Source organism: Tachypleus tridentatus, chromosome 13, assembly GCF_004210375.1.
Source record: "Tachypleus tridentatus isolate NWPU-2018 chromosome 13, ASM421037v1, whole genome shotgun sequence".
Classification (NCBI taxonomy): Eukaryota; Metazoa; Arthropoda; class Merostomata; order Xiphosura; family Limulidae; genus Tachypleus; species Tachypleus tridentatus.
In genome coordinates, this window is record NC_134837.1 from 185,808,121 (window position 1) to 186,092,900 (window position 284,780).

The following is a 284,780-nucleotide window of genomic DNA, read 5'->3' on the forward strand; positions in this document are numbered from 1 at the left end:
GACTGTGTCATATAGTGATATAAAACTACTATTATTGACTGTGTCATATAGTGATATAAAACTACTATTATTGACTGTGTCATATAGTGATATAAAACTATTATTATTGACTGTGTCATATAGTGATATAAAACTATTATTATTGACTGTGTCATATAGTGATATAAAACTATTATTATTGACTGTGTCAAATAGTGATATAAAACTACTATTATTGACTGTGTCATATAGTGATATAAAACTATTATTATTGACTGTGTCATATAGTGATATAAAACTATTATTATTGACTGTGTCATATAGTGATATAAAACTATTATTATTGACTGTGTCATATAGTGATATAAAACTATTATTATTGACTGTGTCATATAGTGATATAAAACTACTATTATTGACTGTGTCATATAGTGATATAAAACTATTATTATTGACTGTGTCATATAGTGATATAAAACTATTATTATTGACTGTGTCATATAGTGATATAAAACTACTATTATTGACTGTGTCATATAGTGATATAAAACTATTATTATTGACTGTGTCATATAGTGATATAAAACTATTATTATTGACTGTGTCATATAGTGATATAAAACTACTATTATTGACTGTGTCATATAGTGATATAAAACTATTATTATTGACTGTGTCATATATAGTGATATAAAACTATTATTATTGACTGTGTCATATAGTGATATAAAACTATATTATTGACTGTGTCATATAGTGATATAAAACTATTATTATTGACTGTGTCATATAGTGATATAAAACTACTATTATTGACTGTGTCATATAGTGATATAAAACTACTATTATTGACTGTGTCATATAGTGATATAAAACTATTATTGACTGGGTAATATAGTGATATAAAACTACTATTATTGACTGTGTCATATAGTGATATAAAACTATTATTATTGACTGTGTCATATAGTGATATAAAACTATTATTATTGACTGTGTCATATAGTGATATAAAACTATTATTATTGACTGTGTCATATAGTGATATAAAACTACTATTATTGACTGTGTCATATAGTGATATAAAACTATTATTATTGACTGTGTCATATAGTGATATAAAACTATTATTATTGACTGTGTCATATAGTGATATAAAACTACTATTATTGACTGTGTCATATAGTGATATAAAACTACTATTATTGACTGTGTCATATAGTGATATAAAACTATTATTATTGACTGTGTCATATAGTGATATAAAACTACTATTATTGACTGTGTCATATAGTGATATAAAACTACTATTATTGACTGTGTCATATAGTGATATAAAACTATTATTATTGACTGTGTCATATAGTGATATAAAACTACTATTATTGACTGTGTCATATAGTGATATAAAACTATTATTATTGACTGTGTCATATAGTGATATAAAACTATTATTATTGACTGTGTCATGTAGTGATATAAAACTACTATTATTGACTGTGTCATATAGTGATATAAAACTATTATTATTGACTGTGTCATATAGTGATATAAAACTACTATTATTGACTGTGTCATATAGTGATATAAAACTATTATTATTGACTGTGTCATATAGTGATATAAAACTATTATTATTGACTGTGTCATATAGTGATATAAAACTACTATTATTGACTGTGTCATATAGTGATATAAAACTACTATTATTGACTGTGTCAAATAGTGATATAAAACTATTATTATTGACTGTGTCATATAGTGATATAAAACTATTATTATTGACTGTGTCATATAGTGATATAAAACTACTATTATTGACTGTGTCATATAGTGATATAAAACTATTATTATTGACTGTGTCATATAGTGATATAAAACTATTATTATTGACTGTGTCATATAGTGATATAAAACTATTATTATTGACTGTGTCATATAGTGATATAAAACTATTATTATTGACTGTGTCATATAGTGATATAAAACTATTATTATTGACTGTGTCATATAGTGATATAAAACTACTATTATTGACTGTGTCATATAGTGATATAAAACTATTATTATTGACTGTGTCATATAGTGATATAAAACTATTATTATTGACTGTGTCATATAGTGATATAAAACTATTATTATTGACTGTGTCATATAGTGTCATATAGTGATATAAAACTATTATTATTGACTGTGTCATATAGTGATATAAAACTATTATTATTGACTGTGTCATATAGTGATATAAAACTACTATTATTGACTGTGTCATATAGTGATATAAAACTATTATTATTGACTGTGTCATATAGTGATATAAAATTATTATTATTGACTGTGTCATATAGTGATATAAAACTGCTATTATTGACTGTGTGATGTAGTGATATAAAACTATTACTATTGACTGTGTCATATAGGGATATAAAATTATTATTGACTGTGTCATAGTGATATAAAACTACTATTATTGACTGTGTCATATAGTGATATATAACTATTATTATTGACTGTGTCATATAGTGATATAAAACTACTATTATTGACTGTGTCATATAGTGATATAAAACTATTATTGACTGTGTCATATAGTGATATAAAACTACTATTATTGACTGTGTCATATAGTGATATAAAACTATTATTATTGACTGTGTAATATAGTGATATAAAACTACTATTATTGACTGTGTCATATAGTGATATAAAACTATTATTATTGACTGTGTCATATAGTGATATAAAACTATTATTATTGACTGTGTCATATAGTGATATAAAACTACTATTATTGACTGTGTCATATATCGATATAAAACTACTATTATTGACTGTGTCATATAGTGATATAAAACTATTATTATTGACTGTGTCATATAGTGATATAAAACTATTATTATTGACTGTGTCAAATAGTGATATAAAACTACTATTATTGACTGTGTCATATAGTGATATAAAACTACTATTATTGACTGTGTCATATAGTGATATAAAACTATTATTATTGACTGTGTCATATAGTGATATAAAACTATATTATTGACTGTGTCATATAGTGATATAAAACTACTATTATTGACTGTGTCATATAGTGATATAAAACTATTATTATTGACTGTGTCATATAGTGATATAAAACTACTATTATTGACTGTGTCATATAGTGATATAAAACTACTATTATTGACTGTGTCATATAGTGATATAAAACTATTATTATTGACTGTGTCATATAGTGATATAAAACTACTATTATTGACTGTGTCATATAGTGATATAAAACTATTATTATTGACTGTGTCATATAGTGATATAAAACTATTATTATTGTCATGTGATATAAAACTATATATTGACTGTGTCATATAATATAAAACTACTATTATTGACTGTGTCATATAGTGATATAAAACTATTATTATTGACTGTGTCAAATAGTGATATAAAACTATTATTATTGACTGTGTCATATAGTGATATAAAACTATTATTATTGACTGTGTCATATAGTGATATAAAACTACTATTATTGACTGTGTCATATAGTGATATAAAACTATTATTATTGACTGTGTCATATAGTGATATAAAACTATTATTATTGACTGTGTCATATAGTGATATAAAACTATTATTATTGACTGTGTCATATAGTGATATAAAACTACTATTATTGACTGTGTCAAATAGTGATATAAAACTACTATTATTGACTGTGTCATATAGTGATATAAAACTATTATTATTGACTGTGTCATATAGTGATATAAAACTATTATTATTGACTGTGTCATATAGTGATATAAAACTATTATTATTGACTGTGTCATATAGTGATATAAAACTACTATTATTGACTGTGTCATATAGTGATATAAAACTATTATTATTGACTGTGTCATATAGTGATATAAAACTATTATTATTGACTGTGTCATATAGTGATATAAAACTATTATTATTGACTGTGTCATATAGTGATATAAAACTACTATTATTGACTGTGTCATATAGTGATATAAAACTACTATTATTGACTGTGTCATATAGTGATATAAAACTACTATTATTGACTGTGTCATATAGTGATATAAAACTACTATTATTGACTGTGTCATATAGTGATATAAAACTACTATTATTGACTGTGTCATATAGTGATATAAAACTACTATTATTGACTGTGTCATATAGTGATATAAAACTATTATTATTGACTGTGTCATATAGTGATATAAAACTATTATTATTGACTGTGTCATATAGTGATATAAAACTATATTATTGACTGTGTCATATAGTGATATAAAACTATTATTGACTGTGTCATATAGTGATATAAAACTACTATTATTGACTGTGTCATATAGTGATATAAAACTACTATTATTGACTGTGTCATATAGTGATATAAAACTACTATTATTGACTGTGTCATATAGTGATATAAAACTACTATTATTGACTGTGTCATATAGTGATATAAAACTATTATTATTGACTGTGTCATATAGTGATATAAAACTATTATTATTGACTGTGTCAAATAGTGATATAAAACTACTATTATTGACTGTGTCATATAGTGATATAAAACTATTATTATTGACTGTGTCATATAGTGATATAAAACTATTATTATTGACTGTGTCATATAGTGATATAAAACTACTATTATTGACTGTGTCATATAGTGATATAAAACTACTATTATTGACTGTGTCATATAGTGATATAAAACTATTATTATTGACTGTGTCATATAGTGATATAAAACTACTATTATTGACTGTGTCATATAGTGATATAAAACTACTATTATTGACTGTGTCATATAGTGATATAAAACTATTATTATTGACTGTGTCATGTAGTGATATAAAACTATTATTATTGACTGTGTCATATAGTGATATAAAACTATTATTGACTGGGTAATATAGTGATATAAAACTACTATTATTGACTGTGTCATATAGTGATATAAAACTATTATTATTGACTGTGTCATATAGTGATATAAAACTATTATTATTGACTGTGTCAAATAGTGATATAAAACTATTATTATTGACTGTGTCATATAGTGATATAAAACTATTATTATTGACTGTGTCATGTAGTGATATAAAACTACTATTATTGACTGTGTCATATAGTGATATAAAACTATTATTATTGACTGTGTCATATAGTGATATAAAACTATTATTATTGACTGTGTCATATAGTGATATAAAACCTATTATTGACTGTCATGTAGTGATATAAAACTATTATTATTGACTGTGTCATATAGTGATATAAAACTATTATTATTGACTGTGTCATATAGTGATATAAAACTATTATTATTGACTGTGTCATATAGTGATATAAAACTATTATTATTGACTGTGTCAAATAGTGATATAAAACTACTATTATTGACTGTGTCATATAGTGATATAAAACTACTATTATTGACTGTGTCATATAGTGATATAAAACTATTATTATTGACTGTGTCATATAGTGATATAAAACTATTATTATTGACTGTGTCATATAGTGATATAAAACTATTATTATTGACTGTGTCATATAGTGATATAAAACTATTATTATTGACTGTGTCATATAGTGATATAAAACTATTATTATTGACTGTGTCATATAGTGATATAAAACTACTATTATTGACTGTGTCATATAGTGATATAAAACTATTATTATTGACTGTGTCATATAGTGATATAAAACTATTATTATTGACTGTGTCATATAGTGATATAAAACTATTATTACTGACTGTGTCATATAGTGATATAAAACTATTATTATTGACTGTGTCATATAGTGATATAAAACTATTATTATTGACTGTGTCATATAGTGATATAAAACTATTATTATTGACTGTGTCATATAGTGATATAAAACTATTATTATTGACTGTGTCATATAGTGATATAAAACTATTATTATTGACTGTGTCATATAGTGATATAAAACTATTATTACTGTGTCACTGTAAAACTATCTGTGTCATATAGTGATATAAAACTACTATTATTGACTGTGTCATATAGTGATATAAAACTACTTATTGACTGTGTCATATAGTGATATAAAACTACTATTATTGACTGTGTCAAATAGTGATATAAAACTACTATTATTGACTGTGTCATATAGTGATATAAAACTACTATTATTGACTGTGTCATATAGTGATATAAAACTATTATTATTGACTGTGTCATATAGTGATATAAAACTATTATTATTGACTGTGTCATATAGTGATATAAAACTACTATTATTGACTGTGTCATATAGTGATATAAAACTATTATTATTGACTGTGTCATATAGTGATATAAAACTACTATTATTGACTGTGTCATATAGTGATATAAAACTACTATTATTGACTGTGTCATATAGTGATATAAAACTACTATTATTGACTGTGTCATATAGTGATATAAAACTATTATTATTGACTGTGTCATATAGTGATATAAAACTATTATTATTGACTGTGTCATATAGTGATATAAAACTATTATTATTGACTGTGTCATATAGTGATATAAAACTACTATTATTGACTGTGTCATATAGTGATATAAAACTACTATTATTGACTGTGTCATATAGTGATATAAAACTATTATTATTGACTGTGTCATATATAGTGATATAAAACTATTATTATTGACTGTGTCATATAGTGATATAAAACTACTATTATTGACTGTGTCATATAGTGATATAAAACTATTATTATTGACTGTGTCAAATAGTGATATAAAACTACTATTATTGACTGTGTCATATAGTGATATAAAACTACTATTATTGACTGTGTCATATAGTGATATAAAACTATTATTATTGACTGTGTCATATAGTGATATAAAACTATTATTATTGACTGTGTCAAATAGTGATATAAAACTACTATTATTGACTGTGTCATGTAGTGATATAAAACTACTATTATTGACTGTGTCATATAGTGATATAAAACTATTATTATTGACTGTGTCATATAGTGATATAAAACTATTATTATTGACTGTGTCATATAGTGATATAAAACTATTATTATTGACTGTGTCATATAGTGATATAAAACTATTATTATTGACTGTGTCATATAGTGATATAAAACTATTATTATTGACTGTGTCATATAGTGATATAAAACTATTATTATTGACTGTGTCATATAGTGATATAAAACTACTATTATTGACTGTGTCATATAGTGATATAAAACTACTATTATTGACTGTGTCATATAGTGATATAAAACTATTATTATTGACTGTGTCATATAGTGATATAAAACTACTATTATTGACTGTGTCATATAGTGATATAAAACTACTATTATTGACTGTGTCATATAGTGATATAAAACTATTATTATTGACTGTGTCAAATAGTGATATAAAACTACTATTATTGACTGTGTCATATAGTGATATAAAACTACTATTATTGACTGTGTCATATAGTGATATAAAACTATTATTATTGACTGTGTCATATAGTGATATAAAACTACTATTATTGACTGTGTCATATAGTGATATAAAACTATTATTATTGACTGTGTCAAATAGTGATATAAAACTACTATTATTGACTGTGTCATATAGTGATATAAAACTATTATTATTGACTGTGTCATATAGTGATATAAAACTACTATTATTGACTGTGTCATATAGTGATATAAAACTATTATTATTGACTGTGTCATATAGTGATATAAAACTACTATTATTGACTGTGTCATATAGTGATATAAAACTATTATTATTGACTGTGTCATATAGTGATATAAAACTACTATTATTGACTGTGTCATGTAGTGATATAAAACTACTATTATTGACTGTGTCATATAGTGATATAAAACTATTATTATTGACTGTGTCATATAGTGATATAAAACTATTATTATTGACTGTGTCATGTAGTGATATAAAACTATTATTATTGACTGTGTCATATAGTGATATAAAACTACTATTATTGACTGTGTCATATAGTGATATAAAACTATTATTATTGACTGTGTCATATAGTGATATAAAACTGCTATTATTGACTGTGTCATATAGTGATATAAAACTATTTATTGACTGTGTCATATAGTGATATAAAACTATTATTATTGACTGTGTCATATAGTGATATAAAACTACTATTATTGACTGTGTCATATAGTGATATAAAACTATTATTATTGACTGTGTCATATAGTGATATAAAACTATTATTATTGACTGTGTCATATAGTGATATAAAACTATTATTATTGACTGTGTCAAATAGTGATATAAAACTACTATTATTGACTGTGTCATATAGTGATATAAAACTACTATTATTGACTGTGTCATATAGTGATATAAAACTATTATTATTGACTGTGTCATATAGTGATATAAAACTACTATTATTGACTGTGTCATATAGTGATATAAAACTATTATTATTGACTGTGTCATATAGTGATATAAAACTATTATTATTGACTGTGTCATATAGTGATATAAAACTACTATTATTGACTGTGTCATATAGTGATATAAAACTATTATTATTGACTGTGTCATATAGTGATATAAAACTATTATTATTGACTGTGTCATATAGTGATATAAAACTATTATTATTGACTGTGTCATATAGTGATATAAAACTATATATTATTGACTGTGTCATATAGTGATATAAAACTATTATTATTGACTGTGTCATATAGTGATATAAAACTATTATTATTGACTGTGTCATATAGTGATATAAAACTATTATTATTGACTGTGTCATATAGTGATATAAAACTACTATTATTGACTGTGTCAAATAGTGATATAAAACTACTTTTATTGACTGTGTCATATAGTGATATAAAACTATTATTACTGACTGTGTCATATAGTGATATAAAACTACTATTATTGACTGTGTCAAATAGTGATATAAAACTACTATTATTGACTGTGTCATATAGTGATATAAAACTATTATTATTGACTGTGTCATATAGTGATATAAAACTATTATTATTGACTGTGTCATATAGTGATATAAAACTACTATTATTGACTGTGTCATATAGTGATATAAAACTATTATTATTGACTGTGTCATATAGTGATATAAAACTACTATTATTGACTGTGTCATGTAGTGATATAAAACTACTATTATTGACTGTGTAGTGATATATAGTGATATAAAACTATTATTATTGACTGTGTCATATAGTGATATAAAACTATTATTATTGACTGTGTCATATAGTGATATAAAACTACTATTATTGACTGTGTCATATAGTGATATAAAACTACTATTATTGACTGTGTCATATAGTGATATAAAACTATTATTATTGACTGTGTCAAATAGTGATATAAAACTACTATTATTGACTGTGTCATATAGTGATATAAAACTATTATTATTGACTGTGTCATATAGTGATATAAAACTATTATTATTGACTGTGTCATATAGTGATATAAAACTATTATTATTGACTGTGTCATATAGTGATATAAAACTACTATTATTGACTGTGTCATATAGTGATATAAAACTACTATTATTGACTGTGTCATATAGTGATATAAAACTATTATTATTGACTGTGTCATATAGTGATATAAAACTATTATTATTGACTGTGTCATATAGTGATATAAAACTACTATTATTGACTGTGTCATATAGTGATATAAAACTACTATTATTGACTGTGTCATATAGTGATATAAAACTATTATTATTGACTGTGTCATATAGTGATATAAAACTACTATTATTGACTGTGTCATATAGTGATATAAAACTACTATTATTGACTGTGTCATATAGTGATATAAAACTACTATTATTGACTGTGTCATATAGTGATATAAAACTATTATTATTGACTGTGTCATATAGTGATATAAAACTATTATTATTGACTGTGTCATGTAGTGATATAAAACTACTATTATTGACTGTGTCATATAGTGATATAAAACTATTATTATTGACTGTGTCATATAGTGATATAAAACTATTATTATTGACTGTGTCAAATAGTGATATAAAACTATTATTATTGACTGTGTCAAATAGTGATATAAAACTACTATTATTGACTGTGTCATATAGTGATATAAAACTACTATTATTGACTGTGTCATATAGTGATATAAAACTATTATTATTGACTGTGTCATATAGTGATATAAAACTGCTATTATTGACTGTGTCATATAGTGATATAAAACTATTATTATTGACTGTGTCATATAGTGATATAAAACTATTATTATTGACTGTGTCATATAGTGATATAAAACTATTATTATTGACTGTGTCATATAGTGATATAAAACTATTATTATTGACTGTGTCATATAGTGATATAAAACTACTATTATTGACTGTGTCATATAGTGATATAAAACTACTATTATTGACTGTGTCATATAGTGATATAAAACTATTATTATTGACTGTGTCAAATAGTGATATAAAACTACTATTATTGACTGTGTCATATAGTGATATAAAACTATTATTATTGACTGTGTCATATAGTGATATAAAACTACTATTATTGACTGTGTCATATAGTGATATAAAACTATTATTATTGACTGTGTCATATAGTGATATAAAACTATTATTATTGACTGTGTCATATAGTGATATAAAACTATTATTATTGACTGTGTCAAATAGTGATATAAAACTACTATTATTGACTGTGTCATGTAGTGATATAAAACTACTATTATTGACTGTGTCATATAGTGATATAAAACTATTATTATTGACTGTGTCATATAGTGATATAAAACTATTATTATTGACTGTGTCAAATAGTGATATAAAACTACTATTATTGACTGTGTCATATAGTGATATAAAACTATTATTATTGACTGTGTCATATAGTGATATGAAACTATTACTGACTGTGTCATATAGTGATATAAAACTACTATAATTGACTGCGTCATATAGTGATATAACACTATTATTATTGACAGTGTCATATAGTGATATGAAACTATTTATTGACTGTGTCATATAGTGATATAAAACTATTATTATTGACTGTGTCATATAGTGATATAAAACTATTATTATTGACTGTGTCATATAGTGATATAAAACTATTATTATTGACTGTGTCATATAGTGATATAAAACTATTATTATTGACTGTGTCATATAGTGATATAAAACTACTATTATTGACTGTGTCATATAGTGATATAAAACTATTATTATTGACTGTGTCATATAGTGATATAAAACTATTATTATTGACTGTGTCATATAGTGATATAAAACTACTATTATTGACTGTGTCATATAGTGATATAAAACTATTATTATTGACTGTCATATAGTGATATAAAACTATTATTATTGACTGTGTCATATAGTGATATAAAACTACTATTATTGACTGTGTCATATAGTGATATAAAACTATTATTATTGACTGTGTCAAATAGTGATATAAAACTACTATTATTGACTGTGTCATATAGTGATATAAAACTACTATTATTGACTGTGTCATATAGTGATATAAAACTATTATTATTGACTGTGTCATATAGTGATATAAAACTATTATTATTGACTGTGTCAAATAGTGATATAAAACTACTATTATTGACTGTGTCATATAGTGATATAAAACTATTATTATTGACTGTGTCATATAGTGATATAAAACTATTATTATTGACTGTGTCATATAGTGATATAAAACTACTATTATTGACTGTGTGATGTAGTGATATAAAACTATTATTATTGACTGTGTCATATAGTGATATACTACTATTATTGACTGTGTCATATAGTGATATAAAACTGTGTCATATTATTGATAGTGATATAAAACTATTATTATTGACTGTGTCATATAGTGATATAAAACTATTATTATTGACTGTGTCATATAGTGATATAAAACTACTATTATTGACTGTGTCATATAGTGATATAAAACTATTATTATTGACTGTGTCATATAGTGATATAAAACTATTATTATTGACTGTGTCATATAGTGATATAAAACTACTATTATTGACTGTGTCATATAGTGATATAAAACTATTATTATTGACTGTGTCATATAGTGATATAAAACTATTATTATTGACTGTGTCAAATAGTGATATAAAACTACTATTATTGACTGTGTCATATAGTGATATAAAACTACTATTATTGACTGTGTCATATAGTGATATAAAACTATTATTATTGACTGTGTCATATAGTGATATAAAACTATTATTATTGACTGTGTCATGTAGTGATATAAAACTACTATTATTGACTGTGTCATATAGTGATATAAAACTATTATTATTGACTGTGTCATATAGTGATATAAAACTATTATTATTGACTGTGTCAAATAGTGATATAAAACTATTATTATTGACTGTGTCATATAGTGATATAAAACTACTATTATTGACTGTGTCATATAGTGATATAAAACTACTATTATTGACTGTGTCATATAGTGATATAAAACTATTATTATTGACTGTGTCATATAGTGATATAAAACTACTATTATTGACTGTGTCATATAGTGATATAAAACTATTATTATTGACTGTGTCATATAGTGATATAAAACTATTATTATTGACTGTGTCATATAGTGATATAAAACTATTATTATTGACTGTGTCATGTAGTGATATAAAACTATTATTATTGACTGTGTCATATAGTGATATAAAACTATTATTATTGACTGTGTCAAATAGTGATATAAAACTACTATTATTGACTGTGTCATATAGTGATATAAAACTACTATTATTGACTGTGTCATATAGTGATATAAAACTATTATTATTGACTGTGTCATATAGTGATATAAAACTATTATTATTGACTGTGTCATATAGTGATATAAAACTACTATTATTGACTGTGTCATATAGTGATATAAAACTATTATTATTGACTGTGTCATATAGTGATATAAAACTATTATTATTGACTGTGTCATATAGTGATATAAAACTACTATTATTGACTGTGTCATATAGTGATATAAAACTATTATTATTGACTGTGTCATATAGTGATATAAAACTATTATTATTGACTGTGTCATATAGTGATATAAAACTATTATTATTGACTGTGTCATATAGTGATATAAAACTACTATTATTGACTGTGTCATCCAATGATATAAAACTATTATTATTGACTGTGTCATATAGTGATATAAAACTATTATTATTGACTGTGTCATATAGTGATATAAAACTATTATTATTGACTGTGTCATATAGTGATATAAAACTATTATTATTGACTGTGTCATGTAGTGATATAAAACTACTATTATTGACTGTGTCATATAGTGATATAAAACTATTATTATTGACTGTGTCATATAGTGATATAAAACTATTATTATTGACTGTGTCATATAGTGATATAAAACTACTATTATTGACTGTGTCAAATAGTGATATAAAACTACTATTATTGACTGTGTCATATAGTGATATAAAACTATTATTATTGACTGTGTCATATAGTGATATAAAACTACTATTATTGACTGTGTCATGTAGTGATATAAAACTACTATTATTGACTGTGTCATATAGTGATATAAAACTATTATTATTGACTGTGTCATATAGTGATATAAAACTATTATTATTGACTGTGTCATATAGTGATATAAAACTATTATTATTGACTGTGTCATATAGTGATATAAAACTATTATTATTGACTGTGTCATATAGTGATATAAAACTACTATTATTGACTGTGTCATATAGTGATATAAAACTATTATTATTGACTGTGTCATATAGTGATATAAAACTATTATTATTGACTGACTGTATAAAACTACTATTATTGACTGTGTCAGTGATATAAAACTATTATTATTGACTGTGTCAAATAGTGATATAAAACTACTATTATTGACTGTGTCATATAGTGATATAAAACTATTATTATTGACTGTGTCATGTAGTGATATAAAACTATTATTATTGACTGTGTCATATAGTGATATAAAACTATTATTATTGACTGTGTCAAATAGTGATATAAAACTACTATTATTGACTGTGTAATGTAGTGATATAAAACTACTATTATTGACTGTGTTATATAGTGATATAAAACTATTATTATTGACTGTGTCATATAGTGATATAAAACTATTATTATTGACTGTGTCAAATAGTGATATAAAACTACTATTATTGACTGTGTCAAATAGTGATATAAAACTATTATTATTGACTGTGTCATATAGTGATATAAAACTATTATTATTGACTGTGTCATATAGTGATATAAAACTACTATTATTGACTGTGTCATATAGTGATATAAAACTACTATTATTGACTGTGTCATATAGTGATATAAAACTATTATTATTGACTGTGTCATATAGTGATATAAAACTATTATTATTGACTGTGTCAAATAGTGATATAAAACTATTATTATTGACTGTGTCAAATAGTGATATAAAACTACTATTATTGACTGTGTCATATGATATAAAACTATTATTATTGACTGTGTCATATAGTGATATAAAACTATTATTATTGTGTCTGTGTGATATAAAACTATTATTATAGTGATATAAAACTACTATTATTGACTGTGTCATATAGTGATATAAAACTATTATTATTGACTGTGTCATATAGTGATATAAAACTACTATTATTGACTGTGTCATATAGTGATATAAAACTATTATTATTGACTGTGTCATGTAGTGATATAAAACTATTATTATTGACTGTGTCATATAGTGATATAAAACTATTATTATTGACTGTGTCATATAGTGATATAAAACTGCTATTATTGACTGTGTCATATAGTGATATAAAACTACTATTATTGACTGTGTCATATAGTGATATAAAACTATTATTATTGACTGTGTCATATAGTGATATAAAACTATTATTATTGACTGTGTCATATAGTGATATAAAACTACTATTATTGACTGTGTCAAATAGTGATATAAAACTATTATTATTGACTGTGTCATATAGTGATATAAAACTATTATTATTGACTGTGTCATATAGTGATATAAAACTACTATTATTGACTGTGTCATATAGTGATATAAAACTATTATTATTGACTGTGTCATATAGTGATATAAAACTATTATTATTGACTGTGTCATATAGTGATATAAAACTACTATTATTGACTGTGTCATATAGTGATATAAAACTATTATTATTGACTGTGTCATGTAGTGATATAAAACTATTATTATTGACTGTGTCATATAGTGATATAAAACTATTATTATTGACTGTGTCATATAGTGATATAAAACTATTATTATTGACTGTGTCATATAGTGATATAAAACTACTATTATTGACTGTGTCAAATAGTGATATAAAACTACTATTATTGACTGTGTCATATAGTGATATAAAACTACTATTATTGACTGTGTCATATAGTGATATAAAACTATTATTATTGACTGTGTCATATAGTGATATAAAACTATTATTATTGACTGTGTCAAATAGTACTGTGATATAAAACTACTATTATTGACTGGGTCAAATAGTGATATAAAACTACTATTATTGACTGTGTCATATAGTGATATAAAACTATTATTATTGACTGTGTCATATACTGATATAAAACTACTATTATTGACTGTGTCATATAGTGATATAAAACTATTATTATTGACTGTGTCATATAGTGATATAAAACTATTATTATTGACTGTGTCAAATAGTGATATAAAACTATTATTATTGACTGTGTCAAATAGTGATATAAAACTATTATTATTGACTGTGTCAAATAGTGATATAAAACTACTATTATTGACTGTGTCATGTAGTGATATAAAACTACTATTATTGACTGTGTCATATAGTGATATAAAACTATTATTATTGACTGTGTCAAATAGTGATATAAAACTACTATTATTGACTGTGTCATATAGTGATATAAAACTATTATTATTGACTGTGTCAAATAGTGATATAAAACTACTATTATTGACTATGTTATATAGTGATATAAAACTATTATTATTGACTGTGTCATGTAGTGATATAAAACTATTGTTATTGACTATGTCATATAGTGATATAAAACTATTATTATTGACTGTGTCAAATAGTGATATAAAACTACTATTATTGACTGTGTAATGTAGTGATATAAAACTACTATTATTGACTGTCATATAGTGATATAAAACTATTATTATTGACTGTGTCATATAGTGATATAAAACTATTATTATTGACTGTGTCAAAGAGTGATATAAAACTACTATTATTGACTGTGTCAAATAGTGATATAAAACTACTATTTATTGACTGTGTCATATAGGGATATAAAACTATTATTGACTGGGTAATATAGTGATATAAAACTACTATTATTGACTGTGTCATATAGTGATATAAAACTATTATTATTGACTGTGTCATATAGTGATATAAAACTACTATTATTGACTGTGTCATATAGTGATATAAAACTATTATTATTGACTGTGTCATATAGTGATATAAAACTATTATTATTGACTGTGTCATATAGTGATATAAAACTATTATTATTGACTGTGTCATATAGTGATATAAAACTATTATTATTGACTGTGTCAAATAGTGATATAAAACTACTATTATTGACTGTGTCATATAGTGATATAAAACTACTATTATTGACTGTGTCATATAGTGATATAAAACTACTATTATTGACTGTGTCATATAGTGATATAAAACTACTATTATTGACTGTGTCATATAGTGATATAAAACTATTATTATTGACTGTGTCATATAGTGATATAAAACTATTATTATTGACTGTGTCATATAGTGATATAAAACTATTATTATTGACTGTGTCATATAGTGATATAAAACTACTATTATTGACTGTGTCATATAGTGATATAAAACTACTATTATTGACTGTGTCATATAGTGATATAAAACTATTATTATTGACTGTGTCAAATAGTGATATAAAACTATTATTATTGACTGTGTCATATAGTGATATAAAACTATTATTATTGACTGTGTCATATAGTGATATAAAACTACTATTATTGACTGTGTTATATAGTGATATAAAACTATTATTATTGACTGTGTCATATAGTGATATAAAACTATTATTATTGACTGTGTCATATAGTGATATAAAACTATTATTATTGACTGTGTCATATAGTGATATAAAACTATTATTATTGACTGTGTCAAATAGTGATATAAAACTACTATTATTGACTGTGTCATATAGTGATATAAAACTATTATTATTGACTGTGTCATATAGTGATATAAAACTATTATTATTGACTGTGTCATATAGTGATATAAAACTACTATTATTGACTGTGTCATATAGTGATATAAAACTATTATTATTGACTGTGTCATATAGTGATATAAAACTATTATTATTGACTGTGTCATATAGTGATATAAAACTACTATTATTGACTGTGTCATATAGTGATATAAAACTATTATTATTGACTGTGTCATATAGTGATATAAAACTACTATTATTGACTGTGTCATATAGTGATATAAAACTATTATTATTGACTGTGTCATATAGTGATATAAAACTATTATTATTGACTGTGTCATGTAGTGATATAAAACTATTATTATTGACTGTGTCATATAGTGATATAAAACTATTATTATTGACTGTGTCATATAGTGATATAAAACTATTATTATTGACTGTGTCATATAGTGATATAAAACTATTATTATTGACTGTGTCATATAGTGATATAAATTATTACTGACTGTGTCAAATAGTGATATAAAACTATTATTATTGACTGTGTCATGTAGTGATATAAAACTATTATTATTGACTCTGTCATGTAGTGATATAAAACTACTATTATTGACTGTGTCATATAGTGATATAAAACTACTATTATTGACTGTGTCATATAGTGATATAAAACTATTATTATTGACTGTGTCATATAGTGATATAAAACTATATTATTGACTGTGTCATATAGTGATATAAAACTATTATTATTGACTGTGTCATATAGTGATATAAAACTATTATTATTGACTGTGTCATATAGTGATATAAAACTACTATTATTGACTGTGTCATATAGTGATATAAAACTACTATTATTGACTGTGTCATATAGTGATATAAAACTACTATTATTGACTGTGTCATATAGTGATATAAAACTACTATTATTGACTGTGTCATATAGTGATATAAAACTATTATTATTGACTGTGTCAAATAGTGATATAAAACTACTATTATTGACTGTGTCATATAGTGATATAAAACTATTATTATTGACTGTGTCATATAGTGATATAAAACTACTATTATTGACTGTGTCATATAGTGATATAAAACTATTATTATTGACTGTGTCATATAGTGATATAAAACTATTATTATTGACTGTGTCATATAGTGATATAAAACTATTATTATTGACTGTGTCATATAGTGATATAAAACTATTATTATTGACTGTGTCATGTAGTGATATAAAACTACTATTATTGACTGTGTCATATAAATATAAAACTATTATTATTGACTGTGTCATATAGTGATATAAAACTATTATTATTGACTGTGTCATATAGTGATATAAAACTACTATTATTGACTGTGTCATATAGTGATATAAAACTATTATTATTGACTGTGTCATATAGTGATATAAAACTATTATTATTGACTGTGTCATATAGTGATATAAAACTATTATTATTGACTGTGTCATGTAGTGATATAAAACTACTATTATTGACTGTGTCATATAGTGATATAAAACTATTATTATTGACTGTGTCATATAGTGATATAAAACTATTATTATTGACTGTGTCATATAGTGATATAAAACTATTATTATTGACTGTGTCATATAGTGATATAAAACTACTATTATTGACTGTGTCATGTAGTGATATAAAACTATTATTGACTGTTATTGACTGTGTCATATAGTGATATAAAACCAGTATTATTGACTGTGTCATATAGTGATATAAAATTATTATTATTGACTGTAATATAGTAATATAAAACTGCTATTATTGACTGTGTGATATAGTGATATAAAACTATTATTATTGACTGTGTCATAGTGATATAAAACTATTATTATTGACTGTGTCATATAGTGATATAAAACTATTATTATTGACTGTGTCAAATAGTGATATAAAACTATTATTATTGACTGTGTCATATAGTGATATAAAACTACTATTATTGACTGTGTCATATAGTGATATAAAACTATTATTATTGACTGTGTCATATAGTGATATAAAACTATTATTATTGACTGTGTCATATAGTGATATAAAACTACTATTATTGACTGTGTCATGTAGTGATATAAAACTATTATTATTGACTGTGTCATATAGTGATATAAAACTATTATTATTGACTGTGTCATATAGTGATATAAAACTATTATTATTGACTGTGTCATATAGTGATATAAAACTACTATTATTGACTGTGTCATATAGTGATATAAAACTATTATTATTGACTGTGTCATATAGTGATATAAAACTATTATTATTGACTGTGTCATGTAGTGATATAAAACTATTATTATTGACTGTGTCAAATAGTGATATAAAACTACTATTATTGACTGTGTCATATAGTGATATAAAACTATTATTGACTGTGTCAAATAGTGATATAAAACTATTATTATTGACTGTGTCATATAGTGATATAAAACTATTATTATTGACTGTGTCATATAGTGATATAAAACTATTATTATTGACTGTGTCAAATAGTGATATAAAACTACTATTATTGACTATGTTATATAGTGATATAAAACTATTATTATTGACTGTGTCATGTAGTGATATAAAACTATTGTTATTGACTATGTCATATAGTGATATAAAACTATTATTATTGACTGTGTCAAATAGTGATATAAAACAACTATTATTGACTGTGTAATGTAGTGATATAAAACTACTAATATTGACTGTGTTATATTGTGATATAAAACTATTATTATTGACTCTGTCATATAGTGATATAAAACTATTATTATTGACTGTGTCAAAGATTGATATAAAACTACTATTATTGACTGTGTCAAATAGTGATATAAAACTATTATTATTGACTATGTCATATAGGGATATAAAACTATTATTGACTGGGTAATATAGTGATATAAAACTACTATTATTGACTGTGTCATATTGTGATATAACACTATTATTATTGACTGTGTCATATAGTGATATGAAATTATTACTGACTGTGTCATATAGTGATATAAAACTATTATTACTGACTATGTCATATAGAGATATAAAACTGCTATTATTGACTGTGTCATGTAATGATATAAAATTATTATTATTGACTGTATCATATAGTGATATAAAACTATTATTATTGACTGTGTCAAATAGTGATATAAAACTATTATTATTGACTGTGTCAAATAGTGATATAAAACTACTATTATTGACTGTGTCATGTAGTGATATAAAACTACTATTATTGACTGTGTGATATAGTGATATAAAACTATTATTATTGACTGTGTCATGTAGTGATATAAAACTATTATTATTGACTGTGTCATGTAGTGATATAAAACTATTATTATTGACTGTGTCATATAGTGATATAAAACTATTATTGACTGGGTAATATAGTGATATAAAACTACTATTATTGACTGTGTCATATAGTGATATAAAACTATTATTATTGACTGTGTCATATAGTGATATGAAATTATTACTGACTGTGTCAAATAGTGATATAAAACTATTATTATTGACTGTGTCATGTAGTGATATAAAACTATTGTTATTGACTCTGTCATGTAGTGATATAAAACTACTATTATTGACTGTGTTATATAGTGATATAAAATTATTATTATTGACTGTGTCATACAGTGATATAAAACTATTATTATTGACTGTGTGATATAGTGATATAAAACCTATTATTGACTGTCATGTAGTGATATAAAACTATTATTATTGACTGTGTCATATAGTGATATAACACTATTATTATTGACTGTATCATATAGTGATATGAAACTATTACTGACTGTGTCTTATAGTGATATAAAACTACTAATTTTGACTGTGTCATATAGTGATATAAAACTACTATTATTGACTGTATCATATAGTGATATAAAACTATTATTATTGACTGTCAAATAGTGATATCAATCTATTATGATTGACTGTGTCATATAGTGATATAAAACTGCTATTATTAACTGTGTCATATAGTGATATAAAACTACTATTACTGACTGTGTCATATAATGATATAAATCTAATATTATTGACTGTGTCATATAGTGATATAAAACTATTATTATTGACTGTGTCATGTAGTGATATAAAACTATTGTTATTGACTGTGTCATGTAGTGATATAAAACTATTATTATTGACTATGTCATATAGGGATATAAAACTATTATTGACTGGGTAATATAGTGATATAAAACTACTATTATTGAGTGTGTCATATAGTGATATAACACTATTATTATTGACTGTGTCATATAGTGATATGAAATTATTACTGACTGTGTCAAATAGTGATATAAAACTATTATTATTGACTGTGTCATGTAGTGATATAAAACTATTGTTATTGACTCTGTCATGTAGTGATATAAAACTACTATTATTGACTGTGTTATATAGTGATATAAAATTATTATTATTGACTGTGTCATACAGTGATATAAAACTATTATTATTGACTGTGTGATATAGTGATATAAAACCTATTATTGACTGTCATGTAGTGATATAAAACTATTATTATTGACTGTGTCATATAGTGATATAACACTATTATTATTGACTGTGTCATATAGTGATATGAAACTATTACTGACTGTGTCTTATAGTGATATAAAACTACTAATTTTGACTGTGTCATATAGTGATATAAAACTACTATTATTGACTGTATCATATAGTGATATAAAACTATTATTATTGACTGTCAAATAGTGATATCAATCTATTATGATTGACTGTGTCATATAGTGATATAAAACTGCTATTATTAACTGTGTCATATAGTGATATAAAACTACTATTACTGACTGTGTCATATAATGATATAAATCTAATATTATTGACTGTGTCATATAGTGATATAAAACCTATTATTGACTGTCATGTAGTGATATAAAACTATTATTATTGACTGTGTCATATAGTGATATAAGAATATTAGTATTTACTGCTTCATATAGTGATATAAAACTATTATTATTGACTGTGTCATATAGTGATATAAAACTATTATTATTGACTGTGTCATATAGTGGTATAAAACAGTTATTATTGACTGTGTTATATAGTGCTATAAAACTATTATTATTGATTGTGTCATGTAATGATATAAAACTTTTATTATTGACTGTGTCAAATAGTGATATAAAACTACTATTATTGACTGTGTCATATATTGATATGAAATTATTACTGACTGTGTCAAATAGTGATATAAAACTACTATTATTGACTGTGTCATATAGTGATATAAAACTATTATTATTGACTGTGTCATATAGTGATATAAAACTTTATTATTGACTGTGTCAAATAGTGATATAAAACTACTATTATTGACTGTGTCATATATTGATATGAAATTATTACTGACTGTGTCAAATAGTGATATAAAACTACTATTATTGACTGTGTCATATAGTGATATAAAACTATTATTATTGACTGTGTCATATAGTGATATAAAACTATTATTATTGACTGTGTCAAATAGTGATATAAAACTATTATTGACTGTGTCATATAGTGATATAAAACTATTATTATTGACTGTGTCAAATAGTGATATAAAACTACTATTATTGACTGTGTCATATAGTGATATAAAACTATTATTATTGACTGTGTCAAATAGTGATATAAAACTACTATTAATGACTGTGTCATGTAGTGATATAAAACTACTATTATTGACTGTGTCATATAGTGATATAAAACTATTATTATTGACTGTGTCATATAGTGAAATAAAACTATTATTATTGACTGTGTCAAATAGTGATATAAAACTACTATTATTGACTGTGTCATGTAGTGATGTAAAACTATTATTTTTGACTGTGTCATTAAAAAAGGAAGAATTAGGCTGTTGTTTAGAACGTGTTCAAATTATCTCTAGGCTAGATGAGATAGATTTTCTTCTCAGTGGTAAGTATTAAGCCTTGTAGCCCTCCCCAGTGGTATGTCTGCGAAGCTACACCTTTAAAAACCGGGTTTCGATATCCGTGGTGGGCAGAGCACAGATAGCCAATTGTGGAGCTTTGTTCTTAATTCTAAACAAAGAATCAAATATTAAGTCTCGTATCTGTGAAAATCATGATGAGTGCAGCACAGGTAGCCATTTTTGTAGTTCTGTGTTTAAGAAACCTGCGAATTAGGTTTCGTATTTTAAATTATTGATTAGGAAACACAAGCCAACGTTATCGTTTTATCACCAGTTATTATAATTCGTACCTACTTTACGGGCCTTAAGCACCATCAAGAACTACAATGTCCTTTGTCACTGGGAAGCCATGATTTAGAGTTATATTTTAAATGTATTGAAGGCGTAATTAAGGAACTGCTCATTTCAATAGAGAGCAAATGATCTTTAGATACACAATATTTGTCATTAAAGCGATATGTTCTACCAGCTTCTAGAATTCAGTGGTCAGATGCAAGGTTTTCATCTGTTACGTTTATTGTTTCTGACAGAGAATATATGATCACATACGTGGTTTAAACCAAAGATAATTACACTTGCGTTGATCAATTATTCATTTTACACGATTCAGAAAGGTCAGGATGACCTTTAGAGGACTATGAGTTGCCCACCTCTTTTTCATGCAATAAAATATTTACGCTTCTTGAATTAAACAAAATAACAGTTGTTCGATATTGTTTCAATAAAGCTATTTGAGCAAGACGACCCGATGGAAAAAGCACAACAGAAGAGTAGTTTCATTTTAACCTTTAAGAAATAAATTTTGCCTTTTTTATTACTTGCACTCATAAACCAGTTTTATAGGCTTTTTCATGGTTTACAAAATGTCACGTTAACCATTTCGTTTCCAGGGTCAGCTTATTAATACATGTAAATTTTATTTGGTCATTTCTGGTGAACTAACGTTATGTAATCAAAACAATAGGAATTTCACTAAAAATCACGAGAAACAATAGAATTTCTTAAAAAATAAAGGACACTTTTCATCCCTTAAAAATTTGACCGCTAACATGGGAATATTCTATCCCTACAATTTAAATAACTTTAAGCCTACGTAGATCAATTTCTACACATACTTTTGTTTAACATGTTGTTAACAGAAGGGCTATAGTTTTACTGCGACCACCAGATGGCATCAACTGAATGATATTTTAATTAACAGATATTCATAGCTTCCAAAGTTGATGATTGTACATGTTTTTGTAATTATATATATATAATTTATTTACAATTATTGCCACAATAAAAACAACAATTATTCTTTAAATGTTATTTATTTTTTGTGGAGCTTACATGTTTGAAAATACTCTTACAAATCCAATGTAATCAATAAATAATTCATGCTTAAAGTATAAACGTAAGAATAGTTAGTGCCATCTAACGGACATAAATATTATTTAGTGTAACATTTCAATTCCCAGTAAGGAACAATCAGTTGTGTTTTGTTTGGTTGTTGTTAAGCACAAAGCTACACAAGGAGCTATCTGTGCTCTTACCTACAGGCATCAAAACCTGCTTTTAGTGTTGTACGTGAATGTTTACCGCATAGTTATTGAAGGGCAAGACAACAACGGTTTTCCAACTTTAGAACATTAATTACGTTATGTTTTACCTAATTTATAAAATAAATGTAATTCATTATCCCACTTTGGAAGATTTTCAGTTTTTAAGAATCGAAAATAGCACCACAATTACTTTAATAGCGCCATCTATTACCCAATACAAAAACAATTTCTATTTGTGAGTAATACGTTTTTAAAAAAGATTTATTGTGAAAGCTAATAAAAAATGAAAATATGTTCTCATGTCAAAGATTCATAATTCGTCTAGTTATAACACATCAGAAACTAAAAACTGTATTTTTACGGTTTTTAAAAGTGTTCACCCTTATTTCCAGGGTAATAAACACATATATCCCAGATGAGATCATTTCTATTTATCTATCACACTTAAAAGTGTTTCCAACGAATGTTCCTTTCATAACAAGCGATAAATTTATAGGCAAGATACTTTATTCAATCTGGCTATAATGTAAAACGACTAATGTTAACGTAAGACACGTAACTCTCAAAGCATCAGATTTCATTTTTACTATTTGAGCAGTCTCTTCTAACAACTGTGTATAACCGAGAGATTTTGGTATAACACAAAGTCACGTATTGAACCTTAACAACAATTAACAGAACAAGATGTTCACACACTATCGAGTTCGATTTTAGGCTACAAATATTATTGTACTATTAACATTGCTTATCGTCTTGAATGACGTTTTGATGAGATGAAATTTTTCCTGTAAAAATTTACGATTCTTCTTCTTGTGTCGTGTATATGAAAGTAGGATTTTTTATAAAGTATTCTAATTTTTATCTATCTCTTATCCTGTTTTTCAAAGAAGTGATTAAATTAAATATTTGCAACTGTTATATTTCACAATCCTTTCATCCCTAAGTGGTAAACTTAATAAAGGCTTATAATGGCAAAAATTAAGGTTCGATACCCAATATGAGCAAAACACGGATAGCTTTTCACTTAAACGAAAACAATTTACTGTTTAATTACTTAAATCATACATTTAAAGTGTGGTGAGTTTTATAGTTTGTTAAACAATAAGTTTGATCCCAACCTGCTTGAAAATATGAAATGACAAACACACATTTCCAGTAGGGAACCTTTATTCATTCAAAACCATGATCTTACTATCCAAATTCCTTGGGTAAAAAAAAAAAGAGATTCACGAAATTCGTATTGAACAAACTTTAGTACGCGTACCTTGATACAGCGTTCAATAAATAAAACAGTAAGATATGTTTCTACATTTGTCTAACCTTTAATTAATTACGACAAAGATATATATATATATGTACATTTCATACGACTCCAACATAAATTTAACCACAACAACATACAAACAAGAATAAGACAGTAGCTACATCAAACTAATAACCATAGCATTATCAATTCTAGATTAAAATATGGCATAGTAAGTTTACCAATAAATTTTCTAAGATACAAAACACCAACTAATTTCACTTCTATTTGGATGTTTTAATAGCATTACCGGCTGTCTCATTAACTATTCATTCCTGTCCACTGAGAAATACAGATTTCCATATGCTTACTTTAAAAACTAGGATATGTGTAACCAGGGATGCTGTTTTTATTTACCAGAAAGAGTTACAGCTCATCAGTAACAGCTCTGTTACACAAATGTTACCTTGTTGTATAACGTACAACTCTTAATACATTTTCACTGAAAATTAATAATCACTTCTCATAAATAGGAAAGAAAATTAGTACAAAATTTTGATTTTTACGAGAGTTTTCTCTCAGATTTTCAGAAGCCAAAACTTGTCAGAAGTGTCGATTCCAAAGGCTCCAAAAATTCCTAAATGTTATCCCCTGCCATATGCTATGAGATTATATTCAAATATTTGTGTTTTAAAATCACAAACTTTATAAAGAAAAGTCATCCTTAAAAATATCTATTTTTAAGTTTATTGAGCTTTATCAATAGAAAACTTAAATTATTTATTAGATTTTTTTGGTCTCAATTTCTTTCAAGCTATATTACAAATTGTACAATTGATTCCCTTGAATAAAAGTTCAAAAATTGATAAAGTCTGGAACAAAGTTATCTGCTGAAAACTCAAAGAATATTAAACAAAGTGTATATAGTGTTATAGGTTAATAAATATCTTTAAAACTTATACAGAGTATTAAAATTATTTTTATATGAATTTATTTCTGTTCATACAACTTAGGAAGCTTTAAACTAACCTGAAATGACAGTAGAAAACCTTAAGTGCATTAATTTAGAAACACCAAACAAATACTATCGGTTTTGTAATTCAATATCCTAGCCAACCCATAAAATCTAAACGTAGGAAGATAGATAGGTAGAAGATAAACTCTGAAATGTTTATAAACTATTAAACACTGAACTTCTTTCATTTGTTTTAACATACACATTTATATATTTTAGGTTAGATCTAAAAGAAGAATTAGAGGGTATATTTTACTGAGGTAAAATAATATTTAAGTTATCTTTAAGACATTGAGACACTTCCATAGATAAAGTGCTTTATTCTTGTACATGAAGTATAAATTTCGTCTACAATTTTACAAAAGGCCCAAAACAATGTTTAACACTACATTTGCTTTTTTTCTCTCTTTTACAGTAGAGTTAAAATAGCTGGATAATCTAGGTAGTACACTGAACGTGTTTCTAACCAAGTAAAACTTTCCATTCATGGTTATGTTACAAATAAAAGGTTCTAAGTAAAACTTTCCATTCATGGTTAAGTTACAGATACTAAATCATACATTCAAATGAGCACTACGAATATTTCACACAACATAATACAAACACACAGAGAAAATGAGATTCTAAATGTGAAACAACTATGATTAATACTACACCATTTAGTTTCTTTAACTCCTCATTTTTAACAAAACAAACGACAAATGTTTTCCAGAAAACTATGCACCAATGTAAAAGTTACATAACTGGAATTCTCTAATCATGTCAAAGTGTTTCACCTAGCTTTTCTTTCACCTGCTCGTTGTTTTTAAGAAACATCCCTAGATTTAAGTCATCATGCTATAACCATTGACTGTGTTTTTAATGAAATAACAGCACAACATAATAATGAGTAGAAATGAAAATCACACGAAAATAATTTCCAATTATTATCTAAACAGTATTAAAGAAATTAAACAAAATAAAGCCCCCACCCCATTATGACTAGAACTTGGTTTAAAGCCTTGTTCCACTGATGCAGAAACAAAAAATAGTACATTTAATACCTATATCCAAACTTTGGTAAATATACGAGTGAACACATCTGAAATTGAATGTGTTACAAGCCAAAAAACACAACAAAACGAGGTGTGGATAAAAAGTGTGGGGCAGTTCTACACTATCTCCCGTAAAACCAGATCATTAATAAACACAGAAGAGTAAAAAGATTTCAAGATGTGCGAGTATTATGGGCAAACATGGGCAGTTCATAAAAATCTTATCATACTGCCTTGTGCAGTTAACATACACATCAAAAAATAATGAATCAGTCTATAGATCAATTTAATCCAGTTATCATGTCTGAGTTCCATACAAATCTTATTAAATACAAATTGGGTTCTTGGACTTAGTATGGTGTAAATCTATTATATCCACTCCGGTATACAGCAGCCTGAAAAAGCAGATGAAATTTGTGTTTAACCCATTGAGTTTTAAAACAGTTTTGTGCTATAATACCAATGAAAGGAAAGAACCACTGAAAGACTTACTAAATAAATAGATTATTCTGAATAAATAGTATTGATTACACTATGTTACACAAATTTTGTTCCTTGATAGTATGTGTTATTTCTTAATTGCTTATGTTATAAAAGTACAGAAAATGGCCATTATTCCCTTCAAACTTTGCTTTTGTCACCTGGATAATGAAATTTAGAAATTAACCTATTTTCTATGTAAAATCGAGCAAATTTGCACATTTTCATTTACATAAGGTCTGAATAAAACAACATATGAATCACAATTTACATGTATTTATACTAAATATATGCAAAAATGAACAAAACTGTTTATAAGTGATTAGTTTCTTGACATTTGCGACTGTAATGTAAATCATTTTCACGTATCAGCCTCCACACAGTCTCCCATCATGTTTACGTTATACGTTCCTTGGTAACGGCATTTAAAGTCCAATATATATTGGTTGAAGTGCTCACCTTGCTCCTCTGAGTATGCTCCCATGTTCTCCTTGAATTTATCAAGATGAGCATCAAGGAGATGGACTTTCAGGGGCATCCTGCAGCCCATTTTGCCATAGTTCTTCACCAGGGCCTCAATCAGTTACACATAATTTTTGGCCTTGTGATTGCCCAAGAAGCCCTGAACCACTACAACAAAGCTACCCCAAGCTTTTTTCCCTCCCTACTGAGCTTCTTGGAGAATTCTGTGCACTCCAGGATCTTCTTTATTTGTGGTCCAACGAATACACCAGCTTTGACCTTTGCCTCAGACAGCTAAGGGAAGAAGTCTCGAAGGTACTTGAAGGCTGGAGACTCCTTATGAAAAGCTGTGACAAATTGTTTCATAAGACCCTATTTTATGTGCAATGGTGGGAACAATACCATCTGGTGGTCCACTAGTCACTCACACTTGACATTGTGCCTCTCTACAGAGAACTCGGTCCATTGTGGCCAGTGCTTTTCGTTGTAGTGTGCTGCAGTGTCTATGCTGTCCCAAAGGCAAAGATAACAGGGAAACTTGGTAAAATCTCCTTGAAGACCCATCAGGAATGCCACCATTTTGAAGTCTCCGATAACTTCCCAGCTATACTCATCACACTTCAAAGGTCTTGACATTTTAGCAAAGTCTTAACATTGTTGTATTACTCTTTGAGGTGCACCAAATGAACCAGGGGAAGAGACAGATGCTTATTCCCATTATGGAGCAGCAGAGCTTTGAGGCTTCTGGATGAGCTATCAAAGAAGAGGCACCACTCGTTCAGGTTACAAGCAATTCCAACTGCCTAGCACAGACCAGATAGATTGTGGCAGAAGCAGAGCCCATCTTGACGAGTGAGAAAGCTTGAAAAATGTCGGTGATGCTTCCTCTGACTTATGACTTGCACACGTTTGTCTAATAAATCCCCCTCCTTGAGTCTAGATGTCAAAAGCTCGGTATTTGGGTTTGTTAGATCAAAATTGTCCATCTTACCTTCTAGAGTTTTTTTTCAGTGACTGCAAATAAAATGAATTGCCCGGGTTTGTCTTGATCCCTGACAAGCAAATATGCCTTGTAGGCTTCACACATTTTAGCAGATGCTGTCACAAAGTACTTTTTCACTCTTGTTTTGATATATTGGTTACATACATAGCAGAATGTATCTTTAGAATGCTTGCAGCTTCTTGATGCCATCTGATAAAATCAGATAGCCAGCTAAAACTAAACTCAAGTGGTGAGTGGTGAGCCCCTGTATATATATTACTGTGGAAAGTTCTTCAAAATTCTAAAAGGTTCTTGAAAATTCTCGTAAGTTCAAGAAAATTCTGTATCAGCTACTCAGAACTGACTCTACCTGGAATGTTCTGGAAAATGGGTAAATTTGAAAATTTCATTATCCAGGTCACAAAAGCAAAGTTTGAAGAGAAAAACAGGTTTTTTCCATTTACTTTAGGCATAAGCAGTTGGGAAATAACACTTTCTGCCCAGGAACAAGAAAAAGTAAAAATTTTGTTACAGAGTGTTATTTGATTCCAATGTAAAGTCGGAGACTAAATATGACGATAACACTAGATAGATTAAGCTATTATTAACAGGTATAACCTGTTTTATTGTTTTTTAAAATATATATATAATTTTATAATCACGTGCCTTTAATGTTAGGTTTACTCACTTTGAAAATACCTCTGGAACCAAGAATGAAGGCTGTTAGTGATTTGTAGACAACACTATCCACTCAGGAAACATTTATATTCATCAGAAAATATATCAAATAAAATGAAGCTTTGGAAAACCTAATCCATGACAAATTTCAGACATATACATGTAAATATAACATTACTTGAAAATGTTGTAGTAGAACTTGTGCAATACTTGTGAGTGATTCAACTATTTATTACTTAAGCCATATATTTCTACCTTATTCAAAGCTGTGCTCACCCCGTAGCCAGCAACTGGACCAATACTGTGCCCTAAATATGGGTCTGTATATTCTCTGCCATATGTGTAGTAAAGTGACGGAGACCTAGAATGAGAGTAAATTGTTTATAAATAATTTTACAGTTGTTTGAAACAAGTCTGAGGAAGCTTTAAACTAACCTGAAATGATAGTAGAAAAAACCTTAAGTGCATTAATTTAAAAACACTAAACACATACTATCAGTTTTGTAATTCAATATCCTAGCCAATCCATAAAATCTAAATGTATGAAGACAGTTGCTAAAACTATTTTAACTTCATGATTTTACACTTTTAAGGATTTTTTAACATTTACAATATAATTCAACACTACACAAAAGCCTAAGTAAAAGGATACCAATTTATTTCTAAAAGTTGTTAAATAATTCTTTACAAAATCATTTAAAAGTTTAAACTTTTGTTGAAAAGTCAACATGATTACAACAAGGGAAAGTCTTCATATGTTAGTCGTATTGATGTTCTTCTGGGAGGGACCACTCCGTACGTAGATGATGGTACAGGTAAGGATGTAGTGTATCGACTTTCAGAAACCCTTTGACAAGATCTCACTGAAAAGGTTAGGAAGTTGATCTCTGTAAGGTGTGTGGGACAGGGTGTCTCACTCAGTAAAAAAAACTGGTTAGATAGAAGAAAACAGAGGGTTGTTACAAAAGTAGTTCATTCAGGCTGGATTAATGTCACAAGTGTGGTACCTCAGGGTTCAGTCTTAGGGCCTTTGTTCTTTTTTATCTATATTAATGACATAGATGAAGGAATGGTCAATAAATTACCAAAACTTGTAGATAATATTAAGGTCTTGGGTATTTCTGGCTGTGATGAGGATGCTGCTGATTTACAAAATAATTTAGGTCATTTAGTGAGTTGGGGAAATAAATGGTAGATGGATTTAATTATACCAAATGCAAGATAATGGATGTTAGTTAATATAACTTGAATCATAAGTATAGCTTGGAAAAGAGTAACCCTTACAGTGTCATGGTACTTAGAGTTCTGGTTCATGAGTTTCTTAAGCCACCCAAGCAGTGTGCTGTTGTTAGTGGTGGAGGAAATTGTAATTTATATTGTAACTACAAAAATACTGATTAGAAGTCTCAAGAGATTATAATTCATTGTATAATGCTAAGTGACATTTTATTTAGTGTGTTCAGTCTTAGGTTCCTTACCTGAGAATGGATGACGAATTGTTAGAAAAGGTTCAGAAGAGGGTTACTAGGATGAAACCTGGACAGAAAGGTTGTCATACAAAACAGGTTACGAATAGAAGAGTTAGAGATGACCTGATTGAGGGGTTTAAGATTGTAAAGAAAGTGATAGTGTTAATGCATCACCTTTTCTCATACTTAATGGTGAGAACAGCATGCAGAGAGGGAAAAATATACAAAATTTAGCAAGATAGGAGTCATCTGTGGCTAAGACAGTCCTACTTTACTAACAGGGTAGTTGATCATTCATTTGTTTGTTGTTGGACTCTCTGTGCTGTTTCTTCCTTCTTAATAAATTAGTATTTAATATTTAACCTATTCACCAGACAGTTTTTTATTTATTAATAAATAAATGTTAACTGATACACCACAATACTCACTTCTAGTGAAACATGAATGTTTGTTTTAATATAAGAAACAAATGTTTTTTTTTGTAGAGTTGCTTTAATACTTGCTGCTGTTTTGTTTCATTATAGCTTTTTAACAAAACTGTAAAGATTAATATTGATTGAGGAGTGGCTTTAAAGAGTCAATAACATTTGATCTTTATTGTGAAATTTGTCAACCATGATCAACTATCTGTTGAATTGTGAGTTTAATTATATCAATCTTAAATTTTTATAACAAACGTTATAAAAATTAAATTTTCAAGAAAATTAACAAACGTAAAAAAAAACAGCACTGGTAACTTACGTTTAACACAATATTTTATGAAATCATAAACAGATATAAACAAACTGATTCAGAACTTACCCTGCTACTGTTCCATACGTAGCAACTGGTTGAGCTGCCACAGCTGCTGCTGCATAGCTTCGGGCTGCAGCGGCTGTGTAAGCTGCACTAGCAGCATAGGTAGCCTAAACAAATGGGAAAACAATGTTTTTCATAAGACCATAATGATGAGTTAGTTAAACACAAAGAAATATCTGACAAGTATACAAGTAACTTTTGTTTTATTTGGCTTTCATTTTATAAGTGAATGCACTGACATCATATGTACCCTATGTAAGTCTAATTACTAATTAGTTTACATCTATGTTTTGATTAGAAAAATATAACAGATTAATAATTAGGCTTAACTAAGTTGTTGTATAAACTAGTCAAAATATATGTATGTAAGGTTGAGTCAATGTATTTACTGGTAACTGATACCTCTCTAAGGTTGAATTAATGTACTTACTGTTAGTTGATACCTCTCTAAGGTTCAGTTAATGTACTTACTGTTACCTGATACCTCTCTAAGGTTCAGTTAATGTGCTTAATGGTAACTGATACATCTCTAATGTTGAGTTAATGTACTTACTGGTAATTGATACCTCTCTAAAATTGAGTTAATGTACTTACTGATAACTGATGCAACTCTAAGGTTAAGTTAATGTATCTGCTGGTAATTGATACCTCTCTGAGGTTCAGTTAATATACTTACTGATAACTGATACATCTCTAATGTAGAGTTAATGTACTTACTGTTAGTTGATACCTCTTTAAGGTTGAATTAATATACTTACTGGTAACTGATACATCTCTCAGGTTGAGTTAATGTACTTACTGGTAACTGATACCTCTCTAAGGTTAAGGTAATGTACTTACTGGTTACTAATACATCTCTGAGGTTCAGTAAATGTATTTACTGGTAACTGGTACACCTCTAATATTGAGTTAATGTACTTACTGGTAACTGATACCTCTCTGCTCCTGCATAAGCTAGAAAAGGGTCTTGATATATACCTGCTGGAGTAATAAGCCTGAAATAACAGAAGTGAAGACATATGTTAATAACAGAAAACTCTGAAAGTGTATACAGTGTTAGTATTAAAAATAAAGTACTGACAATAATCTATACAATCATTTATTATACAGTGAAACATAAATAAGTAACATTTAATTCTTATTCACCCTTTGATAACATTTAAAATGAATTTCATGAAATTTTAATATGACTCAAAATAATACACATAGTTAGTTTGCAGACCCAGGTTTTCTGGGTAGATCAGGTGGAAAACTACCTAAGTTGAGCACAAACAAAGAAACATTTTTTCCGAGCAATCATTTCAAGGTCACCTTTTGTGTATTTCTAAAGATCTTGAAGCAAATAACAAGATAATAAAATATCACTAATGGCTTTAACAAAGTGGACCAGGAAGAATTACCTCATGTCTTTGTAGCCAGAAAAGGAAGAGAATAATTACATTCTTGTGTGTCAAAATAAGTCTGAGGTGATATTACAGGTAGGAAATATTTACTGCATTTCTGGAAGCTTATGTATATATTATTTATGTTAACTAGTGTTAAACCTAGTTGTGGTGAAAAGGAATTTACTACATGTTGTGCGAACAGTGCAATCAGCAAACAAAGAAAATTATCTGTTGAAAATACTCCTTCCAATTCATTGTCTATGGGTGAGTATTTTTAAAGATGTAATGAAAACTTGTCAATTGATACTTTGAAACATTTAAAGAGTAATTCAAGTGTTATATTTACTGGTGCAGAAACATGTCAGGATGGATGTCAGAGAAAAGTACTCACGGAGCATATCCATGCAGAGCAGTAGCAACAGCTGCAGCTGCCGTCAATGGTGATGGATGTCTGGTAAAAATGCCTCTTGCTCGTCCCCTCTGAATCGCTACTCCACGCAGAGCAGCAACTAACATTGAAAGAGAAAAAGAACAGTGTTAGGAAAAACTTAACTCCTATCTCTGCTAAATAAGAATATTTCCTTAATTTGTTGAGAATTATTCATGTAACATCAATTACTCATCTATCAATACATTAGAAAAGAAACAAAAAAGGCAAAACTAGTGGATTGTATCAGAATAGGAAGAAACAGTTAACATGTTACTAGTAAAGCTTACACTTCATTGTAGTAGGACAGTTATTTAAATGAACATGTTACTAGTAAAGTTAACACTTCATTATAGTAGGATAGTTATTTAAAAGAACATGTCACTACTACTGTTATCACTTCATTATAGTAGGTCAGTTATTTGAAAGAACATATTATTATTGAAGTTATTAGAATTATTTAATAACTTTTTAAATAATGTTTGAGAGATGTTTTGTTATTTTATAAAAAGCAACATTTTCTGATTTCTTGAATCTTAAATTTATGATAATAGTTATTATTTTATAATTTCTACCATGAGTTTTTCTGAAGAAAATAAAAGTAGAATAAAAATTGGGGGGGGGGAGATTTTTAAGTAAAGAGCTATCTGTACTTAATTTTGAAGTGATAGGCTAAAGAGAAGGCAGCTAGCTAACACAAGTTACTGCAAACTCTTTGGTTACTCTTAGCAAGAAATAGTGGGATTGACCTGCACATTGTAACACCTCAAGATTTCAAACACCATGAGACTCAAAGTGAGCCACTGAATAATCAAGTCCGATTCTTGAGAAAAAACACTCAGTGTTTGTTCCGTGCTCTGTTTTAATTATGCAAACGTGTATACAGAAACAAGACATTTTTAATACAGTAAAAGCATAACAAATAGAGAAAGTTTTCTTATAGCAAAGCCACATTGGGCTATCTGCGGAGCCCACTAAAGGAATCAAACCCCTGATTTTAGCGTTATAAATCTGGAGACATACCAATGTACTAGCTGGGGGGCGATAGAGAAAGAAGGAGAGTGCTCATCAGTAAGGAAACCATTTACACATAGTCATAAATATGGAAGGAAATCTATTTAACAACTTACTTAGTATACAAAGAAAACATTGGTGTTAGATTGAATAGTTACCATTTGGTATAGTTGGTGTTTTCTTTGTTTGACTTCTTGCTGTAGCATTGTTCACCTGATACAATATACACATCAGATTTAGAAAAACAATGAATTAATTACTTTAACAGGGCTTTACATTAATGTTAATATACTATAGAGTATATTAAAAGAAACTGTAAAAAAATTAATTGACCATTAAAGGACTTTCACTGCTTCCAAACAGTTTACTACATTAATCAAGAAAAGTTGTTAAAAATTCCTTATATTAATTAATATATTAATTTCAAGAATTTACTTTATTCTTCCAACAGAAGAAAGTAATTTAAATATTCATGTTAATGTTAAAACTATATTCAGAGTAACAGAGCAAACTAGATTTTAATATTCTTGTTTAAATATATATGTAAAGTTATCAGGCATTACAGTTCATTGACTAACTAGAAGCTTTATATTGTAATACTTTATATCACTGGATTGTATTTAAAACAACATAACTTATGAGATAAAAATGTCACAAACTGGATAAAGAAATATATAACTTATTCTTATTTGTTTCCCATAGAATACATCTACAGTAATTATGAAAAAAGGCTTAAATGTTTATTAAGATACACATTTCCCAAAGCATGATTAATACTATATTAGTCTATTCTCTTACAGTTTATAACCAGCCTCCTTTCACCATCTGATGAGAAGTGCCCACTTCTAGTCATTACTTAATATTGTGAAAAAGATGGATAAATAAAAAGTTAAAGCAAAAAGAGTTAGGTTCATCAAAACAACAACAATAAAAACTGCTGTGTATCAGATGATCATGACCAGACTTGTGGTGATGAAAACAGGATGTCAATCACATGAAAGGTTCTTCATTTAGTATGTAGTTGGAAATAGTACCAACAGAAAACAAATTTTTATAAACTTTCTATGATATTTAGCAAGTATGGTTTTGGTGTAGTCAGCTACAAATATAGGAAGAGAAATTAACAAAAGGATCCACCAGAGGTTAAAATTAACATTAATAGCTATTTGAAATGAAATAAATCAACAGATGGTTACATAACAGTAAAAATACTAAATAATATATTAAATTCCCTCATGCAAACTTGAAACTTGTCCACATAGACATCAGTAAAATGAACTTATTATTAATATTATAAATTTAATCTTTTTAAATATGGTAATACTACAAGATGGTCTAGATAAAATGGTATGATGTTATTTTGGGTCTTGACTCTGCTGTATGCTGGTAGTTGTCTCACTTCCATCAGACTGGTCTGGAAGTATGACATCATTTGTAATTTCTTTGATGTTCACCTGAGTATGAGTCACTTGATAAGCTACAGGATACAACTGATTAGCAACCTTCAAAATTATCTAGATTTTTAGCCCATACCTTATTCAAAACTGTCATAATCACAAGACTGTGAAGGTCTACATCTCATCCTGCATGCATCAACATGTTTACAAAATTCCTTCTTATCATCACCAATGAAACAATAATGCATATTCCAAGCTGAAAATGAATAATTCCTCTAGTCTATTAAGATGTCACACCTGAAGACTTCTTCACCTATCTCTGTTCCCCATTGAACAAAAACTCTCCCACTTTCAGTAAACCTTCAACATCTAACAGATAACTGTTTTATATTTTTATTAAGAGCTTCAACTGGATGAAATATATACCAATCTATGAAACAAACCTAACTACTTGATTCATGTTGTGCACAACATGAAATTATCAATTCAGTATGTTAAGACTGTTACCATATCCAAAAATTATTAGTAAGATTAACTGCACTCAAAAGAACTCAAAGTTGCTTCATGTCTTTGGACACTGACACTTTTGTAATGACTTTACATTTTTCTTTCGTTGTTTCTTATTGTTTTGGAAATTAAGCACCAAGCTACACAATAGGCTATCTGTGCTCTGCCCACCATGGGTATGAAAACCTGTTTCTAGTGATGCAAGTCTCCAGACATACCACTGCCACTGGGGGGTCTGGTGAAGATAAAAATCCATATATCAAACAAGTGACAGTAAATAATTCAACATGTGTAGACTTCCTGTTGTTCTCCATCCAACATTAGTTAACTGTTCCTGTGGTTCTCCATCCAACATCAGTTAAGTTAACTGTTCCTGTGGTTCTCCATCCAACATTAGTTAACTGTAAATCTTTCATCCAACATGCCATACTTCTTACAACCATTCAACTTGTCAAACAGCTCGTATAATACAGGAATAAGACATTATTCCACCTGAAGATTGGGATCAAAAGTAACACTATAATCTGCACAGAAACGAATTTTACTATTCTCTTTAATAACTGTAACAACTGTAGTGGACCAACTGTAATGTGATACAAATCCACAGAAAACAAAACATTTTAATTCTTCTTCAACCTTACCCCGATGAAATAACTCCTACTTTTAGGATCAAATGATAATTCTTAACATCTCATTCCAAAATAAATTATGTTCCTTCAAAACATGTAATGTAGGTTACTACTGACTTAATTCAACATACACACACTCATCCAATATACTCCAAAGTCACACAGCCTGGTCTCTTCAAAAAACAGAGGTCTACCAGGCAGGTTTCACAACAAATGCTTCATGTTTTGTGCTACCTTCATGTTAATTATATCATGTGGTATAACAGTACAGTATTCACTGACTTCATACATAAAAATTCCTTCCTATAAAAGTCTGAAAAAATTACAGAAATGTCTGTCCATTTCCAGAGAGACATCATCCAGCTTCACAGAAATCATAACTGGATTAACCATTCATCCTCCTGAAATAAAGAAAGGTTGTTCTTGTTTAGTGTCAGCTACTTCAACATAATGAGTCTGGTACTCGTATTTCTTGAATCACGTTAGCCACGTCCTTTCTTCCGTTGTGGTGTAGTCACTTTCAAAATAATGTGTGTGTTACACCATGTACAGCAAATAATAGAAATATTTTACAAAGAAACTTATAAACAAAAACACCCATTAATGAATCAAAGTGACATTAAAAATAATTTAAAATAAGATATATTGCACAATATTATATAATACAAATTAATATATTACATAAATTGTCTACTCTGTCAGTTTCTAAAGCATGGTGTATTTATTATACATATAACAATCACTTTAAAATATGTTAGTACAAGAATATGATGTTTTTATTTAAATAAAATGCTACAAAAACACTTTAATAATAGTACTTACACAACCACAAATGTGTTATTTAAATAGAACTCTGAAGAAACATGTGTTAATCAAGTACACCTTAGCTACATATAGCATTTTTATCTTACTTTTCATTGTGCAGATAATCAAAACCTATTTCAATTAAAACAATCAATAAAGGTAAATGTTATATCATGTGTTAGTGCTGTCTACATTAAAAAAATGAAGAACCCAAAAGAACCAATTTAACATATCTCATCAATGACAGAACTTATGCAATAACTACATAGGCTATAAAATTGTGTTATTTCTTTACCATAGAAATATTAAATACATAAACAACCATTAAAATAAACTTTTGATGGTTTGATGTAATTAAAAAAGGTATAGAAATATGCGGTGTTAAAGAAAATGATACCACGATGGATCAGAACAAAGGGAAATGAAAACTTATAAAGCAGATGTGACAACCAGATTGGTTTGATTTGAATTTTGAGCAAAGCCATATGAGGGCTATCTGCACTAGCTATTGCTAATTTAGCAGTGTAAGACTAAAAGGAAGACAGCTAGTCATCACAGCCTGCTGCCAACTCTTGGGCTACTCTTTTACCAACGAATAGTGGGATTGACTGTAACATTATAATGCCCCTATGGCTGAAAGTAGAAGCATGCTTAGTGTGATGGGGATTCAAACTCATGGCCCTTAACCACCTGGCCATACCAGGGACAATCAGATTGGATAAACATTAAGGTGATGATGATTTGATATATGTACTTTTAGAAACAATATATTTAAATTACTTAAATGGAGCATTCCATTTTTATAAAATGATCTGCATTTTATCAATAGGAAAAGAATTATTATTTTTATCAACAGAAAATATTTATTATTTTGAAATAATAAAATAAAGATTAAATAGAACTCATCAGTTTAAGAGAGCTTTTCAGTTTTCCTATCAGATAAAAGAGTCACTGACAATAAAAAGGATTATATATTTTCAAGACATTTCCATTATAACCACAAATAAACTATAAACTAAGCCTTGTGGCCAAATCTTTAAAATACCTGTTTAAAGCAATTATTTGTTTGTTTGTTTTGGAATTTTGTGCAAAGCTACATGAGGGCTAACTGTATTAGCTGCCCCTAATGTAGCAATGTAAGATTAGAGGTAAAGCAGCTAGTCATCACCACCCACTATCAACTGTTGGTATACTCTTTTACCAATGAATAGTGGGATTGACTGTCACATTATAACACTCCCCCCAGCTGAAAGAGTGAGCATTATTGCGATTCAAACCCCTTAACCAACCTGGTCATGCTGGGCCTCATTTAAAGCAATTAACCTTTAAAACGTTTACATAAGTAAGTTGTATCTACATGAAATTTTATTTCTTCAACATTCTTCAAGACAGGCTTTCATTTTGACAGATGAAATATTTCTAGGTGTCACTGCAAACTTGAGTCCTTTGTTGAACAGATGTATCTGAAAGACCTAGCTAGAAGACTGGTGATTCTACACAAACTTAAAACACCAACAAAACAATGGAAAACAACCATCAGGAAGAAGACAACTTCAACAACAATTCCACCAACAACCAACAACCTATCTTTCCAGGTATAACTGAAAACATATATTTCTCAGAAACACCTCAAAACAATATCTTAAACAATTTTTCCAAAGAATTTTCATACAAAACTATCAACACAATATCACAGAAAAGAAATCTAAAAATACATCCTCACACAAAAAGATATTAATTCTATAACAAACTTTAGACAACAACATCAAAATTTTAAAAGCAGATAAAGGCAATGCTAGAGTTATAATGAACACTAATTAATACATTAAAAAATGAACAACATATTGTCAGATACAAACAAATTTAAACTACTAAACACAAATCCAACAAAAATGCATAAAAACCAGTTAAAATACTACTACAAATGAAAAAATCCAACACAATCTCAGAAAACATTTATTCTTACCTATGCAGGACCATCTCACACATGCTACGACTATACAGCACCCCCAAACCTCACAAACCCAGTTGTCCACTATGACCCATAATGTTGACCTATGAATCATTTAAATACACCCTCGGTAAGTAGATAGTGTGGACATTTTCTAAAAATGTAAGATAGCCAACTCCTTTTTCAAACTCTTTCAACTTTAAATATATTCTTAATCAACTAAATCATAAAGCCTTAATGGCCAGTTTTGATGTAATCTCCATCTTCACAGAAGTCCCAAGAACTGAAGCCTGCAAGACAGTTTTAGAAATATATATCCAAGACCCCAATGAATTGATATGCATCCCCAGAAACCAATTAGCAACCCTTATATAATTCACAACCACCAAAACTACCTACAAATAAATGGCCTAAGTATGGGGAACTCCGTGTCACCAGTTTTAGCCAACATTTTTATGACACAGATTGAATCTCAAGTGATCAATTCAGACTTACCCTCACCACTATACTGGTATAGTAATGTTGACAATACAACTGTTGGATCAACATTTACAGAACACACAGGTAGTTTTTCAACCACACTAACTCAATACATCCCAACATTAAGTTCACCTGTGAACAGGAAAAAAAACTAACCAAATGGCATTTCTCAACCTCAAGATCACTAGAACTGACACACAATTCAAAACAGAAATCTACAGAAAATTCACCCATACTGAATTATACATTCCCTGAAACTCAGCACATGAAACAAAATAAAAACTCAATATTATAAAAAAACCAGATAAATGCAGCCACAAAACTATTCTCACCCAATAAAATTAATGATGAAATTAACAAAAAAAACAACACTTCATCAACATCAACAAATTTCCTCCAAACATCATTACAAAACATTATATGCACACACCTACATCAGCAAGACAATCAACAACAAACAAACAATAAATCCCAAGATACAACAAACTATAAAACCATATACTGTTGCACAACCATATGTTCCTGATATCAGTGGCACAATAACCAACATTTGGAAAAAAAACTTATAACAAAACACAACATTCCAGTAAACACCAAAATTATTCAAAAACCAGGTACAAAACTAAAGTCCATGTTATGTAAAAACTACATTAATAAACACAACATCAACATTATTTATAAAATACAATGCAACAGCTGCCACAACTTCTATGTTGGAGAAACAAGCAGAAAAATAGAAACAAGATTAAAAAAACACATTCACATGTTTTTGAACACTGCAAATCAAATAATTACAACCATAGAAAACACCCAGACATTAAGTAGGGAAACAAATATAAACAAATGCAAGATCAAAGAAACACTACTTATACAAAAACTAGAACCAAAATTAAACCTATATAAAGGAACACCTTTATGCCTATACTAATTAATGACCTAACATCTAACTGCAACGCCCCTAAAATCCCGTACCCATTTACATTCTTGTCACTAAAATGTGTGCTCAGCAACAGCCAATTGCAAACTCTCTTTGTTAACCTGAAGATGACCTAAGAAGATCAAAACGTTGTTCTGTACTTTATTTATACCAGTCATTCTGAGATACATTCTTACTTCAAGTAGGTTTCTCATCATCACAAATTCCTTTAACTTACTAATTTCTCTAACCTAAGAAAGGATATGAACAGTCAGTAAAAAAATATTTTTACACCTGGCACTTTTTAGAGACTCATCGTCCAATTATTTCAGTAACATTTCTAGTCTAAGGTACTATTCATATGTAAAAAATATTACATAAGAAAGTATGTTTGTACATATATATACCCACAAAGGAAAAAATTTAACTTTTATTAGTTGCTTAAATAATATCAGAATTCAAAGAGTATCTACTTATTGTAATAAAAAGCCCACATATTTTAACAGAAACACTTTATTAAGGCTAACACAATTTCTATAATCTTTAGAGTAACAGTTAAATGTCTCATTTGAACTTTTCATATTAATTGGACTTACTAATCTATTAGTTAGTACGAATATTATAGTAAACCTAACATGATAGAATTCTTTTAAAACTTGTTTTATCACAACACTGATTTTGATTCTGAGTCATGTCTGAATTATATAATTTAGTATTTGATATTCATTACTTTAATTTTTTCAATGCTATTCCTTATTGTTATACATTCTATCATACTTCTTTGCTTTCTTACACCAATTTCTAGTTGTTTACCGTTTCACCAGGTGACTGCTGTATTTTCCTGATGAACTTGTAAGGTAGTATGTTAAATATACAAATAATAAAGTAACACCTATTACAACAGAACACTTGGTTTAATGCCAATTATATGTAACCCCAACGTGATTAAAAATAAATAAAATAAAATAGTCTACTTAATGCATTGTAATCTCAGACCAAAAACTAACACCTGGGTTTATTACAAAAAATAGACTGTTTACATTAAATTCATCACTTACCAAAAATAAAAGCTCATGTCACCTCAGATATGTCTTGAAATTTTGGTTCTTGCTAAACTCATATTACATTCATGTGGCATGACAAGAAAGGTAGAATCTATTTGTAGAGCAGCATGCATTTTTGGTTACATATTCTGGTTAGTGTACTTCATTGTACAGGTAAAAAAGGATGGAATATTGCCTTCCCATACCAACTATATCTGTTTCTGACAGTTTAGTTTATTCAGTCTTGAGCATTTCTGAGGATAAGAGGTTATCAATAACTGAAATGGTAAATTATCCTGCATTATTCATCCACCCACTGCCACCTTTTATCATGATGGAAACCAGCCTGAGTCCTTGTGTGGCCTTATGATGACTTGGCAAATAATTATGTAACTCTATGAGAAAATGGTAAAAGAACTGCACTAAGAAATTTCATGATAAATCTGGTGTACCACTTGTGGTATATACAGAATTATTCTGCCTACCAACCAGACAAGACAAACTGGATGCAGAAATACTTACAATGATGGCCTTCTTTCCGGCTTTGGTAAATCACTTACTATTTACAGCATCAATGTCTTTCCTACAGTCATTCAATGCATCAGTCATGTGGATGACTTCTCGCCTCTTTCACAGAAGCACAAATGTCAGTTGTCTGTCCCTGCCAGCTACAACAAAGCTCATACTAAATTCAAACTGTGTCATTACAAGTTGAAATGATCTCGCTTTTTCACTCACATTAACATTCAATGTCTGATCTGATGATTGGTTTACATCTCAAGTAGCAACTCAGTAACTGCAGGATAAAGTTGATTAAACACATCAACTCTATTTTGGTAAGAAACCCAACACATCTTGCATAAGTTCACAAGTTTGGGTGAGAAGCTTCAGAATATTCCTCTCTGCTCTTATCACTTCATAATTCCTGACATTTGAAGAATGTCAATATTCCTCTGATAGTTCTCATCATATTCCTTAAAGCTTGTAGAACACAAGCCTTTACACTTGCAAGGTTCAATGCATGGCTGTTATAATGCACATATGTCTGAGAACTCTTCTCTTACAGTGGTGGTCATGACATAAATAGTGCCATACAAACTTTATGCACCATGATACCCATGTTAACATAGCAGAGAAAGGTCAAGACTGCATGATCTCAATGTTATCAAAATTCTTTTACCAGAGCTACCTCAATCAGTCCAATGACCCCATCTGTCCACATAACAGAACTGTTGATTTGCTCTTGAAGAGTTCCATTCACCACCTAATGCAAGTACAATGAAATGTTCTTGCTATTAGAAATGTCTGTAGTCCCATGACAAAAAAATTTGCTTTTTCACCTCATTTTAAATAGCAGCATATGTACTGTGACCTCCTGTTATGGATACTGAGTCATTTTGTACTGATTTTGGTGCACTTCTTATGTGGATTGCAAGCATAGAATCCACACTCTCTGCTTGAAAATCAAGTAATTCACAAAAGTTGTCTGAATTGCTTTGTTCTATGCAAGTGGAATCATCAAGATGCCTATGAAATGTATGTTTTGATGACCACAGAATCAAGTCCAACTTTTGTCTGTGTTCTTGTATTCATTTTTCAAAGGCTGTATTACTCTGGGGGCTCTTTGACTCCACTGTTTCCAAACATTTAGCTATATCCAACACTGGATTATGATGAAACTCCCATTTGGCATAAGTCAGGTCTCGAGTGATGTGTTTGAGCTTGGTCAGAGGCTTATAGACCAAAATTCCTATTGGGAATAACCTGGCCTGGCAAATAGCACATGTGGCAAAGATCATCAAGATTCTTTGGATAGACTAGGCAGTTATGCTGCTCCAACCAATTATTTTGAAAACTTGTGTTTACTTTCTTCATGATATGATATGCTAAGTGTTTCTCCAGTTATAAAATTCCTTTAATATTTTGATATATTGATTCAGTGCTCATAGATTCTTGCAGTTCTCCAGTTTAAGTCCAATATCATATGTGGCAGTCATGCCTGATAAAATATTATCTTTCAACATTCTTGTTATTGTTATCATCATTATCAACTACCCTGGAGCTTCATCATATTCATCTTAACAGTACCGCATTGGCAATTCATCTACAGAAGCAGTAGTTTCAGGCTAATAAAAACTAAGAAGAGTTACCTGTTTTCTTGCCATGAGAATAAACCATCTCACATCAGTTTAAAATGTTCAAGGAGTAATTACATCTGGGCCCACTGTACAAAATATAGATGTAGTCAATTGCAACTTACAGACTGATTACACGAGACATTGTTCAGTGTGCCAACTTCCAAAAAAATGTCATTATTATTACACAGAAGGCATTGTATAGCCCTGTTTCAGAGGATGGCATTCAGGAATAAATTACATGGCATAAGAAAACTATATGGAATTTTTCTTCTGGTACTCTATGGGGGGCTCAGGCCCCAAAAGTCCTCCCCTGAATCTGTGCTTGTGTATATGTAATATTAATACTCAGTATTTTTAAGGGAGTGCACTTCAACAATTGAAACACATGTAACTACAGCCCCATTCAAAGAAAAAGAACTTATTACATACTTGTTGGAGTATTCATCCTCTGAATGGAAGTTATGTAAATTCATGATTAATGTAAGGTTATCTTAGGAAATGAAAAATTGCTTCCCTTATATGTAATTGTAAAAAAAATGCAAAAATGCCTATAAAAGCTGTAAAACACAAAACTTGAAACCACACGTTTGCTTCTTTCCCTCATGAGCCCAACAAAACTTCATGCCAATTTGATGAAAATCAATCAATAGGAGGTGAAGTAGTAGTAAAAAGTGCTCATAAAAACAACAAACTTGAAAATTTGTATGTATTCCCAAATGGACCCAATGGTTCTCCTTACCAATTTTAGTGAAGACCCATCCACACCATGCAAAGTAACTACTTAAACATACAACAGCAGTACTATTATATTCATATAGATCCCAAGAGAAATTTCAAAAACGACTAGAATACAATATTTTAATCACTTGTGAAAGCCAAATTAGTAAATCCATGTCTGGCCAGGACAAGGTACAAATGTTAATAAACGATAAAATGTAAATTTCAACATGATTACTTTAAATGAATACCAAAGGAATTAGAAGAAAAGTAATTAGTAAAATAAATAACTTGATTTAGCAGAGAATAGCAAAATGTTTCAAAACTAAACTGCTTCTCAATATCAAGAACAATATCAAATGCTAATTAAAATATTGTTACTATAAATCTAAACTAATTTGTATGTATCGAGAAACTCTGTTGCTTTGAAATTTGGTAAGTTTCAGAAATTATTTATGCAAATTAATTTTACATGTTCAAAAGAATGGTTGTTGTAAATGCTGTAAACATACCACCCCAAAAACTTCCATCAATTAAGCCACGATGTGTTGGTGTTATGAAGCACAAAGGGCTGTATGTGCTCTGCCCACCAAAAGTATCGACACCCAATTTCTAGTAGTACAAGTCCAAAGACATATAATTTAAGCCATGAGAACAAAAATGGTTAAAATGAGCAAAACATTATGAAATTTATTTTATGGTGTTCACCAATTCTAAAACTTAAAACTGATACCATAGGGGATAAGGATTTGAAATTAGGCTAAAGCAAAGTAACGAATCTATCTAGTTGACAATTGAATTTGAATACATTACAGTTGCAAATAAACAATGAAATGCACATTCAGGAGTTCTGAGATCATCAAATAAAGTTGTACAGAAACATAACTCCCTCTGATGGTTGTCTATAATAAAAAGTATATATATATATATATACATATCATTTGATTTCCTTTAATAATTTACTCTTTGCCAAATATTTATGATAAGTTTATATCCAGTTTGATTCTCCTGAACAAAAAAGTTTTACCTTTGATCTAAAAGAACTAAATGGATAAATTAGATAACTAGTTACATAAAATGAAAGAAGTAAACCACAAAGTAATAAATGTTTCAAGTGTAACCTTAAAGGGTTATACTGTCAGGAACTGCAGACAAAAGGATGTAGGGAATAAAAGGTTGTCATAAAAAGTGTCATGAGTGTGAGAAACATGGCCATTACAACCAAGACAGTGGTGAATCAATAGCTGATAATACATCAAGGAAATAATAACCTGAGGATGGGCCATAAAACATAACCAGGTGAAAAAATAAGAAAGAGCTAGGCATCAGAAAACTCGAATCAGGTAATTTTGGAACAAAGTTCAGCTGCAAATATTCCTTATGCATCAAATGATGGGTTCATTATCAGTAGCTCTGCAAGATGTTGATTAAAACTAATATTGTGGTTTAAATATGGTCAACCAGATCTGGTAACGAGTGGTGAGAAATTGTCTTTGGGGATGAAGACAGAAGATGTGATAATGCAAACAGCAAGTGGTCAGAAAGATCTAATGAAAGGAAAGATGTAAGTTACTACCCTCACTATCTTGAAGGTTTTTACACTACATAAAGTGTGTAGTGGATATAAAAATGGATACTGAAAACATAGTTCATTTAGAAACATGGAAGTAAGACCACACTTGATTCAATCAGTCTTACAACATGTGACCATGAAGTACTTGTACTACCTGACAATTACATATCCAAAGGCTGAACTTCCAGTGACAGCAAGGAGGAATTCACGGTAATATGAAATAGTGAAAAATCGTAGCAGAACTTATTATGAATAAATTTACATCTGGTGATAGGAGTATAGTAAAAAAAGAATGCTTCAGCACGTCCAGAGGAATTGATAGTTGAAGAAATACTTGTGGTTCTAAGGAATGAGGAATAATTGTTAGGATCATGAACACTACAAACTATGAAATTATCATCAGTTCTGGACAAAACAAATTGTAATCCCTTAAACTGTACAGATATAACTTCCACATCAAATAACACCAGTTTATTAATTATAAAATGTACTTCTTATAACTAATATTGTATTAATGAGTATAGATATGGAACACTGAACTAAACACTTTTAATTTGTAGCCTTTCTTCAAAATTAAGTTTTAATACTTTGAACCTGTACTGTACATATTGCCAGTTTATTTCTTATTTTTAAGGTAATATGCTATAACAACAACTGATATATTAATAAAATAATAATTAGTTTGTAACAGAGGTGTCTCTAGATGATTAAAATATTTGGGGATTAGACCTATAGGCATGTGAATTTTTTACACTTCACCATGATATAGACCATGGTGTTTGTTTTATTTTTTGAAGGCATCAACTAGGTATTCAGGGTGCTGTCAAGTAGAATCTGGACACAGACCCTGTATGCCTAGCAATGCCTCTAGTTTGTAATACACATTTTATAAAAATATTGACCATGGAATAAAAGCACAAGATAATTAGATATTGTAGACTTGTGCTGCAAAATAATAGTATCTGCTACGTCTTTTCAGTTGTACTTTTTGTTGTTGTACTGTGGTCTTTCATTTGTTGGTTTGTTTTAAACTATCTGGTAAAAGTATCACAAAGTCCAGTCCATATAACAATGAAATATGTATTTATTAATTTTATATTTTTTGCAGTTACATTCATATCTAGGCCTAATTTAATAAATTCACCTTTTAACATGAACTCTGCAATTGAAAAATTACTAGTGTTTATAAATAATGCACCCTTGCCTCTCATTGTTAGACAAGTATCTTGATTATTACAAAATCATGATTAGCAAATCCCAGTAGAGTGTGAATTAAATTATAACATTAAAAATATAGATTACAATAATACATTTGTAACGGTATAAAAATTCTACTGCAATCAGAGTGAAACATAACCACTTTATTAAGTATAACGGCAGAAATCTAAACAAAAACTTTGAAACAAATAGATACAAATTTTATCACTTATTAAAATTTAGTAAACCGATATCAAGCCAGAACAAGGTACAAACGTTAATAAACAGTACAATATAAATCTCAATGTGTTTCAATGAACATCAAAGGAATTAGGAAAAAAGTAACTAGAAGAATAAATAACCTACTTCAGTAGAGAATAGCACATTGTTTCAAAACTAAACCACTTCTCAATACCAAGAACAATATAGAGTGATAATTAACATTAATCATTTTTAAATATGCCCCATGAACTAACTTGTTTTCTCAATAAAAGAAGGCTTTTTATTTAGTTGTTAAACCATGAGGTCACGTCTGATGTGAGTAGCACATCTACATTATTTTTAAACAACAATATCTGTACATCACTACCAGGGAAAGTTGATGTCAGTTTCATAATACATGCACACATACTCAATACTTTTAACAGTAACCAAACATTTTTGAGTGTTCATGCTGACAACAGCAAAAATGTGCATGACAGGTAACTGAAGTTCAAATCTGGTATTTATTTGAGAAGATCAGTGAGATCTCTTAGGGCTTCAGGTAACTGGTTGTCTTTTCCTTTTCTGCAAAGTATTTCAAATGTTAAATAAATCCCTCAACTTCAGTGTCCAGTGCATCAGTCTGTTAAGTTCTAAGCTCTCTGTACCCATATATGAGTGATCACAGTAAATTATTAACCATATTTTTAACTTTTCTACAGCTCAAGCTATTAATAAACATAACAAAAGAAACTCAAATATGATATAAAATTAAATTCTTTAAACAGTGACAGTAAAATAAATAACGGTGCTTATTTCTCTCCAAACGATGTGAAAGAAGGCTGTAACTGTTACTATATCATTACTACTAAGACTATCAGCTAATGAGAAGACTAGAATGTCACCAGCACAAGAAATGTCTATCCAGTGTTGTCTCAAGGCAAACAAGTGATTAGGTTTCAAGCAGTACATGAGAATAAATTCAAAACTATGTATAAGAGTTCCTGCTATGCCATTCAAACCATACAATCTGACTACTGGCTTGACTTTATACAACACCCAAGTTTGTGAATAAAACAATTCATAGCCAACTGAGAATGAATAAAAAACAGCTGAATGCAAAACAAAAAAAAACAAACTAATATGAAACAAACACTTCAAGCACTGAAGGTGGTCCACTTTACAATGTGATCTAATAACTTAAACCTCACTCACTTTAACAAGATCAGTTATTTACATACTATTCAAGATACTATATCAATTCTTCATTCATCCCAATCCATATCACTAAATAAACAACATATCCCCACTCTGTGACAATGGTCAGGCTTACTTCTAGTGTACAAAAGGTACATGTCAGGATGGACATTTCTTTGCTGACTGACTCTATCTAAGCCTAAACGTTAGAATAACAAGTGCTATCACAAAGGATAAGGATCATGCACCTCTATTTTGCGTCCCTCAACCACCGTGCCGTTCAACTGCTCTTGTGCACGATCAGCATCCGCACTAGTTGCGAAAGTTACAAAACCGAATCCCTACATGCATAGGACGAACAAGGAAAAAAAAAACATGCATTAATATCCGTGCACCTTAACAGAAGTTCCCCTGTAAAGACAAATTACAGAGACATTAAAATTCACAGTGTTCATTTAGGCATCAGTCAGGGATTATAAACCCTCTCAGGCATGCAGCACTTCTCAGTTTGATGTCTTCTCTGTCAGAGCTTCTACGACTGCTGGAAATCAAAAATAAAGTGAAGAGTTTCTGCACAGAACTGTTAGAAGTTTTTAGAAGATTAGAATGATTAAACTGTACAAAATATTCTGGTCTATGGGCACAAATCAAATGTGTTTTCTTACTTTTATAATAATTTTGTGCAACAAAAAAGTGTATAAACTAAGTTGTATGGTATCAAAGATTTTCTAAGCCTAAATACTTCCTCACAGAAATTTTAACTTTAATAATATAGTAATTTCATCTTCAAAATTATGTTTATCTGATTAACATTTATTAATGAAAAAAAACATTATAATTCCATTTTAAGAGAGTTTAGTCGACTGTTGTTATACAGTTAGAACAGGTATTATATAAAGTACTTCAAAGCATCATTATTTAATTTGGCTTCATGCACTCATGCTAGTTTTTTTTTCCTTTGGATGAGCTGAAAGTATGCCAAGAGAGTGAGAGAGTTAGTTCAAGAAATTAACTAATTAATTTAATGAAGTTTCTTTCTATCTTACTGTGTGTTTAGATATATGAATCATAAAAAAGAAGTAATCATAATTTTCTCAATACATTACATGCCTCTGCATGTTTATGGGGAATCCTGTACTTGCCTTGAAGTTTAAACACTAGGATTATAGAAATTTGTTGTTCATAAAGGCTATGTCACAGTGAACTGGAAAGGAAATAAAAATATTACATCATCCATATATAATTTTGCCAGGGGACCTGTAATTGCTAAAACAGAAATTATGGTAATTGTAATAACAATACACATATTTAAGTTGCTTTTTTTTTCTCTCGTTTTAGAAACTACATACTCTTTGACATCAGTAAAAGTAGTAAATTGAACCAGAACTTTATGTACAGTCTTGAATATTTAAATATTATCTAAGCAAACCAAATAAAAACACCAAAATACAGAATTGACAAAAACAAAAGTATTAAAATATAAATAAATGTACAATAAATTAAATCTTCATTTATTTAAAGTAAAACATTAAAAAAATAAAATATACTAATATATTCGATTAGAAAAAAGTTTTAAAAGACTCAGTTTTGTTATACTGTACATTAGTGTTAACTACAAAATAATTTACAGACCCACTTTTGTTACACTGTACATTAGTGTTAACTATAAAGTAATTTAGAGAACTTTATAATCAGCAAAAAATGAAAATGTAAACAAAACATTAATGCCTAAAAATATTTATGAAACTTAAAGTTACTATAAAAAGGTAGATAAAATTTGGCTTAAATGTTTAAGTTTGAAATTTTTCTTAAAATTTGAACAGCACGAATCTTAAAAATTATAATCTATAATTTACAAACTTTGGACTTTTCTATACAGATAACAAATAGGGTTTCTTCTAGGCCTAATTTGAGACAAAAATAAGGCCTAAGAATTAACTATAAATTTCTTGGAAATGTATGTTTTTATATAAATATTTTAATGACTCTTAAAGGAAAATTTCTGCTCCCATTGTTTAACTTCTAAAATACTTTATTTTTCATACACAAGTTCAAAATCATAACAGTCTGCAAAAATATTAAAATGTATACAAAACACTGTACTTCATTATTATAAACCCCTGATTTTAAATGTAGCTCTAGTCTTCTAACTGTAAAATGTGTAGCCATTCATATAATGCCACATGTATCTTTGCAAATTTATGTTTCCACTGCTGAATAATATTACATCCAAACGCCAAGCTAAAACAGAAACCTCAGTACTGTTGATTAATATGTTCAAAATTATTATAAATATTTTTAGACATGGTTATATCATTTCATTTTAACATATCATTCAAACAATTAAGTAACTTGGGAAACTAATTTCAAAGTTTAATTTACAGTGTAACTAATTAGCTTGATTTAGTATTTTGTAATGATATACGAGGGCTGTTCAAAAAATACGCGGACTGTTTGAATTGCGCGGCTCCAGTTGGTTCCAGGGGAATCCGCTTGGTGTCGCTAGGTTCGCACAGATCAGCTGATTACGACGCCATTTCCCGATTGCAGATATCTGCATTTGTGTATTAGCTACGCGGTTTTAAGTGAAGTGCGATTTTTTCGTTTGGCGGATTTCAGAATGAATGACCTGAAGGAGCAACGACTTGCTGTGAAATTTTGTGTTAAACTTGGAAAATCTGCGACTGAAACTTTTGCTATGCTTAACACGGCTTACGGTGATGTTGGTATGAAGCGTACGGCATGTTTCAAGTAACATGAACGTTTTAAGGATGGTCGACAGTCCATTGAAGATGATGAGCGTCCTGGACGTCCTTCCACGTCAACTGACGACCCACACGTCGACAAAATCAACACCCTATTGCGGGCAAATCGACGTCTGACTGTCAGGGAGCTTGCTGAAGAGTGTGGGATATCAGTTGGATCTTGTTACAAGATTTTGACCGAAAAATTGAAGATGCACCGCGTTGCTGCGAAATTCAGCCCTCAGAACTGGTGAGTTTTTGGCCAAACACTCGATCACTGTTCTTCCCCACCCCCCCTACTCACCTGACCTTGCTCCTTGCGATTTTTTCTTGTTCCCCAAACTCAAAATACCCTTGAAAGGAAGAAGATTTGAGACGATTCCCGAGATTAAGGCAAATGCGACGAAGGAGCTGGAGGACATTACAAAAGAAGCGTACCAGGACTGTTTCAACAAGTGGAAACACCGTTGGGATAAGTGTGTGCGTTGGGGAGGAGAGTACTTTGAAGGAGTCCCAGACCTGTAACTTCTAATTATAGTACATTTTGTTTTATGACGTCAGTCCGCGTATTTTTTGAACAGCCCTCGTATAATTCCACCCCTACATTCTAAGTTCAGCTTCACCACAGAAGACCTTCTTGAAAACATTTAAGTGATGCAATGAATCCTGAATAATGATAAATATTGGAACATTGTAAGTGTTCAATGTATTTAATATTACTATGTCAGGAATAGAATAATTTGTTTTTACTCTTTAATTTGTGTCTCTGAGAAAACTATAAAAGAAACTTCTTAAAAGCATATACATAAGATTAAATTGTACTGAAGTTTGTTTCATTTTTTCTCAAGCACAGACGTACACAATGCGTTATCAATATTATGTGTACTTTGAATATTGGAAACAAATGTTTAGAATTATAACCCCTTGGATCTACTGCTTTTCAAGTGGGGAAAGTATAAAACACACTGAAGTTTCTTGTTCTTCACAAAAAGGTATAAGAAATGAAATAAAATGTGCTTTGAAAGTATTTTTTACTAAGCCTAAATTGTGTGAAATTGTTCTGATCCTTATGTTTAAAGTAAGACAATATGTACTACTTATAAAATGCATTCTACAACTCAAAACTTTCATTATACAGTTGGAAAAATCTATCCTAACTATAAACAGTTCAATATATTTTCTCTAAAAACTGTTTGTATTAATGTTAATGTTTCAAATACAGTAATATAAAATCAATACTTGCATTGAAATATGCAGTCTTTACATCTATTGACTCTAAAAAATTTCAAGATCTAGTGTTAACCAAAACTTATATTAAAGAAAGATTTTTTTACTTACTTTGTGAAATGGAATAAAAACTTAAGTACTATAACAGAAAGTTTTTAACAAACCCTATAAATTTCATTTTAATACTACTCTTAGTTTTTAACAAATTCAGTGAACTTGAACTCCATACCTTTGAACCTCGTTCATTAAAAATAATTTCAACATCCAGTATTGGCCCAAATTGCTGAAAAAGAAAAAAAAGGTATGATTCAATAGGTTTCATAAAGTTCTTAAATTACACCCTTATGCAAATTAATTGAAACAAAACGGAACATGGGCCCGGCATGACCAAGCGTGTTAAGGCGTGCAACTTATAATCTGAGGGTCGCGGGTTCGCATCCCTGTCGCGCCAAACATGCACGTCCTTTCAGCCGTGGGGGTGTTATAAAGTGATGGTCAATCCCATTCGTTGGTAAAAGAGTAGCCCGAGAATTGGCAGTGGGTGGTGATGACTAGCTGCCTTCCCTCTAGTCTTACACTGCTAAATAATGGACGGCTAGCACAGACAGCCGTCGAGTAGCTTTGTGCGAAATTCAAAAACAAATAAACAAGATGGAAAATTACGATTTTTTCAATTTTTTTTTCGTTTTATTTTTTGAGAATCCAAAAATTACTCGCAAATTAATACATGATATGACCTCCTTTATTTTTCAGAAGATCATTAATCCACTTTGGCATCGAGTCCACGAGTTGACTGCAATCTTTACTAATTTTTGGATCGCTGTACCACACCTCAATTATGGCCTCAATTAGCTTATCTTTCGTAGTACAGTCTTTATCCCAAAGTCTTTCTTTACAAATCACCCAAATATTTTCACTAGGATTTAAGTCTGGAGAGTTTCCAGGCCAGTCCAGCACCTTTATTCTCATTGTAGTCATAAAATTCTTCACAAGTTTCGATGTATGGCATGGAGCTAGATCTTGCTGAAAAATGCCAGATCCACCTGAAAATCTCTTTTTCAATTCTGGAACGACTCTTCTCTGCAAAATTTCGATGTACTCTGGTCCTCGCATCATACCTTCTACGATATGAAGCCTCAGATGCCATAGTAGCTAAAAAATCCCCAAAAAATCTTCTTCAAGGGATGTTTTACGAACTGATTGATCTGAGATTATCAAAGTTTCTCACCTGGAGATCTGCAAACATGCAGACTTCTTTGACCCCGTACGAAGAAATTAGTCTCGTCACTGAATAACACCTTTCTCCATTGTTCTTGCATCCAGTTCTTGTATTTCAGACCCCATTGATACCGTTTTTTCTTCATTAAGTTGGTAAGAAGTTGTTTTTTGACTGGTCTCCTTGCCCTTCTAACGCAATTTTGAATGATGTAATATTTCTCAAAATTTTGTAATATATGCCAAAAATAGATCGACCATACTGAAAAACACAGCTAATGGCGCCATCTGTGTGAAGAAATGACTATTAAAGGAAATCAGCAGGTCCAGCGAGCCTACACTGGCTGCCATGCTGAAAATATTGTAAAACGACCATTTGCTTCAATTAACTTGCACAAAGGTGTACATCATGGACTATTCTGTGTACGATACTAGAATCAGAATACCATTTTTTGGCTTCGTAACTTGCATTACACTTTAGACTTGAGACAAAAAATATTCTTGGAAAAGAAAAATGAAGTATACATTGTAAACAATACAGTTAAGTTCATCTTAAGCCCAGTTAGGCTCTTATCAAAAATCCACATACATCAGTACATAAATAAACAGGGAAATAAGGAGAACCATAACAGAACTGCAATTAAATTTGTTACAGTTAGCTATTGTGAGAAAATTAGATAATGGTCAGACTGGGATACAACTTTCTGGTACCTTCACTTGATAGTTCTTATTCTGAGGGAATAGATTTAAGGTAAGGGTGCTCAGTTTGTTGTAGAGGGGTATGGGGGTAAGTGAGTGGTTACGTAACATCATGGTCAGATTACAATTCACCTACTTGGGACTTCAGTCTTAGTAACTCATCTGATAGATCTTACTCTGATAGAACTAACAGAAGGAAAGAATCCTAAATTAAAAACACACCTTCTTGAAATGGAGTTGAGTGGGTGGGAGAAGAAGTCTGTAATAATCGGACTGGGATTCAGGCACTTGGAACTTTGTCCTGATATTTCACCTGATAGATCCTATTATGAGGGAACTAGTACTGGCAAATTCTCAGGTTAAAGGGCATGCATCATATGAAGGGGAGGGGGTAATGGTCAGGATGGAAGTTAGCTGCATTGGACTTCATTTCTGCTTATTCCTGTATTTCATTAGTGCTGGAAACATTTTATCGTAAGGATTATATTTTATGCTTCTTGAATTTTCTTCTTTCTAAAATCATTTAATTTGATACATTACAGCTTCTACTGTCAGTCAGTTTTTAAATCAAGTGTATTTTGTTTGTTCTCACTACCATACTTGTTTCGGTTCTATCACTTATTTTACGAACTTTGTTTGTCACTCAGTTACAAACATCTCTGATTGTTTGTGTGATAAGTTTCTGACTTTCTAAGACTTATTTTTTCTCTTCACTTAAATATTACTCTACCCGACAGAAACTGATAAACTAATTAAATGTATGATAGGTAGTGCAATGGTTGAAAGGAAACAAGAGATAGTGACATATGGTGGTATACTACCCATCAAGGGATGATAAACTAAATACCAGTCATGTAAATAAATGATGGGTAACATAACAGTTGAATGGAAAAAAGAGACAGTGACATATTGTGAAATCAAAAGAATTGGCAGTGTTGGCACATCATATTTTGTCATAATTAACACTGACGACAATAGGATTAAGGGACACAATTATAAATTTTGGGAGGGTAGGAATCATATTCAGCTAAGACAGTTTTATTTTTCTAACAGGAAAGTTGGCCTTTGGAGTAGGTTGGCTTCAGATGTTGTAGAAACAGTAAATGTAAGTGAATTTAAGAAAAACTTCATAAGTATGTGAATAATAACTTTAAGATTTTTATTTTATTTATTAATAATCAGATTATTTTAAGATGGAACAGCCGAGATGGACCAACAGGTCTGTTGTTGTTCCAAAACATTATGTTCAAAAGCTGATAAAATAAATACCAACTGTCTAATTAAGTATATAATGGATTACTAGAAAAATATGTGGGAAATTTATACCTTAGGTAGTGACATCTAAGTTGGAAGACATTTTTAAGTAAAATATTAAAAAGAGACTATGATGATGATGTCAAACTTTTTTTCCCCAATAATAATAAATCAACTATATCTTGAACAAAACATAAAAAGAAAATATCATTTATTTTATGAGTGCTACTTTTGATAAGAATAGAATTCAAGGAATATCAATAACAATGAAGTATTCATCATATATCACATATATTCATTGATATGATTTGTGAACAGATAAGAACAGATTAAGGCACTCAGTAAAATAATAAATACACATATAATAGCATAAATTATTACATGAGTTAGAAGCTTTCAGGTATGATTGTGTACAAAGCTCCTAGCTTTCTCATTCTCTAAAATAAATAAAGTTGGTTAAGTAGCTAGTTACAGTATATACCTTCTCTATTTCAATTAATTTTTAATGATTTTATCTGATGGTGAAACTGTAGATAATTCTTCTCCTGATGTTGTAAGCTGTAGATCTAAATAAAGGTACTGAATCTTCAACATAAAGTAAGAAGAAAATATTTCTCAGTTTGGTATATGAAGGTTTATTCTTAATGACATATAAAGGTTTACTTTTCAATAGAATACAATCCAGAGTAGATCAACAAAAACATTACTTGTAATATAGGACATGTATTCATTTATATCATTTGTGGTTATTATTCTGAAAACAAATCATTACTAGTCCATCTCTCTATTGTTATTCTAATAATTAGTTTCACATAATTATGTAAGTAATTGCTAATTTATAGTTAAAAACTCATTAACAGTTCAGAGTAAGCAAATTGATTAATTTAACAAAAATATTATTACAGTATTTTAAGATTACAAAATGTTCTTTTGGAGTGCACTGTAATTACCAAAATATATGGAGAGAAAAAAACATGAATAAAGATAAAAATTCTATTTGTTACATAATAGTAATAACTGTGAGCTAAACACACAAATATTGCACATCTCTAGTGAACTTACTCCAAACAACTGTCTAAGATCAGAATCCCTGAAACGGAATGGGATGTTACTAACGTGGAGACGTTTTGGTTGGCTTGACTTGGAAGTATCAACTCCAGTTGTTACCGTCTGTGTTCCCACCTGTCCTGATAATTCTAGACCTAAATCTGTTTGCTATTGCAAGAAAAAAACCAATAATAACTTTATCATACAAGAGTCCATGTATGCTATTTCTAGAATACACATTTTGTTTCTAAAAAAAAACAAGCTGTAAGTGACCGATTCTTGGGTTCACTTTAAACCCATAATGTTAACAATACTTGGGTTCACATTTAATCCATAATGTTTTTTCACAAACAATCATGTGTATAATGAAACACAGGGATAAAGAAATAGACAGAAAGTCTTAATACACCATCTAAACATATGAATATAATTCATAAAAACAATTACACTTATATCTTATTAACAACAAGCCCTCTGTAGCCCTCACCATGAGAAGGACATCAAATTCTTGGAAAGAGTTCATAGGAGAGCCAGCAAGATGACAGCTGAGATGGAAAGTTTGTCATACAAGAGTATATTAAGATTTTAGAAACATTTTCACTTGAATAATGAATACAAAGAAAGGATATGATTGAGGTGTTTAAGATTACTAATGGAATTCATAGTGTTCATTAATCATCTGTTTTGGTACTTAATGGTGGCAATGCTGGAACTAGAGGATATAAATATAACTTTTGACAGGATAGGAGTCATCTTTAATATGGTTTTATGTTAGATGCCATTTTTGAAGAACTGGTTTCAGGTTTAAGTGAAGGTTCTGAATGTGATGTATTTAAAGTTGAAGTAATTTCAAGTAGGCATGAGGAACAAATAAAGTTTTACCTTTGGATAAAATAACAGTTTTTTATTTTGTAGGAACACATTGGAATTTGTAGTTTTACCTTTTATTTTTACTTTAAGACAAATTAAATTATAAAGTTACCACATAAAGCAAAACACTATTGAACTTCTGTTTTTGATATTTTTTGTTATGTTTTTAATTCATTGTGATGGATTTTAAAATTGTCTTTCAGATGACTGAGCATGCACATGATGGAAGATGTTTAATCCAAAAGTTGACTTCACTATACAGATGCAAATGTACTTAAGAATGGTTATTAATTCTAACAGTTTGAGAAAGCTCTACATAATCTTAGAAAGGAAAGGGAGAAAATTAGAAAACATTTTGGTTTACAAAAATAACAGAATTTGTTTAAGTTTGATCTTCTATTCTGTGTTCCTCTGAACTAAGTCTATAAACATACAAAATAGTAACTGTATTTTATATAGCCCTTTGTATGGTTCCACCTTGTCTGTAACTGTATGATTTATGTACATACTGTATGGCTCCACCTTATTGGTAAGTATATGTTTTTACATACACATTTTATGGCTCCACCTTGTCTGTAACTGTATGATTTATGTACACATTGTATGGCTCCACTTTGTCCATAACTGTATGCTTTTATGTACACACTCTATAGCTCCACCTTGTCTGTAACTGTATGTTTTTATATACACATTGTATGGCTCCACTTTGTCTGTAACTGTATGCTTTTATGTACACACTCCATAGCTCCACCTTGTATGTAACTGTATGTTTTTATGTACACATTGTATCGTTCCACCTTGTATGTAACTGTATGTTTTTATGTACACATTGTATGGCTCCACATTGTCTGTAACTGTATGCTTTCATGTACACATTGTATGGCTCCACATTGTCTAAAACTGTACGTTTTTATGTACACGTTGTGTGGTTCACATTGTCTGAAATTGTTTGTTTTTATGTATACATTGTGTAGCTCCACATTGTCTAAAATTGTATGTTTTTATGTACACATTGTATGGCTCCACATTGTCTATATCCTGGATACAAGAGGAAGGGATACTGACACCCAGCAATAAATTATAAGAGACAGAATATTAAGAAATGGAAACTAAATGTAAGAATCAGAGAATAATAGGTTGCTCTACTAAAATTATTGAGGTCATAATGAAAAGACTCAGTGAGGAGATGAAACTTGGAGATAGAATAAAGGAGTAGGATAAAGACTTAAAAACATAAACAGATAGTTGGTAAGAAAGACAAAGAAGGAAAAGTAGGACTGCTTCAAGCAGAAGAAAAAACATGAAAGACTGAGAATAAATAAATATAAAAGGGCCATGGCCTGAGGCTTGTTAAGAACCATAGATATGTGATATAAATACATTGATGATGTGGTGATCTATAGAACTAAAACTAGTGATCAACATCTCATTTTAAGTGTCATTTGCAGTTTTGTTCCTCTTACCACAAAAATAATGAAAAGATAAGCAAGTAGAATTATGTTTTACTTTTAAAAGGAATTAACTTAGATTTGTTCTTTGTAGTTTGATGCATGTTGTTATTGCTATTATTAGAAGCCCAAATGTCTGCATGTTGGAAACTACAGGGGTGGGGAGTATAATTAACAAAACTTATGCCCCTTGTACTGAGGTCATTTCTGATGGTAATAAAACAAAATGTTAGGTAAATAAAAACCAAGTTTTGGAAAATATATATCTATCAACCCACAATATTATCGTCAGCAGGACCATTGCCAGAAGGAGAGGTCAAACCATCACCCAATTAGTCTAAAAGGTCCACTACCTTATTTTTATTAATAAACATTTGATTTTTATGTAAGTTACTTATCTTATGTAAATGCAAAGGATCACATATTATTGGAAAAAAGATCCCTAAGGACAGCCTGCTCACTCTGTAGTGGTAAAAGGTCATTATTGTTGAAAAAAACCCTTAAGGACAGACACTCTGCTCACTCTGTAGTGGTGACTATGATCAAGGTTGGTTAGATTTTTGAAAATTCAACCTATTTACTCAGGCCTTTCTATATTTCTAAATTCCACATCATCCTACCACACTCTGAAATAAACTTGACAATGATAAAAAACAAAAATAGCATCCCTGTTCAAAGTAAAATTTGGCAAAATTACAGGAAATTAGAGTAAAGATACCTCGATTTTCAGAATACCTCTTCTGGTAAATATTTATTTGTTATGTTTTTAAATGATTTTGGTAATTATTTATTTCTTATGTTTTAAATAGTTCTGGTAAATATTTATTTGTTATGTTTTTAAATGATTTTGGTAATTATTTATTTCTTATGATTTAAATAGTTTTGGTAAATATTTATTTGTTATGTTTTTAAATGATTTTGGTAATTATTTATTTCTTATGCTTTTAAATAGTTCTGGTAAATATTTATTTGTTATGTTTTTAAATGATTTTGGTAATTATTTATTTCTTATGTTTTAAATAGTTCTGGTAAATATTTATTTGTTATGTTTTTAAATGATTTTGGTAATTATTTATTTCTTATGATTTAAATAGTTTTGGTAAATATTTATTTGTTATGTTTTTAAATGATTTTGGTAATTATTTATTTCTTATGCTTTTAAATAGTTCTGGTAAATATTTATTTGTTATGTTTTTAAATGATTTTGGTAATTATTTATTTCTTATGCTTTTAAATAGTTCTGGTAAATATTTAATTGTTATGTTTTTAAATGATTTTGGTAATTATTTATTTCTTATGTTTTAAATAGTTTTGGTAAATATTTATTTGTTATGTTTTTAAATGATTTTGGTAATTATTTATTTCTTATGCTTTTAAATAGTTCTGGTAAATATTTATTTGTTATGTTTTTAAATGATTTTGGTAATTATTTATTTCTTATGATTTAAATAGTTCTGGTAAATATTTATTTGTTATGTTTTTAAATGATTTTGGTAATTATTTATTTCTTATGTTTTAAATAGTTCTGGTAAATATTTATTTGTTATGTTTTTAAATGATTTTGGTAATTATTTATTTCTTATGATTTAAATAGTTTTGGTAAATATTTATTTGTTATGTTTTTAAATGATTTTGGTAATTATTTATTTCTTATGTTTTTAAATATACACTGCTTTTTATATTTTTTTGCCATCATAAATGTAAATTCTATATTATTTGTGTTTAGTTTCTTTCACTCTCTTTTCCTGAAGAATATTATTTTCAACTTTTACACCATGTGAACATAACACAGTTACCTTCATTTTACAAATCAGGTATCAGTTTTCACTTCATAACCTGAACCTTGGAATGTTTCAGTTTTCTCCTCTATCTGACTGTTTTATTTTTACATTAATTATTCTTGATACTTGTGATAATTTACCGTTTGTTGTTCAATACCATTGGTGGTTACTATGGGAGTGTTAAAAGTGTCTTTTTGGTCACTTCGTTGTTGACTGACTGCCTGGTCACCATTCTGTGGGTATGAACCAAAAGAGGTGGTCAGCTGAGAGTGGACCATCTGCCAAAAAAAATAGGTAAAATGACGTTTTTATGGAATACAGACAGTGAAATTAAATTTAATGTGCATAAACTATGCACGAGCAAGCACACTAAACAGCATCCATATGTGTTTATTACTACACTAAAAATAATTATATGTAACATAGTGCAGCCATAAGCTTAATTTCCTAGGTAAACAGTTCTACTATACTGGAAAAGTGTGACAGGCCTGATATTTTCTATTGATTACATTTAAGTCAAGTATATCTAAATAGGTTTATAAGCTGACAGTACACAGAGTATCATTTATTGTCTTACGAAAGTTTATCACACAGAAAAGTGTCAAAAATAGCCCACAAAATTTACAATAGAGATTGTAAAAAGTGGGAAACACAGTTGAAAATACTGTAGGCATTAGTTACTCAAAGTTCAAACCACTATTTTGGCTCTATACTGTTAGATTTGTACTGTAAGAAAATAACGTGTATAGTACAGCCTTTCTTTTTTTTTACAATCTCCATTTGCAGGGTTTTTTTAAATTCCCAATATTTTATTTATCTTATTTGCTGGCTTCTTTTACGCTCAACTATGGACAAAGGATGACTTGCTATGGTAGTTAATTTTATACACTATAATGATAATAAACAAAGAGAGTCACTGACTAATATGGTTCATGATGATTTACTGTAGCTCTAAGCTATTTGATTACATTATTTCAACATGTAAAAAGTTAAGTCACAGCTATACAATGTCATGGAGATTTGTATGAAAACATATTAAACATTTATAGTTTCTGTGTAGCTAAATTCTTTATATATATAAAGCACAGTAGCAGACAAATATATGTCTAGACTAAGATACAAAGCCCTGAGCACGTATAAAATTGTACCAGTAGAAAAGGAGCTTTTTAAAATAAAACATATACGTCTGAAACATTCCTATAAATAAACCTTCGTATGGTTTAACTAATTATTTTAAGTGTAATAAAATTTAATATCATTTATGCTCATTTTTTTTAATCCTTCATACATAATATAAGGATTGGTACCACAAAAACACCAATTGTATAGTGCACAAAGCACTGAGTATCTACGTGTTACAACTATCTAATATTCATGTATTATTAGCAGGTAATTCCCGCTTCACCTTATACTTGAGTTTTTTAAAGGAACACAGGAATCATTTACACTAGAATTAAAGTGTTTTACCTTATGTAAATTATAGAAGAAACAGATCAACTTTTAAGTACACCTACGACCTTTCCAGAACCTTATTTAGTATTCTACAACAGGTTTGGGTACAACATAACAAGCTGTGTTTGTTGTAGACTGTAAAAATTACAAACTGGCAGTTTTGAACTGATTTTATTTTCTGGTAAGTCTAACATGATGTGTTTTTGTACATTTTTATAGCAATCAATAGCAAAGGTTTTAAAATATTTTTTGAACTCAATCTTTACTGTTTAAGGTTCTTTTTTCCCAAACATTCTATTACAGTTTTGTCATACTTGTGATCAGTATTACGAACTACTATAGTAGTGATTCATAATACTTTACCCTCTTAGAAAAGAAACTACATTATTCATCTAGCTTCAACTTCAATTATTTTATGTGTACCACGACGGTATAGTGAATATTTAACTAATGCATGGGTTTACTTTTTGTGTGTAATGTACTTTTGGCTTCACTGATTTATTTGGTGATGATCGCATGGATTAATTTTTTTTTCTTGTTCGTCATGAACACATAGATTCGCGTTTATTTTGTAATTAATTAATGCGTTCATGTTTTCTTTCGTTGTTATTTTTTTCACGAGGAGCACGTGGATGGGTTACTGGCTTCGGAATATATTGAAATAGGGATCAGTTAATCCACTTTATGTTAGTGTAACGGATGCACGTCAGGTGTTATCTAAGTTATTGAGGCTAATGGTTTCAACAGTGGTGATAATACTAGTACCAGTTGTATAACTAACCTATAAACAAAAGTAATAAATGGCAACAACAAAGAAATGAGTAATCTCAACCTCTTGTGTATTTATGTATAAATAAATATACAGAGAAAAGCATCGTATATAAACCCATGTCTAGAAAATCTTTTCTAGACGTGTGCACATAATTTTAAATAAAAACACAGAGAATATCGTGGTATTGGCACGTTGAATCGGTTTGGAAGAAAATAATGAATACTTACAGAAGGTTTTATTTCCGAGATTTATCTGGACAAATTAACGAACTATGACACAATTATTTTGCTGACTTCATCACGCCCCGCAAGAGGCACAGCAATATGTATGCGGAATTACAATGCTAGAGACCGAGTTTCGATACCTGTGGTGGGCTAAACACAGATAGCCAATTATGTAGCTTTGTGCTTAACTTCAAATAAACAAACAAACAGAGTGATCACGTTGAAAACATGAAATACAGATAGAAAGTTTGGTAGTTTATGCAGTTTTCACCTCTAACGGGATTATTTGATACTTGGAATAAAACCACCCGTTGTTTCTGTACTTTGAAAATTATACTGTTTTAGTAACAATTTACAGGTTAAAAATGCAATTTGCAGGAGAAAGCAATCCGCACCATTCAAAACAACTTAAGTTTAAGAACAGATGCATCTTATACATGCAGGATAAACTAAATAGATAAACCATAAAAACTGACAGCTTAAAGATTAGCCTTGCGTCTTTAAAGGCGAATTTGAAATTAATTAGTTTATCAGGTTCCCTCTTATTCTGCGATCTCTTGAAGTTTGACACAATTTTGAAAAATATCTTTATTAAATATAAAAAGGCATGCAAATTCTTGGAAACTGAAAGTAAGCCATTCCAGTTCCCTCGTAAACTTACATAGCTGATAGGCCTATATATATATATATATATAAAGGGCTGCTTTGATAGGTGGTTCTATTTGATGACCGGAGATCCAAATAATATGCTCAGAGCACAAAGTAGTGTAACTCTTCATGAGCACAAGTCAAGTGATACTTCCAGATTGCCACTAGAGGGATGATAGTTCATATTGCATTCACAAGAGGATACGAGCTCTGTAAGCACAAAGTTAGACAATGAGCTATTCGTGCTATGCTCACCGCAGGTATCGAAACCTGACTTTTAACATTCTTAACCCGTGTATTCATCGCGGTAAGAGAGGTTATAATAATTTGATGACTTGGTTACGTCACTTTGATTCTAATTTGTAATCACGGATTTTTACTACAATACTGACTTTCCGATTATCACTTAACTACACCAGCTGATAGAAACAATGGTGTAATATTTTTAATTAAAAACAAAACAGAAGTAATATATAATATATGTCGTTTGTCTGTCCGATAACTCTTAACACACTATTTGACCATTTCCGTCAGAAGATAGAATAATCAAAATTCCAATCAAGTTTCCCACAAAAAAGGTGCGCATTTTATTTTGCCAAACAACTTGCAACACGTAACCTAGTTCTGTATTTTTCTATAATATTGTAACACCATCCTTTCCTTTTTATCTACACAGTGGGAAATTCTACGGTAAAAGATACCATCAAAGCTCATGAAACTTTATTGTGATAGAACTATTTTTTTAGATTAATTTTTCTAATGATCAAATGTATCTGTGATGTTTTCAGTTTTACGTTTAAAATATCTTCGTGATCAAGGAGCAAATCCAAAGAGCTTCCACCCCTAAACGGGAGATGTTTAAACGTTAAGTACAAAAAACTCTTCGTATAACACTACAATTAACTGGAAAATATACTTTAGAAAACAAACAAAACTCAATACTTTATTGTGCAGTGTTTATTAGCAAGTATGACCTCGAGTAGCCCTTAAATTTTTAAGGTTTAAGTTAAATCTGACATTACAATAAGAAACTATTTTGTGTTTAAACACAAGAAGGTGTAAGACGAACCAATCTACATGTATCAATGCTCTAGAATTAAAAACAACAACAACTGGTAGATGGAGTTTCGCTCGAACTTCCAAAATACACGTCAATGTTGATAAGCGTTTGTAATGTATTAAGTTTTGAGTAATATTCCAATAACAATTACAAAGTTTAAAATTATTGAACTATCAAAAATGACTTTCTTTTAGAAATAGGCCAAGCATGGTCAGGTACGAGCGCTAGACTCGTAATCTGAGGGTCGCGGGTTCCAATCCCCATAACTCCAAACATCCTCTCCCTTTCAGCCGTAGGGGCGTTATAAAGTTACAATCAATCCCACTATTCGTTGGAAAAAGAGTAGCTAAAGAGTTGGCGCTGGGTGATAGTAACTAGTTGCCTTCCCTTTTGTCTTATACTGCTAAATTAGGGACGGCTAGTGCAGATAACCCCCGGCCAGCTTTGCGCGAAATTTAAAAAAAAAAAAATCACGTTTTTTAGAAATCCAAGAGACTGGTCATTAGAAATTTTCATTAGAAATGCAGTGAACTACTGTTGTGATATCACTAAACGTACAACTGTAATAAGCACTGTAACATCTAACATGTACTCGTTATTTGTTCTAAACAAGTTGATGCTCTGTACTTGATTACACTGACCACTTCTCGGACAAAGAACTGATCTTCTTATTATAACATTCAATGTAAGTAACTTTCAATATGTGCTTACTTAATCTTTAAAATCCAAGAAAAGAGACATTAAAATATCTTTCAAAGATAATCCAAAGGCTGCAAGAAAGCAGATAAGAGAAGAAATAAATCGCAAGAAGAAAGATAAGTAAGGCTTGAGGCTGAGAAAGTTAGAAGAGGTGAAACGTGTACAAAAAACTGATAAAGTAAGAAATGAAAGAAGTGAAGGAATGCGAGAGACAACTGAAGAAAGAAGTTTCAGATAAAGTGAAGAAGATACGATTACACTTTTCAGATCATCACTATGATTCTCAACGTGGTATATCACGAAACTTTATTAATTTTTGTTTTGAAAATTACAGGTTCAGATAATATGTTAGGAAAATTGATTTTTTAAAATAAATGTTCTTAAAGGAAGTGTATTTGTTTCAAATACCCGTTTTAAGTAATTTGATCGCTTGGGCAAGGTGCAGATATTTCAGCAAGTATATAATACGTCCCAAGTACTGAGTATATATATATATGTTATACATTTCAACCAATGGAAAAACAACAACAAACAAATATATGTGGTTCTGTTTCTTGTTGATCGTTTTCTTTATTTAAAAGTCGTGGTTTAAAAACGAAACTATATAGAATATCGTGTCATTGCGATATAAAGAAATATACACTACATGACAAAAGTATGTGGACACATGACCATCACACCCATATATGCTTGTTGAATAACTCATTCCAAAACCATGGACACTAATATGGAGTTGGTCACCTCCTTTGCTGCTGTAACAGCCTCCACTCTTCTTGGTAGGCTTTTCATTATATTTTGAAACATGGCTGCGGGGATTCGCTCCTGTGCAGGCAAAAGACCATTAGTGAGGTCGGGCACTGATGTCGAGAGAGAAGGCCTGGCTCGCGGTCGGCGTTTCAATTCATCCCAAAAGGTGTTCGATGAGGTTGAGGTAAAAGATCTGTGCAGGTCAGTCAAGTTCTTCCACGCCAACCTCGGAAAACCATGTCTTTATGGACCTCGCTTTGTGCAAGGAAGCATTGTCATGCTGAAACAAAAAAGGGCCTTCCTCAAACTGTTGCCACAAAGTTGGAAGCACACATTTCTCTAAAGTGACAATGAATGCTGTATCATTAAATTTCCCTTCACTGAAAATAAAGAGCCTAGCCCAAAACCATAAAAAACAGCCCCAGACCATTATTCCTCCTCCATAAAACTTTACAGTTGGCACTATGCGTTCAGGCAAGTACTGTTCTCCTGGCATCCGCCAAACCCAGATTTGTTCGTCAGACACTCAGACAGTGAAGCGTGATTCATCACACCAGACAACGCGTTTCCACTGCTCCAGAATTCAACGGCTGTGTGCTTTACACAACTCCAGCCGGCCATGGAAACCGATTTCATGAAGCTCCCGACGAACAGTTCTTGTGCTGACATTGTTTCCAGAGGCAGTTTGAAACTCGGTAGTGAGTATTACAACTGTGGACAGACGATTTTTAAGAGCTGCGTGCTTCAGCACTCGGCGGTCTCGTTCTGTGAGCTTGTGTAACCTACCACTTCGTGGCTGAGTTGTTATTGCTCCGAGACGTTTCCACTTTACAATAACAGCACTTACAGTTGACCGGAGAAGCTCTAGCAGAGCAGAAATTTGACGAAATGACTTGTTGGAGGGGTGGCATCCTATGACAGTGCCACATTGAAAGTCAATGAGCTCTTCAGTTCGCCCTATCTACTGCCAATGTTTGTCTATGGGAATTGCATGGCTGTATGCTTGGTTTTATGCACCTGTTAGCAATGGGTGTGGCTGAAATAGATAAACCCACTAATTAGAAGAGGTGTTCACATACTTTGGGCCATGTAGTGTATATGTTAGTAGTAAAAAGCGTAGGTAATACAGTGTTTTTTTTATAGCAAAGCTACATTGGATTATTTGTTGTGTGCATTGAGGGGACTCGAACTGCTGATTTTTGCGTTTTAAATCTGTACACTTACAGAAAGAGAAGGTAATAAAATAAATTAGACTTTTAGAGAAAAAAATTACCTTTAAAAACTATGTTAACAGAGATGCCAACTATTTCAAATGACTGAGTATAATGATTGTAGGCAGAGCCCTTTATCATTTGCGGCTACTAGACCTGACTAATGTCTCTAAGCTGTTTATTATTATATTATTATTATAACTATTATTAATTATTAGCGAGATGCCAATTTTGTAGGTCTGGAACAATCGTTTATTCTGGCTTACAAAACCCGCGCCCCTCCAATTACATTTTTTAAATGTATAATAATCGTTTATCCCGCCATGCGCCACAGATACAAATTGATGTGACAAACTGTACAAAACACATGACTATCACTGACTTTTGATGCAATGACCGGATATTTTGCACTATGCTCTTTCCTAAATTTTTGATTCACAGTTTTAGTCCTTCTAGATTTGCCAGAAACAAGACAATGTCGTTTGTTTTTGAATTTAGCACAAAGCTACTCGATGGCTATCTTTGCTAGCCGTCCCTAATTTAGCAGTGTAAGACTAGAAGGAAGGCAACTAGTCATCACCACCCACAGCCAACTCTTGAACTACTCTTTTACCAACGAATAGTGGGATTGACCGTCACAGTATAACGCCCCCACGGCTGAAAGGGCGAGCACGTTTGACGCGACGGGGATGCGAACCCGCGACCCTCAGATTACGAGTCGCACGCCTTAACACGCTTGGCCATGCCGGGCCCAAGACAATCTGGTGAACGAGGCCTCTTTTTTTCCAACTTGTGAATGATCGCATTGTTGTTTCTATGCCGCTTAAAAAACGAGAAATACCCATCTACGCGAGCGCTGATTTGCTGACAAGCACCGATGATGTAACTATAGATTCCCCACTTACCCAGCATGGAGAAGCACCGCACTCAAACTATTGGTAGACGTCAGAGATACCAATATTTTTTATTATTTCAAGTACAAAAATGATTATCGCAAGTAGCCATTTGGACTATGTCTTTTATTTATTATCAAAATTTATTTGTATCTCACTAGAAATTTTCTTTTCACCCCTTTCAATCCCTGGGCGAACAATTTATCACTTTATTTTATAGGCTATATAATATATTAATAATTTGAGAGTTGCAACAAGTCGTAATATTTGTCTGTATGAGCGTATAGTCGTAATATATACACCAAAATCGTAATTATTACGCTCAATTCGTAATGGTTGGCATCTCTGTGTTGATAATACATTATTTAATAAAATATTAACCACAGTTTCTAAAGGTGACTTTTCTCTAAATTTGTTATTACTTAATAAATTATTACCATAGCTTCTAAAGGTGATTTTTTTTCTCTAATTTGTTATTACTTAATAAATTATTACCATAGTTTTCAAAGGTGACTTGTTTTCTCTAAAAATACAATTTATATATATAAATATATATACACATACATACAAATGTTATAACAATTTGTTACAATAGAGAAAAGGTAGTTTTACACAAAGAACTGTAGTGAGAAACAAAAAAAAATACTGCAGAAGAATGTTTAATTCAATGTTGTGGTCTTGTACCTACTGATAGATAAGCAAGCGAATAGTATGGGGGTAGGGGAATCAACAACCCCAGTCCTTCCGCAGATGTATTACTGTATATATCTTGTCAGTTCAAAACGTACACATCTGACTTGAAGTGTATAAGTTTTATTTTCAGAGATACACGAGATGGTATGGTGCTATTCACTTTCCTAACACCCACTCCCTTTATTCGCCCTCCCTCGTTTAACACCCATCTCTTTTCGCTTTCTCTCAAAAAGGATGGATTGCTAAAGTTCTATTCATGATACATCGTACACTGGTCTAAAGTGGAAAGTGGGGAGTCAACAGTCTAACGACTACGTGGGAAACCCCTCCCCCCTGACACTATCAATTCGAGTAAGGCATTTGTGGCCGCTGATGATTGACGACTTATTGCGATACTTCACGTACACGGATGTCGAGAAGAGTCATATATGTGAAACATTTACACCACTTACAACAAACCTATCACTTCTTGAAGATGATATGTGGAAATCGCTTCGGTTGAATTTCCATCCAGAGAGACGTAAAGAAAAACAACGAAGAAACGTTTCTCTCAACTTCTACCGAGCACCAGTCTCGCTTTTCTGTATAACCATCTGTCTGATATGGAGACTGTACAAGAAAATCTATAGAATCGTTATTTCTGCAATCTGACTCAGATGCACGTGTTAATGGGTTCGACAGATCCGGAAAAAAAAAACCATTAAACAGTCGGCCAATCAAGATTTCCGAGAACACGCCCACTTCATCCATCTCAAGGTCGTTCCTGAGAAGAGGAGATTAAGACGGATAAAGAAACAGTTCCACGTCTTCTACAAAACAGTTTGTCTTCATTTTTCCTCTCCCTTATTTTTCTTTAAATATTATTTCCCTTTGGAATGGATATCAGGCTAGCGAAAACAGAAATATCCTCAATTCCATATTATTAAAGTCTATCTATTTATCACACAAGGCTCCGAAACTCCTACGCTAATGGTTGATGGATATTTAAAGAAAAGGAACGAATTATAATTATAATTATGAGTGAAAGACAAGAAGAATACAAGGTGACCAATAATTTCTGGTTGTGGTGTTATCAGGAGAAAGTTAAGTGTACTATTAATTCTTAATCCAAACTTGTTTCAAATTACGAGGACAGCATGTGGAACACATTCTGTAATACTCGTTAAAATGCCTATGGTCCTTCGCTTCTTTTCGACATATAATAATAAGTCACAGTCTATAAAAATTTGTAACATCACATTATCCAACTTAACATGTTTCTCTATACATTTCTACAATCCATCTATATAAATGACGGCTTACTCACATACCTTATATTATTAACGGCGTAACGAATGATAAACAAGCAGACAAATACAGCTGTGTAGATAAATATACAGACGGAGATATATCACAATCAGTACCTCACAAAACAATACTTAGCCTACCTTAAAACAGCACGAAATAGAAAGCAAAGAATGTCTTGTAAACAAGGCTGAATTACTAATGATTAAATCTATATATTAATGATTAAATCTATAAAGTCTTTTAAACAAGGCTGAATTACTTATGATTAAATCTATAAAGTCTTTTAAACAAGGCTGAATTACTAATAATTAAATCTATAAAGTCTTTTAAACAAGGCTGAATTACTAATGATTAAATCTATATACTAATGATTAAATCTATATACTAATGATTAAATCTATATATTAATGATTAAATCTATAAAGTCTTTTAAACAAGGCTGAATTACTAATGATTAAATCTATAAAGTCTTTTAAACAAGGCTGAATTACTAACAATTAAATCTATAAAGTCTTTTAAACAAAGCTGAATTACTAATGATTAAATCTATATATTAATGATTAAATCTATAAAGTTTTTTAAACAAGGCTGAATTACTAATGATTAAATCTATAAAGTCTTTTAAATGAGGCTAAATTACTAATGATTAAATCTATAAAGTCTTTTAAACAAGGCTGAATTACTAATAATTAAATCTATAAAGTCTTTTAAACGAGGCTGAATTACTAATGATTAAATCTATAAAGTCTTTTAAACAAGGTGAATTACTAATGATTAAACCTATATAGTCTTGTAAACAAGGCTGAATTACTAATGATTAAACCTATATAGTCTTGTAAACAAGGCTGAATTACTAACGACTAAACTTACAAATCACACAACACAAAGAGACATTTTAATTACACTGGACCATATTAAACGACTGCTATTGATTATAAGAGTATAAAGACAACAAAATTAACACTGACCTATGAAAAATAAATACTGATCCTTAACTATAATACTAATGGAAAATATAAATTTGTATGAATAAAAAAGTGTTATGACACCTTACGAAACACGAATAGAAGTCGTAAATTCACTAAATAATATTAAAAAATTGATGAATTTAAAATTTACAATATGTGGCCTTTATCACAGAAACAGTGGGTATTTGAACAAACACAATCAACGAAAGCATTGACAAGAACGACTGGTCGTTTTTTTATAAATACCGAATTCACATTGTACTATTCGCTGCGTCTACCGCAAGTAATGGAACTTCGGATCATACAGTAGCAAGTCCATAGACTTATCGCTGTCCCACCTAGTGACGAAAATAACGCAAAATACGACATTAAACATTTTACTATATACAGTAGGTAACACTTTTACTTTTCCAAATGTTTGTATATTGTTTGTTGTTAAATAGCTACAGAACAGGGTATTCGTTCTGAGCACACCACGGGTATCGAACCTGAATTTATCGTTATAAGTTTACTGCTGAGCCACCAGTTGTAAATATATATTGTGACTTTATTAATAAAAGTTTCAGACTAATCCGATCTTTTCTGAAATCTCATGTTGAAGGTTCACTTTGAGTCTTTAATAATATCACGTAACATATTTTCAATCCATTTTAGCTGCAGATAACCCTAACCACAATTTCATAGAAACCGATAGAATAGCATAAACACATTCATTTGTGCTTACCGTTTAAAATATCTACTTGAAGTTACGTCTTCTGTAGCGTTAGGATTTAACCGAAAACAATCAACCCACGATGTCAATATTGTATTTCAATTCGACGTCATGTGGTTTCAATTATTGTGTTTAACCCGTGCAGTTTCACCACACAAACGAGTAACACGAGACTGTAACAAGATCATTAAAATTTGTTAGACTCAAACAATCAAATTTCCCAAGAACTTGTTCCTATATGAGCAATCTGTAGTTGTTCCTTTGTTTTTTTCGTTAAAATTTGGAGCGTCAAATTTTATAGGCACGTGACGTCGTGTTAAGTAAACGTTACATGCGCAGTATCAAAGCCTCATCAGCCACAAGATTATGACGCTAGCGAAACAAGAGACCACGAGATTGATTTTGTTGCTATCGACAGAAACGTCTTTAGCTTGCTGTGATTTGGCAGCTTAAAATTAATTGCTTGTGTTTAATAATAATAAAAAAAAAGACAAACATGTTCCAGTAACTATGAATATTATATGTTTAATATTAGGTTGAGGAATAATTCGTGAGCGTTTTTAAATAATTTCATTCAAGCATTACATGCAAGACTATACAATACTTCAATGCATGAACACATTACACCCAAAACATTTATTATGATACTTTATTTCATGTAATACCTAGGTATATAGTATGTATTGTTTTAAACGAAATTGCAAGAAATTAAATGCAAAAAGCAGATGGTGTCGAAAATGCTCGATTTTGTCCACTTGACATTCCATTTAATGAGCTGAAAATGAAAGCAAAAATTAAAGACATATGAAAATCAAACACACCATCTATTAGAGTAAAAAATTATCTACCAAATGACATGAAATATTTTGCGAAAGCGTTTCATTTATGAATATATTTTTTAACTTGAAAAAAACGCTCACGAATTATTCCTCAACCCAATAACTTTGTTCAAGTAACGTGTCGGGTAATCGAAGGTGACGAAAAACACGTTTTATAATACAAATAATAATGCCTAATACAAGATCAGTCAGATAGCCCAATCTTAAGCAGGTTCTACACCTGTAATTATCAGTTAACGGCCCATTTATCTTACCACCTGGCTGGTTTTTAAACAAATGAATAATCGCAGTTAAGCCCAGAACCAAACCAACCATTATCCCAGCCCACACTCAAAGTAACCATTATCGCAAGTATTTGTAAATATATTAAGTACTGTTGTAACGCGTTCTCTCATTGGGCTGCTCTTTTGGATTATTGGTAACAAGTGACGCGAAGTCCAATGGTGTGCCTCTATTGATAATGAATTAATTTATTTCTTCGATAACTTTTTTATACAGGCTATGTTTACTAGTACACCTAACTACTCAAAGTGTAATAACCAAAGATGACACATTATTTCTTACAATGTGTAATATCTATAGCTGCTATTTTAATTGTCGTAGAAACAATTCGTAGTTAGTGGCGCCTCTCAATTTTTTTTATAAAACTTACTGCTGGTAACGAGATAAAGATCAGTTAGTTACCTGGTGAAGAGAGTTCTATAAATGAAACTAATTTATATTTTCTACACGGTTCTCCATCGTTACAATTACAGACCGGGTGAAGAGAGTTCTAATAATTAAACTAATTTATACTTTCTACACGGTTCTCCATCGTTACAATTACAAACCGGGTGAAGAGAGTTCTAATAATTAAACTAATTTATACTTTCTACACGGTTCTCCATCGTTACAATTACAAACCGGGTGAAGAGAGTTCTAATAATTAAACTAATTTATACTTTCTACACGGTTCTCCATTGTCACTACTACAGAGCGGGTGAAGAGAGTTCTAATAATTAAACTAATTTATACTTTCTACACGGTTCTCCATCGTTACAATTACAAACCGGGTGAAGAGAGTTCTAATAATTAAACTAATTTATACTTTCTACACGGTTCTCCATCGTTACAATTACAAACCGGGTGAAGAGAGTTCTAATAATTAAACTAATTTATACTTTCTACACGGTTCTCCATCGTTACAATTACAAACCGGGTGAAGAGAGTTCTAATAATTAAACTAATTTATACTTTCTACACGGTTCTCCATCGTTACAATTACAAACCGGGTGAAGAGAGTTCTAATAATTAAACTAATTTATACTTTCTACACGGTTCTCCATTGTCACTACTACAGAGCGGGTGAAGAGAGTTCTAATAATTAAACTAATTTATACTTTCTTTACGGTTCTCCATCATCACTACTACAGAGCGGGTGAAGAGAGTTCTAATAATTAAACTAATTTATACTTTCTACACGGTTCTCCATCGTCACTACTACAGAGCGGGTGAAGAGTTCTAATAATTAAACTAATTTATACTTTCTCTACGGTTCTCCATTGTCACTACTACAGAGCGGGTGAAGAGAGTTCTAATAATTAAACTAATTTATACTTTCTACACGGTTCTCCATTGTCACTAGTACAGAGCGGGTGAAGAGAGTTCTAATAATTAAACTAATTTATACTTTCTACACGGTTCTCCATCGTCACTACTACAGAGTAGCGACAGGGTTTCAAGGTACAAGTTATTTAAAACTAGGGGTTATCTCCGAAGAGTTGAGATGGACTAACGGTACAACAGTTCGTACAGTTATATCAATAATACCCAGAGTATCAACATTCTGACTGGAATTCTGTAAGTCTACACATACAGTTTCACTCATTAAATAACACACTGTTACTTCACAGATTTTTTTTGCGCAGTATATGAAACGTTTTAAATTATAACATCGGTAAGAAATTCGACTTCCTTTTATTTATGCACAACATTTTCACACCAAGATAAGGGCCTTTTGGGAACATTTTTGAAGATAATAATCATTTAAAGATCGATATTTTCTTAATCTTTATTATAAATAGCACCAAGTTATAAGTGGATTGAAACCACATTATCGTAAAAACGTTCATACGTGAAACGAAGTCCATTACCTCCGCCACTTTAGCTGTAAACAGCTACTTTCATTCAATGATAGCAAAATTCTTTGTCCAAAAATACATCGATATTTCTCAAACAAGTTACCCATCACTAGATCAGCGATAGGTCTGTGGACTTGTAACGCTAAAAATCGGGTTTCCACACCTGAGGTGGACATAACACAGCTGGTGTAGCTTTGTATGTTACAAAAAACAAATTTAAAATCTTATTTTGTTCAGCCTGTTTCCAGGTTATATTTAATTTATCTATTCTTTCTGTTTCCAGGGTAAAACTGAACTTCACAAGTCTTTTAATATCTTCCAAGCATTTTTTTTATTTGTTTCTTAATACCTTTCATATAACCTTAAGATATTTTTCCTCCATTCTAACGGATAGTAGAACAGTTCATATTTCACAAAATTTATTTTTCAAAATATAAGGTTTTAAAAAGTCAAATTTAATACGATTTAACCCTTAAATCACAATTATATATTACTACGATAAATGCTACCTCCAGTAATTAAAATATAGCATCCTACGTTCGAATTGGATTAAAATGACTCTAGTTTTTTTCTGTCTCGACAGATTAGGATTTCGGTGCCTTAGAAACACACGAGATGAGCACGCGAAACGCACGTGGTTCATATGTCTTTCCTTAAATTTAACTTTCTTTTGCTGGCCGTCAGTTTTATGTTCGCGACTATTATCTGTCGTAAACATTTTGTTTTCTAATCCAAACATCCTACATTTCCTGTTCGTTCTCATAATCGTCTTTTCCAAATCTTATAAAAGTAGTTACTTCTTGTGGTCGTCACGTGGTTATAACATTCTAAATCATTTCTTAATTCCCGTTTTTACTTCTAAATACGGAAAGGTATATACATACACTGCTATACCTTTAACTCTCCTACTTCAATTTTTGTACATTTTTGAAACGTAAGAAAACTTTTTGTTTCCATGTGATGTGGAATCCACAATCCAGACGACAGCTTTACAGATAAGTACAGTGTTTGTTAGAATCAGCTATGGTTAAACTACTATGTTTGTAACATCACCAAGTGAAAAACATGTAATTTAAACGTCCTTTTCACACAACTGTTTCCATACAAGGTGAGAACATTTTTCGAACAAAAAAAACAATCAAAATTCGTAAAAAGTGATATCTTCCACATAATTACACTGTGCTTGGTTGTTAAACACAAAACTATAAAATAAATTATCTGTGGTGTGTCCACCGATGGTATCGAACTCCGATTTTAGCGTTATAAACTCACGAACTTACTGCTGATCCGCTGGGATGGAAGCTTTTGTCTAAATCGAATAAAAAACAGAAGCATGGAAATATTAAACAAGATGAGAAAGATTAGAAGAAAAACTTTGGTCAGCATAAACAGAGTAGAGGACTTTACGGTGTTTGTATCTCAGAACAGCTGGTATGGGTATTAACACTTACTAATTGATTGAAAATCAATAAAGGTGTACAGTGTTATGAATTATTTATATAAAAATGTTACATTTTTCACGCACCTTTCAATGATTCTAAAGACCCGAGTGCAACTTCAACACTTAAACAAAATTATGTGTGCACGAGCTATATATGTAAAATTCTCTATGATATCTATGGATGATCGTAACTTTAAATGTTTGTTTGTTTGTTTTGAATTTCGCACAAAGCTACACCAGCACTATCTGCACTAGCCGTTCCTAATTTAGCAGTGTAAAACTAGAGGAAAGGCGGCTAGTCATCACCACCCACCGCCAACTCTTGGGTTACTCTTTTACCAACAAATAGTGGGATTTACCGTCACATTATAACGCCCTCACGGTTGAAAGGCCGAGCATATTTGGTGTGACAGGAATTCGTATCCGCGACCCTCGAATTAGAAATCGAGTGCCTTAACCATCTGGCCATGCCGGGCCAACTTTAATTGGATGGGTTTGAATACACTGGTTTACACTCATCCTGCATTAAGGCGCAGTACTGTATATGTTGATTATTTACTATATAATGATGTCAATCAGGTGCTTAAAAATTTGTGGAAAAATAATCACATCTCCCAAAATATAGTACCAATTTACAGAAAGTTTTTTTTACTTTTGTGCTGATAAAAGTTTTATTCTGAAATGAAATATATCGACGAGTGTTCGCGCAACAAACACGGTGAAACGACACCTTAAGAGGAACATTCACAACCATGAACATTCTTAAGGCTATGTAGGATTGAGTAAGTTTAAAAGGTCAAAGGGAGACAGAAGGACTTAGCTGACTTGTGAGGAGTGACATCGCACACTTGAAACAATATTCTATAATTATACTTTAATACATTGAAGTAAAGCTCGAAACGAAGTGTAATACACTGTGTGAAACAGAAATTTAAAAATAATACTAGGGCATTATATTTGCTTTTGTTTTATTTGTTTTCAGCGATAATGTATTGGAACATTAACACACTTACCAATACACTTTGTTTGTGTTAGTTAAGTATAAAGCTACACAATGAACTATCCATACACCGAGTTGTGTTATAATGGGTTATCTGTGTTGTGCTCACCACGCGTAATCGAAGCCCGGTTTTTAGTATCATAAGCTTTCAGAGTTGGAGCTGAGCCACTAGGTGGCGTCGTTGATTCTAAACCAACATATTTATTGCTTGTGTGCTTTCATAATTATTTCTATTGTTGTACATATACTTGTGGTCCAAATGGAACCAGTTCGTTATTAAAATGTACTTATTTTATGTGCTTTCTTATTTTTATTCGTAAAAGTGTGTCTTGAAGGTCATGTAAGAAATAACCACGTGTTCGTGAATTTCTTTTCAGCAAGACACTTGTTTAATAGAAGGTTATGCGCCTGTAAAGCGTGCTACACTGCATGCTTCTAGAGGCGAGTGGGAAAGGAAAACTGTAATACAAAACATATATATAGCATAATTCAATGGGAACTGGATATTAGTTTCCCAATTCTTTATGTATCAACTAGAAAGATCAATTGGTAGTTTAATCATCTTAAGACAGATGGGAACTGTCGTTTACTTTATAAAGGCCCTCTGGTGGAAATGCTAAGCAACCGTAAACTACAGCGACAAACTTTCATATCCGACAGGACGAAAAGATTATTAACGTCATATGACTTGTGTCATTTAGCGTCGAGCAAGTCGTTACCAGGCCTATCTTGTATTTACTGTACAGACTCAGATTATACGTGTATGAATAATAACTGGTCGTAATAAAAACAGGCGGGTTAAAGGGGATTACAAAGTAATGCGTTAGACTTAATAGACTGTCTACTCCCAGGTTTAGGCAACATAAACCAACAAACTATGGTATAAACTACACATTCAAATAATCTAATTACTCATTACGTATGCGGTAAAATACTACACTTAAAAATCACACGGTTCATTCCACTATTAGTCATTTATTTTTAGCAATTCGTTGTGGGGAACAACGGTTTATTTATGATAATCATAACAAACCTAATAAATTTCCAGTCGTGAGAGACGTTCCTTTCATGTTTCTAACTTAATGGCTTTACTGGTAATATGCTCGAGAGAATCCCGTGTTTAAAACCAGTTTTTGTATAATGTGCAAACTGAAACAAAATATGCCTAAAAAATCCTAAACATGGAATTTCAAACGAACTTTCACACATTTCTTTTACATATCTTAATATGAAAAAAAATGCATTTATTAAATATGTGGCAAAATATTAACACAAAACTTTCATTCGATCATCGGTTATTTCCGTTTCACAGTGCCTGAGTTCTGGGAACTGCAGAAAGCATACTGGTTACATTAACGCTTTAATACAAGTATATGTATCCATACAGTGACACATTGTTCACTTTTAATATTGCTCTGTATTCGTAGGACGCTGTAAACAATACACTAGTTACAGCATAATTTATCAACACAATGACACTGTTACTTTTAACAATATTCTGTGTTCGAATATGCAGAACAGTAAGATAATAAATTAGTGTTAGCTCTGTGAAACAGAAACAGTTCTAAAGTGAAATTTAAAGATGATAATAAGGGAAGGTGTATGTATATATATTATGTCTCCAGGCAGCTTTATTAAAGATTTTGATAATGATGGATATCTATCTATTCTGATTTCTTCCACTACTGTACTGAATCCATTTTTATTACACGATACCTGATATATAAACTACATATATTTACTTTCACTCTGATGACAACAACCACCAACAGTGGTACAATATGTATGTTCTTTAAGAAGTAGGCTCCCTTTTCAGCCGCGGCATATCGGCTCACAGAACGGCTCTACATTTATTTTTTCACCAAGTACAAACGTTTTAACTCACAGCTTTATCATCCCTTAACCGATTTGAAATTTAATTACAGTTTTGGGCTCAGGAGCTCAAACTCTTTCGATAGGATTCATATCTGATCATCCCATAAGTAATGTCCCAAAATTTAATACAGATAGTGCATAATCATTTTTGTCTTTGCAGAAGGCTTTAATGACTGAAATATGTAGTAGGACGTGTTTAAAAATGTTTAGACAAATAAGAGAAACTATCCCAACTCCATGTTTTTCAGATAATTAATCAAATAAACTCTTATGAAAATGTTGTGTCTGAGGAGCACATTAGGCATATAATGCTTTATGAGTTTAAACAAGGCAATAGTGCAGCAGAAACTACACGAAAAATCCAAGGTGTTTATGGTGCGGAGTCTCTGAATGAAAGAAAATGTCGAAGGTGGTTAAAAAGTTCAGATCAGGTGACTACAGCTTAAGTGATGCACCATGTTCAGGTCGTCCTGTTGAGTTTAATGATGACTTGCTGCTGGCTGCACTTGATGAAGATTGTGTTGTAACAGTTGAAGGACTAGCACAGAAGCTTAATACAACCCATTCAATGGTTCACCGTCATCTGTAACAGCTTGGAAAAGTGTCAAAACTTGGAAAATCGGTCCTCCGTGATTTGACAGAAGCCAACCTTGGAGCAAGAGTGGACATTTGCACTTCTCTGCGCTCTTGTGAACGTTACTCACTTTTTTGGACAGTTTAGTGACTGGAGATGAAAAATGGATACATTATAAAAATGTTAAGTGTCGCAGACAATGACTCAGTTCAGGTAAACTGGGTAAAGCACAGCCCAAAATGGACCACCATACTAAGAAAGTATTGTTAAGCGTTTGGTGGGATATTGTTGGCGTGATCCACTTTGAGTTGCTGCTACTTAATGTCATGATTACATCAGACTTCTATTGTCAGTATTTAGAGCACTTAAATGTTGCACTGAAAGAAAAGAGGCCTGCTTTGATCAATCATATAGGTATTGTGTTACACCATAATAATGCATGGCTCCATACAGCAAGGATAGTATTTGTTAAGATTAAAGAGCTAGACTGGGAGAAACTTCCACATCCTCCTTATTCTCCAGACCTTGCCTTATACGATTATCATCTATTCCAAAGTTTACAGAACTATCTTGATGTAAAAGAACTCGGAACACATAAAGATGTCAAAACTACCCTCTCTACATTTTATAGAAGTGGCATTCAGAAGATTGTGAATCGTTGACAGGAAGTAATTAATAATAATGGAACATACATTATTGATTAAATAACGTTAAAAGCATTTGAAATCCTTTCTCTTTTTCTGAACCTAAAATCGGACAGTATTTAAGGGATGACCTGAGAGATTAATTTATTCTAATCCCACCTAAAACAGTTTCAATTTGAGACTAGGTAGGTAGAGATCCTGATAAGTAATAAAACTTAATAAGGTATATGCACACCCCATGCTTGGTATTGCTGGTGCATGAAAATATAACTAATAAAAGGGACAAAGATGTCTCATAGATTAATATATACAAATTCTACTCGAAAGAATTTCAAGTGCCGCGGCTGTTGAGGGTTCCTTCCTGTTTTCTTGTTAAACTTCAATCGCTATAGCCAAATCGTGATATGAACTCATCCCAATCCTCTATGATCAAAGTCTGTTCACATTCAATAGAAATAAATGTCAAAAGAATCATAAATGTTATATATGAGATTTGGAATCGGTTGTTTATTGGATCCAGTGCTTTTTGTGGCAGACTGTACATCTAAGGTCAATGGTTCATGGTCCGTTCTAACGGATCCAGTGCTTTCTGTGTCAGACTGTACCACCTAGAATTAATGGTTCAGAGTCCGTTCTAACGGATCCAGTGTTTTCTGTGTCAGGCTGTACCATCTAGGGTCAATGGTTCAGGGTCTGTTATAACGGATCCAGTGGTTTCTATGTCAGACTGTACCTCCTGGGCTCAGTGGTTTGCGTTTCGTTGCAACGGGTCCAGTGGGCAAAGCAAAGATAGCCTATTGTGTAGCCATGTGCTTAATTCTAAAAAACAAACAAACAACAAATAACGCCTGAAGCACACACTTAGCGATTAAAAGTACGCTTTATATCAAATGAAAATTAAATTTTCTTATAACTATAAAACTTAAAGAAATAACAATATTATTGAAACAATCAAATAAATGTATAAGCAAGCTTAATCACAATGATATGAATTACGTCTTCAAAGATATTTAAGGATCAAACCAAACAGGACCATTAGTGCCAACTTTCATAATGCATAGCGCGAACATGAAGGCTTTTTTTTTAAATCTCTAGAGAAAGAAAACAATATCTAGCTTATCACAATGGAAAACAAAACAAGGAAAAGGCGGCTATTTTCATTCTCATCAGCGAAACGAAATTCCTTAATCAAAAGAAAGAGCAAACAGGTCTTGGTCCACCAATATGGCATAGTTACTTCGTTAACTAAAACCACGTCCACAACCCTGCTAAGATAAATATTTATCTACACAACAACTCGCTTCATCCCAAACCAGGTTCAAAACCTCGTTGAGGGAAAGAAAGAAAAACTTATTTCTATACACAACGACTCGCTTCATCAGGGTCATTTCAAGCGGTAAATATCACAGAACTGAAAACAATAATATTTAGAAAATGTTACATTCAAATCGAAGTTACGAAAACTCCAAAAATGGTTATTGTGACCTGACTTTTTACACAATGAAAACAACAGAGGAGCAGAATAGCACCTAAAAAATTAAGTTTATTAGAACCCAGCGTTTCGACTTACGAAATTTTCTTTATTTTTCTAAGCTCAGACCCAAAATCAGTCCTTCACTTATCTACTATGTGATTTAGTCTAAAGGTGAGAGAAATTTTCCATTGAACTGAAACTACGGTAATGTAAGGAATTTTGAATGTTGTCCTTATTTAACTTCTACCTGATGTCAGCCTGAGGCTGAAACTTAGTACATGTGGGTTTTGGTTGGTGGTGGTGGGTTAATGGCAAAGAAATACAGATTTTATTTAATCCAATGTGTATAAAACGTCTGCGAGTACTTCTGGACAAAACCACTGGGTAACTTCATTAAAGATGAAACGTATATTCTTGAAATGATTTTATTGTGTTACTTGGTAAAACTAAAACGCAACAACAAAGAATGCAATAACCACTCCACTTAATTAAACAAAAGCGTTTCATTTGTTTAACTCCAATTTCTACAAGTTAGCTTTACATCTGTTAAAATCTTCTCTTGAACCAACTGTTCGCTTGCTGATGACTTCCGTTGACGATCATAATCGATGACCGATGACTACCTGTCCTTCTTAATTCTATAAATAGCATCATTCATTCTTTTAACTACAGTATATGGTACTTCTGAGGATAAACTTAATTTAGAGATTGTCCTCTCTTGCGGCGTGGATGTACAACCATATGATTTCACCATGATGAATTCTAGTCTTATCAGTCATAGGAACTTTTCATGTTACCACTAACTGATTTAAGTCTTTACTGGGTGAAGTAATGTATGACATCAAAATTATTTTTTGTATAATCTGTGTAAGACTCTTCTAAGTGATGGTTCTCAGAGTATTAGCGCAGAAGGTCCAATGAAGTCTTCAGTTCTCTTACAAACATCAGCTGATAACTTAAGTGTAAATGCGGAAATTCTTGATTCCAGATTCTCTAATGTCCCTTAGTAACGAGCTAATTGATTTCAAGTGTACATTTTCATCTCCCTATATTTTTATCAGAATACTGATGAAGGGCTGTGGTCCTGATTCCAAAGATTTTATACAAACAACACTGATTCAATGTTCAATTCCTGGTCGAAGTGAAGTCCTACAGGTGCCACAAATCTAGACAAGCACTTACTGTACCTAGCAGCATATAGTTCTAGCAATCTGGTGACACACTATGTTTATTCCTGTGCTGATCGGTAATAGAGTATCAAACACATCAACAGCAACTCTGTTACATAGTGCTACAACAAAATAGGTGTAGCTACCTATGTTGTTTCTTTCTTAGATATTTTTCCTCGCATGGTTCCTCTAAATTTTTACAGCATTCAATACAGTATATGCATTATCTTACCTTGTTCAACGTCTTCTTAACTTCTAAGCTATTGGAAGGTTATTGAAGAGACAGTGATGTGATTTCAGTGACAACAGAAGAACCAGTTAAATTTATAATGAATAGTTTGTATCCTATGAAACATCGTCTCTAGGCCACTGTCTGTCATCACTGAACCCCTTAACACATGTATGTTTTGCGTGAGCATCTTGGAATCGAAAGTTGGAATTCTATAGCTCATCATCTGTGGATGTCTCATCTTGGGCTCTACTGCAACATATACTGTTTCCTTATATTATGAAATCTTTAGTTTACGGAACACGAATTTCACATTAATACATGGTGTTCGCGGTGATGCACTATAATTTATTTTGGTTCTGTCCAAAGCAGTGTTCGGCCCGACAAGACCAGGTGGATAAGGCGAAATTCAAACCAAACCAAACCAAGACAATGCATGATGAGAAAATTGTATTTCTGAAGTTTCTAGAGCCATTTTACTGTCTGACTTTCTCTATTGTAGAAATTTGTGAAATATTTCAGAGCTGAAAGATCTGTCTGGAGTTACAGTAAGTTTTTGTGAAGGAAATGGGTCAAGGGTCAAATAACAGTCGGTAAGTCTTTACAATATCTGTTTTCATAGCCTTGTTGTATAACATGATTACATATTGTAGTTACGATAACATTAAAATATCGCTGACTTTTATCCCCAGGTGGTAAAATCACTCGACTCGTAATCCGAGGGTCGCAGGTTCGAACCCCCGTCACACCATGTTCACACTTTCAACCATGGGGGCGTTATAATGTGACGGTTAGTCCCACTATTCGTTGGTAAAAGAATAGTCCAACAGGTGGCGGTCGGTGATGATGACTAGCTGCCTTCCCTCTAATCTTATACTGTTAAATTAGGGACGGATAGCGCAGATAGCCCTTGTATAGCTTTGCGCGAATTTTGAAAACAAACAGACTTATTCATAATGAGTGAGACTTCGTAACTTTATAACAAGACGATAGATAGAGCACAGTGCAAGAAACCCTCGTGCCTTATGCTGATTTTGAGATGTTCACTAATTGGAAACAGATTCAATCTAGGGTGTGGCTATGAAACTTCATACTTCTTCAAAATTCAATTTGAAGTTTCATCAACGATCAAATACATTTAGCTTCACCACAAATATTGCTTTCACTAATACGTCCTTGTTTGTTGTTTCTCTGTTTTTATTTGCCTTTCTTTGTTTACATTTCTCTGTTTCTTGACCACCATTGTTGTTTAACAGTTTCATGTTTCTTATGTGATATCGTTCACTAACAATTTCATGTTTCTTATGTGATATACAACTACGTGCTGCATACTGAATATACGACTACGTGCTACGTGCTGTGCTAGTTCCAGGAGTATGTATGGCCATCTTGGAAGATACAAACGCAGACTTAATTATAAAAACGAGAAAAATGTTCGACGTCTATATATGTTAGAATTGGTCGAAGTATTTGGTAATTCCAAAATCCATTCTAAGTATGAAATATGAATACTAAGATGTCATCTAGGTCTGACATGGCCAGGGGGTTGAGGCAGTCGACTCGTAATCTGAGGGTCGCAGGTTCGAATCCCCGTCATACCAAACATGCTCACCCTTTCAGCCCTGGGGCGTTACAATGTTACGGTCAATCCCACTATTCGTTGGTAAAAGAGTAGCCCAAGAGTTGGCAGTGGGTGGTGATGACTAGCTGCCATTCCTCTAATCCTACACTGCTATATTAAAGATGGCTAGCGCAGATAGTCCTCGTGTAGCTTTGCGTGAAATTAAAACCTAACTAAGATGTCGTCTGCTTAGTGCATGTGTTTTCTATGTTGTAAAATACAAAGATAAAAAGAGTCTTAACTTTGTTGGAAAGTGAAGGAAAGGCAAGAACTTAACATAGTTATTATTAACAGTGCGCTACATACACTGGAATAGACTGGGGTGAGGAGTTCGTGTACCTTCTGTCCTAGGGGTGAACAGGTGTTGGAAGTAGGTGTGATGTAGAAAGCAAGTGTTCACACTATTGTAGCAGCTCAACAAGACTTTTCCGTTGATTATAGAAATAACATGGGACAGTGACGGACTGATATCACAGCTTACATGTCTACGATACTGTACAGTGACAGTCAGGCCCGGCATGACCAAGTGAGTTAAGGCGTTCAACTCGAAATCCAAAGGTTGCGGGTTCGAATCTCCGTCGCACCAAATATGCCCACTCTTTCAGCCGTGGGGGCGTTCTAATGTGACGGACAATCCTACTATTCGTTGGTAAAAGAGTAGCCCAAGAGTTGGCGGTGGGTGGTGATGTCTAACTGCTTTCCCTCTAGTCTTACACTGCTAAATTAGGAACAGCTAGCGCAGATAGCCCTTGTATAGCTTTGCGCGAAATTAAAAATAACAAAAAAACAGGCGGTCTCTATAGTGTCTTAAGTTTATATCGGATATTTGCACAAGGCTATGCAAAGGTTATTAACGCTAGCCATAAATACGAACCAACAAACTAGAAAGAAGTTGATTAATCAATAGAACCTTCTGCCAACTCAGGACTACTCTGAAGCAAGTGTAGGATCTGACCGTCATTCTTATAACCCTCATGGCGATTTGTTTTCACAATTCTGGCACAAGTTGTAACAACCTGATGTTCAATGTCATTACTCTGTTGTCATTATTAGTAAATTTGGTTTGGTTTCTTTTGAATTTCGATCAAGGTTACACGAAGGCTATCTGTGCTAGCCGTCCCTAATTTAGTAGTATAAGACTAGAGAAAAGGCAGTTAGTCATCACCACCCACCGCCAACTCTTGGGCTACTCTTTTACTAATATTGAGAATGACCGTCACTTATAACGCCCCCACGGCTGAAAAGGCGAGCATGTTTGGTGTGATGAGGATTTGAACCCGCGACCCTTGGATTACGAGTCGAGTGCCTTATCCACCTAGCCATGCCGGGCCAGCTAGGTTAGTATGGTAGTCTGATTCACTGAGGTTTACCGAAACATAAAAACAGAGACATTAAGAGCTGATATATTGTGTATAAAGTACAACTTCAACAGTTACAATACAACGTTTCAAACAGATAAGAATCATCGAAATGTGGTGACCAAAGTGTTACAGTAGAAGAGCATGGAACCCAACTGGAATCATACATTAACTTCTACTTCACAAGGTGGATAATTACGTCAGAAGGGTGAGGCGGAGGAGGTCATATGTATAATTTTAATCCATTATCTTAACTGAAGGTAGAGCTTCCAATCAGAGTAGTAAATTAAGATCTTAAATCTGATTAAGAAGCCATCTCTATTTCTGTTCTTTATATTGGGACTGTTCCAATATCTGCTTTTTGCCATGACTAGTTTGAACGATGCCTTCTGCAACACATGGTTTAAGGTACTATATCAGAGACCACAGGATTCTGATATAGCCATCTAACTGACTTAGAACTGCTGGCCAAACGGTGGGTAACCAGTTAGCAGCACTCACTGTTCATGCAGCTGATCTTATACTAACATATAGATTTGCTTTAACAGTGGTAATAGCTAGCAATTGAAAATGTAGATCATGTTCAGCGACATACCATAGCTTGAGTGCTGGACTCTGTAATCCGCAGCCGGGAACGTTAACCATCAGGCCACGCCTTCATGTTGAAATTACAACCCAACGTTGAGAGCAACATCTACTGAAGACAACGAGTACTTCTCCATAACAAGATTCATTCATAAATAATTCAATTAATAAGACATCTCGTTTATGGAATTTCAAAAATTACAGTCAAAGACAAAGTATCATATTCTCAGGAAAATTTTTTACTCAACTGGAGGGAAATACATATAGGTCCACAGTCAAGTTCTACTTATAACTAGCAATGCCCTCAACAGCTGTAGGTAATTGAAAGCATGCTAAATGTTACACCAATTTTGTGACTATAAATGTGTTAAATATGTACATAAATCTTGTAACTTTCTTTTTTGGTTAGTTCTGAATTCGTGTAAAGCTACACGAGGGCTATCTGTGCTAGTCATCCCTAATTTAGCTAGAGGGAAGGAAGCTAGTTATCACCACCCACTGCCAATGCTTAAGCTACTTTTTTACCAACAAATAGTGGGATTGACCATCACATTATAATGACCCCACGACTGAAAGGGTAAATCTGTTTAATGTGACGGGGATTTGAAGCCGCGACCCTCAGATTACGAGTCGATTGCCTTAACCACCTGGTCATGCCAGTCCATGTACCTTTCAATAAAATAAAACATAAGCAAGTGAATGAAACTGCTAGATTATATTAGCCTGGAAAAAAGCCATCTATGGCTTCACCTGTTGTGCAATCGATATACAAGATCTTTGCAAAATAATGTGTAGTGGAACAAATACAATGTATGAAAAACATGTTACTTACAATCATGTACCTATAAAGTTTTACCAGCGTTGCACTTAACAGAAGAATATATGAAGCGTCCAAAAAGAAACAAAATGTGCAACATAAATTTGGTATTTTTCTGTTAGTGTGAATTTAAAGTTTACTTTAAGTGATGGGCAACACAAAACCGGAACGAAACAGAATATTTTATAATTCTGCCCAAAAGAAACCCTTGAAACAACTGAATCCTATATGTTAAATAAAATAAACAGCTTTGAGTATATTCAGTCCACATCTCCTGAAAGTCAGGTCTTAAAAATAAATATATTTTTATAGATATACTTCAGCTGGCTCCTACTTTTATGTTAAAACAGATTACTACTTTACTACACCAGAAATGTTAGATAAGAAATTTCCAAGTAACACAAAAAATATGTATCTGTAAGTTAGATCCAATACTTCAAAGTAACGCACAAAATATATATCCATAAGTTAGATCCAATACTTCCAAGTAACGCACAAAATATATATCCATAAGTTAGATCCAATACTTCCAAGTAACGCACAAAATATATATCCATAAGTTACATCAGAAACTTCCAAGTAACACACAAAATATATATCCATAAGTTAGATCCAATACTTCCAAGCAACGCACAAAATATATATCCATAAGTTAGATCCAATACTTCCAAGTAACGCACAAAATATATATCCATAAGTTAGATCCAATACTTCCAAGTAACGCACAAAATATATATCCATAAGTTACATCACAAACTTCCAAATAACACACAAAATATGTATCCGTAAGTTAGGTCGGAAACTTCCAAGTAACACACAAAATATTTTCGTATTATTGACGAAAATTATATTTATTTTTATTGTATGTGTACTTATAGTTCTTACTGAAACTAAACATCGTTGGCTCCATTTATGTCTCTTTATTACATAGAAATCAAGTATACGAACACACGTCACTTATCGGGTTTAATCCACTACATCATCTAGACACGAATTTCTTTCTTACAAACTTCTGAAATATTTGGTGAATAATATCAAATAGCAGCAAAAGAAGTCAAACTTTGAACAGCTGTGTACTGAAAGTTTCCATTCAGAAATAAACATAGACGAGCTTTTTTCTATCCTATACTGTACGTACTTATTAAATATTAGGTAGCAATAGCAGATTTTGAAATTGTAGTAATTAAAGCTGCTGTATAAACTTTATCATGCTTATAAGCACTTTCTTGTTCAACTTTAAATAACCTATAAAAACATTACAAAATAATGTTCGTTCAGTATCAAAGTACATGCACTCTCTTAACGTCATATCTCATTAAATCACACCATTCAATATCATAATACAATAAATAAACCTTGTTAGTTAACATATCTTGTTAAATCACACCCACTCAATATCATAATACAATCAATAAACCTTGTTAGTTAACATATCTTGTTAAATCACACCCACTCAATATCATAATACAATAAATAAACCTTGTTAGTTAACATATCTTGTTAAATCACACCCACTCAATATCATAATACAATAAATAAACCTTGTTAGTTAACATATCTTGTTAAATCACACCCACTCAATATCATAATACAATCAATAAACCTTGTTACTTATCATATCTTGTTAAATCACACCCAATCAATATCATAACACAATCAATAAACCTTGTTCCTTATCATATTTTGTTAAATCATATCCACTCAATATCATAATACAATCAATAAACCTTGTTCCATATCATATCTTGTTAAATCACATCCACTCAATATCATAATACAATCAATAAGCCTTGGTAGTTGTCATATCTCGTTAAATCACACCCACTCAATATCATAATACAATCAATAAACCTTGTTCCATATCATATCTTGTTAAATCACATCCACTCAATATCATAATACAATCAATAAACCTTGTTCCATATCATATCTTGTTAAATCACATCCACTCAATATCATAATACAATCAATAAACCTTGTTCCATATCATATCTTGTTAAATCACATCCACTCAATATCATAATACAATCAATAAGCCTTGTTAGTTATCATATCCTTTTAAATCACACACACTAAATATCATAATACAATCAATAAACCTTGTTCCTTATCATATCTTGTTAAATCACATCTACTCACTATCATAATACAATCAATAAACCTTGTTCCTTATCATATCTTGTTAAATCACACCCACTCAATATCATAATACAATCAATAAATCTTGTTAGTTAACATATCTTGTTAAATCACACCCACTCAATATCATAATACAATCAATAAACCTTGTTAGTTATCATATCTTGTTAAATCACACCCACTCAATATCATAATACAATCAATAAACCTTGCTCCTTATCATATCTCATTAAATCACACCCATCCAATATCATAATACAATCAATAAACCTTGTTACTTATCATATCTTGTTAAATCATATCCACTCAATATCATAATACAATCAATTAACCTTGTTATCGTATCTTGTTAAATCACACCCCCTCAATATCATAATACAATCAATAAGCCTTGTTAGTTGTCATATCTTGTTAAATCACACCCCTTCAATATCATAATACAATCAGTAAACCTTGTTAGTTATTATATCTTGTTAAATCACACCCACCCAATATCATAATACAATCAATAAGCCTTGTTAGTTATCATATCTTGTTAAATCACACCCACCCAATATCATAATACAATCAATAAACCTTGTTAGTTATCATATCTTGCAAATTCACACAAAATCAATATCATAATACAATCAATAAACCTTGTTCTTTATCATATTTTGTTAAATCATATCCATTCAATATCATAATACAATCAATAAACCTTGTTCCTTATCATATCTTGTTAAATCACACCCACTCAATATCATAATACAATCAATAAACCTTGTTAGTTATCATGTCTTGTTAAATCATACCCACTCAATATCATAATACAATCAACAAATCGTGTTACTTATCATATCTTGTTAAATCACACCCACTCAATATCATAATACAATCAATAAACCTTGTTCCTTATCATATCTTGTTAAATCACACCCACTCAATATCATAATACAATCAATAAACCTTGTTCTTTATCATATCTTGTTAAATCACAGTCACTGATTATCACAACGTTTTAAATATTATACCGAGTTGGCCAAGGTGACTACTGATTTCTCTTCTCTAACTTTCTTTGAGTTATTATTTTCCTTTATCGATACAGAGATATATGAACAGATGCACACAGACGGCAGAGTTTTTAAAAACTGGATTATTAGATAAAGTGATACACAGCACCCTTAACACAATTAAATCACACATTAACGTAAAACGCGCACACACTATATCGCATGGCCGCGTGGTTAAGGTGCTCGACTCATAATACGAGGGTCGTGGGTTCGAATCCCTGTCGCAATTAACGTGCTCGCTCTTTCAGCCGTGGGAGCGTTATAATGTGACGGTCAATCCCACTATTCTTTGGTAAAAGAGTAGCCCAAGAGTTGGCGGTGGGTGGTGATGACTATCTGCCTTCCCACTGGTCTTACATTGCTAAATTAGGTACGGCTAGCGCAGATATCCCTCAAGTAGTTTTGCGCGAAATTTAAAACAAATACATCTGTAGTAAAAGTCCCTAATCGTTTCAGCTCCTTCTAGAAACCTAACTATCAGTAAATCGTCTCAGCACTCTATGACAGTGAATATAGTTCTACTATCGACATTCCTGACGTTTCTCTACCACTAAATATTTATCAAACTGGTAATCTTCAGGTCATACTTGGAAAACTCATTACCAAATTTTATATATAATTAACTCGTAAAGTTGGATAAAACATATATATTTACACGTCAATGAACTTAAAAGCTGTTTCAGTTTCCAAACCTCGAAGATAAATAACAAAATACATCGGTGTTTAAAATTTAACGTTTCGAATAATAAGCGACTTACAAGAATTATGTCTAAATAAACTAAAATAAGAATAAAAAAATCGCCTTCCATCGTAACGGACTGAATTCAACGTATGAACATCTGTCTATTCTACATTTCACGGGAGAGGTGTACGCTTCGAATTTGTTGAAGTTTGAGCTTTTGGATATTTGCCGGATAAAGCTAAGATCTATCGGAGCAGTACAGCCTTCATTTACATCACTAATTATTCACACACCGTTTTTACGCAAAACGAACTATTTTAATACGCAGCATACGCGCGTGGGCGACAAAGGACCTGTAAACCACTCCGATGTTTGTATTGCACGTGGTCTGCCGGACAAATGACTTATTTATTACGCGGTGGTTCAGGTTAAATTAAGCATTGAAGTCTTTTTTACGTTGTTTCTGAGCAAAGCTATGCAGTGGGTAGCTGTGAGCTTTAACTAGTCGGGAATCGAATCCTGGATCTTAATTTTTGAAGTTTGTACATATGTTGCTGATCCACCAGAAGTCAAAGCCATCATATCTGTTGTTTGTCAGTTTCCAACTTAAAATGCAAACAAGAGGTCAGTTCTCGGATCAGGGGCATAGCTACGAAATCACTTTAGAACACAGGGACGAAACCACGATGCCACTTTAAAATATAGGGGAGCATCTACAAAATTATTTAACAGGGCGTAACTACATCTTTCTTTACATCAATAGATCATAGTTACGAAATCACTTCACAGCACAGGAGCGTAACTACAAAATCGCTTTAGAGCACGAGGGCGTAGTTACAACATCACTTTAGAAAACAATGAGCTAGGATAAACGTCTAACTCTTTAAACTTGACGTGGGAAGTACTTGTTTGTTTTTTTACAGCAAAGCCACATCAGGTTATCTGCCGACCCCACCGAGGGAAATCGAAATTATGATTGTGGCGTTGTAATTCCGTAGACTTACCGCTGTACTAGGGGGGTAGTTGAATTGAGCGTTTATAAAATTATTAATTACTATTTTTTAATTTATATTTTTTAAATAATTTATTTAAAAATTTGGTGGATTCCTTCTGCCTACATGAATTATATACAGCACATCCATTAAAACTATTTCTTCTAAAAACGAACAAACCGACTTACTTTTTCAGTTCAATAAATGAACCAATTAAAATAACGCTAATAATAATAAGTCATAAAGAACAACAAACAAGTGAAAGTAATGTGTATGTACGTTTTCTAACGAATAAGATACTTTCTGGCTAATAGTACAGCTTTAAAAGATGGAAAATATAGAGACAACGAAAACCACGAGTTAAAAAACTCGGAATGTTGTAATATTTCAATAAATACATTCTGCTACTAATTTTAGTTCCTTTCCGACCAGGGACAACTACACCAAATCAAAAATAAATTCGATGCCATCTGAACTTGTGATTCGAAAATTACTATATATGTAGTTTGATTTCCTTGCGTTCTCCTTATGGGCATTTTAAAAGTGTATTTCGATTCAAAATATATTATGGTTTCAAGACATTCAACTACTGAAATAAAAACAGTAGACGAACGTAAGAAAAAGAAACAAAATAGTCTTTTTGTGTTACTAGCCTCTTGACACTAAAAGTGAGCCAAGAAACACCGTTCCTGTCTGCTCACTATTGTTACCAACACTGTTTCAGGGCGTCATCTGTAAATTACTCAAACCTCATTCTGAATGTTTGATTTAGCGACTGGCAGCAGAGTTTTCTTAGCTAATAAATAATCCTTTAAAGACAAAACCGGTTCGTTCAGTGTGCTATCACGTTTCAAAAATGAACACTGGAAACGAGAGTGACCGGATGAAGAAGGAGGAGAGTACTTTCATTAATCGATGTTATTTCTCGGTCACTACTGATGTCTAAGGTTTTCAATAATAAACGTTTATATGCAACTAGAGAGAAACATGATACTGACAGCCTTAAACAATAAGTACGTGCAGAATGAATTCATTGTTGTTACTAGCGCTGTAGTGATTAGTGTATATCTACTGTAGAGTTTGTGAAAAATAAATTACGCTTCCGTTGGCCGTGATCGCTAGGTGCTCACGCAGCATGTACTTAATCCAGCGTTTGCTATTGCAGTTGGCGTGCTTGCTGTTCTGAAGTTGTTTACCTTAGTGGAGAATAATGGAGAAATACACGTTGTTCTAAAAGCTATTTCGAGATATATTTTACATTTTTGATCGTGTGTGCACACAGACCTTTCCTCTTTACATTCATACCACCAAGTAAAAGAATCCTTCCATAATTTCAGTTTATTTCTAGACAAAACTCTGGAGTATGTATGTGGTTCTAGAATCAAAAATAGGCAAAGTTGGCGAACACAATTCGGCAGAACTGTACTAGAAGTTGATGATGTTCTGGTGAAACTAAACATTTGACATTTTAAAATACTGAATACAAGAATCAGGTATGAAAATGTGACACATAATACGAATGTTATATACACAAAAGCAACTATAAGGACTATAGACTAACTGATCCTAATGCAGGCTTACATCTATCACAGTTTCACAACTGTCATGATAATCCAAAAGGCGACGTATCTGCAGTTTTCCATTCCAGTTGTAAGGATTATCTTCTTTAAAGCTATGAAGTTTAAGTATGATTTGGATTCACGTGTTCTTATATGTTAAGAATGTACATACCCCATATCTATATAGATAATTCTTGGAAAAAAAGAGTTTCATAGGGTAATTAACCATCACGATCTGAAGCTACAGCGAATCGAATTTAGTAGTACTATTATTTTGTTAGAGTTTGTTTTTGGATGTCAAAAAACTCGAGATTATTCTTGGATATTCGCGAAAAAATACTCAAGGGCTATCTGTCCCTAACTGGAAACTGGTATACTAGAGGGAAGGCAGCTATAACAGTACCTACCGCCAACTGTTGGGCAACTCTTGTCTGACCGTGACACAAAAGTAAACATCAGACCACGCTAACCACAGAGGCACGCCCAGCCATTATCCGACAGACCACCAGCAGTTAGAAAATCGCGAAAACACCTAAAGGACAGTGTTGACAACCTGCTTTAGTAAGAGAAGATTAGTACATTTTGTGCAGTTCTTAATGGCATTACTTAAAAGAAATAACAGTGTATATAGTTTAAAGACAGCAGTGCATTGTAGAATTGACGCAGTCTTTACAATAACACAAACAACCAAGTAGTTCCTAAAAACTGTGAGGTTCGTAAATTATGGAAGGTTGTCATAGGTTGTTATCTTATCTTTTAAGCTATCAAGAATTGACCATCCAAGACGATATACTAATCTATAGTGAACAATTCGAACAATGTTATTTTGACTAGGAAAAAACAAGCATCGAGGCTTTATATCCTCCAAAATTACATATGTATGTTACGTGGCTCTTACATAAAACGGATATTGTCCTAAAAATGTATGAGGTTTCATGTACAGAGGACCAGACATGCCATTATATAATCAAACCGTAAAAAAACACAGGCATTTCATGTACAGAGGACCAGACATGCCATTATATAATCAAACCGTAAAAAAAACACAGGCAGACTGAATAGATCACTGATAAAACAGATAAACAAAGGGGCAGATAGACACACAACTGAACAGACAAGCAGAAAGACAGATAGGTAACTGAATAAACAGGCAGACAGATAAGTAAACAGGTAACAGATAAAAATATAACATAACACGCACACAAACAGATACATATAAATAACTGAAGAGATAGACAGACACACAGATTACAAAACCAGAAGATAAAAAGATAGATAAACGAATATTTACTAGATAAACAGTCGACAAAGAACGTTATACAAAAATATAATAGATTCACTACCTACTAACCCAGTAACTGAAAACTATATTATACAGAAGACTTTAAGATTAAAAATAGCTTGTAAGTAGTGTTTATATAAAACACTTTAAACCTAGGGACAGTACATAGCAAGTTTTTATATAAAATACTTTAAACCTGAGGACAGTATGTAGGAAGTGTTTATATAAATACTTTAAACTTCGGGAGAGTACGTAGGAAGTGTATATATAAAACACTTTAAAGTCTAGACAGTACGTTGGAAGTGTTTACTTAAAATACATTAAACTTGGGGAAAGTACGTTTGAAGTGTTTTTATATAATGCTTTAAAGTCGAGATTGTATGTATGTAGTGTTTATATAGAATACTTTAAATCTAGGGATAGAACTTAGGAAGTGTTTATAGAAAATACATTAAACCTAGGGTCAGTACATTGAAAGTGTTTAAATAAAACACTTTAAACCTGGTGACAGTACATAGGAAGTATTTATATAAAAGACTTGAAACATAGGGACAGTACATACGATGTATTTATATAAAATACTTTAAACCTAGAGGTAGTGGGTAGGAAGTGTTTATACAAAATACTTTAAAGTCGAGAGTATATGCAGGTACGTTTACATAGAATACTTTAAAGTCTAGACTGTATGTGGGAAGTGTTTATACAAAATACTTTAAAGTCTAGACTGTATGTAGTAAGTGTTTATACATATATATGTTTTAAACAGGTATAATTAAAATGTTTTTTTCTGTTATGTTCCTTTTTCTTTTCTTTTTTTACTTTTAGCCTGGCGGTCGCTCATGCAAGTTACTAAACTTCCGCTTCCCCTACAGCAAGCGCTTTTCTGAGGAGCAATTACTATCACAGAAATCCATAGATAATTATCGAGTTTTCTTATAGGAATAACCTAGAAGTATATTTCCACGTTCAGCTGTTCTTGTCGGCGAATCAGATAAACTGTTTCAGGCTTCCACGCCTGTGTCCGCCCGCCAGCGAGCTGAAGTAACGAGTTGACAGAGGTTTGTTGTTAAATACCTACCCTCTAGAATTAAGTTTCGTATACCTTCCAGTCTGTGTTTAATTTCGTCAATAACTCTTCATACTTTCACAGATAGCCGCGAACATTTAGACGTGTTTTTGAACTTGATTTTACGCGAGAGCTTTCAGATTTCTGTATAAAGACACAGGTCTTCTATCGTGTAAGTTCTCGCATAATATAGCCTTCAGTGTTACTTCCTTTACATAAGAATTGCCGGATTAATTCTTCACAAGTTTAGTGTTTAAATGTCATGAAACTGGTTTTGTTTCTCAGTGTAAACTATTAAATGTCATGGAACTGGTTTTGTTTCTCAGTGTGAACTATTAAATGTCATGGCACTGGTTTTGTTTCTCAGTGTGAACTATTAAATGTCATGGAACTGGTTTTGTTTCTCAGTGTGAACTATTAAATGTCATGGAACTGGTTTTGTTTCTCAGTGTGAACTATTAAATGTCATGGAACTGGTTTTGTTTCTCAGTGTGAACTATTAAATGTCATGGAACTGGTTTTGTTTCTCAGTGTGAACTATTAAATGTCATGGCACTGGTTCTGTCTCTCAGTGAGAACTATTATATGTCATAGAACTGGTTTTGATTCTCAGTGTGAACTATTAAATGTCATGGCACTGGTTCTATCTCTCAGTACGAACCATTAAATGTCATGGCACTGGTTTTGTTTCTCAGTGTGAACTATTCAATGTCATGGAACTGGTTTTGTTTCTCAATGTGAACTATTAAATGTCATGAAACTGTTTTTGTTTCTCAGTGTGAACTATTAAGATTTCATCTCTGCAGATCTTTTCATTACTTTGATTATGATGAAATCCTAACTTAATGGTTTTGACCTATTACTTCACCCATATATACTCTTCAAAAAAAGAAATACAAAAGGCAAAATTTGAGACAAATTGTTAACAAGTTCATTCAGGGTAGTTCTGTATGACATGCGTGAAACTTTGCACATTCACTGCTGAACATCCAAAGTCTGCAAAGGCGAAGTCCACGCTCACTAGATGAAGTTTAACGTCACTCAACGTCAATAACGAGTATGCCCCCCGTGAGCATCAATAACTGCTTCCTGCCCATGGAAGCGATGAGATGACGAATCACATCCTGTGGAATGGCTGTCCACTCAGCCTGCAAAGCTGCTGCAAGCTGAGGTAGAGTCTGCGGTTGAGGTTGTCGCCGTCGCAGACGTCGGTCCAACTCGTCCCAAAGATGTTCGATGGGGTTTAAATCTGGTGATCTGGAGGGCCAGGGAAGAACGTTGATGTTGTGGTGTCTCAATAAGACAGTGGTGAGTCGGGCTGTGTGAGGACGGGTGTTGTTATGTTGAAAAACGTCGTTGACGTTCACCATGATGGGTTGCACATGGGGCCTAAGAATCTCGTCGACGTATCGTTGAGCCGTAAGATTCCCTCGAATGTGCAGAAGGTCTGTTCTGGCATTGTAGTCGATGGCAGCCCAAATCATGATGCTGCCACCACCAAATCTGTCATCTTCCTGCACACAGTTTGCTGCAAAACGTTCACCTTGGCGACGGTAAACACGGGTCCTTCCATCCTGCCTACGAAGCATAAAACGTGATTCATCGCTGAACCAAACATGCCTCCATCGTCGATGAGGCCATACTCGATGTGCCCGAGTCCACTGCAGCCGTGCTTGACGATGTTGCTGGGTGAGGATGACGCCTCTGACTGGACGTCGAGGTCGGATTCCCGCATCTCGTAGACGGTTGCGTACGGTCTGCTCGTAAATCCTACGTATGTTTGAGGCTGTAAACGTCGCAGTGGTGGTCTTATCCCGAAGGTGACGTAACCGGATGTAGCGATTTTGTGCGAGCGTGGTCACACGAGGTCTGCCAGATCGTGGACGGTCACGAGTTGATCCATGTTGTTGGTGACGATTCCATAGCCTTGTGATGGTGCTTGGGTGGACATTCACAGCTCTGACAACAATGGCGTTGTTGCGTTGTGCTTCAGTCAGTCTTGGCGTAACTGTATTGCGTGTCGGTGGCTTAACACTGAGCTATGGAAACCGAGAACCCGTCACTTTTATAAGGATTTTGCACATGTTGCACTTGCAGAACATGCAGATCTCTCAAACAAATTTATTGGACACGCATGCGTTTTAGAGAAAATTCGATGTTTTCCTCAGTTTTCAAAGTGCACAACTTTTATTGTCATTTTGGTCTGACAATCTGTGCCTTAACACGTGTAACATCACATACTCTGAGCTTGTAACGTTATTACATATATTTCTCTTTAAAATAAAAAAAATATCCCTTTTGCGTTTCTTGTTTTGAAGAGTATATTTATTTTCTGAAACAGAGCCATAAGCGACTGCATAGCAACACAACTCCAGTGAAAAGGAGTTGTAATTAATTAAGTTGCTTCGTTTCCGACAGTGCATGGCATCCAAACTATTCCTTATGTCTGTAGACATGTAAAGTGGCAAGCTGCTAAACTTTTAAAATACGTGCAGAAGAAGTCTAGAACTATTTTCCAAATTTAATTAAATGTTTCACAACTACAAATTACACTTCTCAGAAATGGTTACATGGTTACAAACACACATTTACTTGATGCAGGTAGGTGTCATCCTTCACTAGACCTTACTCTAAACACAAAACACAATTTTGAATCATTTTAAAGTGTTATTTTCATGTTATTGTCACCTAAGTATTTCCTTCTTCAAGGGTTACATTTTATTTCATTAAATACAGTAAGAAATAGTACATGAATAAGTAAACAGCATGTAAGTGATTTATAAGATGAAACTATAGCAACAAATGGTAAATGAACTACAGCTGATGGTTTCAAAGATTGAAAATACCATTAAGGTGGAGACCATTTTGAAGAGGATCAGCAAAAGACACAAATATTGAACTCATGCTAATTAAACGACCTAGTATACTTGTGTCAGATAAGAACAAAGCTAAACAAAGACATATATAAGTTTGAAAACTTATTGCTAAGTCATTAGAGCAATAAATAATTTAGATAAAATCAGCCACATACTGGTTTATGATTTGAAGTGACTTTCAGATAAGAAGTAAATGGTTTAGTACACATCTTGTAAAATAAGTGTTGGGTTGTAGTTTGCAACCCCTGGAGTTGGAAATGTGCAACAACCTCTCTAACTCTTTGAACAATAGATGTTTAGAGATTCACAGCTCTTACAACATCAGGTTGTTTTTTTCTTTTATATACAATAAAAACAGGGATATGTTTTTGTATTTCATTACACAAACTGCATATATAGGGGATATCCTTACTCGTGGGAATACAAATCTCCCTATTCACATAGCGCTATTCTAGAGAGTGATACAAAAGTGTCTATGGTAGTGTTCTACATGGGGATATATAGTACTCCTGGCACTGTTCTACAGGGATATATATAAGTACACCTGGAAGTGTTCTGTAGGGGGCTGTGAGTGTCCATGGTAGTGTTCTACAGGGGGATAAATAAGTGCTCATAGAAGTATTCTAGAGGAAGGATACTTAATGTCTATGACAATGTTCCAGAAGAGAATACATAACATTTTGGGACAACATGGGACCTAACAGTCCATCTCAGCTATTCCATCCTCTAAACTAAGTTATTGAGAAATAGTGTTTTTAAAAATCTTAAAGTTAACCCTTATTAGTCATGTACTTATCAAGCTGTTTCTTTAACTTGCTTAAGCTTACTGTTTCCACAACATCCAAAAGCAACCAATTCCAATGGTCAGAAACCCTGTTAGAAAAACAAAACTGTCTTAACAGAATGTGACTCCTACCTTGACAAAAGTTACATTTGTGTTCCCTACTCCTACTGTTATCAATATGAAAAAAGACAATTCATCAACACTATAAACTCCTTTTACAATTTTAAACACTTCAGCAAGTCCCCTCTGAACCCTTTCCAACAATCCAATGTCCTTCCTCAGATAAGAAGCCCAAGATTGAACACAAATGATGCCTAATCAGTGACCTACACAACAAAATTATAACTTCTTTAGATTTATATTCAATGTTTCTATAGATACAATATAAAATCCTATTTGTCCTAAATAACTAATAACAGCTCACTGATTGAATGACTTCAGAGATTGATCAACTATTACACTATAATACCTTTGTTTCATACCACTGTTAAAGTTATTCACATCCACATTATAATTATAATTCAAATTATGATAACCCACATACATTATCTTGCATTTATTACAATTAAACCCATCTACCATCATACCACTGTTAAAGTTATTCACATCCACATTATAATTATAATTCAAATTATGATAACCCACATACATTATGTTGCATTTATTACAATTAAACCCATCTACCATCATACCACTGTTAAAGTTATTCACATCCACATTATAATTATAATTCAAATTATGATAACCCACATACATTATCTTGCATTTATTACAATTAAACCCATCTACCATTTATTTTCAAACTCACTAAATGATTTAAATCCTTTAATAAATCAGCAGCATCCTCTTCACAGCCAACAACACCCAAGACCTTAACATCATCTATAAATGTAAGTAATTTATTAACCACTCCTTCAGCTATGTCAATGATGTAAGTCAAAAAGTACAAAGGTCCTGAAACTGAGCCCTGAGGTATCACACCTGTGACATTATTCCAGTTTGACTGAACTCCATTTGTAACAACCATCTGCTTTCTTCTATCCAGCCACTCTTCTATCCAATTTACTAACTTACCTCCCACACCTATAGAGTTTATGTTTTTACAAGCATTTCATATTAGAGAGAAATATATAAGTAAAAGAGTTGACACTGTTTTACTTTATTTTCCTAAACACTAACATGTCTAAATAAGTTTAACATATTTCTTTTCTCTCTCACGCCTATCGATGAGCTCAGTCTGATGTTGTTACACATGGTGATGAACAGCAGTGGTGCCAGCAGCAAAAATATGGGGGACATGTGGGGGCAGAACAAGACATCATATACTCACGTTTAATTTTAATAAGACTCATCCCCCAAAAAAAAACCTGAAGATGACTTAGGAAGGTTGAAACATTGTTCTCTCCTTATCAATAAAAGTGTTAATACCAATACCAGTCATTCTAAGATACATTTTAATTCAAGTGGGTTTCTTGTCATCAAGAAGCAATACCATTAGTATAAAATATAGTGTTACAATGAATATCTATTATTGGAAAACATATCTGGTTGACTTCTGGGTACAAGACAAAGTAAAATAAATCTGGTAAACACTGTACTGCACGGGAATGTTTGTTTTTGTTATACATATTACATTTGATCTATGTACATACAAATATATTGGGGAAAAAAGAAAACCTTTGGGTGGGCAAATGCAAATGCCCTGGTGGTCCCCTTACAGCACTACCACTGGTGATGAATAGAGATAAAAACCCATTGTAATGTACGATATTAATGTAACTTAAAACCCATTATAATGTAAAATAAAAATATATGTAAAAACCCCAATGAATTATATATGATGTTAGTAATATACAGAAAGTAATGTAGGTAAAAACCTATCATAATATAAAATATATAACATCAGTGATACATAGAGAGCATATTAATGGCAGAAGAACTCGGGTTAATGTAATATGTTGAGACAGAAGCTACAAACAAACAAATCTAGACTAATGTCCAAGAATTTTGTTTGTTTCTTTATACATTGAAGCCAGACTGGAGCATCTAGTTTTAATGTTGTAACTCTCTAATCTGCTGCTGTACATTAAACTCCCAAGATAACAGTTATGTAATACAAACATTTATCTTATTGTATAACAGAATTGGAACTCGAGGCACTGGAAGTATTTGGCAACAAACATATAAAAAGAAGAGTTGAATTTGTAATATTTCGACACAATCTGTTACACTATTTGCTGTGTTTGATCATCAAAAAATTAAAACTTCATCATGGAAGAGCATGTGCTCCATGCGTGCTGTTATCACTGAGGGAAATGTTGGTGTTTCTTTAGAGGTTGTGTGAAAGAACCAATAAAAGTTCCATTTAGAAAGTGAAAGGATAAATTTTTTATAAGGAAACTGACACCCAGAGCTCTGCCTTAGTGAACTATGCATAATTTAAGTCTTTTTGCAGATCAGAGCAGCTCTCATACAACAACTGTCTTTTAGGTACGTGGCAATGGATGTCTTCCTAAAAGAAACAGCTAAAAGCCAAGGTATGGGATGGAATCATAAAGACATATTCTAGAATATCACAGAAATATTGGTAACACTTTCAGTGCAAGTGGAAATAATAATAATAATGAGAATAATAATAATAATAAGTCATCACCAAATATCAATCATTCTTCTACCCCAACCACAAACCTTCACTAGATAATTTAAAACATGTCTTTTGATACATCATAAAAAACACCATCACCAGATAACTTAGACAGTACCTCCAGTACATAATAAAAATACACCTTCATCAGATAACTTAGGTAGAACCACTGGTAGAAAATAAAAAGGCACCTTCACCAGATAACTTAGGTAGAAACTCTGGTACATAATAAAAAGACACCTTCATCAGATAATTTAGGTAGAACCTCTGTACATAATAAAAAGACACCTTCATCAGATAATTTAGGTAGAACCTCTGTACATAATAAAAAGACAACTTCACCACATAACTTAAGGAGAACTTCTGGTACATCATGAAAACAAAACAACTTTACCAAATAACTTAGGTGACACTTTTCACATGAGGTAAATAATTCAGTCATCCGATAGCTTAAGTGACATCTATCTTGAACTAGGAGACAATAAACCTTTAACATGCGACAGGAATAGCACGAAGAGAATTACAAAACTAGAAATGAAAAACGTTAAAAATGGCATGACATTAAAACTTACAGTATTTTAACCTTAACTCAAACTGTCATAGATTTTCAAGAGCCAAAAGCAGAGATACAGACTTTCTTTCCTGTTCTAAGTACACAAGAATACGAAATGACGTAAAGCATGAAATACCATCTAGTGCCATCTACTGTCTATAATAAAAGACAGACTAACATTATCTACTCTCTATACTTGAATAAACCACAGACTAGTACCATCTACTCTACGTACTTGAATAAACCACAGGGTAGCTCTATCTACTATCTGTACTTAAATAAACCACAAAATAGCGCCATCTATTCTATATACTTAAATAAACCACAGAAGAGCGTCATTTACTCTCTATGTTTGAATAAACCACAGACTAGAACCATCTATTCTCTATATTTGAAAAACAGGGGCTAGCCTTGTCTACTCTCTATATTTAAATAAACATGGACAATATGCGTTTATCGCAGCAATACTTAAACTGACCCTGGAAACAGAAGTCTTGTTGCCAAAGAAGACATCGAGTTATTTAGTGTCTACTGAAGAAGACATCGAAAAGATATGCGAAAAGAAACGTATGTAAAATTATTTCGTATACTATTTTATACGTAACCACTTTATACACAACCGCCTTATTATATACAACCATCTTAAATACAACCATCTTCTCTAGGTTTTAGTCATAGAGAAAAAAGATGATATTTTGAGGATAAACAAAGATATTAAACTGGTAAAACCACCTCCGGAAAATGTTCATTTCCTGTTCACTTCGTAGCCATGCAGAGAAACTCACTCTTCTTCAAAGAAGCTTCAGGATGTTTTGGACCGGGAAAGTCTAGCGGGAAGAAAAATAACCGCATCCGAGCACGTGAAGCAGTTTGTAAGATCATTCTATTTCTTAATTGGCTCTCGGTATTTCTGTAGTTTACGCTACAAAGAATAGTTTCGAATTATATCGTTAATAGCCATAGCTTTTGAGGTAATAACTGCTTTTCTCGACACTTAGATAAGGCCAAAGGTCGAGATGACGAGAAACCCACTTGAAGTAAAAATGTGTTCTCCAGACGGGTGGTACGGGTATTAAAATTTTAATTAAAATAAAGTACAGAACAACGTTTCGACCTTCTTGGGTCATCTTCAGGTTAACAAACTCTGTTTGTTTGTTCTGTACTTTAATTAAAGTTGTAATATCCATACCAGCCGTCTTGAGAATACATTCGTAATGCCGAAGTATATGATATCTTTTTTGTTTCTTTTCTGTAATGGATTTTTATTTTTAATTAACATTATTTTCTTTCTATTTAAATATGTTGAAACAGACACAAAAGGTATCGTTGTAACCAGTCTTAAAATTCAACAAAAATGTACATATTAAAGTAAACACAGCTACCATGTCCACAGAAATGCGCCAACCGTGGAAATACATATATGCAGCTTCGAAATAACCTTTCAGCCGTAGGAGCGTTATAATATAACTGTCAATCCCACTATTCGTTGGTAAATTAGTAGTCCATGAGTTGGCGATGAATGATGATGACTAGCTACCTTCCTTCTAGTCTTACACTGCTAAATTAAGAATGGTTAGCGAGATAGCCCTTGTGTAGCTTTGAGCGAAATTCAAAACAAACAAGAAATTACCTGAAATTGTTTAGTTTAACTGGCAAGCGAAGTGTTAATTCCGTCAGATGGAGCCATACATCTATGATAAACTTGAGCAATTTAACTTATTTCACGCCCAGTCACACGACACTAGTCGGTGGAACACACTTCAATTTTGTATAGCGAAGAAGTGAACGTCTGGAAACTTCGAGAGTTTTTACGTTCTCTTGATGTTCATATTGAATGGAAAATTTCTGACTGTGTTGATTAACTAAACGAAGGACATGTTTTGAACTCGTCATAATATTATTCAGTTTGTTTTATTATTGCCCTAAATAATATTATAATTTATATATACAGCGACACCGAAAGATTAGAAACTGACACTGGGTGACAAGCAAGTAAAATGAAACTGGTAGATGCGTGTACAACTTACAAGAACATGTGAGCACACCGGTGTTTTACGAAAGGTGCACCTCCCATTGTTAATCTGAAGATGGCCTAGGAAGGTCGAAACTTGTTCTCTGCTTATCAATGAGTGTTAATATCCATACCAGCAGTTCTGAGATACATTTTTACTTCAAGTGGGATTCTAGTCATCAAGAAAAGACCCGTTTAACCACTATAATTTGAATGAAGGACAGTCGCATATCTTCTACCTTTTAAATTATCGAACACTGCCGTTTATACCAGTGCTGTAACCTATACACGATGTTACCAGAAGATAAACACAAACCGTGCAATATTCTCAAGCAAAACTTCACTTTGAAAACTGACAACCATAAAAGGTCCCGTTAAGATTGTTCACTTGCACAACTTTCTACCTACGTTTTAATAAAACTATATAAACGACAAGTGCTTAAGGTACCTCAGCGACGTGGTGGCGGGGTTAACGCTGTTGACAAATACAAATTTCTTTCTTTATTTCTTTAATATCGCGCTAAAGCTATACGAGGGCTATCTGCGCTAGCCGTCCCTAATTTGCAATGTCAGACTAGAGGAAAGATAGCTAGTTATCACTACCCACCGTCAACTTTTGGGCTACTCTTTTAATAACGAAGAGTTGGTTTGAGAATATCATAATAGCGTCCCCACGGCTGAAAGGGCGAGCACGTTAAGTATGACAGGGATCCAAAGCTGCAGCCCTCAGATTATGAGTCGAGCGCCCTAACCACATGGCCATGCCAAGCCTTATTTCAACTTTATCCTACTTCTCATATCTTGTAATTTCTCCTTCGTGTCGCTCGTTACGTGTTTAGAAGAAATAAGAAAAGCTGAGGAGTGGAAACAAACAGAAACAGATATAAAGGCTTCTGACAAAAGATAGCGCCCTCTTGAAATGTCCTTGTATCAATAACATATGTCTAATTCTATGACATAATTCTATGATTATTATATAATAAATATCTTAGTCCTCCATGTATCACGAGAAAGAAGTATTGACAAAATATGCTATTTTAGAACTCCATCTAAACCGTTTCCATATTTACATAACAATATACCAATTTACACATAAAAATATTCCGTATCATTGTGTGCAACAATCCAAATGTACATAATAAAATACAGTGTCTGGGTCTAATAGTGCAAATATGCGTAATAAAATCCAGTGTATGTGTGTCTAACAATGCGAATCTACTTAATAAAATACAGTGTATGTGTGTGTAACAATGCAACTCAGCATAATAAAATTAGTGCCTGTGTTTCTAACAATGCAACTCAGCATAATAAAATTATTGCCTGTGTTTCTAACAATGCAACTCAGCATAATAAAATTAGTGTCTGTGTGTCTAACAATGTAAGTCTACATAATAAAATCCAGTCTCTGTGTGTCTAACAATGTAGGTCTACATAATAAAATCCAGTCTCTGTGTGTCTAACAATGCAATTCTACATTATAAAATTCGATGTCTCTTTGTTTAAGAATGCAAATCTACAATATAAAATGAGTGTATTATTAAATGTGGGGTCGCTAGAGTACATATATGTTTGTGTCATAATTTTCATCAATAGCTACATTAGGGCTAACTGCGCATAACCGTCGCTTATGTTCAACTGGTAGGTAAGAAGTCCAGTCCACAGTTCTCACAACTATCTCTCGTATTTATCTCGGCTAACTTAATAATGGGATGTGACCAACACTCGTAAAGCACAGCGAGCTATTGCTGTAATGGGACTTTAATCAGAAACCCTCGGATTTACATTCCGAGCACGCTAACCATTGGTCCACCAAAACGTAAAAGCTACCACTTTTATTTTGTGTTGCACAAGAGACCTGCAAGAATCTAACATTCACCGTAAAAGTACGTTTATTCTTACACAACTTTAAAGCTGGTGTTCACTGTTTGTTTTAAACTGTTCTGTGAGATATCTGTAGGATCGAACCACAAGTGTTTTAAAGAATAAACAGAATTTTTGCTGAGGTTATGACAGGAAGGCGGTGAGTTGTAGATAGAACTTCTCGGTTTCTTCCTTATCTTTAAAGACAGATAAGTCAGTCTAAAGGAAAAGTTCATTATGTTTTGACTCACGTTCACGATATCTGGCGGTCTGCTTTAAACACTTAACATCTACTAACCCGTCTGTTTGTTCTGTGATTATTTCTCTATTAATATATATTTTCACAGTTTTTATCAGTTAACAAAGTAACGTCCGCATCAGCCCCTCTACATACTGTCTATATATCGTACACCTTATTAAGAAATTTCATCACATGTAATAAAGTATGACTTAATAAATAACGTCAGAAAGTTTTCATAATGTCAATTTAATATTCGTACCAGAGAAGCGAGTGGATAACATTCGCCGCCTGGTAAGTTTTATACTAATTATAAAATTGTCTTTCTGTATATACGTCAATACGAGTTAACTCTGACAAGTTTGCTTGTTTTAACACAACGAGCTTTAAATCATGCATATTCTCAAACCTTTAACATCATAACTTCGTTAATCCAAAACAAGTTATCATTGTATTATTATAAAATAATTTCTTAATAAAATATTAAGTTAAGAAAAGGCAGCAAAAACCAACGCGAAAATAGAAGTTGCGTATTGTAATAGTCAGCTCCGTCTCGTGAGAACAAAACACGTGAGAGATCCCGCCTTGGCAGAGAGACAACGAAAACTGATCCTATTAAGGGTATTTTGAAGTCACTATACAGAAGGCACATTACTCATTCTTAATAATGAATATTTCGAGTCACACTGATAAGACCACTAGCGCACTCTGTTATGCACACTGGGAAATACTTGTTAAACTTTAACTGTTAAAGATTACGGCTGTCTCACAACATCTTAAAACTAGCTTACGTCTTTGTGGTTTTGGCTGTTAGGAACTTTTTTTTATATTCCCTACAACAGATGGAGCTGAAGATGACAGATGTACAGAACTTATAAAAAGAATTAAAGATGTAATTCATGAAGGATTACAAACATCACATTTGTAATAACGAACGAAATGTCAAGAAACGTTGCTGGGAAAACACCTGTGTTTGTGCATGTTTGCAACTGGCTGAGAACCGACCGTCACCAAACATGGCACGTACCATTATGATCCTAGGACAGTAACACGGGAAGGTCGAAAGGTGCGTCACTTGTATATATATCAAGTTTGTTTGTGTGTTTGTTTCTGCGCTCTACGTTCCTCATTTAATGGTTATAGACTAAAAGGAAGGCAGCTAGTCAATGCAAGTCACTGCTAACTCTTTAGTTTCGTTTGGTTTGAATTAAGCACAAAGCTACACAAAGAGATATTCATGCTCTGCCCATCACGGGTATCAAAACCCAAATTATAGAGGTGTGAGCCTGCACTGTGCAACTGGTGGGTCAAACTCTTTGGCTAATCGGTTACCTGCGAATAGTATGGTTCAATATACCATTATAATGACCACACGGGTGAAAGGTTGAACACGTTCGATGTGGAAATTCGAGCTCGCGATGAAAGTGAACTACAATTATCTATTTTGATGAATACACGAGAACTTCAGGTCCTTCAAAAGGGATCCGAGTCCAGAAATGTCTAAGAACCCAAAATTAGGGTTACATTTAGCTTCATTTCAGTTGTATCAGTTTAATATGAATACAAAAAACTGTACATTATGTGAGTGATGAAAAACTACGTCAGCTGAAAACTGGTGGGTTATAAAAATCGTACATTCAAATCCTAACCATAAAAACACATTTCGTAACAATATTCAAACTGTGTTTTTGTAATGTGACTAGATACAGGAAAACTTTAGAATTATTGTTATGAAAGCGAATCAAAATCGTTAGTTATATACAGACTTTGCTTATTAAACTTTATACGGTTATACATTATCTTAAGAATGAAACCAACCAGTTTCTTTATGTATATAAACAACAGTTATAGTTTGTAACTAATAACGTTAAACCTATATCAACCATTAATATTATCATATCTGTAATTAAAATAATATTGTTATCGTTTGTAGTTAGTAAGGTTAAACCCATATCAAACATTATAATTATCATATCCGTACTTGGCCCGGCACGGCCAGGTGGTTAAGGCACTCGATTCGTAATCTGAGTGTCGCGGGTTCGAATTCCGTTCACACCAAATATGCTCGTCCTTTCAGCCGTGGGGGCGTTATAATGTGACGGCCAACCCCACTATTCATTGGTAAAAAGAGTAGCCCAAGAGTTGGCGGTGGGTGGTGGTAACTAGCTGTCTTCCCTCCAGTCTTACACTGCTAAATTACGGACAGCTAACGCAGATAGCCCTCGAGTAGCTTTGCGCGAAATTCAAAAAACAAACATACCCGTACTTAAGCAATATTATTATAGTTTGCAGTTAATAACGTGAAACTTATATCAGCCATTAACATTATCATATCTATACTTAAACAATACTGTTATAGTGTCCAAGTACAAGTGATGTGGTTTAACTTTTTCAACTTTCGTAACCATCATGTACCGGAGCGGTTCACATCGTGAATGCATCATTATTATTTTGTGACTTGAACGCGGTGTTTAACAAAAGTTTACACAGTAAACTGGTTTCATGATAACGTATATTTCACCAAATGTATGTTGGCCTCACCTAGGGGGCAGACTGCATGCATCCACACTTTCAGCATTGATGGACGAAACACGTCTAGATTACAGAGGAAGAAAACCCACCAGGTGTTGCACATAACTGAAAATGAACCCAATTTTGTAACATAAGTTTCCACTAAAACCCAATAAATTTAGAACTACAGTATTAAGGAGGGTAACATGAACACAGAACTACCTTTTCAAAACAGCCAATCAGATCACACAAAAGGTAAGTAATCTGTCAAGAGATTATGACGATAGTACGATGCGTCTCTTAACGATAAGAGACAGACTACAGATATAAGGAAAGCAGCCCCAAAACAACTATAAAACAATGACAACATACCTCATTGGGTATATAAGAAGTGACGCATTTAAGTTTAATGTTTTTCCAAGCATCTTGACGTTCATCATATTCAAAGTTAACCTTTTCACAGAAGACAATGGAAACCAAAATGAACGGTTACATCCAATAGTTCTTTGTTATATTTGTACCGCTATCAAACGTTTCTCTATACTACACGTCAGCAAAGTCAGCAACGGCATTCCAACTAATCATAGACGATAACACTATGTAACACTATGTGTTATTTCTTAATTGCTTATATTGTTAAGGTACAGAAAATGGTCATTATTCCCTTCAAACTTTGCTTTTGTGACCCGGATAATGAAATTTAGAAATTAATCTATTTTCTATGTAAAAACGGGCAAATTTGCACATTTTCATTTGCATAAGGTCTGAATAAAACAACATATGAATCAAGATTTACATGTATTTGTACTAAAGTTTTATAAAAATGTTTAGAAGTGAGTAGTTTTTCGAGATTTGCAACTGTAATATAGATCACTATATCAGACCCCAAATACAGTCTCCCATCATGTTTTCGTTATACGCTCCCACGTCGCAAAAGCAAAGTTTAAAGAGAAAAATAGGTCTTTTTCATTTACTTTAGGCACAAACAATTGGGAAATAATACTTTCTGCCCAGGAACAAGAAAAAGTAAAATTTTGTTACATCGTGTTATCAGATCCGAAATTCCATACTCTAAAATTCGTTCGATCTAAAACTTCCACACTTGAAAAATGATGAAAATTGAAGTGCAGATGTATGATTGGACAGACCCACATAAGACAGACATTGTAAAACAAAATAGTGAAATATCATTGAACAGGCCCACACAATACGGACACTATAAAACGAAATAATGAACTATCATTGAACAGGCCCACACAATACGGACACTGTAAAATGAAATAATGAACTATCATTGAACAGGCCCACACAATACGGACAATGTAAAATGAAATAGTGAAATATAAAGTATATCTGAAAGACAGATGCAACAGAGACAATAAATAACATTAAAAATGCACTGCAGTGAAATATATATAATGGTAAGACCCGCTGAGGCTGGACTTCATTAATGTGATACTTCGTCAGCCAAGGTTAACGATACTAAATGGATCAAATGTAACGGCACAATGTTCTCTGAGTGAAACAGTCCATGGAACAAGCTCTTTCAACGAGGAGATAAAATCAAATACTGTTAAGAGAAGCTCCAGCTACTGTAAATTGTATTCAGCCCAACGTAAATATTAGATTAAACTTCTCCAAGACAAATAACAGGAACAAATGTACAGTACCACAAAGTAACTTTTAAAATAAAATAATTTAAGTAGGGTTAGAATCATGCATGACCTCAAAGATGAAGAGGGCAACTACACCTCATAATTTATCCGATGTGACCACAGACCAGATTTGGTAATGATCCAACAGATAAAGACATTCTCTGGGTGGAACCCATGGTGCCTTTCGAAAGCAGAATGGGTAATGGATAAACTCAAAACTCATGAGACCATTCCAAACTGACGATTTCAAAGTCTGGTTATTTGCAGTACAGCATGAAGTTAAGGACTTCGCAACTGCACGCCAGTGGTCAACAATGAAGAACCCTAAAAACACTAACAGGAAAGGCTGAAGACGGCTGAAGATAAACCAGAAATCTGAGACTGTATCAAAACAATGGATTATAAAAAGCTTGTTCGACCAACTCAAAAGACAAAGGTTTAACTCCTGGCGAGGTCACTCAAAAATATGTCACCAACAAGAGAACCACATTTATGATAAACTCTGCTCATACACAGTGTCGTAGATTAAACATTAAAATACTTGTTTCACAGGGGTTCACTTGTGAAGATCTCTGATAGGTTCGTTCCTTGTGTATTTATATTTAAACCTTAACAATATTCTCAGTCGAATATTTAAACTTTAACAGTACCCCAGTAGTATATTTAAACTTTAACAGTACCCCAGTAGTATATTTAAACCTTAACAGTATCCTCAGTATTATATATAAACATTAACAGTATCCTCAGTATCACACAACACATTATAATATCTCTAATTCTGCCCAGACGTGAAAGAATAAAATATATTTTATTTCTTATAACTTAAAAAAACAACCCTTAACAAAAGCTACAGTTTCGATGAAACTATATTTTTCTAATATACATCAGGTACTAAACTAATTTACATACATAAAGTATTTAGTAAAGGGTTTGATAGTAATATTATATTTATATAGAGCTATTATTTTTATAAAGAACAAATCTACACAATTCAGTAACCGTGCTCAGCCCACCGCACGTATCGAAACTCAATTGTTTACTTTCTTAATTCCCTTGACTTACCCTGATCTCAAGAGAGGAGATCTGATTGGATAAATATAGAATGTTAAAGTATTTGTACTTCGAATGATGTATGTGTTTATATCTCACTGCTAAAATCGAATCGTTGTACTGAAATTAAATATCAAATTTCCTACAACGATCTGTATGCGTCTTACCATAAAGAACATTAAAACCACGAAGGAAAATAAACGTACAACAACGTGAGATGAATATAACATTCTATAAACGTTCAGTGAATTATAATGAATTTTTGTTTCATAAACGCTGTCTATTCCGAGATAGACTTGCTAGCATTAATTTCTGAGTTAATTTTTATATTTTTGATCTAGGTGGGTTTCTTGTTTCGATTAGAAGTTGTTAGTATTAATATACATCAAAAATGCAACAGATGTGTCAGGTGAGTGTATCGATAATTAAGAACTCTAGACTTAAAAGGACGAAATTTATGAAATGATGCGTTACCTGTGGTGCCGGAAAAGATGTTCCCAAAACTCCGAAATTTGGACGATCCACAAGGCCGCCTATACGTAAGGAAAACATTTCTCTCTAAGAAGAAACAACGTGAGAGCCTAGCACAAAGTGAAGTGATGTATACACGTGCGTGGGCTAAACAGGTGTCGCCACTGTCTGTCGTAAAAATATAAATTAGATCGACGAGAACGCAGTTTACAATCGAAATGAGTTAAAATTATAGACGCGTAGCAACAAAAATCTTACGTGTTACGTGACGAATAAAACCATTAAATCGAACTTTCTTTTTTAAAGTCTCAGATAATACATAAAACCAAGAAATAACACAGAATCTACGCTTGTTGTCCTCGGCGGTTCAACGTCAAATTTTAAGGTTTTAATGAAATGATTCAAGGTTTCGATTCCACAGCTAGAGAGATTAGGGCTAGCTTATTTAGAAGCCTTGTCCTAAAAGAAAAAAATATATATGTTTTTATCTTTCAAAACTCTACGTAACACAATTTGCTTTATAAGATTTGTGTTACATATACTGCCTGAATATAGGTATCTCCAGCGGTGAATGTGTGAAAGATAAGTATATTGTAGACTAGTACCTGCCACCTACTACCAAATAGGTATGAAATCTACTTTTACGATGTACTCGACCCGGGATGGCCAGGTGGTTATGGCGCTCTACTCGTAATCTGAGGGTTGCTGGTTCTAATCTCCAACACACTCGCCCTTTCAGCCATGGGAGCGTTATAATGTCACAGTCCATCCCAATATTCGTTGGTAAAAGAGTAGCCCAACAGTTGGCGCTGGGTGATGATTGCCAGCTGCCTTTCCCTCTAGTTTTACACTGCTAAATTAGGGACGGATAGAGCAGAAAACCTTTTGTAGCTTTGTGTGATATTCAAAAACAAACAAGCGATGTAGTCTCGACAACAAACATGGCGAACTTTAAAATTCCGGAACACACGGGAATTCCACGAGATTTAGAAAGAAATTGTTAAAATGCATCTATATGCAATCACTTCGTTCTGATAAAGGTATCTAGTAATTATTCTGTAAGTCGTACCTGTTGTTGTATTTTTAACACAACTGAACCCCAGATTTTAGCGTTTTATGTTCGAAGACTTATTGCTGACCTACAGGGTGGTTATTCTGTAAAAAAAATACCTCAGAAAATAGCTATCTAAGGAACAACAAAAAACATATCTTGAATGTTATATTGGCCTCTTCTATGGCATAAAGGAAGTAATTACCAGTTAATCCTGCTCAAAATATACGCAAAATTGGAACTTGTTGATAATTTATAGTCTATATATTAAATTATTTAAATCAGTGAAATATTTAAGCGAAGTTAGTTATCGTTTCGTAATTAATATTATACAAAATAAAATATACAATAAACAAGTCAAATACAATAAGAAAAAATAAGATATAGTTAATTTTCTCATAATATTTCGAAAATTGTTTTTTCACGACTTGCACCTCATGCTCGTGGCTGTTTGTTATCTCTTATATCACGTGATGTGCAGGTGCTTCGGGCATTGTATAAAATGATATTGTTACTTTTGTATGCATAATTTTTTGTTGTGTCCCACTTCGTATCTGAATATAAATTCAAAAGATAACAAGTAAAGTTTAACTCTATTACTGAAAGTTTATTAGTAAACAAGTTTGATACAAAGAGTTTTCGTGATAAAGAAAGCATCATCAGAAATGGTAGACCTTCGCCAGCTCTAAGCCTGACTGGAAGAACAAAGCAGTACGTTCGAAAATTCATTGTAAACCAATATGACAGGACATCTTGGTTAACTGCTTGTCCTAACTTGCAGAATATTTTCTGCTGGCTGTGTTTATTATTTAACAGTGAATTTGGGACATGGAATTCGAGCAGATTTAATGATTTAAATAATATGCATAACACAAGTAAAAGACATAAAAATTCCTCCAGTCATATATTTTAAACTCTAGGCCTAACCGGATTTGGTAAATCACGGATGGAATTCTAACTAAATAGCCAACACAAAATAAATGTGTAAATACACAATAAAAAGGAGAAGAGGAATAGAGAAATGTTAAAAACATTAATCAACGCACGGTATTTAGATAAACAGCAGTTAGTACTTAAGAGGTCATGCTGAATCATTAGAGTCTGCTAACCGAGGCACTTATGTGGAATTGGTAAATTTGTGAAAGATTGTTTAGTTTGTTTTTGAATTTCGTGCAAAGCTACTCGAGGGCTATCTGCGCTAGCCGTCCCTAATTTAGCAGTGTAAGACTAGAGGGAAGGCGGCTAGTCATCACTAGCCACCGTCAACTCTTGGGCTTCTCTTTTATCAACGAATAGTGTGATTGACCGTCACATTATAACGCCCCCACGGCTACAAAGACGAGCATGTTTGGTGTGACAGAGATTCGTACCCGCGACCCTCAGATTACGAGTCGAGCTCCTTAATCCACCAGGCCATGCCGAGCAATTTGTGCATGAAATAAGATCTATTATTGAAATCCCATTTAGAGAGATCGAGTGTTCTTTCTGGCCTGTCATAGAGAGTCCGCAATAACTTGGAAATAAAGACTGATAGTTTCTATGACGATTTAATAAATTTACACAATCAAAAAGAAAGGAGAATATAATTAGCATATATATAATGTTAGCAACTGAATGTCTTGTTTTTATCTTTAATCACAAGTACTTATTATTAAACATGATTAATGAATACAAGTAATTCTATATTTTTATTATTTTATAATCCACCCGTTATGCTTTTGTTCCCCTGATCAGAACATATCACAGCGTGCCCCTGACGTCGTTACCTAAACACGTTAATAGAAACTACGGGCACTTTTGATATTTTAAACGAAAAAAAACAAAAAACCCAAAACTATATAAATAAAGTTGCACGAATAAGCAACTAAGGCTAGGATAATATTCAAAACAAATATTATGACATTTTCTGGAACCTCGTACGAAACGGCACTGGACAAACAAACATCTACACCAAGTTGTTCATCGCTTTATTACGAATGCAAGTGATAAACCTAAAAACTAACTCATTTGAGTCTAGCTCTTTGTTATACACTGGCTACGTAGATTTTAAACTCTCAGTGCTATATATCAATGAACTCAAGTGAATCGCACAAAATACGTAAACCTTGTTGTCATAACGGAAAAGTTTTACTTAGGTAATACACACACATATACACAGATATATGATTGCATGTGCTGCCATCTGTTGTAAGATAGTAATAGTGAACATAGCGGTGTTGAAGAATCTACAAATGCCAAAAGGCCTATTTTTCCATATTTATTAACTTTTAATAATAACACACAGACATATATGCATGTTTATTAGAGGTGATGTCATCTATTAATGTAGTATTGAAGGTACACATAGGCTATTGAATGTTCTTTCAATTATAAAAAAACCATTCATCAGCTATTAAGGAACCATTATTAACACATATACACACACACAGACACATACAGACATTTATTAGAGATGTTGCCATCTACTACGTAGTATTGAAGGTACGCATCACCCACAAAAACGTCCTGTCAATGTTTTGAAAAGTCATATGCTGTTAAGAAATCACTGTTAACGTAACGCACACACACACCTATTACAGGTGTTGCCATTTATTACGTAGTATTGAAGGTATGCATGACCTATAAAACCGTTATGTTGTTTTAAAAACTCATTGATCAGCTGTTAAGGAATCACTGTTACTGTACACTCACGCACATATTTATTACAAGTGCTGCCATCTATTAAGTAGTATTGAAGGTACACATGAGATATAAGAAGCTTTTGTCAATGTTCTAAAATTCCATTCATTCCTATTTATCAACTGTGACTTGATGCAAGAATAACAATTATAAATATCAATATTAACATCTTATTAAACATTAAATACTAAATAATAATTGAGAAGAGTTTATTTGTTTTTGAATAAAGCTACTCGAAGGCTATCTGCGCTAGTCGTCCCTAATTTCTAAGTGATGGACTAAAAGTAAGGAATCTACTCAACGCCATCTACACCCAACTCTTAGTATATACTTTAATGGCGAAAATAGGAAATAACCGCCACATTATAATGACTGAAAGAACGTGTTCGGTGATGCGTTTCTATCTCACGACTCGCAGATTACGAGTGCCCTAACCACGTGACCATGCTGGGCTTCCTTTCTGAAAAACAGAATAGTTTCATCAGAAACAGATAATATGTAGTTTGAAACAACAAAAAACCTTCCAAAACCTGTCTTTGTTAGTAATAAACTGACGAATAACTACAAATTTCTACTGTGAAATAATCAAATGTCACAAGGAATAACTTTAATTAAAATAAAGTACATAAGAACGTTTCGACCTTCTGAGGTCAGCTTCACGTTATAAATCTGTTCTAGCCAACATTTTTATGACACAGATTGAATCTCAAGCGATCAATTCAGCTTTACACCCACCGCTATACTGGTACAGATATATTGATGATACAATTGCTGGATTCACATCCACAGAACACACACTTACTTTTTTCAATCACGTTAACTTGATACACCCCAACATTAAGATCACCTGTGAACAGGAAAAAAATCTACCTAAATAGCATTTCTTAACCTCAAAATCACAAGAACTGATACACAATTCAAAACTGAAATCCACAGTAAAATCACCCATACTGAATTATACATTACCTGGGACTCAGCACATGAAACAAAACGAAAACTCAACATGTTAAGAAACCAAATAAACACAGCCACAAAACTATGTTCAACCGATAACATTAACGATGAAATCAACAAAATAAAACAACACTTCATCAACAAATATCCTCCAAAAACCGTATAAAAGATTATACGCACACACACCTGAATCAACAAGAAACTACAAAACCTTATACTGCTACATACTATACGTTCCCGACATCAGCGAAAAAAATAACCAACATATGGAAAAAAACTTATAACAAAACAACAAATTCCAGTAAACACCAAATATATTCAAAAACTAGGTATAAAACTAAAGATCATTCTATGTAAAGCCTACACTGACAATGACAAACACAATACCAAAATAATTTATAAAATACAATGCAACAACTGCCACGACTTCTGCATTGGATAAACAAGTAGAAAAATTGAAACCAGATTTAAAAAAAACACCTTCACACGTTTTTAAACACTACAAATCAAATAAACGCTAAAAAAACATAGAAAACACTCAGATACTAAGTAGGGAAATAAATATATAGAATATAGTGTATGTGAGTGCCTTTACGTTTTCTATCGGATATAACGTATGTGCATGTCTTTACATATTGTGTGAGACATAGATCATTTATGGTTGGTTTATATTTTCTCAAACAGTTGTGTATAACACGTCTCAACAGACGCACCAGAACTATTATTATTACTTTTTCTTTCTTTCTTACTATTTGTTAAATTAATATTCACTTACATTTTGTTATACAACCTAGATTACATTTAAAAACTTTGGACCCCGGCATGACCAGGTGGTTAGGGCGTTTGATTTGCAATCTGAGGTCACGGGTTAAAATACTCTTCACACTAAACATGCTCACCCTTTCAGCCGTAGAGGCGTTATAATGTGTTGGTCAATCCCATTATTTGTTGATAAAAGAGTAGCCCAAGAATTGGCAGTGAGTGGTGATAACTAGCTGCTTTCCCTCTATTGTTACACTGCTAAACTATGGACGGCTGGTAAAGTTAATCCTCATGTAACTTTATGCAAAACTCAAAACAATAAGAATTTTTTTATATGCTCGTTAAATGAACTGTCGGTGAAACTTTTTTTTAGTTCACACAAATGAACACCAGCGTTAATGTTTTTGTCAAACTACTTTGATTAATTAATTTATAAATAAACTTTAATAATGCATTCATGTCTGAGAACTTTATTGACTTGTTCGCCGATATCTAGATATTAATGTATCTCTTTGACTCTTTTAATTTCTGAAAATATTCAAAAAGGTTAGAAGGTAGCACTTTAAAACTACAAGTCCATTACATTTCTCAGTTTCGTGTGACAAAATGGTAGCCGTTAGAAATACTACAAACATGTTTTGTGTAATATCAACTTCTAAACAAAATTCAGATTTTTTTTCTTAAGTCAATTACTTGATGTACGTTACAACACGAAATTTCAAATACTTTCACAAAAAAATTTATTGATCAATATTAGATAATTTCCTTAATCCAAAATGACAGCACTGCCATCTGTCGTCGATCAACAGTACTTTGAATCCTCGTCAGATATGCCAGCCCTGCTATTATTTCTATACGTTTTTTCTCACATTTTTCCCCGAAACTCTATTTTTCGTTTTATGTAACACTTTTATTCTACAGTGAAAGAATGTTATTGATAATATTTTAAAACTTCGTTACATGAATTAAATATTAAAAAAATATAAAGTTCAAAACTAGACAACACTAAAATGTTCTATTAAAAGTTTCATGGACTTGAAGCTTAATATAATCAGTGCAGAACCAGCCGACCGGGTCCATATACTCAGTGTGTTCTAGAATTCTTCTCTCGGAGTCACGCCTAATATTTATCTCTTAAAATAAATTAGTTGAAGTTTCATTACACCTACTAAGAACCTATACAAGCTTGACACTTTGGTGCAAAAAGTAACAAAATATTAATCTTACAATCGAGTGTTGGCTGCTTGCCAACCATTGTTCAATCTGTATTTTCAACCAATCACATTCGCCTGACCTCCAAGGAGCTCACGCTATTTCTACTAAAGTGAACACAAACAGGGTTGTGCAAAAAATATCTGGGGATGAGGGACTGAAATAAATATATATATATACATACATACTTTATTATTCTGGAGAATGTAATAGTTTACACCCCAAACAGCTATCTAATTGAAATTCCTATACACGCCACCTGAGCCAATGATATATACATATAAACAAAACATAGTTATATTTTTAAGTTATGCGCAAGGGACAAATTAAGAGAAGCATGGGAAACACATCTGCAGTTAACATAATTTTTATCAGAAGTTTTAAGCCTATTAGTTACTGTCTTGTTTGTTTTTTTATAATCTGTAAAACTCAATGTTATACTTTGTGATATATTAACTATTGTAATAACAAGTATTTCGTACATATTTAATTTAATAAGAACAACACAATATCACTGGCTATTAATTAAGAAACAAATTTATTTTTTGCCCAAGTTTCTAGAAAAGTCGAGACGTAATGCCCAAACTCCTTGTGACAACCAACAGAAAACATCTTAATTAAAATATTAAAAACACAGTATTACATCACTACCGCGTCACTCAATAAACCACATGACATGCATCAATCATATTATAATGTCACTCAATACACCACCAGACATGCACCAATTATATTATAATGTCACTTAATACACTACGTGGCATGCACCAATCATATTATAACGTCACTCAACACACCACCTGACATGCACCAATCATATTATAATGTCACTCAATACACCACCAGACATGCACCAATCATATTATAATGTCACTTAATACAAAACGTGGCATGCACCAATCATATTATAATGTTGCACAATACAATGTGTAACTGTAAATGAAATAGTGTAGTTTTCATTTCTAATAGTTCAGTTATTTTCAGATATTCACTACACGTTATACTAAAGATAGCTGTCTCTACTTCTGAATTGGTAGACTAAAGGAAACCAGCTAAACAACTGAACTCTGGACCACTAAAACAATAGTGGGATCTGACAACTAAATTCTTGGATTACTCCAACAATAGTGGGATGTGACAACTGAACTCTGGACTACTCTAAGAATAGTGGGATGTGACAACAGAACATTGGACTACTCTAACAACAGTGGGATCTACCAACTGAACTCTGGGACTACTCTAACATCAGTGGGATTTGACAACTGAACTCTAGGACTATTCTAACAATAGCGGGATATTACAACTCAACTCTAGGAGTACTCTAACAACAGTAGAATCTGATTAACAGTTATATAACGTAACTACAGACCCTTAGTACCAAGTGTGATATAAAGACAAGGGTTCATAATTTGTTACATTAATCACTATGTCACGCCTGTTTCTTGACTGTTCAGAAACCAAACAATAGAAAATAATGTCCCGTAAGTAATTGGTGTTATACTGGAATTTTAAATATATATACGTATATATAATGAATACTCTTTAATGAGGCGCTGATAAATGTCACTTTGTGATGTAGTTTTTGAAGAATAAAGCTTTAGGCCTAAGACGCTCTGCAGAGAAAATATCAGCAAAATTAGAAATACAGTTAACCAGAACTCAAATCCACCACGTAACTAGTCAATCAATAGAAAATATCTTAAGCATTTTAAAACATGATAGATCACTCAGATATTTACTTTTAGTTTTAATTTCTTAACACCAGGCGCAAGTGACGTGTCAATAGAGAGAGTGTACAATGAACACTTGGATATCCATACGAACATACTTAACAAAAAACAAGCTATCAAAGTAGGAGCGTCGAGAGCCAGCACGATCCCCCTTCTCAGTTTTTAAATTTTTATGAACTTAATTAAAGAAAAATCCTAAATTAGGACAACAATAAACTAAAAAAGAACGCGTAATTATGACAGCAGCCATTTTTAACTCACAATATAAACGTAAAAACGTTAATACAGTTACAACAAATATCATTACATTATTTTGGTTTTATTGTTTACTCCTCTTTTATGTTATTTCAAAAAATTAGAATTACATAAGCGAACAATTTTTTTCCAGCTACAAATTACAAAAATAGCAAACAAATACTGACCATAGCCTAGTGGATACAGCATTCCACCGGTAATGTCAGGGTCGCAGGTTCGAATCTCTATCATGCCAAACATGCTCGCCCTTTCAGACGTGGGGGCGTTATAATATAACGATAAATCCCACTATTCGTTGGTAAAAGAGCAGCCCAAGAGTAAGCGATGGGTGGTGATGACTAGTTGCCTTCCATATATCCCTATACTGCAAAATTAGGAATAACTAGCGCAGATAGCTCACGAGTAGTTTGGCGCGAAATTCAAAAACAGAAAAAACATATATTGACTGGATGTCAAGAATGAAAATGTAACAGAACGTGCACGGATGCTTTTTACAGTTAAAAAATGTTGAATCATGTAGAAACATATTTAACATGATTTATACAACTCTACAGTGTACACTCCATACTGTACACCACAATCTTACCATTATCACGATTTACACAAGTCTACAGGGTACACCACAATCTTACCATTATCGTGATTTATACAAGTCTACAGTGTACACCACAATCTTATCATTATCGTGACTTACACAAGTCTACAGTGTACACCACAATCTTACCATTATCATGACTTACACAAGTCTACAGTGTACGCCACAATCTTACCATTATCATGATTTATACGTCTTCAGTGTACACCACAATCTTACCATTATCCTGATTTATACATCTTCAGTGTACACCACAATATTACCATTATTGTGATTTACACAAGTCTACAGTGTGCACCACAATCTTACCATTACCATGATTTACAAAGTCTACATTGTACACCACAATCTTACCATTATCGTGATTTATACAAGTCTAAAGTGTACACCACAATCTTACCATTACCATGATTTACAAAGTCTACATTGTACACCACAATCTTACCATTATCGTGATTTATACAAGTCTACAGTGTACACCACAATCTTATCACTATCGTGATTTACACAAGTCTACAGTGTACACCACAATCTTACCATTATCATGACTTACACAAGTCTACAGTGTACACCACAATCTTACCATTATCATGATTTATACGTCTTCAGTGTACACCACAATCTTACCATTATCCTGATTTATACATCTTCAGTGTACACCACAATATTACCATTATTGTGATTTACACAAGTCTACAGTGTACACCACAATCTTACAATTATCATGACTTACACAAGTCTACAGTGTACACCACAATCTTACCATTATCGTGATTTATACGTCTTCAATGTACACCACAATCTTAGCATTATCCTGATTTATAAAAGTCTATAGTGTACCACAATCTTACCATTATCGTGATTTATACGTCTTCAGATTACACCACAACCTTACCATTATCGTAATTTATACAAGTCTACAGTGTACACCACAGTCTTACCATTATAGTGATTTATACGTATACATTGAAAACCACAATCTTATTATTATCACGATTTACACAAGTCTACGGTGTACACCACAATCTTACCATTATCATGATTTATACAAGTCTACAGTGTACACCACAATCTTACCATTATCGTGATTTACACAAGTCTACAGTGTACACCACAATCTTACAATTTTTATGATTCACATAAGTCTATACTGTACCTACAATCTTACCATTATCATCATTTACTCATGTCTACAGTGTAAACCACAATCTTACCATTATCATGATTTACAGAAGTCTACAGTGTACACCACAATCTTACCATTATAATGACTTACACAATTCTACAGTGTACACCACAATCTTACCATTATCGTGATTTATACGTCTTCAGTGTACACCACAATCTTAGCATTATCGTGATTTATACAAGTCTACAGTGTACACCACAATCTTACCATTATCCTGATTTATAAAGTCCATAGTGTACCACAATCTTATCATTATCGTGATTTATTCGTCTACAGTGTACACCACAATACGGTATCTGATTATCTTCTGTGTATAATTATTTCAAAGTTATGTCTAGTATATAATATTTATATGATACTTTTTGGTGTACCAGTTCTTCATCGTTCTCAATTAAAAATTATTTCTTGATTTACCCAAGTCTACAATGTACACCACAATCTTCCCATTATCATGATTTACACAAGTGTACAGTGTACACCACAATTTTACGTTTAACATTATTTATACAAGACTACGGTGTACACCACAATCTTATCATTATCGTGATTTACACAAGTCTACAGGATACACCACAATCTTACCATTTTAGTGATTTATACATATACAATGTACACCACAATCTTACCATTACCATGATTTATACATCTTCAGTGTAGACCACAATCTTACCATTATCATGATTTACACAAGTCTACAATGTACACCACAATCTTACCATTATCATGATTTATACAAGTCTACAGTGTACACCACAATCTTACCATTACCATGATTTACACAAGTCTACAGTGTGCACCACAATCTTACCATTACCATGATTTATACAATTCTAAAGTGTACACCACAATCTTACCATTACCATGATTTACAAAGTCTACAGTGTACACCACAATCTTATCATTATCGTGATTTACACAAGTCTACAGTGTACACCACAATCTTACAATTATCATGACTTACACAAGTCTACAGTGTACACCACAATCTTACCATTTCGTGATTTATACGTCTACAGTGTACACCACAATCTTACCATTATCATGATTTATACGTCTTCAGTGTACACCACAATCTTACCATTATCCTGATTTATACATCTTCAGTGTACACCACAATATTACCATTATTGTGATTTACACAAGTCTACAGTGTGCACCACAAATTTACCATTACCATGATTTATACAGGTCTACAGTGTACACTACAATCTTATAATTATCGTGATTTACACAAGTCTACAGTGTACACCACAATCTTACAATTATCATGACTTACACAAGTCTACAGTGTACACCACAATCTTACCATTATCGTGATTTATACGTCTTCAATGTACACCACAATCTTAGCATTATCGTGATTTATACAAGTCTACAGTGTACACCACAATCGTACCATTATCCTGATTTATAAAAGTCTATAGTGTACCACAGTCTTACCATTATAGTGATTTATACGTATACATTGAAAACCACAATCTTATTATTATCACGATTTACACAAGTCTACGGTGTACACAACAATCTTACCATTATCATGATTTATACAAGTGTACAGTGTACACCACAATCTTACCATTATCGTGATTTACACAAGTCTACAGTGTACACCACAATCTTACAATTATTATGATTCACATAAGTCTATACTGTACCCTACAATCTTACCATTATCATGATTTACACAAGTTTATAGTGTACCCCACAATCTTACCATTATCATCATTTACACATGTCTACAGTGTACCCCACAATCTTACCATTATCATGATTTACAGAAGTCTACAGTGTACACCAAAATCTTACCATAAGCATGACTTACACAAGTCTACAGTGTACACCACAATCTTACCATTATAATGACTTACACAATTCTACAGTGTACACCACAATCTTACCATTATCGTGATTTATACGTCTACAGTGTACACCACAATCTTACCATTATCCTGATTTATAAAAGTCCATAGTGTACCACAATCTTATCATTATCGTGATTTATTCGTCTACAGTGTACACCACAATACGGTATCTGATTATCTTCTGTGTATAATTATTTCAAAGTTATGTCTAGTATATAATATTTATATGATACTTTTGGTGTACCAGTTCTTCATCGTTCTCAATTAAAATTATTTCTTGATTTACCCAAGTCTACAATGTACACCACAATCTTCCCATTATCATGATTTACACAAGTGTACAGTGTACACCACAATTTTACGTTTAACATTATTTATACAAGACCACGGTGTACACCACAATTTTATCATTATCGTGATTTACACAAGTCTACAGGGTACACCACAATCTTACCATTACCATGATTTACAAAGTCTACAGTGTACGCCACAATCTTACGTTTAACACTATTTATACAAAACTACGGTGTACACCACAATCTTATCATTATCGTGATTTACACAAGTCTACAGGGTACACCACAATCTTACCATTTTAGTGATTTATACATATACAATGTACACCACAATCTGACCATTATCATGATTTATACATCTTCAGTGTAGACCACAATCTTACCATTATCATGATTTACACAAGTCTACAATGTACACCACAATCTTACCATTATCATGATTTATACAAGTCTACAGTGCACACCACAATCTTACCATTACCATGATTTACACAAGTCTACAGTGTGCACCACAATCTTACCATTACCATGATTTATACAATTCTAAAGTGTACACCACAATCTTACCATTACCATGATTTACAAAGTCTACAGTGTACACCACAATCTTACAATTATCATGACTTACACAAGTCTACAGTGTACACCACAATCTTACCATTTCATGATTTATACGTCTACAGTGTACACCACAATCTTACCATTATCATGATTTATATATCTACAGTGTGCACCACAATCTTACCATTAACATGATTTATACAGCTCTACAGTGTACACAACAATCTTATCATTATCGTGATTTATACAAGTCTACAGTGTACACCACAATCTTACCATTACCATGATTTACAAAGTCTACAGTGTACACCACAATCTTACAATTATCATGACTTACACAAGTCTACAGTGTACACCACAATCTTACCATTTCATGATTTATACGTCTACAGTGTACACCACAATCTTACCATTATCATGATTTATATATCTACAGTGTGCACCACAATCTTACCATTAACATGATTTATACAGCTCTACAGTGTACACAACAATCTTATCATTATCGTGATTTATACAAGTCTACAGTGTACACCACAATCTTACCATTATCATGATTTACAAAGTCTACAGTGTACACCACAATCTTAACATTATCATGACTTACACAAGTCAACAGTGTACAACACAATTTTACCAATATCATGATTTACACAAGTGTACAGTGTACACCACAATTTTACCATTACCATGATTTATGCAAGTCTAAAGTGTACACCACAATCTTACAATTACCATGATTTAAAAAGTATACAGTGTACACCACAATCTTACCATTACCATGATTTATACAGGTCTACAGTGTACACTACAATATTATCATTATCGTGATTTACACAAATCTACAGTGTACACCACAATCTTACGATTATCATGACTTACACAAGTCTACTGTGTTCACCACAATCTTACCATTATACTGATTTATAAAGTCTATAGTGTACCACAATCTTACCATTATCGTGATTTATTCGTCTACAGTGTACACGACAATACGGTATCTGATTATATTCTGTATGTAATTATTTCAAAGTTATGTCTAGTATATCATATTAATATGATACTTTTGGTGTACCAGATCTTCATCGTTCTCAATTACAAATTATTTCTTGATTTACCAAAGTATACAGTGTACACCACAATCTTATCATTATCATGATTTACACAAATCTACAGTGTACGCCACATTCTATCCATTATCGTAATTTATACAAGTCTAAAGTGTACACCACAATCTTACCATTACCATGATTTACAAAGTCTAAAGTGTACACCACATTCTTACCATTAATATGATTTATACAAGTCTACGGTGTACACCACAATCTTATCATTATCGTGATTTACACAAGTCTACAGTGTACACCACAATCTTACCATAATTGTGATTTACACAAGTCTACAGTGTGCACCACAATCTTACCATTACCATGATTTATACAATTTTAAAATGTACACCACAATCTTACCATTACCATGATTTACAAAGTCTACAGTGTACACCACAATCTTACCATTAACATGATTTACACAAGTCTACAGTGTACACCACAATCTTACAATTATCATAACTTACACAAGTCTACAGTGTACACCACAATCTCACCATTTCGTGATTTATACGTCTTCAGTGTACACCACAATCTTACCATTATCATGATTTATACATCTACAGTGTGCACCACAATCTTACCATTACCATGATTTACAAAGTCTACAGTGTACACCACAATCTTAACATTCTCATGATTTACACAAGTGTACAGTGTACACCACAATTTTACCATTACCATGATTTATACAAGTCTAATGTGTACACCACAATCTTCCAATTACCATGATTTACAAGGTATACAGTGTACACCACAATCTTACCATTACCATGATCTATACAGGTCTACAGTGTACACTACAATATTATCATTATCGTGATTTACACAAGTCTACAGTGTACACCACAATCTTACCATTATACTGATTTATAAAAGTCTATAGTGTACCAAAATCTTACCATTATCGTGATTTATTCGTCTACAGTGTACACCACAATACGGTATCTGATTATCTTCTGTGTATAATTATTTCAAAGTTATGTCTAGTATATCATATTTATATGATACTTTTTTGGTGTACCAGATCTTCATCGTTCTCAATTACAAATTATTTCTTGATTTACCCAAGTCTACAGTGTACACCACAATCTTACCCTTATCATGATTTACACAAATCTCCAGTGTACGCCACATTCTTTCCATTATCGTAATTTATACAAGTCTACAGTGTACACCACAATCTTACCATTATCATGACTTACACAAGTCAACAGTGTACACCACAATTTTACCAATATCATGATTTACACAAGTGTACAGTGTAAACCACAATTTTACCATTACCATGATTTATACATGTCTACAGTGTACCCCACAATCTTACCATTATCATGATTTACAGAAGTCTACAGTGTACACCAAAATCTTACCATAAGCATGACTTACACAAGTCTACAGTGTACACCACAATCTTACCATTATAATGACTTACACAATTCTACAGTGTACACCACAATCTTACCATTATCGTGATTTATACGTCTACAGTGTACACCACAATCTTACCATTATCCTGATTTATAAAAGTCCATAGTGTACCACAATCTTATCATTATCGTGATTTATTCGTCTACAGTGTACACCACAATACGGTATCTGATTATCTTCTGTGTATAATTATTTCAAAGTTATGTCTAGTATATAATATTTATATGATACTTTTTGGTGTACCAGTTCTTCATCGTTCTCAATTAAAATTATTTCTTGATTTACCCAAGTCTACAATGTACACCACAATCTTCCCATTATCATGATTTACACAAGTGTACAGTGTACACCACAATTTTACGTTTAACATTATTTATACAAGACCACGGTGTACACCACAATTTTATCATTATCGTGATTTACACAAGTCTACAGGGTACACCACAATCTTACCATTACCATGATTTACAAAGTCTACAGTGTACGCCACAATCTTACGTTTAACACTATTTATACAAAACTACGGTGTACACCACAATCTTATCATTATCGTGATTTACACAAGTCTACAGGGTACACCACAATCTTACCATTTTAGTGATTTATACATATACAATGTACACCACAATCTGACCATTATCATGATTTATACATCTTCAGTGTAGACCACAATCTTACCATTATCATGATTTACACAAGTCTACAATGTACACCACAATCTTACCATTATCATGATTTATACAAGTCTACAGTGCACACCACAATCTTACCATTACCATGATTTACACAAGTCTACAGTGTGCACCACAATCTTACCATTACCATGATTTATACAATTCTAAAGTGTACACCACAATCTTACCATTACCATGATTTACAAAGTCTACAGTGTACACCACAATCTTACAATTATCATGACTTACACAAGTCTACAGTGTACACCACAATCTTACCATTTCATGATTTATACGTCTACAGTGTACACCACAATCTTACCATTATCATGATTTATATATCTACAGTGTGCACCACAATCTTACCATTAACATGATTTATACAGCTCTACAGTGTACACAACAATCTTATCATTATCGTGATTTATACAAGTCTACAGTGTACACCACAATCTTACCATTATCATGATTTACAAAGTCTACAGTGTACACCACAATCTTAACATTATCATGACTTACACAAGTCAACAGTGTACAACACAATTTTACCAATATCATGATTTACACAAGTGTACAGTGTACACCACAATTTTACCATTACCATGATTTATGCAAGTCTAAAGTGTACACCACAATCTTACAATTACCATGATTTAAAAGTATACAGTGTACACCACAATCTTACCATTACCATGATTTATACAGGTCTACAGTGTACACTACAATATTATCATTATCGTGATTTACACAAATCTACAGTGTACACCACAATCTTACGATTATCATGACTTACACAAGTCTACTGTGTTCACCACAATCTTACCATTATACTGATTTATAAAAGTCTATAGTGTACCACAATCTTACCATTATCGTGATTTATTCGTCTACAGTGTACACGACAATACGGTATCTGATTATATTCTGTATGTAATTATTTCAAAGTTATGTCTAGTATATCATATTAATATGATACTTTTGGTGTACCAGATCTTCATCGTTCTCAATTACAAATTATTTCTTGATTTACCAAAGTATACAGTGTACACCACAATCTTATCATTATCATGATTTACACAAATCTACAGTGTACGCCACATTCTATCCATTATCGTAATTTATACAAGTCTAAAGTGTACACCACAATCTTACCATTACCATGATTTACAAAGTCTAAAGTGTACACCACATTCTTACCATTAATATGATTTATACAAGTCTACGGTGTACACCACAATCTTATCATTATCGTGATTTACACAAGTCTACAGTGTACACCACAATCTTACCATAATTGTGATTTACACAAGTCTACAGTGTGCACCACAATCTTACCATTACCATGATTTATACAATTTTAAAATGTACACCACAATCTTACCATTACCATGATTTACAAAGTCTACAGTGTACACCACAATCTTACCATTAACATGATTTACACAAGTCTACAGTGTACACCACAATCTTACAATTATCATAACTTACACAAGTCTACAGTGTACACCACAATCTCACCATTTCGTGATTTATACGTCTTCAGTGTACACCACAATCTTACCATTATCATGATTTATACATCTACAGTGTGCACCACAATCTTACCATTACCATGATTTACAAAGTCTACAGTGTACACCACAATCTTAACATTCTCATGATTTACACAAGTGTACAGTGTACACCACAATTTTACCATTACCATGATTTATACAAGTCTAATGTGTACACCACAATCTTCCAATTACCATGATTTACAAGGTATACAGTGTACACCACAATCTTACCATTACCATGATCTATACAGGTCTACAGTGTACACTACAATATTATCATTATCGTGATTTACACAAGTCTACAGTGTACACCACAATCTTACCATTATACTGATTTATAAAAGTCTATAGTGTACCAAAATCTTACCATTATCGTGATTTATTCGTCTACAGTGTACACCACAATACGGTATCTGATTATCTTCTGTGTATAATTATTTCAAAGTTATGTCTAGTATATCATATTTATATGATACTTTTTGGTGTACCAGATCTTCATCGTTCTCAATTACAAATTATTTCTTGATTTACCCAAGTCTACAGTGTACACCACAATCTTACCCTTATCATGATTTACACAAATCTCCAGTGTACGCCACATTCTTTCCATTATCGTAATTTATACAAGTCTACAGTGTACACCACAATCTTACCATTATCATGACTTACACAAGTCAACAGTGTACACCACAATTTTACCAATATCATGATTTACACAAGTGTACAGTGTAAACCACAATTTTACCATTACCATGATTTATACAAGTCTAAAGTGTACACCACAATCTTACCATTACCATGATTTACAAAGTCTACAGTGTACACCACAATCTTATCATTATCGTGACTTACACAAGTCTACAGTGTACACCACAATCTTACCATTATCATGACTTACACAAGTCTACAGTGTACGCCACAATCTTACCATTATCATGATTTATACGTCTTCAGTGTACACCACAATCTTACCATTATCCTGATTTATACATCTTCAGTGTACACCACAATATTACCATTATTGTGATTTACACAAGTCTACAGTGTGCACCACAATCTTACCATTACCATGATTTACAAAGTCTACATTGTACACCACAATCTTACCATTATCGTGATTTATACAAGTCTAAAGTGTACACCACAATCTTACCATTACCATGATTTACAAAGTCTACATTGTACACCACAATCTTACCATTATCGTGATTTATACAAGTCTACAGTGTACACCACAATCTTATCACTATCGTGATTTACACAAGTCTACAGTGTACACCACAATCTTACCATTATCATGACTTACACAAGTCTACAGTGTACACCACAATCTTACCATTATCATGATTTATACGTCTTCAGTGTACACCACAATCTTACCATTATCCTGATTTATACATCTTCAGTGTACACCACAATATTACCATTATTGTGATTTACACAAGTCTACAGTGTACACCACAATCTTACAATTATCATGACTTACACAAGTCTACAGTGTACACCACAATCTTACCATTATCGTGATTTATACGTCTTCAATGTACACCACAATCTTAGCATTATCGTGATTTATACAAGTCTACAGTGTACACCACAATCGTACCATTATCCTGATTTATAAAAGTCTATAGTGTACCACAATCTTACCATTATCGTGATTTATACGTCTTCAGATTACACCACAACCTTACCATTATCGTAATTTATACAAGTCTACAGTGTACACCACAGTCTTACCATTATAGTGATTTATACGTATACATTGAAAACCACAATCTTATTATTATCACGATTTACACAAGTCTACGGTGTACACCACAATCTTACCATTATCATGATTTATACAAGTCTACAGTGTACACCACAATCTTACCATTATCGTGATTTACACAAGTCTACAGTGTACACCACAATCTTACAATTTTTATGATTCACATAAGTCTATACTGTACCCTACAATCTTACCATTATCATCATTTACTCATGTCTACAGTGTACCCCACAATCTTACCATTATCATGATTTACAGAAGTCTACAGTGTACACCACAATCTTACCATTATAATGACTTACACAATTCTACAGTGTACACCACAATCTTACCATTATCGTGATTTATACGTCTTCAGTGTACACCACAATCTTAGCATTATCGTGATTTATACAAGTCTACAGTGTACACCACAATCTTACCATTATCCTGATTTATAAAAGTCCATAGTGTACCACAATCTTATCATTATCGTGATTTATTCGTCTACAGTGTACACCACAATACGGTATCTGATTATCTTCTGTGTATAATTATTTCAAAGTTATGTCTAGTATATAATATTTATATGATACTTTTTGGTGTACCAGTTCTTCATCGTTCTCAATTAAAAATTATTTCTTGATTTACCCAAGTCTACAATGTACACCACAATCTTCCCATTATCATGATTTACACAAGTGTACAGTGTACACCACAATTTTACGTTTAACATTATTTATACAAGACTACGGTGTACACCACAATCTTATCATTATCGTGATTTACACAAGTCTACAGGATACACCACAATCTTACCATTTTAGTGATTTATACATATACAATGTACACCACAATCTTACCATTACCATGATTTATACATCTTCAGTGTAGACCACAATCTTACCATTATCATGATTTACACAAGTCTACAATGTACACCACAATCTTACCATTATCATGATTTATACAAGTCTACAGTGTACACCACAATCTTACCATTACCATGATTTACACAAGTCTACAGTGTGCACCACAATCTTACCATTACCATGATTTATACAATTCTAAAGTGTACACCACAATCTTACCATTACCATGATTTACAAAGTCTACAGTGTACACCACAATCTTATCATTATCGTGATTTACACAAGTCTACAGTGTACACCACAATCTTACAATTATCATGACTTACACAAGTCTACAGTGTACACCACAATCTTACCATTTCGTGATTTATACGTCTACAGTGTACACCACAATCTTACCATTATCATGATTTATACGTCTTCAGTGTACACCACAATCTTACCATTATCCTGATTTATACATCTTCAGTGTACACCACAATATTACCATTATTGTGATTTACACAAGTCTACAGTGTGCACCACAAATTTACCATTACCATGATTTATACAGGTCTACAGTGTACACTACAATCTTATAATTATCGTGATTTACACAAGTCTACAGTGTACACCACAATCTTACAATTATCATGACTTACACAAGTCTACAGTGTACACCACAATCTTACCATTATCGTGATTTATACGTCTTCAATGTACACCACAATCTTAGCATTATCGTGATTTATACAAGTCTACAGTGTACACCACAATCGTACCATTATCCTGATTTATAAAAGTCTATAGTGTACCACAGTCTTACCATTATAGTGATTTATACGTATACATTGAAAACCACAATCTTATTATTATCACGATTTACACAAGTCTACGGTGTACACAACAATCTTACCATTATCATGATTTATACAAGTGTACAGTGTACACCACAATCTTACCATTATCGTGATTTACACAAGTCTACAGTGTACACCACAATCTTACAATTATTATGATTCACATAAGTCTATACTGTACCCTACAATCTTACCATTATCATGATTTACACAAGTTTATAGTGTACCCCACAATCTTACCATTATCATCATTTACACATGTCTACAGTGTACCCCACAATCTTACCATTATCATGATTTACAGAAGTCTACAGTGTACACCAAAATCTTACCATAAGCATGACTTACACAAGTCTACAGTGTACACCACAATCTTACCATTATAATGACTTACACAATTCTACAGTGTACACCACAATCTTACCATTATCGTGATTTATACGTCTACAGTGTACACCACAATCTTACCATTATCCTGATTTATAAAAGTCCATAGTGTACCACAATCTTATCATTATCGTGATTTATTCGTCTACAGTGTACACCACAATACGGTATCTGATTATCTTCTGTGTATAATTATTTCAAAGTTATGTCTAGTATATAATATTTATATGATACTTTTTGGTGTACCAGTTCTTCATCGTTCTCAATTAAAAATTATTTCTTGATTTACCCAAGTCTACAATGTACACCACAATCTTCCCATTATCATGATTTACACAAGTGTACAGTGTACACCACAATTTTACGTTTAACATTATTTATACAAGACCACGGTGTACACCACAATTTTATCATTATCGTGATTTACACAAGTCTACAGGGTACACCACAATCTTACCATTACCATGATTTACAAAGTCTACAGTGTACGCCACAATCTTACGTTTAACACTATTTATACAAAACTACGGTGTACACCACAATCTTATCATTATCGTGATTTACACAAGTCTACAGGGTACACCACAATCTTACCATTTTAGTGATTTATACATATACAATGTACACCACAATCTGACCATTATCATGATTTATACATCTTCAGTGTAGACCACAATCTTACCATTATCATGATTTACACAAGTCTACAATGTACACCACAATCTTACCATTATCATGATTTATACAAGTCTACAGTGCACACCACAATCTTACCATTACCATGATTTACACAAGTCTACAGTGTGCACCACAATCTTACCATTACCATGATTTATACAATTCTAAAGTGTACACCACAATCTTACCATTACCATGATTTACAAAGTCTACAGTGTACACCACAATCTTACAATTATCATGACTTACACAAGTCTACAGTGTACACCACAATCTTACCATTTCATGATTTATACGTCTACAGTGTACACCACAATCTTACCATTATCATGATTTATATATCTACAGTGTGCACCACAATCTTACCATTAACATGATTTATACAGCTCTACAGTGTACACAACAATCTTATCATTATCGTGATTTATACAAGTCTACAGTGTACACCACAATCTTACCATTACCATGATTTACAAAGTCTACAGTGTACACCACAATCTTACAATTATCATGACTTACACAAGTCTACAGTGTACACCACAATCTTACCATTTCATGATTTATACGTCTACAGTGTACACCACAATCTTACCATTATCATGATTTATATATCTACAGTGTGCACCACAATCTTACCATTAACATGATTTATACAGCTCTACAGTGTACACAACAATCTTATCATTATCGTGATTTATACAAGTCTACAGTGTACACCACAATCTTACCATTATCATGATTTACAAAGTCTACAGTGTACACCACAATCTTAACATTATCATGACTTACACAAGTCAACAGTGTACAACACAATTTTACCAATATCATGATTTACACAAGTGTACAGTGTACACCACAATTTTACCATTACCATGATTTATGCAAGTCTAAAGTGTACACCACAATCTTACAATTACCATGATTTAAAAAGTATACAGTGTACACCACAATCTTACCATTACCATGATTTATACAGGTCTACAGTGTACACTACAATATTATCATTATCGTGATTTACACAAATCTACAGTGTACACCACAATCTTACGATTATCATGACTTACACAAGTCTACTGTGTTCACCACAATCTTACCATTATACTGATTTATAAAAGTCTATAGTGTACCACAATCTTACCATTATCGTGATTTATTCGTCTACAGTGTACACGACAATACGGTATCTGATTATATTCTGTATGTAATTATTTCAAAGTTATGTCTAGTATATCATATTAATATGATACTTTTGGTGTACCAGATCTTCATCGTTCTCAATTACAAATTATTTCTTGATTTACCAAAGTATACAGTGTACACCACAATCTTATCATTATCATGATTTACACAAATCTACAGTGTACGCCACATTCTATCCATTATCGTAATTTATACAAGTCTAAAGTGTACACCACAATCTTACCATTACCATGATTTACAAAGTCTAAAGTGTACACCACATTCTTACCATTAATATGATTTATACAAGTCTACGGTGTACACCACAATCTTATCATTATCGTGATTTACACAAGTCTACAGTGTACACCACAATCTTACCATAATTGTGATTTACACAAGTCTACAGTGTGCACCACAATCTTACCATTACCATGATTTATACAATTTTAAAATGTACACCACAATCTTACCATTACCATGATTTACAAAGTCTACAGTGTACACCACAATCTTACCATTAACATGATTTACACAAGTCTACAGTGTACACCACAATCTTACAATTATCATAACTTACACAAGTCTACAGTGTACACCACAATCTCACCATTTCGTGATTTATACGTCTTCAGTGTACACCACAATCTTACCATTATCATGATTTATACATCTACAGTGTGCACCACAATCTTACCATTACCATGATTTACAAAGTCTACAGTGTACACCACAATCTTAACATTCTCATGATTTACACAAGTGTACAGTGTACACCACAATTTTACCATTACCATGATTTATACAAGTCTAATGTGTACACCACAATCTTCCAATTACCATGATTTACAAGGTATACAGTGTACACCACAATCTTACCATTACCATGATCTATACAGGTCTACAGTGTACACTACAATATTATCATTATCGTGATTTACACAAGTCTACAGTGTACACCACAATCTTACCATTATACTGATTTATAAAAGTCTATAGTGTACCAAAATCTTACCATTATCGTGATTTATTCGTCTACAGTGTACACCACAATACGGTATCTGATTATCTTCTGTGTATAATTATTTCAAAGTTATGTCTAGTATATCATATTTATATGATACTTTTTGGTGTACCAGATCTTCATCGTTCTCAATTACAAATTATTTCTTGATTTACCCAAGTCTACAGTGTACACCACAATCTTACCCTTATCATGATTTACACAAATCTCCAGTGTACGCCACATTCTTTCCATTATCGTAATTTATACAAGTCTACAGTGTACACCACAATCTTACCATTATCATGACTTACACAAGTCAACAGTGTACACCACAATTTTACCAATATCATGATTTACACAAGTGTACAGTGTAAACCACAATTTTACCATTACCATGATTTATACATGTCTACAGTGTACCCCACAATCTTACCATTATCATGATTTACAGAAGTCTACAGTGTACACCAAAATCTTACCATAAGCATGACTTACACAAGTCTACAGTGTACACCACAATCTTACCATTATAATGACTTACACAATTCTACAGTGTACACCACAATCTTACCATTATCGTGATTTATACGTCTACAGTGTACACCACAATCTTACCATTATCCTGATTTATAAAAGTCCATAGTGTACCACAATCTTATCATTATCGTGATTTATTCGTCTACAGTGTACACCACAATACGGTATCTGATTATCTTCTGTGTATAATTATTTCAAAGTTATGTCTAGTATATAATATTTATATGATACTTTTTGGTGTACCAGTTCTTCATCGTTCTCAATTAAAAATTATTTCTTGATTTACCCAAGTCTACAATGTACACCACAATCTTCCCATTATCATGATTTACACAAGTGTACAGTGTACACCACAATTTTACGTTTAACATTATTTATACAAGACCACGGTGTACACCACAATTTTATCATTATCGTGATTTACACAAGTCTACAGGGTACACCACAATCTTACCATTACCATGATTTACAAAGTCTACAGTGTACGCCACAATCTTACGTTTAACACTATTTATACAAAACTACGGTGTACACCACAATCTTATCATTATCGTGATTTACACAAGTCTACAGGGTACACCACAATCTTACCATTTTAGTGATTTATACATATACAATGTACACCACAATCTGACCATTATCATGATTTATACATCTTCAGTGTAGACCACAATCTTACCATTATCATGATTTACACAAGTCTACAATGTACACCACAATCTTACCATTATCATGATTTATACAAGTCTACAGTGCACACCACAATCTTACCATTACCATGATTTACACAAGTCTACAGTGTGCACCACAATCTTACCATTACCATGATTTATACAATTCTAAAGTGTACACCACAATCTTACCATTACCATGATTTACAAAGTCTACAGTGTACACCACAATCTTACAATTATCATGACTTACACAAGTCTACAGTGTACACCACAATCTTACCATTTCATGATTTATACGTCTACAGTGTACACCACAATCTTACCATTATCATGATTTATATATCTAGGTGTGCACCACAATCTTACCATTAACATGATTTATACAGCTCTACAGTGTACACTACAATCTTATCATTATCGTGATTTATACAAGTCTACAGTGTACACCACAATCTTACCATTATCATGATTTACAAAGTCTACAGTGTACACCACAATCTTAACATTATCATGACTTACACAAGTCAACAGTGTACAACACAATTTTACCAATATCATGATTTACACAAGTGTACAGTGTACACCACAATTTTACCATTACCATGATTTATGCAAGTCTAAAGTGTACACCACAATCTTACAATTACCATGATTTAAAAAGTATACAGTGTACACCACAATCTTACCATTACCATGATTTATACAGGTCTACAGTGTACACTACAATATTATCATTATCGTGATTTACACAAATCTACAGTGTACACCACAATCTTACGATTATCATGACTTACACAAGTCTACTGTGTTCACCACAATCTTACCATTATACTGATTTATAAAGTCTATAGTGTACCACAATCTTACCATTATCGTGATTTATTCGTCTACAGTGTACACGACAATACGGTATCTGATTATATTCTGTATGTAATTATTTCAAAGTTATGTCTAGTATATCATATTAATATGATACTTTTTGGTGTACCAGATCTTCATCGTTCTCAATTACAAATTATTTCTTGATTTACCAAAGTATACAGTGTACACCACAATCTTATCATTATCATGATTTACACAAATCTACAGTGTACGCCACATTCTATCCATTATCGTAATTTATACAAGTCTAAAGTGTACACCACAATCTTACCATTACCATGATTTACAAAGTCTAAAGTGTACACCACATTCTTACCATTAATATGATTTATACAAGTCTACGGTGTACACCACAATCTTATCATTATCGTGATTTACACAAGTCTACAGTGTACACCACAATCTTACCATAATTGTGATTTACACAAGTCTACAGTGTGCACCACAATCTTACCATTACCATGATTTATACAATTTTAAAATGTACACCACAATCTTACCATTACCATGATTTACAAAGTCTACAGTGTACACCACAATCTTACCATTAACATGATTTACACAAGTCTACAGTGTACACCACAATCTTACAATTATCATAACTTACACAAGTCTACAGTGTACACCACAATCTCACCATTTCGTGATTTATACGTCTTCAGTGTACACCACAATCTTACCATTATCATGATTTATACATCTACAGTGTGCACCACAATCTTACCATTACCATGATTTACAAAGTCTACAGTGTACACCACAATCTTAACATTCTCATGATTTACACAAGTGTACAGTGTACACCACAATTTTACCATTACCATGATTTATACAAGTCTAATGTGTACACCACAATCTTCCAATTACCATGATTTACAAGGTATACAGTGTACACCACAATCTTACCATTACCATGATCTATACAGGTCTACAGTGTACACTACAATATTATCATTATCGTGATTTACACAAGTCTACAGTGTACACCACAATCTTACCATTATACTGATTTATAAAAGTCTATAGTGTACCAAAATCTTACCATTATCGTGATTTATTCGTCTACAGTGTACACCACAATACGGTATCTGATTATCTTCTGTGTATAATTATTTCAAAGTTATGTCTAGTATATCATATTTATATGATACTTTTGGTGTACCAGATCTTCATCGTTCTCAATTACAAATTATTTCTTGATTTACCCAAGTCTACAGTGTACACCACAATCTTACCCTTATCATGATTTACACAAATCTCCAGTGTACGCCACATTCTTTCCATTATCGTAATTTATACAAGTCTACAGTGTACACCACAATCTTACCATTATCATGACTTACACAAGTCAACAGTGTACACCACAATTTTACCAATATCATGATTTACACAAGTGTACAGTGTAAACCACAATTTTACCATTACCATGATTTATACAAGTCTAAAGTGTACACCACAATCTTACCATTACCATGATTTACAAAGTCTACAGTGTACACCACAATCTTATCATTATCGTGACTTACACAAGTCTACAGTGTACACCACAATCTTACCATTATCATGACTTACACAAGTCTACAGTGTACGCCACAATCTTACCATTATCATGATTTATACGTCTTCAGTGTACACCACAATCTTACCATTATCCTGATTTATACATCTTCAGTGTACACCACAATATTACCATTATTGTGATTTACACAAGTCTACAGTGTGCACCACAATCTTACCATTACCATGATTTACAAAGTCTACATTGTACACCACAATCTTACCATTATCGTGATTTATACAAGTCTAAAGTGTACACCACAATCTTACCATTACCATGATTTACAAAGTCTACATTGTACACCACAATCTTACCATTATCGTGATTTATACAAGTCTACAGTGTACACCACAATCTTATCACTATCGTGATTTACACAAGTCTACAGTGTACACCACAATCTTACCATTATCATGACTTACACAAGTCTACAGTGTACACCACAATCTTACCATTATCATGATTTATACGTCTTCAGTGTACACCACAATCTTACCATTATCCTGATTTATACATCTTCAGTGTACACCACAATATTACCATTATTGTGATTTACACAAGTCTACAGTGTACACCACAATCTTACAATTATCATGACTTACACAAGTCTACAGTGTACACCACAATCTTACCATTATCGTGATTTATACGTCTTCAATGTACACCACAATCTTAGCATTATCGTGATTTATACAAGTCTACAGTGTACACCACAATCGTACCATTATCCTGATTTATAAAAGTCTATAGTGTACCACAATCTTACCATTATCGTGATTTATACGTCTTCAGATTACACCACAACCTTACCATTATCGTAATTTATACAAGTCTACAGTGTACACCACAGTCTTACCATTATAGTGATTTATACGTATACATTGAAAACCACAATCTTATTATTATCACGATTTACACAAGTCTACGGTGTACACCACAATCTTACCATTATCATGATTTATACAAGTCTACAGTGTACACCACAATCTTACCATTATCGTGATTTACACAAGTCTACAGTGTACACCACAATCTTACAATTTTTATGATTCACATAAGTCTATACTGTACCCTACAATCTTACCATTATCATCATTTACTCATGTCTACAGTGTACCCCACAATCTTACCATTATCATGATTTACAGAAGTCTACAGTGTACACCACAATCTTACCATAAGCATGACTTACACAAGTCTACAGTGTACACCACAATCTTACCATTATAATGACTTACACAATTCTACAGTGTACACCACAATCTTACCATTATCGTGATTTATACGTCTTCAGTGTACACCACAATCTTAGCATTATCGTGATTTATACAAGTCTACAGTGTACACCACAATCTTACCATTATCCTGATTTATAAAAGTCCATAGTGTACCACAATCTTATCATTATCGTGATTTATTCGTCTACAGTGTACACCACAATACGGTATCTGATTATCTTCTGTGTATAATTATTTCAAAGTTATGTCTAGTATATAATATTTATATGATACTTTTTGGTGTACCAGTTCTTCATCGTTCTCAATTAAAAATTATTTCTTGATTTACCCAAGTCTACAATGTACACCACAATCTTCCCATTATCATGATTTACACAAGTGTACAGTGTACACCACAATTTTACGTTTAACATTATTTATACAAGACTACGGTGTACACCACAATCTTATCATTATCGTGATTTACACAAGTCTACAGGATACACCACAATCTTACCATTTTAGTGATTTATACATATACAATGTACACCACAATCTTACCATTATCATGATTTATACATCTTCAGTGTAGACCACAATCTTACCATTATCATGATTTACACAAGTCTACAATGTACACCACAATCTTACCATTATCATGATTTATACAAGTCTACAGTGTACACCACAATCTTACCATTACCATGATTTACACAAGTCTACAGTGTGCACCACAATCTTACCATTACCATGATTTATACAATTCTAAAGTGTACACCACAATCTTACCATTACCATGATTTACAAAGTCTACAGTGTACACCACAATCTTATCATTATCGTGATTTACACAAGTCTACAGTGTACACCACAATCTTACAATTATCATGACTTACACAAGTCTACAGTGTACACCACAATCTTACCATTTCGTGATTTATACGTCTACAGTGTACACCACAATCTTACCATTATCATGATTTATACGTCTTCAGTGTACACCACAATCTTACCATTATCCTGATTTATACATCTTCAGTGTACACCACAATATTACCATTATTGTGATTTACACAAGTCTACAGTGTGCACCACAAATTTACCATTACCATGATTTATACAGGTCTACAGTGTACACTACAATCTTATAATTATCGTGATTTACACAAGTCTACAGTGTACACCACAATCTTACAATTATCATGACTTACACAAGTCTACAGTGTACACCACAATCTTACCATTATCGTGATTTATACGTCTTCAATGTACACCACAATCTTAGCATTATCGTGATTTATACAAGTCTACAGTGTACACCACAATCGTACCATTATCCTGATTTATAAAAGTCTATAGTGTACCACAGTCTTACCATTATAGTGATTTATACGTATACATTGAAAACCACAATCTTATTATTATCACGATTTACACAAGTCTACGGTGTACACAACAATCTTACCATTATCATGATTTATACAAGTGTACAGTGTACACCACAATCTTACCATTATCGTGATTTACACAAGTCTACAGTGTACACCACAATCTTACAATTATTATGATTCACATAAGTCTATACTGTACCCTACAATCTTACCATTATCATGATTTACACAAGTTTATAGTGTACCCCACAATCTTACCATTATCATCATTTACACATGTCTACAGTGTACCCCACAATCTTACCATTATCATGATTTACAGAAGTCTACAGTGTACACCAAAATCTTACCATAAGCATGACTTACACAAGTCTACAGTGTACACCACAATCTTACCATTATAATGACTTACACAATTCTACAGTGTACACCACAATCTTACCATTATCGTGATTTATACGTCTACAGTGTACACCACAATCTTACCATTATCCTGATTTATAAAAGTCCATAGTGTACCACAATCTTATCATTATCGTGATTTATTCGTCTACAGTGTACACCACAATACGGTATCTGATTATCTTCTGTGTATAATTATTTCAAAGTTATGTCTAGTATATAATATTTATATGATACTTTTTTGGTGTACCAGTTCTTCATCGTTCTCAATTAAAATTATTTCTTGATTTACCCAAGTCTACAATGTACACCACAATCTTCCCATTATCATGATTTACACAAGTGTACAGTGTACACCACAATTTTACGTTTAACATTATTTATACAAGACCACGGTGTACACCACAATTTTATCATTATCGTGATTTACACAAGTCTACAGGGTACACCACAATCTTACCATTACCATGATTTACAAAGTCTACAGTGTACGCCACAATCTTACGTTTAACACTATTTATACAAAACTACGGTGTACACCACAATCTTATCATTATCGTGATTTACACAAGTCTACAGGGTACACCACAATCTTACCATTTTAGTGATTTATACATATACAATGTACACCACAATCTGACCATTATCATGATTTATACATCTTCAGTGTAGACCACAATCTTACCATTATCATGATTTACACAAGTCTACAATGTACACCACAATCTTACCATTATCATGATTTATACAAGTCTACAGTGCACACCACAATCTTACCATTACCATGATTTACACAAGTCTACAGTGTGCACCACAATCTTACCATTACCATGATTTATACAATTCTAAAGTGTACACCACAATCTTACCATTACCATGATTTACAAAGTCTACAGTGTACACCACAATCTTACAATTATCATGACTTACACAAGTCTACAGTGTACACCACAATCTTACCATTTCATGATTTATACGTCTACAGTGTACACCACAATCTTACCATTATCATGATTTATATATCTACAGTGTGCACCACAATCTTACCATTAACATGATTTATACAGCTCTACAGTGTACACAACAATCTTATCATTATCGTGATTTATACAAGTCTACAGTGTACACCACAATCTTACCATTATCATGATTTACAAAGTCTACAGTGTACACCACAATCTTAACATTATCATGACTTTACACAAGTCAACAGTGTACAACACAATTTTACCAATATCATGATTTACACAAGTGTACAGTGTACACCACAATTTTACCATTACCATGATTTATGCAAGTCTAAAGTGTACACCACAATCTTACAATTACCATGATTTAAAAAGTATACAGTGTACACCACAATCTTACCATTACCATGATTTATACAGGTCTACAGTGTACACTACAATATTATCATTATCGTGATTTACACAAATCTACAGTGTACACCACAATCTTACGATTATCATGACTTACACAAGTCTACTGTGTTCACCACAATCTTACCATTATACTGATTTATAAAAGTCTATAGTGTACCACAATCTTACCATTATCGTGATTTATTCGTCTACAGTGTACACGACAATACGGTATCTGATTATATTCTGTATGTAATTATTTCAAAGTTATGTCTAGTATATCATATTAATATGATACTTTTGGTGTACCAGATCTTCATCGTTCTCAATTACAAATTATTTCTTGATTTACCAAAGTATACAGTGTACACCACAATCTTATCATTATCATGATTTACACAAATCTACAGTGTACGCCACATTCTATCCATTATCGTAATTTATACAAGTCTAAAGTGTACACCACAATCTTACCATTACCATGATTTACAAAGTCTAAAGTGTACACCACATTCTTACCATTAATATGATTTATACAAGTCTACGGTGTACACCACAATCTTATCATTATCGTGATTTACACAAGTCTACAGTGTACACCACAATCTTACCATAATTGTGATTTACACAAGTCTACAGTGTGCACCACAATCTTACCATTACCATGATTTATACAATTTTAAAATGTACACCACAATCTTACCATTACCATGATTTACAAAGTCTACAGTGTACACCACAATCTTACCATTAACATGATTTACACAAGTCTACAGTGTACACCACAATCTTACAATTATCATAACTTACACAAGTCTACAGTGTACACCACAATCTCACCATTTCGTGATTTATACGTCTTCAGTGTACACCACAATCTTACCATTATCATGATTTATACATCTACAGTGTGCACCACAATCTTACCATTACCATGATTTACAAAGTCTACAGTGTACACCACAATCTTAACATTCTCATGATTTACACAAGTGTACAGTGTACACCACAATTTTACCATTACCATGATTTATACAAGTCTAATGTGTACACCACAATCTTCCAATTACCATGATTTACAAGGTATACAGTGTACACCACAATCTTACCATTACCATGATCTATACAGGTCTACAGTGTACACTACAATATTATCATTATCGTGATTTACACAAGTCTACAGTGTACACCACAATCTTACCATTATACTGATTTATAAAAGTCTATAGTGTACCAAAATCTTACCATTATCGTGATTTATTCGTCTACAGTGTACACCACAATACGGTATCTGATTATCTTCTGTGTATAATTATTTCAAAGTTATGTCTAGTATATCATATTTATATGATACTTTTTGGTGTACCAGATCTTCATCGTTCTCAATTACAAATTATTTCTTGATTTACCCAAGTCTACAGTGTACACCACAATCTTACCCTTATCATGATTTACACAAATCTCCAGTGTACGCCACATTCTTTCCATTATCGTAATTTATACAAGTCTACAGTGTACACCACAATCTTACCATTATCATGACTTACACAAGTCAACAGTGTACACCACAATTTTACCAATATCATGATTTACACAAGTGTACAGTGTAAACCACAATTTTACCATTACCATGATTTATACAAGTCTAAAGTGTACACCACAATCTTACCATTACCATGATTTACAAAGTCTACAGTGTACACCACAATCTTACCATTAACATGATTTACACAAGTCTACAGTGTACACCACAATCTTACCATTACCATGATTTATACAGGTCTACAGTGTACACTACAATCTTATCATTATCGTGATTTACACAAGTCTACAGTGTACACCACAATCTTACCATTACCATGATTTACAAAGTCTACAGTGTACACCACAATCTTACAATTACCATGATTTATACAGGTCTACAGTGTACACTACAATCTTATCATTATCGTGATTTACACAAGTCTACAGTGTACACCACAATCTTACCATTATCCTGATTTATAAAAGTCTGTAGTGTACACCACAATACGGTATCAGATTATCTTCTGTGTATAATTATTTCAAAGTTATGTCTAGTATATCATATTTATATGATACTTTTTGGTGTACCAGTTCTTCATCGTTCTCAATTACAAGTTATTTCTTGATTTACCCAAGTATACAATGTACACCACAATCTTACCATTATCATGATTTACACAAGTTTATATTGTACCCCACAATCTTACCATTATCGTGATTTATTCAAGTCTACAGTGTACACCACAATCTTACCATTATCATGATTTACACAAATCTACAGTGTACGCCACATTCTTTCCATTATCGTAATTTATACAAGTCTACAGTGTACACCACAATCTTACCATTATCGTGATTTATACGTATACAGTGTACACCACAATCTTACCATTATCGTGATTTATACGTATACAGTGTACACCACAATCTTACCATTATTGTGATTTATCAAGTCTGCAGTGTACAGTATAGTCTTACCATTATAATGATTTATACAACTCTATACTGTACACCATAATCTTACCACTACCATGATTTACATAAGTCTACAGTGTGCACCATTATCGTGATTTATACGTATACAGTGTACACCACAATCTTACCATTATTGTGATTTATCAAGTCTGCAGTGTACAGTATAGTCTTACCATTATAATGATTTATACAACTCTATACTGTACACCATAATCTTACCACTACCATGATTTACATAAGTCTACAGTGTGCACCACAATCTTACCATTACAATGATTTACAAAGTCTATAGTGTACACCACAATCTTACCATTATCATGACTTACACAGGTCTACAGTGTACACCACAATCTTATCATTATCGTGATTTACACAAGTCTACATTGTACACCACAATCTTATCATTATCGTGATTTACACAAGTCTACATTGTACACCACAATCTTACCATTATCATAACTTACACAAGTCTACAGTGTACACCACGATCTTACCATTATCGTGATTTATACGTCTATAGTGTGCACCACAATATGGTATCTGATTATCTTCTGTGTATAATTAATTCATAGTTATGTCTAGTATATCATATTTATATGATTATTTTTGGTGTACCCGTTCTTCATGGTTCTCAATTACAAATTAATTCTTCAAAGCTTTCCCTTGTTATTATCTTAAGTGAACAGTTTTGTAACAACATTAATATTAAATAATCCACTGTACTGTAAGTCAGAAATAAATTTTCAATTCAAACACAGTCGTTGTATTTTAATATTGTTTTTAAGCGTATGGAGAACCAGATGGATTCTCCACGTCAATCAGCAATTGAAAACCATTAGTGTAAGCAATATTTTTGAAGTGTTTATGTTATTGTACTACTTATAACTCACAAACCCCAAGCCTGTCACCAAACTTAAAATGCACCTTTGGGATACTCGGGTCAGTAGCATTTGGGGATTTGATCCGAGTGTTAACTCCTATCTTTGATGACGGTTGGTTTTATAAGCAGATATAATAAACAGGGAAGACTTATGGGCCTCGATGGTGGGGGTTAGATACGAAAGCAAATCTTCAAATGCTACTGACCCGTGTATCCCAAAGGTGCATTTCAATTTATCAGTTATATAAAATCTACTAACAAAAGTATAAATCTTACCATATAAGTAAGCAGTGGTGAATATTTTCGATATCTATGTAACTTATGACTCTCGGTTTCTAAGTGGAAATAATTTTATCTTGAATTCGTTGTAAACGGTTTTCCTGTTTTTGTTATTGGAATTTAGCTGACATATATGATAAGATTTATACTTTTGTTAGTAGATTTTATATAACTGATAAATTGAAATCCAATTTCGATTCTAATTATTCGATGAGTAGTCTTACATGTTACTCATTGTTGAAACTATCATTTAGCCTTCAGTTGTCCCCACTGGAGCAGCGGTAAGTCTACAGATTTACAGTACTGAAGTCAGTGGTTGGATTCCCCTAGATGAACACAGCAGATAGCCAGATGTGGTTTTGCTAAAAACGCACACACATAAACACGCACACAATCATTTTCAGATGATTTTTCATACGCTGCTTTAAACGGCACTGGTTGATCCCGCATAGTCTCGTCCACGCCGAGAAGAAAAACATCAGTAAATAACCTATTAATTCTGTCTCTTACCTTAAGAAAGTTCTCAACTTTTAATACTGATTTTAACGTTATAAGCAACTCTGATATAATATGAACTTCTAACAACAAGCAATATGTAACAATTAAGAAGAAAAAAATCTATCATAATTGTTTGCTTGTTTACAATTAAGCCCAAAGGTACACCTGTTCTATCTCTGCTCTGCTCACTACGGGTATCGAAACCCCGTTTTCAGCATTGTGTGAGTCCGCAGACATGCCGCTTTGCCACGGGAAGGGGGTTTCTCTCGCAAAACCAAATAAAATTTGTATTTTATTCATATTCGCGAAAACTGAGGAGACAACAAATATTTATTATGTGATACGTTCTGATTATCATTCTCCGCTTGGAGCTTACTTGGATACATATAAAACTGGTGTAAAACTAAAGGGTAAAATGGTTGCTAAGCTATAGGATTTCATTTAGATCTTCATGCTAGCCTTCTGAGCGTGTCAGTACGTCACCGATGATTTCGTGATGCGCGCGCTCTTCTGTTGGCGAGCGTGTGGACTCGCAGCTGGATTCCCGCTCCGGAAGTCGACTGTTCTGTGTCAGTTACACGTGTGAATGCTCACAGCTGGTGCCGGCGATTCTTAATTTAGGATCGTCCAGACTATAGGAAAGATACGAGCCTACTACCGACATCTTTGGATGGGATACAACGATTGTTATGTCTGGGATTCACCCCACTGCCTCCCCCAACAGACAGCTTTTTATAACTTATAATTCCCGTGGTTTTTACGAAGCTAGACAGAGATCAGAGATAAAATGTGTGTTCTCTAGAAACACGTAAAAAACGGGTTTCCGATACCATAGAATAGAATAAAAAATAAATATTTGACAGTGACAGAAATCATAGTGTTTATTCAGTTTTTCAATAAGTTTTCTGTCATAAAGCTGTTTACAATACTAATAATAAATAACCACGATATTATTTTCTCAAAATGACACAAACAAATTATTATTAACTAAGTATTCCTTTACTATTTTACATACTTATAGCTATTAAGTTCTTAATATAAACTACAGGGGGCTTTGCCTAATTTGGCCATTTACTCACCATTAATAATCCAAAATGTACTTCAGGTGTTTGGTTAACATGTGACATATCGTCACAATTAATTATCCATTATTATTCAGTGAGCTGCTAGCTGACATACCACGTGTTATGTAGACATTTAAAGGTTATTAGTGGCACTTAAAGGCCTATCTTCCACCTTATCTTCCATATAAGGCCTACTTTATTTACTTTGTTTTTTAAAGCAGGATTGATTAATTCGGTTAAACTTGTCTTTGGCACGAAAGATAACGAAGCAATGAACAGATTAGGTCTCACCGTCATGTTTTCTTCACTGGAATTTATGTTACCATGAATAAACAATTATGGAGTTTTTTATATAAATATGGTAGACACGCCAGTGAGAGCCAGTTCAGTTTCTCACAGTCGAACTCACACTGGCGATTCTTTAACGTTATCATACGTCTCATATACGGAAACAATTGGTACGTACTTTATAAATGGCCTTTATCAACGATTGAATTCATAACAAAACTTGTCTTGTATAAAAAATGAAGAGATATAAAGAGTAAAACAAATGGTGAACAGTGTTGGATATACAAGACTCTTTAGTATAAAGTTAATGTGTAGTTTATTTAGTAATTCAATATTTAATGATTATTTAGTTTTCATTACAAGTGTTAAAAGTAATTATTTTAAAGAGGATAATTGTGATAGACTTTGTGACGTGCTTCGGTAACAGTCGTACGTTGTGCGTGTAGTTCAACTGTTGTAGTGTTGCTGACGTCACCTTTCTAGAAATCTAAAAGTTTTTCTCAATATGTGGGTATTATTATATTATTTCTTCACCTAGAATGTAGAAGGTTCTAGGCCTCATTCGGAAAGTGTGTGTGTACATATATATATAGGCAACAATGCCAGCACAAGTCAGAAAATGTGAAGTTTAGTCGGAATAAATGTTAGTTAGCAAAATAAAACATGAAGTTTGCCTACAAGTGTTTGATTAGTTTTAACAGGTGACATCTTAAAGTAAGTTTCACAGTTTAAAATAGATAAGCAGAATCACTTATCTTGTCAAAAGGTGTTTTAAAGTAAGTGTAACCGCCTGTGTGGACTTTCGCGGAAAAGGAGATAATTATTTGAAGTTCAGGATACAACTGTAAGAATCCACGGGTTAACATAAGTGAAGTATCCACTGACAACATTGTCATAAGTGTAGAGAAAAATAATTCGTCTTGTCAATTGCATTCCGAAGTAACTGAATCAGCCTGTGTGCACTTTTGACAAGAAAAGTGAATTATTTATAGTTTTAGATAACATTGTAATATCCTTTAGTGTTGCGAATATGTTATTTTAAAATAAGTGGATTGTGTGCTGTCCGTTGATTGTTCGAATTTATCACCAACAAGCCACAGACATCTATTGTAAAAGACTCCCAGTTCACTCACACTTGAATAACTGACAAGTAATCGAAAAAGAAGGGGGATGCATTGCACTTGGCCCACATATTCTCGAACGGGAGCTTAATTTAAGTTTTTCACCAAACAGGTTATGAACCATAAAATAATTTAAAATTAATCAAAACAATAATAGGCAACTGCAATATGAAAAATAAAGAAAATATGTTTAAATATCTATAGACTGAATGTTGTCAAACTCAATCAAGGAACGTTTTGGTAAAATAAATACACTTATATAAAAATCTGAAAAAATAATACTGTTCGATTGTTTCTGGGTCTCCTTTGAACATAAATCCCATGGATAATCTGACTATGATGAAAATCACACAGATTTTTCAAGACCTCTCATGTAACCAAACAACAACTGAATACTGGACAGCTTCATGACCTCTTATGCAACCAAACAACGAAAGAACATTGGACAACTTCACGACCTCTCATGTAACCAAACAGCAACTGAATACTGGACAACTTCATACCTTCTCGTGTAACTAAACAACTGAATATTGGACAGCTTCATGACCTCTCATGTAACCACAAAACTGACTACTGGACAGCTTATTGACCTCTCATGTAACCAAACGATAACTGAATATGGTACAGCTGCATGACCTTTCATGCAACCAAACAACAACTGAATACTGGACAGCTTCATGACTTCTCGTGTAACCAAAGAACAACTGAATATTGGACAGCTGCATGACCTCTTATGCAATCAAACAACGAAAGAACATTGGACAGCTTCACGACCTCACATGTAACCAAACAGCAACTGAATACTGGACAACTTCATAACTTCTCGTGTAACTAAACAACTGTATATTGGACAGCTTCATGACCTCTCATGCAACCAAACAACGAAAAAACACTGAACAGCTTCATGACGTCTCATGTAACCAAACAACAACTGAATATGGGACAGCTGCATGACCTTTCATGCAACCAAACAACAACTGAATACTGAACAGCTTCGTGACTTCTCGTGTAACCAAACAATAACTGAATATTGGACAGCTGAATGACCTCTCATACAACCAAACAACGAAAGAACACTGCACAGCTTCACGACCTCTCATGTAACCAAACACCAACTGAATACTGGATAGCTTCATGTCTTCTCGTGTAATCAAACAACAACTGAATATTGAAAAACTTCATGACCTCTCATGTAACCAAACAACAACTGAATACTTGACAGTTTCATGACCTCTCATGTAACCAAACAACAACTGAATATTGGACAGCTTCATGACCTCTCATGTAGTCAAATAACAAAGGAATATTGGTCAACTTCATGGCCTCTCATGTAACCAAACAATACCTAAATATTGGACAGCTTTATGACCTCTCATGTAACCAAACAGCAACTGAATACTGGACAACTTCATAACTTCTCGTGTAACTAAACAACTGTATATTGGACAGCTTCATGACCTCTCATGCAACCAAACAACGAAAAAACACTGAACAGCTTCATGACGTCTCATGTAACCAAACAACACCTGAATATGGGACAGCTGCATGACCTTTCATGCAACCAAACAACAACTGAATACTGGACAGCATCATGACTTCTAGTGTAACCAAACAATAACTGAATATTGGACAGCTGAATGACCTCTCATACAACCAAACAACGAAAGAACACTGGACAGCTTCACGACCTCTCATGTAACCAAACAACAACTGAATACTGGACAGCTTCACGACCTCTCATGTAACCAAACAACAACTGAATACTGGACAGCTTCGTGACCTCTCATGTAACCAAACAACAACTGAATATTGGACAGCTTCATGACCTCTCATCCAACCAAACAACAACTGAATATTTGATAGCTGCATGGCCTTTCACGCAACCAAACAACGAAAGAACACTGGACAGCTTCACGACTTCTCATGTAACCAAAGAACAGGTGAATACTGGACGGCTTCATAACTTCTCGTGTAAGCAAACAACCGAATACTGGACAGCTTCATAACCTCTCGTGTAACCAAACAACTACTATATATTGCAGTTTCATTACGTCTCACTGAAATAAATAATAAATGAAGACTGTAAGAAACAACAGCATTGTTCAATTTGATCAGAGATAATCACGTGTCATGTAGAGAGACAATACAGGCTTCACAGGGTTATCACGTGTCACGTAAAGAAACAATACAGGCTTATAGATTACCACGTGTCAAATGGAGAAACAATATAGGCTTAAGTTATCACGTGTTGTGTAGAGAAGCAATAGAGGCCTCAGAGATAATCACGTGTCATGTAGAGAGACAATACAGGCTTCACTGAGTTATCACGCGTCACGTAGAGAAACAATAGAGGCTTCACAGGGTTCTCAGTTTTCATCTAAAGCAACAAGTACTTACTATAGTATTACTGTTTCACACAACCTGATGAGTGTTAATGTTAATGAACTTCATTAACACTCAGTGTTATTACTGTTGCTAGATTCCAGGCTGATACTCTTCTTTCCATACGTAGAGTTACCTGCTAAACCTGCGTCTGTATACATGCACTTCACTTAGGAACCTCGAATTAACTGTAATAACTAAATTATAACCACACATTACAAAGTGACTATCCGGTTAAGGTTATTTTTTTTTTATATTTGACTTACGAAGGTAAGTTCTCTTACAACGTGAAACTACAGTACAAATACGTTTACTTCTTTAGTCCTCAAATCACATATCAATCCAAAACAAAACTGAATTCAAAACGTCGTTGCTAAAGGCAACATGTTGCAGACGTGGCTAATGGTCAAATAATTTTAAACCCTAAAAACAGTAAACCGATAAACGCTATCCTGTATAATAAATAATAAAAAACGTAAGAACCTTGGAACTTTAAATGCCTTGAAGTTTCACTGATATGATCTACTTCATACCCAGTGTTCTACTTTTAGATTCAGAAATGTAAAAATCTCTTCAATCGTAATACGTGAGTTTCTCAATTCGCTGTCTGATTCTCAGAGCCAATCAGCTAGACGAGTCCTACAAGAAAGCTTAAGTTGGTTAATTAAAGTATTTGATAATTAGCGTCAGGTTTGTTCATAGTAAACAGTTTTTAACCATTTTAACTCTTACCCGTGTGGTTCAACTAGGTATGTCATTAATTAGTCGGTTCTCGATATGAAACGATCTGTAATGTTCAGTTTTTACTTACACATACTTCACTGTCTTTAAGTTTGTTTAACTTTCACGATCTTCAATTTTAATTCAAAACGTCATTGTAGACAGGTTATTACGTCATTCTATAAATATTACAGTTAATTAAGAAAATACGGCTACAATTACTATACACAACATACAAGTGTTTATGTATAGGTACTGTTCTAGTCACACTGGATTCTGATGAGTCATATAACATTTGAATTACAAAGAAATATCAGTTTAAAAAAAGTTAAAAAGTAAAACCAGAATTGCCGGTTGGGAACCAAAACTGTCTCCATTTGTGTTATATAACAATTTACCTAGTTTTTATACCACTACTTTAGCCAATATTCCATGGCTTAAAATAGGTAAGATAACTTAAAAACTAGCTATGAACATGGGTACGAAACCTAAAAATATAAATAAAATACACTAACCTCTTTGTTTCCTGTTCTAGAATAAACCGTTTCGTCTAACAATGTACTTTATAGTGGTTACTTATTAGATGACTCATGAACCAATGGTACAACAATTATCCGATAATTATGTGACCGTCCCGTACGTACATCATCCAGCTAGGGATTAGCTAGCACTTGAGCTTGTTTCTAATATGATTTCCTTATGGTTATATAACATTTTTGTCATCAGTACACAGTTTGGTATTAGAGAAGCTACAAAAGCTATATTCTCTCCTGAATACACAGGTTTCTATATCTAGCACATTTTTACATGATAAAAAAAATTATACTTGATAATACACCAACGAATACGGGTCTGTTTTTTCGTGTTCATTTCAAAGAAATCCACTCACTATCACACTTAGGAAAATTCATCAAAAAACTGTACGCGTACACAGCCCGTACCTTTTTTCTAGACGTTTTCACAGCTTCTAATAGCAAGAAATCACACAAAACAATATATATTTATATATATACTCTGGGGTGTGATGAAAATATTATTTTACAAAGAAAACCTTTACCTCCGTCTAAAGAACTTACGGGACCGTATATACCACGCTCAATACATAATAAGTACACATTTGGTTAAAAGTGTTTCCAAAACACGTTGAAGAAAGGTATACAAACTGTAATGTTAATTGTTTACATCTTACATATATTTACATATTACAGATAACAACAATAAGATATAATGTACTGTACATGATGTATATCACAACAATAAGACATAATGTCCTGAACATTATGTATATAACAACAAGATATAATGTCCTAAACATTATGTATATAACAACAATAAGATATAATGTCCTGTATATTATGTATATAACAACAAGATATAATGTCCTAAACATTATGTATATAACAACAATAAGATATAATGTCCTGTATATTATGTAAATAACAACAATACGATATAATGTCCTGTATATTATGTATACAACAACAATAAGATATAATGTCCTGTATATTATGTATATAACAACAATACGATATAATGTCCTGTATATTATGAATATAACAACAATAAGATATAATGTCCTGTATATTATGAATATAACAACAATAAGATATAATGTCCTGTATATTATGTATATAACAACAATAAGATATAATGTCCTGTATATTATGTATATAACAACAATAAGATATAATGTCATGTATATTATGTATATAACAAAAATACGATATAATGTCCTGTATATTATGAATATAACAACAATACGATATAATGTCCTGTATATTATGTATATAACAACAATAAGATATAATGTCCTGTATATTATGTATATAACAACAATAAGATATAATGTCATGTACCTTATGCATATAACAACAATACGATATAATGTCCTGTATATTATGAATATAACAACAAGATATAATGTCATGTGCCTTATGTATATAACAAGATATAATGTCCTGTAAGTTATGTATATAACCACAAGATATAATGTCTTGTACATTATGTATATAACAACAATAAGATATAATGTCCTGTATATTATGTATATAACAACAATAAGATATAATGTCCTGTATATTATGTATATAACAACTATAAGATACAATGTCATGTGCCTTATGTAGATAACAAGATATAATGTCCTGTAAGTTATGCAGATAACCACAAGATATAATGTCTTGTACATTATGTATATAACAACAATAAGATTTAATGTCCTGTACATTATCTAGATAACAAGATAAATGTCCTGTATGTTATGTAGATAACAACAAGATATAATGTCCTGTATGTTATCCACACCTATTCTAAATTATTTTTCACACATATGTTGAATGTGGAAGTCATTAGATTATAAATTACACTATAAGCACTGTTTTACGTATTATATTACTAATGTGTATAAACAAATAGGATGAAAACCAGCTGACTATAAACATCAAGGTTCTAAACTTCTGGTTCGTTCTGTGTAATGACTGTTTAATTAAGTATATAAACTAAAATTTGTCTGAGCTGTAAGTGTAATATTTTTTCAAAGTTAATTAAAATTTTGAAATATCTGAATATTAAAGAGAAATGTCTGAAACTGTATATAAATTTTAATAATCTGTTACTTACCCTTTTTTTGTCACCTAGATTAGACGTGTCCGTCGAGGTTCCGTTCATTTGGTTCCATGTTTCGACGTTGTCTTCTTTGGAAGAGACACGGTTACCCTGGCCGTTCAACTTGCCGTTAGCGTCAGTTTGTTCGGGCTCACTGTTTACCATTTTCGTCATCATACTAAGTAGAAAATGTTTATCCGTTTCTAGCCCACTAGTTTGTTTTATAGTTAATATTTTAGATTTATAAATACTATAACGTACTAATACGTTATTTTTTGAAGAAGCCGAAATAAATACAAATTACATATATGTATATATATCGTTAACAAATAATGTATGTAATAATGTTTGTACTAAATTTATCTTCAACATTCAAGGCTTAGCTACAACAATCACAATCTCCAATCTGATTGGTTAGATATCACGTCTTACTTTCGTTTTATATCTCCAAAGTCCTCGCAAGTATGCTGTTGCCTAATTGTAGATAATATAAATTAACTAATTTTAAGCACCAACAGTAACGAATTCAGACAACCATTGCTATGCTGTTCCTCACCTGGTTTTAGAAGTGTACAGGACAACGTTTACATTGCTACATAAAGATAGCGGCGGCTGACAACACAAAGTCCCGGATGAAGAGAAGCATGGAGCTCATTTTGCCAGCTGCTTTCTCTTTACAGCGATGTTTTGACCTTGGTATACGCCATGGTTCGTTTCTCCGCATCAAAGATATTGTAGTTAGAAGGCCTTCTGCATTTCTTGACTTGAATTATCAATGTGCCTTCTTTGCTTTTCAGTGTTTAATTGCGAAAAATAAAAGTTAGCTCTGGTTTTAAGAACGAAATAGCACTGTATGGAATTAGATATTTATTTGTCACAGTAATACTGATGTGCGATGTATGTACACAATGTTGACTGTAGCGCTAACTTTAAGACATGTCCTCTCTCGTATCGAAGATAAATTTTCGTGTTTTCAATGTAAAAACCTTGATTTCAGCTGTGTTAATTACATTAAGTTTTTGTTCTTTCTTGTTATTAACCACGTGTTTTGTTTTATGCAGTGGCGGATTTAAGGATGTGTGGGTCCAGGGGTTAATAATTTTTGTGGGCCCTACATCCTATCTAATTTTACATAGAATAAACTTATCAATGGGCCCCCATTAATACCATGGATCCTGGGGCTGAGCCCCCTCTAGCTCCTACTCACTTACATCATATATAGTTTCCTGTTTAATATCGTATTACCTTTCACTTTATATTCCAATGAGCCACCCACCAGAAGGCATAATCTCGTAACATCTGTATTAGTGGTTCAGTGTCTCTAGACTTTCCTGAGTAATAGATCATCCCACAGCCACAAAGAACTACTCACCGTGTCTCGTGTAGACTGGCATCCTCATAAAGTTGCGTTAGTTTGTAGTGTGGATTGTTTGTTTGTTTGTTTTGGAATTTCGCACAAAGCTACTGAGGGCTATCTCTATAAAGTTGCGTTAGTTTGTAGTGTGGAACAAGTAAGTTTTGATCACAGTTCTACTTAGTTTTTTACTTGAATGGGCACTATTCTTACATTTAAGAAATCAATTGACCTAAGAATACCAAGCCGGCTGCTGTTGACACGCTTCATGTAGTTGATAAACAATAAACTCCGACCTCAACCTGGACTTCCAATAATGGAGCATGAAAGTTAGCCAAATATTATATTAAATATAAAACGAAAACTTTTTTATTGGACGCTCTTTGGTTTAGCAAGTCTGAATTTTCGCTTATAAATGCGATACATGTTTTATCTGTGTAGAATTCGTATAAATACCTGATAAACCTGTCGAAGAAAAATCAAATGGAGGAATATGAATGAATTGTGTGCACAATATCATGTAAATAGCATTAGCCAGTTTGACATCTGTGGTAAATAGAGCCTGATTTCAATAAGTAAATTAAAGTAATATGCAAAGAGATAGTCAGATGTTTTTCTTTTTTACTTCTTAACATTATACACAGATTCGATGTCAGTAAAATGTAATAAAACTGTCAATACAGCAAAGAATGTTTTCGTTTTTCATGTAAGATTCATTTAAAATCTTTCTTTATCCTACCTCTGTACCATTCCATTTCGACCTCTCTAGTGTTTTTTGTTGTTGTTGTTGTTTCCAACTGTATTTAGTGAGATAAGTCTGAACCCTAACTTATTATCTTTAATTCATGTGAGTTCCTTAGATCCTATGATAATTTTCATATTGGATCAGCATTGTGTTTCCTAAGCCTAAACATTTCTGGGATGCATTATGCTTGTTGCCAAAAGTACTGCAGTGATAATATTTTTAAATATATTGGTAAGGATTAGAAAATGACTGTCTGTGATATCTAGCTATTCTATAATCTAAACCTTTACGTGATTTAATATATCAACATATCTATATCAATGCAAACTGTTTTTTTTTTTATTTCAGTACATATCTCTGCACGTACTTACACATTTGAAATAATCATGCGCAATTTTGTTCGTGTAAATCTTGTTTGGTTTATTTTGAATTTTGCGCAAAACTTGTTTGTTTTTTTAATTTCGCACAAAGCTACTCGAGGGCTATCTGTACTAGCCGTCCCTAATTTAGTAGTGTAAGACTAGAGGGAAGGCAACTAGTCATCACCACCCACCGCCAACTCTTGGGCTACTCTTTTACCACTGAATAGTGGGATTGACCATCACATTATAACGCCACCACGGCTGAAAGGGCAGGCATGTTTGATGTTACTGGGATTCGAATCCAGGACCCTCAGGTTACGAGTTGAGTGCCTTAACCACCTGGCCATGCCAGGCCTAACTACAGGCTGTTCAATTTAGGTCAGAACAAGATTTACGACCCGGCATGGCCATATGGTTAAGGCACTGAATTCAAGAGATGGAGGTGGGTGGTGATGACTAGCTGCTTTCCTTCTAGTCTTACACTGCAATATTAGGGACAGCTAGCGCAGATAGCCTTTGTGTTGCTTTGTGCGAAATTCAAACCAAACCAAACAGTCTATAGCTAAACTGAAGCCTTTGTTGCGTTTTATAATTGATCTTGAACAAGAATCCAGTTTATTACAAATAACCTAAAATTGAGTTAAATGGTAATTTAAATTTAATTAAATGTCGATATGTATTAAATTCACGAGTGTTTTTTTTTATATTAAAGCTATATCGGGGTATCTGTTATGTCCACCAAGTGGAATTGAACCCGTGATATGAGTGTTGTTAATCCATAGACTTGCCACAGTCCCAGCGAGGAACGTTAAATTTATGATATTTGCCTACAAAATTGATACAGTTTTCTGTCTTAATACAAATATAATTTAATATACAAACAATAATACAATTTATGATAACGGTTATTACAAATAATTATTTATACACATAAGTTTTACAAACTTACAAACAATATTGAGTCTTCTATTCGATCTGAAACTTCTTTGATATCTTATTGAAGGTTCACGATGAACGAATTAACTCCGACTTTATACAGATACAATTAACTTAACGAGAAGCGAGCTAGATCTTTGCTGATCACACGAGTTTTCACCGCTGAAGTTATATGATGCCTTCTTAAAAATACTAACGTCTGATGTTAATCCGCTGAAGTTAAAGGGTTTGTAACATTCGAAGTCTATAAACGTTTATAGTCAACCATCTGTAGTTTCCCGATTAATAAACATTAATCACAGTTGCAGCTTCTGAGATTTATAGTATACCAACTGTAGCAAAGCAACAATATATACGTCTTTTGGCGTGTTGTGTTGGATAATTTTACAAGCCCGAAATGAGGGTTCTAGAAATTTTAGCCAAGGCAATCACTAGTATTTACATACATAGATAGTAAGTTGTTGATTCTTACACTCGAGAGTCTTCTACAACTTTAGTGAATAGGCAGAATTTTTGCAATACCGATTTAACAATATAAGTTACATGTATTTATATATATATATATATATTTAACTGAAACAAACATCGATATTAAAATAAATATATAATAGTAAATCCGTTAGGCGTTGTCTAAACTTCAGACAGTGACAGATATTAAGAATACTTTGACCTTCAGGTAGTTTGCCATATCGGCCATATATCCAAGAATGGAAAGTTGAAATTTTTAGTTTTTCTTTTCGGTTAACTTGGCTGATCTGGTGACGTAACAATATGGGAAAACCTAAAGGAATATAAAATTGTCTAGTTCTAAGTAAGGTTTAACCTAAAGAGTGTTTGTTTAAAAAATGTTCTATTAAGAAATCAAAACGCTTAGGTGATCGTTACTGCAACGCTGAAGAAATGATGGTAAAGTTAGGCAAAACTACATATATTTGAACTCAGTTTTAAAACAGAATCAAACTAAAGCAAAAGCTTTTTGTGTTGTTATTTTATGTTTCAAGGTAAGAAATTCTACTTGATGTGTGAAATCTGAAATGGACCATGAATTACACCATAATCTTTATGTTTTAAACAAAACGTCTGCCAAGTACACGGTGTATTTATATGTTAATGACTTGAACCAAAAGTCTCATGGCGATCAGTTATTAACTAAAATAGTAACTACACTGAAACGTAATATTCAATAAGCGATCGTTTCTCCAATGCTTACGGTTAAGGACAAACGGAATTTGCAAATTGGATATGTGTACTTTTCTTTTATGGGACAACTTTCCCACAACTTAATTTTAACGGTCTACGGATCGTATGTTTCGTATTTGTTGGGTTTTCTTCTATGTTAGAGCCATAAAATATCTTGTGACTAGTCAGGCGAGTTCATCAAAAAACACCCACCAACAGAGAAAGACACCTCATTACTAGCATCAAATTTAAGCCCGGCATGGCTAAAACATGCACGTTAAGGCGTACGACTCGTAATCTGAGGGTCGCGGGTTCGCATCCCCGTCGCGCCAAACATGCTCGCTCTTTCAGCCGTGGGGGCGTTATAACGTGACGGTCAATCCCACTATTCGTTGGTAAAAAGAGTAGCCCAACAGTTGGCGGTGATGACTAGCTGCCTTCCCTCTAGTCTTACGCTGCTAAATTATGGACGACTAGCACAGATAGCCCTTAAGTAGCTTTGTGCGAAATTCTAAAAAAAAAGAAAAAGCATGAAATTTATTAAAGTATTAATAAGTACAAGGGTTTTAAATTGTCTCATGTTTATAAAGATTTACAAATATTTTTAATTAACATTTAACTTTTTATAGTTTCGTTTATAGTTAACACTAAGAGCTTTTAGTCGTTTTCTCGTAAAAAGAAAAACAGTATTTCTCCTCTCTTAATGAACATTGCGGGCTTTTATTTTTTTAAAGATGGAAGATCAAACGTGTCCCGTCTCATCTGTTACTAGGAGGTTTCCATAATTTATTTCTAAGGGAGAGTTTTGGGCACGACAACTACGACAGAGACTCGTACGACGTAAACTGTGCTGCAAAGCATTTGTGAAGATCAGGGTCATCGGATAGAGTATAAGCTGACATGGTGACATGGACTGTAACTACGTGGAAAGGCCCCAAAATTGGTTTAATATAACATATTCTCTGCAGTGTGTAGAAAGGTATCATAATATCCATAAACTAGTTTTACTTTAAGAATGGTTTTTTTTTGTGATTTTATACCAGTAGCAAGTTTAATAGCATCTTAAAAATCAATCATACAGAATATTCCTTTGAGAACTTATTTAGACAGAACATTTATTTAGGAAACAGACAAACATGGCACAAGACTACACTTGTAGTGTTGTACTTCTTTAAGGGACAGACTAATATACATAAGATAGCATTTTATAGTAAAGCGCTTCTTTGAAATATATATTAATTTGGTATTTTCAGGTAAAATTGATTTCCCCTAAGAATGAGAAGGCAGAGTCACTTAATAACAGGAGATTCATCAGTATACTCTTTGACTAAGTGAATTCGTAACAAATAAAGAAAGACTGAAGAGAAGTGAACGATTAAAATGAACAATCAAAACAAACAATGAAAATGTCCACTTTACATATCGCACCAAACAGTTACATCTACAAGAGATAGTTCAGAAGGTACCCCAAACTGGTGACCTCATGTTCCAGACAGGTACATGTCAGGTAAGAACCCCAATATAGTATAGCCAGTGACCTATACATTGGAATTATAACCTCTCTAGATTGTATTTCAGACTGAATAAAAGTGACAGTATCCACTTTAGTTGTTAATATCAGACACACCCAGAACAATTGGTACTACCATGTGAATATCAATCTTAATGAGATACAAGGAAAGCCATTACATTAAGAGAGAACCTTACTGCTAGTAATAAGATACCTCTTTAATTTCATACACCCTGATTGACTTTACAGCTGTCTTTTTAATGGGATGACAACAAGTGTTACAAGTGAATGATACAGAACAATAGATACTTAGAACAAAAGGAACTTAACTAACCCACATGAGATGTGGATAATAAGTATGTTTAGTATGTGTGAGGTCTACAGTGGGGTCAGGTACACTATGGACCTTGTACCTGCACAAATGAAAACATATGAAAATTTCCTGTATTCATACATTAAGGTATAAACATGATATATGTTTATACCAAATCTGTCTTGTCCTACTTACTCCTGGTTTGTCTTCAAGGTAATGTTAAATTTAAAGCCAATAAAACTTTTAAAAAATTGCATTGTTCCAACAGTATTGTAATTTTCTTTTGCCCCTTTATAACACTTACATGCAATAGACACAACAAAAGTTTGACTGTAAAGTTAGACAAAAAAAAATTTTAAACTATAGCTAAGAAACCTCTTTTATTTTAGTCATTGTTTTCCCATTGTATTTTCATCAGGGCCAGCAGTACATCAACTACAATACAATCCTTCAACGAAGACACTCAATAGATATGTAAAATAATATTTAACATGGAATAACTACAACTAAATTGCAGTAACAATAAAATGTCAAGCACTTGTCACACTGTGCTGAAATAATAAACCAATTTTTTAAACCAAAATCAAACCTTCTGAAGATTGAGTGAAATACATGAATAAAATCTTGACACAAACAGTACCATATTATTGTAGAATATATTGTACACAACACTCCACAAGTTATATTTACACATTCATTGTTAAATAAGTATTAAAAATGAAACTCTTTCAAAACAAAAATACACATGTGGATCCCCATAATTGCCTAAAACAATTCTTATATGAAGTTGTAACATAACAGTTTAGGGCAACACCAGACCTATTGGTCCATCTTGGGCACTGTAAACTAACTTAAAAGAAAAACCTTAAAGTCAGCCTTATCATTCATATACTTATAAAGTTTTCCTTAAACCAATTTTAATTTACTGCTTCAATAGCATATGAAGGCAACCTATTACAAAGGCCAATCACATTGTTAGAAAAATGAAACTGTCTTAGCTGAAAATGACACCTGCCTTGCCAAACTTATACTTATGTCTCCTAGTCCTACTGTTCTTACTGTTAAATAGTAAAAAGAAATAGATAAACTCTATTTCCTTTACAATCTTAAACACTTCAATCAGATCTCTCTAACTTCTTTTTTCAAGAGAAAACAATTTGAAAGATTTCAGCCTCTCTTCATATGACAACCACTCCATCCCAGGTACCATTCTAGTAATTCCTCTCTGAACTCTTTTCAACAATTAAATATACTTCCTAGGTAAGACGACCTGGACTTAACAGAATATTTCAAATATGGCCTAACCAGTGACCTGTACAATGAAATAATGACCTCTTTAAACCTGTATTCAACATACGTCTGCAGATACAACCTAAAATTCTATTTGTCCTACCACTAGTAACAGTACACTGCTTGGATGGTTTTAGAGATGAGTCAACCATTACTCCAACTCCCCTTTCTTTCATAACACTCTTTAGGTTACTTCCATACAAATTATAATAACCCATATGCATTATCTTGCATTTATTATAATTAAATCCATCTACCATTTATTTTCCCAACTCACTAAATGATCTAAATCCTTTTGTAAATCACCAGCATCCTCTTCACAGCCAACAACACCCAAGACCTTAACATCATCTATAAATGTAAGTAATTTATTGAACATTCCTTCATCTATGTCAATGATGTAAGTCAAAAAGTACAAAGGTCCTATGACTGAGTACCACACTTGTGACACTAATCCACTTTGACTGAACTCTATTTGTAACAACTGTTTGTTTTCTTCCATCTACCCACTCTTATATCCAGTTTGCTAACTTACCTCCCACATCAAAAGCCTTTTGTGTGGCACCTTTTCAAATGTTTTCTGGTAATCCAGCTACACCAAATCTGAATCATTATCTTCATCTACGTAAACAGTAACATTTTCAAATGTTTTCTGGTAATCCAGATAACCAAATCTAAATCATTATCTTCACCTACATAAACAGTAACCTTTTCAAATGTTTTCTGGTAATCCAGATATACCAAATCTAAACCATTATCTTCATCTACATAAGCAGTAACCTTTTCAAAGAATGTCAAGAGATTTGAAAAGCATGATTTTCCCTTACTGAAACCATGTTGACTATCACATAAGATTGTAAACTATGTTAAATGACTTTGCAAACCATCTTTTAGTAGACTTTCCAAGACTGTTCCCACAACTGATGTAAGGCTAATAAGTCTTACTGGAACATTTTTATCACTTCCCTCAAAAAGAAGATTTACATAACTTCCAATTGTACAGTAACCTCCTTCAAAACGTTAATAAATATAATCTGTTCCAGGAGTCTTACAATTTCTTAAAGTTACCTATTTGTTTCTTAACCAGCTCAGAATTAATTCAGTCATCTTGTTTTCATTTATCAACTGTTCAAGATGTGGAATACTGGTTAAATCTTTGATTATTTATCCCTTTTAAATAACCTGTTAAAGAAATTTCTGTCATCAAATGTTTAACCATTTTTTCTGTTAGTCACATTATATCAAATCCTCCATTCCTACCAGTGCTATAAGTCATCTGTTCTATTCCTTACACTTCTTGTATTACAACAGTAACAGTTAATCCTATCCTTATAACTACTTTTCCAGTTTACCTTTCAAAAGTGCTCAGGTTATAAGATTTCTATTTCATTTCTATCAAGACATATTGAACCTACATGTTTTTCTAACATCATTAACATAATATATTCATTTTCTATGTTAATGGTTATAATGCTCAGGTTATAAGATTTCTATTTCATTTCTATCAAGACATATTGAACCTACATGTTTTTCTAACATCATTAACATAATATATTCATTTCCTATGTTAAACCTTTTTTTCTGCCTATTTTTCTTTCTGTATTTAGCTTTTCATGACTCTCATCACTGTCTAGCCCTAATGTAAAACTTCCCCTTACAGTTAATAGTTTTAGCAAAAAATTTAAATGTAAACCATTGATTCTAAAAAGTTCTCTTCTTCCACTGAACTGGTCCCACAAAAAACAACCAATTTCTTCATCCTAACATACTAACCTAAGCTTAGCCTGTAGCCCTATTGACCTACTTATACCTTCATCTCAAGAGTTAATTCTGGGCAGTACACCTGAAAAAATTAAGTTATAGCATTTCTTTTAAAATGCCTTTCTCAACCCCTTGTACTTATTAAATCATCTAACCTACCTTTCCCTACATCATTAACCCTAACATTTTTGCTGGCCCCTTTTTTATATGTCCTGTTTTGCAAGTTCTGTCCTCATGTTTAGTGAACATTGTATTGATTTTCACTCGGTTGCTCTGTATGCCATTATGATGTATGGCAATAGTTAATCCCATTAGTTTGTTCAGGAACGACTTGGCAAGCATATGCTTGATGGTTTTGATCACCCATTCTGTTAAACAGTCAGACTTGGTGTGATAAGCACTATAAAGACACAGAGAATAGTTGACTGTTCAAGTTAGCTCTTTGTTCTGTGTGGATCTCTTCAAGTGTTCTTCAAGCTTTCCAGTGCTTTACCTATACATCAGCTATAGACTGTACTGATGTGTCAACTAACAGTTACATCTCGAGAAACTTTGTGAAATAGTTAAGTGCCACAATTATATGTTGGTAATCTCAATCTATGGTAGTGAACCAACAATATGTATGGCTATTCTCCATTAAGGAAAACCAATAGTTTGTTGTTGGAGTTTATCATGATTGAATCAGTTTATTCAATGAGTGATACAAACAACACTGATATCATGGGGCTGAACACCTTAACTCAAACATGCAAATATGTACAGAATTGCCAACAACTGTTTGTACAAATGTACCATTTTGTCTCCCTCCAGTATTTGTGTTTGGAGAATCTCTTACCATTGGATTTGGGAAATAACTAGCTGTAGCACAGGTTGAGAACCACAGTGTGAAAAGATGGCTAGCTGTACAGAAGTTGAGAATCACAGCTTGGAGGTAAAATTAACCATAGTATTGGTTGAGAACCATAGCTTGAAGAGATAACTAGTTGTACTACATGTTGAGAACCCTAGCTTGAAGGGATAACTTGTTGTAGTACATGTTGAGAACACATTTGTGTCACAGGTTATGTAAGGCTTTGATAAACTTCTCAACTTGGCTGACTAGCTTTACTGTGTTGTGCATCGAGGATGTACAACCTCAGAACATCTAGTGAACAGACAAGGTCTCACCACATGGTGAGAAAATCCATTGTTATAGGCCTTGAATGATGCTGTACAAATAAATCATACCCCTACAGTGCTATTATTTAACATGCAATCATTGCTTCAAGTTCATTGATCATTCTAGTGACATATGGTCCACTCTAGTAATGAACTTTCAACCATAAAACTGTGAATATTTATTTGTTTGTTGCACAGTATCAGCATCCTGAAGCCATTAACATGGAACTAGTGTAGGCAAGTATACATTACTGTTTTTCTTTAACTGCAGTAAGTGATGTCACCCAACAAGGAAAGTTTATTTATTTCAGAGTATGAATGGCTTTTTCCCAACAGTGCAAAGTCTCACACATTACAGGATACCATACCCAAACAAAAGATCATTTGCTGCATATGATCATTTTCAATGTTTTTGTTTTTTTTTTCATTTGTTGGGGTCTGTTCAAAGGAACATTATTTACATACAAGAATCATTGAAGAAACCTTTGAACTTTAAATATTGCATAACATTAACTCTCTTTTTTGTTTTAACACATTTTGACTCTAAATATTGCAGTACTAAGTAAACTTATATTTACAGAAATTATTTGTAGCAACTTGTGTTACTCCAGCTGTGAATTGTAACATAAAATTCTATTAAAATTTAGGAAAAGATTGGGAACACATATACCCAAAGGAATTTAACACATAGTCAAGTAATTAAAAAAAATCTTTACAATCTACATAAATAATCTTGGAACAAATTAAAGACTGTGGAAAATAAGAATTTAATGACTTGAAACTAGTCACAGGTTAACAGCCCAAATCCATAATTGCTGTTCATTCTCACTGCATTTTTGAGTACAAATATTTAAATGTTTAAGAATTTTTCAAAATCCTGAACATACATTTCACTTCTTTTTATTTGTATTTGTATACATAACCAAACCATCAATTATATTCACTTGTAGAAACCAATAAGAAACACTTGAAATATCAGACTATTATGTTTTGTCTCTTCTTTGAACTGACAGAATGTATATTGCATTTCTATAATATTAAGATAAAGTATAAATAGAATAAACTTAATTTAAATGAAAAGTGTAATGACAAATTTAATTTATTTTTGAGCATTTCAATATATTTAAGGTATACATGGAGTGCACTATATATATTTGTACTTTAGGAGAATATATGTACTGAATTTAGATTATTTGTATGTTTTTTGTTATTCATTAAAACTGTCCTGAAGAGTAAACTCTGAAATCACAAAACTGGTAAAAAAAAGTATATATGCATATACCTTTCTGTTTTGTTTTTTTCCTTTTTATTCTTCTTCTTTACTTTGAAGACCTGTTATCTTCCCACAACTGTCTTTAGTTACTGAAGGGTGATACACACACACACACACACACACACACACACACACACGTGGGAGGTTGTGAGTTTGAACACCCACACTTGCTCTCCTAATTTATATTTATTTTTATTATTATTCTTGTGAAGAAGCTGGTCAATGGAGGCTAAGGCTGATAGACAGTGTATCCCCACCAGTCCTACTTCTTCAGTCATCTCCAGAACCCAGGGTTCATTTTATATCCTGGGAATCCTTCCAGTTGGTGCAGCATATTTTTCAGGCTTGTTTATATTTATAATAAAAAAACATATGTGACACATACAGTGTTATTATTAGCAACTTATCTTTCACAAGGATTTCAAATTTTTGTAAACATTATTGTTTTGGATTTAAAGGTGTTACTCCTATTCTATGAGGCAAATTTAATCATTATTTGAAGTGTGGTAATATTGTGTAATAAGAACTAATAAAACATATGATTTGACCATGTATCATTGTTTCATATTTTCTTAGCAGCAGAATTTGTTTTTCAAGAATTGGGGGTTTATATTAAAGTTTTAGACATCCATGACCAATTTAGGCCAGAAAGAGAGTTTTTTTGTTTGTTTTTTTGCAAAATTACATGTTTATCTATAATTTCTTTGTTTATCATGGGGAACTCAACACCAGATTTTAGCATTGTAATACAATAAATAAACCTACCAGAGGAACTGATTATAATTCCCTACATATCAATACATAACTTCCATATTTGTAATAATATTACACAATAAAAGTGGGACTTGCATACAATTGAAGTTTGATCACTTTCTTTGTCTGGTTTTCTGCGAGATAAATAAAAGAAGAACACCTGACAAAGACTTAAAACCCCAAGGGCAAAAGTTGAGGATTTTTGGAATATAGAGGTACCATGAATTCAAGACAGCTTAACAAAACTACATAAGGGCTATTTGAACTAGCCATCCCTAATATGGAAGTGACACACAAGGGAAAAAGCAGTTATTCAACATCACCTACCCCTAACTCTTGGAGTATTCTTGACAAGTGTTGGATTATCTAATTAGCACAGTGTCTGGAGCCTATGAAAAACTTTGGGCTGACTCAAAAATAATAAAAGGAAATTACTAAATAAAACTTAATAATTTGCTTTGATTAAGTTATTTTAAAATTGCCTTTCTTAGTAAAGTGCACATAGCAATCTTGAAAAAGATATACAATGCATGTTTATTTGATTAGATTTTTAGTCAAGAAACAACATGTAGATATACGTCTTAAGTAATTGTATATGAAGCATTAACTGTGTGGCTCTTTTTGTTAGCAGGACCACAGATTACATCTATCTATTGGTCAACATTTCAACTTTGAGACAGTGTCCTCCCCTATACAACTTGTTATAAAGATGGCAAGATACATTCTGAAAGCACACTGACATGTGGAAAACTTGTCACTGATTATTCTACAACAGGTTTCTTGTCTACGTACATACATGAGAACAACAGAAATTCATCTGTTAATGCATTTTCAAGATATGGTGGATAGGTGTATATTAATGCCCTTGCTCTAGAAGCCACCTCATCATTTGCTATGTATCTCCCCACAAGAAAAAATAGAACCTTTCATTCAGTATGGCATAGGCTACTCACTATCTGCCTTTCTTAACAAGTTTATCTGTGATAGGATAAAAGAACTGTATACAAAATTTGTCACTGGTACTCAAATATGAGACAGTATCACTGCTGTCAACTTCATCAAAAAATCATTTGCACTACAAATACCCTTGTAGTTGGATAGTGCAAGTTCTATTGAGGGATCACCATCAGACAACTCTTCTTGAGTACATTATTCAAATAATACATCATCACTGTTTTGAACTAAGGAAGAATCTTAATCAGTGACTTTAGCTCATGAACAGCTGCTGATGAATCCTATGTCAAAAACTGATGAAACTCAGACTAGTTCACATGAAAGGCTCTGGTATAAATCACTCTTTGCTCACTATATTTCTTAATACACCTTGTAAAAATAAATGTATTTTCTTTATGTCATCTAACAAGTTAGACCACCTGTGGGGTGACACTTAGAAGATTGTATACAGTGAATAAAAAATTACAAAAAAAAGGTGACAGTTGCAGGACAACACTCCACAGTGACCGAGCCATCCAAGTTCAGACACATGGAACCCATTCAGCCACTTGTTAACTTCACAAAACCTAGCTTGCATCTCTGACTGGACAAATGCCACCCATATTGCTGGTATTATCACATGACTAATGTGTAGCTTGCAGTACTGATGCCATGAAATGGGAGAGTATCCTGCACAAGCTCAAATAAGTAATTTCCATCATATTGTTCAACAGGAATGAACTGAAGACATTGTTCAATCATATAACAACCAGTGAGTACATAATGAATTAACACTGTAAGCTGTGTCACTAACATTAGGAGTTGAATCAATGCTGATTCCATAATACTTTGCATTTTTGTTTACAGATATCCTCTGAACCATAACTTTAGGTCTCAGTATGTCAATAAATTCTCCCCATACAATAGAAGAAAGATATGACACATTCCCTCTTCCTGGATTTCCATGTCTTTGAATGAGCTCTGGGAGAAATAGATCAAACTCCACTAAAAATGTGATGCATCCATGGTAGTTTTAACTGCTAGAGCAGCAGTGTCATCATGGAAAGCTAGTTCTTGTTCAGCAAGGACTCTTTTTACAGCAAATATTCTCTTTAGGATTTCCATCCAATATTTACATGATAATTCCTTCATCTTCTCTAGTTTTGTGTCAAATGTGATGGATTTCCAATACCAGAACATCACAGAAAATGACTCTTCAACTGCTCATGAGAAGTAATCTAAGATCCTGTCTTTTTCTACTTATTACAATCTGTTTCAAACTGATTAGAGCAGTCACTGACATTGGCACAGAATAGCTTGCACATGTAGTAATACACTTTTATCAGTTGAGCCAGTCTCGCTGGACTGTTTACACATTTGCTAGTCACCTAAAAAAATATTCTGTGCATACATATCTTTTCACCAAATTACCCACCAATAAGAGGTCTGAATCCAAATTCTGGTTATTTTCTGCATGGGAATTTATGAGATTTGCAGGGATTTCCTACTCAGCCTGATCACTATGATAGTTTAATGTTGAGACAAAATCTAATGTTTTCTTTGGTGCTTCTGTAACTTATTATCACATCTCCTGCCAATACTACAGGATCAATGTTTTGATCCAACCCTCAGCAACGTCCACTATATTCACATCTCCTGCCAATACTGCCACTTCTCGAACAGCCTGGGTAACTCTCACTTGTTCCTCACAATGTCCACGTTCAACACAACCCTCGATGACGTCCCTTTCAGCATGTTTAGTAGCTGTGGTTTCCAAGTCTGATGTTGATAGATCAATAGGAAAGCTTGCACTGCCATTCACCATATCTTTTCTCATGGAATTCAACATAGAACCTTTTATCTGTTTTAAAGCTTCTTCCCTTTGTTTTGCTTTAGATATCCAGACTCATGCTTCCTCATATATTCATCTGACATATTCAATCCAATTCAAAGGCACCTTAAAAATTAGATAAAAAAACTTGATTGACTATAAATAAAATATGAAAATAATGAACAAATAACTGCATTGTAACTGTCAACATTGTCTTGTTCATCTTTATTTACTAGACAAAATGTTCACAACTCAAAAGATAATTATTCAGTTAGTTAAAGTAAACCAAGTATCATATATATATATATATATTATGGGGGTCTACAATAATGAGAGTGCCTAGGATCTACAAATACCTTAATCTGCCCTAGACTACTGTTTGTCCAAATAGCGAGTTCCATGGTGGGTGGAGCACATATAGCCCTTTGTGCAGCTTTGTGCTTGAATACAAAACAATAAAAACAAACCAAATAGTGTAATTTGGCCATTAATGTTACCAGGCACCCACAGCCCCAAAGTAAAGAATAAGATTTTATGGCAATGGGGTGTGAATCATGGATTCTCAAAATCTATCCAGAAGGCAATCCCTAGCCCTGCTTCATAGCCTTTACGTCAGTGGTTCCCAACCAGGGGTGCTCACACCCCTTAGGGGTGTGAGATAGCATTCCAGGGGGTGAGAGATAACATTTGTTTTGGCCACCTTCACCTTTATTCTCAAATACTTACTGTAAGGGGTGCAAGAACATATTAAAATGTTTTTAGGGGTGCAGGGCATAAAAAAGGTTGGGAACCACTGCTTTACATCTTTGTCATACTATTAATGTATATTAGAACAGTACTTTTTTTAAGCAACTAAAAATGAAAATCCAGTGGCCAGTTAGAATACCCATAAACCACCTAAACACCTCAAAAGCTATCTGCTGAGTCCATCGAATGATGCAAATCCGCAGACCTACCACTGTACCAGCAGGGGACGTGTAAACATGTACCGACACAATTATGTTTTGCCATAGTTTATTGAAATTACATGACAATAGGATACATAACTTTATGTACTAAACATTTACAATGAAACAGAGAAAGTAGAACCAACAACTCTTTGTTTTGCCATAGTTTATTGAAATTACATGACAATAGGATACATAACTTTATGTACTAAACATTTACAATGAAACAGAGAAAGTAGAACCAACAACTCTTTGTGTGCTACACTGGTTACTCATATATTCTATCTGAATATAATGAAATCAGTGGAAGTTTTCACATGTATATTTGTCTCATAATGAGCAGTCATTAAAAGTTGCAAAAAAAAACAACTATTTGTCAAATGTATTATTTCAATTTGATTTTCTTCTATCCAGTATTTTAAACTCTCTAAACCCATACATTTTTGTACATTTTACTCGCACTGCATTCATGATTTCATAATAATTATTACCATACCTTATAAAGTATAACAATCATCCAATTGGGTATAAGAGTTTACCAGCTTAAGTACAAGTATCCAATCAGGTACAAGTATTTATCAGTTTAAGTACATGCTACTTAAATGTTACCTTGTTCTTCAAAGTCTTGTAGATAGAGTTTAATGTCTGTATAAGGAATAGCTTTGTTATTAAACATTTATAAAAGTAATTATTACGTGTGTGATTAGATAGTGTGATAATTAATTTGTTTTTGTGTTACTAACTATTACCATGTCTACAGTAATATTTTAATTAAGAAGACAAACGTTTCTAAATTCAGTGTTAAATATATAACATTTTTTTGCAACTGCATCACAAATATATTTTTAATAGTGAAAATAACTAGGGTTGATATTTTGTGATTTTTAAAGATTCAGTTAGATTTATATATTATGGTTTACAGTGCAAAGTAATTGGGAAATCAGAAATCTTAGAGTTACCTGAAACACATGATGCTGAAACCCACATATATATATGCATACATCATGTTACCAACAGGAGGATGGTAATGTGTGCTACATTTAAAATAAATACTATGTGACCAGTGACAGCTCTACAGGGTGAAAAGGGAGGGCATTTGCCCATCTAAATGTTTTTGCCTCCCCAGATTAATTTTACATACATAAACCAAATGTAATGTGTACAGAAAAACAAATTCATGTGCACACTACCATTTTATAGGATGTTTTTGTTTTCTCTTATGCTGTAAGTCAAACAGATATAACTTACAATTATTCACTTTAACCCTTCATTTTTTGTACTTATGGTACAACTGCAGTAAATAATTTATTTAATTAAATCATGCTTGAAAGAACATATTTCATAAATTCACTTTTAAAGTGAGTTTTATCCATCTCTTCCCCCACCCTCCTGGCTAGATATGTTAGAATGAGCAAAAACGTTTTGATACTTTCCATGGCCTTTGAGTACTTTCTGAAACCCAACAATGGTTCAGTGTAGTTTAGCACATTAAAATGTGGGAGTAATAATGAGACCCTTTAAAATTACACATCAGTATAATGTGTCTTGTTTTGCCCCTCCTAGCATTATATGTGACATGTGAGAGTTACACCATAAAACAAAGACTTTCTCACCTTTGGAGATTACAGAGGTGACACATCTTTTCAAGCCGATGACATACAACCTGGCAGATCACTACCAGCACACAGTGCTGGATCAGGATGATCGTAGGGTTTAAGTACCTTCTGTTTGTAGGCCCTACCAACTGTACAAGTTAAACCAAAAGTGAGGTAAATTATAGATATATAATTTAGTACTGTGGCTATTGTCCCTAGTAAATAACTTTGACATACCAGCACACCTGAAGATGTTGACATAGCAGGTTATAAATATTAAGATGTTATATATAAGATTTAAGCACCACTAAAATAGTAAAAGATGTGATAGAAATGAGAAACATTGAGACAGCTATTCCAAGAGTAAAACTGTTTGGTAAGAAAAACATAACAGAATTCAAAGCAGTGATTTCCATCTTCAACATTTAGAGGTTTAAAATGAGAAAAGGCTAAAACTTAATATGGACATGTGAAAAAGTAAAATAAAATGTATGCATATGATCCATTTGGCACATCACTGAAAAATATAACTTATTAATACAGAAACAAAAAGTAAAACAATGTCCTTGCATATTAGTTTAAAAAACAAAGGAATCTTCTAAAGCCACAGTACTTGATTTTTTTAAATTTATTTTTATACAGGAATAGAGTACATTAAATCTATGAAATCTTTTCTGCCTTTTTATTAACTACATTTCTGTGTGCCAACAATAACAAACATTGGGTGCACATATACTCAATTAGATTTTATTACTCATCAGAATCTCTACCAGCCTACCCTGAAATTTAACTTATTTTAGGCAGAATTAAAGTAAATTAATCTCCGAGGCTTTGGGCATGGTCAAATACATCAGTTGAAAGCATTTGACCTCCTGAGGCTACAACCGAAATTAGATTTCATATCAGTCAAGAGATGAACAGATAAATCTGTGAGCTAAAAATTTATACTTGTGAAAATAACAAAAAAACAACTCAGCTGTTCCATGAGCTACTTAGGCATGGCTAGAAATGTAGCATGTTATATTACGTTATACATTATATTAACTTCTCTTGTCCTGTGAAACAACTGTGACTATTTCCTTTTTTTTTTCTTAATTATATGTTAGGAAATCAATTTATTAAATGTATGTTAATCTCATTGAACAGTATGCATGTGAAATATTGATCAAATAAAAATGAAGCTAAGATCTGGGTGCAAGTAAAGCTTGTATGAAAGCCATTTTGTGAACTGTTTTTCAAGCTATGTTTAATGAGTCAATTGGAAAATTTTAGAGTAATTCAAGAAGTCATGCTCATTACAAGAGAAGAATATAGGTTTATATCTGTAAGAAACTACTAGCATAAACTGTTTCCCAACATTTAAAGATTGCTGTAAACATTTTTCCAAAGTAAAAAGTGGTGTACGAAAACTATTACAAATTTTATTTATATATTGTAACTATTTTCAAACAAGTATCTATTTTCAGGAGTTACAACACAGAAATAATGTTTCTTTAGAAAAGTTAAAGTATAATCAGCTACAAATGTAACAGGAAAAGAAAAATTAGAAAAAAGAACTTGCAACATTGAAAGAAATAAAAGCAGAAAATATTATGGACACATAACACGAGAAAAATATAAATATTTTGACCTATTGAGATTCGTCACGTGTATGATCATATTATTATAAATTTTTAACTCAAACTATTAAGTTGTCAATAATACTTAATGGTTTTTCACGATGTTTTACCTAGTGATGGAACACCAGAAAAATGAAATTATTAAAAAATTGGTAGAAAGAGGAATAAATAATTTAGACTAAATTTATGAAAATGCACAAGTTTCTATTTCACTTGTAGAAAGTAGGAGCTATATCCACTGTTGTTAACCACCTAAATGGAGTTAGGGTTAGCTTTATGAATACAGCTATCTCTTTTCAAACATTTATATTGTTAAAGGTAACTACTATTTATTATCACTGAAAACCCTATCATTCTTTCTGAAAGAAACAGTTTCACAGCAAATACAATTTAAAGCTTTGTACTGACACCTTGTAATTAGTCATTCAAGTTTCTAGAACAGAGAATGTATTTATCTCATTACTTCCGAGTTCCTTCTGCTCTACATGGCTACTGTTCTGCATCAGTCACACCAGATAATCCTTTCTTCTTTCTAAGAGAAAGATACTTTTAGAGTTGTACATAGGATACAAAGTGTAATAGTCATGTATTCTAGTGGCAATCAGGTGATATTTTGAAGTAATGGCTTCCCTTAAGTTTCACTAGGAATGACCAATCAATTTGGTACAAGATGTTGACAATGTAAGTCTGGAATGAACTTAGAGGGTTTGTTTGTTTGTTTGGAAATTTCGCACAAAGCTACTCGAGGGCTATCTGTGCTAGCCGTCCCTAATTTAGCAGTGTAAGACTAGAGGGAAGGCAGCTAGTCATCACCACCCACCGCCAACTCTTGGGCTACTCTTTACCAACGAATAGTGGGATTGACCGTCACATTATACACCCCACGGCTGGGAGGCGAGCATGTTTAGCGCGGCAGCGAACCCGACCCTCGGATTACGAAGTCGCACTCCTTACGCTAGGCCATGCCGGGCCTTAAATGATATCCTCTCAGCCCACAGAGGGGAATCGAACCCCTGATTTTAGCGTTGTAAATCCGGAGACATACCGCTGTACTAGCGGAACTTAGAGGGAGAAACAGTTGTAGGTCTAGCTCTCCAGTAAAACCAACTATCCACTACGGAGAGTTAAATACACACACAGTGTTTTTGTAACATTAATAAACCTTGATCTCTTTGTGATCTTACACGTGTGTATAGTGTTTACTTTTTGTGAAATTCATTTGTAGAATACTCCGTTACTTCATATAAAATATATTGAATGAAAATTTACTGTCAAGTTCTATAAGTGTTTTTATCCCAAACTAAAACCAATAACAGGACAAAAAAATTAAAAATCACAGACATAAACAATTAAACTAGACTTTATTCTACTAACAAAACCTGAATAATTAATTACAAAAACGTAAAGAGCACTAATTAGTTATTTTGGAACATTTAGAAAAGCATCACTCTAAACCAACTGAAAACTTCTATCAACACTTTACATTTCAAAGTAACAACTGTTAAAAAACAAAACATGTTTGTCCACAGTGTAAGCAGTTTTATAATGTTTAACAACAAAATCTTAACAGTAGGCTCTAGGAAAAGTCTGGCTATAAGAGCCAGTGTACACTATATTTAATATTTCACAATGTAATACTTTAGCAACTGACTGTAAAATTTCCAGCTATAATAGCTTGTGTGCACTGTTGCTCCTATAATGTTCCACAAAACGTTACTCTAGAATTTGCACTCTTTAAGAACCTTTCATCAGAGCAAAGTCTTAGAACAAATGTAACAAATAATATATAATCTCTCAAGTTAAACAGGCAATATATATTTGTGATACTTTAACCAGTGGTAGTGAGTTCCAGGTTTGTTTTTTATACATTCTTTGTGTGTGTGTGCGTGCGTGCGTGCGTACACACGCTATAGGTCAAATGTTAATACACAAAATTCTAGTCATAATAATTTGATCTTATTGAAAAAACCTGTAATGTGCAGTAACAACAAGTTTCAACCTTTCACGTGGAATATTTTTGTATTATTGATCAAAGCATGCAAGGTAATCAAGAAATAATGAAACAAAATCTGTTTCAACAAATTCATGAAAAAGAATTGATAATTATTCTTCCATTTAATCCTCACATATACTTAACTGAAACTTTATGACATTATAGAATTTATGAACCCTAACTATAAAAAGAAAATTATTTTCTGGTTATTAATATTACAGTTAACACTAGATTTTAGTTTTTCTTTCTAGGGAGCAGTGTGTTTCCACACTTGTTACACTCAATATGAATAAGCAAAACAGAATGAATTCTCTTAATTAATAGGGCTACAACAAAATATATATATTATTTATATATACTGAAGGTGGTTAAAACAATTTTCAATACTACACAAAACCAAAAGTTTTTTTTCAAGTTTTAACAAAACAGTATTAAATGTTTTAATGGGTATAAATTTAAATTGGTGATTACACCAAAGAAATTACTCTTACATAAACTTATTTCAATAAATATGACAATACTAACGTTTTTATGTATACAAATATATTTTTCTTAATATTTTCAACTTCCATAATATTATATATATATAATATGAAATATTTATTTTCGCTATAGTCACAACCTTATTTCTGTTAATTATTAATTTGCTGACTGAAATCTCACAAATATCTTGGGTTACTTTTATTATAATGTAGATGGAGGCATTCAATTAATAAAATTAATTAAAAAGTATCTGCCCTGCACACAAAATAAAACAATTTAATAAAATTATATATAATTTTAAATAATATTTACTAAGTCTTACAGCTATTAATTTTTCTTTTCAGTTGAAAGTGTAGCTAGAACAAAATGTATTTCAGCATTACATTAATTAAAAAACAAATCCATTTTGTACTTGGTTAAAACACACGGTAAATAAATATATTGATATCTAACTAAAAACCATTCCTCACACAAACATGAATGAAACTTTAAGTTTAGGTCATAAATAAAAATATGAGTTTTTTTTTGTTTTTTTATAAATCTGTTTCTCTTGTATTTTTTTAAAAACAATATTGAACATGTAGTAACTCTCTTTGATAATGTTTCAAGTTTCTCCTGCAAGTTACATGTACACTACATCATTGAAATAGAATCTTCAAATAGTGAAATATATTTAAAATACATTTATTTGAATAAAAGATAAAATTTCATATGAAGATTTTCCATGAAATTTTTTAATACTGGATATAATGCAATTTTTGAAACATAAAAACTGCAATTACAAAAAAAAAGTTCATAGACTGCCAAAAAATTAAGTAACATTTGAGTATACATAGAAAGTCCCAAAACAAACAGCTGACCAGCTAAAGGTACATCAATGTAAGCAATACTTTAAAGCTCAAAATAAACAAAATAAATGGATCTTGTACTATACAAAGTGTGTAATCACTATACAATTTATGTGTGAATATTCACAATGTGTTCATACATATTTCATGATTATTGTTGTTTTTGAGATTTAAAACAATTCTACACATATTACAGTTTCTTGCACTCCAAGTTCCACATTATTTTGTTTATAAATATTTTAATCCCCAAAGAACCCCTATAAAATAAAAACAATCAATAATATAAAAGGTGAAAAAAATACGCCTATAAATGTTTGAGTATTTCATACACACAATAATGATAACAAGTGCAGCTACTCTCTCTAACAGAAGCTCAGCAAACAAAAGAAAGTAACTAATGCAAAAAGTACACACAGCTAACAGTAAAATTAACAAAACCCACTCAACAAACTTTGTATATTACATTATAATAAAAACATCCAGTGGGACAGCAATAAATATTAATATAAATAATAAATGGGAAGAGAAAGACAGGGAGGCTTGAAGCCAAAAATTCTAGCATTAAAAATAACTGGATGAAGCCAGTCTATAGTGACTAAAAAACAAAATTCATTCAAAACCTCCCATCTTGACGAGTTATGGAGGTGGGGTGAACAAACCAAAATGGCAGTTTCTTACTGTTGCTTAAACATTAAATAAGAATCAGTTTAAAAAGAGTTATTTCAAGTTTACATGGTCATTCCATTCTAGGTTTTCGGTTTAGTTATAAATAAATAATCTGTCAATTCTACATTTTAAATACATTGTTTGACTGTAGATTTAAATACTAAAATTTTCTTTACTGTTAAAACTTTTATATTTGAGAATGATGACACAATAAAGTGATCAAAATGTCTTAACTTCTTTAAAAATATTCTTTGTTACTGTAAAACTGTAACTTGTAATAAAATAACAATCAGTATTATTCACTTTGGACAACATGTACTGCAAGATAAACATCTTTATTGAACTGACTTATGTTTAGATGTTTTGATTGACAAATTCAAGACATTACACTTTCATGTATGTGACAGACATTACACTTTCATGTATGTGACAGACATTACACTTTCATGTATGTGACAGACATTACACTTTCATGTATGTGACAGACATTACACTAGTGATTGAAATGTATCTGATAATTCAAGTTTGTTTAACAAGCATTTGTAAACTGTACACGTATTTTCAGATATCCAATAGGATACCTGCAATAATCTCAGGTATCCAATAGAATACTAGTGCATATGATGTACATGTGACAGATCTAGCTTATTAAAGGAACTGTGTTAGTGTTGATCAAGTCACTGATGTTTTTTTATAATCGATTATTCAGATCAGTTTTATCATGTTTAGCGTTTAGCTCTAAATACTTTTGTAATGAAAAGCAAAATATATATACTGATTTTTTCTGAGTGAAACAAAAATAAATTTAGGATATCATTACTTCTTATTACAATAAATATAATTTACTTAATGGCTGTATAAGCACTTAGTACTTCCTGTATGGATGTGTTGATTGGAAGTCACACTTTGGTTAGTAGTCTTACCCATGACCATAGCTGTAAAGGCACATATATACCTGTCACATCTTTGTTTATGATGTTTGAATAAAAAATAGTGTCTAATGTCATGTCAAAAACTGCTTGTAAAAGGATAAATTGCAATACTGTGCTACTACTAAAAGATATGTTATGACAGTGTTATAATCATCAAAATTGGATATTTTTTATCAGAATTTTCATAACGTTATATGTTTAATAAATCCAGATACCTTACCTGTTAAAGTACAAAATAACACTTTATTTTGTATAATAGTGGTTCACAGAACCAACCAATTTTGTGTGTTTAAGTTTTGATGTTTCAACATTATATAGATAGGCAAAAAGACAAGATAATATTTTATCACTTGTGACTGCCATTTTTAATAGTATAATCATCTTAAAATGTTCCACTTTCTTCCAGTAATTAACCTATGTCACCAGACTCTAGGGGTGTAATGGTAAACTTGGAAATATATTAAGCCTTTTAGACAAGGTAGTATAATAATACATTAACATTATTGCACTATAAAACTGTAATGTTTCATTAAGCTGTCTGCTCTGAAAGTTTCAAACTTAATATATTTATTGAAAGTTTCAACTAGTAAGAGAAGTATTACTATGGGTGCTTTGTTTGTAGTTTAGTGTAAAACTGCACAGGTCTGCTGTGCCAACCACAGGTATTGAAACAAGGTTTCTAGCATTGTAAGCCTTCAGAGTTCCCACTCAGCTACCAGAGGACTACTCTAGGTGAAATGAAGAAGCTACTTAAGGATATCCAATTCATAACAATTCTCAAGAGTAAGTGATAGAACTACGTTAGTACATAGTTGAACTGTTAAGTACCTAACAACTCTCAGTGACATGCAGGGATAGTACTGGCTACACTTCTAGCCTTATAAAGAATCGAGCTGTTAAATAAATAAATAATATGTAAACATAACAAGTCTCTATAAGAAGCAGTGGTACTGCTTAGATTCAGAAGCTTATACATAATACAGCTTATATTTCTTATGTTTATGGCAACTCTCAGTGAAATGAAGCAATGGTAATTAATGCCTGCATTAACAGGTTGTTTCGAAATGTTGTCTGTAATATAGAAAGTTAACTAAGTTGGCATCTATACTAACACTTTGATTTTCAGTAACTATGTTAGATATCTGTGATGTACAACAAGTTATTCTTGTTTCAACAATTTAAAACACTTTCTAAGAGTTATGAAGAATGATAATTTCCAGTCACATGTTTGGCAACTTCACTATCTCAGAAAAGCATCACAGAAGATTTATATTTCCACCTACATTCTGTGGTTTTACTAAATCATTATAAAATGTAAACTTTTCACATTTAGAAAAAAATAAAATGTGTAAAAATTGTTTCATATTAGGAGATGGTAGTACACTTATACATAAGAGATTATCTTAAGATATTCTTGTATAAAAAAGAAAAAACAAAATGAGGTATTATAATAACATACACAATCCTTCCAAAGTTCATGGTACCATTTTCAACATGACACTAAGTGAACTGTTGAATATTCAAGATTTCTGAGTCAATCAACTATAAAACTAAGTTTCAATAACCAAATCTTTAAAGTTCACATACATCATGTGTAGCTTTTGATTTGACTATAATAATAATTTTTAAACTTACATAAACTCACTGATACCTTATGTTCCTTCGTACTAGTTACACTTTTATGTAAGTTATATTGGACTTTAATGAAATTTTAAGAAAATCAGAATATAAATCTACACAAGAAACTTATTAATATCTCCTCAGAGATAATCTATAATATTCTTTAGAACAGGATAATTTTATCTTTTCTTAAATAAATGAATAAATAAGCATTATTAGAATGCTTTTGTACACAACAATAAGTGGAACAGTAAGCTTTAATGGTACACTTCCACTCAGTGGTTTACTGTAATACTAATTCACAGCTGATAGATACTGTGTTACTTTTAATATACCAACATCTCTCACAGAGTAAAACTTTCAAAATGGTGCACACACACACAAAAACACTTTAAAAAGTTTAAAAAAAAGACACTTAAAAAAAGCATTTAAGTTATAACAACTCAGTAAATCCAAGACATGTAAAGTGAATAAGGAAGAGTTATAACTTTTATATCCAAATAGTTAATATTAGTCCATTTCAGCAGAGAAAATAGAATTTTCTTAAATTGTTACAGCTTACTTTGGAGTTTCTTCAACTTCATGTCCAATATATTACTATGTGTGATAAGGAACAATGTAGGTTGCAGGGAAAAACCCTCTCCTAGACCCAATCTCTCCCTTCCACCAGTTAGAATCTGAATGTTCAGTAACTGTGATAATGTCACCTCGTCTGAATTCTAGTTCACCCAATTCCTGGGCCTGGAAATCATATAGAGCCTGTACCAAAAACTACAGAAAAAAATATGAAATAGGTAAAATGAAATACTGATAAATCCACAAGAGGTACTAAACCCTGATTTGTGCAAATCACTTTAAGATATTGCAACAAAACAACTGACTTCAAGTGTACATTAAATATTTTGTTTTTCAAATAGAAATTAAAATACTAAATAAGTTCAGATGTTTAACAGCACAATACCAATTGTTCATATGAATATTACTGTGTACATTAATATGACAAGAACAAAATTTTTCTAATGCAATAACTGTCACTAACTCGTCACCATATCCATAGTTGTATATTACACAAATTACTAACATAATTTATCATTATTCTAGCAATAAGTAACACAAATATATATTACGTAACTGAAAAAAATACATGTCTAAATGTACAAAGTTCCAACATTCACACAGATGTATTAAAGAAATAAAGTCAACATTTAATAATACACAAATATTTACAATGAAATTTTCCTCATCAAATGTTGACATTAATACATCTGTGTAAAAACTCACACAAGTGTTACTTATTAAACAGTGACTTTAACATATCTGTATGAAAACTTATCTTAATTCACAGATGTTTCTCATATCATATTCTTAACTTCTCATTCTTCAGATTAATAAATATTTCATCTTTACGTTAAGCTACAGATGTTAAACATGTTTCAGCACATCCTCCTAAACACAGAAATAACTAACTTATGAAAGTTAACAAGTTCTGGATGTACAATAATCAAACAAAACTAAATATTATATTGAATGTCAGAGAATGGTTTCATCACACATTATCAAACGTATTAACTGAAACTCTTCCAAAACACAGCATAGTTTTATCATGTAATCCACATCTACCATCCTTTTTGAACAAATCACTTAAAAAATAAAGTTATTCACTTGTTTGACATAAAATCACTTCTCACAGTTTGAAAAGAAACTTAAATAAGCCTAAAATATCAAAACACATTTATTATGAATAAAAACTTGAAATACCAAATACAAAAGCAAAAAGATGTCCATTTTGTATTTTTCTAGTGTTGTATCCCATGTTTAATTATTGAAACACAAAATATCAAAAATTGAATTTTCTACTCTTGCATTGTAATGTACATACCCTTCCCAAAACCGATGGTGACAGACAGTATTAAAGACAGATTATAATCCATTTCTGTAGAGACAGACGTTTTAATCGCCCCCCTGATGACAACAGGCAACCTACAGTGAGTGACAGATGTGTTGTCTCCCCCCCCAACGACAACAGGCAATCTACAGTAAGTGGCAGACGTTTTTTGTTGCCCTCCTGCCTGACGACAACAGGCACCCTACAGTGAGGGACAGATGTTTCATCACCCCCAAACGATAGCAAGAAGTGTTCTAATAATAAATTCTCAACAGTATAATTATTAGAACAATAGAAGAAAGTTAAACTGTTTGTTTCCATTATATTCATAACTTTAGAACATAAGAAAATCTATTCAAATTTAAATAAATAATTATGGATACTTCACTCTCTGTAATCAAACAATTCCAGTTTTTTAAAAACATATTTAATAAATTTACTGCAAGGTTTTGTAACACCTGTAAATTTTGTAGGTTGAAAGAGAACGTATGAGAGGTCATTTTACATTTCTAAACAGAGAATAACTACACTGGGCAGATGTGTAAATTAACATAATGGGTTATAATATATTTAAAATGTATAAAAATATTTATGAAATATGAATGTTAAAAGTAATATATTAAATAATAAATGACAGACAGACACTTAAGAGTGAAAATTATTGGCTACCATAAAACATCCAACAAACTGACTCCAATCCTAGATGGGATTATAGTGGAATGAAAAAGACTAAATAACAGATTAGGTCAAAATCTCATTTTTAGATGCTGTATGAAATATTATCTCAATATGTGATTTATAAAAACAATCAGCCATTACTAAAAATTAAATTCAAGCTAGTAATAAAAATGAGAAAAAAACAAATTTACTTTCAAATACTATTAAAATGTGAAATGCCATATAAATTTTACAGCAGTATTATATAAATAGAATATTGGTTTATGTGGAATAAAAGATAATGAATAATTGAAACATAGAGCTAAACCTGATCACCATGCTCGTAAAAATTAACTAATTAATTATACTTGCTTTAAGCCTTAATTGTTAAGCCTATTACATTTTTACACAGTCTTCATTTATTCCTTTATGATTTTACATGTTTTATATAAATAGTTTTTCAGCTACTACTGTATTTATTGTTTCCCAACTGGCCTCATGATGTCTGCACTGTGTGAAATTCACTGCCAACAATGGAAGAATGTAGTATTAAACAATAAACAGAATTATACTTACATCACAAGACAAGTATTAATTTATTACAATCATGTCACACTTGCTGACACTTTAATAACAAAACCACAGCATGAAAGTACAGGTCAGGATTTGTTTGTTGGCAACAGTAGGATCAAACAACAGAACCATATCCACACAATTTGGTACTTTAAACAAGTTTGTAATGCAATATACACTTATCCTTATATATAAATTAATATTTTATTAATAAAAAAAACTAAAAAAATGTTTCACTTATTATTTAAGCTTTTTTATACTTTGAACTATTACAAAATAAATAATACACTCTCTTCAGGAATACAAACCTCTTCAGGATGCATGTCCTTCAACTTGATGTCTTGGCTACGGCTTACAGATGCAGATCGATGGTATTCTACCAGCTCGTTTAGAGAGTTAAACTTCACTACCCACAAAAAGAACTTTCCCTGAGAATCACGCAAAACTTTGAAGTGTTGAACGCCGTCACCACACCTACAGCACAACAACAACTAAACACAAGTCCCTTCCAGTCACCACACCTACAGCACAACAACAACTAAACACAAGTCCCTTCCAGTCACCACACCTACAGTACAATAAGAACTAAACTTATAATGTAGGTTCTTTCCTAGTCAATACATCTATAGTAACAATTACTTTGTTTGTATATTGCTTGTTACCTCTAAGAACACATTAGTTCTCATCTGAGGTGACTCATTTACTCTTACTTACATTACAGTAATGAAAAAAACAACAACTGTAGGGGTATTACAAGAACATATTAAAAAAGTCTTCAATCATTTATTGTCTACTAAATATCACTATCCAGTCAAACTGAGCTATCTAGCTTTCACAAAATTAATCAAAATACACAAATAACTAGCCCTTTTTTTTAACCAGTCTAATAATGTAGTGAATTCTTGGGAATCTAGAGATTTTTATGAAAAAACGTTTAACATTTTTTTGTTCAACTATTACTGCAGGCAGGAACATACTAGTATTAATTTGAACAGAGATGGCTCAAACTTTTAGCTGCCATTAAAATAATCAAGAATTTTCACGTCACAATGTTACTTTCTTTTGATACACATTCCACCTCTACATATTTTGTTCAATGGGACTAGAACATGTTTTATACTAGTGATTGTGTGAAAACCATTTAAAACCCATAAGCCCTGTAGAACATTTAAGCTACATATCTAGTTGCTTTTCTACTGTTGTAAAATGTTAACAAACCAGCAGGAGCACAATATTCCTGTTCTTAAAATCAGGGCATCCTTCTGTACCATGATTTCTCACACCTTCGTATGTTAATGTGCATGGTCGATCAGCTTCATTTGTTACAGTACTTGTTTATTATATACCGACATGTTTGACTGACAGATCAGCTTCTATTGTTTATTATACTTTACTTTGAGAGAACCAAAAATTTAATATTAATGAAACTACAAAAACATGAATTCTTTTATCCAACGTTCATGATTGTTTACTTGATATCTTGGAGTAATTTTGTGACCATTTAGGGTTTTTTTTTTTTTTTTAACTGACAGTATTATTCATTCAAGATGTACAGTTTGTCTAAACATGTGCCTATCTGTTAAAAGTAGGTCTGTTTTAGTGGTATCAAAACATTCAATATTTTATTCAGTGAAATGCATTATATACTGTCATATTTTTAGGAATAAAATGCATTACATGAGCCAAATTCTACATCATTATTAATGTACACATAATATTATAAATATGTTTTAATGCACAGAGTTGGGTAAAAACATATTCAAGAATATTCTAGACACATCTTACAGAACAAAGGCATGTAGAATACCTTGGTAATAAAAAGAATTAATTTTTCACACATGCACAAAAAAACAACACACTTGACAGAAAGAGAGAAGTCCCCTGGAGAGCTCTCACTAACTCGGATGAGGAACGCTCCTTCATGTTTATTTAGAAGTAGTTTCTCAGCATCTGCTCTTGTAATTCTGCCATAATACCAGCTGTAAAACAAAAATAAAAGTGAAACTTTTTTTTCCTGTCTTAAATATTTGGTTCAAAAGATTAACTGGACAGGTCACTTCATGCTAATATCACCTCTGCCATCTAATGGACCTAATCCTTAAAGAAAGTAAAACTACTATAGATTTGTCTTTTTGGCTGGTATACAGAAGAAATAAAAGAAAGTAAAAAAACAAAGTTAAGATTGAAACTGTCAGTCATGGGTCATAAAGCACTTGATAAGATTGAAACTGTCAGTCACAGGTCATAAAACACTTGATAAGAGGATATTTGTTTTCATTAAAGCAACTTCTCTTCCTGATAATGATTTTGAAAACATTCAAATACATAACAAACATAATCATTGGAATCAAAATGTTAATACTGAGTCTCTACAAGGCTAACTAAACACAGACACTATTACACATTACATAGATAGTATGTGCATCACATTAAGGATAATTTGTAGCTAGAATGTTCCACTATCTACAAAAGATAAGATCTTACTCATGCTTCTTCATTTCAATGTAGTTACTCGGTATAAGTCCTTCAGCCCCATCAAGTTCCGCTCGATACCAGTTCATGTCATTTTCAACATTCAAAACCTAAATTGAACATAATGTAAGTAATGAACAGGTACAATGGTTCCATATCCATATTTTTTTAATATTTCAAACTACATATAATCACTGAGTATGGCAGCCATAAAAAAACCAATAGAAAACAAAACAGAACAAAACAAACATCTGCCAATATAAACCACCTCTAAAATGTCTGAATATGAACAACGATCATTGCACAGTATCAGCTGAGTAAAACTAAAGCTCACTGCTTATATCACCTTCACAAACTTCTCTTGGACCATACAGTTCGAAGTACAAAAGTAAACTGTAAAACAAGTGTATCATGACTAATAGTGATGTAAACATGAATGACATGTTTACAGCTGGTACATTTAAGCCTAAGTTTGGAAATTCATAAAACAGTGGCAAATACTTTCAGTACATATTCATGAGACAACATTAAACAGTAAAATATAGATTTGTGATATAAAAATATTTTGTCAAGTAACTTTTATAATATTGTCTCATCAGTTCTAAACTAATTTTCATAATTTTAGACCTCACTGTTTATTGATGGTGAAAAAATACATCTGACAACATGCAACTGTTGTTCTTTGATTATTAAAATAGAACAATAAAGGAATGGATACCTAGTTGAAGAATCAATGTATTCTAATCATTCTTAAGTATGAGTCGTGAGAAAACAAAATGATGTCCCTAAAATTACCTCTTTAAACACCACCTTTAAAATGTCAGAATATTAACAATAATTATTTCACAGTATTAGCTGAGCATGTTTGTTTCTTTTGGAATTAAGCACAAAGCTATACAATGAGCTATCTGTGCTCTGCCCATCACAAGTTTTAAAACCTGGTTTCTAGCTGTGCGAGTCCCCAGGCATACCACAATGCCACTGGGGGGCAATGACACTTATAAAGTTCTCTAAATTACTAAATCTGTGTTTGTGGAGAAACTAAAAATTAGTGAATGTTCCACACAAGCATACATAAAGAAGGTTAAACCTTATTCCTCTAATTATTTCAAGAAAGTCTTCTGTCTATGGTCCTAATTATTTCTTTCTTGTACAAAAGACAATACTAGTATATATAAAATAGATGATGTGATACTTTGGGCATATAGTTAGACAAAGGGGTAGGTTGGTTAAGTTTGTTATAAGTAATAAAATTGAGTACAAACACACCACACTTGCTATTGCTAGTGCACAGAAATATAGCTAATAAATAGGACACAAACTAAGTTACCTAAACATTTAAACATTTTATCCATACTTTGGGTCAGACTAACATAACTACAGTGATTGGCAAAAACAGGAATAAAGTTTGTTTTAAGTAACTCAGCTTTCATACTTTTGGCTTTCTTGTTTTTATATATTTTGTAAGCTTTAAAACTTTCTATATCACTATAGCTAGCAAGGTTATGTACATATCTATCCATACTTTTCTTTATAAACTCAAATTTGCTTTCATTATACTTGTAAGATTTAGTGAAAATTCCAAAAATAAGGGTTGGTGTATGGCTATTTCTACCTATACAAAATCCAATACTGAACAAGTCTGTTCTTTCTAAGTTGCTACCAATTCCCTCTGCAATTACTGACAAAATATATTTACAAATATTAATTTTAGGACCAAAGAAGGTAAAATTATTCATGAACCTTAAATAACATTTCCATCAAATTGAAAGTAACAGACAATATGATATTCATAATAATAAACATGTGATAAAATGTTAGTTGAAAGATAACAGACTTGAAATAGCTCTAGAGCTAAAGGTCACTGTAAACTATAATGAACTATACCATGCAATCCAAAACATCCGCTATCTGTTGAGCTACACTATATAGTCCTTGCACTGCGCAATCCAAAACATCAGCTCTCTGTTGAACTACGCTATCCAGTCCTTACACTGTACAGTTATAAATGTCAGCTATTTGTTGAGCTATACTGTTCATGGATAAAACTAAGTTCTTTTGATTTCTGAGCATTTGCACAAGATTTTTAATCAAAGTCTACAGATCTATAAATTATTAGAATTGCCTATGGTCATCATACAACATAAATTAGCTTTCTGAGGAAAAAAAACAAAAACATTCTAACCAGTGAAAAACAAATTTTGTTGTGGAACTTTCAAGTTTCTTGTTACTGAAGGCATGAACCCAGAAAAAACAAAAGTCTTGGTTTGAAAAATGTCAATTAAAAAGCCTGAAGTCATTGTACACTGAATCTCTGACAATCTGCTATAAAGTTCATACACAAAAGTGATAACTGCTGTATTAAGTTCAATGTTTTGTTGCATATGGAAATCAAGAACAATGATATTTTAATTCCAAATTTTAAAAAAAGTAAATTCTGAAGTGATGCAACAACAGTTATCTGTTGTGAACTGGACAGCTCAGTTATTTGAATACACTGAGAAAATGTGGAGAGTATTTAAAGAAAAAAATTTTCATTATTCAAAACTAATACATTCCTTACAGAAAGAAAAGAGTAGCTGCATGTAAAGCTGCAGGTTGGCTCACAAAGGTTACGAGAGATAAAATTAAAGAAAAACATCTCAAATTAAAAAAAAAATTAAATTGAATGGGATTATGGAAGATTATTAGAAGATTGAGAAAGTTGGTGAAATGGGAAAACAAGGCATCCAAACAGATGTCAGGAAAAAGATCGACTGAAAATATAAAAATTAACAGTAGCAATGTTTTAAAATGTTAGGGTGGGTATAGGATCCTTTCCCATCCCTTGTCATACCCAGCATTAGTTGATGATGACTGCTATCTACAACAATGCTGCTGTTTAAGGGTTAAAGTATACTTTTTCTTCAGTTTTTACTACTGAAGATGTATGCAGTATTCCTCATCTTGAATAAATGATAGATGAAAACAAAGGTTAACAAAACAATTAAATAAATTCAAACAAACTGACTGGTTTGTTTGTTTTGAATTTCATGCAAAGTTACACAAAGGCTACCTTTAATAGCCATCCCTAATTTAGCAGGGAAAGACTAGAAGAAAAACAGCTAGTCATCACCACCCACTGCCAATTCTTAGGTTACTCTTTTACCAAAGATCAGTGGGACCAATCAACACATTATAATGTCCCCATGGCTGATAGAACAAGTATGTTTGGTATGACTGGGATTTGAAGCCTCGACCCTTAGCTTGCGAGTCAAGCATCCTAACCACTGGTTGGAAAACTGGCTGGATGGAAGTAAGTAAAGGGCTTTTCTAAACAGAGTTCACTGAAACTGAATTAATTTTACAGATGAGGTCTTAATGATTCACTGCTCAGACATTTACTCTATTTGACCTCCATCAAAGACACAGATGAATGGTCTATAAATTATTCTGATGAGATTTGGTTGATCATAATTTCAATATAATTTTGATGAAAATAACATCAACTGTGTTACAAAAGAAAAGGATCTTGGAATAACAGTTCATCATTCTTTTAAGTCACTCAAGCAATGTGCTGTTGTTAGTAGCAGGACAAACAAGATTTTAGGTTGTACCTACAGTGATGCTGAAGATTTCTAAATAGGTTATAATTTCACTGTACAGGTCACTGGTTAGACCAAATTTGGAATATTGTGATCAGTATTAGACTACTTACCATGGGAAAGGCATCAAATTGTTAGAAGATTCAGATGAGTAGGACGAAAACGTTTTCATAGAAGGATAGGTTAATATCTCCAAAATTATTTTTTTCTTGAAGGAAAGGAGTTAAAAGGGATCCAGTTCAGGTGTTCAAAGATGTTAAAGGAATTAATAATATTGATACATTTTATTTTTTCATATTTGACAGTGAAAACGATAGGACTAGCAAACACAAGTATGATGTTCATAATGCAAATAAAAGAAAACTACAATAGTAAAACTCTGAGCTAATAAAAGTTAAGTTCTAGAAACACAGATCATGATTTTATTCATGTTTTTTAGAAATGTCTCATGATAAATGCCACTTTGCATTAAACAAAGTTAAGAATACTTAAAGATAAGAAATCCACTTGAAATGAAAATTATCTCGGGACAACTGGTATGGGTATTAACACTTTTATTGATAAGGAAAGAACGTTTCAACCCTCCTAGGTCTTAACCTGAAGATGACCTAGGAAGGTTGAAATGTTGTTCTCTCCTTATCAATAAAAGTGTTAATACCCATACCAGCCATTCTGAGATACAAAGTTAAGAATAATAATTGTTAGTTTTCGTGCTGCCTGGGTAGATGTTGTAGTGATTTGTCTCCAAGAGAATTCAATTTTTGTTTATAAAAGCTTAGTATTTTTCTGTCACAAATACATAATTATGAGCATAAGTAATCAAATAACTGCCATAAACATACTTCATGCCAATCAGCCAACAAATAATTTAAGACATTTCAACAAGTATTCACAACTTAATCTCAACTACTTAAAGGTTTCAATCTGTACTTGATTAAGAAACAAATTAAAACATTCAGAAGAGAATCAGCCAAAGAAAAGGCTTGGTGATGGTTGAACTTCCACCAATTTAAACAATACAAAGAAAAAGATATACAAGTTACCTTCAACTAGAAAAACATGTATAATGAAACTTCTCTAGCAAGGTAAGTTTTACTGACATTATAGAATCAAAAAATCTAAAACTAACTCCTTACATCTGATCAGAAACTGTAGGAATCTGTTGCTACATGCCTACATCCAAAGGTTTAATAACTAATAGATATCATCACATTACAGAGCTGAATAAAAACTGTTGTTTAATACATTTTGTTATTTACTCACACATCATACAACACTAAGATATTTTCTCCAAAGTTTCAGGTACTTGAGGTAAATAAAAACTACTGAAATACTTGGATTTACCTTGAGAATTTGTCCTTTACAGAAGCTGAGTTCGTCATCTGCCGTTGCTGTGAAATCATGCTTCGAAATAGCCTCCATTCTCTCCAAATGAGAGTTTTCAGAAACTTCAAATATCTTACCGTTGTTGTTTTTTCTAAAAGACACCTGTCATCGAGGAAATAGAATAGTTGTAATAACAGAGATAAACTTTGTTTTCATGAGCATATTCAGATACTTCTATAAAGGAAGTAACACAAACTGCAGATGAAATATCTCCTTTGTTTTCTCTTTGCAACAAAACAAGTATTTACTTTAATAAATATCATATCATAAACATAAACCTGAACTTTGTAGTTCTTCTGCCAATATTAACATGGATGAAATACACCTTTTGTGGGCAAGAATATAAAGCAAGACATAAATATATCAATCAGTAACTTATCCAGCAACAACTAGTCCTAAAAAGTAAACTATTCTGCCTCAAAAAATCAAGTAGTTATAATTTTAAAAGTTTATACTACTAACAATCATATTAAGTGTCTACCATCAACCCTTTCAATACACATAGGAAATATTTTTAATAACTACCCTAAACATCAAAACTTGAATCACAGCTTTTTTGTTAATTAAAATGAATAAAACATCTTTTTTAAGTGTCTAAAATTTATGAAACTCTAGTACTGTCAAGCAAGGGAAAATAACTTAGAAAACCAACATTTTATAACTTTAAAATGACTACACCATTTAGTAGTAGTATATCTAAATTGGATGTTTTCCCAAATTTTTAAGTGAACAAAAATACACAAATCTAAAGAAATAACAGTGGTTATGACTTCAGAAAATAAGAGCTTCATTATACTTTCATTTCATTGCTTCAAGTGAAGTGCAAGTTATGTACAATCTCATTACCCAAACAAAGATCCTTTAAAAAAAACAAATCTCCATCAATATATTGTACTGATTAATAATTAGTTTTCAAAGCATCCATTTTTTACAAACACTTGGTGATGACGATTACTGTAAGCAAATATACCGACTCTTTATATAGTGGTTAATAGGTTCTCCTATCTTGTTTCCAACTCTTTCCATTTCATTGAAGAAAAAAATTTACATTTGAAGATTTCCTTAACCACAAAACTGTGCAGAAATCCGTAATAAAAGAACATTTGCCAAATTATTCTAAATTATAGAAAATGTCTATCATTAATAGACATTTATTATTTTATTTACTGTGAATGAATAAAACAAAACTAAAATATCAACGAATTGGTTTCAGTCAGTGGTGTACCACTTTTGAGAACTCTGAACAATTACAAAAACCAAACGATAAACATTTTAAAGTAAAACTAAAAATAATAAGAAATGCGTGTACTACGAATTAATATTTCTGTTACAATTAGTATTAGGAGAAAGAAACTCATGTTAATGATACAATATAACTGCAGTCTGTAAATTATAACAAAATAAAGCAAACTCAGGTCGCACATATCACAATCTACATTTTTAGTATATTACTGCTAATATTACATGCCATACCACATGCCAAAAATATTAGTAACTCTCGACTACAAATAAGTTATATTCGACTCACTTTTACACTGCCGTCTATCGACGATAAAAATATATCTGGCGCTGAAAACAGCAATAGGGTGTGTACAAAGATATAGCTAAACCCTTCTATCTCTCCTTTTGAAGACGTATCAGTTATATGTTTATCATGTCAGTCACAAGAATTTCTGACGTCAAGATAATTACGTTTGTTCGAAATGTGTACAAACATTACTTCAAAATATCACGTATAAACTATAAATTTGGTAATACGTATTAATATAAAGTTGTAATAACGACAAGGGTAAACGATTTATTTGCAATTGAACTATTTGTTTGAAAAGTAATGTCACGGTTGAAAGAATATATGGCTTTTGAAGGTTAGTGAAGGGGGCGCTCTGAATGAAGTCGTTAACAAAAAAAGTGAATTGCTGACCCTTAAATGATGGGCGTTCACCTAATTTGGTGATAATAATGAAAGAATGTGTTAAATTTGAATGTGCCAGACGATAAGAAACATTATTGAATTTTGCTAAGATAAAGTTTCATTCAAATTCCTGGATTTTAAAATCAAGCAAACAATAAATTATCAGTGTTTGATTTAAATTTATCGCTTGTTTTAAACTTTTGAGTGTGTGTTTTAATTTTTATGCTAGAGCTATATCGGCCTATCTGCTGTGTTCAGCGAGGGAATCGAACCCCTGATTTCGGCGTTGTAAATCTGTAGATTTATCACTGTCCCATATGCGGAGAACTATTTGAGAAGCACACAAAATGATGAGTTTGTTATATTTGTTTGTTTGTTGTTTTTTTAAATTTCGCGCAAAGCAAAATAAGAGCTATCTGCGCTAGCCGTCTCTCCCTAATCTAACAATGTAAGCCAAGAAGGAAGGCAACTAGTTACCGCCACCCACCGCCAACTATTGGGCTACTTTTTTACCAACGAATAATTACAACGCCCCCTCGGCTGAAAGGGCAAGCATGTTTGGTCCAACTGGGATTCGAACCTGTGACTCTCAGATTACGAGTCGAGCTCCTCAACCACCTGGCCATGCGGGGCCCAAGTTTGTTACATACGTCAGCTGTTGTAAAATATATATTTATTTAAATTAGGTGATACTTAGGTCTTGGGTGTTGCTGGATGTAAACACGACGTAGCTGTTGAGCCAGAGACTACCACACAGAACTGTTTAAGATTTTTAAATGGAATTGATAGTGTTGATACATCATATTTTTTTCATATTTAATGGTAAGACTAGAGACACAAGTATAAATTTTAGTAGGACAGAAGTCATCCTCGGATAAAACAGTTTTATTTATCCAAAATGGTGGTTGGTCTTTCAAACGGGTTATCTTCGAGTTATGGAGGCACTAAATGAGTGTAAGTTTAAGATAAAGTTTGATTAACTATATGAATCATAAGGGCTGGCTTTGAGTTTTTAGTATTCGTTTGTTATCTAATAGTTATAGTTTAGTTTAGAGGATGAATCAACCTAAATGGACCAAAAGTTCCTTGCTATCTTTAAACATTGTGTTAAATTATATGTTATGTTTATCTCCTAGAAGTTGTTATGACGTCATCATGACGTAGTGATTAAGAAATTTCATGAAAAATAAAGTTTCACCAAAATCTGGAATCTATGTATCACGTAAAAAGGTGCGTCGAATTTCAATACTAGAATCAATTAAAATTAGTGAATTATTGAGTTCATCATCTGCTAATGAATTAAGCAGCAAGCCAGTCAGTATATTAGTTTTCAATCGATTAGTGTTGCAGAAATAAATTTAATCACTATCATTGCGTGGAGTGGATTTTGTATCATGTTTACCAAATAATTCAAAGGAACTCACTCGATGATAGAACATTTGTTGGAAAAGCTGGATTATTTTATTGAAATTTAAATAGGAGTTTGACAAAACTTTAACTTTCAGGATGACAACACGGCCATCAAGCGAGATCAAAAATTCAAGACGACGTAGACGGGTGACGATAATTGCCAAAACCTACTCACCACAGTATTTATTGAAAAAGTAACAAAAACCTGAAGTAGTAAAAACTGTTTTCATGCAAGTTGAAAGAAAAATAAAACAATAAAAATAACACGTCAGTAGAAAATTTATAGGAGTGTATTGTTAAGAAAACAGGAGACGTTTATTTAGGAGCAGAATGCTAAAAAACAGAAAACTTCTAGAGATATCTGATGTGATTACTCATTGCTGATGGCCTGAAATCATTGGTTCGTGACATCATAATCTTCTATACATTATGATTCTTTGCCCTGCTGGAGAACTTGGCCAATGGCATGCAGTATACGCTCTAATTTTATCTGTCCATCCTCTGGGCTGTCATCCACGTGAGCCACACCCTACAATCTTCTCTTGCAGGATGATGATGAGACCCTGATGATGTGAAGTAAATAAAAGAAGAAATAGGAAGTTCTGTAGAAGGAATATATTTAGAAGTACAATGATGAGAAAAGGAGTTAACGTTTGTAGAAATTTGCTAAGAAAAGGGAATCACGTAGTACAAAAACAAAATGGTAAGAAATATGCCAACATGACATAGAAAGGTTTTAAAGATGATATTTTGTGTTTGTTGGAAAGTGTATCAGATTTATATTTGACACAACTGTACAAGGCAACGGTATGGAATTACAGCTAAAACAAAGCAACATAAAAAATAGCACAACAATAGAACAGTACGTTTGAAACATCTATATGAGAAGTTACAACGTAAAATCAGGCATCGATACCAGTGATACACAGAGCAAAGATAGCCCATTGCGGTAGTTTGCGTTTAGCAAAGAAACAGAATTAAAATAAACAAAAAACGCGGAAACTCAGACCACAGCCATATTTAGATCGCCAGTAAACCTTAAGATGAAACCACCTAGGCCATCTGTTCTTTCAATTCAAGGAGAAAAGAAAATATTAGAAAAAATATTCTTGAACAAATATGTGTGCATTAAAAAGAGGAGATAAAACTAATACCAGATGTTTCAACAAATATGTGTGCATTAAAAGGGGAGATAAAACTAACACCAGATGTTTCAGCCACTGATTATATCGTACATTTTAAACATTAAGTTGGGTCAAGAAGTGTTTCAATGAAAGAACTGCAGAAGAAAAAGTTTTAGAATATCAAATACATTCATGACATCCTTGACTATTGAAATATATCTCATAATGAGACACCTCTTATGACATTGAAAACATCTAGGTGAAGAAACCGACGTTTCACATAATGAAACTTGAAGGTTTATCTCATAAACCAGCAACAATGACATAACATCCAGGAGACTAAAAGTACAAATGCTTCAACAAATAATCATCTGGCTAGAAGTATCAAGTTAAAGTTCCAAAATGTTGAAGACAAGACAAAAAAAAAAAGAAACAAATTGGAAATTCCATAAAAATTTGTTTCAGGAATAAACAGTTTAATAAACAAATAAGTCAGTTATAAAATTCTTAGATGAGACAGATGATATGTTGTCAAGAAGATTAAGAGTTAATTTTATAAAAGAGAGAGAGAACGAGTTGGTTTTGCATCAAAACACTAATAAACTGAGGAGATGACATGGATTGTTTTAAACAAACTTTTAATGGTGTTTTCTGAAAGTGAAAAACAACTCACTGGAGTCATGTTGTAACTTGGAGTCATGTTGTAACTTGGAATCACGTTGTAACTTGGAGTCATGCTGTAACTTGGAATCACGTTGTAACTTGAAATCACGTTGTATCTTGGAGTCATGTTGTGACTTGGAATCACGTTGTAACTTGAAGTTATATTGTAACTTGGAATCACGTTGTAACTTGAAGTCATATTGTAACTTGGAATCACGTTGTAACTTGAAGTCATGTTGTATACGAGCTTGAAAAGTAATACTGTGACAAAGTATAGTTTAGAGTAAACCATAAAGAAAGATACTTTTTGTGGTTAGGCTGTGAGTACAATTTGTTGTAAGGTTGTCAGTACAATCAATTAAAGATATACCTTCTTTGTAGTAAGGCTTAAGTATAATAAATTAAAGATATACCTTCTTTGTAGTAAGGCTCTGAGTACAATCAATTAAAGATATACCTTCTTTGTAGTAAAGCTGTGAGTATAATCAATTAAAGATATACCTTCTTTGTAGTAAGACCACGAGTACAATCAATTAAACAGGTAACTTTTACTTTGTAAGGTTGTGAGTACAATCAATTGGAAGAACGAACAAAGGTAAAGAAGAAGAACATCCTATGACGTCATTGGTTTGTTGTTAAAAACTACATAATATACCATGTGTGATATGCCAACAGCGCGTATCAGAAACCGATTTTTGCGTTATAAGCCCTCAGACTTACTGCTACCCATCACGGTCGACACAGCTAAGACAAGAAGTGCGTCTAGAATACAAAGTATATGCACAAGAGAAACTGGAACCTAAGCACCCGTACATGAAGACATAACCTTCACACGAGATAGAAACTGAACAGTGACTGTCAATATAGTTACATACCGAACAGTTTGATTTCTCAGTCATTCTTATAACGCATTCATTACCACATGCGTAGCGCTTTTTTTTTCCTGTAACGGGTCAAGACTTAAATTACCAATGTAGTTTCAAACACAAATTCAAATGTAAGTGACTGTAATGTCACTGTGGCTGTAGTTGCGTGTAGCAGAATTGAAGCTAGTTTTTATTAAACGTTTTCTATCAAAATATCAAGGTTTAATATGATGCAGGTAGAATCGTATGGCACAGCTTTAGGAGATTTTTGGAATGTTTAGTTAATAACTTTTTAAATAGAAACGACGTTACTATGATAGTTCAAAATATTTTTATAAGACTAAACACTCCATAGATGAGAATGTTAGTCGATAGATGGCAATACTACGGTGATAATAATAACATTAGTTTGTTTTGGAATTCCGCGCAAAGCTACTCAAGAGCTATCTGCGATAGCCATCCCTAATTTGGCAGTGTAAGACTAGAGAGAAGGCAGCTAGTCATCGCCACCACCGCCACCTCTTGGGCTACTCTTTTACGAACGAATAGTGGGATTGATCGTGACATTATAACGCCCCCAGGGCTGAAAGGGCGAAAATGTTTGGTGTGAAGGGGATTCGAACTTGCGACCCTCAGATTACGAGTCGAACGCCTTAACCCACCTGGCCATGCGGGGCCCAACATCCTGGAACACTCCAGTTTAGTAACGTTACTTTCCTATAAAAACTAAATCCCTGTCACTGTTGATTTTGTTCATTGAGATTGGACATATACTTGCAAAAGCATAATGTTTGGTCAGGCGACACCAAGGTAAAGTCGTCAAAACTAACTTAGTACATTCAAGTTTGTTCCACAAGATATGAAAGTAAGGGAGCGGGAAATATATTGCAACAAGATAAGGCATGGTTTAATGAAACCAGTAAAAGTTCACACAATTAAATCCAATGTTTTTAAGGTGGTTTATTTAGATATTAACAATGGATATTGTCTCGGAACAGAGCAATGTGTGTTTTGATAACACTTGCACATTTCTTTAATCGTTCAGTAGTTCATAACCAACTTGTTGCTGAAATCATTATGTTAATAAATGGTCACTACAAGGTGAAAACATGAACTCTCGTGTGAAGTGTACAAGAACTCAACTTTATGTCACTGAATTAGTTTCAGTGACGAACACGAAAAGTCCCAATTTCATGTTACTGAATTAGTTTCAGTGACGAACATGAAGAGTCCCAACTTTATGTTACTGAATTAGTTTCAGTGACGAACATGAAGAGTCCCAACTTTATGTTGCTGAATTAGTTTCAGTGAAGAACATGAAGAGTCCCAAATTTATGCTACTGAGCTATTTTCAGTGACGAACATGAAAAACCTCAACTTTATGTAACTGAACTAGTTTCAGTGATAAACACAAAAAATCCCAACTTTATGTTACCGAATTAGTTTCAGTGACGAACATGAAAATTCCCAACTTTATGTTACTGAAGTTGTTTCAGTGACGATCATGAAGAGTCCCTAACTTAGCGTTTATCTTAGTTTCGAGCTACAGGTTTTTAGATACATTACTAAACTTAAACCATTGGTTATAATTAATCAGTGTTATCATAAAAGTCGTTCCAACGAAGTTTGTGTTTTCTTCTTTTAAGTACATTATATTCGACTAACATGCCGTCCGTTGTAAAGTATGGTTTCCTAAGTTGACGACCCTAACTTCCTTCAAACCTAAATATATGTATATTGCGTTTCGTGATAACTTATTCGCAACAAATTAACTGAAGATCTTTCGTTGAGTTATGAGCCTAATATTTTAATTAGAAGAGTCTTCTTTACACTGTTACGTTCCTTCTGTAAGAATATCAAATAATCTGTGACGTACTGCAAGCCATGTTCTCTGAGAACGAGACTACTTACAGTTGATTTATTGTTGTTCGTAAGATTTCCATGCTCTTTTGAGCGTTTTGTAGCCACCGAGCGGTTGATTTAATGCACCTATAAATATGCATTAGACATTTGGATTAAAATGTTTTACACAGCGATATATTACCTCTGAACATGCAATGTTCTATAACCTATGTCCAGGTTTAACGATATCTTAAATCAATGTGTGGATAGGCAGTTGAAAAACCTTATAAAGTTAGATATTTACCAGTTGGATGTTTTCCAGTAAAAAGAAAATTTGTTCACAGTGGTTTATGAAATTTATTTTTCAATTGCTGAGATATATCAACGCTAGATAAATAAGTATATATGATATTATTTGCACTCATTTCTTTCTTTAAAAACATGTCAAATGTTTGTATATTACTTATGCAGAGACGTGTTGGTGACTTTAAAAACAACATCTTTATCAAGTTTATCTCAAGATTATTTGCAACGAAGTGTTAAAATTAAAACTCGAAAACATCTTACTGTGATAGTAATCTGAGGGTCGCGGATTTAAATTCGCGTCACACCAAACATGTTCGCCCTTTTAGCTGCGGAAGTGTTATATGTGATGGTAAATTCCACTATTCGTTGATAAAAGTGTAGCCTAAGAGATGGCAGTGGGTGGTGATGACTAGCTGCCTTCCCCCTAGTTTTACACTGCTAAATTAGGGACGGCTAGCGCAGATAGCTCTCATGTGACTTTGTGTGAAATCCAAATCAAACTTTACTGTGATACAAATATTGTGTATTTTCATGTTAAAAACAAAACAGCAGCGAATCAAAAAATAGATAAACTTTCTATATCATGTTTTCTTCAAGGCTGATCTATTCTCTGATTCGCTGCTTCCTTTGCAACAGACTAGTTTCGTAGAATTCTTTAACGATATTTAACCAAAATACTGAGTAAATAGGTCTACTTACCAAGACTGAGTTAAAAGTCCTTGTCTTTGGCATTCAGTCGCAGTGAAATAATTCACAATTGTATCCATATTCAATTTTTTTTGCTTGTGTTTGTTCTATGCTCAACAAAGCTAAGCCTACTAATCTTTCTTAACTGCTTCGTGTGTGCTTTATTTATCTTAAGTTTAGAAAACGATCTCTTAGCAACAGCAGCAGTGGTTACAAACAAGCTGTACAAGTGTGCAAAGATGAGGACACGAAAGCAGTGTTTCCGACAATGAAAAAAATGATTTATATCCGTCACTGAACTGAATTCCATTCTTAAAAAACGCTCGGAGACTCAGCATTTTATTTTAAAATTATGTCGATATGTTACTGTTATGTGTTCTCTATAACTCTTTTGCTTTTTCAAAAACCTTATCATCTCTTACATACACAAAACTTATTGGTTGTAGAATTATACATATTTTTTTCAATTTGCGTGAATACCATAGAAACGGTTTTACGAGCTTCTGGGTTACAATGTTCGAGAAGACTAAAAACCGTAATTTTGAATTTTTTTCCCTGCAGCTGTTAGCCTCTGAACCTCGCTGAAATTAGCATATTTCACTTTTGACGCCCACTTCTCTACGAAATACTAGTTAACGCCCCACTTTAACTAAAGAGAAACTGCAGTTTTATTTGGATTCTCAAATTCATTACAATAGGCAATCAGTGTTTTAGTGTAAATTTTAATTTGTTTTCAGGTTTCTTGAGGTCAAACGGTCCTCGCTGCAATATTTTAGAGACACCATTCACAATTTCCGAAATTCTGCATTGAAGAACTACAAGACAAACAACCTGGTAATATTCAAGCCTTCTTAAGTTCAATCGCTTCATATATTAATCACTTCTTCCTGACATAAGAATGATTTAAGACATGTACGTCTACACAGTAAAACTCAAGATAATCCTAACTGGATTATCATCGTATTGGACACAGACTTTAGAGACTCTTGAGAGAGAAAAATAAATGACACATCATTTAATAGTGTCTGCAAAAGCAGGTTACATTCTCTGCCCTACTTAAAAAAACGTGACACTTCAGGTATATTAACGACTGCATTATTTAGTACCAAGTTTAGATTGTGTTCTGTGCAATGTACATAAAACATATTCCGTTATATTGCAGATATTAAACTTTACACCAATTTTAACGTTACGTATTGTTACTACTTCATCAAAGCCTTGTCCCCGACATTTATGTAATTCCAAGGTTTTGTTTTCAGTTTCAACAAAACCTAAGAAACATTCATTAATTAACCTAACAGCAGTTAGTCTGCCATTTTCATATGGAAACTGACATAATGAAAAATTTGGTTCACTTGGTTAACATTGCTAATGTAATTCATTGTATCCATGGATATTTGCTTTATTTCATCCATATCTATTTCAATAATTTAGAAAAGGGACTTCCATTATTTTATTTGGAACTTTGTCTGGGCTTAAGAATTTAAATGCGTTACCTGGCAATTGTACGAGTTGTTTGAACATTGGATCCCACTCGGCTAAGAGCAGAATTACCTATATTTTTTCCAAAGAGTCTCTTTCTTCTGAAAAGAAAACGAGAGTTGACATTTTACAAACAACTCACTAAAGTTCAGCTTCGCTGTTTGTATCTACTGTCTAATTAACTGTCCAATGGTACAACGTAATGACCTTTATGTACTACACAAGTTTCTTGTGACTGACCTTTTGTCGACAAACCTTTTCAGTTATGGATTTCTTTAGCGTAAGCAGGCTCAAACCCTAATTTGCTACGATCGTCAAATAACCAACGGAGGTTGCAGTATAGCGAATTAAGTTTGGGAGAATACCATAACCAGGTTATCTCTAATCAAACACGTGCTTATATTGTTAATAGTAATGTTCCGAAAAACAACCTTGGCCGGGCATGGCCAGGTGGTTAAGGCGCTCGACTCGTAGTCCGAGGGTCGCTGGTTTGAATCCCCATCACACCATACGTGTTCGCCCTTTCAGTCGTGGGGGCGTTATAATGTGACGGTCAATCCCACTATTCGTTGGTAAACGAGTAGCCCAAGAGTTAGCGGTGGGTGGTGATGACTAGTTGCCTTCCCTCTAGCCTTATATTGCTAAATTGGGGACGGCTAGCGTAGATAGCCCTCGAGTAGCTTTGCGCGAAATTCAAAATAAACAATTCTCTTCAACCCCGCACGCATTTAACGGTTGAGCGTTACGAAAGTAATAATGATAATGAATGGTTTAGCTTCTGGCGATCTTAAAGTAAGTCGTGTGGGTCGGGAAAAGCCGAGAAAGAAAGTCAGAATGTACCAGTGCTTGGAGTGAATATAAGGCCGGCAGGATCAGTGAACGCTGAGGTTGGATGACTTGACGGCAGCGGCATCCGACGTTTGAAGCTGAATGTGATGCTGTGATAGAGATAGAGTGAGATGAAGGAAAAGAGGGGTGAGGGGTAACTAGAGAGGGTGACAAAATAGAAGTAGGTGATAGACAGAATTATAGAGACAGGGGTGAGAGAGGGTAGGGGAGAGAGGAGAACGGAGAAGAAGAAAAGGTCCTTTCAAGACCACGGTGCCATGAATGTATAAATCCAATTGCTAAGAAATTTAGGTGTGGGGGAAACCGCGGTGCCCGGAGAAAACCACTTTCGCTGACGCCGAATATTCTACCTGTCCAGTGCCCATACCTGAAAACTAAAACATTAATATTAAACCATATAGTTGATAGTACTATTGAATATTACTGTTATTCTTATTGAGTGGGGAGGTGTATTTAGCCCAGGACAACGGGGTGTCTGCTATGTGCGAAATCTGATGAGTTTCTGTTCTTGGCACGTTTGTAATTTCGGGAGGCGAGTTTGATGAAGCGGTCATGTACTGGTCATGAGTTTGTTTTGTGTGTCAAGATATGTGGGTAGGGTGCAATTAGGCAATCTGAATGCGATTTTTAAGGCTTGGTTCTGTAATTGTGAGTATTGGTATTTAGACTGTTACTCGAAGAGGGGTCTTATATAGGCTTTGTAGATGGCGAGGATAGTTTTGGTAGAGCAACCTCTGTTAGGCCCGCTAATACGTTTTAGAAAGAATATCCTACTGCTGGTTTTGCAGATAATATTCTTGAGATGTCGTGTCCAAGATAGGTTTTTGTGAAAAGGTGAGTCCTATAAATTTGACGGAGTTGGTGAAGTGAATGTTAGTGTTATTGAGGTTTAGTTTGATGTTCCTGAATTTTTCCAGTATTTGTTAACTTTCTGGTGGAAGGCGATGGCTTAGGTTTTAGCGAGGTTCAGGCCAACACGCCATCTGTCAAACCATTGTGCCACAGTATTGAGTGTTACCTGTATCCTGGCTGCTGCAGTGTGAGGGTTGCTGGAGGTACTCCATATGATTATGTCGTCGGCGTATTGGATGAGAAATGGTATATCGTTAACATAGATGTTATAGAGTACAGAGCTGAGTACCGAACCTTGAGGAACTCCGGCATTAAGGTCGAAAGGGTCGTAACATGCTATATATATCTTTACTTTGGCTGTGCGGTTGGAGAAAGAGCTCGATATCAATCGGACTGAACCAGATGGCCTAGAGCTTGGGTTTTGTCTCTGATGCCATACAGATTCAAACACTTTCTGGATATTGAGAAAGGTTGCTATGGTAGTTTGTTTGCGGTTAAAGCTGCGAAAAACAGATTCGGTAAGTTTAACAAGACGGTCGATAGTTTGTCTTTCACTTCTACCTGCATTTTGGTTATCACTTATCAGCTTGTTAGTTTCTGAATAGCGGTTAATATGATTTGTTTTAGCTTTTTCCATGAGTTTGCCGAACATGTTAAATAAGCCTGTTGGTCTGTAATTACTGAGGTTGTTATCTTTTTCGGTAAACATAGTTTCATTTAGTTTGCTGTTGGCATTAACCCTTCCGCGACAATTAAAAACTCAGGACTCAGTTACTTCTTTGCAAAGAATTTTTCGTCATCGTAACATTTTTCAGAAAGTGTCTTTGGATAAAAATGGACTTGATAAAATATAGCAGAAATTAAATTAGCTGTTGTTTAAGAAGTGGAACAATAAAAATATAGTTTCAAGTGTGGAGTGACAAATATAGTAGTACACGTTATTTAGGTCTACGTGTTTGTTACATTGTCAGTGAAAACATCACCTTAAAACTGAAGTCGGTCATTCAAGACCAGCATTAGCAGAATTTTGCACAAATATTTAAGACAAGAATTTTGTGCCACTCTTGATGTAGCAGCAGAAGTAAAGAAGACAAATAGAATTAAGAAGTTCCAGTGGAGTATTGCAGTTATTCATAAGTGTTGAAAATTGTGCAAAAGGTAACAATGTGTTGAAAACTGTGCAGAAAGTGACAGTATGTTGAAAACTATGCAGGAGGTGACGTGTGTTGAAAATTGTGCAGAAGGTGACAGTATGATGAAAACTATGCAGAAGGTGACGGTTGTTGAAAACTGTGTAGATAGTAACAGTGTATTGAAAACTGCAGAAGGTGACAGTATGTTGAAAATTGTGCAGAAGGTTGTTCACGTTCTTCAGTATAAAGGAGATTTGTTATAGGAACAAATAAGAACACTTTCTTCTCCTTCAACTCTTAAAGTTGTTGTTTTGAATTAAGCACAAAGTTACACAATGCTCTGCCAACCACGGGTATCGAAACCCGGTTTTTAGCGTTGGAAGTCCGCAGACATATCGCTGAGCCACTGGGGGACACAACTCTTAAAACAAGCAAAGAAGAGTTAAGCCTAATGGCTAAATACCTAGATGGGTAAATAAATCTGATTTTCCATTGGAAGTTGAACTGGTGACGTAAGTGTGCCCACGCAGTTGGAGAGATGAAGTAGGGGAGGCGGAGGGCCAAAAGGGACCAAAGGTTCTGAGAAACTTAAGAATTACCGACAAGGAAAGAAATGTATAGTTTACTTTGTTTGAACTAAAAGGCGGTTGTGCTATCCTTTCAAGTTAATTATATCAATAAACCAGAATCGTAACTAAAATTACAAGGGAAATAAATGTAGAGGGGGTCCAATTACTTTTCATACGTGGGAAAACATCTTACAAAAAATATCGCTTACGGCAGGAAACATTTAATCACTGAAACACTTTATACAATGATCCAAATTATACGACATGTGAAGAAGATAGAGAATAGAGTTCAGAAACATATGGTAACTTATGTAACTACTATATAAATAAGTTGTTTTAGTTACTAACTCAAATGTCACGGTTAACATTACATATAAGGTGTCTCAATAATCGATCCACCAATTCAGATATGTTCTGTCACCTATGCATGGCCCTACGTATATTCAGGCACAAGGCTAGTGCATACTTAGATTGTAGTTCAGGGTCACGGTCCTCGAAACATGACCAGTGTCCATATAAATTCAAGTGTGACAGGATCGCCTTTATAATCGGCTTCACTATTACGCATATACTTATGGACTAAATATAATGTCGCTAAGGGCAAACTTACACCTGTGAAATCTTGTAGAGTAGATCGTATATACACCTACAGTCATAAGGGCTGGTCATAGATGTTTTGCCGTCTGTGAAACGCTTATTGTGCCCACCAATTCCTAATGAATTTTCTGTGAATCATCTGTAGACAGCAACAGTGTTATGTTCTAGATATATGATGGATAATCAAATATTTCTGTAGAAATGACCAATAAATATTTAAGAATGGAAGTCTCAGACACATCACGTATGATCTGACCCTCTACAATGATGAAGTAAGCAAACCACATATCTTTATAATTAGTTCACTTACCAATGAATTATTAGACAACAAGATTCGAACTCAGAATGATGAAATGCGACTTGAACAGTGTGTGACCATCGATTAGGTCCGACTTATGATCTGGAAACTGACGGCCAGTCGTAGTTAAACCTCCTGATGTCTACTTTTTAAATACCACGTTAATTTTTAATAAACGTTTCTGTTATCTTCGAGCTTGTTAAAAATAAATATTTATATAGTACCACGGCGTAAAGACAAATGAAAAATGGTTACGTCAAGTCTAGTCATGCGTGTGTTTCAATATACATGGAGACCAATCTTAACGTATGTTTAACTATATAACCAGTCTTGACGTATATTCAAGTACATTATATGAGTTGATACCTGTAGACAAATATTTGTTTAATGGACCATATCAAATTCTGTGAATACGAAATTATAGCCATTAAAAAAATTATCACCATGAAATTTCAACATAATTAAATCATATTGATTGTTTTATTTTAGATTTTCTAAACATTCTAAAACTTGTTCTGCCTTCTCCTAGTAACTACGCCACGTAAAGTAAATTTGATTTTAATCAATGCATATTTGTGATTTATGTGTTTTATTTGTAACTTTTTTAAAATGATAACCACCATCTGAGACTAATCTAGAAGAAATGACTCAATTAAATATTTGTTCAGGTTGTATATGTATATATCTATGTATGTGTGTAGATTTACTTCTATACATGGCGAGACTAATATCGAATAACGAGTTACTGAAATGAAAACAGCTATCTTTCTTACTTAATTAAAGCTGACGTACACAGTATGACAAGGTCATCTGGTGACCACTCGTCACCAATCTATGAGCTCCACGCAACGAGTGCTATTTTACACCTCCAACAATATTGTGAAAATCGGGTTATTTATGAGTGATTAAATTAATACAGTGATTTAAATTTTTTTAGAAAATCTGAGAAATAAAAATTACAGAAGTAAAATTATTTGTGTACATATTGTTAGAAACCAAAGAAAACTTCAGATTAAAAAATTAGTTTTATTTTTATCATTTTTCTCTAAAAGTCTGATATTAACATAACCTCTTTAAGGTTCCATTAACACGAGCTAGTTTTTTAAGTTTGAACAAAACTTTAATTCTTTGCACAAGAGATTTAGCACGTTACTTACGAACGAACTGATAAATAGAATAAACATAGATACAATTATTAAAGTCTCTAGATAAGACAAATGAACAAGTCGTTATTTCTATATATTTTGAAGGTTCTTATGGATAAAGTTAATTTACATACTACCACACGTTGAAATTACACGCAAGTACTCTTAAAGAACACAGATTTATTTATTCCATAACTTACCAAGCACTTCTGAAGAACAAAGATTTATCTATTCCATAACTTATCAAGTACTCCTAAAGAACAAAGATTTATATATTCCATAACTTACCAAGTACTCCTGAAGAACAAAGATTTATCTATTCCATAACTTACCAAGTACTCCTAAAGAACAAAGATTTATATATTTCATAACTTACCAAACACTAAGCAAATCATAACTTTAAATTTTAATATCTTTTCATGGAAAATCATGCTTGTTGTTCATTTTTCTAATGAAGTCCAACATCTGCTACTTTGGTAGCAGAAAAGTTATAATCTGTGATCTCCTCGTTAAAGCTTGATCATAGTTCATCATAGTAAACGTTTCTCAGCAAGCATACGTTACAAGTCGATTAAAGTTAATGAATTTCCTCTCTCCTCCAAAATTATCCAACAATTAAACAGTAACAAGACAATGACTAAGAGAAAGTTTACCGATAAAAAGATCACAAGAGAGGAAATGCTTTATTATGGACTTCATGTTAGCCGTTCTGTTTATCAGTGGTATAGATGAATCTTGAGAAACTTTTATATTTTTTAAATATTTCAACAGACTTTATTCCTACAAGATTCGATGCCATGAAACTCACAATGAATGTCTCTGATGTATATTTATTTCAAAAATGACAACAGCTTCGCTAATATTCCAAGAAATGTTTAAAATCTTAGAATACAAGCACATGTATGTATGTGTTAAATAATTGTTTACCTTTACTATATGACGAATGGTACTAAAACGCAAAACTTCACATTTTCACACATAACTAAATAAGGAGTTAACAGTATCACCACACACTGACCTCACTTTGCTTGATATCTATAGTATATTCAATAAATGGGTCTGGCATGGCTAGGCGGTTAGGGCTCTCCATTCTAAATCTTTGGGTACAAATTTCATTCAGCAAACATGTTTGTCCTTTCAGCTATGAGGGCATTATAATGTTATTGCCAATCCAACTATTCGCTTGTAAAAGCGTAGTCCAAGAGTTGGCGGTGGGTGTTGTTGTCTACCTGCCTTCTTTCTATTCTGTTACAGTTGAATTAGTACGGCTAACGTAAATAGCCTTCAAGTTGCTTTACGTCACATTAAAATGAAAGCATTTTACAAGTATATAATAGAAGTTCTTTGTGTCCGTTAAAGCACGTTTAATAAACTTTAGATAACATTTGAAGAATTAGACAACTCAAACATCACTGATAACAAGAAAATAAAAGTAATTATGGATGAAAATAAGTAGAAATGGCCGTTGCTATGATCAGCTGTTAAGCAAGTGCAAATGACCCGGTTTCTGGCGTTGTAAGTCAGCAGATATACCCTTGCACCGCTGGGATGCACCCAAACCATTCAATTGAAGATGACATTGTACACTTGTGTCACTAAAAACAAAACACCTAGCATGACACGAGAAACAAATTATTAATGAAGTTCACATCTAAGTGTCTGTGCAAGCACTATAATGCATACTATCTATTACTTAGCCAATACAACTGTGATGAATTGCACTGATACATCAATAAACAGATAATATTAGTTCCTCTTTATAAAGTAATCGATAATTACCAGCTCATAATGATTCAACTGATAACTGAGGAATATAAATAGTTGTGATTTTGTTGTATTAGTTCGCTGCTGTAGCCAAAATCCCTTCTTTAATTATCCTCAAGACGTCCATCTGTATAAAATAATATATAATGTTGTTTTTTTACTTTGTACATCATTTAGTATGTGTTGGTTACTGGCTGGCCCTTGTATGTTTGCTCCTGAAGAAGAAAGGTCCACGTTTTGAAAGCGCTCAGGTTATAGGGTTTCTGTTTCATTTTTATGATAACCTATGCACCCTTTAGACTTGGATCTAACCTGAACTGTAGATTCATCCTAGGTTAATCATTTGATACATCAGCTGGTCTTTGACTGGGTGATGCACTTTACAGTCAGTCTAACAAATGTGAGGAAAGACAACGATATAACAGCGTTGAAAAGAAACAATATTGTAGGTGCACATCTAGCAAGCACCACAGTGGCCATGACAGTTTCATTGATAGAATAATTCAAGACAACAACGGTGGCCATGACAGTTTTATTGAGGACATGATTCAAGATAACCACAGTGGCCATGTCGGTTTTATTGACAGGATGCTTCAAGACAACCACAGTGACAGCGATAGTTTCATTGGTAGGATGATCCAAGATAACTACAGTGACCATGACAGCTTGATTGGTAGGATGATCTAAGATAACTACAGTGGCCGTGGCAGTTTTATTGATATAATATATCAATATTCAGTTGTACCTGAATTATAAGAATAGAAAAGTATTGCATAAACCATTGGATTTGGGTATCTACAAGAAAAAAATCAAATAGTATAAAGAGAAAAGATTATACATTGAACTAATTAGGACTGGCAATATTGATGAATGTCGTTTTATTAAATCACAACAGTAAGCCACCCTTCTTGTGTGATCCTAATCGTCTAGGCTTTTGGCTGTGAAGTCGTGGTTTGGGTATGTTTGGGATCCTTTTCACTCGGAAGTAATTCCGAACAAATGTATCCAACGATACTTCATGTGTATCCTGAAGGGGACTGCTTCTTCCAAGACGACAATGCTTTCATCTGCAGCGCCCTCATTGTGCTCACATAGTTGGAGGAATGTAACAGAGACTTCAGGAATCTCTCATGACCTCTACAGTTTTCAGATTCTAATTCATTAAAAATTTGTGGAAAGAACTTAAAAGTGTTATAATTAACTTTTAACGTGAGTACTCATCTTTATGTTAAGTAATTTGTTTGAATTATCCTGATCTTTTTTGATGTACAAGCTTTCTAAAGATACAAGACGCTTGGTAAACAACAAGATCTAACGAAACAATTCAAATTACAAGTCGCCTAGCAGCAACGAAAAATATACCTGAATAAGTTAAAATAAAATAATGTGCTTGCAATGTTTCTTGACCTTGTAACTACATAAGGCTTATTTTTATGGAGAAATATAATGGCACGTTTTTGATTTTTGTGTTTGCCAGGCGATTTGTGATTCGAATTGCTCCATTAGACCCTATTTATTGTCTTAGGTAATTAAGCCGAAAGCTTGCGCGTAATAAAATGAAAAACAAATGTGGTGATAGTCCAGATAAATTATTTAATGGAAAAATTGACAGTTTTAGACTGGAATCTATAGTTTAATCTTGCAATTCTAAGATATGTAACAGGAAGGTATCTGGAAATGATTAATATTTTTAAAGTGAATGAGTAGTAAAAGGAATATTTTTGTTTTACTGGAGAACAAAATTTTTATGTCAGGCTACTTTATTTTGGAAAAAACTGATAAGAAAAATTGGCTTTAATGTACATATATGTAACAAAACAATGTGAACTTTGTGATCTAAATTATGTTTATTGATAATATATTTTATTTTCTTATAAATTCAATGAATGTTTTCGTTTTTCGTCTATATTTCGAATGTAATATCATCCATTCCCAGCAAAAACTGACATCGAAAGTCAAGGGTGGAATAGAATGCTAGTGAAAGATTACGGCCTGACATTGTTTGTTAGTAAAACAAGTCAATTACTGAGTGGTTCGATATGAGAATTTTTTTATCATTCCTGAGCTAAAAAATTAATACTTAATTTTTTTTATAAATCGGCAAATGTTTGGTATTAGTAAAATATGAAACTAATATTGAAAATATAATTCTAAAACATCCAAATGTTAAACACAATAACGTGGTAGGCCCGGCATGACCAGGTGGGTTAAGGCGTTCGACTCGTAATCCGAGGGTCGCGGGTTCGAATCTCCGTCACACCAAACATGCTCGCCCTTTCAGCTGTATGGGCGTTATAATGTGACGGTCAATCCCACTATTCGTTGGTAAAATAGTAGCCCAAGAGTTGATGGTGAGTGGTAATGACTAGTTGCCTTCCCTCTAGTCTTACACTGCTAAATTAGGGACGGCTAACGCGGATAGCCCTCGTGTAGCTTTGCTCGAAATTCAAATTCAGACAGAAACCAATGACATGGTTGAATACAAATTACTAGCTAGTTTTAACCTACTTTTAAAACGTTGCTCTCCTTCCTTTCTTAAGAAATTTCTGAGAAGGCAGAAGATAAGAAACTGAAACGTCGGATAGATCTTAACTAGTAACTAGTGGTATTCACTTATATGAACATAAAAACATCTACTTAGTAATAAAACATAATTGGACTTTAGTGCTTGTAGAGACAAAAATTAAGACGTCTAAGTTCGAGAGAAGTCCAGTTCAATCCCTACTTTGATCAACGTGTGTTATTGAATTATATTAGTTTAGGAGAATTCCATTCCTCATCAGTAACCCTGAGAAGGTAACGAAAGAGATATAAGCTGGACCTATGTCACAGAAAAGTATTAAACTTACTTTTGGTGAGAATGTGACTGATGAAACTTTTCTTTACTTCAGCTAGTCAGTGTATAGGTTTTTATCATAGTGATAAAGCACGTTCACACCAATAGTATGATCGTAGAGACTATTACCCATGACAACGAAAGCTGTCCCTATCAGGCATCGGTTTGTTGATTCGATGTACTTATTGTATGGTTTGATTTATTGCATTTCAAAATAAAGCTGTCATATGAAATAGCTCCAATCATTAGAACTTTCTTTAGATTATTTAGCCTCTGCTAATAAAATATATTGTCTTTTTTTATGTGATTTTTGTATGAATTCGCAACCTGGAAATTTTTACACTATATTGAAATGCTTACCTTTGTTGTTGGTTTTAATTATTGGTTTTTGTCTTCCTAGATTTTTAACCTTTTCTTTAGCGTTATAAAACTATAAATTTTATATTTTCTTGAGAAAAAAATATTGTATGAAATGTTGTTGCTCACAATCGCTGCCAAACGATTTTAAATTGTTTTTTACTGTAGTATAATTAAAAACAACCCATTTTTTATTATTAAATAGAAGATTACATTTAGTATTGGTACTAAGTTTGAACTCACTTTATTCTCATTAAATATAAATATTTATGGTTTTTCGGTGATACTGTTTTACTACCCAAACAGTCACTTAGGCCTAATGTATGTGTGTGTGTGTTTCTTTATAGTAAAGCCACATCAGGCTATCTACTGAGTCCACTGAGGGGAATCGAACCCCTGACTTACTGCTGTACCAGCGGGGGACAAGCCTAATATAAACAAGACCTATAAACAACCACCAGCCGTGTTGGCAAAACTAAATTTGATAAGTTCGAGTGCAAAATTGTTTAATCTTATTTCATAAAAAATATTCTTTTCAGTTCATATTGTGATATCATAGCTGACATGAAATATAAATGTAATAAAAATACTTTTTTGTCATGACATAGTTATAATTCGACCAATTTCTTTTTAAGTTATTAAAAAGACCAGAAGGCTACATTAAATGTTTGTATTAAGCTTTAAAAACATTTCACACTATGTTATATGTAAGTGTATATATATATATATATATATATATATATCTTGTATTAAGAATTAAAATAAATAAGAAATAACTTTACATCAGAATCAGTATAATTAGTATAATAATTAGTGCTGTTGAATTAAGAAGACAAAATAGAGTAAAAACTTTTGAAACTCTTAAATAATTAAATAGAAAGGTAATATAAAGAAAATGGTTGATTAATACTTCAACTTTAATTTTAATTATTATACACATAATTTATGTATGTGTTACAAAGTTTCCTTTATTTCTTAAAAATCATTTTCTCCTTAATCAAAATTCTTTATACTTTTCAATAAAGGTTCACACATTTCGTTGAAATATTCAGTTTAAATATCGTCTTGTTGTCAGGGGTTCGATTCCCCTCGGTGGACTCAGTAGATAGCCTGATGTTGTCTTATTCTGTGTGACATGTTCAGTGCTAGCGATATTTCAGTCTTGAACATATATGTGGAATATTTCATGTAAGTGGTCCCAGTTCTCCCACATGAAACGTTTGACCTCCAACGAAGGAATGGTCAGTTTTTCAAATATAGACAATTAACTCTGAAGAAAGGGGAGGCTACTTTCTTTATCATAAGCACTGAACCCTGTAGAGAGGAGTTTCACTTACACAAACGTTTAACTCTTGAGAAAGAAGTAAAATTTATAGCTAGGCTCTGTGGATACTGTATATTGTTGTTGTTTTTTCATATAGCAAGTTTCATCAAACTGGAAGTTTGAGAGGTTTAGAAGCAGAGCAATCAATAAGTTATTTTTAATTGTTGCATGTTGTAAAATCAGTTCAGTGTTTACCGTACAGATCCAAGTAATACATTATAACCTTACGAGGTGATACACTGCTTGACAGTGTAGTCTATGTAAGGTATGACCCAAGTGGTGCACTGCTTGACAGTGTTGTATGTGTAGGGTATAACTTCGGGGGTATACTGTTTAATTGTTGCTTAGAAACGTGGTTTCTATTATCGGCAGTAAAATCACATTCATTAAACAAATTTACATCATGTTTTTCTAAGGTAACAAAATGAGATAAATAAAAGATGTTTATAACTTAGAGAGATATTTTTCTCTCTATAGTGTTACAAGTTTTGTTAAACTGGCCTCGAAAACAGGATCAAGCTTAATAACTGGAGGTTTTAACCAGTATACGCTGATGTATTGTCTGTCAGTCAGTCAGTAGACACCAAAGTGACATCACACAAATTGGCTTGAGTAATGAGATGCATATATATTTGTTATCATTCAGTAGTTATCTAGTTAATGATAGAAAAAGGTGGCATTTTTGTGTTTGCTTAATGCTGGTAAAGATGTAAAGTTGAGTCCCAAACTAAAATACATAGCTTATCGCTGAGAGAAATATAATAGAACAACTGCGAGGATAAGGTACACTAGACCGCTTGTGACAAACATGACACATACGTCATTTTCAGCAGAAATAGTTGGAATATATATATACTCATAGATAACTCCGAATTAAGGCATGGGCTTACTGGGCTTAAGTCCAGGGCCTCACACTAATTAGGGGGCCTCAAGCTATAACTATAAATGTATTACACGTAGAGGTTCTGTCTCGAGGGAACCCCTGTAATTGAATAGCCTAAAACTAATAAAATCTTTAATCCGGTCTTGCACAAAGATTTCGTAGCTTATCACTTACGAGGTTAAATAAGTTTCACTTTTCACTGAGAATGAAATATAATTCATAATACCATTAGTTCTGATTAGTTTTAACTAACTTAAAACAAATTAATTTGTTGTTTCAAATTACTAGTAACTATTTTATATTGGTTTTATTTCTCGATACCACAGTTGTTAAACGCGAAATCTGTGATGATAGTACTCACGTTTGTGGTACAAGTTTTGTATTTTTGAACGGTCTATAAACTCTGTAGAAATACAGCTCTGGTTTATTTCTGATAGCAGAGACGATTTTACTTATTTACCCAGATTATGTCTCCCTTTGTGAAAATGCTGATTGATTCTGCTCACTGCCAATCGATAAAACCTTCAAGGTTAGAACCACGTGTTGAAATAATTTCACTATTGATGTACAATATTCACTTCCAGTTTTGACCCTTTTCTTAGGGCAACCAGCCGTCGCCATTTTTTCATAGTTGGTCTCAAAAATTCTCCGGACGTAAGTCTTTTATAATAAAGACGTCAATCAGCAAGTCAGATCATATCAAAAATGTAATAGGCCTACTTGACTCATTCGTTGCTCTAACACGTACTGGCCCGGCATGGCCAGGTGATTAAGGCACTCGACTCAAAATCTGAGGGTCGCGGGTTCGAATCCCAGTCGCGCCAAACACACATGCCATTTCAGCCGTGGGGGGATGTTATGATGTGACGGTCAATCCCACTATTCATTAGTAAAAGAGTAGCTCAAGAGTTGGCGGTGGGTAATGATGACTAGTTACCTTCCCTCTATCCTTAAACTGCTAAATTAGAGACGGCTAACGCAGATAGCCCTCGAGTAGCTTTGCGCGAAATTAAAAAAACAAAGCAAATCTAACACGTACTATCTCGCTGTCAAACTCTTTCGAAAGTTCTGTCTGTCTATAGTGAGAAACTCAGATCGGCGCATGTCTGAATATGAGAACCATTCATTGCCAGAATGACTGTATAATCACGTACTGAATATTTAATAAACAAACAGAACCTCTTCGTTCGATTCTTTCTTTACAAAAAACGTATTAAAAATTGAAAGTAATATGTTTGAAAATGTTAAGAATTCTGAAATAAATCCAAATACGAAATAGATTACTTTAAGATGAAGTGAACAATTACACATTTCTTGGATGTATAATCTGACCAATTCTACTCACTTGTCTTGTATTTTTTCTCACCGAAAAGGTAGATAAAATTATTTAAAAAATAAACGTCAATATTAATATATATGGAAACAGTTCAGTGAAATTTACAAATTAATTTACTGTTTTATACCCTATTTTGAAGGACTTGGAGAAGTAAAACCTCAATGTTAGTCGATAGAAAGAGAACTGCTAAAAGTATAGACAATATATACCATTCCATTTGATCAGGACACGTAATGAAATAATCAACTGTAAGTAAAAGCACGAATTTTGAAATAATTTCTGATTGTTACCAGACAAACACTTAGACCCTGTTGTCCAATTTGATGATTGCACTTAATTTAATATTAGTAAAAAGATTTGTGTATGTGTTGTAATCTAAATGTTAGCTGGAGCGGGCTGCGAATCTTAATGAATAAGTGAAGTTAAAAAGGCTTAATAAGATAGTTACTGTTGTTTGTATTTAAGCACAAAGCTATACAATAGGCTATCTCTGCTATGCTTGGGCGTCGAAACCCGGATTCTAGCGTAGTTAGTCCGCAGATATGCCGCTGTGGGAAGAATTAATAAGATAAACGTAGAACATTTAGAAAGCTAGGGAAGTGATATAAAGTGTCCTAAACATTTAAATTTTCTTTCTTTATGACAGTCGTGTAGATGCTTGAATACATTCTAAGTAAAGTTGTTTTCAGCTTGTATATTCCATTAAGACTTTCAAGGTGAAAGAAAACATTTTCATACTATATATTTCATAACGAGATGTTAAGGTCTAAGGATTCTCAAACTCTACATTTCATTATTCACGACCTAAGGAAAGCTTTGAGACTCAACACTATGTTCTGTTAGAATTTGTAAAAACTGATGGCACGATGAAACAAAATATGTAAACAGATATTTTTAAGGATTGATAGCACGGTGAAACAAAATATGTAAACAGATATTTTTAAGGATTGATAGCACGGTAAAACAAAATATGTAAACAGATATTTTTAAGGATTGATAGCACGGTAAAACAAAGTATGTAAACAGATATTTTTAAGGATTGATAGCACGGTAAAACAAAGTGTGTAAACAGATATTTTTAAGGATTGATAGCACGGTAAAACAAAGTGTGTAAACAGGTATTTTTAAGGATTGATAGCACGGTAAAACAAAGTATGTAAACAGATATTTTTAAGGATTGATAGCACGGTAAAACAAAGTGTGTAAACAGATATTTTTAAGGATTGATAGCACGGTAAAACAAAGTATGTAAACAGATATTTTTAAGGATTGATAGCACGGTAAAATAAAGTGTGTAAACAGATATTTTTAAGGATTGATAGCACGGTAAAACAAAGTATGTATACAGATATTTTTAAGGATTGATAGCACGGTAAAACAAAGTGTGTAAACAGATATTTTTAAGGATTGATAGCACGGTAAAACAAAGTATGTAAACAGATATTTTTAAGGATTGATAGCACGGTAAAACAAAGTGTGTAAACAGATATTTTTAAGGATTGATAGCACGGTAAAACAAAGTGTGTAAACAGATATTTTTAAGGATTGATAGCACGGTAAAACAAAGTATGTAAACAGATATTTTTAAGGATTGATAGCACGGTAAAACAAAGTATGTAAACAGATATTTTTAAGGATTGATAGCACGGTAAAACAAAGTATGTAAACAGATATTTTTAAGGATTGATAGCACGGTAAAACAAAGTATGTGAACAGATATTTTTAAGGATTGATAGCACGGTAAAACAAAGTGTGTAAACAGATATTTTTAAGGATTGATAGCACGATAAAACAAAGTGTGTAAACAGATATTTTTAAGGATTAATAGCACGGTAAAACAAAGTATGTAAACAGATATTTTTAAGGATTGATAGCACGGTAAAATAAAGTGTGTAAACAGATATTTTTAAGGATTGATAGCACGGTAAAACAAAGTATGTATACATATATTTTTAAGGATTGATAGCACGGTAAAACAAAGTGTGTAAACAGATATTTTTAAGGATTGATAGCACGGTAAAACAAAGTATGTAAACAGATATTTTTAAGGATTGATAGCACGGTAAAACAAAGTGTGTAAACAGATATTTTTAAGGATTGATAGCACGGTAAAACAAAGTGTGTAAACAGATATTTTTTAAAGACACACTGACTCTTCTTCTAATTCTATATTCTAAAACATCTACAAATATTTAACTTTCTCTCCATATACATCACTAAGAGCCACGACAGTCGTTTACTTAACAATAACTGAATCGAACTCCTGCTGTTGTGGTCCAGACTGTATTGGTATAGTTAAACCACTGGGTGCATTTCATGTTAACAGGTGTAGGCAAGGACACTTCAAGGATGAATAGAACTTGTTAGTTGAGAAGCGGACTTGCAAAAGGCCTCTATTTTTTATGTTTTTGCCAATGGCGGTAATACACAAGGTTTGAATGAATGTCTACGCATTCGACATAAGAAACTGTATAATGACAGTGCCGGAAATGAATGAGGTCACAGCGTAGACGCATAATCGTAAATTGAACGTAACACTTAAAATTCAGTTTGGGGTTTTACTTAATGTGTGTATTATTTACAGGCGGACTAGTATATATATACACTTTCTGTGGAAAGAATATTATGTACTGGACTATTTCATTAAATATCGCATGTATAAATCTAATCCGAAATACATTATCTCCACAGTTAACACAAGTATCAACCAGAAGCCAAACTCAGTCACAACATAACACTGATGCTGTAATAAACTTATAGTATGCGTCTGAATATCCCTATCTCCAATGCCATAGGGAGTTTGAGAGCACGGTTTTACCTGTATTGAAGTATAAACGTACATTAGACACCTAGCGGTGTATGACTTATCTTATCAGGTGTCTTAAATTTGTAGGCCCACCGCTAGTACAGCGGTATGTCTACGGATTTACAACGCTAAAATTAAAGGTTCAATTCCCCTCTGTGGACTCAGCAGATAGCCCGATGTGGCTTTGCTATAAGAAAACAATCACATTTGTTGGTCGTCGTTATGAATGGCTAAGTGACACGTAGGTTTCTTAACAAAATCTAGGTTCTTACAGTTTGTTTCAAAGTTCTGTATGTTTTCTCTCCCGAACTTTATAACAAAACAAGCCGTTACTTTTGGTGTTCCAGAGTTTGACATTCACAGTTTGTAGACAAAGACTTGAAAAAGCTACTTACAAGCTTATATCACGTGAACAGTAAGACCTAGATATCAAACTTAACTCGTTTAGTAGCCCGCAGGTGCTAGAAAAGAAATCCAAATCAAAGATCTGTACTAGAAGAGTGATTAGTTTTCAAGTGAAGGTACAACTATAGATACAAGGGTGCAAGTCCTCAAGGCTTGCTCAGGAAAGAAGTTATATGGAAATACTTACTTGGCTTGCTGATGCTCCAAACGGGAAACCCTTCAGGGGGCGCTGTCATCGGAAAATAAATCACGACTCATATCATACACATTTTAGGAAAATTACTTCAACAACGACATATCCAGGGTACGAGTATGTATAAAAGATAAGACACAGAATGCAAGTGAAAGCTTTTAGAACAGATGTCAAGTCAAAGTTCAACAAGTTCCTGTGACAGGAAACTAAACATCAAAACAGCTTAGGAAACAACAGTTGAAGTGTTTTTCTAATCATGAAATTCTGTCTGATGCAGGAACAACAAGAACTACACAACATCTTAAGCTGCAGAAGGATTGCCTAATCTAGCTTTAATTCCACCAACTTGTTCTTGTGATCTGACATGAATTAGCGGTCTAACAATTAAATAATGTAGTCTAGCTAAATGACAGTATGGTTGAGAGGAACGTGGATATTCTGGACATGTGTGAGAGTATTTTTAAATTTATTTATTTTTAAACACGAGGCTATTCAAAGGGGTATCTTTCTGTGCCCACCATGGTTACAATCCCTCATGCTTACTACTGAGCCATTAGCGGGGTGGGGTAAAACTAATGAGTAAAATCAAACTGTTTCACATTGATTAATATTCATGTGGAAATTAGAATGTTTTGTATGAGACTCAAAGCAGTCAGAGGAGGAATACTGATTAGTCATCAGGATAAATAAACTAAGAAAGGATACATTGATCCTCCAACTCGTTATGTCCTGGATATTTCATGAAACTTTACAGGGGCTAGGGAAATAACGGAAGCAATAGTTCTTCTGTTATTTTATAAAATCTGGTATCATGTTATATTTGGCATTGAAGATGGTGACCTCAGCTTGTAGCTGACTCAAGGGTTTTTGCAACAGGTATCGTACAAAAGACATATGGTTGCTGGGAATTTGATCGTAGACTTTATGGCACGAAGCTAGGGGATTATTGAACGATTTCTCCTGTAATTTAAACCATACGATCAGGAATGACATTTCCAAGCTATTCTCCTACCTGGAAGTTCCAGATACATTTTTACTACGTTGGCTAGTGTAAACAGTGGCCGAGTTAGAGGAGTGGTCCTGAGGGAAGAGGTTCAGGCTTCCCTTTTTTTCTTTTAAAAATCTATGGAAATGGAGGCAGGGAGAAAGTCAAAGTCGAACCAACAATGAGTCCCCGTGAAACACGGGCATTATTAATACAGGGTGTCCCAAAAATTTATATACACTTTGAATGATTATAAATACAATGTTTATTAAGATATATCTAGGTTTTATAATACAAGTTTAAAATTACAAGTGTAGAATCGTTTGAGTTATCCCAGGTGTTCAAACTGATGACTGTTCTGATCCAGGAACTGTTGATAATGCGGACAGATGGAATTGTAAACTTCACGAATCATTTTATTTGGTATATGGGTGCATTCTCTTTCAATTGCTGCACTCAGCTCTTTGATTGTTGCAGGTTTTGTGCTATAAACCTTATTTTTGACGTATTTCCATAAGAAAAAAGTCCAGAGGTGTGAGGTCTGGTGGACGTGTGGTAAATTCAGTGCTACCTCTTCGCCTAATCCATCTTTTCGGCAAATTTTCGTCAAGATAGGTCCTCACATTACGATGGTAGTGGAGAGGTGCTCCATCTTGCTGGAAATAAAACTCCTCATCTCCAAGTTGCTCTCTAATGCGTGGCACGACAGATGTTTGCAACAAGTTCAGATAAACGAGACCAGTGACTGTGTTTTCGAAAAAGAACGGTCCAATTACGTCCAACGCTGATAATTCACGCCACACTGTAACCCCTGGTAAGTTTACGTGATGTTCAACCGTAACATGTGGATTCTGAGGTGTCCAATAGGTGCAATTGTGGCAATTAACTGAGCCGTTTAGCTTAAATGTGGTCTCATCACTCCAGACAATCTTGTTTGGAAACTGTGCATCCTCTGCAGATTTTGTCAAATAACACTCACAAAATTCAACTCTCCGGTCAGGATCATCTTCATTGAGGGCGTGGAGTAATGCCGGAATAAAACGTTTCCAATGAATGCACTTTAACATGCGATGGACGCTCAATTTTAGGATTTCTGTCTCACGGGCTGTTTGTCGAACAGATTTTCTTGGAGATCGGTGGAGACTTTTCAACAGCTCTGCTTCTCGCGTGGGACTGGTGGACGACCGCGGTCTTTCAGAACGCCCTTTATGGACGTCTTGAACAGTTCCATTTGTTTCAAACTTATCTCTGATGCGAGTAATGGTGGATAGATCTGTTGGTGGATCTGTTTGAAACTTCATTCTAAACCATCTTTAGACTTCAGCTACGTTCTCACACTTCCAGTAACACTTTATGATAAATTTCATTTTCTCAAAGCTTAGTCTTGCTTCTGCCATTACTTCAAATCAGTTGCATCTGTAAAAAAAAGAAAGTTTTGAGTGAGTTATAATCATTCAAAGTGTGTATACATATTTTGGGATACCCTGTATATGTCAAATGTGATGCCCTTTCCCGTAATTATATGTCAGACTTTGGTATGACTCCTTAAAAAAATCCTAGATCCGCCCCTGTTAAATGTTATTACATTAGCACATAGAACGTAGGAAGATGTAATAAGCCATAAACGATTACCAACTTGACCTTGGTTTAACCTTCAGACATTAATTTACTATAGAAACATTTCTTGACCAATCAGCGCTAAATGTGATACAAAGTAACATGCGGAAGGTCATGAGGGAAGGGGGTTAAAACCCCCTATCTAATTTCTCAAGAAACTACCAAATCAGTACTACTTAACACAGTGGTTGGTATAGGATGACATGAGGAAGGTCACGAGGTTGGTTGGCTCCCACCTAATTTCACATCGATAGAATTATCTAAAACAGTATGTCTTTCTTCCAAGCCTTGCTTCCTTTTCATATTTTGGGTCCACTTTTAATGTTTACTATGTTAGGAAATATTATTTGACTTTTTTCTTCCTATGTTTTAGTACAAACAAGACTTTATATCACCTGTCCAACAATACAGCCAGTTTGAACTACATTACTCCGACTTTCCACTCTCACCTCCACCCCAGCGGTTCAGCGATAAATCTACACGCTCATAAAGCTAGACTCTGAGTGGTGAGCACGACATAGACAGCCCGTTTGTGTAGATTTGTGGTTAGCTATAAAGAAAGAAACAAATGCACGGATGTTAAACGGGTGTAGTAACATTCAGTTTATCTTGTGGCACTAAGAGGGTTGCCGAAAACGTTTTTATATTAATAATGTGTCCTAACCTGTCAAACTAGATCAGCTCCAAGCGGTTAACTAAACCTGGAATGAATAGCAATATCTCATGAAGGCGTGGTTGAAGGACCGAACAACATTGTGTTATCACGTAACTTGAGCTGTACATATTTCACGCTGTATTTCATGGCCTTCGAGTCATGCAGATATTTAAACAAATAATTTGAAGCAAGAAAACAAAACAAGGTTAGTACAAACTTCACTCACCTTCAGTTTACACTAACTCGAATAATGTTAGCGCAAAAAGCGCAAGGCTGAATTCTGTACGGACAATAAGCTATGTTTCAAGAACAAGCGCTAGATGTCCTTAAACGACTGGATAAGATAAATCACACCACATGCTAAAGAAAGGTCAGACTAAGCCACGTGCACCGATATCGGAAGAAATAAACATAAGATTCTGATATCCAGCTGTCTTTGTTCTAGGGTGAACATCGCAGATAGCTTAGTGTAGCTTTGTTCTGTAAAACAAATAATTATTACTTTCTTTAGATTAACAGTGAATATAGGGGCTAGTTCTCTCGGAAATAAAACTTACTTTGAACAACGTTAAACACTGTAATACATTTAATTTAAAACATCAGAAAGAGTAAAGTTTATTTAATTTTATTAAAAGATTTGAAAAACTTCGACTTTTATATCTTAAGAGTCAGTTACTTCAAAATTCTGCTAAAAACCACAGACGTTCAAAATAATATCGATTCTTTTCCTCAAATATAATTTGTACTTTACAAGCATTTAAAATTAATTGAGGGTTTATTCAACTTAACGAAATTTTGTGATAAAATTAAACAGACAGTTAGGGTACGTAGTTTAATTATCGAAACTGTTATGGCTTTAAACACAAAATTAGCGTGAATTGATTAATTATTGAAACATTGTGATAGAATTAAAGACAGTTGGAGTGAGTAAATTAATTATTGAAATATTGTGAGATTATTAGACAGTTAGAATGAGTAGTTTAATTATTGAAATATTGTGAGATTATTAGACAGTTAGAGTGAGTAACTTAATTATTGAAATATTGTGAGATTATTAGACAGTTAGAATGAGTAGTTTAATTATTGAAATATTGTGAGATTATTAGACAGTTAGAGTGAGTAGTTTAATTATTGAAATATTAATTGTATTAGAGATTATTAGACAGTTAGAATGAGTAGTTTAATTATTGAAATATTGTGAGATTATTAGACAGTTAGAGTGAGTAAATTAATTATTGAAATATTGTGAGATTATTAGACAGTTAGAATGAGTAGTTTAATTATTGAAATATTGTGAGATTATTAGACAGTTAGAGTGAGTAGTTTAATTATTGAAATATTGTGAGATTATTAGACAGTTAGAGTGAGTAAATTAATTATTGAAATATTGTGAGATTATTAGACAGTTAGAGTGAGTAAATTAATTATTGAAATATTGTGAGATTATTAGACAGTTAGAGTGAGTAGTTTAATTATTGAAATATTGTGAGATTATTAGACAGTTAGAGTGAGTAGTTTAATTATTGAAATATTGTGAGATTATTAGACAGAGTGAGTAGTTTAATTATTGAAATAATATGAGATTATTAGACAGAGTGAGTAGTTTAATTATTGAAATATTGTGAGATTATTAGACAGTTTGAGTGAGTAGCTTAATTAGTGAAATATTGTAATGGTATTAAAGAGACAGTTAAAGTGAGTAAATTAATTATTCAAACTCAATAAAACAGTTAAAGAGGATATCATCAAGTTATTTATGTAGTTAAAGTAAATAAAACAGTTAACGTGGTTATAATCAAATTATTCGTGTATTTAAAGTAAATAAAAGAGCTAACATATTAAAAATCAAATTATTTATATATTGAAAATAAATAAAACAGTTTAACGAGTTTATACCCAAATTATTTATGTATTTAAAGTAAATAAAACAGTTTAACAAATTTATAATTAAATAATTTATGTATTAAAAGTAAATAAAACAGTTTAACTAGTTTATAATCAACTTATTTATGTATTTAAAGTAAATGAAACAGCTAAAGTGTTTATTATCAAATTATTTATATATTGACAATAAATAAAACAGTTAACGAGTTTATAACCAAATTATTTATGTATTTAAAGTAAATAAAGAGTTTATAATCGAATTATTTATGTATTTAAAGTAAATAAAACAGTTAACAAGTTTATAATCAACTTATTTGTGTATTTAATATAAATAAAAGAATTTAACGAGTTTATAATCAAATTATATATGTATTTAAAGTAAATAAAGAGTTTATAATCGAATTATTTATGTATTTAAAGTAAATAAAACAGTTAACAAGTTTATAATCAACTTATTTGTGTATTTAATATAAATAAAAGAATTTAACGAGTTTATAATCAAATTATTTATGTATTTAAAGTAAATGTGACTTAGATAACAGTTTAACCACTTGTTTTTGCTCTAAAAGCTGTGTTTGTTTATGGTGTAAGTCTAAGAAACAACAATAAAAATCATCATTAGATTAATCAGAAATAAAGTTTATTTTCTATAGAAATAAACATATTTTTTGCGTGTTATAAAATAACACAGTACAACTTTATAACACATGCATATGATTGATTATTTGTGGAATAGCCTAACATGATTAATTAAAGAACAGTCAGAAACTTCTAATAGATTATAAGGATTAATAGTGTATTATCTGTGATACATACGAGTGTCACAGACCATACCATCCATCAAAAAAATCAGTTATATGTTAGTATGTATATTATCTTTTTTTTTTACTGCCCGACTTTACGAGCGACAAAAAATTAAATTTTTTTCAAATGTTCTATGAATAGACAACTCAACAGTTTTAGACACCTCTATTATGTCCTGTTTTTCAGAGGCATCACATTATTATTAATGGACTTTGAAGGTTTCCAATAACTTTACTTTGTTGCTCGTAGTATATTCAACGAACTTATCTAGACACCCAGGTCTTGTTGGGGGACGTTTGGTTAAACCATTATGTGACTGTTATTCCCAGATAATATGACAGCACTTATAGTGTTTTATGTTGCATACAAAGTTCAAATGGCGACACATGGTACGTAATAAACAGAATCTTGAAACTAAGTAACATCCTAAATATTTACAGTCCATGTGACTGTAAAAAAGTATTTTATTAATGTGTATCATTATTGGTGCTATGAAATCAGGTTGTATCCCAAGTTAACTTGGGATCCAAAGTGACAGCTAACATCATTTATTAAAGAATGTAAATATTCAAACATTTATATTTTCACCTCAACGACCAAACGTGTCGATAAACGTCGATCTTTCTTCTTATTTCATACATCCTCTACCTAAAACTTATTTGTTGTTAGGCCAGTATCCATTATACTAATATACACAAATGAACTCCCATAATTAGGTCTGTTGTTATTCATTATAGGCCAAGCCTGTGCATTTAAGGGCAAGATACAACGCCCAGGTTTCTTTAAAACCCTTCATTTTGTTTCAAGTTTTATTACTTAAGTTTAAACAATCTAATAGTTCCTGTCGTACGTCAGCTTTGTGACGTCAGGACACCATATTTTACAAGTTTTTTTGTTTTTTTTCTTATACCTAATTCAAAACAGGGATAGTCAGTACACTTCCAGTGCCTAGGGTTGTGCTCTTCTCTTTATGAAACAAATTAAACTGCGAACGAACACACAGTTTCTTTGACAAATCAACAAACAAGTATCTAAAAGTTGCCAACGTTCACTCATAGAAACTCATAGAGACATTTAAGAATACGGACGATAATGAGATTAGGCAAGAACCCCTTTTGCTGCCAGTATTTCCTTTGTAAGACTCTTTAGGTAAGATATCTCGTTCTCTAGCTTTTGTACCCTGTCATTGAGCTCACTGTTTGTCTTCAGTAGCACGTTTTCTTCGTCTTGCATCCACTGAGCTTCTTCGCGTTTTTTGATTCGATAACGAATTGCTGCCTCTTTGTTCTGTAGCTTTTTCCGGTATCTCTTGACGCTATCGTTCAGTTTAGTTTTATCTGTTTCTTCACACTGCTTGTATTTAATTTTGGCTCTCTTTCGTTGACCAGTAGAGGGAAGGTTGAAGTTCACAACAGAAGACGAAGGTATGGTCTCCGGAAGTATATTTTCTCCAAATGCATTGATTCTGGAACATCCGAAGAATGATCCTGTATTTACGGACGGATTCTGGATGTATCTTAATAGTTGACTGTTGTCGCATACATTAGTGTTATATTGTTGGTGATTGTATGTTTCATAAGGGAAAATAGCTTTTAACAGTTCGTTAGGGCTAAGGTTGGGCTCACGCTTATAAGGATATGAGGAACCGAACTTGGAATTGAAAAGAATGTTTTGATGTGCATCAGAAGGTAATGGAGACGATGAACCAGAAGAAGACAATGATGAAGAACTCCATGGAGAAGAAGACGGCGGAGTTATGAAGTCTCCTGGTATATCCAAGTGGTATGGTTGTTGTGTGAATAGTTTCCTTTGATAAATCTCTGGAACTTGACCAACCGGAGATTCCGGGGGTGTTTCTACCAGTAAACCAAACTCGTCTATTGTGGGCTTGATACACAAAACGTCTTGAGTCGGCTGTATGTTCATGTCAGATGCTCCAGGGTAGACCGTGATGGGGTCAGGGGTGGGAAGTAACACAGGGATATCTAAGTCTTCCAGCACCGATAAGTCTAATTCTGTGTTCATCCGGCACGGAGGCTGCAATCCTCCTAAGTAAATAAACAATGTTCGTAAATAAAAAATGATCGCGGTAACAAGAAGGTTATGAAACTTAAAATAAGCTCATTAAAGTCTTACGTTCTGAATTAAAATTATTCGTCAAAAACAGAAAATTATGATTTAACACAGAAGGAAATAAATACCAAATAAGGTAATGTATTTTAGGTCAGCAGAAACAAAGATAATTTTACAATTATTACTGTTTGTAGCCATTCCACTTGTGTTCTTATCTTTCTTGTTTGATCTGCTAAGGTGAGAAACTATACTTTGTGGGTGATATATTAGGCTAAAGTGTGTCTTTTGTCAGAAGGATTAGTTGAAATACCGATTTTTCTCACAGGTTGGAATATCAGACTGGTAAGTCGTACACCTACATGTTAGCTACAGTTGTCCTTTTATAGACGTGATACAAACTGGAATAAAACGTTGTCTTAGTTAACATTACTGTGTTATGTATATATTTTGTTTTCTTTGAGAAAGTTAGATGGCAGTTCACAATGTTCTGGCTGTTTTATTACAGGCCTTGAGCTAATTCTGACGAATCAATCCCATACTTCATCGAGAACCTTAAAGCTCAGGTATCAGAAACGTTTAATATTTTCTTAACAAATATGACCCACCGTCATCAGATGGATAATCGTTAGATATGACCCATTGTCACCAGGTGGATAATCGTTAGATATGACCTATCGTCACCAGGTGGATGATCGTTAGATATGACTCATCGCCACCAGATGGATAATCGTTAGATATGACTCATCGCCACCAGATGGATAATCGTTAGATATGACCTATCGTCACCAGGTGGATAATTGTATTCCACTAATGATTTCATGTTATTACTGACATTCCGCAAAATTAAACAGTTTAACTATACAAACATTTATGGCACCAAATAGAAATATATGACTTCTATTCGTGTTTTTATTAGTTTGTTAAGTCAAGGACACACAGTACGATATCTGTGTTCTGCCCAACACAGGTATCGAAGCTCCATTGTTCACATTCCATTACTTCTAACGATTATGTCTATTAGCATTATCCTAAATCTAAATTGCCTCCCACAATTCAACCAGTAATAACACCCCACCACCATCATCACCAATGGCACAGCGATCTATCTCCGGACGTACAACGCGAGAAACAGGGTTTCAATACCATTAGATATGGATGTTTTAAATCAACTTGCTTCCAGTGGCACAGCGGCATGTCTGCGAACGTATACAGACATAAATCTAGTTTCGATACCCGTGGCATGCAGAGCACAAATAAGATTCTCTGTAACTTTGTGCTTCACAAAAACCGTTACGTTTTCCCAAATGTTCCGAGTTTATTAAAAAAAGCCATATTCGTGTCTAAAATTTATTTCTCTATGTATAAAATTAGGATGAAATTAATTTTGTTGAAAACGCATTAAAATTAGTGTTATCGACAAGAAAGCAGTTTTTCTCTCTTAAATACACAGCAAACTGTGCTTTGAACCTAGTAAAACTAGATTTGTTGGTTTATCTGATGACAGATTTTCGAAAGTTAGAATTCTAGTAATCTCGTATCTGCCGTACATTTCGGGCTTCGTTGTCAACAAACAGACGGTGACAGCCTTGAACGTGCTAAATGAAACGTTTGAAAGTGTTCGAGCAAAACACGCTAGAAACAGTATTATTCTATCACGTGAAAGCGCGAGCCTATTCTCGTGGTCTGTTCGTGGTAGAAGACTTGTGATCACGTGAATGAGATACGCGTGATAAAGGTCAAAAAGAGCCATGTGGCCTGCTATTAAAAGTTAAGATACTTCTATCAAGCTAATAAAAATAGATCGGATGTTATAGCTTAATTATGCAAAAAATAACAGTCTTATAATAATGTTGTACTGGAATTCACATTTGAAAAGTTGTAATTAAATTATATTTATCCATAATGACAATAATAAATCTTCCACTATGGCCTGGTGGTAGGGTACTAGACTCCCACCTGTGAGTCGCGGATTCAACTCCTGTCATCGAACATACTGGCTCTGGCAGCTATGAGAGCGTTATTATGTGATGGTCAATCCAACTATGTGTTAGAACAACAAATAGTTTATTAGTCTGTGGTGAAAATGTTGACAAATTGTCTTCCATGTAGCCTAATAACTTTGTGCTATTACGAAATTTCACAAACAAACAGACTCATTTGATGGAAGAGACGCTACAAAAGATATATATATATATATATATATATATGGCCGACACAGAATTCGAGGCTAAAAATTACCATTGATCAAGATTGTTGTTTCTTGTTTCTATTATTTCAGAGGAACAGATATTTAATAGTATATTTCAGACGACCCATTTTGTTGCCGGGTGTTTTAAAAACTATGTGAACACGTTTTCTCAATGAATGATATATTATTATGTAACACTGCCGTATATTTGTAATATTTTGTAAATCTAACTCGAGAGGCGCTGCATGTGCATTGTCTGATTAACACCAGTTTTGGAACGTACGCCCTATATGACGGTTTTGTTTGAGGTTCTACATAAAAAAGGTTTAAATTTCCATTAAGAGAAATAAATGTTTTTCTTTTGAGAAATTTAGTTGATTTTCATTGGCCGTTTCAGACACGGATTTTCTGTATCAAACTCGAAACAGTAGTTAAATCTAGATGTTAATTGTAGGTTTTGGTTATAAGCTATTATCAGGTTTTTGTCTAAGACTTTACAAAGTTTAAGATTTGGTCTTTGAGAAATGTTGAAAACCATTTTTGAAAATATCGATATATTCTGCTGCTTTGTTTGTTTGTTTTTTGAAGTTCGCGCAAGCTACACGAAGGCTATCTACGCTAGCTGTTCCTAATTTTGCAGTGAAAGGCTAGAGGGAAGGCAGCTAGTCATTACCACCCACCGCCAACTCTTGGGCTACTCTGTTACCAACGAATAGTGGGATTGATCGTACCATTATAACGCTCCCACGGCTGAAAAGACGAGCATGTTTGGTGCGACGGAGATTCGAACCCGCGACCTTCGGATTACGAGTCAAATGCCTTAACCACCTAGCTATGCCGGGTCATCGTTTAGATGCAGTTGATCATTGGAAGAATTAACTCTTGTAACTGTACATTTAGCGTTAATTTTAACTATAATAGTTCCAACCTGAAACGGCCCAGCATGGCCGGTGGGTTATGGTGTTCGACTCGTAATCTGAAGGTCGCGGATTCGAATCCCCGTCGCACTAAACATACTCGCTCTTTCATCCATGGGGGCGTTATAAAGTGAGGTCAATCCCACTATTCGTTGGTAAAAGAGGAGCTCAAGAGTTGTCGGTGGGTAGTGGTGACTAGCTGCCTTCCCTCTAGTCTTACACTGCAAAATTAGGGGCGGCTAGTGCAGATAGCCCTCGTGTAGCTTTGCGCTAAATACAAAAACACACAAACAAACAAAATCCAACCTGAATTTCGACACACAACGTTTGAACATATTACGTTGAATTGGTGGAACAGTTCCTACGTGGATCTACCAGAAAAGAGTGATTTCTTTTGTATTGTAATATTTCGTCAATTATTCTTTATAAGTTATTATTTAATGTCTCATTTTTTTTATTTTTCTAATCTTAAATTTTGAAACTACAATTTTTTATTGTAATTTTCTAGTTTTGACATATGTAGTACAGTAATACGGGATCGTAACAACTAACTATACCCAGTTCATATCCTCTTCTTCTGGTTTCTATCAAATGTTCAGGTACCCATTTCAATCAAAACTTTTCGTTTGTTTCTATTAAACACACCGCTACGCGAAGGGCTGTTTGTACTGTGTTCATCGCGAATATCGTTTTAGCCCTTAAACTTAACTCCAAGTGTTAGCCACTGGGAGAAAGGTCGAAACAACAAAATAAAAAGAAAACTAATATTAATTTTAGCTAAATAAACACGCGCTATTAGCGATATCACAGGCTCTAAAGTCCACTAGTGGCATAGCGAAATGTCTGGGGACATACAACGCCAGAAACTGGGTTTTGACACCCGAAGCGGGCACAGCAGAGCACAGATAGGTTTTGTGTAGCTTTGTGCTTAATCACAAGCAAACAATCATAGGTTTAAAAAGCAATATCTTTGGTGTAATTAAATTTAAAAGGAAGCTATTAATTTACTATAGGTTAGGTTATAGGTACAATAGAAATAAAATTAATATACTGTGAAACAAACAACGACATAAAACGTCTTATACTGGAGGTAAAATTAATAGCATTACATGAAGTTAATGGTAAAATTAGAGTAAGAAAAACGTACACTAGAGACAAGAATGGACGTGACAATGTCATTGACAGTCAATTGTTACGATGTAATTAGAACTGTAACACTAGTACTGACAGTCACTTGTTACGATGTGGTTAGAACTGTAACACTAGTACTGATAGTGCTTTCTTACGATATAGTTAGGATTGTAGTAGTGATACTGACAGTCCCTTGTAACGATCTGTTTAGTACTGTAATAGTGGTACTGACATTCCCTTGTTACGATATAGTTAAGATTGCAATAGTGGTACTGACGGTACCTAGTTATGGCCCAGTTAGTACTGTAATAGCGGTACTGACAGTATCTTGTTACGATATAGTTAGGATTGTGATAGTGGTACTACCAATCCCTTTTTATGATGTACTTGGTAATATAATAGTGGTACTGACAGTTCCTTGTTATGACTTAGTTAGTACTCTAATAGTGGTACTGACAGTTACTTGTTACGATGTAGTTAGTACTGTAATAGTGGTACTGACAGTCCTTTGTTACGACCTAGTTAGTATTGTAATAGTGGTACTGACGGTCCTTTGTTACGATATAGTTAGCATTGTAGTTGTGGTACTGACAGTCCCTTGTTACGATGTAGTTGAGATTGTAATAGTGGTACTGACAGTCTCTTATTATGGTCTAGTTAGTACTGTGATAGTGGTACTGGCATTTCCTTGTTATAACCTAGTTAGTACTGTAATAGTAGTACTGACGGTCCCTTGTTACGATGTAATTAGTACTGTAACAGTGGTACTAAGAGTCCCTTGTTTTGACCTAGTTAGTACTGCAATAGTGGTACTGAGGATCCCTTGTAATGATTTAGTTAGTACTGTAATAGTGGTACTGACAGTTTCTTATTATGGTCTAGTTAGTATTGTAATAGTGGTACTAACAGTCTCTTGTTATGACGTAGTTAGTACTGTAATAGTGGTACTAATAGTCTTTTGTTATGATTTAGTTAGTACTGTAGTAGTGGTACTGACAGTCCTTTGTTACGATATAGTTAGGATTGTAGTAGTGGTACTGACAGTCCCTTGTTACGATGTAATTAGTACTGTAATAGTGGTACTGACATTCCCTTGTTACGATATAGTAAGGATTGTAGTAGTGGTACTGACAGTTTCTTATTATGATCTAGTTAATACTGTAATAGTGGTACTGACAGTTCCTTGTTATAACCTAGATAGTACTGCAATAGTGGTACTGACGGTCCCTTGTAATGATTTAGTTAGTACTGTAATAGTGGTACTGACAGTCTCTTGTTATGACGTAGTTAGTACTGTAATAGTGGTACTGACAGTTCCTTGTTAGGATGTAGTTAGTACTGTAACAGTGGTACTGACAGTCCCTTGTTATGACCTAGTTAGTACTGCAGTAGTGGTGCTGACGGTCCCTTGTTACGATGTAATTAGTACTGTAATAGTGGTACTGACAGAACCCTGTTATGATGTAGTTAAGATAGTAATTGTGGGACATCGATAACTAGTTTATGAGTTGTAAAGTAGAAAGGTACATTACGGGTTACATGTTCTGTCTCTAACACGGGAATCGAAAACGAATTTTAGCGTTACAACCCCACAGACTAAGAGCTCAGCCACCACTGAAGTGTAGTACACTCTGTGACATTAGGACTTAGTAAAGATGATAAATGTATATAAAAGTTAAAATGAAAGTACCACCAAGAACCATATTTGATATAATTAGATTTATTTCTCTCTCAGTCGGAACTTGACGTGTTAACTGTATTAAAGAGTAGGTTTAGAGGCATGAGCACAGAAACAGAATTAGGCTATACTGAATATTGATCATAGTTAGTTGGGCTGGTGTTACTAGTGGGATAAATATGTATATATATGTAACTTAGTTATAGGTAAGATATCAGACTGTCTTGTTTTTGTGTGGTTTAAGTTACCGACGTATGTGGTGACGTCAAACGTAAATTCTTATCCAATGTGATAATGTTAGTTCACGGGTGCTTACCTAATGGTATATTGTTCTCCATGGAGCTGGTGGCGTTTTCCAAGCCATTTCCTGGCTGGACTTGACCAGCTTTTAACGACGTAGGTTCGAGGGCCTCTGCCAACAAAACGTCCAGACTATAGATTTCTTTGTGTAACATAGGTGCTTCACAGCTAGATACCAAACACGGAACACAACAACTTTCTAACAAGATAAGTGGCTGGTAATCTTTGAGCAATTTTGACCAGTTTCAGACTATTTTTGAGTTGTGAAATACTAGTCATGCACTGATTTGGGCAACAAAACCAGTTGTAATAAACCTGTAATAAAAATTCAAATAATTCAATTCATAGTTTCTGATGAGGCATGTTGTGACGGTTAATTTTACACGAGGGTAATTTATTAGAGTACTTTGCATAAACGGATACACTTAAAAATAGCTTTGTGTTTTGGAATCTATAATCTGTACCTTTTCGTCATGTAAATATCGTTTGCTGGGGATGGTTTTTGTATTTTTCTTTTTTTTTCTCTTCGTTAATATTTAGATATTTAGAAGATTTCATGGTATCATTTATGCATTTTTATCACATAATTAAGTAATCCTGATCGTAAATGTTTTTATAATATGATAATATATCCAGCAATTACTCACTCACAATAACAGATTATATATGACACTATTTTATATTTCTCTCTAACATTAACTGTCTTCTTCTGATACATTTTATAATCACTAAATCCGTTAACATACTTTGGAAATAATTTCCCACGGCTGAAAGGGGGCGTTATAATGTGCAGTCAATCCCACTATTCGTTGGTAAAAGAGTAGCCCAAGAGTTGGCGGTGGGTGCTGATGAATAGCTGCCTTCCCTCTAGCCTTACACTGCAAAATTAGGAACGGATAGCGTAGACAGCCCTCATGTATCTATGTGCGAAATTCAAAATAAACCAAAAGAGACAAATTTGTGGCGTCGGAGGATAACTGGTTTTTTCCTGTGTGAACCTGTGAACATGTTGTTTTAAACCCCCCACCCCGATATTTCTGACTGACTCGTTTTGGAATGATTTGTCGAAGTGTTTAATTAACGTGCACTTACAGTTGAAATAAATCGTTCTAGGTTTCTATGATTAGGTTTCGTTGTGCTATAAACTGCAAAATGAAAGATATAATGAATTTCTACATTGAATAAAGTATTAAATGTTATGATAAGATAAAGACGTTAAATTGATGTTTATGTAACTATTGAGTAAACTTCAGCTTGAGATAATATTTAGTTTCACTACTGATGTAGAAAGATGTTTTATCTTCCCAAGATAAAATAAATCTACTCTTTGTCACAGGGACCCAGCATGGCAAGATGGTTAAGGCGCTCGACTCGTAATCTAAGGATCGCGAGTTCGAATCTTCGTCGCATCAAACATATTCGCACTTTGAACCATGGGAGCGTTAACGTGACGGTGAATCCCACTATTTGTTGGTAAAAGAGTAGCCCAAGAATTGGCGGTGGGTGGTGACGACTAGCTGCATTTCCTCTAGTCTTACACTGCTAAATTAGGGACGGCTAGCGCAGATAGTCTTCGCGTAACTTTGCGTGAAATTTAAAACCAAACAAACAATCTTTAGACGAAAAACGAACCCCTTTCCTTGAACTTACTCAAAAGTATGTGGGTTTTTAACATTTTATTGAGGTATTCACCAAACACCTTTTCGTGAAACTTAACTGTAACTTAATCAGCATATGTTCGAAAATTACCAGTCTAATAGATTAAAAGGTTTTAAATGTTTTTGTTTGATAGGTAGGTTATATTAATTCAAAAATAAATGCATTAAGACTGAAAACATACTTACGAGTCATCGTGAAGATGGGTATTTAGCTCATCTCGTTGTTTAATTTCGCGGTAATTCTTAAGATCCGTTTATCATTCTGAAGGAGATAGATTCTGAGCAAAATTAGTTTCTTTCTGTTGCCAACAGGGAAAGTAAGTACTTTGTTTTAAGTCCACTAATAAGATAGGTTTCATTAGCTGCTTCTCTAGCTCGGTCCTAAAAGAGGTAGAAAAAAACCGATATGTGCTTTTGATATACATGTAAGCTGTGTGAAAGAAAATCTTTCAGTGGTGATGGTAGCAGTCGAATTCTTTCATAATGTAAAAGGGAAAGCCTTGCGTACAGTCGAGCAATTCGGCTATACAGAATATGGGAATAACAAGCTATCTTCAAAACGGCGTGGTTTTAAATACTGTTCAATGGCTTTAGGCCTAAGTTCTGTGCTCTAGATAAACGAGTCTGCTCACGTGAACGTCTAGGGTTTATGATTACATCAGTCAAGTCAAATACGGCTGATAAGCTTCAACTAAGCCAATGGAGTGTTTCTGTTTTTCTCATTGGCTTATACTGTGTTCTATTTATTTTCATACACCCTGTAGTTTAGCGGTAAAGTTTTTGACGTCTGTTTATGTTTCAATTTTAGCGAAATAAAATTTTACTGGTCACATGTGTCTACAAACTCTCTGCACACTTGTCATATAACGACAACAAAATGTTTAAGGTAGCGTTCCCTAAGTATACTTCAAGTGAGTACTTAGAATGACTGTTAAGGTTTTTGGAAGTTTACAGGTCGTTATGAGTGGGAATAGGTTTTGTACTGAAAATAAGAGCATGACTAGTATAGAATTTAGAGTTTCTACTAGATTACTTTATTCGTGTGAAGAAAAATTACAGGTCAAGAAATAACAAGTGGAGAAAATAATTCAGCCTTGAACAGGAACACATAACTTCCTGAACTTATAAAAAAAAAAGATAAGGCATCCTTAGCGTTAACATCAAAATAACTGTTGCCAAGGTCGGAACGGAAAAAAAGCCATAAATATGCACAGTAACAGCACAGGGAAGGCAGCGTGTCATCACCACCCACCGCCAATTCTTGTGCTGCTCTTTTATCAATGAATTGTGAGATTGTTTGTTTCTTTAGATTTAAGAACAAAGCTGCATGAGGGATATTTGTGCTCTGCCCACCACGGGTATCGAAACACGCTTTTTAGCGGTGTGAGTCCACAGACATACCGCTGTGCCACAGGGGACTAGTGGGATTGACCGTAACTTTATAACGCCCCCATGAGAGAAAGGGCGAGCATGTTTGGTGTGATGGGGATTCGAGCCAGCGACCCTAAGATTACGATTCGAGCGCCCTAATCACCCGGGCATGCCCAATCTTCTTGGAAACTCAGAAAAATTATAAGAAATGAGAAAATGTGATGTTTGTCATCCAACTGTATGGATAGGAATAACAAAACATACATATATATATATATACAAATTAAGTGAATACATTAAACATCTTTAAACTACTTTCTATGAACAGGATGGAAGAGATTATGTGTGGAAGTTCAAGGATTCCGTGTATAGGAAGCACAACAGTAAATACAACACTAATGTTGCTCCTGGTAACAAATCAGCTTTGTTACAACTACGATGTCAGTATATCCATTACAAAGTCAAAGGTTGTATAACACTTGTAGATTTAGTTTAGAGCTCCTGGTGTCATATCGTGGAAAAGATAGTTGTATTTGATTATAGGTTGTCAGAGAAAAACCTAAAACGGTGGGACAGCGGTAGCGTTACGTACTTACAAGACTAAAGGACAGGGTTAAGTTCTCTTTGTTGGACAATGTAAGTAGCTCAGTACAGCTTTATGTTAAACTGACAAACAAACGAACACAAACACTGTGTTTGTATTTTGCATAAAACGATATATAAAGAAGTTCCAGCTTGAAATACCAAACGTAGAAAACACCACACTTCTGAAGCGAAAGAAGTAGATAAATAAACCTCAAAATAAAAATAAAAAATGTAAGAACGAAACAATTCATCACATATCGAACAACATCTTTATTTTACCACTAACAAACTGGTTTCTAGTAAACTTCTAATTATTACAACATCACTAATTAAATAAAACTACGTTTAAAGTGTATACAAATTACTAGATCTATATAACAGTATTAGTGAACTGTTATTATACAAAATTTGAACAGAACAGTATTAGTCAACTGTTATTATTTAAAAGTTAGTTAGAACAGCGTTAGAGAACTGTTATTATACAAAAGATAGATTGAACAGTATTAGTGTCTGTTATTTTACAAAAGTTAGATAGAACGGTGTTAATAGAATGTTATTACACAAAAGTTAGATAGAACAGTGTTAATAGAATGTTATTACACAAAAGTTAGATAGAACAGTGTTAATAGAATGTTATTACACAAAAGTTAGATAGAACAGTGTTAATAGAATGTTATTACACAAAAGTTAGATAGAACAGTGTTAATAGAATGTTATTACACAAAAGTTAGATAGAACAGTTGTAGTGATCTGTTATTATACAAAATTTAGATTGAATTGTGATAGTGATCTGTTGTTTCATAAAAACGTTAGATTGAACAATGTTAGTGACAGTTATTACACAAAAGTTAGAAAGAACAGTGTAGTGATTTGTTATTATACAAAAGTTAGATAGAACAGTGTTAGTGATCTGTTGTTACTCAAAAATTAGATTGAACAATATTAGTGATCTATTATTTTACAAAAGCTGAAGAGAATACTGTTATTGGTCTGTTATTATACAAAAGTTTGATAGAAGATTGTTAGTGAAATGCTATTATATGAAAGTTGGACAGAATAATATTAGTAATCTGTTATTATTCAAAAGTTAAATAGAATAGTGTTAGTAAACTGTTATTATTCAAAAATTAGGTTGAACAGTATTAGAGAATTTTTATTATACAAAAGTGAGATATAACAACGTTAGTTAACTGTTATTATACAAAAGTTATATAGAACAGTGTTAGTATTCTGTTATTATTCAACATTTTGATAGAATAGTGTCAATTATCTGTTATTATTCAGAAGGTAGATTGAACAGTGTTAAATAATTTTTTTGAAAAAGTTAAATATAGCAATGTTAGTGAACTGTTATTATACAAAAGTTATATAGAACAGTATTAGTAATCTGTTATTATTCAAGAGTTGGATAAATCACTGTTAGTGAACAGTTATTATTGAGAAGTTAGATTGAATGCTGTTAGTGATCTGTTATTATACAGATGTCAGATAAAACAATGTACATGGAATGTCATTATACAAAAGATAGAGTTGTATTAATGAACTGTTATTATACAAAACTTAGATAACACACTGTTGGTGAACTGTTATCAATCAAACATTGGATAGCACAGTGCTAGTGAACTGTTATTATACAAATGTTGGAAACAACTGTGTTAGTGAACTGTTATTATTGAAAAGTTAGATAGAACAATGTTAGATTCCATTGTACAATAGTTATAAAAGCAGTGTTGTATACTTAACTAAAAGTATAATCTTGAAAAGTAAGATATTATTGTAAAATAGTCATAAAAGTTGTGTTGTATAGTTAACTATAGGTATAATGATGAAATGTAACATTATATTTTAAAATAATTATAAAAGTAGTGTTGTATAGTTAACTAAAAATATAATAATGAAAGGTATGATTATATTGTAGTTATGCATTACTTGTTATTGTAACATTGTGAGAAAAATGGATATTGTTATTTATTTATTTTTCTTCTGGTTTCCTCTATTTAATTTCGAATAAGACTCGAACATGTAATTGTTTACATGATATATGAACAAGTAGAGAGTCACCTAGTGTAGAATTAAAGCATTAGGTTTATCTGTGTCATTATGTTCAGTTATTACAGTCATGTAACCGAACTGCCAGTTCGTGGATTTGGATTCATTCCACTTTGTGAACTCCAAGTCAAATGTTAGCTCTTGACACCTTTCAAACACGTGGTTATCAGATATGTCGCACTTTGGAATAAACCTATTTAAATCATGTTAACCTGGTGTCACTACTCTTGCAGATGCTAAACATTTTTACTTTTCAAATGAATGCGAAATGAATCTTGGTGCCTGCTACATGTTTCCTAAACTTACTACGTCAAAGTTATTGTTAATCTAACGATATACAAGTAGTATAGGACATGCAGCATATTAAAAAATCTACAATATATGATTTTAAACACTTTTGACTTGACAATCATTATGTGGGAAGATGGTATTGATAAATAGAAATACTTCTGTGGATTTATTAATCTATAGTAACTTCTCCGTTGTTTGATAGTTTCCTGTTTGTTTTTCTTGGACAACATACGGCACGTGCTAATTTTATCTCTGTGTGTGTTGTAACAACTATTCTATACCTAACATAAAGTTCACAGCTGTCACGCAACACCGGGCAAGACGTGACGTAGTGCCAGGCACGAACCTATGCGAACTATCACGTGCTATAATCATACCAGCACTTGAGAATAGAAGACAAGACGAAACTGTAAATATATGATTAAACTTTAGATTCACGACGAATGATACAAACTTGTATGTAAAACACCCTTTGACACCTAGTTTTAAGGCCTATAGATATGTATATAAACAGTTTATATCGTTGTTGATGAGTGAAGCGGGGGGTAAAAAGCCAAGTCACTCCAACATAGTTGTTAATAATAGTACATGTGCACCAACTGCGAAAAGTGTGTGTATCTTCCACTATATGTGTTAAATGGCTGTAATGTGTAATAAGTTATGTAGGTGCGCAGACACAAAATTAATTAATTAATTAATTCTTATGTTTTGATCAGTAGCCCATTTACTTTCCGTTAACATCGAGGTTTGACTGCTGTTAAACAATGGGCAATGTGTGCTCTGCCCACCATGAGTATCGAAACGTTTTACTTCCTAAACTTGTAGATTTGCCGCTGAGCTGTGAGGGAGGGCTAACTTCGAGTTTAATAAAAAAATTACAGCGTTAGCTTGAAGTGACAGACAGAAATCCCCACTGACATAGCGTTATGTCTGTAAATTTACAATGCTGGAAACCGAGTCTCGATACCTGTAATGGAGAGAGCACAGATTGCCCATTGTGTAGCTTTGTTTGTTCTTAACTTGTAAAAAAAAACAACAACAAAAAAGGAATAGAAATCAAGATAATTTGTTGTTGAACAAATCGTTTGTTCACAGTACAAAAATTGTGACAGTTAGAATAAGTTTTTTGTGAGTTTCATTATAGTTTTAATCCTGTATTCGAATTCGTTTTATTTATGTTAAAGTAACTTAACCGTATTTATTACTATAAAAATGATCCGTTATGTGTGTATGTGTCTGTTTTAACATCCGTCACCTGGAGTCGCTTGGCCAGATTACCGTAATCTTTAGCATAGTAACAGGAAATTATACGTTGATATACAAGGGCTTTCTTGTTTTAGAGTTTACTGTCGAAAACATATCTGAAAACACCCTGAAGAAAGGCATTTTTTTGTCTCCGAGTTTAAGCACGCATGTAATTAATCAGTTAAGCGATTCAATTATTGCATTTCACAAAGCAGTGCATATAACGTTATCTAGCGAGGTGAACAGAAATTTAATGGCGAAAGACAGAAGGAAGTACGACATTACATCAGATTGTTCGTTTTACAGTTTCTGCTTTCTTAATGGACAATCTCAGTAATCCTTTATAAATATATATGAAAACCTTTTATTCTCATGTGTGAACGTCGTATTTTTAGGAAGTGTATCGCGATAAGAAGTTAATTATAAACGTAACTGAGTTCCTATTTCTCTAAGTTATATTAGCATGCTAGAAATACACATTAATTATCAGAAGTTATTTATATTTAATAATTTTTGTGTACAGAGGACAAAACTGAGCAGATTAAGATTATAACTGTCGTGAAGTATTTCTCAACCTAAACAGTTTGGACTATCCATATTATGAACTATTGTATAGAACTTGCAAGTTCTGAGAACATGAATCATATCTCATTACTTTTGTGTAATTGCCAGGTAAATGGTTCAGGAAAATCCTCCGAGATGGACCACAATCAAAGTTCCGTGAAGGCCACTAGTTTAGCACAGTAAGGTCTAATATGTGGTATGACACTAGAAGAAAAATGTACGCTTTGTTGTCTTTATGGGGGGAGCATTACAACAATTGCTGTCTCTGTAACCTGTTTTAATAGTGAGAGTGAAAGACACCACCACTACCGGTAACGAGTTAACATCAATCTGGGTCTCTGAGAATCTGAGGAACATCACCGCCTCTGGTGATGACTTGCCATCAGCTTGGGTTCCTGACAATATGATGAATAAAACCAACACTGGTGATGAGTTGACATCAGGTTCCTGACAATATGATGAATAACACCAATACTGGTGATAATTTGACCTCAGTTTGGGTTCCTCACAATATGATGAATAACACCAACACTGGTGATGAGTTGACATCAGCTTGGGTTCCTGACAATCTGATGAATAACAACAACAGTGGTGATGATTTGACCTCAGTTTGGGTTCCTCACAATATGATGAATAATACCAACACTGGTGATGAGTTGGCATCAGGTTCCTCACAATATGATGAATAACACCAATACTGGTGATTATTTGACCTCAGTTTGGGTTCATCACAATATGATGAATAACACCAACACTGGTGATGAGTTGACATCAGCTTGGGTTCCTGACAATCTGATGAATAACACCAACACTGGTGATGATTTGACTTCAGTTCGGGTTCCTCACAATATGATGAATAACACCAACACTGGTGATGAGTTAACATCAGCTTGGGTTCCTGACAATCTGAGAAACACCACTAACACTAGTGATGAGTCACTTGTTCTGTTTGTGTTGTATAGGTTTGAGTATAGTAGATTTTAGTTACGTTATATTGATTATGCAGGAATGGAGTTCACTATTTGTAATTTAAATTTGTAATTTAAATTTGTAATATCACAAATGCATGATAAAACAGTAATCTTGACAGCCATCAACTTCGAGCCCTTGGTGATTAGCTCTACAATTACAGTAAAACTCTTAAAATTTGATACATCGTAAGTGGTGCTACTGCAACATACAGTAATTAATAAACCTGTTCCATATATACTGTACCAATAAACCTGTACCATTAAACCTGTATCATTTATACTGTACTAGTAAACCTGTACCATATACACTGCAACAATAAACCTGTACCATATATACTGTACCGACACACCTGTATCATTTATACCTGTATTAATGTATTTCATTAATTATATAATTCACATTTAATATTTGTTTTATTTAAGTTTGTAGCAGCTCATGGTGCTGTAGAGAAGGGGAAGGGATATATTGTATTATTATTATGTGATCTCTGTTGGTCCGGCAAGGTTCTGGAACCTAGGGTACCGGAAAATCTGTATATATATATATGTTCTTCATTGTGATAGAAGGAACATCAACATAAGTAGAAACTGTTTTTCTTATTACTTTCTCCATTAAAAGAAACCATATTTGTTGCTGTAGGTACGGGGTTTTGTGGGGGTTTAACACCAATTTATAATGCAATATTTAACTAGTGTTTACCTCTAGCTACTAATCCACCTGTGAGAGTTACAATAGTAAGTTCAGATCACCCAGACGATCCATTCCCGCTAATGTTTGAATGAGTCTAATTTACACAGATGTTTTCCATGTATTAGTTTTATATAATTGTCCTACATGTACGACTTTTGTGTTTAGCCATACTTATTAAAATATAAAAATCAAATCGTTTAAGATGTGGAAATTCTGTTATTTTTACATCACTTATATTTCATTTGTTTTTAGACTGTATGGAAGAAAATAGCTTGAACATGGAATGGATAGATGGCAGCACAGTATTGAACTAACTTCTTTTTGCTGGATACGTGATTATGTTTAAGAATCCTTGTAGTGAGAAATATATATCTTTGTTATTCGGAGTAATTAAAGTGATTGTGAATAATATAAGGAAACCGATCCGGATTTAAATTTAAAATGCACTTAATGGTGTGAATCTTGTTTGTTTGATAAACGTTCCTTGCTTGTGACACTCGTACGTACATGTTTGTTTTGAATTTCGCGCAAAGCTACTCGAGGGCTATCTGCGTTAGCCGTCTCTAATTTAGCAGTGTAAGACTAGAGAGAATGCACCTACTCATCACCACTCACCGCCAGCTCTTGGGCTACTCTTTTAGCAACAAATAGTGGGATTGACCGAACGTTATAACGCCCCCACGGCTGAAAGAGCATGTTTGATGTGACGGGGATTCGAACCTGGGACCCTCAGATTACGATTCGAGTGCCTTAACCACCTGGTCATGCCAGGCCTTACATACATGTTTACGTATACTTGTGAATCGGAATATGTTTAATTTTCCCACCTCTATAAGTAGTGCACGCAAAGAACTCTTTATCACAGTAACTCTTTCGCCCGTGGAGGTTATAGTGCACATTTGGAATGTTTTCAAATTTTTTTTATAAAATATCATTTTTACTACTTACGTCAGTGAGATTGGCGTCAAATCGTAATTTATAATTTAAATTAGAAAGATAATTTTCCCCTCGACGTAATTCTGACAGTTGTATATACGTGACTTGAAGGTGAAAGAAAGAATTTTGCCGAAACTGTAGATATGTGATGAGTAAGTCATTTCTCTGAATAGGAATGGAATTTTTTATCCCACATATACTTTACTTACATATCCTAATAAATTACAGGGTTTTTGAGGATATTAATATTGTACTCTGTTGTTTTTTATTTTCCAAAAGTTAATGTTTCACGCCTACAAAAATTATCTCTACACACCCTACGCGCAAGTCTAGACAAGGCTTAGTGATAGTACGTATGTACGAGTGCAGAATTTCGTAACACGGGTACGTACTCAAAATCAAAATTTTTCAATGCATTTCTCATTTACTTTCTATGTTTTAAGAAATATAATTAAAACTTAAACATTAACGAGTAAATAGGAATATGCATATGTATATTTATGCAGTAACGTAGGGAGCCGAAATTGTGTACTTTTGTAGGCTGATACGTAGTTAGGCCTATTGCTTTTGTGTTTGCCTAAATTAAGGTAAATTTAAAACCACATTACACCACGTTCAAAACTTGACAACTTTAAAACTAGAGGGTAATTAATTATGTTCGTAACTGTCCAAATAACATCTTCATACACATATGCTGTGAAATTCGACAGACATCAAATAGATGAGCACTAGTAGTGAAACACCTACGATGTAAATGGATCATTGACGCTCAGAATCTACAATGTTTATCGGACCAGCGCAACTTTGAACCATATAATAAATGTTTTCACACATTCTAATTGCAATTTTATTACCCTTGTAAATTTCTAATGGAAATGTTGTAGCACACATAAGCCACTTATTCTAATATTGTGTTCTTGGAACAAGGGCACGTATGAATGGCACTTTTTTGTTTTGCACGTGGGTTCTTGCTCTCTAGGGTATCGTGCGTATTATGGCATGCTGTGCAAAGACGGACTCAGACGGTCAGTGACTTGATCTTTATTTACAATGGCTTTAAAACTTTAAAATCAAATGTGTTGAAAGTAAAATAAACACAGAAAATTTATGGGATATTTTTAACAGTTGAAACTCTCAGGGTACATGCTTTGAAGCCTCTTGATTAAAAAAGAAGAATAAAGGACACAACTGTTCATTTTATGATTACACAATTTTTATTTTCATTTAAGAGGCTATACAAATGAAATATGAAATTTTTGAGACAAAGAAAAGTATTTTTAATCTCAAAATGAAAATAACTTTGCACATGTACTTGTTTAAAAAGAATCGATAATTTGACGATACTTCATTAAAAAATCTGATTTTTCGTGTACAAAAGCCTTGTAATATTTACCAAAAGTCTCCAAATTTTGTGAAGATACACTTAATATATTCGAAGTTACTAAAATGTAAACTCTAACGAATACAAATGGTTACAAGTTAGGTCCGATGGGCCTAGGCAGTATCCATATATGTAATAATAACATAAAAATATCTTGGAGTAATAACATGAAATACATAAAGTAATAATAAGTTTCATAAAGTAGTTATAAAACACATAAAGTAATAATAACATAAACTGCATAAAGTGTAACATACAGCACATCAAGTAGTTATTGCATAGAACATATAAAGTAGTTATAACATAAAACTCATAAAATAATTACTACATAAAACGTAAAGTAGTTATAAAAGAAATACAAAGAGTAGTAATAAAATAACATTCATAAATTATCGATTTTTGACATACCATAATTACCTAAAAACTCATTTTTTGGGAAACATACTAGAGTTTGTTTCAAACTATCCCATAAATAATGATTTTTGAATAGAAGTTTGATTGTTTATTTACATAACAGCATAACCTGAAGCAGATCCTATGGTACATTTGGATGTTCTCAATCACAACCAGAAGCAGCTCCTTTGGTATATTTGGATGTTCTCTATCACAATCTGAAGCATGTCCTATAGTATATTTGGATGTTCTCTATCACACCCTGAAAAACTCCTATGGCATAGTTGGATGTTCTCTATCACAACTTGAAGCATTTCTTATGATATTTTGAATGTTCTCTATCATAATCTGAAGTATCTTTAAAGGTATAGATGGATGTTCTGTATCACAACCTGAACCAGCTCTTATTTGAATGTTCTGTATTGCAACCTGAAGCAGCTCCTATGGTATAGTCGGATGTTCTTTAACACATCTTGAAGCATCTCCTATGGTATAGTTGGATTTTCTTTAACATAACACGAAGCTCCTGTAGTTTAGCTGCCTGTTCTATATCACAATCTGAAGCAGCTCCTATGGTATTGTTGGATTATTCTCCAGCTTAAACTGAAGCAGCTCCTATGTTATAGTTGAATGTTCTCTATTATAACGTAAAGCAGCTCCTGTTGTATACTTGGATATTCAATATCGTAACCTTAAGCAGCTTTTATGGTATAGTTGGATGGTCTGTACCATAACCTGAAGCAGCTCCTACGGAATAGTTATATGTTCACTATCACAGCCTGAATCAGCTCTTGTGGTAGAGTTGGATGTTCTTTAACATAACCTGAAGCAGCTCTTATGTTAGAGGTAAATGTTCTGTATTACAACCCGAAACAGCTCCTATTGTAAAGTTGGATGTTCTCTATCACAACCTGAAGCATATCGTATGGTACATTTGGATATTCTCCATCACAACCTGAAGCAGCTCCTATGACATAGTTGGGTGTTCTCTGTCACAACCTGAAGCACTTCCTATAATATAGTTGGGTGTTCTCTGTTACAATCTGAAGCACCTCCTATGATATAGTTGGGTGTTCTCTGTCACAACCTGAAGTACCTCCTATGAGGTATTAAAGAAATCTAAAGAGTTAATTGATGTGGAATGTAAAGACAGTATTAAAATAATTTAAACAGGTAAATTATGTGAAATGTAAAGATAGTATTAAGGTAACTTAAATCGTTAACTGATGTGAAATGTAAAGACAGTGTTAAACTAATTTAAACAATTAAATGATGTAAAATATAGATACAGTGTTAACATAATTTAAACAGTTATATGATGTGAAATATAAAGACAGTATTAAAGTAAAGTGTGTGTTCTGTAACTATAATAATTATAATTATGGTTGGACAGCTAAGAAAATGTATTTATACCAATACATGTATAGCATTTTAGTTATTAAATGTAATTTTTTATCAAACCCGTAAACCTTAGTTTGTTTGTTTTTCGCATCAACATTGTTGTGAACGAGAATACAATTTGTCTCTTACGTAGAAAGCTTCGAAATTCAAATACACGTGAGGATATTCGAGAAATTAAACGTTCAACTTGCTCGGAAACTTGTTCTCTTATAGTGGTTCGGCCCGGCATGGCCTAGCGCGTAAGGCGTGCGACTCGTAATCCGAGGGTCGCGGGTTCGCGCCCGCGTCGCGCTAAACATGCTCGCCCTCCCAGCCGTGGGGGTGTATAATGTGACGGTCAATCCCACTATTCGTTGGTAAAGAGTAGCCCAAGAGTTGGCGGTGGATGGTGATGACTAGCTGCCTTCCCTCTAGTCTTACACTGCTAAATTAGGGACGGCTAGCACAGATAGCCCTCGAGTAGCTTTGTGCGAAATTTCCAAACAAACAAACAAACTTATAGTGGTTCAACTAGTGTCTACAAAATATCGTTAATACTTGTTTGTGCTAAGTATGTAATAATGTATTACTGTACATGATAATAAATAAGAGCTAATATTATGTTTAATAATATTTCGTAAAGTTAATTCGTGGCTTAACAGGTATTGATATGGCAAATGACAAATAAACGAAGGTCATCTTTAGGCTTGTCTTCTTTAAATGTCGTTCCTGATAGACATAGGTTACATTATTTGTTATAAATAGGCAAACCGTTGAATAAAGTTCTGTAATATCTTTATATTTTTAACCTGTAGTACTGCTTAATTATGAAATTTAAGAAATATTTTTATTCTAAATTATGTCTTTTCTAAATTACTTTTAGAAACAGAATTAATATGTTTTTCAAGTTTCAAATTCGGTATAATTGGGAGGTTTTTGTTTTCGAAATATTTTCATGGTGAGCGAAATCGAGAGTTTTAAAACTGCCTCATGTAACTTATGTATTTATTTGTTTTACGACTTTTATGTCCCATGAATTACCCCCCCGTCGCTAGTACAGCAGTATGACTCCGGATTTACAACGCTAAAATCAGGCGCTCGATTCCCCTCGGTGGGCTGAGCAGATAGCCCTTTGTGGCTTTTCTATAAGAAAAAACACAAAAACAAATGTCCCGTTTAAAAATCCATAATTAAATTGCCTCTGTTACATTAAAACGTTTGGCCGAGTCTGCATTTTTATCAATTTTTTAATTGTAAATAACTGGCTATTCTATAGTCTTTTAACATTTTGTGTGAAAGCTTTTATGTTATTTCAGCTTGATTTTCTGTCATATTACGGTGACTGCTGATTAATTTTCTAGTATTTTAAAAATAAAACATTTTTTGGGTATAGGTGGTTCTTGATTAGAAGTTTGACTTGTATATGATATTTTTATGGTATGTTCAAATCTTCTTGGCAAAGGCTTATAATAAAAACAAGAAGAAAACTCAAAGAAATATTCCTGAATTGTCAAATGTCTAATCCAGCGAATTATTAATTGTGATGGTAAAAGCTGTGAGTTTTATGGTAAAGAACAAATGTATTAATTCCTAGTAATATTTACAAAAATAAAAAATATGTTCTTTTCTAACCTACCTTTAAAATAGCGTAACAAATGAATAAATCGAATTTTTATTATAAACTCTTTTTTACATTAACGTTTCACAAAAAATTCTTATACATTTTTTGACTAAATGTTTAAAAATCTGTTACCTAAGGCGAAAAATATTTTTATTAATATAATATAGCGTTATCTGTTGGGGTAAAATATATTTAATTTTTTCTGACTCGTTGTCACTGGTGTTTATTATGTAACCGGCCTCGCCCGTTGAGAAATGAGAGGCTGGGGTTTGTTACCCCCCTTCCAATGTCCTCGCCCTTCGTTCAGTGAGTTTGTTTATTAAATTTCTCCCATCATCATAAAAGAAAAACAATCATACATTGTACAACAATAAAGTTTAGAAAAAATCCTAAATTACAATGAATTTTTCTTTTCTTACATTAAATTTTGTTTCTCAAAAAATCGTCTTCATTACTTTCTATAGATATGAGGTTAATGGCTTATTACTTTCTTAGCACACCATATAGTTTAATGGCATCATACTGTATAACATGATGTTTTAAATTTTTAACAAAGTTTTAATGTGTTACCAAAAGATAGACAGTGGCTTTTATATATATATTAAATTACCTCTTCATCTTAAGGCTAGTAATAAACATTTTCTGATGGTAAGAAACCATAGTTTCAGTAACATACTCTTGTTGCCCAAATCTTTACCCATAACGTTCCAGCAGAAATTGTTGAACTAGACCCAAATTATCTATTTCATGAAGTCATCTTTCTCAAGTGGCTCTGTGATAAGTGGAAGGTTACATAAATTCATCGGTATTTCACGTGTACAAAGACGTATTTTTCTAATTGCATAATATAACCTAGAAATTACGGTTTAAAGGTCGAAAGAAGATTATTTAGATATAATAATTAATTTAAGATATCATCATTAGTGAAGACTAATGACAATACGGTTGGGAGAAATAAAAAAAAAACATGTTTTACCTTTTAAAAAGTAATAATATAACTGACAAACTTCACGAAAACCTAATAAAAACATTGGATGGTTTAGAAACTCGACAAGAACTTCTAAACGTTTTCATCAAGATAAACGTGTGTATGAAGTAAAAGGTAAAGCGATGAAAAAAGTAGAATTCAAGACAGCTTTCGTAAACTTCGAAGTTTTATGTAGGTATTTAATACAACAATATCAGGTCATAGTTTTATCGCTAAGACACACACAAACCACAGCATTACCAAAATACAACTGGCTTTTATATACATTATTGCAACTATTATTCCAGAATGAATCTATAACTGTACTCCTGTTTTTCCAAATATGCAAAGAATTTGTTATAAATATAGTAATAAGTACATTTGAAAAATAATAATGAATATTACGGTAGTGATTTGAACAAGTGACTTCTAAATGAAAGTCGAGTGTCTTTTAAATTAATTTATTTAATCCGTCATATGTTGAGGGCATGTGCATAAAAACGGTACAAATAAAACAAATGAATATATTACAGTGATATAGATATTTACACCAAAACACTTTGGAAGCAAGAACAAAAACATAAAAATAATTTAAATACACACACTGAAGACTCTTCAAGTGGTAAAGGTACACCACCGAATTTCCTGCACTCTTGGTTCCAAAGCCTTGCTGGATTATCCGTTTTGTCGGACCAACAGGGGTCACATAACAATAATTCAGCAATACACCTCTTACTCATTAATTTATCCCTCCCCGTGTCCCTAAAGTACCATGAACTACTAAAAACTTAAATAAAACAAATATTGCATTTAAATGATTAATGAAATACATTAGTACAGGTATAAATGGTACAAGTTTATTAGTAGAGGCATAAACAGTTTGGTTTGTTTTGAATTTCGCGCAAAGCTACACGAGGGCTATCTGCTCTAGCCGTCCCTTATTTAGCAGTGTAAGATTAGAGGGAAGGCAGCTAGTTATCCCCCCTGCCAACTCTTGGGCTACTCTTTTACTAAAGACAAATTGATTGGCCGTCACATTATAATGCCCCCACCTGCTGAAACAGACGAGCATGCTTTGGTGTGACGGGGTTTCGAACCTTCATATTACGAGTTGAGCGCCCTAACCACTTGGCCATGTCTATCAAATTCTATCCAAGAGATATATGTGTACATTGAAATGAATTAGGCTTTTGTGACGGATGTATATTTAAATGAACCCTTAAAAAATAGATTCTGAAAATATTTTGCTGGTAGAGTTTTCAGAAGCTGATTGGCTGGTGGGGGTATTAGATCTAGATTTATTGCATGGTAGAATAAACATTTTGTATTTCTTTGTAAAAATAATAATAACTGTTTCGTATTCTTTCAGATTTTCGTCTTTTTCTCGTTCTTTAGTTGAAAACATTTTCAAAAACCTATCACCCTTCACATTTTAAGATGAAAGATGTTACATATCCTATCATAAATATTCTTATTTCAGTTGCTTCTGAAGCCACGCTGGGGTCATCAGTATCACTTGAAGAAATGGACTTGGTAGAGAAACTTCATACGAATAACTCACCTCATCGAGATGTTTCTGGTTGGCATCAAATAGAAAGTAGCCATTCAGTCTTATCTGTGGAAGAGTCACAATATTCTTGTAGTTTACCCATTTCCTTAATAGATGTAAATGATGCGCAAACACAAGATGTTCTTGATTTGTCTCCAAATGACTCTGTGGCTGATCTTACTAAACCAAAAACCACAGGGTGACTCTAAATGTTGGTGGTGTCAAACATCAAGTGATGTGGAATACTTTGAAGCGCTTCACTCAAACCCGCTTAGGTCGTCTGCGACTATGCCGAGATCCTGAAGAATTTGAAGAATACTGTGACGATTATAATCCAAAGTACGTTTATTTTTATTTATTTATGTTATCACTACCAGATGAATACTGCATTCATTTTATTATTCATTTATCTAATATGAAGTTGTATAAATAAAGAACATTCATTACTAATTTGTTTGTTTCACTGGTCCCCCAATTACTTTCCCCCTTCCCACGTGCAACGTTCATAAGCTTGGGGACCTAGAGCGCTAACTTTTAGAGTTTAATCCCTGTGAAGGAACTATCTAAGAAAGCCCATTGTGCAGTTTTGTACTCAGTTAAAAGTAAACTATTTTCATATGCGTATGCATATTAGTAACTTGAAAAAAAAATCTAGATTATATGCTAAACTTATGGCTTTATATATTGTAGAAAAGTACGTTCACCATTTTGAATATCTTATCTCATGATGTTAGGACTATTCTCATGAGATTTGTTATTTAAGTATAAGATGATTCGCAGTGATAATAGACTTTGCATTAACTAAGCTCCTGTTACAATTTGTGGTTGAGAACTTTCCTAGACGCATTCGTTTGTTTTAGCGCGAGGCTACACAATGGGCTATCTGTAGATAGAAGCACGCCTCAGGACTTGATCGGACTTCTAGTACAATAAAATAACTTCGAAGCAGGTATAGTTGAAACTAGGAAAATAGATACATACATAATACCCCCAGGGGGGTATCGAAATCTTCAATTAATCAGGCCAAAGTCCAATAGCCTCCAAATCTCCGTTTCTGTTCATATGTAAGTATTGGAAGTAAATGTTTAATGGGTAACAAGGAATGGTTTTACATTCATTCACTGTTCTCCTAACCTTTTTTTAACCGAATTAATTTGCAAAGTAAAAATCTCACGAATTTTCATGTTTTGTACAAAGCAAAACTTGCACGTTCCCTTACTATAAAATCTGTATTTCAAGAAGCAGAAGAGCGTTACTGTTTGTTTTGCTGGTTCTTCAAATTCAAACAAAATAACAATATGGGTGTTGATCAACAGTTTTAGAAAGTACAAAACTCAGAAGGAATTGTTGTAGATGAACTATCGGGACATAGCACGAAACAGAAAGGACACCAAGTTGGTTACAAAATATATTATCATGCAACAATAACATGTGACATGATAGAATTATTACACGTCTTTAGTTTTCACCTAACAGTTCAGTGGGTTGGAGCCATGAGGGAAAAACTGGTACTATATCTACAGCGAGCTCTTCAAAGGGCCACCAGCTTTGGCAACATTATTTAATTTATCATTGTAGGATTAATTGATTGATTTATCTATAGGACTATCCGCCTACCTAATTATTTTGTGTTTTGTCCATCTAGAGGTTTTGTTTGTTTTGTTTTGTTTTGAATTTCACGCAAAGCTACGCGAGGGCTGTCTGCGCTAGTCGTCCCTAATTTTCAAGTGTAAGTTTGTTTGTTTGTTTTAGAATTTCGCGCAAAGCTACTCGAGGGCTATCTGTGCTAGCCGTCCCTAATTTAGCAGTGTAAGACTAGAGGGAAGGCAGCTAGTCATCACCACCCACCGCCAACTCTGGGGCTACTCTTTTACCAACGAATAGTGGGATTGACCGTCACATTATAACGCCCCCACAGCTGAAAGGGCGAGCATGTTTGGCGCAATGGGGATGCGAACCTGCGACCCTCAGATTACGAGTCACACGCCTTAACACGCTTGGCCATGCCGGGCCCCCAAGTGTAAAACTAGAAGGAAGGCAGCTAGTCATCACCACCCACCCCAACTCTAGGGCTACTCTTTTGCCAATGAATAGTGTAATTGACCGTCACATTATAGCTTTTCCACGATTGAAAGGACAAGCTTGTTTGGTGGGACGGGGATTCAAACCCTCGACCCTCATGTCGGGTCCTTGAGGTTGTGTTTTGTCCATCTTGAGGTCTGTATTTTGTGTTTGGTTCATAAAATAAAAGGCATGCAAGGTGCATTTCAAATAGTTGAAACAGAGGATAGATGGAGCTCTCTAAATAAAATCATGGACCATCGTCCATCTATTATTTCTTTATCACTTCAAGGATGAACTAAGCTAAAGGCATTTCTTACAAGAGTTAGTAAAACTTAATATTTGCATTTCCATGATTGTTATTTTACTTTTTAAAGGACATCCATACCTATCTACAACTTGCCAAGGACAGGGGATGAATGGCTAAACTGAAAACATTATTGGATTTGGCACTTAATGTTTACCCTTAAAATAGGTTTTGATTGGTTGACCATTGTTTTCATTCTATTCGGGTGCTACTGCTGCAATTATTCCTAATTTGTTATATTACAAAATGTACTTTTTATGATTTTTTATAACTGGTATTTTTTATTAATTCTTACGTAACACAAGTTTGCGAATTAGAACTTTATAAAAGCTGTTTTCGTTTTAATAACGGATGTTTCGTAATTCAGCTTACGCAGATTTCGAAAATAATATTCATTTTGTCTCTCATGTAAAGATTATTTACAAATCATAAAAGTAAAAACTCTTACTTGAATCAAATTATTATTTCGTTTACTCACAATGAACATTTTTTTATTATTATGTTTGGGTCACAGACCAATCGGCTACGCGAGCGTCTTATCGATTGTCAATATTTTAAGCGTTACAAAGTGTGACCCGATTTTAATGAAAGTAATTCACTTGTCTAAACATACATGTGGCGTATTATGAAAAATCTGTACGCGACGAAGAAAATTGGTATCATTGTTGGATTCAGCGTACAAGGATTACTGTAAAACGTGAATATTTCAAGACAATAAAATCATCACAGGGCTGCGTAATTCGTGAATGTTTTAAACACATATACTTACATAAAGTGATAACAAGTATCGATTAGTGATTAGAATTTAACTTTTTCTTTAGATCATTGCCAGCTTCTCCGTGTTCTTCATCCTGCTATCATCCATCACACAGATTTTAGGTACGATACCTTCCTTAAAGGAACAATATGATGAAGATGTCAATGAAGAAATTCAGCTACACAAAGAAAACAAAAAACTGGGTATGATTGAAATCACATGTGTGGTTTGGTTTAGTGTAGAATATATCTTAAGATTATTTTCTGCACCAAACAAGGGGAAGTTTTTAAAAAGTATACTAAACATCGTTGACCTCCTAGTTATTACTCCTTTCATCGTGTCTTCAATTCTTGTAGCTACAAATATTGTCCCTAAAGATTTTGAAAACATTCACGAAATTATCCTAATCTTCCGTGTGGCAAGGGTTATGAGAATTTTAAAACTGGCTCGACATTCGAGAGGCTTGCAAAGTTTGGGATATACAATGAAGAAAAGTATCCAAGAGTTCTGGTTGCTCATCTTATCCCTTGTAATTTCCATCGTGTTTTTTTCTAGTCTCGTTTATTTTGCAGACAAAGACGAACCTGAAACACTTTACACCAGCATTCCCTCTGCCTTTTGGTGGGCTTGTGTTACCATGACGACTGTTGGTTTTGGAGACATGGTTCCCGTTACTTTACCTGGCAAGGTGATTGGGAGTATCTGCCGTATTGCTGGTGTAGTGGTTGTTGGGATGCCTGTACCAATCATTGTCAACAACTTTGCAGAGTTTTACAAAAAAACAGAAGATAGTCCAAAGAGCCCTGGTGAGAAAAAAGTAATCGAAGAGGCCGAAAGAGCAAACACGTTACCGGCACCGTCTTCATGTTCTTCGCTCTCGTTTTCGTCACCAGGAATTCTTTTCCGCAAGATAAAATCCAGATTCACCAGCAAGGTGAGCTCTTTGTTTTGTTTTTCGTCATTTTACTCTTATCATGTAGTTGAGGTTTTGAAGGCGTAGACATTGCAGTAAATGTATATCAGCACATGCAGTGGAAAATTTTCTAACAAGTAAATACAATAAGCCTAAGTTAAAATATGTATGGGAGGATTTTAACAAATAATATTACCAAAACACATAAAGCACTCAGTAACTAATCAATTCCAGATTAGAATGACATTTACGTTTTTATTAATGGTTTTTTCGTCCATGCATGTAATAACTTTCAGTAGATTTTTTTTTCAGTAGGTTTGGCCAAATAAGATTCAAACACATCTATAAAGGTATATAAAAACCTGATGTTTGATTCCAAACATTTTATGACTCTCAACAGAGAAATCAATACTTTTTGATATTACGACCATGAAAGTTCAGATAAACTTGAAACAAATTTATACCATTTTATATTTCCACAGAAATACTAAATATGCAGTTCAAACCATCAAATAAACATAAACCTCTTATATGTTACCTAAACTGTCGATAAAAACTAACACATACACTAAAGGCCGTGTTTGTTGTCAAGCGGAAAGTTACAAATTGTGCTATTTTAACCTTCAAACTTACCACTCAATGACCGAAGAGCCAGTAATAGAACTGTATGAAATCGATATCTGGGGAAAGGGCTCGATTTTAAATAATGTCCACTAAAAGAAAACCGTCCATGTCCTCTAGTTTTCCTCTAGTCTGACACTACTAAATAAAGGATGGCTCTCGAATAGCTTTGCACGAAGTTCCAAAACTAAAATAACTTACCTTATTCCAATTCCACTAATAATCGTGAATCGTTTCGACAAAGTTTCGCGGTATGTCATGTTCCTTTGGAAAATTTGTTTCACCAGTCTCCTAACACAAACTTACACCAAAGTTTTTATAGTTAACAGAGTACACATACTCTTTGTAGGGTGTCGTGACGTACTGCATTTGCCTTGGCCTAGTCCCCAATCTATCATTTTAATGTATTAACTTACATTCGAAAGAACTATTACTTATTGTTCTCAAAAGGAATCAGATTTAGAACAGCATCACACTACTACGTATTACCAAACAATGACAAATTATAGTTTCATATATACCATTCTACCGCAATTTTGTATCGGCTGTTTGTCATATGACTTGCTGATTTTTGTATCCAGCATCAGATAGTTTATGTATTATCGCTTAATTTTCAATCTTGAATATGCAGAGGTTGTAGAAGGCAAAGAGAAGAACAAAGAAGACAATATATGGAACAGGTACTCAGCTGTGAGAATTTGCTACTTTAAAATTTGTTGCATAAATTGTTGCACCAACTCTCTAATTATTAATGGAGTGTGTTGGAGTATAGATTACCATACCATATGATTTGATCCTACTTTTTAACTCTCTAATTATCAATGGAGTGTGTTGGAGTATAGATTACCATACCATATGATTTGATCCTACTGTCTAACTATCTAACTATTAATGGAGTATGTTAGAGCATAGATTACCATTCCATATGATTTTACCTATTGTTTAATTCTCTAACTATTAATGGAGTATGTTAAAATATAGATTACCATACCATATGATTTTATCCTACTGTTTATCACTCTAACCATTAATGGAGTATGTTAGAGTATAGATTACCAAGCCATATGATTTGATACTGCTGTTTAACTCTCTAATTATCAATGGAGTATGTTAGAGTATAGATTACCATACCATAATATTTTATCCTAATGATTAAGATAAGATTGAGAGAAAAAAAGACATTTAAGTATTCCAAAAGAAAGTTTTGCCACAATAACAGTGTTATCTTTCCAAAAGCTCACCATCACTAGAAAAAATAGTGTAATAGGAGAGAAAGGCAAATCTTTTTTTCTTTATAAGGAAGTCATGAAATAACTGCGTAAAAAGATGCTACACTTTTGATAAAGCGTTTTGATAAATTTCCATGTAGTGTACCATCTTCGTTACTATCTTTATAGACACAAGTTTTACTATCTGGTTAATCTTACGGTATTGAGATCTTTAACAGAATAACAACCATAAAGAGTTCAGGAATTTGACCATCCTACTAAAAGAGATCTATAGTGAAGGTATTTTAACGTTTTGTCAACATGACGAGGGTCGTGATTATCATTTTGATGTGAGACCTTCTCATCACATGGAACATTACACCGTATTCTCATGCTGCTCTACCGTTTGTCAATATGTAATTGTGGATTATCGTTACAAATGTCCCGTATTACTCTCCACAGTTCAGCTAAGCCTTTTAATTAACTTATATGTAAGCCTATTCAGCGTAACACATGTTAATTGTGAAATCCAAACCATTGTTGTGAATATTCCATTGACCCATTGTTCTCTATCCCATCAAACAAAATGTCTTTCATCCTTACTAGATAATTCGATATAGAATGCACCTGAAAAAAGTACACGTTTCTAACTTTTGTCATCTCGTTGTGTGTGTTTCAATGTCCACTTAAAACATTTCATCCTGTCACCTGTTGTCAGTGATAGTTTTGTAGTGGCTATACACCCATTTGGATTACTTCGTACTAAATGTGTATCTTACTGTTGTCAATATTACCTTCATCCTTGTATTTCAGAGTGGATTAAACTATCAACAGTTTCACGAAAAGCTTGCTATTTCTCTTTGCCAACCACATTGTAATTATCCTGTAATAAACCGCCCTTCAGTTTCTGTTAAAGTGTGATCTCTACTGTCTACTGGTTCATTATCTTTCCTTCTATTTTATAACACACTACAATTGTAATCTACTGTTTTTGTGAGATTACACAGGGTGTTCGGAAAGTCACTGTGTAGTTTTGTAATCAGCATTCATTCAGTCTATTTCAAGCCAGAAACTGATAGTGGTGTTTAGAAACAAAATAAGGAGGATCCAGGCCTGTATTGATGCCAACGGGGGTCACTTTCAACATTTTTTGTATTCTAATTCATATTTACCTCCTGTATTCTATATTAAAACATGTCTGTTAATAAATATATAAGTGCACAGTGACTTTCCGAACACCCTGTATTTCTAATAAATATTGTGCTGTGTGTTATCGTTGTTTCTGTTTTGTCTCAGATATTTCTATAAATCTCTAAATTTTATGTAAATTTGTAACTCCCGCGTGAGTCCAGCATGGACAGGTAGTTAAGGCACTCGACTCGTAATCTGAAGGTCGTGGGTTCGAATCCCCATCACACCAAACATGCTCGCCCTTTTAGCCGTGGGTGCGTTATAATGTTACGGTCAATCCCACTATCCGTTGTTAAAAGAGTAGTCAAAGAGTTGGCGGTGGGTGGTGATGACTAGCTGCCTTTTCTCTAGTCTTACACTGCTAAATTAGGGATGGCTAGCACAGATAACCCTATTGTAGCTTTGCGCGAAATTCGAAACAAACCAAAGCTACCCCGTGACTTGACAACGAACACATTTTTGGCTATTTCTGTTTTCATATTTCATCATTATTACGTATATTATATATAGATAGTATATAAATATATTTAATATTTCCCATTTTTGTGACGTTTATGAATTATAATGAAGATTCTGGTAAAACGAAACAACGGTGTTATCGTTTAGACGAAATCTGTGAAAACAAAACAGTTTTGGTAGCGTCGTACAGTGTTTTATAATTACATATTTGTTCATCTTCTTAGTAACCAGAAACTTCCATCAAAGGAAGTCATCATCATGAAGGTGGATCCTACATTCTCGTCGACTTTCAAACTTCTTGTTTTGTTTTTTTTACTTTAGATATGTGACAATTTGTCAAATGTATGTTGTAGCTATATTGAAACCAATGTTACAATTATGGACACGTCAAGTAACAATGAAAGATTAAATTCTCTAAAGAAATCAGAGAAATAGAATATTATTGTTTTAAAATTAATCTTATACTTTTATGTAATAATTTGAATATTTTAAAATGCAAAAAAATATTTATTCTTAAAATTGTGTAATGTACGTACAATAAAGAAATCAAATTTTGATGTTTTTGTGAATATTTATCACTTTTTAACCACGTTAAATCCAAGTTAAACAGTGCTACAAGTTATATGTCTCGTCTTTCAAACATTGGAACGTATTATGTACACTTACAAACGTAATGACCGACAAGAGCCAGCTGAACTGTAGCGTGACCAAACGTTTTGTCTTTACTCCACTTACGAGTTAAAAGTTACCAAAAATGAATAACCCAACATCTTGTCCAGTAGCCGTAATAGACAACTTACAGAGATAGTTTGAGTTCAGTCGTAGTAAAGTGAGAAAGAACAATTAATTTCAGTATTTATTTTGTTGACCCAAACTCCGGAAGAACCTGGTACTTACCAGAATTATACGAAAAGCGCTCTCTGAGAGTACTGCTAATCGCCTGTAAGTTAGTCACTTCTTGGCCACTAGGTTATAAGAGAGAACACTTCTTAGCTACTACTTTACAAGACAGAACAATTTTGGATTACTAGGTTACAAGACAGAATACTTCTTGGCCATTAGGATACAAGACAGAACACTTTTGGCCACTAGGTTACAAGACAGAACACTTTTTGGCCACTAGGTTACAAGACAGAATACTTCTTGGCCATTAGGATACAAGACAGAACACTTTTTGGCCACTAGGTTACAAGATAGAAAATAGAATGGATATATAGTTCCGAGTCTCATACCAGAAAACTTTTAAAGTGGTGGTGGTAGTGAAAGAGAACCTGGTATTCTTTTTTTATAATTTAATACATGATTTACCATGTATGGCCTACAGAACGCTGTGAGGTTGGTAAAAGAAAGTGTTTATGATGTACTTTTTGACAGTCAGTATTCTTTAGGACATATACAGTTGTTAACAATAGCAGGATGAAGTTAGAAAGAAGAGGTAAATTATTGACATATACAGTTGTTAACAATAGCTACTTGAGAGTTATCTGCACTAAATGCCTCTAATTTAGAAATGATAGACTAGAGGAAAGACACTTAGTCAACTTACCGCCAACTCTTACGCTTCTCTTTTATCAATGAATAGTGGAATTAAAAGGGTGAAAGGGCGAAATGTTTGACCATAGGGTTCGAACCCCCGACCTGCATATTGTGAGTGGAGACTCCTAACCATAACACCATTGCATGCTTAGAATAGTAAGGAAGGATACTTTGCCTCCTCCAAGTTTCATTAAAGCATAGGAATAGTTGGCTTTAGCTGCATTCAACCTCTCTTAGATTGGTGAGAATTATCACTCTCATAGGTTGGATCATAGGTTATCATCCATTTAATGGATGGAACAAATCAAAATGAACAAATCAACATCCAAACAGTTTGGCCTGAGACACATAATTATGCCATATCTCTTGAGGGAGAAGTCTCATCTGAAATAACTTTATCAGCAAAGGGAATTTCAGAAGCTTACGAAATACTGAGATAAGGTAAAAACACACAGAATGTTGTACAGATATCGATGTCTAAACCCAAACAAAATAGTGAAATGCACAGTTGAGGACTAACTCGCTTCCATTAATAACACAACCAATTTTCGTAATATCGTCCTTCCAGTAGCAGCATGATTGCAAATAAGAAGGCGTGATCCCTGACAGTTTAAACATAAAGGTTCACAATTACTGGTATCATAGTTTTTATTTTCGTAGCAAACACAGGTTAAAGCTACGTAATATAAAGTATTGTAATAGCCACATTAATAGTAGATTATTTGAAGTGGGTTTTTAAAAACCTGACTTAATGTTTTCAGAATAATAGGAAGAAAACAGACAGAGAATAATGGTGCTGGTTGGTGTGCATCAGTTTATCTAACACCCTGGTCCTGTGGCTTGGAAAGATGTTTCTCAGTTTTATACCTAAAAAACGAGCTTTGTTTCAATAACAACAATGTCTATTGATGACAGTTTTCAACACATTTAGGGAGTTCCCCTAAGTCCTATTGGATAAATAATGATATCATTTTACCCAATAAGGATTGAAGTTTTGTCCAACAAAGAAGAAGAATCTGAAACTGTGAAACAGATCGTAAACAAGATAAGACAGTATTCATAAAAATGAGAAATAATTTGGTGCCGACTGACTCACCCACCAAGGAGTCTTACAAGCTGACATGCCACACTGTCGTATTTAAAGAATGCAGCAACATTGGGATACAATGATCTCTACACACAAACACAAATTCCAGACATAACGTCCTCAACATCCATTAAAGACATTTGACATTGACACTCAGTAGACCAACCAACCGATTTTTAGGAAGTCACTTCATAACTTTCCGTCTGAACTTTTAAGTCCGTTTTAAGTGGTGTGTTGCAGTGACCCAGTTATCATTCTACTATCAGGACCCTTTTAAGCTATATGTGACTAATAATTAACTCTAAATGATTTGCTTACTACGCTATTTGAGCTCTACTGGTAATGATTATGTAAAGAGTGAATAAAATTAAAATATTAGATATTTTTTTCTAATGACACTGATATAAGTGTGAGTGTTACCTCTAGAACAGTACAATACGTACATAGCTAGCATGATATGGCCTCAGTCGATGTTTTGTTGTCCTAAACCCACTGCTTAGATGAAATAACCAAACGAAAACGCTAGACGGCTTGAGGAGATTGTCCTTACAAATGCACCCAAATTCAAATCATTTGACAAAAGTTCGTGACAGCTTCTTTAGTCGTGAATAGGGAAGTGGTATCAATATATAACATGTTCAGTGAAGTAAGTACTACACATCTCAGTCAATGATGTTAGATAGTATCCTGACAGATAACAAGTACAACATAATCTTGTTCATCGTGTCAGCTTTCAAAGACAAGACCTGTTGGACAGAGTTTCATAATCCAGACAAACTGAAACCCCAGACATGCAGAAAATGTGAGGGAATAAGAAATGGGAGGAAAATCACTCTCAATCATGTCTCGACCAGCTGGATGTCCAGATACAAACATTTTAAGAGGCTGTATAGACTAATATGAAACTGGAAAGTTCAAGCAGCAACCTGAGAATTTAGCTGATTTATGTGGTATAACAGTTTGAAGTAACAATTAACAAAGATACATTAATGGACTTATGTTATCGTAAGAACAAAATGTACTGATAGGTTTAAAACAAATATAAAATTAGTACATTATTCTACTTTTTGTTTGTATTTATTGTAAGAGTGACAAGCTGGACATTTAAATGCAACTATTCATTCTTTATTACTCATCAGTGTGAATCACCTGCACATTTCCAAATTATTTCCACTGTTGTATGTCCCATAAGCAGTATAATAGGGCAGTTTCTGCATATTTATAAAATTTATTAGTATCACTTCATGGTAGGTTTTAGCACATTTTTCTCAACATCATTAATATTGAATCTGAAAGTCAAGTGCAAAAAACGAAAACAAAACGTTCTCAGTACATAAAACTACTTTAAAACATCAATTGCAATATATTTCTTAATATCCTCTTTTTTTCCCTTTGTTACAAATCCACAGCCAAGAATTGACAAATCGTGAGATATATTTCAAATACGTTTAATGTCTTTGTTTCATTGAGTCTCAGCTGCCAGCTGGTTAGCATAACGAAGGAAATTGTAAAGAAGTTTATGCCAAAGCCCAGGGCTAGTTAGATAAGCCGGATGGTTTCCTCTGGGGATCTCAACTCCTTGACTTCTGGGTAACAAGCATAACAGAGCGGAATTTTTCCCACGATCATACTCTCCAAACACCACCAACGTAGGAGTCTGAAATATGATAAAAATATTGTTGTTTTTTTCAGAAGACTAACAATAAACACTAGACGTGTGTGTAGAGAGAGGGTGGGATAATCTTGATTTCCAGAAAACTAACAATAAACACTAGACGTGTGTGTAGAGAGAGGGGAGATAATCTTGATTTCCAGAAGACTAACAATAAACACTAGACGTGTGTGTAGAGAGAGGGGGAGATAATCTTGATTTCCAGAAGACTAACAATAAACACTAGACGTGTGTGTAGAGAGAGGGGGAGATAATCTTGATTTCCAGAAGACTAACAATAAACACGAGACGTGTGTGAGAGAGAGGGTGAGATAATCTTGATTTCCAGAAGACTAACAATAAACACGAGACGTGTGTGTAGAGAGAGGGGGAGATAATCTTGATTTCCAGAAGACTAACAATAAACACTAGACGTGTGTGTAGAGAGAGGGCGAGATAATCTTGATTTCCAGAAGACTAACAATAAACACGAGACGTGTGTGTAGAGAGAGGGCGAGATAATCTTGATTTCCAGAAGACTAACAATAAACACTAGACGTGTGTGTAGAGAGGGGGAGATAATCTTGATTTCCAGAAGACTAACAATAAACACGAGACGTGTGTGTAGAGAGAGGGGAGATAATCTTGATTTCAGAAGACTAACAATGAACACTAGATGTGTGTGTGTAGAGAGGGGAGATAATCTTGATTTCCAGAAGACTAACAATAAACACTAGACGTGTGTGTAGAGAGAGGGAAAGATAATCTTGATTTCCAGAAGACTAACAATGAACACTAGATGTGTGTGTAGAGAGGGGGAGATAATCTTGATTTCCAGAAGACTAACAATAAACACGAGACGTGTGTGTAGAGAGAGGGGGAGATAATCTTGATTTCCAGAAGACTAACAATAAACACTAGACGTGTGTGTAGAGAGAGGGGGAGATAATCTTGATTTCCAGAAGACTAACAATAAACACTAGACGTGTGTGTAGAGAGAGGGGGAGATAATCTTGATTTCCAGAAGACTAACAATAAACACTAGACGTGTGTGTAGAGAGAGGGGGAGATAATCTTGATTTCCAGAAGACTAACAATGAACACTAGATGTGTGTGTAGAGAGAGGGGGAGATAATCTTGATTTCCAGAAGACTAACAATAAACACTAGACGTGTGTGTAGAGAGAGGGGGAGATAATCTTGATTTCCAGAAGACTAACAATAAACACTAGACGTGTGTGTAGAGAGAGGGGAGATAATCTTGATTTCCATATCTTTTTTTACATGTTTATTAGATGCTACATTGTACTTTCAGATAGACATGGTTTACATGAAGAAGAAATAGTAACATTTTGATGACAGATCTAAAAATTTATTATTTTTATTTATTACTCGCTATAAAATATATTAAATAATAAGATACCCTCCTCTCATGGCTTAGCTGGAAGTCTCACAACTTAAAAAGATAAAATTCGGGTTTTGATACCAGCGATGAACACTGTGTAGCTTTGTACACAATAACATACAAAAATATTAAGATACATAGGAGAATAGCTTTACTTTATCACAACGGACAAAAACTGAAATATTCAACCTTTTCAAATGTTTTAAATAATAAGATAAATTCAATAAATAAATGAATTATTTGTCTTTCTTAATAATTTAACTGATAAAATTTCCAATGAACTTTACAAACACAATTTAAATTCTCTGTAAAATATCACGTGACCCATAATGTGTTTTTAATAATAAATATATTATATGACTGAATATCAAACGTATAAACCTATTTTGAAGGATTGAATGCATTGATGAAACTGGTGCTCTTTGTTTCTTAATATAACTTAATATATAATATATAAAGTTGAAAGTGCACCTCGCAGAAAAACTAATGAGAAATTTACCCAAAATTACTCGACTTATTTAAAATATCGAAAATCTAATCTTGATTAATGTATCTGTTGTGATTATTTGTGTGTTTTTAAATAGTCGTGAAATACCTGAAATACAGTTTACTAGTGTATAACTGGTACAACATTTCTTTAAAATCGTCACATAACCATAACTTGAACTTGACTACTTTAGCAAAATAAAATGACTTGTAGGGGTATTTGTTTAGGTTTATAATTATTTTAGGAGAATAAATAGTAAAGTTTACTTCGTGTACTTAACTCAACTGAACAAAAGTCTCGATAAATGATGAAATGCATATAAACAAGTAAACATATTCAGTTATATCTAAATCGCGAGTAAAAGTTCAGTAATTGTGGGTTAATTTAGGTAACTGTATTTTATTGAAAATTTCAAGATCAAAAGTACGTTGATAAAATGTTTTTTAAATTAAGTATAATGTGCTTACCTGTATCTTACGTTTGAAAAGGTTTTTACCCAACACGCTTTATCAGTTATATGTTTCGTTTGATGTTGACATTTAAATTGCTTACCTTAAGACAACTTAAGTCATGAGGGGGAAGTGAAAAGTAATCCTTTAGGCTTTCACATACACTGTCAAGGGACATTTCTTTTGACTGACCATTACCGCAAGGTTGTCTTTCAAGAATGCTCGTAGCCCCGGGTGCAACTGGAACATATCCACCCATGTCCGTTGAATATTTTACCAGGTACGGAAGAGCAAAAGCTCCACTCATACTAGGACTGACCACCACAGGACGTATCAAGTTCAAGGCTTTAACCACGTCGTTAATGAACTCGCCGCGGTCTGAGATGCGTGCCCTCTCGCTGTTACCGAAGCTTGTTACAAAAATATTCAAACATAAATGTACAGTAAATAATATATATACAAACAAAGGTCGCGCCGCGTAGACCGCAGGTTAAAGGTCATTAGGATTAAACTTTTGCATAACACATTTATATGTCGAAAATAAGAGATACAATTGTAGATTTACACAATTGATAAATTATTAAACATGATCGTTTTAAAACGTTCAATTCCTAAGAATAAAACATGCTAATTAATTACACACTTAACATGATAGCCTATTTCACTACACAAGAGATACACAACTGTGTTTTAAACCCTATTCACAACTGGTCAGGGTCCAAAATGGCCAGGTGGTTGAGGCGCTTGACTCGCATCTGAGGGACGCGAGTTTAAATCCCAGTCACACCTAACATGCTCGCCCATTCAGCCGTAAATCCAATATTTATTGGTAAAGGAGTAGACCAAGAGTTGGCGGTGGGTGATGTTAACTATCTACATTTCCTCTAGTCTTACACTGCTAAATTAGGGACGGCTAGCTTAGATAGCCCTCGTGTAGCTTTGTGAAAAATTTAAAAAACAAACAAATAATTTAATTTATGATAAAGGTATTTACTACCTATCTCTTCATTCAGTGATGAACTGACACCTATATCCAAATATTGTAATGTTAAATTAGCAACGAACTGGAGTCTATATCAAAATATTGTAATATTAAGTTAGCAATGAACTGGAGTCTATATAAAAATTTGGTATGTTAAGTTAGCAATGAACTGGAGTCTATATCAAAATATTGTAATGTTAAATTAGCAATGAACTGGAGTCCATATCAAAATATTGTAATATTAAGTTAGTAATGAACTGACGCCTACCTCTAAATGCTGTAATGTTAAGTTAGTAATGAACTGACGCCTACCTCTAAATGTTGTGATGTTATGTTAGTAATGAACAGACGCCTACCTCTAAATGTTGTGATGTTAAGTTAGTAATGAACTGACACCTACCTCTAAATGTTGTGATGTTAAGTTAGTAATGAACTGACACCTACCTCTAAATGCTGTAATGTTAAGTTAGTAATGAACTGACACCTACCTCTAAATGCTGTAATGTTAAGTTAGTAATGAACTGACACCTACCTCTAAATGCTGTAATGTTAAGTTAGTAATGAACTGACACCTACCTCTAAATGCTGTAATGTTAAGTTAGTAATGAACTGACGCCTACCTCTAAATGCTGTAATGTTAAGTTAGTAATGAACTGACACCTACCTCTAAATGCTGTAATGTTAAGTTAGTAATGAACTGACGCCTACCTCTAAATGCTGTAATGTTAAGTTAGTAATGAACTGACGCCTACCTCTAAATGTTGTAATGTTAAGTTAGTAATGAACAGAAAGCCCACCAGGTACACCATTGCCACAGTCCGGTAGCCCATTGCAGCCAGCACTTGTATTGCGCCCAGGTCCAGCCAGGTTTTGGAAGTAAACGCTGCTCCGTGCAGTAGAAGGATGGAGATGTGGAAATTGGAAGAGTCATTAGGTAAAGCTTCACGGTAGAAAACTTTGACATTCTGGTTACAGTTATGAAAAAAACATGATTACAAAAAAAATAAAACAATAACGGAATATTAACCACAAACACGTTTCGTTTTTTCTTTTTCAGAAAATCGTAACAAAACGTCAAATTGATTACCAACTACTGTTTCCTTTTAAATATAACCCATCTATCTATATAAATTACATACTATGTATATATCATATACGGTGGTTTATAATTTCTAACAATATTTCAGTGGTTCTAACAAATGTGAAACTTGAGGCAAAATGTTACTTCTAAAAACATTTTCAGGTTCAACTTGAACCCGAAATGAAAATAACTGTGTGAATAATGTATTAATTTATACACATTGACACCTAGTTTCTAAGTAACAACAGGTCTATACAAATTGACAAGTAAAGTTGTAATTTCTAAGTAACAAAAGAAATTCATATGTCACGAAATGTATTACACGTAGCTATCCACGCAGTAATGAATGATGAGTCAACATAATATATTCATACACAAAACACAACACTCACTTAGACGTTCAGGTTTAATTCAGTTTTCAATTCACACAATAAAAATAAATAAATGTCATGTTTCAAATTATTTTATTAAAGAGTTTATTTGTTTGAAGTGAAGACCAAAGTTCAATCAGCTGTGTGTTCTGTTCACTACGGGTGTTGAAACCTGGTTTGTGACGTTGTGAGTCCGCAGAGGTACCGCTGTGTCACCGAGTCATAAAAAAGTACAAAAAGATCTATAATTTATTTTGACTTGCCAATGAGCGTATGTTACCGAGCACAAAAAAAGAAATACAAAATCCGTGTGAATTATATTTGTTACAAAATTGTTTATAGTAGCTCAGGGAAAGTCTTTGAAAGGAATATAAAACTGAGAAACACACACAGTTGGATTGGTGTAGGTAATAACAAAACTATGAAAAGGTCATGGAAAAGGTCAAACATTGAAGAAGAGTGTAGATGAATTGGTGAGTGAGAAGACAGACATTCTCGATGAAAACGTAACTAAACTTCCGAGGTTGCTGGAGTGCAAAACTATGTTTAATAATATATTTTTCACAGCAAAGCTATAACATCATATAGTATCAGGATCTACATCCACTTACCACAAATAGTGCATTTGGAATAATAGGATCTACATCCACTTACCACAGATATTCCATTTGCGGCAACAGCATCTACATTCCACTTACCAGAAATATTTCATTTGGGGCAACAGCATCTACATTCCACTTACCAGAAATATTTCATTTGGGGCAACAGCATCTACATTCCATTTACCAGAAATATTCCATTTGGGGCAACAGCACCTACGTCCACTTAGCAGAAACATTCCATTAGGAACAACAGGCTATACAGCCACTTACTTCAAATATTTCATATGGAACAACATAATCTACATCCACTTACTACTTAGTGGATTTGGAATATGAACATAATATAATTCTTCCTACTAATTCAGACATGTTGTAAAGTTATAAATAAATATAGAAGTTGATGGTTATTCAGGTTTAAGATAAAACCATTACAATATAGTGTGTGTATTGGTACTCTTGTTTATAAAACAAGTCCAAATGGTTACCTCTCGATGTGGATTCCTTTACATGACAAGAGGACCTTGTAGAACCTTGAAGAGAAGAAGAGGATTCTATTGGTTGAGAGGCGTCGGAGGCACCGAAACACACCACTTTGGCCGTAAAGTCATGTAGCTGGGTGAACTTGTGATGCTTTCCCCAAAAGTCAGTCATGTGATCCTGTTGGGCAGAGGTAAACTGAGTACTGGTGTTGAACATTCTCAACGGGTATTATGGGCAGTATGTCTGATGCTAGTGTTTGGGTATAACACTCACAAAACTATGGCATAGCGACACTGTCCTAGTTGGGTAGTGTAGCGCGTCCTCTTGTTGGACTCCATGGAGGGTGAGGTCAATGGGTAATGAATCATTCTGTATTCCTTATGGATAATAAAAATAATGAACATAAAAATAAAATTAAATTCATTAGAAAACGATCAATCATAAGGACAAATGGCTCCCTTTTTCATTCAGGAGTAACCAAAGGGGCTGATTAGCTCTTATGAGTTTGTCAAAAAGCTACAATATGAGGAGATCTCAATTGAAATATCTTAAACACAAGATAGCACACTCCTCATGAAATAGAAGTCCATTGGGAATATGCCTTTCAAGGTTACTCCCATGCTAATCTGAATTCCTCAAAAGGAGTGATCATGAAGAAAGATTTACTTAACATCCCTGAATCGGAGATCCTCGCTTGTTTCTCCAGCCAAGATGTTTCGGCTGTTCGGCCTGTCTCCATTTGTAAAAATGGAACAATTTGGATTACAAACGTTCTGATGTTGCCGTTTAAATTGCTGTGTCTGCCTGCCACTATCAAAGCAAATTATCTGTCACATGTTTCCAATGCTAAAGGTTCAGAAATCTTGTTGTAATTCTTTGACACGTGCTCGTTCTGGAGGCTAAGGCCACAACAGCTATGAGTGTCAATCGGACCCACATTGCTCTAACTGTAATGGTTCCCACTCTCCATGTTTTCGTCCTTGCCCTAAATTAGCAAAGGAAAAAGAGGTGTATTTTTTGAAGACCATAAACAACATTTCTTATCCAGAAACACATAAACTGTTGTTTCCTCTTCCACCTCTGATGTATGCTGCTGTACTCCACTCTACTGGTACAGCGGAGGTACAGACAAATCTGTCTGATTCTCTTATAAAGACTTTCTCTCATCATGTGAAGAGTCTTCTGCCCTCCAAGGATACACGTATTAATAAATCTACGTATTCTCCTGTCTCTTTTGCAGCTTGGACCTCTCTCCATCGGTCCCCCCGAAGTGCAGGCTAGTTATTTGATGACGCACTCACTCACTGAATTCTAATTTCTCCAACATGGACCTGCCTCACTGTCCCGTAGCAGTTTCCTTATGGGTTAATAGACCTCTTTCTACTAAACAAAAACTAAAAGACACTGCATACAGTTCTTCTACATAATAAAAATGGCTACCTTCGTACAGTGGAACAGTCGAGGCTTCCATTTCAGTTTATATGACACTAAAGCTTCAATTGATTTCAATCATCCTCTGTGTCTCTCCTCAGAGAAACATTCCTTAGGCCTGTTGCTGCTGTAACCTTTCAGCGATTTTCCTTGTAAAGGAACGACAAATTGTGTGATGGATGAGTTCTGTTGGTTAACTAACTGAAACATAGCTGTTAAAGTCCTAGAAGTACCAACTGAAACATAATTGTTAATGCCCTAGGTACATTATGGAAAAGAATATAAATATGACAGACTATTCAAATAGGCTGCACTAAAATAATAGGAAAAAACACTGGTAAGTCAGCTTATTGGTAATTTTTGTTTGGGACGTGGGAAACACATAAAACGTAATTTCCAATGAGAATAACGTAACTTTAGAAAAAATGTTTACATATGTGACATTCTAGTAGTAAATAATTCCACAAGAGCAGAAAACATGGAATCAACATCTTTCACTTTTTCAGCATATTTCTTATTATTGTCGACAACTGGAGACGTTTTTGAAACTCCTATAGCTTTGTTCTGACGAATGTGGGTTTTTAATTAAAACTACAAAATACACTTTTGATTTGAGGGATGTCACTGACTCTCCATCCGTTTTGTCAAGAGAAAGTACCAATCTTTAGTAACAAGATAAAGAAATGTTGTATTGTAAAATTGTACAAGTTTGGAATCAGGACAATAGAATATCGCTTCAGGAACCACAAAGAGATACAAATATAGGGAAGATTTGTATTCAATGCAAATGATAACCAACAATGTTTAGCTTTATAAAAATATCGTTGAGAACACGTAAAATTGGCTATGCATGAGGTTAACAACCTACAATCCTTCATACAATAAATCTTGAAATGAGGTATAGTTTTCTTCTAATGACGAATAACGTATAGAAATTCAACTGAAGAGAATACTTAAGCAGAGGTTAGGACTATGAAGATGAGTTGTCTGGAAATGATAGAAGTCTAAAGATGGCAGTACTCCTCCACAGTGGACTGTTCCTGTTATTAACAATGTGAAAACAAACCATTCTTAATAGTCCTGCTTTACTCCCAAATGAAAAAACAAAAATATTGCCACATCAAATCTCTGAAACCTGTTACAAGAACTTTCACAGTTTTTGCAAGGTGCAGAATCGGAGATACTTTTCAAAGAACCTCCTTCTTTGATGATCACAGCAGTGAGTCTGCAAGTCTACTGGCTAAAAGCCGGATTTCGATATTCGTGATGGGCATTGTAGAGATACCCACTTGTATATCTTTATGCTTAAGAACAATCAAAATAATTTGAAATCGTATGCAAAAATTAAAATTGCAGTGCAATATCATTGTGCTATTAGAAGTATGAATGGTAAGAACGCAATGTCAGATCTCTTGAAATATCCAAATGAGGAAAATTTAAGAAGATTGTATAGTTATATATAAAAATATAAGTTATTGCATAATTTTCTCAAGCCTGAATAAACTTTGGGTAATCTGTAAAAATAAAGCACAACTAATAAAGTCCCTGTGACTGTCACTACGTTCGTTTAATCTTCTGTAGTTTTATAAAATTTATTTGGCTCTATATAATTTTAATTAAATTGACTGAATGTAGAAATAGGAGGATGGTTACAGTTCGTAGGTGTTGTGACTGAAATATTAATAAATTGCATCCTACCATATATAATATATCTTTAAATTTTATGACAAGGAACAAACGTTTTTCTACCCGGCATGGTCGAAATACGTTGGTTTGTTTGTTTTTGGAATTTCGCACAAAGCTACACGAGGGCTATCTGTGGTAGCCGTCCCTAATTTAGTAGTGTAAGACTAGAGGGAAAGCAGCTAGTCATCACCACCCACCGCCAACTCTTGGGCTACTCTTTTACCAACGAATAGTGGGATTGACCGTCACATTATAACGCCCCCACGGCTGGGAGGGCGAGCATGTTTGGCGCGACTCGGGCGCGAACCCGCGACCCTCAGATTACGAAGCGCACGCCTTAACGCGCTAGGCCATGCCAGGCCTCTATACGTTGGTAAAAGAGTAGCTCAAGAGTTGGCGGCGGGTGGTGATGACTAGCTGCCTTCCCTCTAGTCATACACTGCTAAATTATGGACGGCTAGCGCAGATAATCCTCGTGTAGCTTTGAGCGAAATCCAAAACAGACCAAACCTATCCAGAATTTTACGTAAGAGAAATCGGAAGAAAATTATAAATCAGATTCACTGAACATAATAATGAAAAACTCTCCCATGTTTTCCACCATTGTAACTCAAAAATCCACAGTATATCCACAAAAAACAGTGTAATTTTAAACAAAGAGTGAAGGAAGCTATTTTAATTGAACAAAACAACCCCGCCCAAAAACCAACACCCAGAGTACTAAGATACCTATACCATGTTGTGAAGCAATCTCCAGTCATGTGACCTCTTTATTCTTTAGTGTATGTATTACTGTGTCACTGTAAACTACTTGTACCTGATAATGAAATAATCAGGTAGAAACGGTGTGCATTTATAATAAAGTTTTATTCGTTGCTAAATCAAACTGTTTCCAGTTCATTCGAATATATCTTTATTCGAAGATTCCTGATGAACAAAATTCCACCTTTTGAAATCATTTAGGCTACAGGGCTTCAATTTTTTTTATTTATTTATTTATGTTTTCTTAACATCATGAATGTATTCAGGTACATCCATAAATTTTTACTCTAATTGTCCTTGCAGTTAACGAAATTTTTTGTTGTCCGTAAACGTGAGTTAATCCTTCTATAATTTCTTGGAATATAGCCTATTCAAACAGGAAATACATAAGTTTCTGATAAATGCATAGGAAATAATTTAGTTAACATTACCCACCGCTAACAAGAAAAGTAGAATTGATCGTCACATTAAAACGCTCCCACGACTAAAAGATCGAGCATGTTTGATGGTGGGGTTCAAACCCACAATCAGTAGTAGTTCGTGAGTCGAACGCCAGGTGCCCCTAGGTAACAGAATACTGTGTTAGTGTTGAATAAACAATTTTATTGTTTTAAATTAAACTTTGGTTTAATAAACAGTACAAACTATCTTTACCATTAGTCAAAAGTATCAAACAGTCCTTGAGCCTTCTCACAATTCCATTATACAAAATATCATTTAAAAGTCAGTTTGAAACAGTGATAAGTTAACATTAACATTACAGACTGTTTAGGTGTCTCCATACACGTAGGTTCTACACATTACATCATATTGCTATATTATTATTACAACATTCAGTATAAAGAAATTTATAACAGGATGAAATTACTGGTTTTATATATAAAGCACACAGCGAACTCAAATATTCTCTTTGTAAAATACAAAGACTTCAAATATTTTATACATGAAACAAATGGAGAATTCAATATACATTTGTGAAAATAGTCGCATTATGTCTTCTTTTTTTCTCAATATCACTCACATTTGATTAGGGTATATGTATCTAACAGGCCCGCCATGACAAGGTGAGTAAGATACTCGATTCGTAAGCTGAGGGTCGCGGGTTCGAATCCCCATCACACCAAACATGCTCGCCGTTTCAGCCGTGGAACCGTTATAATGTGACGGTCAATCTTACTATTCGTTGATAAAAGAGTAGCCCAAGAGTTGGCGGTGGGTGGTGATGACTAGCTGCCTTTCCTCTATTTTTACACTGCTAAATTAGGGATGGCTAGCGCAGATAGCCCTCGAGTAGCTTTGCGCGAAATTTAAAACAAACCAAACCAAAATCTATCTAACAAGTATTCAATTACAGTACTGAACAAAAGTGTTGTCCCCCGCTGTTACAGTGGTAAGTCTACGGACTTACAATACTAAAATCAGGGGTTCGATTCCCCTTGATGGACTCAACAGATAGTCCGATGTGGCTTTGCTATAAGAAAATACAAACACAAAAGTGTTAGGACAAGAAAATATTTTGTCATTCTTTGAATTTTGTGGGGCTAATTCTTCTATGTCACCACGCAAGAAAACTCAAATATTTTATACCTAAAACAACATGGTAATACTTTACTGTTGACAACCGATGAACCAGTATGAGAATACTTGTCATTCTTTAGAATTTCCGTAAACTTGTACCAAGGACATATCATAAGGGTTTTCCTTGAATGAACAAACTGATTAAATTTAAGGTCTGAAACAACTGTCATGGTGCCCAATGCAGTGTTTTAACTATATAGAAAGAAGCTAGTAAGGAACTAACATATGGTATCGGTGTATGTTAGAAATCAATTTAATAACACCCCACAAATAAACCTTCATACAGAGTGTTTAACACATTATATTAAGTTTTATTTTTATGGCCCAAAAAGCGTAGAGAATTGTCAGTAGAGCAGAGAGTTCGTACAAAAACTTTACGTGGTGCTGATTGGACTCTATACCAAATTGCTTCAGACTTGAAATGTTCTCCTAGAACTGTCAAATACACCCTTGATCATGAGACTGAGACAGGTAAATTAGAAAATAGGAAAGGAAGAGGAACACCTAAACTCAGTTATACTGATGTTAAGTATCTTTGTTTATGCAGCTTTCAGGACAGAAGGAAGACTACAAGAGATAAACAGCCATGAACCAAATGACAGAAAAGTGTCCTGATATACAGCGTCAAGAAGACTCAATGAGAATGAAATATTTGGTTGTGAAGCAGTTAGAAAACCTTTACTTATATCTACAATCATCATGAAGAGACTGAAATCTGCTAAAAAATACAAAAGCTGGACTGCTAATGATTAGTAAATATCTTTATGAGTGTATAAGTCCAATTTTGAAATATTTGGTTCAAAATGTAGGTCGTACGTCCGACGGAGGAAAGGTGAAAGATACTTACCTCAGTACATAGCACCAACCATGAAATATAGGTGGAGTCAGTGTAATGGTATGGAGGTGTTTTTCTGTTCATGCAACAGGAGATATTTGCAAAATAAATGGAATAATGAACCAGTACAGATACCATCAGATATTGATCTGTCATGGTATGTCCAGTGGTTTGTGTATTATTGGTTAAGGGTTCTACTACCTAGAAAATAACTACCCTCTTTCAAACATTAAGAAAGAAACTGCTGGAGTCATTTTAATGATACAATGGCCCCCATAGAGCCCCGATCTCAACCAGTTTGAGTATATCTGGGACAAGAAGCTGCTGGAGTCATTTAAATGATACAATGGCCCCCATAGAGCCCCGATCTCAACCAGCTTGAGTAGATCTGGGACAAGAAGCTGCTGGAGTCATTTAAATGATGCAATGACCCTATAGAGTCTCGATCTCAACCAGCTTAAGTAGATCTGGATCATGATGGATCAAAAACTTGACATGTCAAAAATTACTTTAAAGAAACTTTATGGAAGTATATTACAGACATTTGAAGTAAATTCCCAAAAAAAACTTTTATTAGATGTGTTGCAACGATGGTTGAAATACTGTCTGCAGTTATTAAACCAAAAGGGGGACACAAAATATTAGCTGTTTACTGAACTCAACACTTCCACTGAGTTTCTGTTGTACTATGTTTACTGAACTCAACATTTCTACTGAGTTTCTGTTAAACTATGTTTACTGAACTCAACACTTCCACTGAGTTTCTGTTAAACTATGTTTACTGAACTCAACACTTCCATTGACTTTCTGTTGTACTATGTTTACTGAACTCAACACTTCTACTGAGTTTCTGTTAAACTATGTTTACTGAACTCAACACTTCCACTGAGTTTCTGTTAAACTATGTTTACTGAACTCAACATTTCCACTGAGTTTCTGTTGTATTATGTTTACTGAACTCAACACTTCCACTGAGTTTCCATTGTACTAAATACGAAGATTAATAACATTTTGGTGTTTCACTTGTGATTTACCTTCCAATGTTCTTTGACAGAAACCTAAAACCTAATCCTTGATTTTGTCCTTACAATTTTGCACAATACTGTATATCGGTAATACTAGGGTTTAAATAATTTGTTTAAAGGAAATAAATCTGTAATGCTGAATAAATAACTTGAATTTCACTGACTGATAACAACTTGTTAAACTTTTACACAAGAACAAAAACTTGTTTCCGTTAGTAAAATCCTATAGCTATACTTGTTAAGAAACCATTACAGCCAGTAAGTTGATAATTGTCAAATGTATTGGCATCATTGCGTATACAGGAATCAAGATGGTGCTAATCTAAACTACTTAAATTGCAAAATATCTAAATTTTTATAACAATGTGGTTAAAAACTGGTTATGATTACAAGTTGTGGTGTCGGAACATCTGTTTGGAACATAATTTGAGCTAAATCATGTAAAAGAACTTGGAACTTATTGCATTATGAATTAATTTGAAGTAGTTGTTGTTGTTTTGGAATTTCGCACAAAGCTACTCGAGGGCTATCTGTGCTAGCCGTCCCTAATTTTGCAGTGTAAGACTAGAGGGAAGGCAGATAGTCATCACCACCCACCGCCAACTCTTGGGCTATTCTTTTACCAACGAATAGTGGGATTGACCGTCACATTATACACCCCCACGGCTGGGAGGGCGAGCATGTTTAGCGCGACGCGGGCGCGAACCCGCGACCCTCGGATTACGAGTCGCACGCAAATTAGGCCTTACGCGCTTGGCCATGCCAGGCCTAATTTGAAGTAAGGATTATGTTTTGATACTGATCACTAACAACAACCCACATGGAGTAAAAATGTATCTCAAGATAGCTGGTATGGGTATTAAAACTTTAATTAAAATAAAATACTGAACAAAGTTTCGACCTTCTTAAATCATATTCTGGTTAACAGGTCAAAACGTTGTTCTGTACTTTATTTTAATTACGTTTTCATACCTATACCAGTGTCGTGAGAATACAATAACAAAATAGCTGTCAGCATACGCTGAAAACTAAGATTCTGCTCTATCTAAGTGTTTAGTAGAGGTTTTATAATAATATCTATTACCTTAGTTGTAAGTGAATCCGCATGAGTTAGTAGCCTCACGCTAAGAGGATATAGGAAAACTAATACCATTAAAGTAACTAACATCGACTGTGATACTGGTTTCTTTGGCATCAACGTCTGGGACCTTTCGTTTAATTTCTTCTGGTATTTCTTGAGACTTCAGGTCGAGGTGCCTCCAGAAGTCTGAAGTTGTGATATCTGTTGTTTGATGTGAGGTTTGTTGACCACTGGCACTTCCAGCTTGACATGGCCAACGTGTTAGAGAAGCACTTACAAGCAACAATAGCACAGAAAGCTGAGACATCATAATATTCCGTCAAACTGGTACTAAGAAGGAAATAGCGGTTAGATACAGTTCAAACTGAAAAAAAAACAACAACTTTGCCCTAAACCACAATAAAATATCCAGTAAAAAACCTAAATGTACAGCAGAATATATTTTTGTTTAATATGTACGCCATGGAAATTTAAATCTATTTTCCTATTTTCTTTCGATATTATTACATCAATTTAAGGATCACCAATTTTAAGGATATGTATATTCAAATACGTATTAACGAAATTTCACGTGCTTTGAATTTCAGAGTTGGAAATATTGCATATTTGTTATAAGTAAATCCAAGAACTGCTTTCTAAATATTGAGTTAACTTATCGAAAAAAAGAGTAATTTATTCAAAATCAATAAATGACAAACTTAAATAAACAAAATAAAATACGAAACTGATAGACATACAAAAATCGCTCCTATATCGTCACTTTTCTACAAAGAAGATCTGGTGATAACGTCTCCTCTACTGTGAGTACATGATATGAAATAGAAGGATGAAACATTTGTCTTGAAACCTCGTTTATATAGCGCTACCAGTGCTGCAGCATCTACCTACACTCATAAAAAGTATGCCACCTTAGTCAATTGTGCTTACAAAATCAAGGATAAACAAAAGTGTAGAAACCTGTTTGACAAGATTTTAGCAGGTTCAAATAGCATATGATCCATACCATCAGGTACCCAGCTCACGGCAACAACAATTAAGCCAACGTTTGCACTTGATGACTCAACGGTAAAATTGAGGGCTCAAAACACTAATAATCGAGTTTCGATCCAAATGGTTGTAGCTCATTATGACTTTTTCATTTAACTCAAGTAAACGAAAGGATGCGTAATCACCTACATCAAAAGATAGTTATTAATCGGAAACATTTAGACAAAATACTCACAGGTCCTCTCGAGACAGAACCTCTACATGTAATACATCTATAGTCATAGCTTGAGGCCCCCTAATTAGTATGAAGCCCTGGAATTCAGCCCGGTAAGCCCATGCTTTTATTGGAGTTGAATATACTTCATAAACTTTGTTTCAGTCTTTGCAACAACAATGTTAAAGCTAATCAGTGATGTCGAGAAACCCACTTGTTGAGAAATTTATATGCAAAAACGGCTCGTTTGGGTTGAGAAAATATTTTATATAGAAGGTCAAAACGTTGCTCGCTCTTCTATGTAAAATATTTTCTCAACCCAAACGAGCCGTTTTTGCATATAAATGTTAAAGCTAGGATCACCAAGACGTTAGAACTTATAATACTGCACAATTTAGTTCCAACTTTTTTAGAGAAGCTTGACATAAACCGTCTTTAGACTTGAGCACTATTTTTTAAACTCTTTTGGAAAACTAATTATTTCAAGTTGCATTTTAATAATAATTTCAAGTAACTTTCCTTCATTTTCTAGTTGCTGAAATTTATTATATTGGTGTTTAAGAAATAAATTGCGACATGAGTTAATAATAGGTAGCGCTGCAATGCAGGTCCATCACAGACAAAAGGAAATTATTTTCCGTCGTCAGTATTTTAACGTAAAGTAATTGTACGATAATTTTCTGTTAATTTCAGTTAATCACTAAATATTTGTACGATAGAAAATTGGCTGCTACGATAATAATAAAAACAAAATTTAAGAGCAAGCGTTGATAAAAGTAACAAACATTAACTTTCTTTTATGTACATACACAATATTAAGTATACGTATTGATAACGTTACCATCACTATCTTTTTTCGTTTTATTTTA

General features: G+C 32.8%; 6 protein-coding genes across 22 annotated transcripts; 1 reads left to right on the plus strand and 5 right to left on the minus strand.

Moving 5' to 3' along the window:
- Positions 1-26,087: 26,087 nt before the first annotated feature.
- Positions 26,088-161,334, minus strand: LOC143240815 (RNA binding protein fox-1 homolog 1-like). Of its 8 annotated transcripts, none has more exons than XM_076483927.1 (12): positions 161,041-161,334; positions 160,500-160,662; positions 63,101-63,238; positions 58,877-59,029; positions 54,876-54,929; positions 50,924-51,016; positions 36,084-36,138; positions 34,876-34,993; positions 34,022-34,094; positions 33,103-33,206; positions 31,109-31,193; positions 26,088-28,625 (listed from the first exon to the last, which is right to left on the minus strand). In XM_076483927.1, exons 2-12 carry the CDS (start codon positions 160,659-160,661, stop codon positions 28,581-28,583), a joined length of 1,080 nt encoding a protein of 359 aa, XP_076340042.1. In that variant the 5' UTR covers position 160,662; positions 161,041-161,334; the 3' UTR covers positions 26,088-28,580. The 8 variants fall into 8 exon arrangements, with proteins under 8 accessions (XP_076340042.1, XP_076340041.1, XP_076340043.1 ...); XM_076483926.1 differs by having other exon boundaries at positions 31,088-31,193; XM_076483928.1 differs by having other exon boundaries at positions 160,917-161,282.
- A 17,689-nt stretch (positions 161,335-179,023) lies between these two features.
- Positions 179,024-198,952, minus strand: LOC143236612 (growth factor receptor-bound protein 2). 6 transcript variants are annotated; one of them, XM_076474934.1, is made up of 7 exons: positions 198,671-198,952; positions 197,101-197,244; positions 192,185-192,282; positions 191,560-191,679; positions 190,009-190,174; positions 187,148-187,356; positions 179,024-180,575 (listed from the first exon to the last, which is right to left on the minus strand). In XM_076474934.1, exons 2-6 carry the CDS (start codon positions 197,176-197,178, stop codon positions 187,183-187,185), a joined length of 636 nt encoding a protein of 211 aa, XP_076331049.1. In that variant the 5' UTR covers positions 197,179-197,244; positions 198,671-198,952; the 3' UTR covers positions 179,024-180,575; positions 187,148-187,182. The 6 variants fall into 6 exon arrangements, with proteins under 6 accessions (XP_076331049.1, XP_076331050.1, XP_076331052.1 ...); XM_076474935.1 differs by lacking the exon at positions 198,671-198,952 and adding an exon at positions 198,616-198,660; XM_076474937.1 differs by lacking the exon at positions 198,671-198,952 and adding an exon at positions 198,452-198,580.
- A 31,597-nt stretch (positions 198,953-230,549) lies between these two features.
- LOC143237464 (uncharacterized) lies at positions 230,550-241,330 on the minus strand. Of its 4 annotated transcripts, none has more exons than XM_076476739.1 (3): positions 240,858-241,330; positions 239,030-239,125; positions 230,550-232,774 (listed from the first exon to the last, which is right to left on the minus strand). In XM_076476739.1, exons 1-3 carry the CDS (start codon positions 240,862-240,864, stop codon positions 231,825-231,827), a joined length of 1,053 nt encoding a protein of 350 aa, XP_076332854.1. In that variant the 5' UTR covers positions 240,865-241,330; the 3' UTR covers positions 230,550-231,824. The 4 variants fall into 4 exon arrangements, with proteins under 4 accessions (XP_076332854.1, XP_076332853.1, XP_076332855.1 ...); XM_076476738.1 differs by having other exon boundaries at positions 239,030-239,328; positions 240,858-241,329; XM_076476740.1 differs by lacking the exon at positions 239,030-239,125.
- Positions 241,331-256,900: 15,570 nt separating this feature from the next.
- Positions 256,901-260,829, plus strand: LOC143239904 (potassium voltage-gated channel subfamily B member 2-like). Its single transcript, XM_076481526.1, has 3 exons — positions 256,901-257,004; positions 257,356-257,359; positions 259,855-260,829. Exons 1-3 carry the CDS (start codon positions 256,901-256,903, stop codon positions 260,788-260,790), a joined length of 1,044 nt encoding a protein of 347 aa, XP_076337641.1. The 3' UTR covers positions 260,791-260,829.
- A 7,085-nt stretch (positions 260,830-267,914) lies between these two features.
- Positions 267,915-274,068, minus strand: LOC143236401 (putative protein-lysine deacylase ABHD14B). The gene is made up of 5 exons (XM_076474663.1): positions 273,973-274,068; positions 272,513-272,743; positions 271,502-271,551; positions 270,900-271,206; positions 267,915-268,462 (listed from the first exon to the last, which is right to left on the minus strand). The coding sequence occupies exons 1-5, from the start codon at positions 274,066-274,068 to the stop codon at positions 268,268-268,270; spliced, it is 879 nt and encodes a 292-aa protein (XP_076330778.1). The 3' UTR covers positions 267,915-268,267.
- LOC143238191 (uncharacterized) lies at positions 273,355-283,652 on the minus strand. 2 transcript variants are annotated; one of them, XM_076478201.1, is made up of 3 exons: positions 283,448-283,652; positions 282,796-283,040; positions 273,355-274,489 (listed from the first exon to the last, which is right to left on the minus strand). In XM_076478201.1, exons 2-3 carry the CDS (start codon positions 283,018-283,020, stop codon positions 274,247-274,249), a joined length of 468 nt encoding a protein of 155 aa, XP_076334316.1. In that variant the 5' UTR covers positions 283,021-283,040; positions 283,448-283,652; the 3' UTR covers positions 273,355-274,246. The 2 variants fall into 2 exon arrangements, with proteins under 2 accessions (XP_076334316.1, XP_076334315.1); XM_076478200.1 differs by having other exon boundaries at positions 282,796-283,074.
- Between the last annotated feature and the right edge of the window lie 1,128 nt (positions 283,653-284,780).

Excerpts from the sequence above, each read along its gene's own strand:
- LOC143240815 (XM_076483926.1), bottom strand. The coding sequence starts at position 160,661 with ATGATGACGAAAATGGTAAACAGTGAGCCCGAACAAACTGACGCTAAC. Across the intron at positions 54,930-58,876 it reads ATCTTAGACAGTTGTTTGGA|CAATTTGGGCCAATACTGGA; the intron begins GTAAGTTCACTA and ends TTTCTTTTTCAG. Across the intron at positions 34,994-36,083 it reads AACACCAACTATACCAAATG|TTGCTGCTCTGCGTGGAGTA; the intron begins GTAACTATTCAA and ends TTTCAATGTTAG.
- LOC143237464 (XM_076476738.1), bottom strand. The coding sequence starts at position 239,168 with ATGTTACACAAAGAAATCTATAGTCTGGACGTTTTGTTGGCAGAGGCC. Across the intron at positions 232,775-239,029 it reads GGAGAACAATATACCATTAG|GAGGATTGCAGCCTCCGTGC; the intron begins GTAAGCACCCGT and ends TTATTTACTTAG.
- LOC143239904 (XM_076481526.1), top strand. The coding sequence starts at position 256,901 with ATGTGGAATACTTTGAAGCGCTTCACTCAAACCCGCTTAGGTCGTCTG.
- LOC143236612 (XM_076474934.1), bottom strand. The coding sequence starts at position 197,178 with ATGGAGGCTATTTCGAAGCATGATTTCACAGCAACGGCAGATGACGAA. Across the intron at positions 192,283-197,100 it reads GTAAAGGACAAATTCTCAAG|GTTTTGAATGTTGAAAATGA; the intron begins GTAAATCCAAGT and ends TGTTCAATTTAG. Across the intron at positions 187,357-190,008 it reads AGGACATGCATCCTGAAGAG|TTTTTGGTACAGGCTCTATA; the intron begins GTTTGTATTCCT and ends TTTTTTCTGTAG.
- LOC143236401 (XM_076474663.1), bottom strand. The coding sequence starts at position 274,068 with ATGTTTCTGCTAAGTGGACGTAGGTGCTGTTGCCCCAAATGGAATATT. Across the intron at positions 271,552-272,512 it reads AGGTAGGCGTCAGTTCATTA|ATGCGAGTCAAGCGCCTCAA; the intron begins CTAACTTAACAT and ends CGCGTCCCTCAG. Across the intron at positions 271,207-271,501 it reads ATTTTGGACCCTGACCAGTT|CTTCGGTAACAGCGAGAGGG; the intron begins GTGAATAGGGTT and ends TTTTGTAACAAG.
- LOC143238191 (XM_076478201.1), bottom strand. The coding sequence starts at position 283,020 with ATGATGTCTCAGCTTTCTGTGCTATTGTTGCTTGTAAGTGCTTCTCTA. Across the intron at positions 274,490-282,795 it reads AAACCAGTATCACAGTCGAT|GATCACATGACTGACTTTTG; the intron begins GTTAGTTACTTT and ends TCTGCCCAACAG.